Source organism: Drosophila nasuta, chromosome 2R, assembly GCF_023558535.2.
Source record: "Drosophila nasuta strain 15112-1781.00 chromosome 2R, ASM2355853v1, whole genome shotgun sequence".
Classification (NCBI taxonomy): domain Eukaryota; kingdom Metazoa; phylum Arthropoda; class Insecta; order Diptera; family Drosophilidae; genus Drosophila; species Drosophila nasuta.
This window is the reverse complement of record NC_083456.1, coordinates 21,212,493-21,492,459: the sequence shown is the minus strand read 5'-3', so window position 1 is coordinate 21,492,459 and position 279,967 is coordinate 21,212,493. Positions and strand designations below refer to the sequence as shown.

Below are 279,967 nucleotides of genomic sequence, written 5' to 3'. Positions count from 1 at the left end.
ACACACGCTTCTACCGAAAACATTTTAGTTTGGTGAGAAAATTAAACGCGAACTCGCACACACACACACACACACTCACACACAAGCTAGACAGTTATATTTTTCGGGTCGCGTTGACTGCAACTTTTTGGCACTTCACTGCCGACGGCAACAGCGACAGCGACGTCGTTGCCAGGCCTCTTCAAAGTTGTAAGCCGCAGCGTCAGAGGTAGGCAACAACTTTCTCCGGGTAGAGGCGTGGCCGGACTGCCTGTGGATGGGCGGCTTGGGTAACGCCCTCACATTACGCATAAATTTTGCACTTTACAAATTTGCCACGCACACGTTTGCGGCATTTTGTGTTACATTTACACAGCGTGTGTGTTTGTGTGTGTGTGTGTGTGTGTGTGTGTGAGTGGGGCCCACACATCAAGCAGAAGAGGCTGAGATGGCAGGTGTGTGGTTGGTGGGTGGAGGGGGAACTGCGGACAACTACTATACTATACTGTACATATGTAAAACGTGCGCCATTTGTCACAATACAATCGCACAGGGTGACAGCGAACAAAGTTTGCCATGTGTCTGTGTCTGTGTGTGAGTCTTACATGCCATTAAAATAAGGCAAATCGAAAGGAGAATGATATTTCTATCTAGCAGTTAGTTTTCCCTGTCTAAGTTGAGTTTGTTCCCAAATGCTTTAAGTTTGATTTAAGTCTAGTTTCACTCAGTACACTATTTACTTTATTAGATCAGGCAGCGCCTCTCATTAACCCCTTGAAGTCTTTAAACGTGGAAGTAAACTCATAGATATTAGCTTCTAAGTTATTGTATTACCCAAAAAAACATTCTTAGTTTTTGGCAGCGAAAATTACTTAAATATGCATAATAGTCAAGTAAGGCAAACAGCAAACATAATAAGACCCTAATAACGCAGCAAGTACTCGGGAAAAGTTTATAACAACTCTCTAGCACAGTTTTCTATCTATGTATACTACAACTTACTCCAACCCCAAGTGGAAGACAGACACACAGACAGACATATACACCTACATATAAACGTGTAGAGACGTCTCACCTCAGTTTTAGTGTTTTGGGGGCGCAGTTAAAATGTTGGCCTAATGCCCGTAAACAAATTAGAAACCAAGGCCCACTCTCCCCACCGCCGCCAATGCGGCGTATGCGTAATGTGAGAGCGTGTGTTGTTAGTGCTTGTAAACTTGCCGCGCTGTCAAAATGTCAAAATTCGCCTGGGTGGCCCGGAGCTGCTGCTTCTGACACCGACGCACAGAGCAGCAAACGCCGAGCAAGGAGCAGCGAGCACCGAACACTGAAACACGGCGCACGAGGAGCTAAAAAATTAAGCGAAAGTGTAATTGGGCGTCGCTGGGTTAATAGAGGTTGCAACGCGTTTTTCAACGCCCGCCACTTAGTTTTAATTAGTGGGTTACCTTTTTCCTCCCACCTCATCTCACACACACACACTCACACTCCATGGCGACCCATAACAAGATATAACGCAAAACGGTAACGCGGCTACCAGATTATAAAAGTTAAAGCAGTGCTGGCTGATTGGAATTGAGAGCGAGAGAGTGAGAGAGGGGAGAAGTCCTCCATTATCCATAAATAATAAGTGCAAGCCAGCAAAGCGGGGTCAAAAGTAATCAATTGCCCAATAACCCCGAAATGCAATTGCACAATTAATTTATTATTAGCTGCGCTTGTGTTAGATGCCATGCCAGCAGACTCGCCTCCTCCTCTCTCTTTCTCTCTCTTTATTCCCCACTCACACTTTTTGGTGCTGTGTTAAAGTGAATTATTGCCCTTTGTCGCCGGGTGCCCGATGCATTTTACTGGTGCGACCTAATTGGAAAAGTGTTGCGGCATTTGGCGGCTTAAAAATGTGCAGCTGACGCAGACGCTGAAATAATAAGCGGCACTTCATCAATTTATCGGGTGCAATGCGCTATTTATTGGCATTTGATGCAGAAATACTTAATATGATAAATATAAACAAGAAGCTGCATTGATTCAATTAATAGCTTAGAAAATTACTAAATTTCTCTTTCAACTATTTATGGAATATGGAGAAATAAAAGTTGTTTTATGTTTATGCTAATCGCATTTTTATAAGCTGCAGTAATTGGCATACATTTTACAACTGCTTTTTCCGCATATAATTTAAAATGCAATAAGATATTTTGTTAGCATATTATTTTTCAATTTGTTGCAACACTCTGACAAGCCAGAGCTTGGCATTGTTAGCAAGCATCAATCAATAAGCGCCCCATGTTGTGGCAACTGTGGCAAGCCGAGCTACACTTGTAATTACATGCGATTCATTCAAATTATAAATGCATATACATTTACTTACGCAATGTGTGCGGCAAAAGATTGTTTATTAAAAAAGGAGCGCAAAGAATGCTGAGAGAGCTGGAGGCAGCAACCACAGCCTGGCAGCAAATGGCAGCTATTACTTACCAGTGGCAGACAGACATGCCCACACCCTCGGCCAGCCGCAGCACAGACAACAAGGCATTTAAATTGTCATGGAAGGCAAGCGTGGTAGGCTGGCAGCGACAACAGCGACAGAGCAACAGGGGGACTACAAGGATATACCATAAGCACAAGGACACAACAGGCAAACAGCAAAGGCTTGTCGCTAGACAGCGCAGACACGGTGCAAAAGCAAAAAAAAAAGGACTCGCAAAGGAGCAGCTACAACTGCTGCGATTGCGACAGCATGAGCAACTATGGCTTGCTGTGCTTTTGCTTTTTTGTAAGCGTTTTGCTGGGCATAATACAACGCAACACAGAAGAAAAAAAAAACGAACCGAAACGAAACGAAAGAAAATATCACAACATGATGGCGGCAACCGTATTTACACCTTGTTGCTGCTGCGTCCTTGCCATATGCTTAATGAGTAGGCCGGATGAGGCATAGCCTGGGAACTGAGTTTGGGTTACGTTCAGCACCCGCAACAATTGTGTTCGCTTATTTTTTTCCCCCCATGTTTTCTTTATGTTGAATTAACACGTTGCCAACTGTTGCTAGTTGTCTGTTGGTTGTCGCAGGAAGTTGTCAACTTGGCGCCGTGGCATAAATTCAATTAGCAAAGTGTCCTCAAAGTTGCCGTACACGTCTAAAGCAACAGGAAAGGCAATCGGAGATGCCTCTGTTGACCCTCGGCAGTCGTCGAGAATCGTGAGATTGAGACTGCGACTGCGACTGCGAGTAAAGCAGTGTGTGTCCTTGGCCATTCCCATTATGTATACGAATATGGTCACATGGTATCGGTATTGGTATTTGTATTTTGTTAGCCTTTTCGACTCACAATCAGCGCACTGAAGCGCACATCCTGTCAGCCTGAATGATTGTCGAGTTCTCGCACTAGGCAGCACCCAACAATAACGAACTGACTTTATTGTGGAGAGCACGCAGACGGGCGGTGGTGATGCCGATGGAATGAATATATCCAGCTCTTGATTTAAACACAAACTGAAATGCACACAAATGGAATTCGAGTTTGAGCGAAGCTTCTGTGACCCCTCACTCTCTGCTGTTTTTGCTCGGTTTCTATTATTACGCCAGCTTATTTATATACGATATCTAACCAAGTTGCTTATATGTATACCCTGGCAAAAGGAAGGTATAATACCCTAATAAGTTGTTCTAAAGGTTCATTCTTTTGTTAGCTGTGAAACGAACTTATTTCGTATACAGGGTATTTCTTGGTCACCTCTGCAAGTTGTTTGATTTTTTCTCTCTCATTTTGTTCAAGTCAATTTCGGTTTGGTTTACTTTGAAATGATTATGATTTGATGCGTGGCATTGCAAGCTAATGGACTCGGATATAGCAAATTGTATTTCTCTTCTACTTTGTTGTTGTTGTTGTTGCTGCTGCTGAAGTTGTTGCTGTTGCTCTTAGTCCGACAACATCTTTCGATTAGCACCTGCACTTTGCTGCAGGCAAACCACTAAAATGTGTCACTAAATGCTCTTCGCATGCAAAACGCAATTCCAAGAATTTTACATAGTATCACCAATCAGGCAACTAAACATGAAACAACACTCTACAACTGGAAAAGTTCTCTTGGGAATATGAAATGCATTTAAAAGTATTGAGCAATATATCAAGGAGTTTAATGCTTTTGGGTTTTTCTTATTGTCTAAATTATGATTGATATTGATATATAATATCAACACTTAATATGTATTTATATTGCATTTATTTAATTTCTTTAGCATTTATTTAATTAGTTTTATTTTGTAGCTGAATAAAGTTACATATTGTATTCCATTTCTTTTATATGTTGAATTCAAAATTCAAGTTAAGCGTGCTTAGTATATTTAAAGCGTCTACTATGCCCCAATTGTTTATGCATTTGCTAAGCTAGTGGCTAAAGAAACTGCGACTTGCAACTCGAAACTCTCGCAATTCTCACAGTGTTCGCACAGTTGAGCTCTTGGTTGGCTGGTGGTAAAGGAGATGTTGGTGGTGTTGGGTTGCTGAGTTGCAACCTTGGTGTACAACTACTTCGCCATAATTGCCAACTTTGTGCTGTTGTTGTCCTCGTAGCAGTTGTTTTTCGCTATTGCTCTAGATGTCGTTCAGTTAACGCTGCTGCCCGCCCACTTACCCACTGATGTTGTTGTTGTTGCTGTTGCTGTTACTGCTGCTGCCACTAAAAACAACCACAACACAAAACTATTTTGTTCACGCAATGCGAAAATGTTTTGTTGTTGTTTTTCTTGCTGTTGCCGTTGTTGTCGCTCTTGGCGCTGGCATTTGGTGTTACGTATACGCAACGTATGCCGGGTCGCAATTTGCATTTGTATGCACATTGTTGTTACAATGCACGAAGCAGCCATCCTAGCTGGCCAGGTTGGTGGTTAGCGCAGGCGAAGGCGGCGGATTGTGCTGCAGTTTCGCTTGGTCTCTTGTAATTGCTTTAAACGTCATCATCACTCTGGCTCTGACTTGTGCTATTGTTGTTGCTTGTGTCGCAACGCTTGTGTGTGTTTGGTTTTGTTTTGTTGCGCAAGTTTATTAAATTTCGAATATCATCAAAAGCCTTTGGCACTGATTTTCCAATCAAAATTCAATTTCATTGCAAATGCTTACAAATTTTTAAGAAATGCTTGATCCATGGATCGAATTTCGAGGTGACGGATCCAAGAGTAGCAAACTGAAGGAATTCCAACAACTTCTAATAATGCAACAGAAACTGTTTGTGGAAAATCAAATAAAACTGCTGATGTTAAAATCGCGTATACAGGTTAAAAAAAGGATGATCAGAGAGCTGAAGAGGTCACTGAAAACCAAGAGAAAAAAAGCAAAGCGAAGAAGGAAATAGACGATCAGGCAACGTGCATAATCAACGCGCACTCATGGCATAATCATATACAGCAGCCAACAAGTATGGGATTACGCTATAAGTGCACTTGAATATGGGGAATTGAGGGAAAGTGAAACCACTTTAAGTAAATCTACAGTCGATAAAAATAATATGTAACTGCTATTATATGTAACACACTCACTCGCACACTCAAAATCTTCGCTGCTCTGCGCTTCCCCGTCGTTTTATTGATCTCTTTCACTCGCAATGCCATAAAAATCAGAGCTGCCCCCGGCAACAAATCGCATCTACTTAAACCCGAAAAACTTTCACGGCATTAATAAATATTTACAGGCACATCGCGTCCTCAATGCTGTCCGTTCACTGGCGAGAGGCGAAAGAATGGGGCGTGGTTGGCAATGAAATCAAATCAAATATGCACGCTGACGCATTATATATATACTTCGTATATGTATATCGCATCGCGTCCAAATTCGTCTGGCGTCTGTCCATTTCGACTTGGCGTGCTCACAAGAATTTAAATCATGCGCTCTCCGGGCCGACTTACATGCTACTTACAAGCCAAAGCGCCTATATATGTAAGCCCATAAAATGTGAGTAGAAATGCGTTGGCCGACCAAAAAAAGGAGTCGCAGCTGAAACTGAGGACCGAAAATGAAATGGAATGGTCTCTGGCGGGCAGTTTCGGACGCAGGCCAGCATAGAATAGATAGATAGCCCCTTGTCTGTTGCAGCGGCAAAGGCAACGGCAACGGCAACGGCAGCAACAACAAAGTTATTATTCAGACTGCTTTTGGCTGCTGGGTTTCTTGCGTTTATATGCACACGGAATTTTTATGAGTTAATTTAATTTATAGTTTTATTATTATGTTCAGCACATAATGCTAGGCACCCCATGGCCCCCATCATCGTGGCCCATGGCATGCCCCATATGAAAATTGAGTGTCCTGCAGCCACAGTCGATCCGACGGCTACGGCGGCGTCGGTTTAGCCATCCTTTTGACCTTAGCCATATTACTCAAGTGTGAATCTCTCTTTGAGTTTTTGGATGAGTCTCGAGTCTCTTTCTGGACGTTTCACGCCCCGCAGCAATTGCATTAAGTTGGCATGGCTACTGATTCAAGTGCTGGCAACTTGTAAACAACTCGAAATGATGCATAAATTTAATTTAAACAGTCTGCCCAAGAGAAAGAGCAAGAGACGGCGCTGCAAAGTGTGCTACGATTTTTGCACTGTTGATTTATACGCTAATAAAAGCAATTTTACTGAATGCCAAATGAAAGCAGTTTCCGACCTCTACGCTGACAAAGAAAGCAACATTAACTGAGGCGCTGGCAGTGGGACTGAGATGGAGAATTCGAGACTTTCAACTGGTGCCTGAGAGTCAAAAATTTTTGGTGGACGGGAGACTGTGGACTGCGACTGGGAACTGGCAACGTCTGCTTTTGACATTGTAGACAAGCGATTCGAGTGTTGTTTCTGTTGTTATTTTGGTTGTCAGTTGTGCGCAGATGAGCAGCGGACAGTTGAGTCATGGCAAAAGGCGGCCACTTGAACTTTTATTTACGCAGCAAATTTAATTATTTACTTTGGGTTTTGGCCCTCAGATTGGACTTGATCTCCGGATTGCTGTTTTTCGGCCATCTCTTTGCTTAACTTGACTTGCTGCCAGCTTTCGCTTAAATTGTTCTCTGCAAATTCTGCGAAAAGCGCTTAAATTTTAAACAATCAATTGATTAACATTCAAATAAATTTGAATACACCATTTTATTAGCGCCCAAGGTAATTATTACGTGCAGTATAGAAACATACAATATAGAAATATTTATTAGATTAAACTCGTTTTGGGGGCATAAATCATTTAAATATTCCCTCTACTGCATAATACAATTAGCTTTATAATAAAATTAACATTTTAAATGCACTTTGCATAATTCTATTGCGATTTTATTTAATGTATAGTGCTCGCAAATCATGAAAACTAACATGCACATTACAATTTGTAACAATAGAAAAGAACACACAGTAAAACATTCACACACATATTTTCACTTTTTATATTCACATTGACATTCGCATTGCATTTAGTATTCAGTGATAGAAATGTTTGGTTGTTTCAGCTAATTCAAAATGCGCTTTAAATGAATTGTTCAGGCGCTTAAAGCCGCATAAAATAACAGCCATACAAAAATGAAAGCAAACAACAGTAACAGCCAACAATGGAAATATGCGAGCGATGCTCGTTAATATTTCACCTGACAGACAGAGCAAGCGAGAGTGAGAGAGAGAGAGACAGAAACATCGAATCATACACACACATATGTACATATGCCTTTGGGTATTAAGCTTTAATGAAGCAATAAATTTAAAATACGCACTTTTTTATGTCCAAGTGTACAAGAAATAAATAAAAAGTAAGTTAAAGAGCAGTTTGCAAAATGGCAACTGACTAGTATATACTCTGTAAAATGGTTAATTGATTAAGTAAGTAAAATTAAAAATGAGACATGGATGAAATATGTTTTTATTGATTTAGATGTTCCTAATTTTTTTTGGTTGCCATTTGGTCAGTCTCTTATTTATAGGGTATGTAAGCATCGCACTCTGTTGGCTCCTTTTAACTGTGATCCGCATTCGTTCTCGCTCTAGACACACACATGTTTCGCTTGTTCGTTTGTATAAATACATAAACCTTTTTAAGCTGTCAAGTGATATGTCAAAATTGATATCCGAGTCATTTAAAATGCATGCAAATATGGCGCATCGACAACAACAACAAGAAAAAAAAACAGGAGGCGAGTCACTCAGCCAGTCAGTTAGTGGGCAACAAGCATAACAACAGCAAAAGCAACAACAACAATGGCAATAAGGGCTTTACAACAATAACTCGTGGGAAGCAAAGTTCACAGCACATTTGCATAAATACGTTTATGTAATGTAAAATGTCAGCGACAGCGTCAAGAACTCCACGTTGCTACAGACTGAACTCATACACATACATGTAGGAAATATCAAGTTGCTGCTGCCTTTGCAACTTTTCCACTCAACAAAAAACCAGCACAATGCATACAATTCTGCAGCGTCATCGCTGCTGCTGCTGTTGTGCATTGTTTTGCTTGCTTTCTGCAGATGAAATTGTATTGAAATTCATAACACATCTGATGCATAAAACGCCTGCAAGCAGCCAATGCAAATTTTACGCATTTTATTGATGCCCCCAGAAGCGGGTTGCAGTTACACTACAGAGTGTCGTAGCTGTGTGTGTGTGCCTGATGGATTTATTAATTATAATTTCACTTTCGAATTGCTTTTTTTGCCCATCTGTGAATTGCATTTTTGCACACGCTCTTAACTGACATGCCACCCAAAGATCATCAGCAGCCACTTGGTAGTTTATTTCTTGACTTCACTCCATCTGTGTCAGAATTTTTTTCGGAGGGCAACAAGCAACAGCTAACTGACAAAGCTCGAGGAATTGCATGTGGCTTGTTGCATGCTGCTTGATTTTGTTGTTCTTATTGTTATACCGGCTACGCTTTGGGTAGAAGTGTATTATAAGTTTGTTCCTACAGAAAATGTGTGAAGGTAAAATGGCAAGAAACGGTTACTGCTGTCGGGTCTAAATTGTTTTGGTTGACAATTAATATATTACAATATTTTTCGGTATATTAAAGTGGTATATTTTTTATAATAATACCGCGCTGTTTTGCATTTACTGAAAGTAGATAGCGGGTATCTCGCTGCCGAGAGCACTCGACTCTAGCTCTCTTACTTGTTGTTATTGTCTCTGCCGCTGGCTGGTTGCACAATTTTGATGCATTACTTTCGACTTAACGCGTTGATTGTGAAATATATAAAGCGCTCCAAACACACAACACAAACACACCCACTCACACATAGACAACATGATGCCATTGCAAAATGTTGCTTATGAATTATTATGAGGCATGCACGCATTTTGCAACATTAAATGGCACTAAATTTGTTGTTGTCTGTGCGTCTATTTGCAAATTGCCAGCGCAAAAGTTTTCCTCCCACTCTGCACTTTTGTGCCCCTCCCGGCCCCAAAAATATGTGATGGCCCATTTCAGCTACAGCCCCATTCTGCAATGGCTGCCATATGCTCCGTTGGCCATTTATGAGTGATTTGCTGGCTGGTTTCGGTTTATGGCCATGGTTTGAGCATCAGCGCAACCACGGCGTTCCAATTTCACATCGCCAAACTTATTTCCAAGTGCATAATTCATTGTTTCGCCCACATTATTTTGCCTGTCATAAGTTGAAAAGCTGCTTCCACTGCTGTTAGCTGCTTTTTGCCGTTTCTTCTTCTTTAGCATTGTTGCGATTGCGAATTGTGCAACTAAATTTGGCTACAAGGCATATGAAATTAGTTCTGTTTTCTGACTTTAGTCGCAAGTTTTGCGCTTTGTCGCTGCGCAACTTGTCAACAGAGGAAAGCAGTTGAAATGCAATTTTCCTGCATATTTAATTGAATTCATACCCCCAAACCATAAGCAAATGACAGGCTTCTTCGCAAACAGTTCTCTTCTCGCGTATCTGTGTTTGCCACATGAGGCACGTCGCGCATTTAAAACTTTCGCCCGCATCGGTGACATTCTTAGCATATAATAATAAGAAAACTTGAATTCATCTGATCATTTAGTTATATTATATGTATGTAGTAAGGTGCAGGCATTAAGCCAATTTCTATAGCTACACCTGAGACTCTGGAAAACCTTTAAGCAAATGCAACAACTCGATTTGCACTCTAAACTAAATGTGTTTATCTTGCACTCGCCAACAAAAACTATTGACAACACGACAGACAGACAGACTGACAGACAGTCAGACAGACAGGCGTCGCAACCAATCTTCTTGGCAGCCTGAGGCTTGCTTTTGTTATTTACATATTACAGATACCCGTACCCCATTTTAGAATGCTGCAATGGAAACCTGGGGCAACTATGCAATCCACTCAATTATCTACAATGTGCGCCATTTTGTGCACTTTTGAGCGCCGTGGGGCAATATCAGAATACTTGCCTTGCAATAACAGCACCAGCAGACGAAGCAGCTCCTCTCCGACATCAATCACACGCAGAGCTACAGAAATAGAAAAGACAGCTAGCTGATTGTTTCGAGCGCATCCTTTCTCAACCAACTCTTTCCCTTCATCTTTCTTTGCACATTTCAATAGTAAATAAAAGTAAAAAACAAGCAGCTCAGCTGTGCTGAAACTTTCACCCTATGCTCTGCTCCGTCTCCAATTAAATCGATTAATTTGAGAGCAACAAAAAGGTCTTATAAATGGCAGAAGCTTCGGTTTCTTGATTAGCTACGATGCAATCAAACAACTACAAAGCAATCTGGAATTTTTCGCTCAATCGTTGCACTAGACTGCACATTTAAAATGCAAAAGAAAAAGTTTCGGGGTATTTTGCTGCAAGTTTTGAATAGTAGCAATTTATATTTATTATTTATAAATATTTTTAATTATAATGAATAAGAAAATTAAATCTGTTTGAAGATTTTTCAGTAGTAAATATTTGTATTTATTAATTTAAAAATAACGTTTCCAAAAAACCATTTTCACATGAGTTATACTTCAAAGCCAAAGCACACTTTGATATTTTCTGCGCAGTTGTTTACGTTATACGCGAGCCGTAGTCGATAAATATTTTAGTGTATTGACAGTTTTTTGGGCAATAAGCCAAGAGCATCCATTAGCATCGTTATTATTATTGTTGTGACGCATATAAATTAAATGCAATTGACACAGTTGTTGAGCTTTGTTTCTGCTCTCGGTGCAAATGATGCTGCACAATGGCGTTCAATTGACTTTTTTTCGAGATGTGATTGCTACTTAAAACTTTTAACACTTTTAGCAAGATACATTTTTTAATAAGATATTTTAAAATTGAAGCAGTTAAATTTTCAAAATGCATATTAAAAATATTTCCGAAATTTTAAAGTTAATTTTTCAACTATTTTTAATAATTTGAGGAATTTCTCATAAAATCTTGAAACACATTTACCCCATTGTGAAAAGTTGAAATTTGTATAGGCTAATCACACTAGAGACAAAGCACGCACTCTCTCATTCTCGAACACACACATGCATATATTTAACGATAATTAAAGTCTTTCATGCGCATTACCAATACAATTAAGCGCATTAAATGCACACAAATGTGTATATAATAGATGCAGACTGTGCGCGTGTGTGTGTGTGTTGGTGTGAGGCATAGGGTATACTAGAGTTTTAAATGGTGCACGTTGATCGCATTTCGATTGGAGATAGTCATTGAAAGCGGTTCAAATGACCTACAAAGTGGCCGTCCGTAAATGCGCCTAATTTTCTATTCCATTCTGTGCCACAAAGTGTGACTGCAACGCAGCATTCGCTGATCATGATGTCCATGATGCCGATGATGATGATGGCATTGCACAAATTTGTGGCTATTTTCACTGTTAATCTGTTGGGGCACTTGCAAATTTATGGCAATCGCATCGCACATACACACACCCATAGTCATCTACTATGCCAATTGCCCAGAGTACCAACAAATTGGCCAACTGAAAATCTCAAATCGACTTAAAAGCACCACACAAATGATGCGAAAGCCTCACAAACTATATACAGACGTTCCTCAATCCAAACAAGGATATCTAAGCCTTATATTTATGTATATGTGTTGCATATGTATAGATGGTCCCTGATTTGATTTGAGTAACAATTTTAATTAAAACGAAGCCCTTTTAAAAGAGAGAGATGACGAAAAAAAGAAAGCTTTTAATCAAGCATCTAATTAAAATGCTTATGATAAAAAGAAAAGCAAAGCTGACCAAAATATACACATATTCTCACTCACACGCATACATTTCAATTTACTTAAATTGCAAAAACATTTGAACAACAAATGTGGCCCCAAGCAAAACACAACAAAAAAAATAAGGCACACACAAAAAAAAAAGAAGACGAAAATTTTGTAGAGCATGTGAAATGGTCGACAACAACAGCAACAAAATATCATGTAGCATGTAACCATAATTTCTGGCTTCAAGTTCAAGCTCATTGCTGCTGTTGTCGCTGCTGTTGCTGTTCGAGCCATGCGAACAAGTACTAATCTCATATTTAACTGAGAAATGAAAAAGGAATTGAGTTCTTGCTGTGCTTGCGGTTGCCGCGTCGAATTTGAAATGCGCTGCAAAGACTGATTGAAGAGCGACCAAGCAAAATGGTGGCAGCCACAAAATCCATAGCTTAAGCTTATGCTATCCGTAAGCAATGATAAGATCGAAGAGATCAGTCGCCAAGATGCGAGCGAAAACCAATAAGCTCAACAGTTGAAATAAGCATGTGAAGTTGGAGCCATTAAATCACCTCAGTCGAAATAACACGAGCTAACAAATATGGGAATCTAAGCATACTTACTTATGGGAGTACGATGCTGTTGTGTGCTGTGTGTGCTTGCTATAGCTATGGCAAACAACATCGCACGGCGAACGCAAAAAAGTATGCTACATAAAAGTCAACAAGAAGAAATCAGCAAAATATACATGAAAGTATATCCCCCCCACACATATAAAGAAAGAGGAAAACAAAATCACACATATACATACGCAAAGAAGAGCAGCTGCGGGGTTGGAAGTGGAAATAAAAGTAAAAACGAAAATCTTAGCTCACACACTACAAACTAACTTGACCCAAAACTACAAGAACAAATAGCAAGGCAAAGCCAAGCAACAACAGCTAGTATAGCGGTCAGCTTTTAGAAGCTGCCAGAAAGACTTTCTCAAAGCAACGGGGAGATGGAGAGGTGGATGAAAATGGCATGGACTTGGTAGGGAAAGCTGTTCATATTTTATGCGCATAGCGGCACATGTTTAAATTAACATAAAGCGAAATTGAGCCGCTGCCTGGGCGTGCCTTACGTTGACATTAGGCAGCATAAAATTCACACTCACACACACATACACAACTACACAGACATACACAAACACACACAGATACAGTCACACATAGAGAGGGAGATAGACTCAAAAATTCAGCACAAAAGTTGAATTTTATATGATGGCAAGGAAGGGGAAGGGAAGTGGGAGATGTCGACGTAGATTGCCCGATTTGCCAGGCCAAAAAGGATTTTTACGCGGCCTTTTTACATATTTTTGGGTCAGGCACATAACTGTGCATGGCATAATAATGATGCGAGCCCAGTTTAAGTGGGTGTGGCAAAAGACCAAAAAACCCCAGCCGGCGCAACAGACCACAGCACAGGCGGTCAAATAAAATACTACATATAAAAAAATTTTGAACCTCGCATCCCCTTCCCCAGGCTAACCAACAACAAAAAATCAAGTCGTAAGTTCAAATCAAAGCTGAGTAAAAGAGAAGTCAAAAGGAAATCCGATTGGAAATGCATATATAATAAATAAATACTAGCTAGCCAACGGATTAGAGCACAGAACCCATATAAAGAATAATCCTATACGCTGTTTATTACATAGAAGAACTTTAATTAAACTTGATATTAAATTAGAAAATCCAAAAATATCTCACATCGATTTAGCTATGCAACTTTAATAATACTGATTTTTTTTTTAAATAATATGGAAAAGCACTTCTCATATGTCCTTGGGAATTTATCTTTTGATTAGGCGTGCTTGAGCGACGACCAAATTGTGTGCCAGCCCGACAATTTCCGGGTCGGGGTAAAAAGGACAACACATCAAATTTATGTGCGTCGCCCGTTGGCCTCAATAATGAGCACAAATTTTTTCTTCTTTTTTTTGTCGATAATTCGGTTTTTCAGCATTTTCTGCTGAGACTTTCGTTTTGTGGCTGCGCTTCGCTGAACAGTCCCACTCATCTGTAATTCACTTTAACTGTCCTACTCTCTCACTATATACTAAATATATAAGTATATATACATCTACAATTTATTATGAAACGCAAGGAAAATGAAATGCCAGCTCATTGGATTACCGCTTCGACTTTGATTTGCTTTAAGCTCTGCTCGCAAGGATGAGTCGAGCAAAAAAAAAGGAGGGAAAAAAGAAAAAGGCCATAAATGTTAATTGCATGCCAAGCACCATACCAAAGTACGAACACACCACAGCTTAGCCTAACCGGCCTTGGGCCAACAGCTGTGCAGAATGAGTTTGACAATTATGTGATATACAAACATACACACATATACACAGAGAGACACACATGCACGCATATGACAATAACTGCCCCCGAAGCCAAGGCCAAAGAATTTTTTGGGGACATCAAATTCATTAGAGCCGCTTCAAAGTGCCAACGTGCAGAATATGTTCTCTGGCCCAACAGCTTCTTCTCGACAGCCTTCTCTACACTTGCTTGACCACTGTTGATGCCAATGCTGATGCTGATGCTGTTCCTGCATGCAAAACGATGTTTTAATATGAAATTAGTTGAGTCCTTTGGTTTTTGGCTTCGGTGCGTGCCCATTCTCGACTCTTGACTTTCTCTCTCTCTCCCTCTCCGTCTCTCTTTGCAACTCTGTTGGCTGTCGTTTCATTCGCTTCGCAAAAGTAAAACAAATACAAATTGCTTGCCATGTACTTATTTGGTCAACAAATGACAGGACATTTAAGCACACACACATACACATGTTGAAGCTATGGTGCAGACATAAACGCTGAGTTAGAGAGGAGAAAACAGGAACGGGAACGGGATCAAGGAATGGAGACTCTCTGAGGGACATAGAGAAAACGTATAGCCAACATTAACACAACATTGCGACTGTTGACTTACGCAACAAGAAACAGTTACTGCCACAGACTGCCAGCCAAATATCGTTACTCTAACCACTAACTCCTCCAGTCTGCAGCAAAGACAAAGCAGAGACGGAGAGACAGAGAAAGAAAGAGAGACACACTCTATATGGATATGGAATTCCTTTTCTGCTGTACGACGCACTTAAGACAAAGTGCAAATAATGCGTATTCCATTGACTTTTGAGCACAACTGAAGTTAACTGGTGAACACACACATTTCGAAAGCCATGAAACGGCAGCCTAACATAGTCGAGTGAAACATCAAAACCAATTACTGTGCTTTCAGCTGGAATTGGTTTTTGACAAAAGGATAATTATTCAATTAAAATTGAAACTGCTTTGTTAAGCGAAATCAAATCTATTGCATCAATTGACATTAAATAAATATTTGATTTAATCTGTTCAGTCCAACAATATTTCGAAGTAAATTATTGCTTTTTAAAGACTTTATGAATTTATAGTAATTTATCGAGAAAATGTTGAATATCAGTTACGAATTTTTCTCGTTTCCTTATAGCTGCTGCCGCTCATTTTCAATCGACATAAATGTAATGGAGTTGCTCACGTTTATTCATACACTCGATGCTCTCGCCCACACAAACACAAATACATACCACATGTCAAATGCCAGCCTGCTGAAGTTTTTCAACTGTCAATTAAAAGCGAAACTAATTAAACTTTCCAAAAGAGCCGAGACGTGTAATTAATCGACACAGAGCGAGAGCTAGCGAGTGAAATGAGAGAATCGTGCCAATGGAGAGGGAAAGAGGTGCAAAGAAAATGAAAGAGAGAGAGAGAGAGAAGAGCGCGAGAATGAAATGTAACAAACGCTTAAAGTTTAATTAAACTTTTGTATAAACAAAAAATATATATATACACACACATACAAAGTGTTGACGATGACGATGACAACGATTATTAATCAATTTGTGATTGAATTAAATAAAACTCGATAGAGTTTCGCGCAAAAGGATAAACGAATTTAACCATCGAACAGCAGTCGTATGTGCGTGTGTGTGTGAGTCTGTGTGCGCACAGCCAAATGATGTGCCATTTGTTAACTTATTTGTGGCATTTCACAGCACTGCTTAGCAGCTGAGCCAATCGCATTGTCATCGTCAGATCGGCTTGGGCCGCGACAGCCGGCTGCCGCTTCCTCAGTAAATGACAAAAGCACTAAAAACAATATGGCGTCACTTCCGGCACGCATTAACGGCATGGCGTACACCATTGTTTTGGTATCGTTCCCGTTGCAATCTCATGCTGTATACGGCAGCTTAACGTGTCATTGTCATTGTTCTCATTGTTGTTTATTGTTGCTGTTTGTGGTTGCTTGTTGTTGTTGCTGCTGTTGTTGTTGTTGTGTTTGGCAGTTAGGCATCATCATCATTAACAACAGCCGAACATCGGCGTTCGCGTTGGCGTTGGCTACAAAATGATTTGATCGATGTACTTACACCTTGCAGTCATATACACATCCATTTTAAATTCGATTGGGCCGCGTTTTTTGGCGTGGGCCACAAATTAGATTAATGACCTGGGCGTTGCTGGGCAGCGTTGCTCGGTTCAAGCCCCCTAGAAAAATGCCGAGCACTCATTATGCGGTGCACGAGTTCGATTTGATGCTCATTTAGTTGTTTGTCTGCCACTGATTCTTTTTTTGGTTTTCCCTTGGTCACTTTGGTTCGCTCGCTACCGTTTGCTCTCTTTCTCTGTTTCACTCACTCGGCGCACCGCAATAATTGGAAAAGTTTTCATTTGAGCGCCATCAACGACACCAACAAGAACAATGGGGCGTGTTACGGCAACAGCAACAACAACGAGAAGAGCATCAACAGAAATTGCGGTTTGCACCACCGACAACAGCCACAGCAGCAGCAGTAGCAGCAGCAGCAAGCACAAGAAAAAGAGCAATGCTATCGTCGTCGTCGTCGACGGCGAAAAGTCATCAAAAGGCTACTAAAGGTTGACGTTGCTCGTCCTGACCATTCCCTGTCCAGGACAACTTTTTGCGGCCATCGCACGCTCATGGATTTGGCACGCAACGGACCACGAAAATGAAACGAAACGAAAACACTTTACAGCTCTGAGCTGGGCTCCCAAAAGAGGCAAACAGTGAGAGAGAGAGGCAGAGGGAGAGGCGAAAGAGATCCAGCCAGTCAGCAGCTGCTCAGTTGCAACTCCATGCACTATCCACAAACAAGATTATATGCACTTGTCGACAGCATGTGCTACACATTTATAATGATAATAAAGTTTCATGAAAATGAATATTATATAAATCAAATACTACATAGATATATTGCTGACATAATTTAATATTTACCCACCCTAGTGAGGAAGTGTATTTCACAGTCTGTTTGCATTTGGTGCAGATTCATTTTGTTGGTGTTGCTGAGGCATGCAGTTTGCCTACAATGATTTAAGTTTTCATTATCGAGGCGAACTCCACACACCTCTTTCTCTCGTATCTCACGCAGCAATTGTCTGGCTTTCTTCTTGCCGTTGCATGTGTGCAGTTAAATGTGAAAAGTTCCATTTCAACTGGATTACATCGTTTATCCAAGCAAACAGGCACGCACACCGACAGATGCAGATGCAGATAGAGATAGTCGAGAGCACGAGGAGATGGAGATAATGAAACTGGCTAGCCGACTGGGCTGGGTTGCCTGGGAAACGCTTTCGATCGCTGACGTCACCATCAACCGCGCTGCAAATGCATTTTCGACGCGCTTCAAATGCGACGCCAGCTCAACCAAGAAAACCAATGAAAATGTTTGCCAAGCTACCCACGACTGTTGGCCAGGTTTGCACTTGCTACTTCCTTGCCAACACACTCTGTTCTATATATTCGGTATATCGAGAGTGTGTGTGGGTGCAACTGGTCGGCCATATATGGCTGACTTTCTGTGGTATTTGGCATAGCAAATGCTAATGAAAACTTGCCCCGTTGTGCGTTGCACGCTTGCCTGCTTGCCACTTTATCCAGTTGTCCAGTTGTCATGCTAACGTCCAAAAAACACAAAAAAAATTTAAGGAAAAACCAAAAAGTTTGTCATTTGAATTTGTGTCTCTGTTGGCACATTGCAACAGTGCAACATTTGTTGACCCGCACCATCGGTCCATAGCTAATTTGAGCAAAAGCGTTGCCCATACTGCTGATTAGGAACTTGAGCAACTTTTATTCTCTGGACGCCTCTAGCAACGAGATAATAACAACAGTCTAGTCAATTTATAAGGCATCATCATTCATGTGCAGATGTGCATAAACACCTAGTTGTCAGTTTATTGCAGCCCTTAAAAAAGAAAGCAAAACCAATATAAATTTATTTATAAGAAATAAATGCAGAAATAATTACTTCATCGATTCCAGTTTCAATTTCACTTGCACTGGATTATTTAGTTTAGATTGTATTCTTCAAACTAATGTTTTTTAAAGCTCTCTCTCTCTCTGTGACAGAGAAAAACTAAAAATATTATTGGAAATTAATTCTGTGGCAAAGAAATTTGTTTTCAGTTTGCATTGAGACGACAGCCGAGCAGGAGGTGGCCACAAGTTAACAAAACATGCTGTTCAGCACACCTTGTTGAAGGCGAACATTTTGTGTGGCAATAAAGCAGCTCAACTGCTGAACTCCAGGGAGTCGCTGCAGATTTGCTTATGCAACTTCAACTGCAACGGCAATGGGCAATGGGCAATGGCAAATGGCAACAGCAATGGCAGCAGCATGCAATTTAGTTGAATTACCAAGTGAAACAATGGCGACTGTTAATTGGTTTCCTTTGTCCTCAGAACCGGTGCCGGACCGGATGCCCGAGCTGGCGATGTTACAGTAACAGTAACAGTTACTGCAGCTGGCAATAGCTGGCCAGGGGCTTCGAGCTATAACTGTGTGGCAGTTGCAGTGGCAATCGTTGCTTCTGCTGCTGCTGCTGTTTGCCAATTGCTGGAAGAATTTGAAATTGTCTTTACCAAGGCAAATTTATTAAACAAACAAAGCCAACGCCAACGTCACAGCCACAGCCATAGCCAAGACTTAAACGCACCAAAAGATTGTGAGAACGAGACGAACTTTGAAGCCAGTGAAGAGCCAGAAGTAACATTACAACAATTTGCATACTGCACTAACTAAGCAGTGCTGTTAGCTAAAAGCTTGCCCAGTGCTAATGAATGAATATAGTATATATAGTATAGCAAAGCCAGTTCAGTTCAGTACAGACTTGTAGCAGAAACCATCTCTTATCTTTATGATGTCGCATAACTAAATGGCCAATCAGTGAATCTGCAGCTGACAAATGAATTGCTTGTCTTTGTGCCACCCAACCTTCAAGAAGGTTAACTCTATGCGAATTCCTTGTCTCAACTGACAATATCATTGCTCACATCAAAATAATCCAACATTCTACATCTAGGTAATGCCCCTAAGCGCTTTCAAAACATTTCATGCAGTTGACCTTATAAACTAATGTTAATGCTTACCTTGGCTTACGTACAATGAAATGAATTAATTCATTTGATGAAGACAATAGTTTGTTCTTGAGTTTAAAGACGTTGCTTGAGTTGTCAGTAATAATTTTAAATTTATTTAAAAGATTTTGCCAATACAACTTGTATTGCTTTCAATAGTAATAAGTAATTAATATTTATTAATTTATTTTAAAACATTTTCTAACTAACTCTAAGATTGTAAAGTCGAATGATTGTTTTTAAATTTAAAATATGTTTTAAATTTGCCGATTTTCATTCTAATATGACGTTCGATTATAATTTCAAATTTAGTCAAATATATTTTCAAACTAAATCTCTTTAAATAAATAACTAGTTTGATTGTTAATAATGATTTTGAATTAATTTATAAATATATTTTCTAACTATCTCTTCTAACAAGTATCCATTTTAATAAGAGATAAGCTATGTTTGGCCAGACAATACACTTTCCAAATTGCCAAAACTAGCTGTGAGTCCATCTAAGACATATCAATAATGCAATTGATTTTAAACTGTTGTTAAATGCAGAAGACGACAAGTGGCAACAGGCTCGAATAAGTTACAATTGTTAAAAGTTTTTGAGCTGTTGAAAATATTTGCATATTTTGGCATTATTCTCCTCGCTTCGCAAAAACTTTTTGGCTTTTGTGCGAGGGCCATTTGTTCTATGCTGACTGCCAGCCATGGCTATAAGTCAATAAGCGTCGAGTGCTGAGCTGCAAAACGCCCAAAAGTTTTTTTTGTTTTTCAGCTGAGAGAGAGAGAGACGGGGACGTAGTTTGAAAAATGAACTGTGCTGTCCAAGGCTGCGCGAAGGCATAATTTGTCTGAAGGAAGTTTATTGCAGCGCATAAATCGGCTGTGCGAGTTAACTGATGGATATTGTGATTGGAATTGGGGCTTTCGGCTGAATGGCATTGATGACAGACCCTGTGTGATGCAGTAGGAGGCATCGACATCGACATCGACATAGACATAGTAAATCAATTATGATTAAAGCTCATTACAACACAATGCACGCGCCCAATACTTAGTACTAAATACAAACTTATTGGCAAGCAGAAGCCACAAACTTGTGCGGAAATTGCTTTGCTCGCCCCCGTCCACTCGCCCACTCTCTCTTCAATCCTCATTCCTCTTCTTTCCACGTCTTCAATCTGTTACAATCTGTATGTATATATATATATGTGTGTGTGTGTGTGTATGGGGTGTGCGTGCGGTTACGCCCACGTAATGACAATGATTTGCTTTACCATCGATTGTAAACGCTTACAGTTCAGTTTGTAATGATGCTGCCTGCCTGCTGCTTGCTGCTAGCTGCCTGTTTGCAATTTCAATGCGTTGTAGCTACACACACACACGCACCCACACCAATACACACACATATACATACAGAGACCGGTCCAAAAACAACACTTGAAGCTCTGGGGCGTTTAGCCACAGAATGATGGATTGAGGGGGTAAAGGAGCGCAGTTACGAGGATTTATAATTGAGAGAATAATTAGATGAGTGTACTGAGAGTGTACGTGAGTATGTTTCTGTGTGTATGTACATATAAGTATATGTGTGTGTATGAGCGCTTAGTGTTATTTGTATGCGTTTGCAGAATGTAATTGGGTTGTACTAAATGAAGAACTAAAGTCTTCAGAGTGGCAAATAAATTGTCTCTATACTGTGTAACAACAACAGCTGCTAAAAGTTGCAAGTTTTCATTTTGATTACGAAACTTGAAACCATTAAATTTGTTTTAAATTCTGTCATTACATACCAAGAAATAATTATATGAATAAATATAAATTTAATTTAATTCATTGAGTATTATGCTCACAATTAGTTTTAGAATTTCAAAGGAGCAATAAATTAATAACCATTTCTGAATAAGAAAATGTGAAGTATTTATTTTAAAATATACCAAAAATATTCTGAAATATACCAAATAACAGCACTATATTCAAAATATACCATCCAAATTAACCCGATTGTCAGACAAAGCCCCCATTTCAACCCATAAGAGTTGTCTTCCTATTTGTTAGTCAGATCGGAGATCGAATCTCAACAATGAAAATGCTAATTATTTTTGCTTCGACAAAAATGATGAAAAAGATGCCTAAGAAACCCAATTAAAATAAATTTAAGTTGACAGCTTCTTAAGCATATTTGTGGTAAACCCAAATTGTAACAATATCTATGCGAACTTTGTTGAATGCGTGGCTAAAAAAAGGAATGACGTTGTGTGTGTGGGAAAGGTCCATTGAACATAATGACGGCGTCAGCTTTCTTTAGCATCAGCGTATATGTATATCTGTGCATGTCTGTATGCGTAGGTGTGAGCATGTGCATGTCAACTTGAACTTCTTTATTTCTGTTGTATTATTTAGCTTGCGTTTATTTCTTTTTCAATATTTGTTTTGTGTGCGGCAAAAGACAAACTCCAGCACAAACAAAACGCAACTGAGACTAAGGTTGAGTTGAATTCAGTTGAGGTTGAAGCCAAGGCGGAGACTGACTTGCTGACTGTCGACAGTCGACTGGGTAAATGAATATGTGGCACATACTCATAGCACACAACATGTATAGAATATGTGTGTGTGTGTGTGGAAGGGCACTGTCTTGCGTTGTATATAAATGCCTACTTATAACGACATTTAATTTCAAGGCACGCGCGCACAGGACGAAGTAAGGCCGAGTTGCTGTTGTGTCTGCAATATTCAATATTGTAGAACGCACATACACACATACACACACACACACACACATGAGCACACATTATTGTGTAGCGGGCCACATTTGCACCTACACAAGTCTGCTTATTTAGTGTCAGCTCCTACGCCGCATTGTTTGCTCATCGTTCGCCTCCACAGGCAGTCAATTTATTTGCAACACATGCAGCACACCACAGTCAACGGCAACGACAACGGCAACGGCAGAAGCAACAGCAATAGCTACGGCTGTAGAGATGGCAACGCCATCAACCGAAAATTCGTGTCCTGTCTTTTCACCTTAATCCAGGCCCAGTTCGACTAACACTGGTCGTAGCTCGCTGGCTGCGCATAAATCTCGCACGCACCACATAATTATCCAGTCAACAAACGCTAAATAGCCTCCGAATGAATGGAATTGGCTCCCCATAAAAGCCATGGACAGTGAGTGCTTAGTGGTCGAAACCTGTCAAGTGCGACCACGCCCACAAAACTTTCATAGCTCCGACGATTGCGACAAGCCAAAGCACTGTCGAGGCATTGAATAGCTAGCCACAACACAAATACATTTACTTACTGCCTTGTCTTTATCTTGCTATTAATATATAGAGAGAAAGAGAGTATAGTATAGTATAGTATTTTGTGTGAATATAAAAATGTATAAAAACAAATTCTATACCCTACGCCTTCGAGTGAAGAGCTTTTCAGTTCAAGTTACTAGAGCAGAAAATCACATAAACGCAAATGAAGTAAGTTTCATGCTTGCCAAATGCTTAAAAGCCTGCAAAAAGCAGCTAAACAACAACGAAACAACTAACAAAACTGTTAAAAACAAGTAAGAGGGTACTTGTTGAGAATGATAGACTAGTAAATACTACAAAGCAGCTTAATTGAATATTGTTAGTTAAAGCAATTTGTACTATGTTTTATTTATATTTACTTGTACTTTATTTATTATATGCTTCCAATACTTCCCCATATTCCCTTCAGCCATTTTTAATGAGAGCAGGGTATGAAATCTACAACAACATAATGAAACAATTCAACTAAGGACTGTGGAAAAAATACAACAAAACGTGCACAAAAACAAACTACAATAGCAATAAAAAAAATGCAAGCAACAAACACAAAACAAAAAATTGCAAATGCATTGCGCGCAAGGTGAAGGTGGCAGAGTTTTTGCCATTGCCAAAGCAAATATGCAAATTGTTGATTACAAACTTTAGTTTCAACTGTTTTTTGCTTTTGTTGCTGCAGTGGCTGTTTTTGTTGTTGCTGCTGTCGTTGTTGTTGATGGTGCTGCAGCTCTTTATATAAATATTTAAGTATCTTCGCATTTTAGCTGCGAGTTTTTCATACAAAATGGCAGTTGCCAGGCAAAGCCCTCAGCACAATGGGTAACTGTCTAAATTAGACTTTTGAGTATTTTGCATATTTAATTGAAATTGCATTTCTTAAATAACTCACTGTCATTTGCACAACTCTCTTTCGTTCTCCCCCTTTCTACAGAGCAGAAGAAGCTAGATAGATAGATAGATAGGCACGCCTGCTGTCAGCATTTGCTTTTTATTTGTGCATTTAACTACAGTTTGTCTTTGTGTGTACTTATTTAGTTTTATAAGAGTTTATTCAAGTGCATGTCTTACCCAAGGCTTTGTTTGTTTATTTTGGCCAACTCACATAATACAGAGCGACAACAACAAGAGCAACAACAAGAGCAACAACAACAACAACTACAAAAAAACAACCGAAACTCATTTGCAATTTGTTTAATCAACACTCAACGCACAAGCAGCTGCTACAAATACAGACAAACACATACACACGCATACGTAGAAATTACACATACGTCCCGTATTCAGTCTCCGAGCCAGTCCCAAAAACTTTGCGCTCACTCGTACAGGCAAAGTCAAATAAACATGCTAATTAAAAGGCAGGCAGCATGCAGAAGGCAGCAGGCAGTAAGGCCCCCAAAAAATCTCAGTCAAGCATTTGACCCAATTTATGGAAACGGGCACAATGAAAGCTCGTGTATAAAAGTAGGCTCGCTTTATTCTTGAACTATTGGTAACAGATTTTGGAATAGTCACTTTAAAGCATATTTCTGAACATCATCTAAGCCTAACAAAATTCCACCTTTTGTGGAAATTTTTTGGGAAAAGCTATTTAAGTTTTGCTGCCTTCCACTTCGGAATCACTGATGGCAATCTAAATGCAGCTAATGAATGTCATTAATTCGCTGGGAAATGCAATGCAGCACCTGGGACTTGCAAGTCGATTGAAATCGGATTAATAAATGAGCGAGGCGCTGAAAAATTCAATTAGACACTGCACTGGGATTCGGATTCGGATTGGGATTGGGACAATGTAGGGCAGTAAAGCACAGTTGGAAGAGGCAGCTTGCAACCGGCAACTGGCAACCGGCAACTGGCAACTGGCAGCTGGCAGCTGGCAGCTTAACTGCCAGCAATTTTTCTGGCTTTAATGCAATTACTTATTTTACCCCGGTGCGCCGGCGGATGCAGCCCGCTGACAAAACGGACACTTGGCTTAATGGGCAACGGAAGCAGCTGCAACGGCTCATTTTTAAGGCTGACATGTTGTGGTTATACACACACCAGTCCAGCGTGTGTTGCTGGCCATTTTGAGAGCTATTGATTTATGTCTGCTGCAGTTCAATTGACATCTGAAGGGTCATTGGCAACTGGCATTGGGCTACTGCACCAGCACTCATCCGCATTGGTCAAGTGCGGCTCTTGAAAGAAGCACATCGTTTGTAAGTTGCTCAAATTTACAGAAAATTGGTTACTCCAATGCTCAGCTACCCCAGCCATTCGGCTGTCGCAGAACTACTCGACGATGCGAAAGATACATTAAGTTTGAGTGCAAGTCTTCAGCACTTAACTGCAAGCAATTGAAGTGAAGTATCAAAGCGACAAAGCACTGCATTTATTTTCATAATAAAGCACTCTACTCTGACAATTGTCAACATAGTAGATATATATATGTGGATAAGAGTTGTTTAACAACTCTTTATGCTAATTGTGTGGGCTTAATCTTATTCTAATTAAGTGCGAATATTTTAAATGCGAAACTTTCCCAATCATATGCCCCGACTTATATCAGTTTTTGGCTATCCGCCTCCTGTGTTCGTCCTGTTCGCACAGAAGCCATTGCCTTCTGGCAGAACTGCAATCAAGTGGATTCAGTATTAAGAAATTATCAGGCCAAAAAGTTGGCCAGGCACGCCAGCCATTCAGCCAGCTCAGCTAGGCAGCCAAAAAGGTAATTAGAGGCCATGCAAAACTTGTTCAACTTTCCCGTTCAGGTCGTAGGTTTTTGGGGCAGGCAAAAATATGAAATACATTTTGTATGTTGTGATTGTATATACAAAATCGTATATAGTACTTGTAGGTAACCACGCCTGAAACAATTGTTTTTTTTTTAACTTGACTGGGGCGCTGTGCGTGCAACAATTGTGGCTGCAACTTGGCCATTCTGCCACAGCCACACGCAATGCAGCCAAAGCCACAGCCATCGCTTGTTGCTGTTGCTGTTGTTGCTCGAATGAGTTCAAGGCTTCTCTTCAGTCCTTTTTTTCAGACTTTAATTATAAAAAACACTCAGCCCCGTTCAAGTGGGGCAATTGCTGAAAATGTTGTTGCTCTTGTTGCCGCTAACCATCAAGTTCAAGCGGTTAAAAGTTTTGGCCCCGCAGCTACAAGACATTGCTTTATTGCCCAGCCATTTGAGTTAATGCGTCATGTGGCACGGTGGCACAGTGGCACGTTGGCAAAAGGTAAAAGAGGCAACGCCACAAAGCTGCACAAATCTATGCCAGACACAGAGCCATTATGCAGCAAATGCGTGTTAATGGCCAAGTTAAAACTTTTGCTGGCTAATTATCGACAGTTTGGCAGAAGCAGAGGCAGAGGCAGCTGAAGCTAAAGCTATTCCTCGTGATTTGGTTGTTTTGACTTAGTTTTCCTCATACATGGAGTACGTCTGCAGTGCTCCGATTACAATTTTCGTTGCTACTCCAAAAAGTTAAGCGTCGATTTTGCTTGGAGTTTAGCAAAATTAAAGGTTCACCTCACACACACTGCTAAGCAAATTTGTAAAGTTTAAGGTAATTAAGCCATACACCAGGCGGCATAACACTGATGCGCTAATGCGGATGAAAGTGGATTTTACTGAAGCTGGAGTGCAGCATGTGGCGTATGCTTCATATTATAACTGGTTTTGATAACTGTGTGCTGTTCAAGGTGTTATCTAATTAGAATAAAACTGGTCATAAGCAGTAATGAATTCGTAGAAATGCAGCTAGCAATAAAAACAAATTGCAGAATCAAAATTATTATACTAATTTCTTCATTGTATTAATATACAAGGTAGATGAAACCCTTAATTTACATTGAACTGAAGTTCAAAAGTTAATTATACACATCATTACATTTCTTCAATTTTAAATTTAAAAAAGGATAAAATATGAAAGAATTATTAATACATTAATTTTATGCAAGTGATTGTTACAAACTACCTTTCACAATTTTAGATAATTATGATTTTCTCATTAACTGCTGGATAGTTGATTAGCAAACCACATCTATAAAAGCTTTGCTTCCACTCCATTGTGTTTCTCATCTAGCGCACTTTCGTGATATTTTTTCTACTTCCAATTTTAATTAAATTCCTTAATACCTTGCGTTGATTAGCTTGATTACCTTTAGAAGAAATCACCAGCAATGTCTCTATAAATGCTCATCATGCAATTTCTTGAACGTGTTTCTTTCCTCATTTCCCTCGAAGTCAGTCAGCAACTATGAGACCACTAAATTTTTATGCAAGCCGACAAAGTGCTGAGCAAATAGCCGGGCAGCCATTTTAATTGAAAAATATTTACCCACACTAAAGTTCGGCGCGTGTTTGACAATTTGACGCGTCTCCTTCGTGACTCTGCGACTAGCGCTACACTGTGCAAAATATTTGGTGGACGATTGGTAAAAGCGAATTCTATTTAATTAGTGACCAGGCCGCCTATTTTTGTCGCTGTGTAAACTTCAATTAATATGCGAATGAAATCCGCTTAGACAAAAAGCAGCAGCAGCGGCAGCAACAGCAACGGCGACTGGAAACAACGGCAATCAGGGCAAGAGCAAAAGGGCCAAAACTGCCAATCAAGCGAGCGAGACCCAGCGAAGTAACCTCCTCGATTGCCATGAAACCTCCCTCAGAGCAGCGGCCCCTTAGTGATTTGCGACATTTTGTTATTTTCGCTGATGCTGATGCTTGTGACGCTCGCTGCTGCTGCTGCTGATGCAAAGCCGACACTCGATTGAATGAACGAGAACATTCAAGTACACTAATTAAGATCAAACGTTTCGCTGCGAAATGAGATTCTATCGGTTGGTGGCATTGTTGTATACATATATACGTATATAGTATATATACTCATATTAAAATCACATAATGAAGTGTCAGCGAAACAGGCGCCTCACACTCTCAGCGCAAGATTAACGTCAAAACTTAAGATGCGAGTGTTCAATCAAAAACCTCGACTCTCAAATCGAGTACATACTCGTATACCCAATTCATCCAATACACCCCCGCAGCTGCTACATTGTATTGCTGCTGCTGCTGCTGTTGTGTGCTTTGTAAATTACTTGACACCGGGGGCCATCAAAAGGTAAGAAGCATCTTAAAGTGGTCGCTGGTTGCCCTGACAGCTCGGTAATTAATGAAAAGTAGGCACGTTTTTCTTTTCTCTCCGTTTTGCACTCCGTGGGCAGTCGCTTTTTTGTATATAAACTAATTAAAGCCTCTTAATAAACTTAATGGAATTCCCCCCACTTTTGGTCTCGGGGTCTCACAAGTACTTAGGATGCCATGCCATTCCATTCCATTCGATGTCCGCGGTGTCCAATGAGCTGGAATGCAGCTCAAGATTATGCACCATAAATATCTTTTGACATTTCATTGTCTCATTATTTCAAACGCATTTCTCGGTGTGTGTGTATGTGTGTGCTCATTGGGTAATTAAATTAAGTGACGTTTGGCGATTGAAGTTTTCCTTTAATGGTAAGCAACGAATTTTCTGTAATTTAAAACTTTCCAATTAACGAAACGGGGCAAATTGAAAATTTTACTGTTACAAAATGCTAATTGGCTTCAGGTTTATTGTACATCTGCAAATACATTGGAAAATCACTTTGAAACTTTAATTCAAACAGAACTTGAACTAGTTTCATTCAATCAAAACAAAACGTTTTGTAATTCTATGAATGACTTTTGTTGCTCTCTGTCATCGTAAAAACATATCGTTTATTCTGGATTTTAATTAAAATTTTAAAAACCAATTAAGAGAAAGACAAGATTTAATAACCGCTACAAACTCCCGGGTGCGAAAAAATGGGTTAAAATTTCATAAATTTTGCAGAATATATGAACCAGCGTTGGACAAGCCAAAAACACAGAAAAAAAGCAGCAGCAGAAGCGAGTCAAAAATGGGAAACGAGGCGACATGGTTGCGTTTTGTGTGTGTATGTGGAGCAAAAGACAAGGCAGCGTTTTACACTGAAATGTATGAGGAATGAAATTGTTGCGGCGACGCTTCACACACACAAACACACACACGGATAGATAGATAGACACACACACGCACACACGTTTGCAGGAGGAGGACCATCAATGTCATGGCATACAAGAAGATGGACAGGAGATGCAAGGAGAAAGGAAGTGACTGAAGAGAGAAAGAGTGGAAACTGAAAACTGGGAATAGGGGTTGTCAGTAACGTCGCTGAGTTGGCACCAGTTTGAGCTTTTCGTTTCCTGCAGTCACTCGACTGATTTAAAATGTTACCGTTATTTATACACGTAGCCAGGCTATATAAACAGCAGGAGCTGTTCCCCTATGCGTTTCTCTCAGTGTGTGTGCGTGCGTCCTGTGTGTATCTCTGTGTATCGGTGTGTGTGTGTACAATTTTTGCACATTTTTCATCGTTTACTGTGGACGGCAACGATGTAGCTGCAGCTCGACAGCATCGTGCAAGTGACTGACTGCGACTTGGCAGCGCAGAAACAACAACAACAACAATAACATCAGCTGAAAAAACAACAACACAGCTGCGCCTTTTGGAAGAGTATCCCAGCACCGCTCCGCCCCGCTCCGAACACGCCCCCTCAGCATATAACAGCCTCCTGTGCTACAACGGCTCACCCGCCGTGCACTGTCAAAAGAGATTTTTTCAAATTAACTTTTCATATATTTATGTATGTTTAAATTTCAGCTCAACCTTTTTTGTCAGTTTACAGCAACACACGCCACATAAGCATACAGCTACATATGTATGCGTATATGTTTACATGTAGTATATATGTATATATATGAGAGATCCTACATACTTTACGTTCACCAATAGTGTTAGCTTCGCAGAGTGTTCTTCAATTTGTTATTTTCTCGGGTGAAACCTTCTGGCGCCCGAATGAATGTGTCATAAACGTTTGAGTTGCTAGCAAAAAGCATCAAGATAAATACGTGGAAAAGGTCCAAGTTGGTTTTACAACACTTTGTAATACTCTCTCATTACTTGAAGAAAATTCATAAGAGTTTCCAAAATTATATTCCGAATTAAAAAATGTAATCATTGAATTTTAATAAAAGTATATTGCTTGCTTTTAATACGTCTTCTCTTTCACCACTGTGAATGATGGTTTTTATAATATATGGTTTTTATAACACCTCGAAATATGAGCTGAAAGTTGTCAAGATTCTACGAGAATATAGAAAAATGTTTTTGTAATGTCGGTAGTGCCCGTTTGCAGCTGTAACACGCAATTTCTTCACATTTGTTTTGGCCCCCCATAGAGTAAATTGAGAAAAAAGAGCGTAACGAAAAAGGAACAAAAAACAAAAATATAAGAGAAAAAATATTTTTGCATATGATTTGGCATGCTCCGGCATTCAGTGGAAAAGATGTAGGGAAAAAACTAAACTAAAGCTGACATTTGTGCGTTGCGAAAAGTCAACATGGTGTTTGCTATTTTTGCTGCTGTTGTTGCTGTCCCTCATGCATTTTTGAAGCGCTTAACAAAATTTCTGGCATAAATATTTGATAATGCGCTTGGCATGCGGCAAAAGTTTGGACCTTAGATTGCTTGGATGTTGGCTGCCATGTTGGAAACTTATAGCAAATTATGAAAATTTATAAACTCAAAAATCTGCTCCAATTATCTAACTGTCTAACTGAATGGGCAGAATGTCAGCAATTTAATGGAAACTGAATCTCCAGATTTTGCAACGCTTTGCTATGCATTTCGTAACAAAGTGTATCAGAAATACTTACTTGATAATAATGTAGTTGAGAATAACTTTTTGACGTGTAACAATTGAAACTAGTTTGAAAATAAATATACAACAAAGTATCCATGAAGTTTATATTCAATTCTGATACATTTTTATAATATAAATTGTTTTGATGTTCAAGTAAATAATTTGTTTTTTATTATTATTATTAGAATGTATGCCATGTAAGTTACGCATTGCTATTAAACTATATATATACTAATATACTATACTAATATTAATTCACAACAGAACTCGATATCTTAAAAGTCCCTTGCAGCGAAGTACTCAATTAATTCTGCATGGGAATCAACGTGTTTTATGTAGACCAATGTTATTACAGAGGTCTGATTACTCCAAATTCGTAGATGGTGATGAAGACAGAAAATCCTCGAAAAAATCTCGCAGCTTTGACGATGAAGAAGAGGAAGACTATGATGACGATAGTAAACTAGATAGAAGGAAAGGCAAGAAAAATCGAAAAGCACCTACAGGACCGAAAATCGAATTGCGTATTATTCCTGCGCTTTATCCAAGACTGGGCTATGATGAGAAGAATATGAAACTGGGTCGACAGTTGTCACCCCATCTGCGCATCTATAGGAAACAGTTGACTTCGGTGATGTCAATATTTCTGCGAATAAGTGGATTCATATTAGCCTTAGGCATTTGGATAATTGGTTTGTCGGGACTGTGTTGCAATTTGAAAGTCGATGCGTTAGTCGAAAAGATTGAGAAGTGCGAAGTCAAGAGAGCAGTATTTAATGCTGTCAAATTCTGCATAGTACTTCCATTTGCCTATCATATGGTAGCTGGAACGCGACATTTGATCTGGTATTTAAATGTCTTTCTCAGCAAGCCGGCGATTTATGCCACCGGCTACGTGGCTATTGCTCTAACCTTACTGCTTGCCGGCGGTTTGACAATCGTAAAACCTGGTGAAAAAGATGATAATTCCCCGAAGAAAGTTTATTATCAAGGTCAAGTTGAGAGACAAATTAAAAATCTAATAAATGACAAGGGCGATCGATATGAATACATAGATCTATCTGAAGAAGATGAAGATGAACAAAAGAATTCCACTGAGTCATAGCTATTTTGTCAAAGTGACGTTTAAAATTCTAGTGTAGAAACGAAATTTGCAATTGAATGGAAGTTGTGCTTACCGTTTTTCGATTTTACTATGTCACAATATATGTTTGCTATAAGCTGCATTTCGATGTTATTAAAGAAACGTTAAAGTTTAAACTTGGAATGGGGTAAAAAAGTACATTCGAATTTAAAGCATCAGCAACTTCCAACTTCATTGGCTTAGCTTGTGCTGCAATGTGGAAAATTAGTTTCAGCTTTTTGCTTCATCCGACTGCTCCAACTGGACAGGTCTTTGCATATTCTGCACATAACAGAGCACGAATGTTGTTGTACCGATTGCCTCATAATGGAATTACCTGGCTGCGACAAGACAGGACTTCTCGAACCATAGTTGTCCTTTGCATATGTCATAAATTTATGCGACGATTGGCTGAGCTTATTTGATTAGATATCCTGCTGCTGTATGGATAGAGAGATACAAGCATTACTTGCCTCTTCATTATTAGATTTCCACTTATGATTTCTTTCGCCTCAAAGCGGATAATTTGAATAAGCAACGCTAAAAGCAATGCTACGATAAATGTTATATTCCCCGAACAGAAGAACCTAAATTTTCCATTTGGTTCTGTTTGCCCAAAATTTGATTTGTGGCTTTCTCTTTTTGCGTGCGCCCTACATTTGGCTAAATAAATACGCAGAATGCGACTAAAGCATTAAATAACACATACAGTAGAATTCGCTTGATATGCCACAAAGCATTACAATTTAATAAAATTCATTCAACTTGAGTGTTTCGAGATTAAAATAACGTCTAGCATATGTTTCGTATGTGCGAAACAAAAATTTCTGTGAGTTATCTAATTTTAAAAGTGTTTGTCAGAAAACTTCACGCCCAATTAAAAATGAAATCTGTGATTTCAACGAATGGCACATCAAAGACTTTTAATCATCAATTTAGCATAAATTGTATATTTACAAACATCTCGAAGTAACTTCCAGAAAAGAAAAAAGATTGGGCACAACTGAGTTTTATTTTTTAATTTTCCTAAATAACAATAGTTTCGTATCTTTCAATTATTTCCTTCGCTTAGAGGAAAACTTTTGTGTTTGGACAGAGGCAGAAATAATTATGATATCTGTAAAAGATTCATAGAGAGAAAAAATCTTGATTGCATCATATTTTAAGATAATAAATCTTTTTTTAAGATCGATAAGCTCTCCTAAGACAAGAATTTCAAATCTTGGAAGTACGAATACTGGAATTTCCCTACTTTCAACAGTTTATAACATTTAATCTTATTTTAAGAATTTGCCTTTTAGGTTTAATTTTAACAATTTTCAATCTCGTAACAAAACTATAATGTTAGATATATTTTTAAACCCGCTACCCATAGGGTAGAAGGGTATTATAACTTTGTGCCGACTGGAAATGTATGTAACAGGTAGAAGAAGGCATCTCCGACCCTATAAAGTGTATATATTCTTGATCAGCGTCAACAGCCGAGACGATATAGCCATGTCCGTCTGTCCGTCTGTCCGTCCGTCCGTCCGTCCGTCCGTCCGTATGAACACCTAGATCTCAGAGACTATAAGAGATAGAGCTATAATTTTTTTTTGACAGCATTTGTTATGTTTGCACGCAGATCAAGTTTGTTTCAAATTTTTGCCACTCCCACTTCCGCCCTCGCAAATCAAAAAAATCGAAAAACAATCGCAATTTTAAAGCTAGAGTTGCCCACAATAATTACTATACTAGTTATGTTTCCTTGAAATTTGGTTGCGATCAGATAAAAATTGTCGAAGTTATTAACATAGAAATACTTTGGATGGGCAAAAACGCCTATTTACTTGGGGTCTTAGTTGCTTTGGCTGACAATCTGGTATATTGTGCCGTCTATTGTATATTTTGAATGCGGTACTATATCGATATACTACATATACCATTTGGTATATTTTTTTGTATTCTTATAGTATATTCGGTATATTTTGAGAATAATACCGCAAAATATATTGCTTTTATTCAAAATGGGTAGCGGGTATCTCACAGTCGAGTACACTCGACTGTAGTTCTTTTACTTGTTTTCCTTGTCTTAGAGTAGATTTACCATCTAACATTTTAACTGCGCAACGAATTTTATATTCACATGAAAAGATTTAGTTGAATTATTAAGGATAGTTTGAAAAACAATGGCAAAGATGAGGATAGTGCATTGAGGCAAATAATTATAATATTATTATTATTTGGTAGACTTTTCTTAGCAACAATTTAAGTTGAGTACTTATGAAAACTGAGGTATTGAGATACAATTATCTAATTGATTGATATGTGATTGATGATTGGTTGATGTATTTTGATTTATTTGAAAAATGTTCAATATGATTTATATTTTTGTTTTTATACTTCGAAACTGTTCGTCAAGTGAGAGACTGTTTAAATAGACTTTTACGTTCCCTCTTTATAATATTATATAATAAAAATAAAAACAGACAAAAGAATTTTAAGAGCATAATTGAAAATAAGCAACTCTTCACTATAGTAAAGTTATAGAATGTTATGAGCAGAGTCCTTTTCTTTTGGCTTATGGATTTTATCCTCTGAATTAATTAATTACTAGAATTTAAATCAGAATAACAATCTTGATCCTCGCTTAGTAAAAATTTTCTCATAAGAAAGATCTACATAGGAGAATATATAAAAGTAAATGCATTTCTCTATCAGCTGAATTGTCAATCAAATCGCAAACTAGAAGAACAATGTAGTTAATTTACTTAAAGCGTTGTCAAGCTTTTATTAGATTATTTTCGACATTTAAAGATGAACGTGATATGAATCGATCTACCACAAAAATTGATTAATCGCAAATATAACAAAAAGAAATGAAATTATAATAAAAACCTGTTTCCTTAAATATGCATCATTTGAAATTCAATATCAAAACTGAGAAAATTTGATTATGGTAAGTAACCTTAGAAGTTCAAAGGTAATTATAAATTGATGGTTTTCTTGTTTGATGTTGTGAATTTTAGTTTTGAAATTCAAAAAAACTCAGCAATTACAATAATAACGCATGCTAAGTAATATTTCGAGTCACTAAAAGAATGAATATAATAAGTGCAATAGGTTTTGACAAAATAAAATACAAAATTAAATTAGAATTTCATTTAGGTTTCAAATTTTAAAATGCTGCTCGATTTTTGTATTTTATTTTATGTGTGCGTGCTATCTAATGCCCTCAGTTTTAATACTCTTTTACACTTTGAATATAGTGCATAAACATATAAATAAAAGAGTAGAGAGAGAGAGAGAGAGAGAGAGAGACAAAGACGGAGAGAGAGAGAGAGAGAAAGTGAGGGAATTGCAATAATAGAATATCTTTGTTTTGAGAGAAATGTTGCCTCTTCTGTAAAATATAAAATAAAAAGCAAATATTTTAAATTTATATAACAGAAGCTGTCATCTTAATGCTGATACATGGGGAATATATTGTTCTTGTATTGATAAGGTTCTTGTTTTTTATTTATTTAACATGGAAGTACACTGTATATATTGGGAGACTAATTAATGACAATATAAGAAATATATAGAGCACACTAAGTAGGATCTGCATTTTGAAGACTCCAAGCTTTGAATCTTTTCTTAACAACACGAAAATAAATCCAATCACTTCTATGTTGTGACTATCAAAAACTGATAGACCAAGCCAGACTGACCTTTTTAACCTCTTGTGTCGGCTGCTTATATACATAAATGCCTAGATTTGATTGGTGTAGTTTCAACACAATTTTGCAATTGGTAGAATAGTACAAAAACACACATACTCTTAAGACTTCTCTTATGTAGCATATAGATAATCATAAGCTTGAATTCGTCTAGTTTATATTTTAAGCTTCATAAACTTAGAGAGTTTTTGATACGTATTTAGTATAGCACTAAGCTTCAGAATGAGCAGAATTGCGATATATTCAGTCTTGATTCTGGTTGTTCAAGGAATATCCTTTGGAGGAGCAGCTATCAATCCAGAGGTGCGAATAAATATATTCGATAAAGATTATACAGTGTGTGTTAAAACTAAAATCATTTCCCATTCATCAGAAATGTCAACTTGCAGAACCAAATCAACATAATTATAACGTTGTGAAGTCCTTACTAAAATATGTGCGACAGATTAAAATTGAACTTGAAAAAAATGAATTGCAGAATAGAAATAACGAAAGTATTATTAAAGAATTGAGAGGCCAGATAGACGATCTTAAAAGACATATTGAATTTCAAAAAGAAACTATTCACAAACTAACTCAAAGTTCAAAAATAACAGACGATGTAATTTTGAAATTAAGTGACAGGGATGAAAGGCTATTAAAATGTGAAAATAATTTTAGCGAGCTTAATAGAACTAACGAAATATTAAAGATAAATGAGAAAAGGATTTCACATAGTTTCACTTCGAGTATTCGTTCAATATATGTACCTAACTATGGTTCATTTGATGTGCTCTTCGATAAGCATAAAACAGGTGAAAAGGACTGGATAGTAATCCAACAGAGAGTAGATGGAAAAGAAAATTTTTTTCGCGATTGGAATACTTACGTAGCAGGCTTTGGATCTTTTGAGGGAGATTTCTTTCTAGGCCTAGAGAAGATTCATCGACTAACGTACTCGACACGCTATCAACTCCTGATTCGCATGGAATACTTCAATGGGACAATACGATACGCTGACTACGATAATTTTAAAGTTGACGGAAATGAAGCGGACTACACATTGAGCAGTTTGGGTGAATTTTTTGGCGATGAAGATGGTGAACTCTGGCGCGGCGACAATTTGCGATGGCATGAAGGCTTGAAATTCTCAACGTTCGATAATGAGCATGATCTGTGGAATAAGGAGTGTGCACAGATTCATAAAGGAGGATGGTGGTACAATCATTGCACAGCTAGGTAAATCTTCATAATAGTTTTATTAATTGGCTGAACTTTAATATTTGTTTCCTGTACAGCAATTTAAATGGATTATACTCAATGCACGGCAGCAAATACACACAAATGTATTGGACACACTATGTGCCTCTCAAAAGTGTTCAAATGATGATACGAAAATATCAACCCAAATAATAAAATAATGCTGTTGATTATAATTGTATCAGCTGTCTAACGCACTTTCCGTTTGGATCACAAAAAAGGTCAGCATGTTGACACTGGGCATTCAACCGATGACGTTTGCCTGGCAGATTACTTCATTGTTTACACTACAATAAATCAAATTATAATCGCGAGTAAGAGTAAAAATACAAATCTTCTATGAGGTTTATCGACTAGCTAGTTAATAAACAATTTGAAAGCTTCCGCTCTGTTTTGCTTTTATTCAAAATATGTAGCGGGTATGCCATAGTCGAGTACACTCCACTGTAGCTTTCTTATTTGTTATATCGTATAATTATCAAAATTACGATAGCGATTTTGTTCATGATTTATCTGTTCACGAAATTAATTCTTATAAAAGTTATCAGTTGTACTGGGAGTGGTAGCACGCTCAATAATTTTGCTTATGCAAATCGTTCGTTTTTAAAAAGGAAGTTATTGTAAAAAAAATATTATTCTGAAAGAGAGAATTGTACGAACCTAAAATCACATACTCATGGCATTACAAGCTTTCCTTATATTCTCATTCAGGCATGTGCCCCGTTACTCGTTCCTCGTCGCATTTTCCACTTTCCACTTGGCAAAGTGAGTCAGAGTCAAACGAATGATTTTCCTTTCAAGGAACTCAATATGCGTGTCTGTGTTTAATTAAGATTGAGTTTATGTGTGCGAATGTGAATGGGATTGTGAATATGTGTACGAGAGTATATTCGTATTAAGCCGTGAGTGAGAGTGTGTGTGTATGTGTATGCGTGAGTGTATGAATAAATGTATGAGCGCATGCATTTAATTTAATTTTCATTTCAATTGATTCGATGACTTTACGTTTCATTTCACGTCTCGATGCGATTTCAATTACAATACTCACACACACACAAACACATGTGAGCTCGAGAAGCATTCGACTACAGAAGAGCCAAGGACAAATACGCACCTAGCTTCGTTTGAGGTTGTTTGTCAGTCAACCAAGCTGAATCTCAACTTCAACTTGATTCACGGATTTGCATATTTATTTACCCAATTCGCCAGACTTCGCAGCGATAATCGAAAAACCAGACGGAAAAGGCGACACTCGCCACGAGAGAAGAGAAATGACGAACGAGCTCATTAAGTGGCTGTCAATACAGCGGCAGCTGTCGATGATGGTCGATATGTGAAGGTGCACTTAAGTAACAAGATATATATACTATATATGTGGTATATATGGCCAACAACTCTACTCGACTTAACAACCATTTTTATGCACTGTATTCATTTAATTACGCTACAACATGAATGAAGTCTACTCAGTTTATTATAACTCTTTATGAGCAGAATTTTTTACAACATTGCTTCACTTTAATTATCATCTCCTTAAAGCTGAATCTTTAATCTCCCGCTACTGTAATTTATCCATCAGTTTTGGCTTTTTACTGACTAGAAACTTTCCACAGTTTTTTGCATGGCTTCTACTCAGGGCCAGGCTTAAAAGTTTATCCACAACTTTCAGTGCTAAGTCCGTACTCCGAACGTGGCATGCCACAAAAAAGCAGCCACACAAGCTAGACACCGCTAAAACCACCCACAACCCACATATTTGCCACACAGATTCAGTTATTCAGTTCACTGCCACTCCCACTCCCACTGACACTGACTGCACTGGGTGCATTTAGCATTGCATAGTTTTGGCTGACATTTAACTTTGTCGCTATTGTTACGCATTTTTTGCTGCTGCTGTCGCTGCTGCCTGCAAACGTGATTTGCCATCCTTCGCCATCTAGGCTTTCACTACAACAGTCCCAAATTTTTTTCTATGCGCTGCTTTTGGCAAGGACGTGCTCTGCCTAGCCCCCGAACTCTCTTTCGCTCTCTGTACTTTTTTGGGTAACAAATGCAACGGAAAACCTATTTCCTTTGTAGGATATGAGAAGGAAAATGCTTGTTAGCGCCATACGAGTCACTCACTCTCCCTCTCTCACTCTCTCTCTCTTTCGTGTGTGAGTTTTGCCAATGTCTGTTTGCGGAATGTCATTTGCCATTTGCGATTTGCATGGCACTATTTGCACAACCTTGAACTTGCTGCTACTTCTATACTATACTAGATTACAGGAGGTCGGTCGGTCAGCGGTGAATGGGCGGGGGCAGGTAATTTCAACTTGCAGTCACGTTAAGCTAACAGGGCTAATTTCGAAGCTGCAGCTGACACAAATGAGCACAGGGCCACACAATTTACAGTTAACAGTTGCTGTAGAAGATGACAATTAAAGTTGTCGTCCCGGCCACAGCGACGGCCAAGGGAGAGGAAGTAAAACTTTTAATTGCGCATACGACAGGTGGAACATCAGCAAACAACAAAAAAACAATTTGTGTGCGATGTTATCCATGTCAATTAGTGAAGTGAAATAAATTCACAAATTTCTAGCATTTGCGATTGACAAGTCTTAAAAAAAAAATATCGTTACTAATTAATACAACATTTATTTACGTAAGAGTCAGCCCAGGCTATGTCGAACCTGTGGCCAATGCCTTGTCTCAGTTGTCAGTTGTAAAATTGAATTCAAGTCCCCGTTTCGTTTGGCTTTTCAAAGATTTATAACATAGCTCCGCACGGACACTGGCCATGGCATGCCAATGGCCTCGTATTGATAAGCACAATGCCCGCTGGCCGATCGACTTCGTTCTGTGTATGTGTGTGTGTGTGTGTGTGTGTGTGTGTGTTTGTGTGTGTGCTATGCGCTGTGTGTCAGTGACAGTTACCGATACATATAACGACCCACACACATAGCATATAGAGTATACTCTACACTCGGCACACAACGCTGGCGACAAACTTTTTAATCAAATTTTTTTAACGCAATTTCTTTTCCATACTTTTTTGTTCGACTCGCATACTGAGACATGCCGCTGTTGCATATGCATGCTCAATTGTGTTTGTATTGGCAAAGGACATGCTTTGTGATTTATACACACATCACACTCACCCACACACGCATACACTCATACAGACACAAAGCACACCCAGACATAGAGTGGGTGCGCCTGTAAGCAAACAACAGCTTTTTTTGATTTATGAGCGCTTTGGGTGCCGCCGCCGACGACGACAACAACAATGAACAAGAGCGTTCGAAACAACAACAACAACAACAACAACGACAACAACAAATAGCAAAAGAATCGAACCAACAATAAAGCGACAGCAAAATATATTGAACTCAGAACTTTTAAGCAAGTTCAAACGTGCAAGTCAATAACAAAAAAACAAAAATCGGTAGAAAAAACGGGAGAAATAAATGCTAAATACGGATAAACCATAAGATAGAGCTAAAAACAATTCATTTCGTTAAGCTGTAAATAAGCATTATATGCTTTGAACAATGCACTTCAATATTGTGTGGAAAACTGTTTTTGTTTTTACTTACTTTTCAGAACATTGAAAATAAATAAAACATATTTGTAATATACTGTAATTTAACACACATTTAAACTGAAGTATGCTTCGATATAAATTAATCCTCTGAACAATTTTTTTAAGCTTGAAATTTTATTTATTGCAAAAAAGAACACTCTTCAGTTATTGGTAGTAAGGTAATGTCTATTTTCTTAACGGAATCATCAAATTGTCTATCGATCTTTATGACTCCCACTTGACAAAGACACAAAATGTTATTTATATATATGGTATAACGTAGCACATGAATTTTAATTAAGCATGCCCGCAATTGCTGGCCCAGCTTACCGATGGTCTGGACATGTTTGCTCTGGGTTTTGTGAATGTCAGTGGGAATGAGATTGGCGCAGGCATGCTATTGGACATATGAAATTTTGATTGATGGCTCCCAGAACAGCGAGTGCACTATGGCTTTATCTGACTATCGATTGTCGCTGTCATAAAAACGCTAAAAAACAGAATAAAGAAAGAGGAGAAAATCCAGAAGCGAGGCTTATGCAAATCAAGACATGCCGCACACATCACATTGTTTCCCCGACGCCTGTATCGGTGTTTGTGTGTGTGTGTGTTTGCCCTTCTCCACCCTTCTCCATCCCTGGTCGTATCCACACAACTTGTCAAAACTTGTTGTGCCTTTGATTTTCTTTTTTCTCTTTGGTGTTTTAAAGAAACTACTAGTGGAAAAAATATTGCCAGTGCATATTGCTTTCCGTTGTTTGGCAGCCGAGCACTTGCGGCACTTGCAACAGCCGAGTTGATTTTTGCATATTTTTTGATAGTGACGGCATTAGTCTCCAGTGGGTTGGCACATAAAAGCGCAGTTATAGACTGATTGTCGACACATACATCCAAACCACGTTTGCCATATAAACAGAAACAGATGGCTTCGCACTCTACTAAAATACTAACATACTCACAAATACTCACTATACTATATACTCGTATATATGTCTGGAGGAAAGGAGGAAAGATTTATGTGAGTGACAGTTTCGGGTATTCTAAATAACCTGCAATTGGTCTTTAATGTTTGAATTTTAAATATTATTGGTAAGTTACGAATGTTTATTGAATGGAATTTTCATAGAATTAAATGAACATTTATTTGATTCGCTATTTAATTTAAATCTATTGTTAATATTCATGTTTTAATTTAATATTCCAATTATATTATTATGTCTACAATATATATATTTACCATTAGTGACTTCTTACATTCGCCAAAGATTTTATTATACTACAATCTGAGTATTTCGCACAATCAACTTGGCATAAGTTCGCTGGAGAAAACAATACGAGACGAGGGAGGACTTTTGCCGCATTGGTGTTGCCTGCAATAGAAACCACTGAAGTGGCAACTTTGAGAGGCGAGAGTGAACTGCACATTGTACACCTTGTGCATAGTTTTAGGTATAGCTATAGGTATAGGTCTAAAATAATTGCCTGCACTTTAAGTGTGCCATTAGTACTAAATTACAGACAGCAACCAGCCCAGCCAGCAGCTACCAACAGCTGCAGCAAGCCAGCTAACGGCGCGGTCTAATTACGCGCCAAAACTGGAAAATGTGTAAAGCTGGTGGGAGAGAGAGCGAGAGAGAGAGAGAGAGAGAGAGAGAGAGACTGGGGCAGAGAAAGGCGTTTACCTGCCTAGCACCCATTCATGCATCCTCTCACTGCTGCAGCTCATCCCGCGTGGCATCAGCAGTAGCTGGAAAAGTAAAGTGCGCTAATGGCAATTAGAAGTTTACCGAGTGCAGTCAAAAATTGTAACGGCTGCCTCGCATAGCTGCATTATTGAACATTCTGCTAATTGCCGTATAATTATTGCAGTTAAAAAATTTAGCACGATTTCCAGCTGCCTCTTTGAGCTGGCAGAGACAGACAGTGCCCCAAAAAGACCCGAAATACTTGACCGTATAAGCACACATTGAGCACAATTTGCAGCACAAACTCGCACATATTCATATATGTAAATTACGTATACGCAATGTTTGAGCCAAGCCACAAACATTTGCATTGACCCCAGATCGGACAATCCTGCAAACAGACAGCATTGCGTCCGTGCAGTAGCTTCAGCTAATCTAAATATTTTGGCAAAATCTTATAATTAAGAAAAGCATTTTGGTTGAGTGGTTTTAATGAAAAACAAATACGGGAGTTTACACATACATACATATATCTAAGCAATTCAGTTCCCATGCCCTACAGACATTCAACTGAGGCTTATGACAATAACCACAACCTGTCTATTAATCTAATTTAATATTAAAATTCTTAAGGCTTTTTTAATTGCCGTATAAAGTATTCATTCAAAGTATTCGGTTGACAAAGTGCAAAGTTACTACAAAGTCAATAAAGATTATATTTAAATATTAAATGTTAATTCTTATATTAATTTGCAAAAATTGTTTGGCTTGCAATTGAGGTCGATTAAAAAAAATGCATTATGCGTAGCGATAATTGACTAAAGTTCACTGCAACATCAAATCCTTCAAGAAATGTGTCACGCCATAAAGTATGCAACGTTGTCGACTTTCGAGCTGCTTATAATTACGCCTTAATTGAACCATACCTTCGTCGTCGTCGCCGTCGTCGTCGTCGTCCACGTCTACGTCGTACTCTCCATCGTTTTCTTCGTTCCCTGCCACAACTCGCACGTGAGCAAGTTAATGATGCAATCGTTTACAAGCCTTTGACACGACATTCCCGGGTTACGCCCGATTGCACCCGGAACTTAATTTGCAATCTGTTAAAGTTTTGGACTCATTTTTCAGGCATTCAGCGAAGGGATTTCAGACTGAGACAGAGAGAGAGAGCGAGCGAGAGAGACAGAGCTATAGGTTATCTGCATGTGCATAATCTGGCACAAGTTTATTAAAACATTTGCATGGAACAGTTGCAGGTTTGAACCAAAGTCAGTAACTCCTAGCTTATAACTGGCAACTGGTAATTTAGAGCCATCTGTTTGGTCACGCCCACAAATTGTATTATATCAAATATTTTATTACAGTCAAAAAGTTGAATATATATGCAATTTTTTGGGTGGGCTGGGATGCACATTAACCCGTTTTGTTGGCCGGCTTCTAAAGTTACCTTTTTCAAACTATTTAGCATAACGATGGGGGCTCATTATGAGGCCATGGGTCCAACGGTCGGTCCTGACAGCCAGCCAACTTTATTTGCACCATGCATTTGGCTCAACCGATTCCAGGGCGTTCCTCCCAAAAACTGTTGGAGTTGGAGGTGAAAACTGAACGTTGGCGTCCTGGGCGCCAGGCACGTAAAATATGCGCAGTTGTACACGGGCAGTGTATGCCAGAGATCACTTGACTATAAACGAGATTAAAAATTCAATTACGTTGGAGTTGGAAGCTGAACCTGAAACTGCAGCGAGTGCACAGCGCAGCGAATGGGGAAAAAAAACGAAAAAATAAAAATAAAAATCTAACAAGCGAGCCAGAAGTTTTTCCCAACAAAAAAGACAAACGCTCTGGACCTGGCCAAGTGAGTTGCTTTCAAGTCAAAGCGTACGCCACACGGAGTATAGTATAGGAAGCTGGACGCAGGAGCACTAGAAGTGGTCAGTGCCGGCGACGTTGTCGCAGCCAACGGAAGTTGACAACAATTTATGTGCCTGAAACGGATACAATTTACAAGCCGGGCGCGGTGTGTAGTACGTGTAACTAGAAGGCAGCCACCAGGTAGAGGAAGCGATTCAAGAGGGAGAAAGAGCGTATGGTGATGGGGCACATTGGCTCTGCAGGTGTGGCCGGTGCAAACTTCAAACGGAATTTTGTGTGTGAGTACTTAGTGCAAAGTGGCCAGTGCGACTTTTTTGGCCACCCGGTTGTTAGTGGCAACTCCCACACCCACTAACAGAGTGAAAGAGAGAGCGAGACAACCTAAAAGCGGGAGAGAGCGATACAGAAAAAAGCGAATGTAGCATTTGAATTCAGTTTCAAAGTTAAAGTTGATAAAAAGCCAGTGATTTAGGGGCACATGTTCTGGCAACAACCGACACATGTAGCACTGTCAACCAAGCGTAAGGCAAAAAAACGAATGAAAAGAAAAATAAATTCGATACAAAAACCTGTCTGCAATTAAGATAAAGTTTTGACTTGTTAATTTCCATCAACTTTCCCAGCTCAAACGAACTGTGAATAAATTCAGCAACAAGAATATAAACAAACGAGTGAGTGCTGTGTATAAATTCATTGCATTCGTTTAATATATTTCAATGTCAATTCGATTAATGTTACGTATACGCACCAAACAAGCAACCGCTGTGGGCACTTTGCTTCAATTGCTGTTATTTTGTTTGTCGCAGAGCTATATTAAACATTTCCCACACATGCACAATCCAAATTAAGCGCGCTACTTCACAGTAATTCATAGAGTAGGTTGATTAGATTAAACAGGTTTTTAGCTTAAATATATATTTAGATTGAATAATGAGTTAATTTATGACGTGTTATGACATAAAACTTGTTGTTGTTTATTTAAATTTTTAGATTGATTATTTGTTTTTTCTGAAATAACTTAATTCATTGTGTTTCATTACTTTTTGATTACTTCTATTTATTAAATGTATTATGTTTATTCGTAGATAAGTAGTCGATAAGAACTATCTCATCTATTCTCGCAGCTTTGTACTACTCAGAGAAGGTCAATTACCTTTTATCTTGGCCTACAAAATTTCAGTATACAATCCGTTTTTCTATTCTGCTTATTTATAACCGTGCTTTTAAAGTTTTTATTGTGAAAACATCTTATCAGACTGTATGGCCCCAATAAGTGACAGATAATTTCACAATACAGCAATTCAATTTAATACGATTACTTAATTGGTAGCAACTATAAAATTGATAACAAATTGATAATTTTGTAAGTTTAAATGTCCCTAATGCTTCTTTTGCTTATCAGTTCGTTTTGGTTTAGTTGCAAAGACTTTGCTAAGCAGCCAACAGCTCAGCTTGACCAGCACAACAAGTGCTAGAAGCGGCAGTCCAACCAGCACCGCCGAGGTATCCCAGCCATGCAGTTGGAAGAAATTCAAATCTCGCGATGTCGCCCTCATATGTGGAGCTCCCTTGTGGCGGATCACGTATTCCGTCCACCAAACTGCACGTTCCAGCGATGATTCTGGCTGATCGCGATAGCGTTCTGAGATGAGGGCGGCAGAATTTCCATAGCTCGGCGTGGTCAGCAGAGTGTTGATGGTTTTCTCCAACTCGGCCTGCTTTAGGTTCTGCAGATCTAATCCCAGTCCAAAGCCCATGCGCTCAGCGCGTTTGACGTTCATGAACTGATCGTAGAAAACGGGCATACCCAAAATGGGTTTGCCAAAGTAAACACTTTCAATGGTACTCAGAAGTCCACCGTGACTGATGAAAAGCTTAACATTTTTGTGAGCCAGAATGTCCGGTTGCGGGAACCATTTGCTGAGGAACACATTGTCCGGCTTGTTGGGCATGTTGTCATCCTCAAATTTCCAAAGCACACGTTGCTTGAGACCTCCAAACACTTTCAATAAAGTATCACGCGTTTCCTGTGGCAAATCTTTGCTCTTCACATTCGATCCCAATGAGAAATAAATGACACCATCACGCGAACTCTCAATAAACTGTTTGATATCCTCCGGCAGTGGCTTCGGCTTGTGAGCAATGTGAATTCCGCCCACTTCAATCATGTTGGGCAAATAGGGTCGTGGATAACTCAGAGTAAAATGCTGGCCCAGTAACATGAAATCAAAACTATCCAAGACTTCATCGAGTGTCTTCTTCGCATTGGGGAAGTATTTGGCATACTGCTTTTGCATAGCTGGCGAGTGGATCCAGTAATGAGCTGCTCTTTCTACCCAAACTTCCCATTTGTTACTAAGACGTTCCAAAAATGTCATTGGATTCGAAAGAGGCAATGTGGGCAGTGGATTATAGGAAAACGGCGATATATTTCCCATATGAAGATCAATACGATAATCATTGCCATAGCTTGAGAAACCAATGAGCGATGCATTGAAATGTTGGGCCAGTCCAAATAAAGATTCTGTCTGCACCATCTCGGCCAAGACAACATCGAACTTTTCGCCGGAATGCATCAATTTCTGAACAGCTGGCTCAGAGAGAACACAATCACAGATATTTTCAATCATCTCTGAGAAGAATTTCTGTTGTGCCCAAACGCCAGAAATATTCATACCCGCAAGCATTTCTATAAATGAATAGAATATTAGTATTATTTTAAATCAAAATGTTTGTTTATTATTTACCATCGTAATGATCATTAATTTTGGGAGCAAGTATAAATCTAACATTGGGAACAGGTTTGTTCTCAAAGGGGCTGATGACGGTCACTTCATGTCCACGGGCTGCCAATGCTTTGAAGTACGACTCAACAAAAATATACTGGGAACGACCCGGAAAACCTAAAGTCAGCAATATTTTCGCCCCCTGCGTCTGCGGCGCAAGGTGGAAAAGACCTAGCAAGGTCAGTAACAATAGCGGCAATAGTTTCATGATGAGCTTTTGTTTGTGTAACTCGTTTGATCTCACAACATCAACATCACAACATCAACTGAGCTCTCATTCGCTACAAACGCAAGTTTTATAGCAAATAACTAGTTGTCTCTCTGGCTCGAGCTTTTCGCTGATAAGCAAGCTTTCGGTTTGACGAAAAAATATGTCTAATCACGCTTACGGAATCTACCCGCTAGCAAAGTTTGCTGATCAGCTTTTTACTTGCAATCATGATGTCAGCTATTTTTTCACGGCACGGGCTTTGGTTATTAAATAGGCAAGAGTATGAAAGAGAGCGATCTGTTTTTTTAAAGTGGGTGTTTCCCTTGCTCTTAAATACATTTTATTGGTAATTACATTGTGGGCTGAATAAAACAATTTGAAATTACATAAAATACTAAAAGTATTTTATTTAATATCCATTACAAAAGGAATTTCCTTCAATAAAAGAATTGTAGATAAGATAGACTTAAAAAATTGCAAGCTTATGGGCAAACATTTCATCATTCATGAAAAAACTTAATCGGATAGTAACCTATCAGGCGTTACTTTTCATCAGCTCTTATCACATCATTATTTACCTTATATTAGCAGTAGTAAAAACAGCACAAGTTCTCCAAGTGGAAACATGCAAAGAACACTTTAAATGTTTAATCAATCACTACGTGAACTAATATATAAATTTTGCCAAAAGTACATTTGAAATTAGCATCCAAGACGCTCACGAATTAGCCTTAAAGTTGATCATATTTTTAAAGAACTTCTGAAGACGAGGACAAAAGTGCTAGGTAAATTCCCCAAAGTGAGTGCGTGCGAAGTGCAGGCCAAACAAACGAAGGTAAAGCAGGCAACTAAAAACAAAACGCAAAAACAGGAAACAGGACGACACAAATACCACACCAGACCACACCATAGAGACCATCGGATGGTCCAATGCAGCAGTAGGCGGCCATCTGGAAGTGGGCTGTGGCCAATGCGCGTGAAACTGGCCAAGCAGAAGAGCTGTTGCTGTTGCTGGAGCTGTAGCATCCAACGATGCCTAAGAAAAGAAATTATTTGCTTAAGCGACGGTAAAGGACCTTGTCCGGGTTTCCTTTCGCCAGCAATGCTAACAGGAAAAACGGAGCAAAAAAAACAGAACACAAAGTAACGAAGAACAGAAAAAAACAAAATATTAAACTTTTATGCTCGCAAAAATGTTAAGTGTATGTCCGGCGGGAAAAATTGTTACTGTTAATTTATAAATAAGGTCGAGCTGTTGTGGGTTGCTGATGGAACACCCACACACACACACAGCTCTTCCACCCTCATGCTCGTTCTTGCTCTTGTTCTCATCTTCATCTCAACCCCTGGCAGCGAACGGAGTGGTCTATTTGTTTTCACTTAAATTTTATTTGCCTTCTTGCGCACATTTTCACTCCTTTTTCACGAATTTTGTGTTTGCGTCTTGTTCCTGTCGTTGTTGTTGTTGCTGTTGCTGTTGCTGTTACCGCTGTTGCTGTGCTTTCATCGGGTTTTTCCTTTTGTCGCCTATTATGCTTTGCCTTGCCTTGTTACTTAATTCAATTAAGTTGCCTGATTATTTTCACCAAAAAAATAAAAATAAATATGAATACAAAGCGTACCACAAATTTAAAAGGGAATGAGTTCACCTTCTTCTTATGTTTTGGTTTTTTTATTCTTCTTGTCCCAATTCGGTTTACAATTCTTTTTATTTTTTCCTTAAATGGAATCATTGTTGTAAACGAACGCTCTACAAGTGCTTAGGGATGAGTTTTTGGTCCATTGTCGACTCTAAGTCACTTATATAAATATCCACAGTTAAAAAAGGTGTCTTTAGCCGCATGTGGCCAACTTCCTAGCAACAAGTTTAATCAAAAGAATAACTCAAAACAACAGGATGCTTTGAGGAATATAGAATGGAGAAATAGAGACTGCAAGTGGTGAATTTTATGATCAAGTGTCTGGACTATTATTAGTCAGGCTTATGTTGCTAGGAGTCCAAGATAAAAGATATGGCTTCTACAGGTGCGCTGTTGACAAGGCTTTAAGCATTGTTTGGAAAAAGCATTTGGCGCACATGTCTGGCCAAACACAAATAGCAATAGCAACAGCAAATAGCAAAGACAGCAAAGTCGGCAACTACTGGCAAAAACAACAGAGGATTTTCAAGGAAAATACCCAAATGGCATTGGAACAATTTGTGAATCAACGAAAATCATTTTTCATTTGTTTTCATTTCCGTTGTATGATGCATAGTTTGTGAGCTCTACCAAGTGCGTGTGTCAGACTTGACAAAATGTTAAGTGACAGTTGCGTGTTGCATAGTCTGCAGTTTCAGGTGTAACTGAAGCTGCATTCTGGCAACTCGCTCAAGCAGATACAATTCTTGAAATTTCTGATAGGAACAGAAACTAAAGCAAAGAAGAAGACAGAGAACAAAAAAAAAAACTAGAAAACGAAATGCCAGACAACACTGACAATTGACTTTTATTGCTGTTGACAGGCGAACGGATTGCACTGGGCATTGCATTGGTAAGATGCAAGTTCAGATTCCCCAGTAGCGACTTTGTCAATTCCCAGCTATTACGTTTTACTTAACATTTCAGCAAATTACGCACCATTGTCTATGGCCTGAGAGTTGGGCTCGCAGCCATCCAGTTGCAATTTTTCGACATTTCCTTTTATTATTGCTCACTTTTTTTTGCTTTTTGTCTTTTCCAATGCGGACGCATTGACATTTTTGAAGGGGCGTTGCCTTTTTGGCCGGATATGGACAAGCACCCGTGCACTTACGCCAATGACAATTGCATAAGCACAATTTCCGGATTTCACAAAAATATCTAGACCAAGATGATGGCATTGGTGTTGCCAGCAAAAGCTTCCGAATAGCTCAAGCTAAAAGCAAAAATTAACTTCATCAAGTCGCGCAAAGAATACTCTAATTTCGTTGTAAAAATTATATTTTGATATTTTCCACAGTGAAATTAATTTTGTTATGTTATTTAAAATAAATACTCGTTGCTTTATAAAATAAGAGTTATTAATAATATTTAAAGAAGAGTATACTTTTAATATAATTTTCCTTTTCAGAGAAAGCAAACTTCAAGCAATATTAATATTAATCTAAATTATTTCTTTGCTTTGATATTCAGCACTATATTGATATTGTTTCTTAGTGTTTTCTTTCAAGTAAGTTGTAAAACAAAGTAAGGTTACTCTCAAAGTAATTGGAATCACTTTTCTCTATATTACATGCAACAGGAAATTAAAAAGCGCTCTCGCTGTGCAATGACTATGACTATGAACTTGTCTGTGTGTATGTGTATGTGTGTGTGTGTGTGTGTTTGTGTTTGTGTAAGACCTTCAGCCTGCAAGTATGCTACAAATTTATGCGTACGTCTTAATCAAGTGTGGATGGTACACACGGCGGCGGCCACAAGTATGCTGCAAATTTATGTGCATCGTGTTGAAGGTGAACTGAGAACAAGAAGTAAAAGATGCCGAACATGAGCCAAAGTAGCATACAACTATACTTGCTGCCTTTGGGGCGTGTAAGAGGCAGTTTGCTTGGCTTAAAGCAAGTATTTGCTAAAGCACAATTCGCCTCTCATTGTTTCTTATCCATTTTTGTTGCGCTCGACTGCGTCCGCACTTCAGAGACTGGTCTCCGTATCGGACCTCAAGCTCAGGGAGTTCAACGGCGTTCAGCTACAGTTCAAGAATTTTTTTACGCTCGTTCGTTTTGTGTTCACGTTATAATCCATCCGGGGAATAATTATTGTGTACATACTCGTATTATGATAGTGGCATAAAAACCAAGGGTTTATCGTTGACTTGATGGACATAGGGCGCCATTCAACGAATGAATCCGCCAGCCGCCGACGCCGCCGCCTTGAGTCGCAAGCCAGCGAAGATGGGCAATAAATTTGCGTATTTTTAAGTGCTGCTCACTGAAAGGTTATTTACGTTGGAAAGTAACTACTCAGAGCATGGAGCGCATTGGGTTTTTTTCGTTTTTTTTTCGGTGGATACTTCACTCAATAAACAAGCTTAAATCGCTAGCTAAAGGACGAGCGAATAACTGCGTTGAAAGAACTCTCAAGTATCTCTACTTAACAACTGTTTTGCTTTAATGCCCATAGATCATCATGAATTATATTTTTGCTACTCTTTAAGACTGACGCTCATAATTTTCTGGCCCACTAAATGGAGTCATTTACTTGCACGCAGAGGGGCCGCGGGCAATAGGCAGTAGGTAGGTATAGGAAACTGAAAAATTAAATCTAATTATGTGCGGCTAACAGCTTCAGCCACAACAGCAGCCAGCAGAGAATGGTGCAGTTTTCGCAGTTGGTCAACGTAGCCGACTTTGCTTTCTTTTTACTCAACTGACCCGCACAAATGCGGCTATTGACGGAAACAATGCGGATAAAAGCGACGCTGCATGCAATCAAACAGGCCAAACAGGGTCGGACCATTCCAAGTGCCAGATGCAAGGTGGTGGTAGGTGGCGGTTGCCAGGTGCCAGGTGCGCCAGTTGACTAACAGTTGGCTCTAATGCAACGTCATTGGAGCGCAGCGATGGCAGTAAGTGAGAAACAAAAGAGCTTAGTGGATGGAAGGAAAAACAAAACAGAATTAAAACAAGAAGATGTAGATGGGAGCTGAAACTGAAGCTGGAATTCTGTGGAAGGAGTCATGAGGCAGGAGCAAACTGTGGCCGAGTTATTGCCTGCAGTTAGACGCACTTGGTGGGGTGTGCAAAGCCGGTAGTAGGAAGAAAAAAAATCCATATTTATACACAAAAGGGGGCTCAGTTTCATTATGGTGATGCTGCTGAGCGTAGTGGGTGTGGCTCAGTTACTTACGGCTCAATGGCGCTGGAACTCGTGTGGCGCAATTGCGGTAAAATATGTTTGCACAAAAGGAAATCGCCAAAGCCACGTGTGCGGGAAATGCTGAATTTGTCTGCCGGGCACACTAAAACAAAGCTGCACTCGTGGGTGTCCTGGTCAATTGCATGGGCACCAACAATTGCCAAACGTTCAACACATTCCAGAAATCGTATTTGCTGTTAAAGATTAACATTTTTCATTTAAGGAGCATTAAAATAACTTCCACAAATATGAAATAATTTTTGTTGTACAAATATTTTGAAGTGTTATGAGCAGATTAGTTGGGCATTTAATAAAGTTATTATTAAACTTAGCATCATAATAAGATGACATTTATATAACATATTTCTTATAAAAATATTGTTAACAACAAATATTAATTCTTATATTAGCTTTAGATTAAAATTAATAAAACGCTTTTTGAGCGAGAGTTTGTCTATCGGAATTCATATAAATGTGCACTATTTCTTTTCAAGTATTATGGCAATATGGCTGCCGGAACGCCAGAAACTATGCTATGCTATATGTCCAACTATGGCGGCACTTCCGTTGCCGCTGCCGTTACTGCTGCTGCAGTTGTCTCTTCGCATCCTTTTCGTTGTCCACATCGTCATCGCTGTCGTCGTCGTCGTCGTCGTTGTCGGCATCGTCGTCGACGTCTGGACTGGACTGGACTTTTGGGAATATTATTGAAAAGTTTTACCGCAAGCTGTGCTGAGGCTGCAGCAGCAACGGCGCAATGGCAGCAAAAAACAAACGTATTGTTCGCTAGCTTCTGCAAAAACGAGGATTAACATTCTTTTTTCTTGTTTTTTTGTGTTGCGCAAAGTTTCAGTTTTGTTGCAACTTTGGCCACAGACACCACCGATACCACAGTGCCACAGACAGCAGCATGCTCGTTCAGTTCTGCCCACCACACTTAACGGGGCAGTACATAAATTTTCTCAGCAATTTTCAAGCATTTTCCCACTGCAGCTGCATTTACTTTGCGCCCCAATCAGACAACAAGTCGACAAAGTAAAAACTTAAAATGACAAGAGCCAAACGAAACTCCAATGCGCTTCGCAGCAAATGAAGAACTCCCAAAACAAAATCATATGGAACATATTTATTTTAATACAAAGTACCATAAAGCTAGCTTACTAATGTATAATATAATTATGTACTATAATAAAGTAAAAGATATAAGCTTGTGGTTTAAAGCGTAGCGTATATCTACGCATAGGTGTTTGTTTTAGGGCGAGCAGTTTTTTTTTTTTTTACTATTTTCAGCTAGCAAGTTCAATCGCAGGCAATAAGTTTTCGGAATTTATGGGAAAAGTTTTTGAAGGCAATAATTTCAAAGCATACGAGGCGAAGGACAGTCTGTATCATATGATCTACAAGCTTTTGATGAAATTAGAAGCAAATATATTTAAGCTAATTGGGATAGTTTTCATTTTGCGACTTGTGACCAATCAAATGAGTACACTAAATTGTCATTTTTGAAGTACAATATCCACAGCCTTGACATTTTATATCCCTCAATCAATGAAGGCTACAAATGGGTATGCCACTGGTAGTATAGCAGCAAAGGCAAATCTAGATTGATAAATATAGAAGAAATCATTTTGCTGGGTATCTCTATCAAGATTACAAAACGGCAAACCAGAATCGTGGCCAAATCCAATTGGTCGAGGGTCAACTATGCAATTTTGTGTGTTCCGTTTTTGGGGGCAAAATTGAATCCATCAATTATAGAAAATCATAGTCAACGTTGTGGCAAGTTCGATGCTTGGTTTGTCATATGAAATAAGTTTTCTGAGTTGAGCTAGTGTGTGTGTGTATAGTGTGCCAAGTAGTTGGCAATCAATTTTTGGCATTGTTACAGCCACTGCCTACTTACTAGTACAACAACCCTCTCCTGCCACCCCTTTTGGACAGGCGACCCTTGTCAACAGCATTGTGGCAAACAGGCACGTCAATTTCAATTGAATGTGGTGCAGCCAACTACCGGTCTGGCTGACCATTGTCCAACGTGTAGTGTGTCCAGCTCCATCCATTATGACACTCGGCACACTGTGGCAAACACAATCGCTGGCTGGCTGCAGAGCCACAGTTTCGTTGTGCATCTCTCACTTGCCGTTGACACTTTGTGCTCTCTCCATCTCCTGCCTTCACTGCACTGTTCTGCTCGTCGCCCATCATAAGTAAATGACGTGTGTTGTCCAGCTCTTTGCCACTTGTATTGTAGGTGAACGACAGTTGGCCTCTGGCACATATGAATCCCGTCAGATTGTAGCTACCTGTGCTGCATGGGGCATGGCATTCGAGTAGTTTCAGCAGAGTTGCTTGTTGCAACATCAATTCCCTTGACATGTATGCAACCCTCAGGTACTCACACAGAATACTGACTTTAACTTCGTGCAAGGATTGAATTTGGATTTCGCAGATGCTCATCATTACATTGTTCTTTCAAATAAGCTTAAACTGTCAAAATTTGACATTTTCTAACAGTTGCTAAACTCTATAGAACACAAACCCAACAAAATTAAAATAACAAATAAACCACATATAAAAAAGGTGTTTGACCATGTCCACGATGATCTTCGCTCAAGCCGCAAAAACAGTGCCAAAACTCTGCAGGAAAGCTGTTAGTCCATTAATGAGCCAGCAGTCGTACAAGAGTTCTAAATCCGACGCTGTTCCTATGGCAAACCTCGAACCAGATACTGTTTTACCTTACAAAAAACTCTATGAGAATCTGGAATGCATTAGGGACCGCTTAGATCATCCTTTGACTCTTTCCGAAAAGATCCTCTATTCTCATTTAGAAGATCCCTATGAACAAGAGATTGAACGAGGAAAATCATATTTATTGTTACGCCCAGATCGCGTGTCGATGCAAGACGCAACAGCTCAAATGGCGATGATGCAATTCATTTCATCTGGATTAAGTAAGGTGGCTGTGCCATCAACTATTCACTGTGATCACCTGATCGAAGCTCAAACATCTGGTGAGCTGGATTTACAACGCGCAATTGAAAATAACAAAGAAGTCTATGACTTTCTGCAAAGCTCAAGTGCCATGTATGGATTGGGCTTTTGGAAGCCAGGCAGTGGCATTATTCATCAAATTCTTCTTGAGAACTACGCTTTCCCAGGGCTATTGATGATAGGCACCGACTCTCACATTCCCAATGCGGGAGGCTTGGGTGGTGTCTGTGTGGGAGTAGGTGGAGCTGATGCTGTAGATGTCATGGCTGGAATGCCTTGGGAATTGAAGTGTCCAAATATAATTGGAGTTCATTTGACTGGCAAAATCAGTGGGTGGACTTCACCTAAAGATGTTATTTTAAAAGTAGCTGAGATACTTACAGTTAAGGGTGGAACGGGAGCAATAATTGAATATCATGGAGAGGGCTGTGAATCAATCTCTTGTACGGGCATGGCGACTATATGTAACATGGGTGCCGAGATAGGGGCGACAACGTCAGTGTTCCCTTTTAACGAGAGAATGGTGAAGTATCTATGCGCTACCGGAAGAGGAGCCATTGCTGAAGAAGCCAAAAAGTATGAGGAGATGCTAATACCAGATGAAGGGTGTAAATACGATAAAGTTATTAATATCGATCTGGATAAATTAGAGCCATTAGTAAATGGACCTTACACACCCGATTTGGCACATCCAATTAGTAAACTTGGGGAGAACTCTGAGAAGAACGGTTATCCGATGAATATAAAAGTCGCACTTATTGGCTCCTGCACCAATTCTTCATATGAGGATTTGGGACGTTGTGCCAGTATTGCTCAAGATGCAATTGATCATGGTCTGACAACTCAAATACCATTTAATGTAACTCCAGGCTCAGAACAAATTCGAGCAACGATTGAACGTGATGGAATTTTGGACGTACTCCAAAAATTTGGTGGAACCGTTTTGGCTAATGCATGTGGACCATGCATTGGTCAATGGGATCGCAAGGACGTGAAGAAGGGAGAAAAGAACACCATTGTCACATCGTATAATCGAAATTTTACTGGTCGGAACGATGCGAATCCGGCGACACATTGCTTTGTGACTAGTCCTGAGATGGTAACCGCCCTCGCTATTGTTGGATGTTTAAGTTTTAATCCATTGAAAGATGAATTGACTGACAGTAAAGGAAAAAAGTTTAAGCTTAAAGAGCCTAAGGCTGATGAGCTTCCTTCTAATGGATTTGATCCTGGGGAAGATACTTATACAGCTCCACCCAAAGGTAAAAGAAGCAAAGTTACAGTGAATCCTAAATCAAAACGTTTGCAGCTTTTGCAGCCTTTTGAAAAATGGGATGGCAAAGATTTCACCGATCTCACAGTTTTGATAAAGGTGAAAGGGAAATGTACTACTGATCACATCTCAGCCGCCGGGCCCTGGCTCAAATATCGTGGACATTTGGACAATATATCGAACAATATGTTTATAGGTGCTGTGAATGCTGAGAACAACGAGATGAATAAAGTGAAGAATCAGCGAAGTAATGATTGGGGAACAGTGCCCGACGTTGCTCGAGACTATAAAGCTAACAAAATTAAGTGGGTTGCAGTCGGAGAGGAGAACTACGGAGAGGGTTCTTCCCGAGAACATGCTGCACTAGAACCTCGACATCTTGGTGGAGTGGCAATCATAGTAAAGTCTTTTGCTCGAATTCACGAAACTAATCTAAAGAAACAAGGCTTACTTGCATTAACATTTTCCAATGCAAGTGACTATGACAAGATCCAACCAAACAGCAAATTATCCCTACTCAATCTTGCTAAGTTGACACCTGGAGAACCAGTCGAATGCGAGATTAAAACTGGTGGCAGTTCTGAGAAAATAAAACTAAATCATTCGTTTAATGCGGAACAGATTGAATGGTTTAAGGCTGGCAGCGCTCTTAATCGAATGAAGGAGACGCTAAGTAAATTAAAATAATAAGGAAAATTAAATGTAAATAAATTATATGTATGTAGTATTGTTTGAAAACATAAAATACACATTAAAAATTGTTTATTTTTAATATAGTCTCTTAGTTTAAATTAAGTAGAAATAAAACCTGAAGATAATAAAGAAATGTAATGTTAGAGTTCATTATCGCTTAGTGCTTTTATTAATATATATATTTTAGAATTTCAAGTATCCAGCATTTTTGGTCAATTGTATAAACATTTGAATGTGAGTATTTGTCAAATGTATTTGTAATATTCTAAAGCCCTTGTTCCCTACAGTTTCAACAGTTATTATATTGACGTAAACTGTTGACTTGTTTACTTTTTCTAAAAATAATAGACTTTTCAAATAACTTCAAATTCCCCTATTCTTTATAAAGAGTTTTAGTTTTCATCCAACATTGTGACAAAATTAATACAAGTTTTTGATATCTCACATTTTGTATTTTATTTAAACAATATTATTTCTACTTACCATGTCTAAAAAGATAATTTCACAGACCGCCGAAAGGGTGCGCAGACTATGCCGAAAGGCTGTTAAACCTTTGATGAGTCCATGGAATATGTCAATGAGCTCGAAGGCTTCTGGTGTTGAAATGTGCAGGCTCGAAAAAGGAAATCCCTTGCCATATAGACTGTTAAGCCAGAAATTGGAATGCATAAAGAAACGTTTAGATGGTCCACTTACTTTATCGGAGAAAGTTCTATACTCTCATATTGAAGATCCTAGCGGGCAGGAAATTGAGCGAGGAAAATCATATTTGTTGTTACGTCCCGATCGAGTAGCACTGCAAGACGCAACAGCTCAAATGGCGTTGATGCAGTTCATCTCATCTGGATTAAGTAAGGTGGCTGTGCCGTCAACGGTGCATTGTGACCATTTGATTGAAGCACAAAAATGCGGCGAGCTAGACTTAAAGCGAGCGATTGATTTAAATAAAGAAGTATACGATTTCCTAGCTAGTGCATGTGCCAAGTATGGATTAGGCTTCTGGAAACCTGGTAGTGGCATTATTCATCAGATTATATTGGAGAACTATGCTTTCCCCGGACTACTGATGATAGGAACAGACTCTCACACACCGAATGGGGGAGGTCTAGGTGGTCTCTGTGTTGGAGTAGGTGGAGCGGATGCTGTAGATGTGATGGCTGGAATGCCTTGGGAATTGAAGTGCCCAAAAGTGATTGGCGTTAATTTGACTGGCAAAATCAGTGGCTGGACTTCGCCTAAGGATGTTATTTTAAAAGTAGCCGAAATACTTACTGTTAAGGGAGGAACGGGAGCTATAATTGAGTACCATGGAAAGGGCTGTGAGTCCATCTCTTGCACGGGCATGGCAACAATTTGCAACATGGGCGCCGAGATAGGGGCAACAACATCAGTGTTCCCTTTCAACGAGAGAATGATAAGGTATCTATGTGCTACCGGAAGAGGAGCCATTGCTGAAGAAGCTCAAAAGTTTAAAAAGTTATTGGTACCAGATGAGGGGTGTAAATACGATCAAGTTATCGATATCGATTTGGATAAATTAGAGCCCTTAGTTAATGGACCTTACACACCGGATTTGGCTCATCCAATTAGTAAGCTTGGGGAGAACTCCGAGAAGAACGGTTATCCGATGAAAATTAAAGTCGGACTGATTGGATCATGCACAAATTCATCTTACGAGGATATGGGACGTTGTGCCAGCATTGCCCAGGATGCAATAGATCATGGACTTAAGACGAAAATACCATTCAATGTGACTCCAGGCTCAGAACAAGTTCGAGCAACGATTGAACGTGATGGAATTCTGGAAGTTTTTAATAAATTTGGTGGAACTGTTTTGGCTAATGCATGTGGACCATGCATTGGGCAGTGGGATCGCAAGGACGTGAAGATGGGAGAGAAGAACACCATTGTCACATCGTATAATCGAAACTTTACCGGACGAAACGATGCGAATCCGGCAACACATTGCTTTGTGACTAGTCCTGAGATGGTAACCGCCCTCTCTATTGTTGGATGTTTAAGTTTTAACCCATTGAAAGATGAATTGACTGACAGTAAGGGAAACAAGTTTAAGCTTAAGGAACCCAAAGGCGAGGAGCTCCCAGCAAAGGGATTCGATCCCGGTCAGAATACTTACAGTCCTCCACCAAAGGATACCAGAAGCAGCAAGGTTGTCGTTGATGCTAAATCGGATCGCTTGCAGCTTTTGCAGCCTTTTGAAAAATGGGATGGCAAAGATCTAACCGATCTCACAGTTTTGATAAAAGTGAAAGGAAAATGTACTACTGATCACATCTCAGCCGCCGGGCCCTGGCTCAAATATCGTGGACATTTGGACAATATATCGAACAATATGTTTATTGGTGCTGTGAATGCTGAGAACAACGAGATGAATAAAGTGAAGAATCAGCGAAGTAATGATTGGGGAACAGTGCCCGACGTTGCTCGAGACTATAAAGCTAACAAAATTAAGTGGGTTGCAGTCGGAGAGGAGAACTACGGAGAGGGTTCTTCCCGAGAACATGCTGCACTAGAACCTCGACATCTTGGTGGAGTGGCAATAATAGTAAAGTCTTTTGCTCGAATTCACGAAACTAATCTGAAGAAACAAGGTCTACTTGCTTTAACATTTTCCAATGCCAGTGACTATGACAAGATCCAACCAAACAGCAAATTATCCCTACTCAATCTTGCTAAGTTGACACCTGGAGAACCAGTCGAATGCGAGATTAAAACTGGTGGCAGTTCTGAGAAAATAAAACTAAATCATTCGTTTAATGCGGAACAGATTGAATGGTTTAAGGCTGGCAGCGCTCTAAATCGAATGAAGGAAATGTTGGCAAAATCTAAAAAGTAATTTGAAATTTACTTTTGTTCATGTGTTCCATGTAAATCGACTGTGTTTTCGTAATGCTGAAATATATTTGTTAATTTATTTTATTGCCAGTTTTGTTTAGTTTAATTTTTGTTTTTCACAATAATTGCTAAATGATTATTGAAAGCTAAAATAACACTTGCATTGGGTTTTTATGCGAACTGAAAAATTTGTGAGACCCAATTTGAAATTTAAAGAACTGTTTAAAGAATTATTAGCCTATAATAGTGGCAGGCGAAGAACATACAAGAAATATGTTTGCAGCCATGCCTGATATTCATATCATAGAGTAAACATTTTCTAAAATTGAATTTAGTTGAAAAGACACAAAAACCAAGCACACATTCATAAGAGTGTTAGATTTCTAAACAGCAAACGGCAAACAGACAAGCCATGCAATTTGACTTGAACATATTTACGAATATTTTCTAGCTTTAGCTTCTCGAACTAAGCCAGATAGTTGAAGCATCTCTATCGTTGTTCGCCAACAATGTGAGTCTCTGTCATTTGCATACTTTGCACTTATATGAATTTAATCCTTGCGTCATTCTATTCGAATTCCCTGTGTAAGTGTGTTTGTTGCTTATACAGAAAAAGTTTATTATCTTTCATTCGTATAGATTTTTAATATTGTCTGTTATTTGATAGTCTTTGAATATGGACAATGTTTTTTTTCCTTTCAACTTTTTGTGTTACAATTTTAATTGCTTTTGGAATATTGAATTTTTTCTTGTAATGTTTGTGCAAATATTTGAATTGTTATGTGAAATTGCAAAATTTTTAAGAGAACTGTACTCGTAATTAACATTTCAGTACATTTTTCTTTATTTTTGAACTTTTTGGCAAGAGCTGAAGGACAATATTATTAAGTATCATAAAGAATTTTGTTCAGCTGACAAGCATCGAGAATTACTCACTTGGTTGCTACGCTATAAGCGTAAATCACGCAAATGACAAGTGGCAATAACATTGGATGAGCGTAAAAGAAAACTAAAATTGAACCCAAGCAGAAGAAAAAAAAAACAAAAATCCAACGCACATAAATTGCATTTTAGCCGCTGGCGAGGTAAACAGCCGCAAATGCCACAGAATGAGAGAGGAAAAAAGCACAAGAAAGAAAATGGAAGGAGAAAAAAACCAAAACTCAACAATAATCGAAAAATTATATCCACACACTGCGCTAGAGAGATTGTGTATGTATGAGTGAGAGAGAGTTCGAGTCTGATTCTGAGGAGGGGTAAATCAAAGAAACAAATAAAATGGGCAAATACAAGCGAAAAATCCATAATACACACACACATACATGCACACGCTGCCACACATTCTGTGTGGGGGAAAAACGTTTTGAACAGCTCGAATTAAGTTAAGCACTTTTATTTATTATTAAAAAAGTTTCAAGCTGGCAGCGTGCAAAACAGAGCAAAAATCTGTGTGGGTAGAGAAATCAGCAAAATCTGCGCATAATGCAAAGAAAATCCCAAATTTATCGTATCACTTAGATGGAGTGTCATATGGGGAATGCCGGTGGCTCAACGTTGTTGGCCACAAACATTCTCTATCCTCCATCCCTCGACGAAAGGGGTTAAAATGCGCATTATGAGCACATCGCATATACTTTACTTTACTCTACTATACTATACTATGCATATGTATGTATGTACTTGTGTGTACTTGTCGATGTGTTTGTGCATTCATAATATAACTGTTGATTATTGCGCCAACACGCACTCAGTGTAAGTGAAGCAGCAGCAACAGCAGCCAAGGAAGTTTGGTGCCAGGCGCACAGCGCGTATGCGCAATATTATTAGATATTGAAAGCAGCCATCGATGGCAACGTTGATATCGTGCCAAAAGCAATTGAAAGCAGCAGAAATACCAACATATGAATTTTTTTTTTGCGTTTTCTCTGTCACAGCATAAACATCTATAAAAAGCATACATATATCCATACATATATATAGACACATAGTGCTTACTATGTGTTGGGTCGAGTAACGGTTTTAAGTGGGCGCATCTCTAGCCTTGATGCAGCAGAAGAAAACTCTGGTAACTCCTTCAATGAATGTATGCTATACATATATAAATGTGTGTGGCACAGTATTAAATCGATGGCAATGTGGCAAAAATTTGTGGCAGATTATTTATTAGCGTAATGGCTTTAAATTGCAATTGCTGGCAGATGGCCGAGTTGGGGTTATGTCAAATTATCCAATATGTCAACTTAAATGCTGGCAAATGTTAAACGAGAAATGCAACAATTTGTTGGCAAATTACAGCTTATGCATTTTTTTAATCAAATTTAATACTAACAAATCTTTAAGAATAAACATTGTACATATTTACCCGAGTTAATGTCTTTGCTTATCTAATACAGTGGATCTTTAGTAGGATCATTGCCTGAGCACACACTTACTCCACTACTATCTCAACATCTTGCTCCTTCATTCGTTATACGATTTGTTTTCTTTTCTGTTCCATTCGCTTTTCGTCTGGGCAATTTCAAAATCAAATCTCACAAATTCACAACTGGCAAAACTACCAACCAACTACGATGGACGACGGCACACGATGAAAAAATATAAAGCACAGAAAAAAAATAACGAAGAAAAAATGCAACGAAATTGCTAACGCCAAGCGAAAATCTAATAAAAGAATAGCTCAAAATCGGTGTGTAAAAATCAAATAAACGCTGCAACTGCAATGCCAAACCAAGCTAAGTTTTTCTTTTGGAGCAGCAAAAGTTTGTTTTTCGCCTTGTGCCCAAGTTTTGTGCGTTTTTAAATGGCAGAGCTGTTGGCGCAAAAACCATTGGAAACACATGTCCAGCAAACAGAGGACGACAAAAGGATGAGCAGCAAAAGCATCAGAAGGAGCTGTTAGGAAGGAGCATCACAAATGTTTGTGTTGGTTTGCTTTCTTGCTTCTTTTGGCCATTACATTAAGTTTGCTATCTCACAATGCGAATGTGTGTGCGAGGGGGAACTCCTCCCTTCTATTCCTTTTTTGCCTTTCGCTTGCCACATTCATACATATCAGCATTAAGTGGTTGCCTTAGTCGTCGTATCTGTATCTGTATCTGTAACTGCGACTCTGATTCTCTCTGTATCTGTGTCTGTTTGGCCAGCATCTGTGTAAAGATGTGTCTGTGGCTCTTCAACTGAAGAGCTCTGAGCAACGGCTGCCTTTAATGGCCAGCGATTCGTAATATTTTTAATATTTGCTCAATAAAATGTCTGACAATTTTTGTCGTTACCACTTAGACTCATTACATTTATTTGTTTTTTCGCCTGCTTGCCTTACTGCGATAATCCGATTTGGTCAGCACGAGAAACCAAACGAACCAAGTCATTTGCTTAATACTTTACCATGCTCAACTATAAAAATATCCTTTAAATAATACAAAGTAATTCAATTTAGTTTGTTAATAATAAAAATAGAAATATATATTTTAAAATTCTTAAACGCAATTCAATATTTTAATTCTAGTTTTTCTAAATATTTTATATTTAAAGTCTACTATACTCAGCTGCGAATTTTTGGGGGTATGCGACAAGCCGGGTTATAACAATAACGCGAGAATCCACGCATTATTCTTCATATGACATGTAATCCTTTTTGTAGTTCTCGCAAATCCTTTTGCTGCTGTTGTTTTGTGCTGTGTGGCAAGTCATAAAGTTTAATTTAGTTTTAAGCTTTTGAACTGGAAAATTGCATGACCAGCCAACGCTGAGATCTGCAACAAAAGTGGAGTGGTGTTCACTTACTTTTTAGCAGTGCACACACACAATGTCGACTTGAGGCAGAGCAGCAACAACTACAAAAAAAAAAAAAAAAAAAATAGAACAACAACGAGTGGCAGTACACTGACTACCACAAATGTCAGTCAGAATGACGTTTCATGCGCCATTTGAAGAGGACGCGTTGACCGTCCCGCAAGCCCGCCATCCACTGCAATGAAAATTGACAGCGCCTTTGTGGAAAACGCACAGCTTTAGCCGCAGAAGGATGGGTGCAACGGAGGCAGAAGCAAAAGTTGAAGCTTGAGCAGAGAGGGAGATGGCATCATGGCTGTTGGCTGCTCTAAAATTAACACACGTTTAATATGCAAGTCGTGCATAAATTTTCGTGCTGCCATTTTGCGATCTCACTCACTCCTTTTCTCGCGCTCTCTCTTTCTCTGTCTGCCTGATGGTAGTTTCGCTTGTCCGAGAGCTTTATGCTTTTTAATTTACCGTCAGACGTCAGGCCAACAAGGACGACAAGGACCACGACATTGCGGGCGACATGTCAGCGCCACTGGAACGCCCGCGTTCGCAGTCAACGCCAGAGTCAGAGGCAATCATGGGCAATGCTTTCTTTTTTCTCTGTCTCTCAATTTTGATGCGACTTTTCTCTCTCTTTCTCTCTCGCTCCCTCTTGCACATCTGTTTTTGGTCTCTTTCTATAACCGCCATTGTTGTTGTTGGCATACGTGCAATGGTCAACGGCAGCTCGTTATCATCATTATTATCATGGCCAGCATTAATGTTGATGCGCTTTAATTGGCAATTGAGTTGATGCAAGTCGCTGACCCAGACTCAGACCCAAAGTCAGGCCCAGGACCAGGCTCATGTCCAAGTAGAGCTCACAGTGACCTCTGCCAAATAGCCTGACAAGTGCCACCTAGCGTAAATTTTATAATTTCATTATAAATTGCCTTTACGACCAGCAAGCAATACCTGCATGCATCTATTAAAGCCACAAGCTGGCTACTTTCAAACTGTATTTAAGCCTTGCCATAACTCAACGAGTTGAATGCTTTTATTTATTTCTAATTTTGTTATTAGAAGAATTTAATTAAAAATAAAATTAATGAGCCAATCAAAAGGTATTTCAAACTGAATTTATTAAATTAGCTAGTTGGCATAGTAATAAATGGATAATTTTATTTCTATCCGGAATATTTTCTACATTTTATATTTGGAAAAATAGTGCTGTAAACAAGTGAATTTATGTGTTTTGCACAATTATGCATATAGGCAAAAACTATTAGGCAAGATTTGCATTTTGCTTAAGCCAATTTCGAGCAAAATCCAAAAACTGCTGCTGCAGCCCTCAGTCCGAAATTCATTGCTCTGGCCAAAGCCTTAGATGTTGCCTGCCAAATTCCCTTTTGGCAACCATAAACGACAACTGTTGCCAAGGAAAGTGGCATAAAGCAAATCGGTATCCAGCATTCAGCATCCGGCGTCATCATCATCGTCGTCGTCGTCGTCGTCCGTCTCTGTCGAGGCAGCAGCATCTAATTAGATTGTTCTTGGCAGTCGAACAATATTCTTGAATTTGGTTGGGTTGAATTTGAGCCAACACAGGCTGACTGGCAGTCTAAAATTGTTAAATAATTTAAAAACAAATTAGCGCCAATTTTTGCGTGTATGTGAATGTGCGGACAACGCTACATAAAAAAATGCCATAAAAATCGTTACCAATTTCAGACATAACAGTTAAATAAAATTTAATTTGGCAGAAAAATGAAATCATTGCGACTTAAAATGAGACCCGCAAATATGCAAACACAAAAAAAAAACTCAACTGGAAAAGTGACTAAACGAAATAAAAATCTCAACTATTTAGTAAAGGAAAAGGGAATGCGCGTGGTTTGAATGCATTAGAATTGGACTACAGAGAGTAAACATCACAAAATGCTTTGCTCATTATAAAGATTTCACTTTACTACATCAACAGCAGTAACAACGACAACAACAGTCAGCGGAAACACTAATACAAATGAAGGCCGTCAGCATTCATTATTAATTTTAATATTTCAAAGTGCGCAAGAGCCAAAAAAATAAAATAAAATAAAATAAAAACAATAAAAAACTGGCAAAAACACATAGGCAACTTGGCACGCGCTTCACTCTTGGCTTGGAGTGAGCATTCTCACATTTGTTGCCGTTGTTGACCATCGGCTGCTGTTGGCCATAGGCCCTGAGACAATTTCGAAACTTTGGCTATATGCCCGTAGGCTAATTTGATGGCTTCTGCTCCCTGGCGCAATGGGAGGTCGCTCTGGGGACTGGCTCTAAAATACTTAATATGTCTCTGGCATTTAACCCCAGTGGGTGCATCTTCTGAACCTTGACGTGGACCTCTTAAAGTTGTGGAAACTCATCCTACTTTAGAAGACGATGTTCGCAGAAATGGTTTATTGAAGAAATTAGTCAATCAATGGATTGATATACTAGCTAATAAAGCTTTTTATAAGGAGTTTATTTTAGTATTTCTTTCAAGAAACGTTGTTAAATAAAATACCATTTCATCATTGAGTAAAGTTCTATAAAAAATTTGTTATATAGCATTGTGTTACTTTCATTTATATTATTATAAAAAACTAATTCGATAAAATAGAAATTACTGATATCATTAATTTAAATAAAAAAAGTGGCAAATAAGAGTGTATTACAAGACCCATAACTATGCAGTATAAGAGTGTAATTTTAACAGTTGCGGAAATCTATCTGTCATCTTGTAAATTGCGCGTGTTAAATGCAGAACCAAAAAAAAAAAGAGAAAGGACTAAAAAGAACAATGTAAAAGATAAAACGAACTTAATTTAAACGGCTAACAAAAAATAAATGGTGACAAAATGTAAGAGCGGGGATGAGGAAATACACACAAAAAAAAAATAACAATGAAACCCACAAAGCGCTGTTTTTGTTTGCGAGTGTCGCATGCAGTCACTGTTCATATGTGCGCGTGTGTGTGTGTGAATATTTTGCCTGCCAATCAACTCAACAATCGCAATCAATTTGCTGCTGCTGGTGCTGGCGCTGCAGTCAATGGCCACCCCTTACGGGCTGGAGCGCCCTGTAGCAGAGCTCACAGCTCTAGGATATTGTCATTGTGCGACTGCAACTGTCATTCCAAGCGCAATCTGGTATGAGAGACAGTCAGTCTGTGTATGTGTGTGTGTCTGTCTCTGTGTAATATATCAGAAAAAAGAAATGAAAGTAAAAAGTGTTGTCGCCGCAATGCCTTTTTTAATTACGTTACTGCGCCATTAAGGACCGCAGTGTCTGGCCATGAATCACAATGAATAGGGAATGAGCTTAAGATTTGCGGCAAATGCTTCAAATGCGATGCCGAGACGCGACGTCCAAAGCAGATGCTCGCCACTGAAATCGTTGTTGTCAAATCAGCAAATGAATTTCATATTCAGAAATTACGAAAAAAATCGTATTGTGTGGGTGTGGGTATCTTTAAAGTTGTGCGAAAATGTATGGGCATTATATTTAAATCAAATACATAACACGCATACGCCGCGCATATGCGCGCGTATACAAATTGCAAAGTATTGTTATGCTAAATTTATTTGCACTCACATTGAAATGCTTAGGGCAAGCCACATGTGTTGTGAGGCATTTCAGTTGCTGCTGTTAGTCATAACTTCATCACACACGATTGAAACGCAACTTCCGCTTCCGCTCGCAAAATGTCTACCGAATGCGGATGGCGATGGAGTGTATGTGTGTGGCTATGTTTGTGGCTGCTCTGACTTTGCCTGCAAACAAATCAGCTTGAACTTCCGTTTCATTTCGCATTTTTGTCATTTCATATTCTTTTGCAAGTTTAGCTCAAACTCTCCACCCACTCACACACCGTTGGAAATATCTTCAAATTTTTGCGCTGTGCATTTCAGCGACTTATGCGTAAATTTACTTTTCACTTTCAGCGCACCATCAAAAGGTTTTTTGCATAGCTAACTTTCAGGTCACATAACATACATTTTCATATTTTTTTTCGACTGCTTTTCAATGTCATTGCACACACACACACACACACAGAGACAGAGAGAAGGACACAGTCAGATTGGTGCGGGCAACGGAAACTTTGTCTTTTTGGCATTTCATTTCCTTCAATTTCGAGCGTTTGCACCTCGAAGCGATGGCAGTCGATGAGCGTGTGTAAAGGTTTCAATGGAACTGTGATTCTGTTTAATTTAATGCTCTGTTGCTTATTTAAATTTTTTTCCATCTCCCTTGTCTGAATTTAAATATTGTTTATTTTCGTTGACATTCTATTTCGAAATCAATCAACGGGCACGTGTATTGTTTGCGGCTGATAGCTTTCAGCATCAACAACAATAACAACAATAAGCATTACAATGTATTTACCATATAGACATATTGAGTTTTCAACATAGGGCCCCATAATGGTAGCTGCCATATAAATTAGCATCTATTTTTGGGCCTGCCAAGCGATGCGTAACCGAAATTGGCTTTCTATATAACGTTCAACAGCCAACCCAAAATATTCGCACAAACTCGCATAAAATATTATATTTGAATTTAAGCGCGTAATGGCTTTTTATGCATGCACATCTATTTAATTTATTTCGGATTTGTTGATATTTTATAAATATTTTGATGGAGTTGAGTTTTCTCTTCACACTTTCTCTTAGTCAAAGAGTGACAATTAAAGAGTTGGTTTTTTTGATAGGGGAAATTTTACTCAATGTTGGGTTCTAATCTTTTTGGCAATTAAAAAATCCCCAAGTGTTGCTTCTTATCTCTTTAAAATCCCTCTTTACTTGAATATATAAAATCGCATAACCGGTTTGGTCGTCAGTTGTATGGTAGCTTTGTCACTGGAAATACTATCAAAATGCATCTGCTCTATTTGTGCACTTTATTGTTAGCCAGTCTTGGCCATGTGTTTGGCTACTCCTACTTGATGGTTATGCCAACAACAGCCAAGTCGCATTTCTATGTTGGACAAGCTCTGGCCAAGGGATTGGTGGCTGCAGGACACGAAGTGACGGTGGTTTCAGCATTTCCACAAAGGAAACCTATTAAAAACTTATTGGATGTGCCCTTACCGGGCATAATACCCGTTATGGATGGTAAGTAGCAAATGGATTTTACATTAAAGCCGGCACGTAGTTGTTATCACTGAAACGTCGACTGATATCGCAAGCACAATCAAATACGTGTGCTCAATTTGGAGTTTATTTATATTAAGAGTTAAATAAATATTATTAATATAATAAATTCTCTTTTGCAGCGCACAAGGCGCGAATACTCGAGAACGCAAGGAAGCCTCTTATAAAACGTCTGCCTACTTTCCATGGAATGGGTCTGGACATAACCAGAGCTTTGCTGGAGGAACCAGCTGTTCAAACACTGCTCAAAGAGAATCGCACCTATGATGCAGTTATATGCGAGGTCTTCATAAATGAGGCGCATTTTGGATTCGCAGAACATTTCAATGCCCCGCTCATTGGACTCAGCACATTTGGCGCCTCCTCTTGGACTACTGACATGGTTGGCACACCTTCGCCGCTCTCGTATGTGCCAAATGTTATGCTGCAGTTTAGTGATCGAATGAATTTCTGGGAACGCACTCACAATTTCCTGTACTCAGCCTTTGAGTTTGCCTATCAGCGATTGTTCTATCTGCCCAGGCAGGAGCAGCTCTATCGCAAATTCTTTCCGAACAACAAGCAAGACTTCTACAAGATGCGTGGAAATGCGTCACTTGTGCTGCTAAACAATCATGTGTCGCTCAGTTTTCCACGACCATATGCACCCAACATGATTGAAGTGGGCGGCATGCATGTGCAACGCCAACGCAAACCGTTGCCCCAAGACATCGAGGAGTTCATTAACGGTGCCAAAGACGGTGTCATCTACTTCTCCATGGGCTCCAATTTGAGGAGCGCCGACCTGCCAAAGCAAAAACGTGATGCGTTGATTGCCACATTCCGTGGACTAAAGCAGCGCGTGTTATGGAAATTTGAGGATAAAGATTTACCCAACAAACCAGAGAATGTCTTCATATCAACGTGGTTCCCCCAGGACGATGTATTGGCACATGAGAATGTCAAATTGTTCATCACTCATGGCGGTCTGCTAAGCACCACCGAATCGATTTATCATGGCACGCCTGTGTTGGGTATTCCCATGTTCGGTGATCAGTTCATGAATATGGCGCGTGCCGAACAGTCTGGCTACGGAGCTGCAGTCAGATTTGATCAACTAACAGCCGAAAAGCTACGCAGTGCAATAGATAAGATTATCGGAGATCCCAGCTATACGATTCAGGTGCGTGCCATGTCTGAGAGGTTCCGTGACCAGCACGAAACACCTTTGGAACGTGCTGTCTATTGGGTGGAACATGTGACTAGGCAAAAAGGGGCCAAGTACCTTCGTAGTGCCTCACAAAATTTATCGTTCATACAGTACAATAATCTGGATGTGTTAGCACTGATCTTTGGTGGGCTGATCCTATCTCTACTTACTATTATTGGCCTCTTAGTGTTCATAGTAAAATTCATTAGAAGCAAGCAAAGCCAGAAAAAGGAAAAAATAAATTAGAATAAATTATTTATTGATATTTTACATAATTAAATTAATAAATTTTTGTTTTTAAAATTTCATAAATAAAAAAGTATTTTAAAAAAGTTTTAAGAGCATTCAATGCTCCCACTTGTTTTCGTTTTCAAATAACATGTTTCTCTTTGAACACACAATATCTAAGAGAGAATGCCGCTCTTTAAGAGCTTGTGGAGTGCGAAGAGCGCATTTGAAAACAAAATGTGTTGTTTACTTGAAATATATAATGAATATAAAAAACTTTTAGAATACAAGAAATTAATCAAAGTACAATATGATCGTCTGGTTTGAGGCCGTCTGACTCTTTTTTATAGATTGTGTGAATTATTGCGTCAGAACCCAAACAAGCAATCTATTTAATTCGGTATAGAAAGCCGGCTGTGCACAGAAACACGAATGAGAACAAAACAAAATAAAGAAAGAAGAGAAACAAGATAAAGACGAAAAAAAGCGCTACATATGGTTCCGTCTAGCCTGCTGACAAAGGCACTTCTCATTCAAAATTCAAATAATTAAGTGTCCGACCCAAACGATAAGAATTAACCTAGTCATTGTGACTTTGTCGACATAACATAACAAAAAAAAAAACGAGTTTGTAGCGCAAACTAACATTCGGTATAGCCGAACAACCTCCACGAATAGCAGTTTCAATCCCTGGCATGTGTTTCACATACCGAATAAAATCACATATATATTTGCGTGACTTCTGTGAGAGTTTCGTCAGTTTACTGCGGAACAATCGTGCGTACAGATCGCCGCCTGCGAGAGCTTTTAAAAATACAAGTGTTCTGCGTTCCAAAATAGAATCGCAATAATTACACAAATTATTATTTTTATTGTTTATCGAAAAACAATAGTGAAATAGTGAAAAATGTCACGCAATAAAACCAGTTTGTATGCGCTCTTGCTGCTTGGCCTGCTGGGCTCCGTGACAGCTTACAACTATCTAATGGTGCTTCCAACTGGTGCTCGATCTCACTATAATGTCGGGTCAGCGTTGGCCAAAGGTTTGGCAGCCGCTGGTCATCAGGTGACCTTGATCTCGCCCTTCCCGCTCAAGAAACCGATTCAGAATATTAATGATGTGCCCGTTCCAAATATTTTGAAATCAATGGGAGGTAAATATTTTAATACAGGCTAAATTCTGTAATATTGATAAGAAAAATGCCGTGGGGCTTATCACATTTCTATATAATTTCTACTATGAACAAGTTTAAGTTTGTGTAGCAGAAAATGCATGACGATGTGACCACTACCTACTTGCGAAATTTAAAGCCTTCATATTTATTTATATAGTAGCTTACATTTGTATTTATTACATACTCGTAAAACTAAGAGTTGCAATAACCTTCACATGAGAAAATATCGAAGCTCAACTCTCAATTACCTTAATGAGATTTCGCTAACAGTTTGATACTTACGCGTTTATGTATGTTTATTTTACAAACATTCAAACAACAATATTTATTCTTTACATTCCAGGTGACATAGATAATTTACTGAAAAGATCGGAAAAGCCAATTATACAACAAATTATTGGATTCTATGACATGGGTAAGATTTCGCAAGAATTGTTAATCTTACCTAAGCTTTGCTGATTGTTATTCTCGGACTACATATTAGGTATACGTCTGACCAACACACTGCTGCAAGATCCAATTGTTAAGAAACTGAAAGATTCCAATCAGACTTTTGATGCAGTTATCAACGAAGTATTTCTGAACGAAGCGCATTTTGGATTTGCTGAGCATTTCAACGCACCACTTATTGGTCTCGGCACTTTTGGCGCCATCAGCTGGAACACTGATATGGTAATCATTAGAATTAAAATACTTTATTCAAATCGACTGACTTTATTTATTTTAGGTTGGCTCGCCATCGCCCGCCTCTTATGTGCCTCATGCACTGCTCAAATTCTCCGATCACATGTCGTTCGTCGAAAGAGTCATCAATTTGGCCTTCCTCAGCTACGAGTATTTGTTCATGAAGTTCTACTACTTGCCACAACAGGAACAGCTCTTCAACAAGCACTTTCCCAATAACAAGCAAGATTTCTATGAGACGCGCAGTAATGCTGCCTTGGTTCTGCTCAATCAGCATGTTTCACTGAGCTTCCCCCGGCCATATTCACCCAATATGATCGAAGTGGGTGGCATGCACATTCAACGTAATCGCAGTGCACTGCCCAAGGACATCGAAGAGTTCATCAAGGGTGCTAAACATGGTGTCATTTACTTCTCCATGGGTTCCAACCTAAAGAGCAAAAATCTACCACAAGAAAAGCGACAAGCTTTAATTGACACCTTCAGCCAGCTAAAACAACGCGTGCTATGGAAATTTGAAGAACCCAATTTGCCGGGTAAGCCAGAGAATGTCTTCATCTCGGACTGGTTCCCTCAGGATGACATATTGGCCCACGAGAATGTTAAATTATTCATCACACACGGCGGTCTCCTCAGCACCACAGAATCGATTTATCATGGCAAACCATTTGTGGGTATTCCCATTTTTGGTGATCAGTTCCTTAATATGGCACGTGCTGAGCAAAATGGCTATGGCAAGACAGTTAACTACGAAGAGCTAACAACGGAAAGATTACTGGCGGCGATCAACAAGCTGCTTCAAGAACCGCAGGCCATTAAACTGGTCAAAGACATGTCCGCTCGCTATAGAGATCAGCCACAATTGCCCCTGGAACGTGCTGTCTACTGGGTGGAACATGTGACCAGGCATAAGGGTGCCAAGTATTTGCGAAGTGCATCCCAGGATCTCGATTTTGTGCAATATCATAACCTGGATGCTATTCTAGTGCTATATGGCGGCATCTTATTTGTGCTCTATTGTATTCTATTGCTCATACGCCGGGCATGGGGAGGACTGCAGAATTTATTCTTGGGTCGCCAGACAGCAAAAGCAAAAGTGAAACGTAATTGAGATAAGGTTCAAGATTAAGTATTATAAGATAGTCGGCGTGTGTATATTGTCGATAAAATCCAGCCACACTTTAAGTGTTTGATTTTGCTAATAAAAATTGCAGCGAGAGGTCGGTTTGGGTTGCCGCCGGCATTGAGATTGTAAAATAAAATGGGAAATATTTTTGTATAGCTATCGTCGATTTTAACTGCACCCAAGCCCAGTGTTTCTCTTGAACTTTTTTGCATATTCTTTTTGGGCTTTTTCTTTTTCTTCTACTTTTTTTTTGTTTGCTAGTTTCGCATAGTTAACGCTTCAGTTGTAAAAATGCCCATCAGCGCGTTCAAATTTTCAGCAGCGAGCCCAGCAAAAGCAACGCTAGTGGCAGTGCCATGGTCACGCCCATGTCCATACGTCCGCCCAACACTCAACGCTTTTGTTTTCTTCGTCTCGTTTTATTTTTGTTTTGTTATTTTTGTTTTTGTGTTTTTTTTTCGACAATTGTTGTTGCTGGCAGCATAGTGAAAACTAGGCGGCGGGTGGTGGGTGGTAAAACGGTGGCCAAAGGGTCTCGTGCAAAAGGCGTATAAAAGTTTTTGCGCAACTTATTGCAACTGTTTTGGACCATGGCTGCAGTGGAAAATCAGCGTCCGCTCCGGAAATGTTGGCGGCTGTAATAGCGGCCATATTAAAAGTGAACACCAAGAAATGTATATACCTAAGCAAACACAACAAAAAAAAAGACAAGCAAGAAAAGCTATAGACGAATTTACTCGACTACTCGAATTCAATATTGAATGTTGCGATTTATTTTGTTCTACTAATCAGCTTTTTATTTTATATATTTAAAATTTCAATTTTTATGTAGAATATGCGTGCATAAAATTAACAAAGATGCTCAGACAGCGTTGCACATTTAATACCTCAGTTTCTTTATTAATTTTATCTCATTGCAAGATTTGAATATAAATTATTCGTGAATTCCCTGTTCAGGGGGCTTTTTCTTACAACCTGTATGTATAAAAATTAAATTAGAAAGATATTTTATTTTAAGGCCTATACTTAATGAAGTTAAGGCTTCAGAAATAAGAAGACATTATGCCTCAAATGAAAAATATTTTTCGAATCTTGAAAAAAACATGTATTTGTGATTTTCACATAATTAAAGTTAAAGAGAAAGTATTTAGAGCTAAACATGATTTCAAATTTTCAAGTAATATTTTAAGATACTTTCTTTGAGAGTGTTTAATCGCAGGAAATCTTGAATATTTACATAATAACAACAGCAGTTACAGCTTTTTATGCAAAATATCATCGCTAACAGTAACCAGCAGCCAGAAACCAGCAACCAACAACATCAACTTCAACAAATAGCATATTCAACTCATGAATTTTTGATTAAGCATTTGATGATGCGGCCAAATAAAACCGTTCGAATACAACGGAAATGGTACTGCAATTTAATATTATGCATACGAAACGTATGCAACTGATTGGACAGCGGTTAATGCATATTTTTCGTATATTCTTGTGTTATCCATACCATAATGAGCTGCATACAAATGAGTGATAAATATGTACAATCAATGCCAGACAGACAACCAACGATCAATACTTTCTACCATGTGTACAGGGATTATGTAATAATTGCGACTCGAATATAGTAAACGATTTATTACTGTAAGTCTTAATGATTTTATTGGAAACATAAATTCTTATAATAAATTTCAGCATTATTTACTTTTTAATTTTATTTTACTGTATACTTTTGGACTATTGCCAATGCCCAAAAACTTGCGTACAATCAGAACAAATGCGCAAACAATTATAATAAAAATACTGATGAACATTCCAATCACATCCAAATTATGATATTCCACAAAACTAAGATCTTGAGCCGCAACCCGCATGTGATGTGCTCCCTTGTGTCGCAGAACATATTCAGTCCACCAAATAGCTGTTTCTTGCGGACTCATTGGCTGATCTTTATAGCGACCAGATAATTGTTGAGCTGTCTTCGCAAAACTGGACTCAGTCAGTAGTCGACGAATCGCAATTTTCAGTTCCTCGGATGTCATCTCTTTGTGATCGAGACCGAGTCCAAAACCAGTTCGTTTAGCACGTTCCACGTTAAGAAACTGATCGTAATGAAATGGTAATCCGAGCACAGGCTTGCCGTGGTGAATACTCTCAATCGTACTCAGCAAGCCTCCATGCGTGATGAAAAGTTTAACATTAGGGTGCGCTAGAATGTCGGGCTGTGGAAACCACTTGCTAAGAAAAACATTAGATGGTTTTCCAGGCAACTGATCATTTTCAAATTTCCACAGAACACGCTGTGGAAGACTTGCAAAAGTTCTGAGTAGCATCTGAGTTCGCTCTTCAGGTAAATCGTTGCTATTGATATTTGAACCCAATGAGAAGTAGATGACACCAGCCGATCCAGCTCCTTCGATAAAGTCTTCAATATCTTTCGGCAATGGAGCAGGTTTGTGAGATATATGTAGTCCTCCCACCTCGATCATATTTGGCACATAAGGACGAGGGAAACTGAGCGAAAAGTGTTGATTGAGTAGAACTAATGAGAAGTTCTTGGATAGATCAACCAATGGAACTTTGTTGGCGACATGAGGAAAGAATTGCTCATACAGCTTGTTCTGAACTGGGTGATATTTTAGTTTCCAATTGAGCCAAGCTACAGTTGTCTCAACAAAATTATGAACTCTCTCCCAGTAGGTCATGTAATCACTTAGTGCAGTTGTAACCAATGGTATATAGGAGAGTGGAGCAGTATTGCCTACTAGCTCATCAATATTCCAGTCGGTACCAAATGTAGAAATTCCAATGATGGGCGCATTGAAATGTGCAGCAAATCCATAAAGTGCATCCTGGCGAAAAACTTCGACAATGATCAAATCATAGTGATCTTTACCGGGGGTTAGCAACTCGAGTTGAACGTCAGCATTGTGTAACACTGCCTCTGTAACACTGACAAAGAACTCGTTCCGTAAATCGTTTATTTTCCACAAATTTGTAGCTCCACCAATCTTACTATTTATTTCTGAAAAATGCACCATCATCTATAGAAGTTCGAATGTCTGTAAGTTTGATTGATTTATTAACCGTCGTATGACTTAAATACTTCCGGAACGGAAATATCACGAAAGTTGTTCAGAGGTTTCTTTTGAGGAAATGCACTCACTGAAGTAATTTCATGACCTCGCGAGGAAAGTGTTTTTAAATATGGTAGCACATTAATATACTGCGAAGGACCTGGAAAGGGAAATATTGCCAGTATGCGAGCTCCTTCTAATAGGCTTGGCAAAACTATAATTATGGGAAGAAGACTGCACAATCCGAACGCGAACATTTTTGTACGACCGCATTATAGACACTAATTTTAATTCACGACAGAATTAAATAACTGAGCGAATCTGGTGTCGCGTTTGTGATTAAGAGATAAGATAGCTTCCCCGACGCATGCAGGCAATAACAATTGCCTCTGTAACAGCGTGCCAGAACAGCTGCTCGCACTTTAATCTAAGAGCGTGCGCAACATATGTATGTTTGTTTGATAGCTACTTTAGCTACAATAATTTTTTCCACACATCCGCTGTAAAGAGTAAAAACTTTCAGATAAGAGTAAGCATTCGTCTTAGAAATTTTACAATGTTGTGTTTATTTATCAAATAAATTTTAAAAGGGTAAAAAAGAAATACAGTAAAAGATAAAAAAAAATTTTAACTGTTCTAGAATGTCGGGTTGAAAAAAACATTTCACATTTAATATATTGTATTTGAACTAGAGTTTTACTAATTACAGCACATTGTCGATAATATATTATTGATCCTTCAATTTTTTTCTATTGCACACTTTCTGACTTTTGCCAAAACCAAAGAGCTTACATACGATCAATGTAGCTGCAACAAGTACTATAACAATAATACCTACGAACGTTCCGAGCACATCTAGATTATGATATTCCACAAAACTAAGATCCTGTGCCGCAACCCGCATGTGATGTGCTCCATTGTGTCGGAGTACATACTCAGTCCACCAAACAGCAGTCTCCTGAGGACTCATCGGTTGATCTCGATACCGAGCTGACATCTGTTGAGCTGTTGTCGCAAAACTGGACTCTGTCAGTAATCGTTGAATCGTATTTTTTAGTTCCTCGGATGTCATCTCCTTGTGATCGAGACCGAGTCCGAAACCAGCTCGCTTAGCACGTTCCACGTTAAGAAACTGGTCGTAAAAGAATGGCAAACCGAGCACAGGTTTGCCGTGATGAATGCTCTCGATCGTACTCAGCAAGCCTCCATGAGTAATGAAAAGCTTCACATTAGGATGCGCTAGAATGTCGGGCTGTGGAAACCACTTGCTAAGAAACACATTAGACGGTTTTCCCGGCAACTGATCATTCTCAAATTTCCACAGAACACGTTGTGGAAGACTTGCAAAAGTTTTAAGAAGCATTTGTCTGCGCTCTTCAGGTAAATCCTTGCTTTTAATATTTGATCCAAGTGAGAAGTAGATAACACCAGCTGATCCAGCTCCCTCGATAAAGTCTTCCAAATCCTTCGGCAATGGGGCAGGTTTGTGGGATATATGTAGTCCTCCCACTTCAATCATATTTGGAACATAGGGACGAGGGAAACTGAGCGAAAAGTGCTGATTGAGTAGAACTAATGAAAAATTCTTGGATAGCTCAACCAATGGAACTTTTTTTGCGACATGAGGAAAGTATTGCTCATACAGCTTGACCTGAATTGGGTGATACTTCAGTTTCCAATTGACCCATGCTACGGATGTCTCAACAAAATTATGAACTCTCTCCCAGTAGGTCATTCGATCACTTAGACCAGCGGTGACCAGCGGTATGTAAGATAGTGGAGCAGTATTGCCTACCAACTCATCAATATTCCAGTCGGTGCCAAATGTAGAAATGCCAATAATGGGCGCATTGAAATGTGCAGCAAATCCATAAAGTGCATCGGTTCGTAAAGCCTCTACAATGATCAAATCGTACTGAGCTTTACCACGTGGAAGGAGCTCGCGTTGTACTTCAGCATTGTTCAGCACTGCCTTTGTTACACTGATAAAAAACTCGTTTATAAAATTGTTTTCATCCCACGAATTTTTGGCCTCACTCACTTCACTGATTATTTCTGAAAGGGGTGACAACGTGTTTTAATATTTTTGAAGTATGACAGCAGCTAAGATAAATCTATTCACCATCATAGGACTGAAATACTTCCGGAACAGCAATATCACGAAAGTTTTTTACAGGTTTCTTTTGCGGAAATGCATTCACTGAAGTAACTTCATGACCTCGCGAGGCAAGTGTCTTTAAATACGGAACCACATTGATGTACTGCGAAGGACCCGGAAAGGGAAATATTGCCAGTATGCGAGCTCCTTCTAAGAGACTTGGCAAAGCTACAATTATTGGAAGAAGGCTGCACAGTCGTAACGCGAGCATTTTATTAAAGCCGTGTAATCCGCACTGAGTCCAATTCTCGACTGAATTTTAAAAAATTGAGATAGTTTTGAGGAGAACTTTGTGAGACGGAGGCTAGACCGTTTTACAGACGTGCATGCGATAACAATAGCCTCCAGCGATTACAGTCATTTGTAGAATTTATAATAGTTTGCCAGTGTAGTCGGCCTCACCTCAGTCAAATAGTGTATATACTATATACATATAGTACGATTATATATACACCCACAAACACTCACACAGTTAATCTGTCACAGAAATAAAGCTAGTCATGCTCGACTAATGACTTTTTCATTAAAACATCTGATATTGAGAAATGGGTAGCATCTTATCTGTAATGAATGTAGAGCAATTACAATATTATGATTTTTCTAGAAGTTCGAATAAATAATCTATATATTGTATTATATATAATATAAAAACAATTATATTTATTAGTTATGATAAACACTCTGATTTTACAAAAATTAAATTAAAAGAAGACATTGATTAGTTCTTTTCAGAATAAGTGAGTATTAGACTTAAAGTGTCAACAATGTATTAATTGTTTTAAGTTATAGTTTCTCAAATATTTTCATTGTCGTTTTATGTTCTACTGCTTCTTTTGCTTAACTTCAGTTTTAGAAAATTTATGTAGAATGTATCGCAGTATTTGCAGAAGCAATGACAATGTAAACAGAATTATCAATCCGATCAGCGAGGCAACACCGCAAATCAGTCCCCAAGTATCTATTCCGTGCAATTGCACAAAGTTCAAGTCGCGCGAAGCTGATCTCAAATGCTTAGCACCATTGTGACGGATGACATACTCCGTCCACCAGACGGCCCTCTCAAGTGGTGTATCCTTTTGGTCCTTGTAGAGTTTCGACTTCAGTTGCACAGCCTGCGCATAGCTAGGATTGGTGACCAACTCCAGAATTTGATTCTCCAACTCGGTGCCATTCAAATTCGTCAGATCCAGTCCAAGCCCGTAGCCAGCTTGCTTGGCACGCTCGACATTTAAGTGTTGATCGTAGAACACAGGTAGACCCAGCACTGGTTTGCCAAAGTATATACTTTCTATGGTGCTCAAGAGACCGCCGTGAGTGATGAATAGCTTAACATTGGGATGGGCCAGAATATCGGGCTGAGGAAACCATTTGCTAATCAAAACATTCTCTGGCTGATCCTCGAGTTGCTCCAGCTCAAACTTCCATAACACGCGCTGCTTTAGATTTGCAAAAGTTTGCAGTAATATCTTTCGCGTAGCGACTGGCAAGTCGGAGCTTTTTATGTTCGATCCCATGGAAAAGTAGATGACACCATGCTTGGCGTTCTCTACAAACTTGGCAATCTCATCGGGCAACGGCTTTGCTTCTCGCTGCTGCTTCAAGTGCAATCCGCCAACATCAATCATGTTGGGTAAATAGGGACGTGGATAGCTGAGTGAAAAGTGCTGGCCGAGTAGCATCAGCGAAAAATTATCGAGCACCTGCTCCAGTGTTTGGCTAGCATCAGGAAAGTATTGCTTATAGAGCCTTTGCTGGCTGGGCAAGTGAATCAAACGTTTATGTATCCAGGCGACACCTGCTTCCCAAATATTCCACAAACGCTGCTCATAATTCATATGCTCGGTGCGACTAGATAACAGCATTGGATTGTACGACAATGGCGATATGTTGCCCATTAACTCATCGATATGCTGATCAGTGCCAAACGAAGAGATGCCAATTGTCAATGCCTTGAAGTGCTGAGCCAAGCCAAAGAGCGCTTCGGTTTGCACAGTTTCCAAGATAACCAAATCAAAAGTTTCCTCCGCCTCAAACAGCTGTTTTACTCCGACATCGTCAAGCACATTCGCTGTGAGCAAGTTGATAAATTCCGTCGTCATCGTCAGCATTGTCCACTGGCTGGCCGGTTGGAAAAAGTCCCCGCTGCCGAAAGCTATTTTATTGTAGTATGTACTCATATCTTATCATATGTATTAGCAACCACTTACAAGCCATTATCTCGTGAATTTTGGTAGCACCAATTACCCTAAAATTGGGTACAACTTCGTCGCTGCCAAAAGTATTTATTACTGTCACATTGTGATCTCTTCGTGCCAGTTCTTTCAGATATTGCTCCGCAAATATGTACTGCGATTTACCCGGGAATGGAAACAATGCCAAGATCTTTGCACTTTGCACCCTGACTCCAATGTCAGTTAATAGCTGACAATAGAGCAGTGCCCACAGTAGCCAACGACAACGACGTAGTAGCTCCATTTCGTAGCCAACCACCGAATTGCTTCGCGTTTCGACAACAACTAAAAACACATTATCGAATAAACAACAATTCACTCATGAAATTGCCTTAATTATTGCCAAAAAATACAAAACAAAACACTCTTGATTATCAAAATGTGGACGGTTGTGAGAGAAATTCACAATAAAACCATTGAAGCCTATCGCATTTTTCTTTATTCGATTTTATTTCTTTTATTTTTCTCTATTTGTTTTTGTTTTATTTATAAAACCGCTTAACTACGAGTATTTGTGCTCTGTCATTCCGGGCGCGTCTAACAAAACAATTTCATTTGTTTACTAATTCAACTAGTTGTTATGCAATTAAGAAGCTCGCGTTCTCATTTGTGTTCTCTTGGTTTTTATTCTCTCATTCTCTCTCTCTCTCTACTGAACAATCTATCTCATGTTCTCTTTATTTTACTATAACATGTCAAATTGAGCGTAAAAAGCGTAAGTTTGTAAACATAATACTCATACTCTTTGAAATTTAAGCTCTTTCAGATTGTACTACACTGTGTTACAAAATATTAGGTTAACAAAAATATATAAAAAAAATATATTTTTGTCTTTACTTAGAATAGAGCTTTATAGTTTATTTAATTTACTAATATTCATATATAATATAATATGTATTATTTTACCTTTTTTGTGTTGATATTTAAAAACAAAAAGTTATTTTCGAATATTAAAAACATTTCCTTGGATTATATTTTATGTTAATTCTATATAGTATCTCGCAGACAAAAACATTCGATAAGTATTTGTTTCGAATCTAAATTTAGTTGACTTCGAGAAAATAATTGAAAGCAAAGAGTGCGATAAGATAAGAACTATAGTACTGATTTTTAATAGGTAATACACATGTGTAGATTAGATAATAAAATTTTAGTATAGCTTAAACGGTTACTTCATTAGTTTTGTTTTTCTCTCTTTTTATTTTTTAGAGTTCAAATTAACCTAAGGAGACGAGAGAATTTTTCACGGTACTGCAGCAATTTGCGAACAATATAAATAACTATGCCAATACTGAAACTCAGACGTGCAATGATCATTAACAGTTTGTCCACGCAATAGTAATCTATGAACTTCATATTGGAGGGAGACACTCTCATATAAGGAGCACCTCTATGGCGTATGATATATTCAGTCCAAAATACTGCAGCGTCCAGTGGATGCATTGGCTGGTCACGAATCCTTTGAGATAATGTCTGAGCACTATGCCAATACTTAGGATGGTCAAGCAATTGCTTAATAGCTGATTCGAAATCATTCCTTGTCAACTTAAGAATGTCCACAATAATCGCTGCACCGGCTTCATTCATTCGTTCCATATTGCGGATCTGATCAAAAAATAGAGGCATGCCCAAGACTGGCTTGGCATAATAAGCTGCCTCGAGGGTACCCAGTATTCCACCGTGGCTGATGAACAATCGTACATTTGGATGCGCCAATAATGCTTGCACTGGAAGCCACTCGTTCATGTAAATATTACGACTAATATTTGGTCGTTTATTGCCCTCGAATTTCCAAATAATCCGTTGCGGCAATGACTCAAAAGTTTTCAATATTATAGACAAGGTTTCAGTTGATAAATCGCTGCTGCGTAATTCCGTGCCGAGGGTCATCAAGATAACACCATCCGGGGAGTCTTCAACAAACTTAGCGAGATCAGGAGGCAACTCAGGCCGTTTCTTGGGCACATGCATGCCACCAACCTCAATGAGGCTAGGCACATTTGGACGGGCATCGAATAAGCTGAAGTGTTGGTTCAACAATATCAGCGAAAAGTTCTGACGTATATCCTCAAAACTCTGTGTTAGATGACCAAAAAACTGATCATGTAGAGCTCGTAGACCTGGTAGAAAAAAGAGTTTGTGCATCATCCATTCCTCAGATATAAGCATCCAATTGTAGAAGCGATCAATCAAAGTTATGCTACGTTTGAAGCCTATAGGCATAATAGGTTCAAATGTCGATGCAGCCGAATGTCCCACCAAAGAATCCAAGTTCCAATCACCACCACATGTTGCAAGGCCCATCAAGGTGGCATTGAAATGTGCTGCCATGCCGAAGAGTGCGTCCGTGTGAGATGGTTCCATTACAATTAAATCGTAGCTAACATTGGAACGCATCAACATCTGAACTTCGGCATTGACTAACACATTCAGGTTGATTTTTACCATAAAGTTTCGTATAGACTGTAGTTCATTCCATTTGGAAAGGCTCCAAAAATCATCGTAATTTAATCCTGTTTATTGGGTAAAAATGCATTAGGCAAAAAAACAGACTATCATGAGAAAATAATCAATTCATTGTTTCTTATCTACAAGAAAAAATTTTAGCTCAATACACTAGTAACTATTATCAATGGAAGATTGCAACTTACCTGTTTGATACTCATCATTTACGAAAATAGAGTGTATTTCTCTTGCGATTGGACAATTTGCAAACGCGTGTATTAAAGTCAATTCATGACCACGATCCCTCAATGCTTGCAAAAATGGTGTCAAAAGACTGCACTGCGAATGCATATCGTAGGGAAATACAAGTAGTATTCTGGCAGCCCATGTTTGACCCACGGGTAACAAGAGCACCGCAAGGCCAATCACCTCAAGGGGCAGGCGTTGCAGGCGCATTCTAAACTTAAATCACTTTTAGCGAAGTAGTTCCAATGTGAAGCAAATGTGGAATTCAACTGACTATATCAAGTGTTGGTACTCAAATCGCTCACCAATTCGCATTGATATACAAAAATGATAAGATTAGCACACTACGCTCTTTAACATTGGCAACACCGAACTATCGGAGTAGTATCACAAATTTCAAAAATTAGTCTGTCCATTCTTTAGTGGGCGGTATGTGATAGAATTTTGCGTGATCTGTTTTGTAGATACTAAATAGGAAAATAATAAAATTTTGAATTCTCCGATTGTACGGTTATTTTAGTAACTAATGGAACATACTATCAGTAACCCAATCCATCATTTAGAACTGCAAATTGAGCCGATTTATAATGCGTATCAATCCTATAGCCCATAACCTTTACCAGGTAGTAATTCCTTACTTTAACTTTATTACCATCTCAAAAATACAAAACACTATTGACTATCAAACTACAAATGATCGTGAGAAATATTTTTATCAATTACTTTCATATTTGTTTTATTTTTTTGTTTTGATTTTATTTATAGAATTGTTATTATCACGGTCGCGTCTGACAACAATTTCAGGTGTTTACTAAATCTAGAATGTTCTGATGCAAGCAAAAAATTAACTCTCACTTAAGCTCTCTTGAATTCTTCCTCCCTCATTTTTACTCTCTCTCTCTCTCTCTCTCTGTTAAACACACCATTTCTTATTCTCTACACGCTTCACACAGCACTAACCTACTCAATGTATACTATAACTATATACCCACAGTGTTAGATTGAGCGTAAAAATAGCAATTTATGATAATAGAACTCACACTCTCTGAAACTTAAGCTCTCTCAGATTTCATTGCACTTTGATACAAACAATTGGATTAAGGATTGCTTTAAACTATATTTTCATTTGGAATATATGAATATTTTTTGAGAATTACTTGAGTATTAATTAATTTTCCCACTCTAACTCTGATCTAACATCTTACTGATCAAACACTAATATCTGAAGTTTTCATATGACTTATGACTTACGCATTTCACATTGCAGAAAGGTGGTTCGATTGCTGAAACATCCGGATATATCGGGAACAAATTATAAGTATGTAATGTAACATGAAATATTAAAAAAATTTAATTATAATATATGCAAAGATGTAAATTTGTTAACTTATAAAACTAAATACCAGATTTTATGTTATCATTTAATACGTTAAAAATAATATTTTATTAGGTAATGAAAATAATCTTTAGCAACTAATAGAGTAATTTATATATAAGAGAGTAGTAGACTGAAACATTCGATAACTTTTCATTTACAATCTCAATTAAGTCGGTTGCCAGAAAAGAATTGAAAACAAAGAGTCCGATAAGATTAGCAAATAAACCGAGTTGTAGTACTCATTTTGCGTATTTTTATGTACAATTATGGATATTCTACTAAAATTAATTGGTAATTATCATACACAAGATTAGATAAGAGAATTGAAGAGTAACTATAATGGTAAATTCATCAACTTCCTAATTATACGTTTCCAGTTAATAGTCTGCAAATTGAAATATAGAGAAGAACAAATTTTTCACGGCACTGCAACAATTTGAGAATCACATATATCATGATGCCAATAATGAAACTTAGACGTGCAAATATCAGAAACAAACTGTCTACGGAATAGTAATCCATAATCTTCATATTGGAAGGAGACACTCTCATATATGGAGCACCTCTATGGCGCACAATATATTCAGTCCAATACACAGCCGTGTCCAGTGGATGCATTGGCTGGTCCCGAAACCTTTGTGATAATGTCTGAGCATTATGCCAATACTTAGGATGATCAAGCAATTGTTTAATAGCTGATTCAAAATCATTCCTTGTCATTTCAAGAGTGTCCATCATTATGGCTACACCTGCTTCCTTCATTCGCTCCACATTACGGATCTGATCAAAAAATAATGGCATGCCCAAGACTGGTTTGCCATAATATGCTGCTTCTAAAGTTCCCAGCATTCCTCCATGACTGATAAATAGTCGTACATTTGGGTGTGCCAATAATGCTTGCAAAGGCAGCCACTCGTCCATGTAGATATTCGCACTTGTATTTGGTCGTTTGTCGCCTTCAAATTTCCAAATTATCCGTTGCGGCAATGTCTCAAAAGTATTCAATATTATGGACAAGGTTTCCATTGGTAAATCGCTGCTGCGTAATTCCGTGCCGAGGGACATCAAGATTACACCATGTGGGGAGTCTTCAACAAACTTAGCGAGATCAGGTGGCAACTCAGGCCGCTTCTTGGGCACATGCATTCCACCAACTTCAATGAGGCTAGGCACATTTGGACGGGAATCGAATAGGCTGAAGTGCTGGTTCAACAATATCAGCGAAAAGTTCTGACGTATATCCTCAAAACTCTGTGTTAGATGACCAAAGAAGTGATCATGCACTGCACGCAGTCCTGGAAGAAAAATGAGCTTGTGCAAAAGCCATTCCTCAGATATAAGCATCCAATTGTAAAAGCGGTCCAAAAGTGTAAGGCTACGTTTAAAACCAATTGGCATAATAGGTTCAAATGTCGATGCAGCCGAGTGTCCCACCAAAGAATCCAAGTTCCAATCACCACCCCACGTTGCAAGGCCCATCAAGGTGGCATTGAAATGTGCTGCCAAGCCGAAGAGTGCGTCTGTATTGGATGGCTCTATCACAAATAAATCATAGCTAATGTTGGCGCGCATTAGATTCTGAACCTCTGCATTGACTAGCACATTCAGACAGACTTTCACTAAAAAAGTTGCGTATAGAGTTCACTTCACTCCATTTGGTTATGGCCCAGTCGTCATCGTAATTCAGTTCTAATTATGGAATAAACAAAGCCAGAAAAAAAAATATTTTATTTTTTTTTACTCGTAAACACTGTAGCTTGATTATTTCTTATCATATTGTCGTCGTCTGAAGATTGGAACTTACCCTGCGCCGTTTCATATTGATCTTTTACGTGTATGGAGTGTAACTGTTTTGTGATTGGACAATTTGCAAACGCGTGTATTAAAGTCAATTCATGACCACGATCCCTCAGTGCCTGCAAAAATGGTGTCAAAAGACTGCACTGCGAATGCATATCGTAGGGATTTACAAGTAGTATTCTGGCAGCCCATGTTTGACCCACGGGTAACAAGAGCACCGCAAGGCCAATCACCTCGAGGGGAAGGCGTTGCATGCGCATTCTAAACTTAAATCACTTTTAGCGAAGTAGTTCCAATGCGAAGCAAATGTGGAATTCAACTGACTATATCAAGTGTTGGTACTTAAATCGCTCACCAATTCGCATTGATATACAAAATTGATAAGATTAGCACACTACGCTCTTTAACATTGGCAACCCCAAGCTATCGGAGTGGTATCACAAATTTCAAAAATTAGTCTGTCCATTCTTTAGTGGGCGGTATGTGATAGAATTATGTGTGATCTGTTTTATAGATACTTAATAAAAAAATAATAAAATTTTGAATTCTCCGATGGTACGGTTATTTCAGTTACTAACGGAACATACTATCAGTAACCCAATCCATCATATAGAACTGCAAATTGAGCCGATTTATAATGCGTATCAATCTTATAGCCCATAACCTTTACCAGGTGGTAATTCCTTACTTTAACTTTATTACCATCTCAAAAATACAAAATACTATTGACTATCACACTACAAATGATTGTGAGAAATATTTTTATTAATTACTTTCATATTTGTTTTATTTTTTTGTTTTGATTTTATTTATAGAATTGTTATTATCACGGTCGCGTCTGACAACAATTTCAGGTGTTTACTAAATTTAGTCTTTTCTGATGCAAGCAAAAAATTAACTCTCACTTAAGCTCTCTTGAATTCTTCCTCCCTCAATTTTACTCTCTCTCTCTCTCTCTCTCTCTCTGTTAAACAACACACCATTTCTTATTCTCTACACGCTTCACACAGCACTAACCTACTCAATGTATACTATAACTATATACCCACAGTGTTAGATTGAGCGTAAAAATAGCAATTTATGATAATAGAACTCACACTCTCTGAAACTTAAGCTCTCTCAGATTTTATTGCACTTTGATACAAACAATTGGATTAAGGATTGCTTTAAAAAAAATATTTTTTTGTTTGGAATATGTAAATATTTTTGGAGAATTACTTGATTATTAATTAATTTTCTTATTCTAACTCTGATCTAACATCTAACTGATCAAACACTAAGATCTGAAGTTTTCATATGACTTATGACTTACGCATTTCACATTGCAGAAAGGTGGTTCGATTACTGAAACATCCGGATATAACAAATTATAAGTATGTAATGTAACATGAAATATTAAAAAAATTTAATAATAATATATGCAAAGATGTAAATTTGTTAACTTATAAAACTAAATAACAGATTTTATGTTATCATTTAATACGTTAAAAATAATATTTTATTAGGTAATGAAAATAATCCTTAGCAACTAATAGAGTAATTTATATATAAGAGAGTAGTAGACTGAAACATTCGATAACTTTTCATTTACAATCTCAATTAAGTCGGTTGCCAGAAAAGAATTGAAAACAAAGAGTCCGATAAGATTAGCAAATAAAGCGAGTTGTAGTACTCGTTTTGCGTATTTGTATGTACAATTATGGATATTCTACTAAAATTAATTGGTAATTATCATACACAAGATTAGATAAGAGAATTGAAGAGTAACTAAAATGGTAAATTCATCAACTTCCTAATTATACGTTTCCAGTTAATAGTCTGCAAATTGAAATATAGAGAAGAACAAATTTTTCACGGCACTGCAACAATTTGAGAATCACATATATCATGATGCCAATAATGAAACTTAGACGTGCAAATATCAGGAACAAACTGTCTACGGAATAGTAATCCATAATCTTCATATTGGAAGGAGACACTCTCATATATGGAGCACCTCTATGGCGCACAATATATTCAGTCCAATACACAGCCGTGTCCAGTGGATGCATTGGCTGGTCCCGAAACCTTTGTGATAATGTCTGAGCATTATGCCAATACTTAGGATGATCAAGCAATTGTTTAATAGCTGATTCAAAATCATTCCTTGTCATTTCAAGAGTGTCCATCATTATGGCTACACCTGCTTCCTTCATTCGCTCCACATTACGGATCTGATCAAAAAATAATGGCATGCCCAAGACTGGTTTGCCATAGTATGCTGCTTCTAAAGTTCCCAGCATTCCTCCATGACTGATAAATAGTCGTACATTGGGATGTGCCAATAATGCTTGCTGAGGCAGCCACTCATCCATGTAGATATTCGCACTTGTATTTGGTCTTTTGTTGCCTTCGAATTTCCAAATTATCCGTTGCGGCAATGTCTCAAAAGTATTCAATATTATAGACAAGGTTTCCATTGATAAATCACAGCTGCGTAATTCCGTGCCAAGGGACATCAAGATAACGCCATGTGGGGAGTCTTCAACAAACTTAGCAAGATCAGGAGGCAACTCAGGCCGCTTCTTGGGCACATGCATGCCACCAACCTCAATGAGGCTAGGCACATTTGGACGGGCATCGAATAGGCTGAAGTGCTGGTTCAACAATATCAGCGAAAAGTTCTGACGTATATCCTCAAAACTCTCTGTTAGATGACCAAAGAAGTGATCATGCACTGCACGCAGTCCTGGAAGAAAAATGAGCTTGTGCATCAGCCATTCCTCAGATATAAGCATCCAATTGTAGAAGCGGTCCAAAAGAGTGAGGCTACGTTTAAAACCAATAGGTAACATGGGTTCAAATGTCGATGCAGCCGAATGTCCCACCAAAGAATCCAAGTTCCAGTCACCACCACACGTTGCAAGGCCCATCAAGGTGGCATTGAAATGTGCTGCCAAGCCGAAGAGTGCGTCTGTATTGGATGGTTCTATCACAAATAAATCATAGCTAATATTGGCGCGCATTAGATTCTGAACCTCTGCATTGACTAGCACATTCAGACACACTTTCACTAAAAAGTTGCGTATAGAGTTCACTTCACCCCATTTGGTTAAGGTCCAGTAGTCATCGTAATGCAATTCTAATTATGAAATAAACAAAGCCAGAAAAAAAAAATATTTTTTTTTACTCGTAAACACTGTAGCTTGATTATTTCTTATCGTATTGTCGTCGTCTGAAGATTGGAACTTACCCTGCGCCGTTTCATATTGATCTTTTACTCGTATGGAGTGTAACTGTTTTGTGATTGGACAATTTGCAAACGCGTGTATTAAAGTCAAGTCATGACCACGATCCAGCAATGCTTGCAAATATTGCGTCAAGAGATTACACTGTGACTGCATTTCGTAGGGAAATACAAGTAGTATTCTGGCAGCCCATATTTGACCCACGGGTAACAAGAGCGCTGCAAGGCCAACCACCTCAAGCGGCGGGCGTTGCAGGCGCATTCTAAACTTAAATCGCTCTTAGCGAAGCAGAACCAAAGCGAAGCACATGTGGAATCCAACTGACTATATCAAGTGTTGGCACTGAAATCGCTCACCAACTGGCAATGGCATTGCAGAATGATAAGATTAGCGAACTACGCTCTTCAACATTAGCAGTCAAGCTATGGGAGTGGTATCAAAAATTTCAATAATTAACCTCAGTACACGAATGAGCTGTGAAATGTACGGACGTTGTGCAACATGGTAGGGCACATAGCCAGTGCTTTGGCAGTCCTTGGACTGTGCTTGTCATTGACTCATGCCGCTCATATATTGGCAGTGTTCTCATATAGTTTCCCAGCACCTTTTCTGCTGGTGGCACCGTACATGAAGGCCCTTGTTCAGAATGGTCATCAGCTTACCATAGTCTCCTCATATAATCACTTGGAAGATATTGAGGGTGTGCGGCACATTCGAATTAAACTAATGGATCAGCTTTTAAATGGTAAGCAAATGGCTAATATATTTTTGTTGTAGATAACTCGAATTGAATATTTTATTTTAGATTTGCTTGACTTTGACTTTGAAGGGACTTATCCCTTATCGAAGTGGGGAAAGTCATCAATCATATCGACGTTTTTCCGTAATTCTTCGTATTATATTCTAAGCGATCCCAAAGTTCAGGGATTGCTACGTGATCCTAATGAACATTTTGATATGATCATTGTACAGGCCTCTCATACCGATGCTCTTTACGGTTTCGCGCAACATTTTAAAGCGCCTTTGGTGGGACTTTCGGCCTATGGCACAGCCTGGAACATCGACTATTTGGCCGGCAACAAAGCTCCCAGTGTGTACGAGCCAATGCAGCCCGAGGGATATTCAAATGGCATTAGCATGTTCGATAGATTCACAAATTGGGTATATATCACAGAGGAGTGGCTTATAGATAGCATGGTTTTTCTGCCCAAGCAAGTTCACCTGTACAAGCACTTCTTTAATCGACCTGCGGAGAGTCTCTATGAAATCCGGCACAATTTCTCACTGATGTTGATCAATCATCATTTTAGCTTAGGACGCGCAAGATCCAATGTACCCAATGTAATCGAAATTGCCGGTATGCATATGAACGGATTCATTGAAGATCTCGAGCCGGAGCTCCAACGTTTCATGGATGAGGCAGTCGATGGTGTCATTTACTTTTCCATGGGCCTGGAAATCGTTAACAAATGGCTTCCCCCGCACATGCTGAAAATATTAGAAGAAGCTTTCGAACAATTACCGTGGCACATCATTTGGAAATCAGAGCTAGAAAACCCTATCCATAAATCGGATAAAATTTATATGAAGCAGATGTTACCTCAGCGCAAGCTGCTTTCGCATCCGAATTTAAAGCTGTTCATTACACATGGAGGAATTCTAAGCATTATTGAGGCGGCGTTTAGTGGTGTACCAATGATCTGTGTGCCGATGTATTACGATCAATTTGGCAATGCCGAACGCATGAGACAAGCTGGCGTTGCCCAGGTTTTGGACATAGGCACAATGACTGTGGAGAGTACACTACAGGCAATCAAAGAGGTGATTGAGAATCCCACATATGCCCAGAAGGCCAAACAGATGGCCACGCGACTTCGAGATCAGCCGATGACTCCTCTGGAAACTGCAGTTTGGTGGACGGAGTATGTGATACGACATAAGGGAGCCCCACATATGCGTCTCTCCGATCAGGATATATCCTTTATGCAATACTACAGTTTGGATATTATTTCTATGCTTTTTGGTCGCATTGGATTGTCCATAATTTTACTTAGCTGCTTCAGTGTCAAATTATTTAAGCTATTGAAAAAGCCCTTTCAAATGCGACTGTATCACATTCCCTAACGCAACTGCAAGTTTGCTTATCAAGCATGTTGTAAAATGAATAAGTAAACCGAATCGAAAGAGCATGATTAAAAAGCCACGAAGAGACAAAGAGAAAAAATTAGAGAGTCAATATTTACTCTTTACTGATAAGGGTTCAATGAATTGATAGTTATCAAACAAAAAATAAAACATAGGTTTGTAGTGATTAAACAGTGAAGTCAAAAATTATTTTCTTTTTTAAAACAAAAAAAAACTAACAATGGAAAACATATTAAAATATTAATGATTTTATATTATAAATAATTTGAGAATGGTGTATGTAATTTTATCTATGTAAATTATGCTATTTAAATGCTGCTCGCTTAGTAATAAAATAATTATTAATGGATAAGTAAAGTTTATTTTACGTAATTTACATTAACTTATAAACCAATTTGTTAACCAGCTTGCGTTTCGAAAATAAATGTTAAATGGTATTATGTAAAAACCATTGAAAAGTATATTAAACTGCAGTTCAACTATAACCAAAGAGTTAAAACATGTGAAATGGATTAAAGCTCTACAAGTAGTATTTAAAGAAAACCCTTTTTAGTATTGTGGCCTTTTTATTGACATAAATAGAAATTCTATGATTGCTTCTAATTGGTCCATTGAAGCCATTGCTAAATTAAAAAAAAAAAGGTTGGACAACCTTCTAAGTACACTTGCAAACAGCCACGTATATTCTAATTAGGAAACTTTCCATCATCGGCCGGCCATTATCTGTCCATACCCAAAGCATAGCCCCTTCCCATAAGTATAACCGCAGTCATTACGTATTTTACATCAATCAGCACGTGCCCAGCATGCTTTGAACTCTTTGCTAACCATTTTTTTTCATTCCACGGATTTTGCCATAGCAAAATAAAAACAGGAAAGGAAAAATTAAAAAAAGGGGGGCCACATTAAAATGCGCAGCTCAAGTTGGCAACAAAAAGTGCGCACAATTGCTTTTACAAATGCTGGGTAAAATACCCAGCGTGAAACGTGTCCGCGAAGTACACAGACAATGACCTATTAAAGGTATAGAATTCCCGGACATTATGGCATTTTACAGCTTCTTCTCTATCCTCATTTCTATTATTGTTTCCGTTCATAGTCTTCTCCTTCAATCAAATACAATAATACCCATGCTCAATGATAAAAAAAATTACAAATAAAATAAGTAATGATATAAATTTATTATTGGCAAACAAAGTTATATTAAAATTCTTAAAGTTTCACATAATTTACAACCAAGACTGGCACAAAAAATCAAACAATGTTTAATTATTTGTTCACATAAATTCAAAACGATTGTATTCTTAGATCAACCGGACGCAGAGCCAGCAAATGGTCGCAACGTGTTGTCAATTTGATGTTTATTGCAGATTTTTATTTGATTTTATGATGCAACATTTGAATTTATGTGCTGGCCATAAACTGGCCGAGTGTCTAATCCAAAAATTCTTGTGAATTTACGAAGTCGCGCGTCCCTTTTGGATTGTGTTTCGAGCCGAGCCAGTTTTATTGGCCATTTGGCAGACCAACAAACTTTTTGGTCAATGCTCAAGTGGATGGCTTTCATTGGCGCTTAACTAACTGAAATTAAGTAAACTTTCTTTTGACTTTCATAAGCCTTTTAATAAGCCATAATCCCGCAGGCCTTCTCTGGATTGTGCGCACACACAAAGGAAACACATACTCACACACTGACATCATAAAAACTAATTAACATTCTAGCGGGCCATGAAAAACGCATGCAATAAATATCATCAATGGTAGCAAAAGAACTTTATTAAAAGTACTTTTAATCAAATTCCATCGGGGCGCCTCTGTTGCTCCAGCTTTGCACTGGGGATAACATTTGAGGCCTGATTAACTTTGTAACTCGCATGAAAAGCATGTTCACAACTGCGATGAAACTATTCTATGTTAGCTGATGATTCTTATACCTGATTTTACTAGGGGTCACTTTCTTATTAAAAGAGATATTTAGATATAGATATAGATATAGATATAGATATAGATATAGATATAGATATAGATATAGATATAGATATAGATATAGATATAGATATAGATATAGATATAGATATAGATATAGATATAGATATAGATATAGATATAGATATAGATATAGATATAGATATAGATATAGATATAGATATAGATATAGATATAGATATAGATATAGATATAGATATAGATATAGATATAGATATAGATATAGATATAGATATAGATATAGATATAGATATAGATATAGATATAGATATAGATATAGATATAGATATAGATATAGATATAGATATAGATATAGATATAGATATAGATATAGATATAGATATAGATATAGATATAGATATAGATATAGATATAGATATAGATATAGATATAGATATAGATATAGATATAGATATAGATATAGATATAGATATAGATATAGATATAGATATAGATATAGATATAGATATAGATATAGATATAGATATAGATATAGATATAGATATAGATATAGATATAGATATAGATATAGATATAGATATAGATATAGATATAGATATAGATATAGATATAGATATAGATATAGATATAGATATAGATATAGATATAGATATAGATATAGATATAGATATAGATATAGATATAGATATAGATATAGATATAGATATAGATATAGATATAGATATAGATATAGATATAGATATAGGTATAGATATAGATATAGATATAGATATAGATATAGATATAGATATAGATATAGATATAGATATAGATATAGATATAGATATAGATATATATAGTGTATGTTTACTTCGCCTTCTTCATCACCTATTTTCTGTGACTTGTTTGCTGGCAAACTTGTGCGGCAGGCTTTTAATTAGCGTCTACCGCCTAAGTCCCAGTGCGCATTACGCATACGACGCGTTGGCTGCTGCTGGTGCTTGCTGTTGCTTCTGACGTCGCCGGTGCCGTTGCCGTCGGCGCGTTTGTCGCGTTGTCAGTGCTGCTGAGCGGCTCGAGCACGATTTTAATTAATTAGACTTTTATGAGGCGTGCATGCAGCTAGGCGTCGGGTTAAAGCCCAGTTATTGTTTTTGGCTTAATAAGCGACTTTGTCGTGTCCGCGTTTTGAGCTTTTACACTAGCAATAGATGTAGTATTTACACACACACACACACACACACGACGCATGAACACACAAAAATTCACATATAAAAGTGTAGCCCCATTTTTTGGTGTTCTTGTTGGTTTTGGTAGACATGTCCAAAGGGCTGTGTTCGCTGTGTGGTAATGAAAATTGTGGTCGCATTATGCTCAGCATTCGGCATAATTGCAGTCAGGATATGCGTTTATGCTCAGAGATTACTTTTTGTGGCCGGCCGTTGACCAACCGGGAACAGCAACAGCAATAACAACAACAACATCACCGACAACGACAACAACATGGGGCACATAATATAATGCCACTGAGCTGAATGCCCATAATAAAAGCCAGACGATGTCGCATTTGTATAAAGAAATAAAAATAATACCCCCATTCTTTCTGTGTGTGTGGTCGTCGTTTGAGTTCTCTGATTCGCATTTCTGTCGCTGCCTTGCATGTAGCCAGGCAAATTAATTTCCACTTCTGTTGTCTTTTCTGATCTCGTTTTTTCCCTTGCTCCCTGACAAATTTGCAGATTTTTGTTTTTAAGGAAGTTAGGCGGTCGTTTGTTTGGCTTTGTTAGCCACACTAGCTGTGGTTGCGCTAGTGGTACATGAACCACTCTAAGAAAGGTCAAAATATTTGATGACAGTATAGCGTGAAGTATTAAAATTAAAATTAGTAAAAATTCATTTAAAATAGACACTACACATTAAAAGATATTTTCCAAACAATTCGTGATAAAAATCAATTTTTATTTATGGTTTATAAATTTTAACTACTCACATCGAATGAATTCGAATTCTAGAATGATGAAAAGATTTTTTTAAGCAAATCTATTGTACTTATTTTGTTGCAATATTCGTAAATGAATATAAAATAGAAAATTGTCTATCATATTCATAACAAACACATTTTTATTCTTATAATTCAGTATGCGATGGATCCCTAGCAATCATGATTTCTGGTAGGGCATTACCATCAAATAAGATATTACTAATTCGTCGACTTTTTTGCATTTGAATTTGAAATATTATTTAAAATACAAAACGAATTTAATTAGCAGTATATTTACAAATAATTTTGCAAAATTAAATTTGGATATCATTACAAAGTTGTGTAAATGTCTCATTCATTGAGGTGCAAGCAGTTTCTTAAATCGCTTTGTAGTTGAAAACGGAATAGTGTGGAGAATGAAATATGATAGTCATAACTTTTAAAAACCGAGAAAATAAATCAGACAATTTTAATTGCCAATTAAAACAAATAATTCATTTACGAACAACTGCAGTATGTACACTCTTAACTCAACTTGAACTTATCTTATGACAATCGTATTTTCCATTTGAAACTCATGCACAGCAGAATTTCATTTTAGACTTGATGGTTGGGGATGAAATTTAATTACGAGGAGTTTTCGTATTTTAAAGTCTGAAAAAAATACAAAACGCATAGAAAAAAATCAATGGAAACATTCTATTCAAATGCATAAAAATGCTTTTTAAATAATAATTAAAATGCACGCAAGAATTATGCGTTGAGAGCATAAAAAAACTTTCGCTCGACATAAAGAAAGGGGAATAAAAATAAAAGAAATTATTGTTATGATTATTATGCATTATGCTGGCAGCAACAAAAGAAATGAAAACGCGACCCAAGCACCGGCTCAAAGCTATTGCATAGAGACAGAGTTATAAAAAAAAAAATATTCAGTAACAACAACAGCAACAAGACCAACAACAACGTGGCAAAGAAGTAATCCGCTTGTTAAAAATAAACGAAAATAAAACGTAGCACAACGGAGGCAGAGACAGAACCGAGGGGGAGCTTAGGGGTTTGAGGCCTTAAGGGGCAAGTGGATGGGGATGGCGGTGTGGTGGCGCACAAAACATAATCATCATAAACCGGAAATATCCCGACGGCGAAACATCCGCACATAAATTTCTTAAATAGTCTACAATTTTTCGTTGCCGTTCGGCATTTGCCGTTTGCTGTTTGCTGTTTGCTGCTTGCCGTGTTTGTTGCTTATTGTTTGTTATTGTTGTTGACCTTATTGCTCTTGCTGTTGTTGTTGTTGTTGTTGCTGTATCGCGTGTAAATACATTTAAGTATCTGCTGGCCTCCCACGACGCGTCGTCCGAATACAAAACTCAAACGCAAAACTTGGCCAACTGCAATAAACACACAAATTAACCCCTAATACCAACAAACGGACCGAGAGTCTGACCGAGCAGCAGCAGTAGCACCCAAATGACAATGTGCCAGGACAAATGTCCTGCCTCAGCAGTTATTGTGGTTCTTGTTGCTGGAGTAACGACAACAACACCAACAACAACATTAACTAAGGCTACAACACAACTCACATAAATAAAATATTACAATTTTAATTTGTCTCTAATCCCAACGGAGCAGCAACCAAGTCGAGGGCGTGGCATTGGGCTCCTGGTTCATTGGGGCGCATTTTGTGGTTCGAGGTGTCCTTTCAGCCACCCTCCCCCACCCTTCCCCTATCATGCGCTCAAACCTCACACAGCCCCAATGGCTTTCATAAATTGCATGAATGCCCTTAGTAGCACATATACTTAGCTCTGTTTATTTGTAGAATACTCATATTATACCCAACAGCAACGCATAAATCAAACAAGAAATAAATAATTTCAGAGTCCGCTGACAGCGTTTACATGTTGTGGCCCCAGACAAAAGGTAAACTGAAGCCAGCTTCAGGTACTTGGATAATTTAGTCTGGGATATAAAGCCTGAGATGAATTTTAAAACAGAATCAGCGATACTTGTATCTATCAGATAAAAAGTGAGTGCAAGTTTATCATTATTGTGAAACTTCAAAGAAAAGTGTAAGTTGAACTCATTTTCGAGTACATTAGAATATATTTTTAAATATACAAAATGTATAAAATATAGTTAATTTCAGTTCATAATAAATTTTATTTAAGGAGCTTAAGTAATATAGTTTGCGCTCTACTCTTAAGTAATACAATTAATAGAATAAATCCCTTTGTACAAGTTTTACAGGCAAGTGGAAGTCACAAAACAAAACCTGCCTTTATTTGATTTCCTTCCGTTTTGTCTCGCACTTCACTGCGTATACGCAATATTCGCAGTCACTTACTGCTGCTGCTGCACACACTGCAAAGACATCAGGCACGCAAAAAGACGGAACTGAACTTAACTCAAGCTGACTCGACTGGGCCATGGCCTGCAGCATACCAAACAACTACAACGCGAACAACAGCAGCAGCAGCAACAACAATATCAACAACTACTGGGGCAATATCAGACAGCAAAACTCAACAGCCTTTGGGCTGTGTTGCCCATTGCCCATTGCCCATTGCTCGTTGCTCGTTGCCAGTTGCGATTGCGATTGCCTGGTCGCTATTGCTTTCACGTCGCTTTTATTATTTCACGCCATTTCAACAGCCGTGAGGCAACAAGATTATTTATGCGTTTCTCACAGTAGACGACGTCGACGAAGTCCCAGGCACGCTTTAAAATGCCCCGGACGTGGCTCCGGACACGAACACAGACATAGGACACAGCACTGAAATCCGTATCCGTATCCGGGTGGGAGGGAGGATGCGGCGTGTGCCATGAGTGTGGCCAAACGCATTTTGTAGACGCGCGTGTTTGGACACAAGTTAGCGTATTGCGAAGCCTGGCACAGCATACGCGAAATATTCGTTAAGCTGCGCAAAAGGGAAATTGGTACGCTGGCACTTTATGCTGCCTACTTCGCGGGCACTGTAACAATGAGCCAAGCATCGAATATCATCGCAAGGCAACGCACAGAGCAGAGCAGCGCAGCGCAGTTATTGTGATTTTTGGCAATGAATACGAAATACGAACTGTTGCCCCCTCTCCGCCTTATTCTGAGCATCTTTTTGGGGGAAGCTGCTGCTGCTGATGCTGTTGCTGCTTTTGACAAATGGCTTCGATGATGTTTTTTATTACACAGAGCTATCTGCTGAACTGTGTGTCTATAGCTTGTGACAGCCATATATATAGCTGACGACATATACACAAACGAACATAGAAGTCTATCACACACATATCTATCATATATATATAAGATATATGTATATATATGTATGTATATGTAGCACGCATTGCGCATACGTAAATTTCGACTGTTCATCATTTGCGTCTGGTCTGACCAAATATTTGGTTTTTGTTTTGTTTTGTCTATCTGTCTGTCTGTTGCTTCTTTCACTTTCTGTTTGTATTTGTTTTGTTTTTGGTATATTCTTTTTTTTATTGTTGTCATGTTGTTGCTTTGCCCGTAATGGCAGCTCGTAAAAATGTTTCATTTATGCTAAATTCATTTTTGTGCCTGCGAAATCTGTTGCCGCGCCAAAGTAATAAAAGGATTCCCTACATTTCTTGCCGTTTTCTTTTTTTTTTTTTGCTCATCTCGGATACTTGATTCTATTTTTGTCTCTTCCCCATACTTCCGCACTTCTTCTGTATGCTGTCTAGCTTGAATTTCTGCAGTATTTTTTGTGGCTTCCGCTTTCTTGGTCCCTGCTTATTTGCTAAGACCATGTTACAACAGCGGGCTATGGCTATGCGAGTAAATATAGCAAATTTATTGGGCTACAAATTATATTTGCTTTGTTCGCAGTTAATGAGTCTGTTAATGTTATGTGTTTGCATTTTGAGTGTTCATAAAACGAACAGAGAATGGGAAGAGAAAACTGCTCTCTTTCGAGCTGAGGTAACTAGACAACCGTAATAATAAGTTTGCATTGACTGACTTGATGTCTGATGGGTGGATGACTTACCTTCTGATGCCGCATAATTACTCAATAATGTGCTGAAAAATCGTAAAAGACTGAAAGTGTGAAGGTAAGAATAGCGACTGCGAAAACGAGTTGCACTCGGCTAGGCCGTTAAATTAAAATCAGGTGAGTTTAATGTGCCAACGGGTTAATGTGCCAAACACTAAAATCTGTCTCAGCTGCCAATCAGCTACGTGACAATACTTAAGATAAATCTAGCACCAGATATACTCTGTAATATAAATTTTTAGTAACTTTATTTGTAGAAATTTGTTATCAAATTATAGTTCATCTTTAAAATATGTTTGCGTTATTATTCATTTAAATATTATATTTATATATATTATTATATTACTTATTTAAATAAAGCTTCTAAACTTTTTCTACTCTATCTTTATATGCCACATTTTCGCAGCTCTTTGCTTTTTTTACAACATTTTTTACGTTAATCATTGAAATAGCTAAAAATCACAGCTGCATCAGTATTAGCTGAGTGCTATACCAACATTTTATAGCTTACTTTTATGCATAGATTTTCATATTTGACAATCTCAGTTTTGCGAAAGCCAGAGAGCTTCACAATGAGCTTATGGGGAAGTACACAAATCAGAAACCCAACAAGCTGTGCAGCAATTCACACCCTCTCGCCCTCTCTCTTCGGACGTGGACTACATAATCTTCAGCGAAGCGTTGACTTTGTGGGAGATGGAGAGAGTGAGGGCATTAAAACAGAGAAGCAAGAAGGACAATTGAGCTGAAGCTGTATGGCTCCTACAGAGAGTAGCTGAGGCTGTAGTGGTAGCTGGAAGGTGGAGCAGGCAGGAGGCAGCATGTCATTAAATGCGAGAATCCATTAAAAGCCGAAAATCAAACCAACTTTATTGAATATCAAATTAACATGTTCATAAAAATGCGCACATTAAATTAAAAGCCAGCAGCAAAAGCAGCAACAGCACCGAAGACGGCAAGAAGAGAGTGAAAAAGACTGGACAATGTCAATTTCATTGGCTGTAGCGCGCGAAGAGGAAATAATAAAAATTAACTATCGGCCCGTAGCTTTGGGTTGCTGCACACAAATACACTCATTTATACGCAAGGTTTATGCGCCAAGTTATATCGTGAAAAGTCAATTCACGTAAGTAGTCCGTCAAGTGTTAAAACAATAAAATATGCTCCTAATGAAATTTACCATTAATCAAGAAACTAGAATGAGAAATTGCTATGTTTTTTATTCCACAAAATGCAGTTAATGTTAATGAGTAGATAATGTTGTTATTTAACGTTAGCAACCAGATTGAAACAAGACACAACGCATAAACCAAGTCAGAATTCATGTCTCTGGGGCGATTACAAGTTGCTCGTTGGGCTTGACTTTAGTGGCGTTGACATTTTATTTATTTATTTCGCTTAGGTGACAAGGACGCTAAGGACATTGCTACTTTTTCACAGTTGTAAGGCGACAAATATCGACACTCCCAACTCGACGTGGATGTGTATGAGTGTGTGTGTGTGCGTGTAATTAAGTGAGGCATAAATAAAATGCCTTTTTAGTATTCATCACAATTTATGCTAAGCTCTCAAAGCGTCAAGTCATATAGTCCTGAGTCCCGAGTCCTGAGTTCTGAGTCCTCAGCGTTGCGGCTGTTTCTTGATACTATTGCATAACTAAGTGCGCCAGGCGACAACAACAACATAAGCAACAACGACAACAACAAGGAGGTTGGCAAAGGACCTCAGTGTTGCGCCTAGCCAGCCAGCCAGCCATCCATTTGGCCGCTGCCTCGCAGCTCATCAAATATGCAATTAAATCAGTTTCCGTTTAATTAAACCGGAAGTGCGTTGGTTTGAGCGCACACGCACACGCAAACGCATAGCCATATTGGCTATGGATTGGTGGCTCACCCATACACACACTAACTCCAATTCCAATAGACTTCAACTGCGGGAGATGGAGTGCGATGCGCATTGTGGTTTTGCCTGTTTAAGTGCTGCGTGGGGTGCAAAAATTTTTACATTTTTATGAGGTTCTTCAACAGCGTTTTCTTCATTTGCCATGCAATATTTTTGCATTTTATTGAATCGAAAATGGCGCGATTTGCTGCCATTGTCTTGCCCACTCTATCTACAGCTATGTGTGAATCCAATGAGTAGTAGAAGCTTTTGGGCTTGGTTAATGGAAACGCAAATGGTATTCGGTCTGTGAGCGAAGGAGACCGGCAATTAGCTGGCCATGGCCATTTCCATTAAGCTGCAAAAGTGCTTTGCTGCTACGGCTACATCTACAGCAACGGCTACGGCTTTAAGCTCAGGCAACAGCCAGCTGGCTAATTAAACCACGTGAATTGCCCGCCTAAAGTAATGCCACACTCTCAGCTGCAACAACGACAATGAGAACAACAACAATAACATTGTCGCCACTGCTGCCGGTTGTCATGCTTATTTCTTAATTAATAATTAAGAATGAAAACAAGCAAAAGTAAGTTGCAGGCGCGCACTTTCGCTGCACAAAAGTCTAGCGAAATTGCCACAATTTCCAGAGACGCCCGTAAGCATGCAACGAAAATTTTACCTACGTTATCAACTTTTCATGCGGGCATAGCAATTATAGCATTGAGTTTGTGTCAAATATGAATACGGTTAGGCTGAATATTCTATATTCTATACTACATTTTTATTATGATTTAAATTGACAGATCAATTTTAAATTGAATGAATAAATTTGAATAAAAATGAATTTATTATTACAGAAAGTATTATATTTAAGATTTCTGAGAATTCGATTGAGAAGTTATTTAAGAAACAGTTTTGAATAGCAAATTACGCCTAGTGCAATCGGGTCTTAGTTGCTAATATCTTAAGAAAAACTATTTATCAAATCTAGTTTATATTAGTAATTGTACTTTTAGATGCGCTTTTAATAGGGAAATGATTTATTGAATAAAAATATAAAACTATAGAGCTGAACCGAAAATTAAGAAATACGTATTTCATAAGTACTTTGCTATGTTTTGTGTTTTAAATTTCCGTCTTTAACAGAAAAATTATTTAATGATAATAAATAAAATTTGTACTGGTTTTATTAAGCTTCTTTGAATTGTTATTTTACTTTTTACCTTTTAATTGAAAAATAAAATATAAATACAAAAATTAAATTAAAACCTTCTCGTAATATTTTTGATTTAATTAAAAAAATTTATTTATAGAGCATTTGTCGTTTCGGTGATTCACGAATAGAATGTCTTGCTTATTGTTTGCTATTCAACTACTTGGCTGCATCGTCAAGGCATTTGTATAATAACTATGCCACTAGTATATATGTATGTATGTAGGTAGATGCATACATACCTAGCATACATTCATGGCGTATATAGCATACTGGCAGACTGGTATACCTAGCTATTATCCAGCATTCTCAACGACAGGCAACGACAACAATGAAGGCGACGACACCGAAGATGATGAAGACGATGCTGAAGATGCTAAACCTGATAATGATGTTGGCGATGCCGATGACGATGACGATGACGATGATGTGGGCGATGCCTGAGATGCGCATTGTTGCCATAAGTTAATTTGCATCTCAGATATGCATGTGTGTCAGTGCGAATGTGTATCTGTGTGAGTGTGGTTTTTGCATTAAAACTTGCAAAACTTAAATGCCCCAAGTGATACATGCATCTTCAACTGCCTAACAAGTAGCTCGTCTCTAGATGTAGTAATTAGCATGAGCATAACTTTAAACAATTGTTCTTCAACAATCACACATAGAGAGCGAGACAAGAGCAGACAAAAAGAGTGAGAGAGAAAGGAACTATGCTGTAGGTAATTGAAACAAATGCATATTTAATGGAATGCCATAACTGTTAATATGCCACATGTCAATAAAACAAACGCAGCATGGCCTAATAATTGATTTTGCGTATTTATCACTCAAATTACTGCTAATTGTCAACTAATATGCAATGGAATTTATCAATGCCCTCTGCAACTTATATACATATATGTACATATATGTTCAACATATGATTGATGGACGTACCAAATTTCCTTGGGTTTTACTCACAAGTTTTGATTCCATTATGTGTGCGAGTGTGTGTGTGTGTGTCTTGGAAAATTGGTCAGGCAATTATGCTTCGCCTTGATAACTCGGGCAATTACAAGTGGGTTGCCAAATAGGGGCTATCATCATTATGTCCGACATATGTTGTACAAACTATATAGTTAGTATTCTAGATATATGTATAAAGGGTGCTCCCAGTGTTTCCATTACTAAATGACGTTGAAAAGCTTCAATCATGCAGACAGAAAGAGAAAGAGAGAGAAAGAGAGACAGAGAGCAATTGGTCAGAGTTCCCGGAAATGATTTAGCCACAATTGCTCCAATAAGCAACTGAAATATTTGCCAGAAATGAAAAGTTTTTTGCCAACAAATTTGTTGAATTTCATTGCAAGAACATTTCACTGATTGTCTTCCACACACACACACATTCAAACACACACGAAGAGCGAGAAAACATTCTCCATTCCATTCGGGACGTATTTTTTGCTCTTGTTGCTGTATTTTCTTCAATTTTAATTATAAAACTTTTCATTTCGCCACGCTGCGCCTCGGTTTTTCGGGCAACGAATAAAGGAATGGGGTCTAGGCTTGATTACAGGGCGTGCTTATGCGCTGATTGCTTGGCTATGAGTTCCGCTTCTTCTCTCTTTCTCTCGCTCGCTTTTTGCTTTCTTTCATTGAGGAAGCACACACACACATATATGTACTATATATAGGACTCAGAGTAGCCTGACTTTGCCATCATTATTGAGCAATGGCTCTTTTACTTTTTGTTTGATTTCGCTTTTGTTTTGTATTGTGCTCGCATAGTTGTCCTTTTTGTTATTAATTTTCTTTTGGTCAAAGTTTAATTTTTTTTTCTCTTTTTTGACTTTGGTTTTGTGTTTGTGGTGGACCGTTTACAACCTTTATCATTGGAGCAGAAAGCATTTCGGCGATGTTTTTATTACTTTATAAATACTTGTTTGTTGGGCCACGATTATTTGCGCAATGCCACAAGAAAATACTTTTAACAATCATCATAATGGATTTCATGACTGATTGCGCCAAAAGGGTTTTTTCTCGGCTACCTTTTTTACCTTTTCACAGTCGCAACTTTATCGCTAGATCCTTGTTTCGGCTTCAGCTTCAGCTTTGGCATGACTGGCATTCCAGGCGGCTTATTGATGCTCTCTCAAGTTTAATTTGCCAAATTAATTTGACAAAAGTAATGGCTACCTTTAGCCTCCGTTTCTTCTTCCCCTCTCTCTCTCGCTTTCCCTCCGGTAGCTTTCTCTTTCTAGGTTGTGCTGGAAAATGAAAAGCATACATATATTTGTTCTGAATGAAATGTTTCAAAAATGAAGGCAGCCGAAGGAAAATTTGCATATGTTATGGCAGAATATGCTGAATTTTGTAGTGCGGTTGTTTTTTGTGCCCAAGCGAATGGTCAGAGGGTTGGGGGATTGACAAAGAGTTGACAGTGCCCGATACGAGTGAGACAGCTGCCACACACTCCACACACTCCAAGAGAGAGAGAGAGAGAAAACAGTAGCAACAACAGCAGCAGCAGACGACGAATTACAATTATGATGACACAAATTGGTTATGTTTTGCGTATGTGTTTTTGTTCCTGGGGTTCCTCATTTTTTGGGGACATTTTTCGTTTTCGTTCAGCATTTCTTTTTGCTGTTGCCGCTGCTGCTGCTGCTGTTGTTGTTGCTGTTGCTGTTGTACTGGTTACCAAGCAACAACCCACAATGTCAGGCTACCTAGAGAGAAACAGGAAGAGAGGACATTGGACACATGGCATGTCAGGTTTGTCGTCATTCTCTCCGTTGCCTTCCCATGTTATTTTATTTGTCTTGCTTCAAAAATTTTATGCAGCCCGAAACGAAGTTTGTGCTCTGTGTGTGTTTTGTATACCCTGCACGCATGCTGAAGTCCAAAAGAGTTTAATAGACAGAAAGGTGAAGAAAAGTAAATTTTATGATGCAATTTCTAGTAGAGCTCACCACATAAAGTATCTCACAGCATATCAACCTTAATTTCGAGTTATTTCTCTTTGTTTTTTGTCGGTCCGGCTAAAGTAAATAAAAACAAAATCGTAAAAAATCATAAAGTATAATGCTAAAATATTTATGCAAAAATTGCTAGCTAACCGTCTAGCTACAGTAAGGCAAAGGCTACAGTGTGCCTTCAAAATGTTGGCCCAAAAAGCATAAAACATCAAATTACATATCATAAAAAATCAAGTCATAAAGTTCTGTTGCCGTTACATTTGCGCAATGTATTTTCTGTCTGTCTCTCAATCTCTGAGCGCGTGTGTGTGTGTGTGTGTGTGTGTCAACAGGCCTTTCCTTTTAGGGTTATATGCCAAGTCTGGGTCATATGCCAGATTTAGGGAAAGTAACTAGAACAAATTTGATTGTGATTGGATCACGTTGAATGCGGAAAGAAGGATGGGGCAACGACCCCACCTGCAAGGCAACAGGATTTTACAATTCCACAGAAATTTTAATAAGCGACAGAAACATGTGGAATGCTTTTATATTTGCTCACAAATATAATGTTTATCAGTTACTTATCTGTTTCTCAGTTTGAAGCTAATAGCCAATGGCTATGGCTGCAAACCGGGAGCGTTTGCCTGCAATTTCCCGCTGGGGAAAACCATTTAAACGCCAGCGCAAAAAATGCCATGTAAACGGTTATTACAACCTGCCCCGCAAAGTTTGCACCTGCTGCTGCTGCTGCTGGCCGCAAAAATACCAGAAGCAACAGCAACAGCAACAGCAACAGTGAACACATAAATAATATTGTGCGAGAATTGTTGTTGTTTTGAACAGCAAATGAAAATTGTTTACGCTACCAACGCGCAATTTTTGCCTTTGGCAAAACTGAAAAGAAAAGCAGCACAAAGAAGATGCTATGGGAGCAAAGTAGAAGAAGACATTAACTTATTAAATTATTGTTTCGACCATAATTTCAACGACACTAAAATTAAAAAACCATTACCCAGCCAAGAGCATTATTATACGAGTATTTGCTAAAAGGACCAAATGGAGCGAGACACCAACAACAACAACGAGAACAAGAACAAGAACAACAAGAAGAAGCAACCTCCCGGCAATGGCTGGGAAAATATATTTCCGCTTAATTTATTAACGATTTTTGTTAGCTATAAACTTTGCATGTATCTCTGTGTATGTGTGTGTGTGTGTGTGTGTGTGGGCGCCAAGTACACTAAGTGATTTTTATCTAAGGCACAAGAAGGTGGCGTCTCTTTCTCTCTTTTGCTTCGTTTTTTTTTTACGATTTGCACATAATTATAATTGAAATTGCGACGCATTGAGGCAGCCGCATGCCTCTCTGCCGCTGCTTTCCGCCCTCTATTCGAGTGCCAATAAATAATAGAATCAAGTCATAAACTGATAAATGATGTTGCCAGGATGCGGCGCGTCCTTGTTGCGTCTGCAAGCCACCACACAGCCTCGCAGTGTAATAAACAAAGTTAATCATTTAGGATAATTGAAATTTTTACGAGACACTCAATGTTATAGTAGATGCGAGTGTGTGTGTGTGTGTGTGTAGGATTTTTCTTTATTGTTGGTGGCTTCATTCTTTTGGGGGATTTTTCGTCAGCAGGTAGCTTTTTGGACTCTCATTAGCGGGGTTGTTGGTCTCTTAATGTTATTTATTGATACAAACTGTTGATTGGAATTATGTAAAACATAAAAAATGCTAAACAATGCTCCTTGCTACAGACGGGGGCAATAAACAACTCGCACACACACACACACGCTCACAGGTGCCACATCAAAGAATGTGTGTCAGCGAAATTGGGGCAAGCGAATGGCCAACGTCTACACTGTGCAACATTAAATATGCAACAAAGGTGAGTTGCTTAAGAGTAGCAAAATGTAACAGACGATAAGCAGAGACTTTAAAATTTAAAAAATTATAATAATTGATGGATGCAACTGAAAAAGCGAATTGTTTTAAATCAAAATATAAAAATTACCACCAATTTTAGGGATGAAATCTTTGGTTGATATTGCTGGCCCGGAGTTAAATTCAACAAATAATAATAAATAAATAAACTACACGCCCTTAAAGCGCATACATCAAGTGTTTTAAAATGTAATAACCAATTGGCAAGACAATCAAACTTGTAAAATTGAGACTAAGAGTAAGTTTACTTTCATAAATGAATTCAAAATTAACAAAAAAGAACAGTTTGAAGGCTGAACTTTGTACCACAGAATTATCTTCTTCAAATAATTATAGATAATTCAAAATCACATGTTTTTTCAGCTTAGCAGTGTATCGGAATATTCGCCTATGATTGCTTTATTTACCAACTTGACTTTTGTTTTATGCCATGGACATGTGGATACATTCTTTTTGCTACTGCATTTGCCGTTGGCCAAAATACATTAAAATTAAATATTAAATTTAAGTGCATCATAAACAGCAGACAATGAACCCAGACAAACGTTGGATCTAAGCCATTATTACAGTGGAGGCCAAAAGTAACCTTCACTACCAAATACAGTACCTGCTAAAGTGTTGACGCTCCAATTTTCCATATGCAGTGAAAATGATAAAAGCAGTGCTAAAGTCAACTGACAATATGTTAAACAAAATGGCGTCAGCAGCGGCAGCAGGAAAACGGAAGAAGCTAAAAAAAAAATTGCAACGCGACACAAAAAAGAAGGAGCAAAGGGAGAGAAAGGGGCAGGGCAGGGGGCTGAGACTGAGGCTGTCACAGCTGCACTGGCGACGACATCTCGTAATGCCGCACTCGCACTTGTCAGCCTAAAAGATGACAGTGATGGGGCAATGTTTTACTCTCTCTCTCTCTCCGTCTCTCTCCATCTCTGTCTCTTTGGCCTTGTGTGTGTGGCGGGGTGTGAATTGGGTGGGGAAGGGGTTGGGAAAGTTAACACACATATTACCACCCTTAGGTATTGGTGTCGATCAAACCAATTTGCATGTGTGTGCGAGTGTGTGTGTGTGTGTGTGTGTGCCCAATGCAATTGAGGTCATGTCCATGCGGCATTCATTGTCGTTGGTATTGGTGATGTCGCTGGCGACGTCAGGCAAAGCATTAACTCGGCATTTGTTCCAAGCTGCTGTGGCACAAGAGGTGGGCAAAGGGAAACCCAGTAAGAGAAGGAATGGGAAGAGAAGAGGAGAGGAAGGGGTGTGTTTTGGAAGATAACCCTGCTCGACAGATAGCGCAAAGTTGGGCCGAGAGTTGCGACATATTGAAAATCATTGGCAGCGCACTTGCACACAAACATGTTGAAAGCAAATGCCAAAAAGGGACACACAGATAAAGACAGAGAGAGAGAGACAAAGAGAGAAAGACAGACAGACAAAGAGAGTGCGAGAGGGAGACAGGCAAAGAGAGAAAGGGAAAGACAATAGCGAGCGGGGCAAAGTGAAATGTATTGAAAGACAAACGGCATTGGCATCAATTTTTATTCGCCTCTCTGCTCGCATATGTGTGTGTGTAAGTGTGTTTGTATGTGTGTGAACATGAAGAAATTTTTATTACATTGAAAATTTGCATAAAATATTTAAGTCAAATGGTCGATGGGTTTGGCGACTTGGCGGCTTGATGGGTTTGCCTTGGCTTTTCCACTGCTCGGCTGTTGCTTTTGCGGTGGCTGCAAAAGAAGGAAAAAAATATGAGAAAAAGAGATGGAAAAACGCTTGAATGGCTTTCTTAGAGTTCTCTGCTTAGGCTCTGATGTGATCGACTTGGCAGCCCTGACAGCCTAAGGCAACGGACGACCGACAGTTTGTGCTTAGCAAGCGACGTTCCACTGACATATTCTGAATGGATTTGTTGTTAAACCAAATATGCAAGAGGTAAGCATCTTTTCCAGCATCTGAGTATGCATATGAATGTGAGTGTGTGTGTGTGTGTGTGTATGTCTGTAGTGTGTATATATTATGAAATAGACAGATGAGTGCGATTATATCCACATTTATGCAAAAATCCTCACGTTATGTGAGTAGTAGAGGGGAAATGGAATTAAATGGATTGATATTGTCAGTTCTTGATTAGGAAATGTTCTATATTGGAAATGAGATGATTGCAAGTTTTGGCTATCAATACAAAAATTTAACAGAAATACATTTTACTCATTATAGCTTAGGTAAGAGTTGAAAGACCCAAATGAAATGTTAATAACTATTAATGAAATATATTTGGTATTTAAAGAGCACGCCTCAAATCGTAATCAACTCCTGTGCTTGATTAAGCAAAAGAGAAAGAGGAATAAAGTGTGACCAGATCACAGAGAGAGAAATAGATAAACAGAAAATAATAAAGTATCATTTCATCTTTTTAAAAAGTGTGACCAGACTTCAAATCTTATAACATAATGTACTTTATCTATGAAAATATTCAAAAATAAGTTATCTATTTGAATATATAATGTTTTTGGTTTTTCGAATGGAGATATTCATTAGTGATAATCATAAAGAGATACAATAAGTCAGTTGCGCCATATTTACTAAAGAGAGAGAAGATTAATGTAACCCAATCAAAGAGAGATGTAGAGATAGAAATAAGAAAGATCCGATTTCCTGTCTTTAAAAGATGCGACCAAACATCGAATCTTTAAAAATACTTAATCTATGAAAATATATAATGTTGTTTGTTTATTGAATGAGAATATTTTACTAGTTACTACTAATGCATTACAAATACCTGCAATTAAATTATCAACAAAATTCCGCTTTAACATAATTCCTGCAAATTTAAAATGACCATTTTGCCAGCCAACTAAACTGAAACTTGCAGCAGAAAGCAGAAAGTTACTTCAGCATGTTTTTTAGCCTCCACTCCATATATACATAGTATACACTTTTTTGGGGGGATCTGCTTGCCGCATTAAGCAACAACTGGCGGCCTACTTTTGCGACCGCTGCCGAGACACAGTGAGCGAGATAAATGTATGCCCAATGCTGATGTGCATGCAAATCTACAATTTTGGGGCGATTTTCAAGTGGAATGGTTAGACAGATGTCAAGACAGCAGACGGCATCTTGTGTACTCGTTTATGCATGTATATGAGTGTGAGTTTCTCTCACTCTCTCTCACTATGTGTATGTGTATGTGTGTGTAGTTGTGGCTATGGCATATGTGACTCGCCATTACAATGCCAGCAAACATGAGCGCATTACAGGCACTACACAACGGCAAAGATGTGGCAAAAGACGAGCGAAAATAAATGAAAGTTTATGTTATAAAATGCCAAAGTGTGGCATACAATCTATTGGCAACGACGAAAAAAGGCAACAGCAGCAGCAGCAGCAACAACAGCAAAACTGTTAAAAAGAGACAGAGAGAGAGAGAGAAAGAAAAAAAGGGGAGTGCGAGTGTAGTTGTTGTTGCCAGCAGGCATAAAATAGCGCGTATAAGATAAAGGATATACATATGTGAGTATGCATGTGTGTGTTTGTGTGTGCGAGTGTATGTGTGTGTGTGCTTACAGCACGAAAATGTAGCAAAAGTCAACATATGGCGTTAAAGATGCGAACGTGCAACGAATCCTTGAAGTCTCAAACATTTTCTTTATTTTTTTCACGCCCTCTCTTAGCACTTGGTCTAATTTAGCAGCTGGTCCTGCCTTTAAGCGCTGCATATTGACATTAGTTTTTGCAACAGGCTGCTACACATATAATTTTGCTACCAACTGTTACCTTATTTCAGCCTCCTTAACTCTCCCTCCCACCCTCGCTTCCTCACTCTTCTTCTCCTGCAACGTCATCAAACGACACACAGAGTGAAGAACTTGAAATGAAATTGCCACAAATATTTGCATGGCATTGCAAATAGAATTGGAGTTCAGATTACAAACGAGCTGAGGTCGACTAATAAAAAATTGATTGATATGTGCAATGGGCGATATATAAAGCATTTTACAACATTTTATTGCACTACGGTAAATAGTAATATTCTATTTGCAAACGTGCTGGAATCTGACCAACAAAAAAAATATCTATTCAAGGGTAAGGGGCAATAAATATTGTATATAAGATGTAGCCAGATTTGTTAACTTTTTATTGCTGTGGCAATAATACACCCACTTGCTGACGCTTTCGATATTTTAACTTATTTATTTTGAATGCCAACTTGAAGTGGTCGATAAAAGTGTAGTAATAATAATAAAAGTGTATATTAAATTAAATTATACTAACTTAAATTTTAAATTTACAAATATTCATAAAAAGCGCTGATAATAATTCAGAATAAAAGAAACGTACAGCGTTTTATTTAAACTGTGATTTTATCATATACGTATACTTAATATATATTAACGAACTCGTATGAATGAGATCAAAGTTGTAAATTATCAAAAATAATTTATAAAATTTGAATTGAAGATTATTAAAAATATATTAAAGCTTCATAAGATAAATTTAAAACACTTCCTTGTAATATTCACAGTCTAAATAACTCAAATGAACATTTTAAAATAAATAGTCCAGATCAAAGCTAATAAATTGCTAAACCAAATTTATAAGAATTATAATTGAAGATTAGTAACAATATTAAACCTACATACGTTAATTTTCCAGCACTTCTACGTATACTTAATATATATTTGCAGTTTAAAGCATCTGAGTCAATATATGTTATACATATAACATATAATGCAACTCTTAGTGTAGAGCATAAATAGTCGAGTTCAAAGTTCACTCGCTCTGCCGTTCAAACAAATCCAATCTCCAAATGTCAAACTTTTGCATATTATTGCAAATTTAATAAATCTGCAATAAATGTGAGGAAAATGTTAAAATAGTCTGTAGTTTAATTTACTATCAAAGCAACAGCCAATGGACATTATTGAGGTCAATATACATACATACATATATGCTTCCCTTTTAATAAAACCCAAAAAAAAAATGAAAGGGAAAAATAAAATTTGCGAGAACGTTATTGCTATTTTGGTATTTAAATGGAATTTTAAATGCATTTCTCTGCACCCAATGATAAACTCAACACATGTTTGAATCTCTCTCTCTCTCTCTCTCTCTCTCTTTTCTGAATCTTTGCGTGTATGCGAAGCCTTGTTTGGTCAAATTCTGAGGTAAGCTGTCACCTCTGGCCCAGTTCCCTGTCTGCGTGCGTTGCCAGCTTGTCATCTGCAATTTTATCAATAAACGTTGCTGGAAGCCAACGAACTTCAACAGGCAGGCAGGCAAAGACAATCAATTGTCCCGACTGTAGATACGACGACCAGCTGTACTTCTCGGTCAAACAGGTGAGTCTAATCAATTTGCCATTTCTAGTGTTTCACACATTCAAAAGCAAGAATGCTCAGCACTCTACCCAAATTATCGAGTATACGTCTCGAATACGTAATACCCTATAGTTGGTAGATCTCTGATACCGATATCTGTAAGCACTTTAAAATCGTAGTGTGTAGTATATATTTTTCGAATAGGAAATACGTAGTATGCTTTGTTCTACTTTTCCACAATCGAAATAAAATATTTAGGCTTGATAAAGATTGTGATTAAAAGTATTTATAGCACTTGCGATATCTTCATAATTATTGCTTGTAATATGATTTTAAGATAAACTTTACCATCAGTTGATTCGAATGGTTGCCAAGCAAAAAGTTCAATTCAGATTTTAATTGTGCCACAGAGAATACACCTCAGCAATTGCAATTTTCAAATTGAATTCAAATGATCTTAACTTTTACCAAAAATTCTTAAAATACTCGCACTCGAAGTTGTGTCGAGTATTTCTCCTATGTAGGCAAAAGCAGAGACAAATTAGAATTACATGACAACAATACGGCAATAAACGAATTTTCGTTATAACAATACGAGTTGGCCGAAAAAGCCCCAATCATACACACGCACACACACATACATCGAGTCGAGTGTGTCCAAAATGGGAGGCAAACTGCGTGGAACCGCATGCAATTTTGTTTTTCAGTCTGGGATGGGAGTAAGCTACCCGAGTTGCCGTTGGCAATGTTGGAACTGTGGAACAGTGTGTGTGTGGCATCAAGCTGGGCCAGGTCCAAGCGGGCCAAGAGGTGTTGGCCACATGGGACCCAGAGAGCTGGCGTTGGCTATTTGTATTTTGTTACAGGACATGTTGTCATTGGGCATATCCTCAAAGCATAGACAGTGTGCGACACATTTGTGGGGATTGGGTAGGGGAAGGGGAAGAGAACGGGGTTGGGAGGTAGGAAATTCAGCTGTCTGCAGGCTGAAAATATTATTGAAAATTGTCTATGCTAAAAATTCATAACTGCAGCGTGCATTTGCACATTTAGGTTTCGGTTTTTTGGTCAGGGCCAGGACATTCACTGTCATTGCCTGAGGCCTCCACACACACACACACACACACACACACACACACACTCACGTGCTCACTGCAATATCAAATTATTGAATTTCTATGCTAACAACTGGGACTTGTCCGAAATTATTCAAATTTCGACTCAATTGCAATGAACATTGCCTAGTTAATTAGCCCATTTGATTTTTGTCAAATGGTCGACTCATTGTTGCGCACACTTTTCAACATTTAAAGTATTGACTATCATTTTTCAATTGCCTCAGCTTAGCCAATCTTATCAGCCAGAAAACAAGTGGCCAGCTTTCTGCCTCGTCTTGCCAATCACTTATTTCAGTCTTTGTCTGCCAACGGTCAACACAACATCAACATCAACATCGACATCATGTCGTCGTGGGCCGTTTCCACCATTGAGCTATGCGAAGGCGCGGCTAATGCCAAGAATGGAGCTGAGGCATCAAGTCATCGTGGATTGCTGCGTCTGGCCTGGCAAACGTTCTCCTCGAGGATCCAGCAGTTGGGCGGTTTTCTGCGAAGGGAAACGAATAAACCGCTTCCCAAGGAATTGCGTCGATCGTTGCGGCTGAATAAATCGGCAAAGCGGAAGGGCTATCAGTATTATGAGAGTGCTGCAGATAAAAAGTAAGCATTGAATTTGTTAGATAAGCCAGCTGCTATTGTTTACCTACTCCAAGGTGTATAAATAATTGATTATTATTTACTTCCAGACGGAAAGAAGAATATTTGAATCAACCCATCAATATAAACATACGCGTGGGACCAGCCTATGAGTATAGGCCATCGAATTGCTAGGGGAATATAAATAATGTACTAAAAATAATTATCGAATAAGATAGCTTAATAATTATAATGATTATAAAATTAGTTAATTAATTGCGAAATTGACATTCAAGTTTACTTTGTTAGTTTAAGAATGTCTCTGCTAAAAGCTCAACAAGTTACAAAAGCTTTTGCATTGCTTTCGATTTAGTACATCTATAAACTTTGCTATGATCTAAAGTTTTGTAAAGCTTGCGTACTTAATAGTTCGACTCTTCGCTTACGCAAACGTAGCTTTCATCGTGTGTGCTCTTAAGTTTACAACAGCTTCACTCTCTTTAATTCGCCCACACAAGAGTTTATTGCCCCGCTCCCAACAAGTGGAGACGTGACTGCATGCGCTACTTTGTCAGGTATATTTGTTAATGATAAACAAATTAAATAAACAAATTCCAAATTCCAAAACTTTACTAAATGCTCTGAACATAACTTTGACCTTTGGACTAGACCGGTTTTAAGAAATATATTTACTAACTCATATGCTATATAGGGTATTTAATATTGTGCAATGCTACTCGAAACTTGTTAGCCGAATCATCGTCTGTCAGCTTTTCCTTTCAGCGGCTCTCGCTCTCTCACAGAGTACATGGCTCTCTCTTTCAACTTGTCTCTTTGCTTGCTTCCATGGCGCCACATACACATACAGCCAGAGTAAAGCGTAGTCCCTCATTTTTATGCCAGCTTAGTGTGAAAAACGTGTTCGACGCGGAAATGACATTGATAGTGAAAATTCAGTGGAGTGCATAAACTTTTCGGCAAATGAAAAAAAGAAAACTAAAAAAAAAAAACATTAGTACAAAAATAAATTACAAAATTTAAAGTTTTTTCATTTTTGTAATTTATGCAACAGTAAGAAATTACAGTTTACCTTTGATATTGATATATTTAAATAGAACCTAATTAAAAGCAACGAAACAAACAAAAAGTAAAACTATTTAATTAGCTGCAGCATGAAGATAATCTCAACGATAATCTTCTTTGTGGTGGCATTTTATAAATTCTGCCGCAAATTCTTGTAAGTGGATTACCTAATACCCTGTTACTATTACGACTGCGAGTGTTTAGGGCGCGTCGCTCGTTAACCTGTGCCCGGCTTTGCAAAATTTATTGATAAAACAAAAAAAGCACAATATGCGCTACAAACAAGAGCAAACAACAAAAAGAACAACAAAAACAATTTGCATGCTATTCGGTTTTTCCGCTTTTATGGTATCCCCCTTTCCCCCTTTTGCCTTGACCCAGCCCTTTTCCAATTATCCAATGTGTTGTGTCTTCTCTTTGTGCATCTATTAAGTCGTTTTAAATGGTCGCCTTCTTTGATTTGATTTTGTTTACTTTCTTTGTGTGTATGTATACACTGTGAGTGTGTGTGTGCGTGTGTAGTTTTTAATTTATTACAACAAATATTTTTGACTTTCAATGCGACCGCAAAGAGCCGCTGAGCCAATGTTGAAGAGTGAGTGAGCGAGAGAGCACATGCACAATGTGTGTAATACACTGCTTATGTGAGAAGAGCGCGCGCTCACTCTCTTGCAATCTCACTGTCACTGTCACTCTCCCTCTCACTCGCTCTCACTCTCTGTGCAAAGTCATCAAACTGTTTGTTTGGGTTTGAGGCAGCTAGCAAATTGGCTGCTGTCCACCCTTGTCTCTCTCTTCGCCTCCTCCCGCTGTTCGTAGTGATGGCAGCTCTGATTCGAACCCCCCTTCAAGTACTTTAGTAAATGGAATTTGCTCGAGTGATGACAACAGAAATGGCCTTTTAATTGCTATAACGGCGCTTTGTGTATCGGTTCGCCAGTGTGTCCACAAGAGGCCTTGTGTGTGTGTGTATACTTATGTAGTGGCATTGTTGAAGGCGTTGTCGGAATAATTTAATACATATATCAAACACAAAAGATCTGATTATTGTTAAGCATGTTCATATGGGTCCTTTTGTTATGGGGTCTGCAGTTGACTGAACTCTTGTCTGCAACTGAGATATTCCTAAGATTATTTCACAAATATGTAGTGTATGCTAAAGCATAGTAGTTCTGGTTATAAACGGATAATTATTTTTCTATATTCAATTATGTTTAAGGAAACAATATTAATGTACATTTAATTGTAGTCAAGGAGATTCTAAGTATATTGATAATAAAATTGAATACATATATGAAACACAAAAGATCTGGTTATTGTTAAGTATGGTCATATGTAAATGGATCAACTCTCTTGACTAGAGATATTCCTTAGATTATTTCTCCAAAACATTTACTAATAACGAATTACTCTATTTAATATTCATAATGTGAAAATAATACCATGATCGTAGATTATGATGAATGACAAAATAATAATGTACATTTATCGAAGTAATTCCTATTCCATTATTATTCGACTGTAATGTGATTCATATCTTCAATTAATCACAATGTGTTTACATTACCTTCCGCAAGACTCTCTGATCGACTTTATGCCTTCCTTACCTACCACAATCACATATAAAATGTTTGATTAAAATGCTTCCGGAAGAAATACCCCTTAAAACCCGTGTGAGCCGGTCGAACAAAGTTGTAATTTCTGATACCAAGTTGAGTGTGCTTAGTATAAAAAGTACGAGTACCCGAAGCTGTCGGTTGCTACTAGAAAATGCTTTCAGTGATAAGTGCCGCACAGCTCAAATTCCACATTAGACAGTAAACATATATACATACATTCCCATATGTATATATTTTGTATAGTGAGCTAATGGCACGCTTACGTTGCCCAAATTGATAAGGCAGCCAGCGGGTCGTCAACGTAAACAAAAACCAAAAAAATCGAAATCGAAATCACAGCAGCTCATGCACATAGAGATATAGTAATCGATTGTAGGCATTACAGGCCATTAGAGATAGATTTGGTAATGTGCATAATGCCACGTACGATAAATAGAAATTTATTTGGACGCACTTTAACCACAGCACTTGAACAAGGCCGTCGTCAGTAAAGCGACGTATCTAATCTCAATTGCCAGACCACTGGCTGTGAGCACTACAATAATCGTAAAACCATTGCAAGCACCTCTAATCAGCGCCCCCAGACCCAATACCCTTGATAGATTCGCATTTGTAGTTGGTTAGTCAAACATTCAGACAGACGGTCAGACAGTCAGACAGCCAGCCGGGTACTAAATACTATATATACATATATAGTTTATGGATTCATAATTTACGGCGCATTAGCAACTGCTCCAAACTAATTGAAACCAATTTGATCCTGATTTCAACGTCACTTATTGCATGTGCCAAAAGGCAAAGGCTTATCGCAACTATGGATCATCTCCCGGTCTCATATATATTGCAAGGCCACTTTATGGCGATTTGTATATAATGCCGATGACAAATTCCATACGCACAACTTTTTGGTGGCTCGTGCGCCGCTGATAAGATACCACACCAGACATTTTTAGCGCTAGACCTGTCCAAACAAAAACAGGAACAACAATAAAGACGGGGAAAAAAAACACCTCCCAAGAATTGATATCAAGTGCGACCTACTGCGACAGACTTCTGTTTTGTAATACTCTGTAAAAGAATGACTCAGATGTTGGTCATCAAGACAAGTTGGAAAATAATTTGAAATGGAAGCTTGAATAATTAGAAGTACCTCTAAATGGATGACTTTTCAGCAGCTGCCTCTTACAGCATCTGTGTTTACCTAATGCTCTTACAGGTTGCTAAAGATCAAGCTGTAGACCTCAAATCGAATTTTTCAATTAGTTAGTTACACTAAAAGAGAGTCGAGAGCGTAAATAGAAAAGGGAGAGCAGCGAGAGAGAATTGTAAACACAAAATTGATTGTGCAATAATAATACTAAATTGCTCTCGTTCTCTCGCACATCGTATCAAGTCTTTTGGGGTTCCCGGGTGAGCTGAGAGCACAGCTGCTGCTGCTCTGACAGCATAACTGTATCCTTATCAGCCAGCAAAGCGAAAAGAGAACTCACTTCACTTCACTCACTTGTCCAATGTCGTGCTATAAATGGCGCAAAGCACCAATTGTCGCCTTTAGTTCTTTGCGGTTTGACGGCGCGTTTGAATCGCTGCCATTTCGCTACAATTTCTAGTTTCTACTTAAGGCCACGACAGAGCCTTAGAGTCCCTTAAACGCGTTAGTCAATTGTGAAGTTCGCGGAGCACTTGACTCCTTTAGCCTTGATTAAGCAATAAAAAGCAAAAATCTTTGGATAATGTGTTGTGGCGTGGTGCAGGCATAAAAATGGTGAGTTGAAGATCACACAAAAAACTGTGGAAAACTAAACCAGCTGCCGAAACCAGAACCACTTGCAATGCCCCTTTGAACAAATGCAAATAGTTGAATAAAAAATCACACATAGAGTCACACATCTCCAGGCGGACAATTTCAGTCCACGCCGGTATAGAACCAGTTATTTCCAAATGAAGCGATATGTGCGCCGGACCCGACCATGTGTCCCAATGCTGTTGTTGTATAACGAAATCTCCCCTGGTAATCGCAAAACAAAGCGTACTTATATTCACATATATAGTAAAGATGTTGAAACTGTAAAAAAAAATACAGTCGTATCACTTTTGAAAAAGGGCATTCGAGTATATGTATTGTAGTAACATAATTCTAGTAATTTGGGTTTTTTATGGTATATAACATTTTGATAATAGAAAGAGATGAGTTGAGATGCAAATAAAAGAAAACATTCTTAATAAATTTTTAAAGTATCAAGTTCTTAACTAAAAAGTATCTATTAAATATTTAATTTTACTGACCTTCAAAACTAAAAGTTAAAAACTAATCTTATCTAGAATTGATATACAAATTTAACGCATTGTCTGTGCTTAACCTTTAGTGATATGAATGAGTCTCGTGATGTCTTCACATTTAAAAGTTAGCAACAGTCTTTGTTCCCATAAAGTGAAACAGTGTTTCTTTCACCATTTTATTGAATTTCCCATCCGATTACTGCTTAATCTGCAGAGTGTTCCCACAAAATCGATTTGCTGATAAGCTGTTATCACAATGTCTGTGATGAAATTTTTATAGTACACACAAACAGTTCGATAGAGTGTGAAGGACGAGCGATCACCTCTGCTTTGACAGGCGCCTCACAGGTGTCCAGTTAATGCTCCCACCCAATGATTTTTTATTGAGGTTGATTACGCTCACTGCCAAGTTCATGAAACATACATACATATGTGTTTGCAACGTGCTATAGACGAGACGAGAGTACTCGTCTCTAGGCATAAATACGTATACACAATGTGAGACATATAAATAAACCTCAATGACGGACGCTGATCTTGTTCATTCTGTTACGCTTTCCGTGCCAGTTTGCCAAAAAAACAAAACAAGAAAAATAAGTAAAGCAAAATTTTCTATTAACACCTGCATCTGAATAGATTCAGAGCTGAGTAATACAGCAGCTCTACAGAAGGAAGTAAACTGCTTGACAATAATTAAAACTGTTAAAAGATAATACTGCCTTGAGGTATGTATTGCTCAAGAAAAACCGTTGCTTTTGATTATCAGTCTGCCGCTTATCAACAGAGCAAACAATTAATTAATTTGCATTCGAATTTCGAAAGCAGCCGAAAAGTATGCAATGCTTTTTTCAACTTTATTCAATCAACTTTCAATATGCAGTTTCTACTGTACGATTTGTTTAGTTTTGTTTTCTTCTATTTGCATATTACGGAAATAAATGTTTGTCAGTTGTTGTGTTAGATAATAGAAATGGAATAATAGAAATTAAATGAAATGCAATTAATTTGTACTTGAACAGATGCTAATTTTGTGAGTCGAATGTGAAATGTATATAAAATTTATTAGCTTAAATTTAGTTTGGAGGTGAAAAGCATAAGACAGAAAGTGGGAAATTAGCTTGATACTGATTAATAGTATATCTATAATTTATATGAAGCTACTTAGTTGCTGCACTTGTGCAGTTTACAAAGTGGCAATTAATGAAATATTAATCATTCGCCCGGTACAACAAAGTTTTAACAGCTGTCAATCAGTTGTGATGCCAGCAAGAGATAACTTAACAAATGCGATTGAGGCATGTACTAGAATTAATTGTAGCTACTAGTAGCATTCATTGAGCATTCATGTTGTGTGCGTGTTGTCAACTGAACTTAGGGCTTAATGTCACCGAGGTGTCAAAGTCAATGGATGCCAGAGATTATCGCCCACTTTTCAAACAGATATTGTTGCTGATGGTTGTTAAAGAAAGTCGACGATTTAATAACGAAATATCAAAGCATAAATCATTCAGCAATTTACAATTTTTATTTTAAATCTTGCTTTATTTGATTCGATTTGATTTTGTTTGCTAATTGTGTGTGTGTGTGTTTTGACATTTTGGAAAGTGTGCACGCAAAATCTCGTTTGCCTTAACTAGAGGAGCGCACAGAGCAGAGCAACAAAATCATTTACTTATGACTGTACAGCAACAATAATAACAAGCAAAAGCAACAGCAACAGTAACAACAACGGTGCTCAATTAATGAGCGGAGAGTGAAGGAACAGCAACGAGGCAACAGCATCGAGACGACGAAGCGACGCGACAGCAGCGAGTCAGCGTCCACTTGATTGCCTCGATCTCGGCTAGAGCGGCCAAAGATATATAAATAAGGAAAAGCAACGCACGCGCGTATTAATACGTTGGATGTTCGTTCTAAACGCGCAACGGTTAAAATATATAAAAATATTGCGCATACGCCGCGTGGCCAATGAAAATAAAAGTGCTTAAAGTGCAACCATGGATAATCAAAGTGAGAAACAAGAGCAACATAAGAGTCTTGGCCATCGACGACAGCCAGCTCTGGGCAAAGCAATGCCAGTGACAGCGTTGCTCTTGAATCTGCATCCAACTCCGCAAAATAAAGCGAGTCACGCACGTGGCGCTGCTGTCGAGGATGAGGATGAGCCGCCGCCACGTTACTTCAGTGTGGCCGATGAGATGCAACAGCCGCCATCGCCAAATGGCAACGAATCAACTGATGCACAATGCCAGCTCTTGGGCAACTCTAAAGGCTACACGCCTTGTCTCAACTGCAGCCAAACAGCTCCTCAGTTTATGAGTGGCCCGAATGTGATCATCAATGAGATGTGTCGCCGTTTGTGCGGCGAAGAGTGTCGTCGTGGCTTGAGTTTGACTGGCCAGCTGGCCACAGAGGATGCGCAGCGGCAGCAGCTGCGTCAGGATTTCCTTAGGCAGTATGAGATTGCGGAAGCGTTGGCCAAGACCTCGGCAATGACCTCGACAACACAAATGAAACAGCGTCTCGCGGCGCGTAAACTGGAAATGGAAATCGAGACGAAGGGGGCGATGGCGGGTGGCAGAATGACCACACCCAATGACAAGGTTGATGCTGTCGATGTTGTTGCCACAGCTGCTGCTGCGGCTGGAGACATGTTGCCGCCAATCGTTGATTATGAGACGCCGCCACCGCCGCGTGATCTGTTGTTGTATCTGGTGAGGTGAGATATAAATTCGAGCAAGGCATTGAATGCCAAAAAAAACATGTTGCTGTTGTTGTTGTTGCTTGCCAGCGGCAAATTGCGTTTATAAATCAAGTTCATGGACAACACGGACAGAGTGTCAAGTGTTCTTAAGCGCTGTCAGGCCTCAGGCTTCAATCAAAAAACATAACTAACCTTGCGCAATTTTTAGCTCAATTCATTCACACAAGGGCTCTTGTTCTTATCGATAATAGGCAGAGTAGAATACGAGTACCAAAAAAAAGCTACTGTATTTTGTAGTTGCTTTTAGGCCAATTGCTTAACTGTCACCTTTGATAAATGACCGAATCAATAGCTTACAAAATATTTATAGATTTCATATTCTCTTCAGCTTATTTCGGAGTAATTTCGTGAAATATTTAAGAGTATTTTCGAGTTGAATAAATTATGAAATTCAAAATGACTTGCGCAAATAAAGTGCGAAATGAATGGGAAACATTTTCATGCTACTTTTGAATTTTTAATTTAATTCAATCAATTTACTAATTATCATATGCTATTAGCATTTTCAAAGTGTTGCAGTTTTTTTTCCCACTAGTCAACTTCATTTTAAATGCTCGAAACGCTTCTCAGTAAATAGTTGACTAGTTTGGATGAATGAAAAATGTGTCTTAATATTTTGTGTTGATTTTGTTGATTATAAAAATCATTGAATGAGAAAATCCTCTACCCAACCCTAGCTTTAAGATAGTAAAAGTTGACTTTAAAAATATTATATTTAAATTAAGATATCATTTCTTAATGTGCAGCTGCGTGTCGTGTAACCTAAACTATTTGCAAATGATTTGAATTTTAGTGCCTAAGCACGTGGCTAAATAATGATGATTGTGATGACAACTGTTTTGTAATCATACTTCTCGGTGCATTGCAAGTGGTTCAATTGGTAGTGAAACCCGCCAAAAACTTAATCCCAACTAATGCTTAACCTTTTGCAACTCTCCCATTCTAGGAAATACAGCTTGAACCGCGTCTCTTTGACATTGCGATACTGACACTTAATATAGAATATTTCAAATTAACCAGTTAAGTGGAAAGAAGCTAAAAGTTAATCCGCACACAAATCAATCAAATATCAATTTCGCATAAGTAGTGACGAAAGTAAAAGTGAGAAAAAGTTGTACGATTACGAGTAAAACTTACTTGCGAAAGAGTTTTAATTAAGTAAAGTACTTGAACAATTCGGAGCAAAATGGAGTTTCTAATGAAAACATCGCGTTTGATTGTCACATCGAAGACGTTTGCGAGGCGTGTGGCGGTGCCGATACCCAGGTAACACACACACCCATCAAAAAGATACAATATCTTTAGGTTGCAGATCGAGGCGACGGCGAGTGGACAGCTGTCTGAGTCTGTGTCTCATTACGCATGGAATTGCGTTGTTGTATAAATTGTACTCGCAGAATAGCTAAATACAAATTCGTATCTCAATCTCAGAATCGATATCTTCAGCGAGCATATGGGCGCAGATATGCTAAATATGCGCATTTTGGACCGACAGAAACTGTCTACGCAATTTGCATTTGGCAAAGTAACGAATAACTTTTGCTTAAGCATAAATCAATTGTCTGGGCGTTAGAGTCGCAATCTCACAGTCGTTGTGCCAAAAGATACTTTTGTTTTCATTACAATAAACGAAACGAAACGAAACGAAAGCGAGACAATGAAGCGTGCAGCTCCATGTGAATGTATCTACATACAGAATGCTACGCATAAATATTTAGTAAGCTGTCAGTTTCGATGTATCTCATTTTGTGGCTGTTATTGTTTTGGTTTTTTTTTTTTGTCGCTCAGCCAGTGAGCAACGCACGTGAGTAGAACGTATTGATCTCGTTCTGTATCTTGCAGATACATCTCACCATGTGTGTGTGCGTTCGCTTTGTTGGTGTGTGAGTGCTGTTAAGCTGAAATACTCGTTTATGCGTAAGTCTGTGTGCTTGCTCTCTTTCTCTCTCTCTCTCTCTCTCTCTCTGTCTCTGACCGCCTCTGGCTGATCTCTAATAAAACGCCGCATTTCAGTTGCCATTCAGTTTCGCAAATGTCGCTTACAAGCGCACTTCGCACAATTTTCGGCAAACAAAACCCCCAAAAACCAAAAACAAACAACCAAATCAAATCCCCCAAAACCGAAAGTGAATCCTAATCCTTGCCAAGCGTCAGAATGGAGCAAGCACTGCAATTGAAACGCGCCAATAAAGCGCCCTGCAAGAACGATCGCAAGGCTTACTTGCAAAGGGTGATGCTGACCAGGTGAGCGACTTCGCGTCATCTCTATTGATTGATTGCATTGACGATCTCTCAGAACTGGTTTCAATCGCACTCCTGAGAAATCGAACCGAAAAAAATCAACAACAAAACCAAAAACCAGCCAAACAGCTGTGAAGCTATTGACCGAGCGACATTTTTAATGCCGCGTGCGACATCTGACAATATCCGATATATAACATACGGTTCGTGTGGGTGGGCAGCAGCAGCAGCAGCACAGCATTAAGTGCTATAAATCGAGTTCCCTAACCGATTGTGAAAGCCAACACACATTTTGAGAGTTTCAAGATTTATGCATAGTCTCGTTATTTATTGTTCAACTGAGCTGTGATAATTATCAATCTTAATTTATATTGCTCAAAGTAATAGAAACAGGAAAAATACGACATCATTCATATTCAATTTTCATAAATCATTTTGGCTAAAGGATTGTTGCAAGTGTTGCACATTATCTTTAATCATTTAACATCTTCTCTTTCACTTCATTATTTTAAATAAGTTTACTTCTATTCACTTTCTTCTACTCTCATCCAAACCCAAACGTTAGCTTTACCTTATTTAGAACAAAAAATTGCAAAACTCTTCAACAAAATTTCAAATTTCATCATTCAAACTTTCAAAATTCAAAATTACAACTCAAATATTATTTTCAGCAGAGTTCAAATGACAATGTTCTATGCCAGTCGAAGATATAGTCATAGTTTGTTCATTTTCTCTATAATTCTACGAAAGATTCTTTATAAAAAACCGAATGCTTTGTGAGTATTTACAAAATTGTTGCACTCATTTTTTTTTTGCTATTGACTTTGCCGATGCTGTTAACTTTGCTGTTGTTCTTGTTGTATTATTGTTATTGTTGCTGAATGGTGTTTTTTTGTTAGGCTTATAAAAAATTGTTCCCACCGTGATTCACCGCTTAAGATTCGATTACAATGCATGCCAATAAATCAAAACAAATTAAAAATTCCTCCAAAATACACATTGATTACGCAATTCCGGAAATTTTTTTAATTTGTTTTAAATAATGGCAGCAAATAGAATCGAATAAAGATATGTTGAGCACGTTTTGCAATTAATCTCTCATCGATTTGCAAAGTGAATAAATTAAATGATTCGATGCGACATCTTTTAGAATGGGTTCGTTCAACTCGGCGCCCAAGATCAACAATATGGACTCACAGGACGATGGCTTGGAGCTGCCCAAAGGTCTGACCACGAATGCCTTGTTGGATCATGTGCATCAGTTGCGTGGCAATGGCATCGATCGACCCTCGTTGCTCACCAGATCCTTCCTCAAGCCAGCACTCATCAGCGAGGATGTGACTGATGGATTGCGATGTCTCAAGTTGAATGCGGTTTCGCGTGGTGAGTGCTAGAACTACAATTGTATCTGACAGATACATTAATGCATTTCTATGCAGTTTGCAGTCCGCCGCTTGATAACGAGGGCACGCAAAATATACGATTGCTGCAGTGGAATATTTTGTCGCAAAGTAAGTAAAGTTAAAGTTTTAAACCACTCAAATAGAACAATAAAACGATTAATAGCCATTCGAATTAAATTATAATTTTTAAATAGAATGTTCAATTCATTTTCTCAATTTATATTTTTTTTCGATTTCAATGTAAAATTAGTCACATTTTTCAACATTTTTTTGAATTTACCTTTATTGAAATACTATTTTATTGGATTTAAAAATGCAGATATATTTTATTTAATCAAAATGGTATTTTTTTTGGCTTTTCAAAACGCAAATATATTTTATTTATTTATTCTACATTTTAATATTTTTAATATGTATATTAAATATACATTTTTGTAAATAAATTCACTTGGTTTTCCAGCTCTGGGACAGCACAACGATGGCTTTGTGCGTTGCCCTGAAGAGGCTTTGACCTGGCAGCATCGCAAGTATCTCATAGTCCAGGAGATACTTCAGAACCAGCCCGATGTTGTTTGTCTGCAAGTATTTATTTAACCCCCTCCCAAGTATAAAGCCAAACAGTCGCGCTTTAACATCGTCTTCTCACTTTTTGCAGGAGGTGGATCACTTCAAATTCCTGGAAACTGTCCTCGGCAGTCAAAACTATGCTGGCATCTTCTTCCCCAAGCCAGACTCTCCGTGTCTGTATATAGAGCAGAACAATGGACCCGATGGCTGTGCCATATTCTACAAACGGGATAAACTGCAGCTGTTGTGCTACGACACACGCATACTTGAGGTGTGGCGTGTCCAGAGCAATCAGGTGGCCATTGCAGCTCGTCTGCAATTAAAGGCGACGGGCAAGGAGTTTTGTGTCTGCACCACACATTTGAAGGCTCGACATGGAGCGCTCTTGGCCAAATTGCGCAATGAGCAAGGACGCGATCTCATTCGGTTTGTGAAGCAATTTGCTGGCGAGAGTCCTTTGCTGATGTGTGGTGACTTTAATGCGGAGCCCATCGAGCCCATCTATGCCACAATTCTCAGTTGCGACATCTTGAAACTGGGCAGCGCCTATGCGGACATGAAACTCGAGAGGGAAAGGGAAAAGGAGCGCTGCGAGGATGTCAATGAGTTGGTCTCAGAGTCCATTAAAAGGGAACCGCCCTACACCACATGGAAGATTCGCGAGGATGGCGAAGAGTGTCACACCATTGACTATGTTTTCTATACGCCGCAGCAACTAAAGGTAAGTTAAGATTGCGCTATATCCTATTCAAGAATGATATCTAATTTGTTTTGCATTGCAGATCAAAAACTGCTTAGAGTTTCCGGCTGGTGACCAAATTGGTAAAAATCGCACGCCTTGTTTTCAATATCCATCGGATCATTTCTCACTGGTCTGTGACTTTGAGTTGCTGGATGAACCCAAATCGGAAGCAACCATTCAGTAGAGGATCAGTAAAGAGCACATACAAACAACAGCACTACATCACGCACACAGATACACATACACACACCAACACAAAGAAAAACACACATACTGCAATTACATAATAAATTGTGATATTAGTTATTAGATACATTTTAGCCTCATAAATGTTGCACAGCGTTTCACTGGCTTCACGAAACTCTCCAGAGATTTCACAATAAAAGAGTGTAACTTTTTAGCAACTGTTTTGTTTGATTTGGGTGGAAGCGTACGTTTTGATTTGGAATATATTATATTATAAATATTAAATGACTATGATGGAGGGCGAGGTTATCATCTAGGCCAGACTATTTATGATAAGAGAATTTAATAAGGATTAATTTGATAAGGGAAGATTTCATATCGATTAACTTCATCAGTTTAGTTAACTAAATTTTGCCTCTGAAAAAAACCCTACTATTGAAAATAAGATTATTAAATTAATTTTGAAATTCCCCTATATATAATAATATAAATAAGAATATATCCTAAAATACAATTTGGGGAAAAAAGATTAAGAGGAATGGATGTTTATAACAAAGTTTATCGTCTGTCTATTTGAAGCTACTGTTTCAAATTTTTAACTAATGCAGAATATAGAGCCTCTAGATTATAGAATTGCAAGCCTATCAAATATATTCTTATCAGTAGACGGAAAAGTGGGAGGTGGCTCTTTTCACAAATTATGGTTATGGGAAATGTTAAAACTGCCAAGGAAGCAAGCATGTGGAAATTTTAGTAATTATCTATAAATTCTTATCGAAATTGTATATTAACAATTGGAGTCACAGAAGTATTTAACTCTTTCTAGAAATGACAATAAAGTTCACATCAAATGTTGCTACATACATTTGATTTAACAGAATTATGTTAATATCGTATGTATGCTAACAGTTGCTTAACAGAATTGCCTGCAAGGGGGAGGTGGGTGGTTGACAAATTAAGTCTCCTATTAACATTATCTGGAGAATGCACAAAGTCACGATATAAAAAAAAACACGAAAATTAAACACGAATAGCAACAATTGGACAGTTTGTTGTTACATAACAGAGAGCGAAATAAACGCATTTGTCGAGTATAAATAAACTGTACATGTATTCTGCATTTTAACAAATTGTCAACATGTTCGCACTAGAATTTAATTTATAAGTTTACCATCATCATCCGTAGTATCATCCCGGGATTGTGGATTAGTTATTTAGATCAGTGCCAAGATGGCTGTGATGACAACGGAGGCGGCGACCATTGCATAACCGGTAGAGTAGACCTCTTTGATTTTGAGGAAACGACCGGTGTCCCATAGCAGATGGCGAATACCGTTAGCGGAGTGATAACCCACAGGATAGGCTATGATGAACTTAATGGCGGTCAAGGCGCCGCCACTTAGCTGCAGACCCTCCACCATGGTCACATAGTGGCTGATGTCGTGCGACGAGATGAGGGCACCCAATCCCAGACCCCAGACGCCAACGCCGAGAGCGAGGCCGGTGCCGCGATGCATGATCGACAGCATGGAGGTCAGCTGTGGCTTGTAGATGGTCAGATGGGGCGACATCTGGCGGCCCAGGCGTTCGTTCTTCTCGAAGAAACTCTCATCCTTCAGCGTGGAGCCAACGGAGACGACTTTCACGGAGACCTGGCGGTTAGCGGCGGCCACTTGGAGGCCCTGACGCAGCGCTGGAGAGCGCACAAGTGAACTGGTTAGTGCAAACCTAGTGGATGACAGTTAATTATCCATCGCAGTGGTGACAAAATCGTTAAATTACGTACATTCTCAACTTTTTTCGCGCAAGACTTGTATGCAATGTGGTAGCAACTGACAAACAACGAAATGCCAAACACGATATATATCGATAATTATTGCTATCGTTACGTAACTGATTGGCTCTTTTTTGCGCTGCGTGTTAAGCAAGCGAGCGCACGCTGTTAACTGGAGGAGCACACAGCGTTAACATTGCGTGCTACTCATTTTTGCGTCAAACGTGCGTTGCGCAATTGTGCGGTAAATTCAAAAGCAATTTAAAATTGTTTAAAATCAATGCGACATTTTATTTGCCTCTGGGAGATTAAACGCTAACGGCAGCAATCAATGCTGCACCACGACCCGAACCATCTTCAGAAACAATCAATTCAAACTTCGCGGAGCCTTTAAGCAACTTGTTCATGTTTTCCACCAGCAAGTTGTGATAGTGCGGATGGTAGCGATAGACTCCGCCATCGATACCCACCGAGCAATCCTTTGTATTCATCTTTTGTATAAGACAGGCAAGTACACACGATGTCAACTTAGCAGATCGCGTGGACACCGTTTGACAAATGTATCGCAAACACGCCAAATCTTTCTCCACATGAGTCCGTATGCCCATCTGATCCATAATCATGGCAGCTTGCCGATAGCTGCCCTCCGGATCGGACTCAATGTCCGAGATATAGCTGGTCTGGAAACGCCATTTCTCGTGAATGGCCTGCGAATCGAGGCCCTTGAACAACAGTCCCTTGCCCATCAGCTCGACGACCACATGACGAACCAATTCACCCAGATACATGCCAGAGATGCACTTCTCAAGGGTTTGTCGCTTCGGATTTATCGATTGCTTATCGACCGCATTATCGTAGGGTGTTCGAATGAAATCCAAGACTCCATTATCACCAAATGCGCCCAACTCGCAGTTGACAATCATGTTGGGCTTATTGCTGGTCTGATATCCTTCGAGCATTTCGGTGTTGCTCGTCTTCTCCACATAGCAGGCATTGCTGCCGGTGCCGACGATCAGACCAATCCGACAATTGCGATTGCCAAAGGCGCAGGACATGAGGGTGCCCGTAGTGTCGTTGAGTATGGCCACAATGCGTACCTTGAGATCGCCACGTCGATTGATGGCATCCTGAAGAAGTTCGACGACATTTTTGCCAATGACACCATCGCATTTGAAGCCCTTGGTCCAGGTGATCATGATGCCCTTGTTGATGCCGACCTGTTTCAGGGGAAACGAGAATGTGAAGCCCAGCGGCAGGTTTTCCTTCTCGATGTGATAGTCCTTGCAAAAGCTGGACAAACACTCGGCGATAAAATCAAACAGATCCTTGCCGGGACCCTCCATTAGTGTCTTGCTAATCACATAACTCTTGGACTCAATATCGATCTCGGTTTCACTTCGCAGCGTCACCAGCAACACACGGAAATTGGTGCCGCCCAAATCGAGAGCCAGATACTTGCCACGCTCCTTGCCCGTGGGCAGATCCTGCACATAAGTGATAAAGCATTTGACCACAGCTCGCGGATGCGTATCCTTGGCCAGACCCATTTTGATCTCCTTGGTCAAGCGTTGCACGATCTCCTCCATGTTTGCATCGCTTATGTCAAACTTCTTGCAGAGCTCGTATGCCTCTGGAAAATCTCGTTGTGGATTTGCCGCCATCATGTGCACCGCTAAATCTTCCAGAGACTTGGTCGCGAATTAAAAAATTGAAAATTTTGATATTCTCGATTTATGATCGAGTCGTCAGATAAATTTGAAACTAAATCCGAAACATTTTACATTTTTATGGCTTTAGGGTTTTGACAATTGCTTCCAAAATGACTAGGATTCAATTTAATTTAAATATGATTAGTATAGGATATATATATTTTTTTTAATATTATGTCCACACAAACCCCATGTTTAATCTTTCTGCTTTACCATAAATATGTTGAAGCAACATGAGCTAATTCCTCATTACAAAACAAATGGCTTAAAATCAATTATGTTTTTAAATTTTCGTTCACATTACTATATATTAAAATTCTTTTGATAAAAGTCATCACTTATTCTGCGCTAAAGAAACAGCCAAGCCTGCCATGATGGCAGCTCCAACGCCTGGACTATCCTCGGCGACAACGATTTCAAATTTATTGTGAGGATTGGTCAACTGCTGCGTGTGACGATTGAGCACCTCCTGGTAACGGGGAAACAAGCGATAAATGCCACCATCGACCGAAATGGAAATCTGGCTGTAGTTCATGCGATTGATCAAAGCCGCGAGACCAGCAGCCACAAGTTTGGCTGAACGATCGCAGACAACTTGGCAGATGTACTTCAACATGGCCAGATCTCGTTCCTGACAATTGCGCATCTTGAATTTGTCCATCACCTCTTGGCCATGGACATAGACGCCCGGTGGATCAGAGACGATGCCAATCAGTGATTTCATTTCCATCTTCCAATGGATGCCAATGTAGTCCTGATTAAAATCGGTAAACATGACGCCCATGTCCATGAGACGGACCACAATCAGACGCACCAACTCGCCCAAATAAAGTGTACTAATGCATTTCTCGTAATATTTTTGACCCGGATGAGTGGAGTCCTCATCGACTAGCTTATCGAATTCGTTGCGCATAAAATCCAAATGACCATTCGCACCAAATTGCGCCCACTCCGTGTTAATGATCATCAGTGGCAACTCAGGAGAGCCGTCGTAGCGTTCACACTGTGAACTCAGCTCCACATAAGCAGCATTGGTGACAGTGCCAATGATGAGACCAATTTTCGTGTTGACATGTGACCAGCAAAGTGCCATTAAGGAGCCCGCCGAGATGTTAATGATGCCCGCCAAATTCACCGAGATGTCCTTGTGCTTGGCCAGCGAATTGCGCAGCAACTGCACCACATCCTTGCCCACAACCCCCTGGGCGCCATAGCCCTTGGTCCAGGCCACCAACATGCCGACATCCAAGGCTAATTTATTGAGAGCAAAGGCAAAGGCAATTCCCATTGGCAGATTCTCTTTTTCCACCTTTTTCTCCTTCACAAAGATCGCAATGTTATCGGCAAGGAAATCAAACAACTGCGTGCCACGTGCACCGGCAACTGTGTGTGGCACAATCACACACTTGGAGCTCATATAGATATCCTTCTCGCTGCTGAACTTGACCAACATAATCCGGCCATTGGTAGGCCACATTTCCAAGGCCAAAAAGCGACCACGTTCCTGTCCAGTGGGCAAATTCTGCACATAGCTGAGGAAGCAGCGAATCGAGGAGCGTGCATGTGATTCTCTGCCCAGACCATTAATAATTTCTTTAGTCATGCCATTGCGGACGGTAAGCAGATTTTCCTGCGTGAGATTGAAGAGTTTGCATAGCTTGAAGGCTTCGGGAAAATCTGTTTCGGGATGCTCATACTTGGCCATCTTTTGTGTTGCAAAAACGTTAAATTTATATAGTTTAATCCTTTTCAGAGAATATACATATGTTATGTGTATAAACAACAATTCGATTTGAACAACATTTTTTGTGATTTATTTACATTTGGAAGAAAAAAAAAGATGAAATGATTGAGAAATGCTTAGTTGACTAATTTGGTTATTGGTCAAATTAAGAAACACATGGACATGGGCTGTCTGCTATGAACTGCATGCTGCGTGTGTGTGTGCTGCATGCTGATTGCTATGACACGATGAATTCCGATGTACGCTTTGTTTTGCTTTGTAATAAACTAATGTGAGGTTAGGTCTTGCAGCAATGGCGGCGCACTATCAAACTAGGTTAAACTTAAACGAACAAATGTAACAAATGTAAATGTAAATGTAAATGTAGATGTACTCGTAATTTGTAATAATATCAATTTATCAATTAAATAATAACTAAACGCTCAGTCACGCCAGAAATATGTCCGGAAACTCGCCATGCAACAAATCGGCAAACGGATGAAAACTATCCAATGTGGCCAGAGGACTGATGCACGTCGATGGCTGCTGATCGCTGCCAAAGTCAAAGGAATCCCTCGAATGATCCAGCAGACGCAAACTCAACTCCACATCAGGTTTGTCCAGCGACGAATGCATCGAAATGGGCAAATCACCACGAGCAGGCAACAAGGATTCGGCCGTGGCCAACAGACTCTGATAGCTGGGATCGAGGCAGTGTAGCGAATCGCTGTCGGATTCAAGCAGCAACGTATTCAGCTCACTCAGCGCTTGTTCATGCCGCATGCCCAGCAGACTGTCCGCATCCATGTTGCCAACATTGCTGCGGCTGCTGTTGCTGCTCGTGGAGGCGGCGGAGGAGAGCGAGGCATAAGCTGAGCTTGGTGAGCAGGCGGCGGCACAGAATGCTGGCGAACCCAACGAGGAGGAGGCATAACACGACTCTGGAGAACTGCTTGCCGTTGTTGTTATTGTTGTGGTTGCTGCTGCTGGTGCTGGTGATGTTGTGGTTGCTGCTGCCGCTGCTGCTGCTGCCTTTGCCTGTTTGCTCTGTCGCTTCGTTGGCGTCTTTTTGTTGCTGGCCTTCGTTGGCTTCTTGGCCTTAACTGGAGGCAGTGGCTCCAACTCCATTTCGTACACTGGCTCAGCATCGCCTTCACCATCAACATCGCTATCGAGACTGACATGCGCCTCACGATTGGCGCTCTCACGCAAACACTCGACAAGGAACTCACTCTCGTAGCTGGGATCCTGCAACGATTCGCTGAGCATGCCAATGTACTTCATGGCCAGCCGCAGGGTGGTGATCTTGGTCAGCTTCTCATTGGTATTGGCCGCATCCTCGCCGGTTATTGACTGCGGCACACAATGACGCAGCTGCTCAAAGGCCATGTTGATCTCACGCATGCGTGTGCGCTCTCTGGCATTTGCCGTCTTTCGGCGATACTTGCTCAATGGCGGCGCTTTCGTTTTGGCCGCGTTCTTGGCCTTGGCAGCGGCTTTGACTGGCGTCGCCGTCACCATTGTCGCCTCCAACTCCGTGGCCAGTTGTGTGGCAGGCAGCTCAGTTGGCAACGTTGTTGTTGAGGCCAACTCACCAGGAATGCGTTTCTGTCGCTTCTGACGCAACGAATACTTCTCGCCACGTCGACAACCAGTTGCATTGTTGGCTTTGCGTTTGCGCGTCTCCTTGACTCCCGTTGGCATCGATTGATCGGAGCTGTCCGGTTCCATGTCGAGTTCGGCGTAGTTGTGCAGCTCGTAAGTGTTCGATTTCATCTGCAACAGAAGAAGAAGTGAAAGTTTCGAGTTTAGACGTTGGTCTTCGTAATGGTTTCTTGAATGGCGTGGGCTGTGCCGCCCCAGCAATCAAAAGCAATTAACAATTTGTTTTCGAATTGCCCAAAAATGCCTCAGCTTCGGGTGTTCTATCAAAATCGACAAGCATTGAAGCGTATCTTTGGGTCTAACCCATCCGACAAACTTCCGTAAACGGTTCTAATTGGTTATACGTTATGTTATATGTGAACTGAAGTCGCTGCGGATGAAGTGCTGTCTGTGGTGTGGTGTGGTGTGGTGTGGGTGGTTCCTTCATGACGCTTTGCTTCCGTCATAAAACCCAGTGAAGCCGAAAAACGCATCAACCAAAAAGTCATAAACAAAATTCATTCTTACGAGCCAGAGGGTTGAGCAATCGAATTGGGACTTTATTAAACCAAAAAAAATCCAAAAAAAGTTGACTGATCATACGACTGTTTGCACAATCCCCAGAAAATGCCAAGCACATTCAGACGAGTAGCAAATGTAGTTTTCGACTGACTCATGCTGATCAAACTGATTGTTTTTCCAAACTAATCCTTAAATGGATAACTCAAGGTGCCACTTGCAACTCTTTAGTTTTTCTTAGCAAGCATCTAACACAAATCCACCTCAAAGATGTTAATCGATCTTCAACTTTAAGGCTACTGCGCAATTCTTGAATGCCTATCAAATTTATGCATTCAACTATCATCAATCTTCTCGGCAAATAAATAAATAAATACATTCGACTAAAGGCGTGGCCAAAAGCGGCGCAATTGAGAATGCTTGAGTTGCGTTTGAAATTGGAGTTTGAAAATGTGTTTAATATCGATTATAAATATGCATTATTTTGAGACTATCTTTCATACATAGATTAATTTAATAGTAGTATGAATAATAATTATATTTTATTTTAAATATGAAAAAGCAAAAGATTGCAATCAATTGTCATATTTTAAATTGTGCTTTAAACGAAGTTTATACAATTTTTTTCTAAATAAATATTTACTCAATTCATTGCTTTAAAATGGGCTGCGAAAATGTAATATAAATACTTTATTGGTTATATTTTATCTCTTATTATTTGATCATTAACATATTTACCGGCATTTTAATAGCGCATATTTAAATTTAGCTTCCTATGACGTTTGTTGCTGTCGTAGTGATGATTAAATTGGCAAATTAAATTCCAATTAGAAAATTTGTTGGTTGCGTGAAGCCAAACAACAAAATGTTTGAATATTTTTCGAAAAGTTATCTTTTTTGTTGTCTCAGTTTGTAACAATTGTTGATGTACATTTGTGGAATGAAAGTTTTGCTTTTTTGTTGTATTTGTTTTGTTTTTCTTTTTTTTTGTGGTAGGTCAACTGTACTAAATAGTTGGCATTACTTTTTCCACAAGTTGCAGTTGATTTTTTTGCTGTTTGTATTTATTTTTTTGCGGTTGCGGTTGAGTCTAACTAAGTAAAAATAACAACATGCACAAACGGGCAACAGAGTAACGGCAAAAGCGAATAGAAATTGTTAATGAATGCATTTTAATGCAAGAATTAAGTTACATGAAATGTAACTTGAAGCCGACACAACGTCATCAGCAGCAACAGCAGCAGCCAACAACAAGTCGCAGTCCGCCTAAGCAGAATGTCGAATGTTTTCTGCATCGATGCTAACGCCCTTGCCGTTGGTTGCATGGTTTGTGCCTTGGCCTCATAAACACAACAGCCAACAGCTAAGAGCTCTCTGTGTGTGTGTGTGCAGAGGTGTAAATATGAGGAGATTGATTGCAATCATTGTCGCGAGGAGAGAAGAGAGAAGCGTGTGGTGTCCATGTCAGGTTCACTTAAATGGACAATTTAGTGCAGATTGCCAAAATTGGCATCAGATTCTTGATGTTGCTGTTGCTGTTGCCCCACCTCATTGCTAGCCACTTGTTGCATAGCTTTGACCATTCCAAGACTTGAAACAAGTTGCTCTTGTTGTTGTCTGCACTTTTCATCGACAAACAGTTAATCGGGCTATAAGACACGTCCATAGAGTGAAAGACTGCCTTGTTGTTGCTTTCTTAAACTGCATTTAGCACAAACTTAAACTCAATTGATTGTCTGCTATATAATCTTAATGTTCAGCTTGCAACAAATGCAACTCAAAGCTGCCACTTTCAACACGTTCCACTGCAAAGAGGAACAGCAAAAAATCACTTTGTTCTGCATTCGTGACTGCTTTTCCTTCCTTGCTTCTCCTGATTTGCATTGCAATTAATTTTTGGCCACGCGACTTTAGTTGAATTGAATCATGAAATCTAAAAGGCCCCGAAAAACGAATTCAACGACTGTTGGTTGATCTTTTTTAAGGTTTGAAAGCAAGAAATGACTAAATATAATTTAAGCGAAGCCAACAAAATATATCTTTGTTGATCTTGGGAGTTATTAAAGTTGAACATAATCTTTTTCACTTTACATTTTTTACAATTATTGACTGCTTAACTTACAAAATTAATATAAAAGGCATCATTTCAATTAAATAAGAAATTAATAAATATAAGTTCCTTTGTATACAAATTTCTTGCATTTTTGGTTTAGAAAATATTTCTTGTTTTTCACGTGATGTTGTATTTTTATAAAACTTAAGTAAAATTAAAATATAAATAAATATAATTTATTCATATAATCCTAATTTAATTTACTTGTTATTCAATGATAAACTTGCTAAAAGGTTTTTATATTATATTAAAATATTGAGTTTACTTTTTAAAATGAATTTAATTCAACTTTTTCAAATGAAATATGTTTGTTTTGTGATCATTAACTTAATGAAGTATTTATATAAAATTAATTTGAACTGCATATCAAATTTGCTAGCTAATATGCCCTTTTGAGAACCCCATTTGAAGTGTATTGAGGTGCACAAAAAGTTTACGCGACATGCAAGAAACAAGGTGCAATTAAGAGCACTGAAATTTCACAGTTGCCCCTGCGGCACGAGACGCCTTCCTCGTCGCCTGCTCTTCCGCTACCCGATGAGGTTCGTCTTGGGTTGCGGTTTGGTTTTGCTTGTGGCGCCAAAACGACGTGAAAATTAGCAAGTTCCGTGTGCTGGGTCTACAAATTGTATGCGATTAAAGGTATTCGCGGCTAATAAATGTTGTTGAACAAACAGGCCGTCGGTATCAGAAGTGGGGCAAAGTGGCCAGCGTGGAGGGCGTGACTGGAGTCGTGGCCACAGGATGTGCAGGATGTGCAGGTAGCGCCACAGGATGCGGCGCAGGCTTTTTGCACTTTCTCGCCTTTTGCTGATTGGAAAATTTTGAAGCGGCGCTTCTGTTTTGGCTGGCTGCTTAAGTTTTCAATTACTCGACGGCACAATACGAAACCAATTGAAATGTGTAGACAACAAATGCACTCTTCCCCTTCCCTTTCCCTTTCCCCTTATCAACTTCTGTTACCCGCTCACCCGTTTAGCATTCTCATGCAACAACAACAACAACAATAAGAGCAGAGTAGACAAAAGGCGCGTCGTGCGTGCGACGAGGCGTGAAGAGGGGCAGCAACAAGCTGCAAGAGGCAGACGCAGGGAGAGGTTCATTTTCAAATTTTTGTGTTTTGTTTTTGTTTTTGTGGATGTTCATTTTTTTGTGTTTTTTTTTAGGTACTGCAGGGAGTAGCTAGCTGTCTATCCAAAGTGCACTTGAAACTGCCGACGAGCAACATTTCCTCTCCTTCCCCTCTGCCTCAACCCGGTTGCAGTCGCTGCATTTTTAGGTGTAGCCATTAAATTTAGAACTTTTTCTGCACGCTTGTCTGCACGCCACAAAGTGAGTTCTACGTATATGTGTAAGTTAGAGTGTGTGTGTGCCAGAGTGGGGGTGTGCCTGAAGGGGGGCGGCAGGCGAATAGTCGGGTGCGGTTAAATGGAAAATGAAGCGTCTGCTGGAAAAAGTGTATGAAAAATGCGAGAAAAGCTGTGCAGAAACTAAGGAGGGAATAAGAGATGAGTGCTTCATACAAAGTCTGCTTGGCAACTGAATATTTTAGATCATAAGAAGCCAAAAATACGAATAATATTCAAAATGCGATCTATTCTTTTGCTTTACTAAGAGAAGAATACAGTTCCTGTTTTACTAAAACATAGTTAACAATACTTCTTCTGTGCTGGCAAAAATTACAAATATTTACTTTATAATAGTTAAGAATAATATTTCAAATAATAATAAAGCTGAGCTTATTTTATAAATAAAAACTGCTTTCCAAAAATATCTAGTATAAAAATATAATTTTTATCCTAAAGTTTTTAATTGAAATTGAAAGGCTACTAAATATTTTAGATCATGAGAAATAAGTGAAAGAAGATGCTGAATATTTGAATTACCATATTTTATATTTTGTACAATAAAAAACTAATGATTTTTTTCACAAATATTTTCAATATTATTCTCTACAAAATGTTCAATTTTTTTCCTCGTAAATTTCCATTAAAATATAAATATTCTCATTGAGTTTCTATAAATATTTTGTTAAATTATAAAAAATTTAGATTGCTTTACAAATGTATTAAGAAATTTACTTAAAAAATATATATTTTTGATTCAGAAACATCTTTCATTTCTAGTTTGGGAACTGCCCTCGCGTTGTGTGCATATCTCTATAGAGTCTGACTGACTCAGATTTTCTGTTTTTGCCACAGCTCTAAAATTAGTTTTTATTGTATGCAGGTTTTTCGTTCTTTCTCTCTTTTCGATTTGTGATTCTTAATTTTGCTTTTTGTGGAAAGCATCAAATTCAGCTTCTTCTTCCTGTGCTTCTTGATGCATCTTTTGTTGCTGCATTTGCCATTGTTGTTGTTGTTTTATCTTGTCTCGTGCTGTTGCCAGTTGCATGCTGCTGCTGCTGCTGTTGTTATTGTTGTTTTTGACTACATCTGCGTCTCGTGTTGTTGCCGTTGGGCGGCTGCGCTTTTTTTTATTTTTAGGCAGCCAGCGGCAAAGTTCTGATTTTAATTCCTTCTCTTGCTTTTATTGTGTTTGATTCGTTTCTTTTTTTTTTGTCTTTTGTCTTTTGCTTTTGCATCTTTCAATTTTGATGTTGTTGCTGTATGCCTTTTGCTTTGTTTGCGCCTTTGTTGACTTGCTCCGCATGAGTTTGTTTGATTTTCCATTTAAGTTGAGTTTGTATATTAAAATTGGCACACGTTGCGTATGTGTGATATGTTTGTGTTTACATTCGACATGGCAATCTTCCACTCTCTATCGCTCTGTCTCTCTCTCTCTCTATTTTGGTAGCATCGTGCGGTTTTGTATTACCCATTAGCTTGTTGTTTTTGTCTCTGATTTTGATTTGCGTGATTTTTGACAGGTTTCCACCGTTTGCTTTTTGGCTAATTCCCTTTGTTTTTTTCCTATTCAACATTATGGGGATGTGTGACGTGACAACAGCTGTTCCCACATTAAAGCAGCATTTGGGTCAACGGGCCATGGACCAACTTTGGCAGCAAAAGCGAATAATTTCACAGGCAACACATATTTTAATTTTTAAATAGCTTCACAAATGTTTAGTTGATCTGATAAATGGTGAAAGGTTTGTTTACAAACGTAACAAAAAATCTAATAAAACTGTGCACCAAATCAAGCATAATAAATAAATAAATAGCGAAGCAAAAACAAATAAATTGTCTGTACAAGACAAAGATGAAGTAGAAGAGATATATTTAATTGTATTTATACAGAGATCTGGAATTCCGGTTTAAATAAAATGCCAAATATTTGTGCAGATCTTGAAACACTGTCTGACTCAGATTAATGCATTTGAACGCTTCTCCAGCCAAAAAATGTCTCTAGACAAATTCATCGCCACTTCATGTAGGGACAAACAAAGAGACTGAGACTGAGACAGAGACAGAGGCCTGTCTGGAAACCCAACCCCCAGAGGCATGGCGTGAAAACTGTTGACAAGTTGGATGTGCCTATGTGAGGGGAAGAAGCGAACCAAAAGTTTTCAACACCTTGGGCAAATAAATGCTTCGCTTTCCACTGTGTTGCGTCTCCCCATTTGCTGCTGCTGTTGCTGCTGCTACTTCTTATACTTATAATATACGCTCGATGCTTGTCTATTTTTATTGATACAACAACAGCAATAACAAGAGATCATAGCATATGAAATATGTAGATTTTGTATTTACCTTTTCGATTTCATAAATCCAAAAATGTGCTAGGTGCCAGGCTGATTGTAGTTTTTTGTTGTTTTATTTTTAATTTATAATTTCATTTATAGCAGTTATCACTTATAATTTTTGAATTTTCAAGTTATTTTAAATATTCACAGAGCACTTTAAATTGAAATTGTGTTTGCCTTCTTTTTTTTTTAAATTTATTTGATTTTTATTTATTTGTTGTGAATTAAAAACGAATCTGAATTCGATTTCGAATGTGAGTTTCAATTAAAATTCCACAGCATCAGCTAATTAGTCATAGAATTTGTTGTTTTGTGTGACTCTATTTTAAATTAACGCTTGCCTCATGCATAAACTTGGCAGATTAACACAACCAAAATACATTTTTTGTTTTGATTTTGGATTTTATTATTATTTTTATTTCCTCGAACTTCCACAGCAAACTAGTTTTTTTTTCTTTTAGTTTGTCTTTCATTTGATTTATTTTTATTTTTTTGTTGTCATTTTTGCTGATTAGTTGATTGGGTTTTTAGTTGCCGCAAAAAAAAGGAATTCGATTAGCATCCGTTGGATACGCACTGCAACTGAATGCGAGGGAAAGCCTCAAAGAACAGTATTTGTTTTCCAAAACGTGCGAGCCGCGTGTGTCAGCAATGCGCCTGCGATATGTATCTGTGTGTGTGTGTGTGTGTCAGTGTGTGAGGCCGGCTGCTAAAAATATCCGTGAGTACGCGCGCTGCGGATGCCGCTGTAGCTGTTGCTGCTGCTGTTGTTGCTGCTGCTGTGTATCTATGTATCTGTATCCAATAACCCGAGTTGGCGCACAAAAATACACGGCCCGCCGCTAAGTTAGTTTGCTTCTAGATTGTTGGAGAAAGGTGCGCGTTCTGCGTTCTGTGACTGCTTCTGCGTTTGCGTCTTTTCAATCTGTGCGACCGTTTGCTGCGCCTGTCCGCTATGCACTGAGCAGCGTTTTGTCAACGTCGCTGTCTCGTTGTTGCCCGTTTTTGTGCCCGTCTCCCGTCAATGTCGTCCACTCAGCTGAAGTGTGTCTATGTTGGGGCAGCACCAGCAGCCAACAAGCGCTTGCTTGGCTTTGACTCCGTTACCGATCGAGTCGAGTAGGCTTATTGCTTTTGGGCCAGTTTTGTTGCCCACACAGCGAAACAATTGAGAACTGAGAACTGATCACAGAACTGCGACCCGGCACTTGTCTGTGTTGTGTTGTGTTGTGTTGTGCGCTAAGCGTGCGGTGCGCTATTGAAACGATCAATGAATGAAATGCGGCATTAAAAACGCAGCACTTTACGTTTGTATCTTACAGATACGACTGCGATTGCGATTGCGACGACTGGAAGCGAGCCTCGACAGCCGACCAATAAACCGCTAAACCCACTGCCACCGCTGTTTGGTTTGTTTTCTGTGACGAGATCGCAGCTCACACCGCCAACACACTCGCACACATACACAGAGATCGTCATTGAAGGCAGAGCCGTAGACCCAAATCCCCGCTGAGCAAGAAAACCAGTTCTTATAGTGCTTAACGCTTATTGTTGCTCTCCATGCCATGCCATGCCACTTCACTCACTCACTCACCCACTCACCCACTCAATTCACTTGCCTTGTGTGGGTGTCTCTGCGTTGGCAGGCCGGTCGAACCGATCCGATCCGATGCGATGTGATGCGATCCGAAGTGAGGCGATCGCATCGTTTGCTCGTTTCGCTCTTGAGTGACTTTTTTTTTTGGATACACATTGGAAATTGTGTTAAGTTTTCGTTTTCATTTCGAGTTGAGCACATTTCACACATAGTTCTCTTTGACTCACTCGCTCTCTCGCTGTCTCTCTCTCGGTATGATCTAATATTGCCAGGCAGTTATTTATTTAAATTTATTAGTAATTTTTTATTTATGTTGCTGCGCCGTTTGACATTCATTTATATCAGTCAAACATTGTTATGGCTTACAGTATGTTAATTTGTGACTACCTTCAAGATTTCTCAGCCAGATTTTTGAACTTCATTTGAACAGTGGCCCAACGGATTCTAATCACAACTAATAGTTGAAGCTCTATTCAGAATGATGATCGCATAGCTATAAGTATGTTTGTTCATCTCTAGTATGTTAATGAAATAACTTAATTGTGCTGAGCATTCTCGACTGCACAATGCCACACACTCGACTAAGACTTGAGTGACATAATAGAGAAGCAGCGGCTTAGAGTTGAAAATAACTAAGAATCTATTCAAAATGAAATTCAATAGCACTCGAACATTTGTAAATTCAATCTGCCTTCTTTTTGTAAACAAAAGGTTTTGAAATTTTCGAGTAGAAGGTTAATTTTAATTCTAAAGTGTTTCAGCTTCTTTAGTACTTTGCGAAACTTGCGTAAATTGTGCTACTTTGATTTTAATGAAATAACTACTATCAAAACTCACGGAACAAGTCACACAGCACGTGTTCGGGTAACTTAAGTTGACAACGCGAGATTGTTATTGTTATAAATTTTGCTTTGAAATCTCGTGTTTGTCAGCTTTACTTCCCTGACAGTAATTACTTTTTTGTGTGACGTGGGCATATTATTTATATGGGTTGTTAAATTGTTTTGGAACTCGGAGACATTGAAGTGAATTCTAAAAATATACAAACACTTCACACAATTTATTTTGCAATTGTTTAGATAAGATTTGAAGTTCACTGCAACTGAATTAGTATTCTTTTCAAAGTGATCTATTTAACGTGACACACCTGTTATAAAAGTTCACACCAGAGTTGCATTCTGATCTTATTTAAGGCTTGAAGGCGGAATTATAATACAAAGTGAAAATTGTTGCCAATTATCTGATAAAAATCTTACACAAATCTATATGAATATTATCGAAATAAATCAAATTTATAACATACAAATCGAACATTTTATTGTTGTGGTTTTTGCATTGTTTTGATATCAACTTGACATTCAAATTAGTTAAGCCGCTTTGCCGTTTCATTTTGTTATGGAACAATTGTGTTACGGTCATTTATTATTTATTTGGAAAATAATAATTATAATTAACTGGCAAGAGGCAAATAGTTAATTGCAAAATGAATTTACTCCTGCAGGCAAAACAACAAGTTGTATGACGACATTCGTGATACAGATATATGTACACTATATATAAACAATATTCATACTCATGTATGAATATTTAGACAAATTGCTGGCTGACAGAGTCACTGACTGACTGAATGACAAAGCGACTGATCTAGCGATCGACAAGAGCAGCAGCTCTCCGACTGACTGACTGACTGATCATTTGTCTGTCGATCAGCCTGTGATTGTTGTAGTTGTTTTGGTGCTTTTGTTGTTCTGGCATAAAGAAATAAATCATGATGACAACAGTTAAATTTGATTATAATTTATCAACAGCATCGTCAGCTGGTCAGCTGGTCAGCTCTGTCTCGCTGTAGAAGTACGCTTAAGTAGCATAAATTTGTTCATGTCGCAAGGTCATCGAGTGAAAAATTAAGGCATGCAACATTAATTTGATTTGCGTGCGAATCAAAATGCTTTTTTTTTGGGGAGTGTCTCGAAAAACACTATCATCATGCAGCAAGAGAGACACAAGCATATAAATACAAATTGGCCAATATTGTTGGCCATAATATGCTGACAACTTAATCTATTGCCAAGTCCAACGACAGGAACATGACCAAACGAGCCATAATTAAAAAACACAAACGTCACATGTATTTTTTATGCTTTTGTTTTATGCTCAAGATACGAGAACCCAGGGCCATTGCTAGAGGGGGCTATTCAGATCTTAAAGTTGTTTAGATAATTCAATTCCTCTACTCGAATGCTGTGAATTAACATAATGAAGTGATGTCTTTTTTTTGTGGTTGTAGATTCTCACTGATTGATCCCCCTTGGTAGGCGACGACTCTGATGTTTGTGAATTGTTTATGTAAATATTCTGAGCCGGCTCTATACGCATTTGAATATTTCTACTTTGGCTTTTAATTACCAGCCTGCAAATCGCATTTGCCTTAATATGGTCACAAAACGCGAGTCCAAGTCTATGACTCGATGGGGGTATTCGAATCGCGCTCTCCGTTGGCCCGAGCCCGCTTAGGAAGTTGGATTCGACTCGCCCGGCCTTTTTATGGCTAGCTTTGGGAAAGCGGTGAGAAAGCAAAACTCTCAATCTCAATCTCAGTCTCAGTCACGGTCTTGGTCTCAGTCTCAGTATCTTTCTCTGGCTCAGTCTCAAGCTTAGCTTGGCTAATTGTGAGCATCGCTTTGGGCCAGCTTCATGACAAGTTGTTGGCGTCGCTGTTAACGGCGATCGCGTTGGCGTTGAGGGGGGCGACGACGACGCTGATTTTATTTATATTTTTACGTAAATTTATTATTACAAATATTGTTATTGCCGCTTTCAAGCGGAAATACACTCAAAATGCCAGCCAGCCAGCCAGCGAGCCACCCACGCATTAAGCCCAACTCAAAGCCATAACAACAACCACCTGCACTTTGTTGCGCCAACTCATTCGCTCGTTCATTCATTCATTCATGGGGAAGTGGAAGCTGGCAAAACGATCTTTGGCTAAGGCCAAGATAGCCACTTCAGTGGAATCGACCAGCGAATTGTCGAGCGGAAATGCCGAGCGATTAAGTTGTTGTTTTTAATTAATTTTATACGCATTTTCATTCAGTTTTTTTTGTTTTTTGTTTTTTTCTTTTCAACATATAAGCGTAATTTGCATAGTTGACGGCCGCCTAGAAAGTGTCTGAAGTTTTTGGGAAGTGTGGGCGCTGGATAATATGAATAAATTGAATTTTTCATTTATGAATGGCATAGTAAAAATTGTTGTTAACCAAGGGGATTTTTAATGATTCACCTACGTACATATGATTATAATCTGAGTTGAATAGAATGAAATACTCTTTAAGAAATAATTAACTACATTTTATATAAGCTGAAGGCCGTGTTGATTTTAAATATATCTAACTATAATAAATAAATAATAATAATGCATTTTATATCTTCTTGTATAACTTGTTTTTAATTTTAGATTTTTAAATTTATTTGCGAAATAATATTTTTGTTATTTGCATAATTTTATTTGAATGTATAAATTTTTTCTCAAGACCGACTTTTGATAGATCAATTTAAATTAGTTCTATTTAATATAGTTTTCTCACAAAAAAGTAACTTATACGTATGCATAAATATAATATTACTCATACGAATTGCTTAATATGTATCTCATGAGTCAGATTAGTGGGTTATAAAAGTTTGCTGACAGAAAATTGACTGACAACTTTAGAATTAATCCCTGTCTGATATTTCCATGTCGACCCACAAAAAATAGAGATATATGCATTATAATCGAAAACTAATCGTGTGCTAAAATTAATACGCATTCACCGGCTGGCTATCGCAGTGTCTGACAAAGCATAACAAATCATGGCGAGGCAGGCTGGGAGAGGTGAAACTGTAAAAGTCAAAGCGCCAGCTGAGGCAGATCTTGGCCAAGTTAATCGTGAGCGATGGCTGTGGCGTCTGTTTGCGGTGTTTTGTCTGCTGTTCATTGAAACGTGATTTTGACTTGTGATTGCCCATTTTTTGTTGGCTTTTATTCTTGTTGTTGTTGTTGCTGCTGTTGATGCTGTTGTTGTTGTTGTTGGCAATGTTGTTTTATTGGTTGGCCGTCAACATTTAAGTCATTTAACATTATGTATCAGTTGCGCTGCCAGTTGTAATCCCCCAGCAGGCGCTGTCGTCATCAGTTTGCCAGTCTTGCTTGCCTGTTTGTTTGTGTATTGTATGTTGTGTTGTGCTGCGTTGTGTTGTGTTGTGTGTTTATGCTGTTGCTTTTATTAATTTGGCTTCAATTAATTACGCTACAAATTGTCAACAAAACGCAACCGCAGACGCGTACCTCATTCCCCAATTGCCACCAGTTAATAACCCATGCAAATCTTGATGGGGGCCGCAATAGCAACATGTGCCACATGCTGCATGAGGTTCACACAAATGGACAGCGAACATGACATTGGGTTATTGTGGGGATATACTGGATGCTGTGCTCTATGCTATGCTGTGCTGAGCTGTGTTGTGCTGTGTGTGAGAGCTCATTGGCCCGGCTAATATCTGCTGGCGGCATTAACTCATCAACAGGAACACTGTGCAACACACACTTCGCCATACAACAAAATTCATGAACCTCGTTGGTAAATAAAATCAAAAAGTTGTTGTAATTAAAGCAAATAAGAAAGTAACAGTCGAGTGTGCTTTAGTTAGAGATACCCGCTATCCATTTTCAATAAATAGAAAACATTTCTTTTTTATTCTAAAAAATATGTGGTATATTAATATACTAAAAAGTAATAAATTGGTAAATCGGTATACTATTACTTTACAAATATGCTAAAATGTGTTTTTTTTTTTTGCTTTACTTCTTGAATAACTTTAATATCTATATATTTCTATACTTCTACATATCATATACCTCCTTCTGACTCTTACATACATCTCCTGCAGCCACAAAGTTATATTACCTTTCTACCGTATGGGCAACGGGTATCAAAAGTTGCATACTATGTATATTTACTCCAATTTAAAATAGTGTCTATTTGCTGTGCTTTAGTTGGCTGTTGACTAGTGTAATCAAAATCAGCCCAAAACGAGGCCCAAACACACATTGGATAAATATTGATTTTGAGCGATTGGAGCAGCAAGGCTCTACAGCTCTAGCTTCATTTGCCCAGCTGGCAGTTGGCTGCTGCCAATTATAATTGGAAATCAGTTTAAGAGAATGAGCTTTGGCTGACCCAATGAGGAGTGAATAAATGCGTATGCAAACTGACAGGCGACAATAATTTCAACAATATGTCAATGTTGATGCTCATCAAAGTGATTTTTATCGTTTTTCTCTGCTCTGTTTGGATTCTCTGTCAGCGTTCAGCCCAAAAAGTTGACAAAACGCCAACGTTAACGCCAACGCCAACGCCGGCGACAGAGACAGCGGCCAGCCTCATTGTTGGCCAACATTTTATTATAGTATATAGTATATATAGTGTATACCACTTGTGTGTGCTTTAGGTGCGTGTCTGCTTTATAAATAAAGTGACTCAAATAAAGAGGTAAGTGCTGCTATCTGGCAGGGCAGGTGAGCTGGCCAACATGGGGGAGCTGTCGCCGACTGGGCGAAGGCGTTGCGAATTGGGTTAGCTTTGGGCATTGGGCTATAAATTCAACGATTTAATGCTTGGTACATATATTTGGTGGTCAAACTTTGAGCACCTATGTCATCAGGCAGACAAAAAAGCACTGATACCATGATCTTTTAAATAGTTCAGAAAAGTTCTAAGGGAAATTTTATGGCTGGTTTGATAAGATGAGATAGACATATATCTTACTATATTTATCATTAGTTACACAAAGTTTCTTCAAATAAAATAAGTTGAATATGCGGCTTTTGTTTAATACTTTAAAATTTAAACTTCAGAGAATTCAAAAAAGTTCAAAAAGTTCCGAAGACTTCTCAGAGCAATGTTGTGGATAATTTGATAAGTTGAGATAAGCATATATTTTCAAATAATTTTAGAATATTATTATGCAAAGAAAAGAGCACTTATAACAAGTTGGAAGAGAAATGTTGTAGCTAGCCTGATATTCAAAAAGAAACACGATCGAAAAGCAACTTTATCTCTTCAATCATACTTTTTGTATTTTTCCTTTTTCAATGTCTTTTCCAAGCATTGAATACATGCATAAATTATGTACAACATGCATTTCCAAAAAAAAATATTGAAAAGCTATAATTTTATGTACATGCGACACGCTTTAAGGGGGTCAACATAGTGAAAAAGTAGCGTCGTCTTTGATGTTTCCATGCATTTTGCATTTACACACATTAAAATTCAATCAAATGTGAAAAAAACATATTAAAGGAGAGAAAAAACATTTTTTTTGTCGAGTGTTAAGAGGGCTATTAGATTATGACAGCAGCTATTTTTATACCCAACTGGAGTCGGGTATTTATAGCAAAAAGATCGTTGAGTGTGGCATGTTGAGTCGGTGCTCAGGCGATGGATGTCACATCACGAATGTCGCCTTGGGTTTCGGCCACAGTTCCACAGTAATTGCGAATAATCAGCGTCAATTGGCGTGGCCAAAATGCCGCTCGAGGTTCACAGACGAGTGCCAGAGTTGTGGAGCCAGAGACAGACCGAAGTGGAGTGCGGACAAGAGATGAAAAGCAAAAGGAAAGACGCCAAATAATGTGGCCTACGCACGGTATACACAATTTATAAACAGTATTATTATGAATCGGAGAGAGAGAGGGAGACACCTACCTCTACCCCGGCGCAATAAAAACGCGTTTCAATTTCAAATTGATTGCCAGTCGCTTATTATTATTATTTGCTTTTTATTGTTATTTCGCTTTTTAATGATTGTCACTGTAGCTGTTGTTGTTGTTGTTCATGTTGTGGATGTTGTTGTTGTTACAATCACTTGCTGGGTGTTAAATACTCGTGCGAATTTTTTCGTTACTGGAGGCCACCAACGTCCAAACATTTTAGGCGCCACCCCCACAACAAAATAAATAACTAACAAAAAACAACGGTACACAGAAGTAAGCATTTTTTTGCTGTCTCGTTTCTTTATTTGTTTTTCTTGCTTTTCCCGCCCAATTGCCTACGGCTATCGCTGAAACGAAGGCGTAGCCCCATGGCAAAATAAAGTATAATATATACAAATATAAAATTAGTAAATAAACAAAGAATTCGTGATCTCAGGTCAGCGTTAAGAGTTGACCAAATCAATTATAGTTGCATGACCAAAATAAATATCTACTTAAATACAAACATATCTATGATGATTATAATAATTAAGTAGCTTGGTTAACATCTTTGGAATTTTTATAACGTCATAAACACAAATCACACCTTTACGAAGGAAATTATTATTTTTTATTTTATAATCCACGATTTAAGTGTACAGATCACGCTTCCTGACTTTGGAATTGCCAGCTCATCATTTTTTGTTGCTTTTGGGTTTTAGCACTTGGTGCGATTTCTTTGAAATTTGTGTGGTATTTATTTATAAGTGTTTATTGAGATTTGTGTAAGTAAAACAATTTAATTAATAGTAGTTTTCTTGGGGAATTCGTTCAAAAAAGTTTGCTTTGTTTCTTTCAGTTCTTTTGCGCATATTTTCCTTGTTCTTTTCGACCAGCAATATCCTGAGCTGCTGCCAATATTCCTTAGTCTTTGGCTTTGTCTTTGACTGACTTGATTTTTTTGTGTGTTGTGTGCCGCGTGGCCAATTGGCTACCTTGGGTTTGGAGTTTGAGTGCTTTCCCACAAGTCAAACACACACTTGAAATGAATCAATGCGGCGGCCGGTGCATTGCCCAGTTCTTATATTGCCTTGTAGTTACATATATGCGTTCGTGTAGTAGTACCTCGTAGTCGATGTTTGTTTTGAGTTGTTATACCCTTTCCTAATATGGGCACAGTCGCCATCACACACTTGTGTGTTTGTGAAGTGAGTAAGCGAGATTGTGAGATTGTGTGTGTGTGTGTGTGTGTGTTGTGCTTGTGCAACATACATCCAATTGGAAATGAAAAACTCTGACCTACTAATCACCGAGCCAAAAAGCCAATAAGAGTCAACAACAGCAACAGCAAATGCAACAACAGCAGCAGCAAGTGCCACAAAGCAGACAACGACAGACATCGACAGCCCAAGAAATCAAAAGATGGACAATAACTTTAAACCAGTTTTGTGATGTCGAGCCTTGTTGCACGTTGCAAAGTTTTACAAACGCTTTTCGCTTGTACTGAGAGAGAACTGTTTGGCGCACAAATTTGTTTTGAATTTGATTATATGAACTATTTGGGCGCACAGGTTGTCCCACAGCAACAGAGAGTTGGAGTTAGAGTTGGAGTTGGAGACGGAGACGGAGACGGCGGCAGCCCAATTGACATTTTATGCTGTATTAAACGACAACTCGAACATGGGAGACAGACAGACAGACAGATAGACAGCGAGGCTGCCAGACAGCGACTGCAAATTGCGGCGTTTCACAAAAATTATTATGTTAAATTTAACTGGAAATAGCACACAAGGACATTGGCGCATGCGCCCCCAGACGGCGCCAACTGGTCGACGATGGCGTCGCCGATTGTTGGCTAAATTGATGATGACGATGTTTTTGTGGAGTGCGCGTGCTAGAGCGAGAGTGAAAGCGAGCGAGAGTTGAAGTGGGAGGGCCACAGAGAGATGTCGTAGTCACAGATTATCGCAGTGTTTTGTTTTGCTTTTGGCATAAATTTCAATTGCTCGCATTTAACAACAATTTAAAGCAAATTAAATTTTGTTGCAACCGTCTCTTGCGTTGTGTCGCGTCGTCGATTATTGGTTGCTGATAGGCGTGTGCATGTAGAAATGTTTGTACAGCGCCATCTATTGCTGGTTAGCGGCAGTTCCTGCCATGTGCATATAAAGCAATTTTCTGCTACATTAGGTTTTTGCGTTTTGCGCTCATTGCCTGTAAGAGCCACAAGATTGGCAATCCAAGCAACTACTATTTAATTGTCAAAGCTACGACTTTCGAATACACTGTCAAAGTTCATTATTTGTTTATGTGAAGCTATAATATATGAGGTACTTATGTGATGCTTTGATCGATTTTGGGGTAAAGAACTAATAAACCATTTTTTTTAGAAGTTTTTATGGGTTATAATCGTAAAAGACAAATATGAATATTTTTGTGGTTTTGACCAAAACTGTCAAAGTTTATGTCTATTTCTCGTCAAGTTCTTAAATTCATACATCAATGATTCATATGTGTATAAAATAGTGATTTATCTAATCGACTAACATCAAAGCTTGACTCACAAACAAGTTGCTCAATCCGTTAGACACTGCTTTGTGTAGTGCATCAATTAAAAGAAATTATTATAGATTTGTTTGGAGCACTAGTAGCTGCTACTGCTTCTTGTGTTCATTGGCTTCTTGGCTGCGTTCCATCGCCCACCAGACTGGCAACAGTTACGATGGCATCTCGGGCAATGGCATCGAGTAGCGAACAACATTGCGGGCAACCCACATCAAATGCTCCACTTAGACGCGCTCCATTGTTTCCGCATTCGATTAAAAATGATAAATGCCTCACTGCGCTCAAGTGAAAACAAAAACCGCAGACGGTTGATGGCAGAGCCATCGACTGGGCCCAGTTTGCCGAGTTAACTGCGTTGGCTTCGACTTCTTCTTGCGGCAATTGCCTCATTTTCTTGACCATTTTTAATGTCTCGTTTATGGATGCTGATAACTAAAGAGCATTATTTTTATCCATTGCCTTCTCTCCATCCACTGCACACTTCGATCTCTGGCTGCTTGGCTTAATTATTTGATTAATTTTATTGCCTGCTCAGTTGAATCTGTATGTTTGCGTGTCTGTGTGTGTGTATGTGTTTGTTGTGTCTGTGCTTTGACTTTTGGGGGAGGCGTTTGGAGTTGTCGATTAAATAAATCGTTTATGCTTTTGTTAAATTGCACGCATTAATTAACTGCGCACATTTTAGGCCCATGGGCGAAACCAAAGTCAAAGACATGCCCAAAACAGATGCCAACTCCCACTCCCTCAAGTTTTTGTGCTCTACTGCCTTTCTTTTCATGTATTTCTTTCAATTATTTCTATGCTGTGAAAATTAATCATTGTGCATAATTATTTTAATTATTGATTATGCGAAGTCATTGCCATAAATCTCGGTTAAAAGATACTTAATATTAAGCATCAAGCCCAATTAATTCTAATACAATTAGCGAATGTTGATTGGGACTGGCAGCTACAGATTCCAATTTCAATTCCAATGAGCAGCAGTTGCAATTTGATCAAATGTTTGGCGTAGTTCACGGGCTGAAATTCAACAGACTGGCTGCAAATAGGCCAAATAGCCAAAATGCTGCCACTTCGATGCTGCTTTGCCAGCAGCTTCGAATATATGCGTTGAAGTTGATTAAATGCTTGCGAAGAGAAGCTAGAGTAGAGAAGTTAGAGTAATTAAGGTTTTGATTAAAGCAAAATTACTTTTATTTTACAATGTATTCTAAGTATGAATAGAATCAAGTGAACGTAAATTGGCATTGTTATAAGAAAATGTATTACATAATATCAGAAATTTATTTCTGTTTATTAATAAATCTTGTTAAAAAAAAGCAAGCAAATGAATAAATTCATAATATATTCATTTAGATCTTCAAAGTAAACAGTTAGGATTGTTTTTAAGAAATAAATTTGATATTAACCAAAAATAATAACAATAAAATAATGAAATGAAGTGTTTCATCTGTTGGTCTATAAATTTACAGCAAATAAGTGAGTTAAGCTCTTTTTCTTAACTCGATTCGTCAAGTTAAATCATTCACTTGAAGCATTTTTGAATACACTTTAAAAGCGACTTAAGCATTTTTTTTTAGCTTTAAATGTGGAATTGAACTGTAGCCTCAAAACATTAAATTCATTCTGTCAAGAAGTTCGCAAATCTTTTAAAGTGCTTATCATCTGCAGCAAAAACAAAATAAATAAAATAAAAGTTGGCAGTTGATTTTACTGGTCATGACTTGGCAATTTTTCCTCATTGCAACTAATTTGCCACACTTACCGCATTTAAGGAGACAAAAACCAAAAAAAAATGACTTCATTTCGCTTGCAAGCTGCACTCGATTATTGTTGTTGTTCCTGTTGCCGTTGTTATCGTTGTTGTTGTTGTTGTTGCTGGCGTTGGCGGCTTTTGGTCATTTGGCCAGTGGGCGCTGGCACAGTGCACTAATAAACATAAAGAGTAAACAAGTCCATATTGGGTTATATCGGTCAGCAGTATTATATCTGCTCTGGCACTTTTTTTCACTTTACCATCATTGTTTCGACTTGATTTTCTTTATTTATTTCATATGCATTATTTTTTTTTCATTTTCTGCTTGCATCACATGCATTTTTCATGGGACGAGACCATCCTTGGCTTTTGCTTTCTGTCGTTGCGATTGGATGGATGGTCGTCGCCTTGTTCGTTTGCTCGATTGGAGACGCTGGGTTTGGGGGCATTGCAAATTGTCAAACCGCTATGTATGGGAGTATAGGTTATTTGGCATGGCATCGCAGCATCGCAGCGAGTGAGTGCAGTGAAAGTCCAAGCTGCCCTGAGGGCTTTGGCTGAACTTCAGCATTGAAATTGCGTTGGCGTTGACGTTGAGGTTCGTTCGTGTGGTTATTGTGAAATATTAAAATTATACAAGCATTTCCTTAACAAGACGGCGCGAGAAAATGAGCAATGCGATGAGATGTATCTGCATTTTATGCAGAAAAACTGCATTTCAAATCCCAACAGCAACCGAAGTCCCATTCCTCAATCCCAACTGCAAAGTCCCAGTGCGGTTATCGCCATGACAGCTGTCAATCACTTGCTCTTGGCATATATAGTATACACCAAAAAAAAAAGAGGCAACAAAAAATTAAAGAAAAAAAAGGATGACTGATGCATCTGTGTTACGAGTTGAGTTTGCGACGAGAAAGTTGAAAACTTTAATTGTACCGTCGGTTCAATTAGCGGTACAAGTGATTTTATAGCGCCCGCATCCAATTCATTAAGTATCTTCTTAATAAATGGACTCAAGCTCCAGTTCCACGTAAAAACCCCAGTTGAATTGCTCCCCAAAAACCTGTCGCTGTCGTTGTCGCAGGGTGTTGGCCCAGAAATTAACAACCATAAAAGGAGCGCTCCAAGTGACGTCGCTGTATAAATATGAGGTACATTTGGACAATTACTTTATTTACGCACTGTTCCTTTCGGTCTTTGATTTATGCAGTCAACAGTCTGCAGTCTGCAGTCTGCAGTCCGCAGTCGTCCATCGCATTGTTAATTGCACCAAAATGCAGATTTTTACTCTCCTTTACTTTTCTTTCGTGCAATTCCTGTTTCAGTTTTTGGTCTGGCCAAAAACAAAGATAAACAGCGACAGTTTTTACACAGCCATCGATAAAGTGGGCGACTTTTTTTATTTTATACTTATTTGTGGCGCGTCGTTGGGAAAGGTTGCAACGTTGCTTGCTGCCTTGTCCTGCCAAACTCATTAAAACGAATCCTTTTAATGGCCAAAAGTTTGCCTCTGCTGCTGCTTGTTCCTCTGTTGCTGCTGTTGCTGCCGTTGCTGATTCTGCCATAATCAGTAAAATTAAGGCCGTGGCAGTTGAAGGCTGAAAGCTGCTCGTTGCCAATGTCGTTAGCATTTTGGGGCCAGAACATTACAGTAAAAAAACGACCATAAACAGTAGTTGGCTAGTTTTATTATTTGTTCTATTTTTTTTTGTGCAAAGCTTTTCTACGACCTTCAAACTATTTTTTTACAATCGACATTTTTTTAATGTTAAAAGAACTAATTAGCATAGATAAGGTTATCTTAACTGACTTTGATTTATTGTGTATTATGCATTAAATGACAAATGCTTCAATATTAATATTTAATGTTGTTTTGTTATTGAATGAAAATAATTACTAAATTATTAAATAATAATCGTATTTCATAATTACAAATGCTAACAAATAAATCAAGCATTTTAGGAAAAACCAGTCTTTAAAATTTAAATTAATTTTGAATAGGTTCTCTACACTTCTGCCTTTTACTCTCAAATTGTGTGTTGCGAGTTAAGCATGGATATCTGCAAGAGCTTAGTTAACTTTTCATAAGAAGTTGCCATACTCATACATGCACACTTGCCCACACACAAAAGCATAAAGGCGCATGCATGTAATGCGCTTGGATTTAATATTGGCAGCAAGTACTCAAAGGAGCAGCTTAGAGGCGACAACTTGTGTGTCATACACGACGCAACTAACAACTTACTTAAACCAACAAATGCGCTCTACAAAAGACACACAAAGCCAAGCATAGACATACATACAAATACTCACACGGACACACACTCACATGGACACTGTCACATATGACACTCAAAAGGCCCAAGGCAGCAGCTAAGCGCGACATAGACGTGCAGTTTTCATCCATGGGGTGAACGGAGGGGGTGGTAGAGAGGGGGAAGGGGAACTGTGTTGAGATGGTTCCATTTCTGTCTGCTTCTTCTTCTTCGGCAAAGTGTCCCATGCCTCCGATTCGCCTCATCTCCACGGTACGTGGCCATGCTGCAGTACGGCGCACTAATTACGAAAACTCAGCACGTTTCGCCATGCTGTGTGACTGCCTGGCTGCCCCACTGTGGGGGCACACACACACACACATACACACACAAGCAAAGGCGGCCTGAGAGTGGTTAAATGCTGCAGTAATAGCGGCAACATGCAACGCGACAGTTTGGGTGGCAACGGCGACAGCGGTGGAGGCGCAACAAAAGTTAAAACATTGCGGCAGCAATAAAAACAACATTTCGCTTTAGCATCGGCTACGACTTTGGCTCTGACCCGCCACCCAGCTGGGGGTGGCATCTGGCCATGGCTTTGTAACTGTATTACTGATGAATCCTCCCCCCCGTCCCCGAAGTACCGCACAATTTCGCCAAAGTCAATGTCTGAGGTTGTCGCTAACCGCGTCCAGTGGTTGTGGCAAACATAAGCAACGTAATGAGAAATGCATCAATTGCACAAAATTGTTTTGGGTCTGCGGCAGCAACTTTGCTGCAGCAGTGGAGCAATGCAGCAGGACCTCAACTTGCCCTAAATAATATGCACTTAATTACAAAATGGGAAAGTTAACTAAAAGCTCATTTACGACTTTATAATTTAAAAAATTGTTTAAAAGCAGAGGGTGCGTTTTATGAGGAGATAAAAAGCGAAGTAACTAAGATTGAAGTAAACTAATGTAAAAAGAGACGCAAAGATCTTGATCAAAGTAGTTTAATTAGTGTGAAAAACTAATTAATACTGCAATTACTATAATAAATACGGAAAATATAGATTTTATGGAAAACTATGAAAGAATATGAAGACAAAATCTAAGCTAAAAATTCTAAGGGAAAAGTTAATCGCCGAGTTTTGGATTTTGAAAAGAACTCTTAAAGATTCACTAATGTTATTAAGAAAATAAAAAGAAATAATTATCAAATTTTACTTGCATTATGTATTGCTTTACATATTTTCACTACAAACTTTGCACTACAAAAGCTAATAGATATTTCTTAAATTCTTGGTTAGCTTCGATAGCCACAGGGAAATAGTTGCTCAGTTCGCGAAATGTCCTTCACAGCGGCATTAAGACAAATCCACTGCTGGCAGACATGCAATTCTTTTTACACACACATACACACATACACGCATATGTATCGAATATCCTGCACATCAACAAGCAAATAGGGTAGCTAACAAAGGGCAACAAGGCACTCACACTGGACGATGCCCGATTCCGGATGCCCCCGCTGCCCCATGTGCCGCATGACAAGCATTTGATTTGCAACTAACGACACCAGGTTTTTATACGGCAAACGCCAACTACATATTTGCAATCTTTACGTCGACTACATGGCTATAAAAATAAATTACACAAAGCTTAAAACTTATGTGCATCAGGAAGAAAAATGGCTTATGGACGCGCAACGGAACAAACGAATAAACGAATGGAGCAAGCACCAAGCTCTTGGCGGTTGGTTCGAGGACGTGGGTGAAACGACAAAATGACCAATCGACCTGACCCTCAAATGGCAACGTTGATGAACGTGTATTGCTCCTTATACAACGTTCAATTGGAGCGATCGAATAGGAGAGTGAGAGATAGAGGTAGAAAGGAAGAAGAGTGAGGTGGCTGAGGTGGCTAGGAGCTAACGGCCAACGGGCAACGGCAAAAGGTAAAGCTTTAAGCCGACAATGAAGACATTAACATGAGCAACGGCGACGACAAAACTCTATGCCATGGCTCATCACATTAATCTTCTTAATACGCCCATCAATAATTCAAAGCCAAGGCAAGGCATGACCATGCCAGACCATGTCAGAGCAATAGCCAAGTGTTGCCCAAAAGTTGAGCGGACACGCAACGCAACCATATTGGAGTACACAAGCATTGAAGTATTGTTTGGCCAAGTGTTGAGTGAATTATGAGGCACTGTTTAGCTACGGTTTGGTTTCGGTTTCGTTTCGAGTGGTGGCCACCTTCAAGAGGCAACTGTTTGTCGTACATCAAAATCAAACTATCCAACACACACAAACTCTTACAAATATATTGAACTCTATGGCAATCGACAATGAAGCTTTATGGCTCGTTACCATTTGATTTATGCGCAGCTGCCAAAAAAGCAGAAAAAAAAAACGACAAGAAAAAAAGAAGGTAGTGAAAATGATTTCATATCTCGCCCAAAGAGTCGGACAGTGAATGCCTCTGAATGTAATTGTATTTGAATGACATATGCATGGCCAGCAGAGTCCAGAGACCAGAGACACTGGGCCAGGCCAACAGTGGCATGTGTCCATTGTCAATGTGACAGCGTCCGCTTCAATGGCACTCTGCCAGTGACAATCGGGCTCCAAAGGCGCCCCCAGCCTGTCCATTGTTTTTTCGGGCCATCCACAATGTCCCATGTCCTTTACCTGATTCATCCGCAGCAACAGTAACAGCAGCAGCAGCGCTTACCCCTGACAATTTCGTACCGCTCATTGGAATTTTCGTATGCTGTCGCCGATTTTTACGCCTACTTCGACTCTCAAGTGAGAGTCCTCTCCGCTCATCGCCCACCCACCGATCAACATGCAGACGAAGCGCCTTTTGTTCAGGTTCGTGAATTGCTGGCTCGATTGTCAACACAGCATTGTTGCAACATTTCAGCAAATGTGCCAAGCCTTCGAAACAGTTTTAGCTCTTTCTCTTTGGACAGATGCCTTCCTTATCAATGCGAGCTTAAATGCCACTGATTGTGTCAAAGGTTCGAAACACGTGATAAGATTAATACGCTTCACTGCCTATAAAAGAAGCCAACAGCTGGCGCAAGACATATTTTAGTTTCAACAATTGTCAAGCGACGTCGAAAAGTAAGTGAAAAGTGTCCAGTGTCCAGTGTCCAAGTACTTCGATTTTTGTGTAAAGAAATTCATATTGACGAAAAGTGTCCTTGAATTGAAAAAATTAGCTCTGAAGTGCAAGGAAAGCCAACAAATTTATTTAAAATATACATTATTAGCAATAGGAAGTGCACTTGAGGCAAGGCCTTCGTCAAAAACAAAAACAAAATCAAAAACATCTATCAATGACTTGTTTGCATATTTCAGTTTTTATTTTAGAGTAATTAATCAAAATTAATATAGCACGGAAATAATCAAATGTGCGAACTTATATTTTAAATAATTTATTTAATTTACATTTTAAATAATTATATTCTGTAGTTTCCTGTGTTTTATATTAATTGAGAATTATTTTTTTTTAATACTTTCAGCTAATCAACAAACAAAATGAACTTCTCCTGGTTGGGTCTGCTCATCTTTGCCATGATTGCTGTCGTTGTCTCCGCTGGCGGATGCCCCGCACCATTCAAGCATGAGAAGAATCATTGTGTGACTGACCGTACCATTAGGGGAGAGTGTCCTCATGGATCTACCTATAAGATCAACGTCAACAAGTGTGTCTATGGAGCCTAAATAACCTACGCAAATAAATTTGTTTAAAATTAAATTGTGTGTACTTTTTATTTTCATTCTTCATTATCAATTCAAACGTCATTCAAACAATACTCAGTTGACCTAAATAAGACAAGATGCGACCTTCTCTTAGTCAGAATTGAGAACAGCTGGCTGCTGTTGATAAGCAGCTCTCATGTGACTTCTCTATACAAACTTCCGTTCGAGGAACCTGCAAACCTGGATCTTCATATCAATAAATGTACGCTGGACTGAGACAACAAACATAATCAAGTATTTCCCAGAAATCGTCAATGTATTTAATATGAAAGTTCACATGAGAGAAATGAGCTGAAATAATTTAATGGCGTATATCTAAAATAATTTTATTAAAATTGGTTGCATGTTGAAATACTTTTTTAAATTTTGTTTAATTCGAATAATATATATTTTAATGTATTTGAATGACACTAAGTGGCATAAACTTTTGAAAATTTTGAATGGCTTTTTGGAATTTCTGGGACTATCACAAATTTTTCCTTTTACTGAAATTTCTGAAATAAAAACTTGAATACTAACTTACTTAGCAATAGTTAATTTATATATTCCTTCTTCTATCCGCTTTCACGTCTGTACCAACCTATCAATTCTTATTATATTTGCCTGTTTTTTTGGTTTTGTCCGAATCTTTGTATTTCAATATCAACAAATGCATCATCAAACACTATTAATTTGCGCAATTAAACTAAATTCAGACTTTTCTTATTTGATGAACGGCACATTTTCTATTATGTACTTTGTAATCAATTCGAGCGGCCTTCACTCAATACTCAACTAACCTAAACAAAAGTATATATGATATTTAGTCAGAATTGAGCACAGCTGACTATTGCTGATAAGTAGCGCTTCAAAGCTCATCTGTCTTCTCTATATAAACTTGCAACCGAATGCAATGCAGTAAATAGTTTCAATTTATACTCAATTAAGGTGAGTTCGTGAAAGAAAGGATTAATCGACCGAAGACAATTGCAATTTCTCAAACATTCGACAGTGAAAATCTTAAACAATGCACTGCAATTGGGCCTGGTTAATGGTGCTGCTGCTGTCAGTGATCAGTGGTGCTTTGGGTCTCAGCTGTCCCACCGGTTTCAATGCCGAGCAAAACAAGTGCGTGAGCGACCGCCCGATTCGTGGATCCTGCAAACCTGGATCGACATATCAGTTGAGCGTCAATAAGTGTGTGCTGGATTAAATAAACATATATAATCAAGTATTTCCCAGAAAAGTTTGTTTACTAAACTTGACCCAATCAGTGAACATATACAGAATCTTATCAATGTATTCAAAATTAAAGTCGGCTGAGTTCAGCTGAGAATTAACCAAAAATAAGCTATACTATTCGAAAAAGTGTGTTTAAAATAAAACGAAATGTTGACTTGATTAAGGAAATGCGTTGTTTATTTAAATGCATATTTTACTTTTGTTTTGTTCAAGCCAGCTCAAAGTTGTTATTCTTAGCTATTGGTGATTCTCTAGAAAAATATCGAATTATATTACCTACTTTTATCTTATATCAAATATAAATGTGATTAATCTGAAATATAGATTTGCTTTAACTTGTAATTTTTTTTTAAATCAAAAGAAATTTCATTATGGGCTTGTAATTTTCTAATTTTTATTTAATTAGTCTCGCTTTGTGCCAGAGCTATATTTATATATTCTTCTGTATATAAAGTTCAGCGACATGAACGTTCACAATTTATAACAAAAGTCATGTCGCTCGAGCCAATTATTATTTGAGCCAAAAGAGCTGGTGGGCGCATGTTTTTGGCCAAAAGTTCAACAAGTGCTGCAAATTAACGAACATGTCACGCGGCTGCTGCTGCTGCTTTGTTGCTGCTTTTGATGCTGTTGATGGCCAGACAGACACAGATGCAGAGAGAGAAAGAGAGACGAAGAGTCGCTTTTGCCATTAGTTTATTACCATGTAATTGACTCAACGCTTGTCAGGCAACATTGACGTCGACGTCGACGTCGCTGTCGTTGTTGACGGCAGCTCCTGCGGCTTTAATGTGCTGCATTTAATGACCAGAGTGAAACCAACACCAACATAAACATCAACATCAACACCAACACTAACACCAATCAACACCAGCACAGCACCAACAACATCAACAGCAGCGTTGACAGCGCATCAAAGTCAAAGCGGTTTGTGTCTGCCGTCTCGCCATCTGTCTGTTCGTCAGTCAGTCAGTCTGGCGTGATTAGCTTGATTGGCTGCCTGCACTCTGGCCCCCTTATCAAACGGCATAGCCAAAACAATAACAACAACAACTACAGCAATAGCGACAACGGCAAACGCTTGGGCTTTGACTTACGTAATCGAACGCTTCACACAGCTTCATCTCGGAGTTGAGCTAAGTTTAGCTGTGATTGGTTCAGTGGTTCAGCGGCTGCTATAAAATTCATTAAAAACTTTGTCCCACTGCGAAAATGCCTACGAAAAAAAAAAAAAAAAAAGAATTGAAAGAAAAACGCCTGCAACATTTAACAGCAATAGCTGAGGGAAAAACTTTACCAAGTCCAAGCTGTCGACAGGATGTGCAGCAAACCCAATTGCATATGCCAATGTTACAAAACTTTTCCCAAGCAAAATGCCCTTGCTCATCCACAACTCCCCATCGTTTTGCTCACTGCCGCAGTGCTGACAACAAACTCAATTGCTTTGCAAAACATCAAAATCCTCAAGAGTTCAAGCTAAAATTTTGCACTTCTAGCGTTTTTTCGCTTTTTTGTCAAGAAATAAATTGTGATATTTTACTGTTCTTACAATTCAAAAATTATAAAATGTTTCAGAATATAAAAATATATCATTTTTGAATTTAGCTTGAAACTGGCTATAAATGCAACCCAAAATATAGGCCAATTGCAGCTAAGACGACATAACTAACGCCATAAACTAACATTCTTGTCACTGGGGCTTGTAAATTTCTATGACTTGCATAAAAATGGCCCCCGAATGCTTCCGCCGCTCGGGGGTTTCCTTTTGGCCTAAAAGTTTTCCGTGCCACGTTGGCAGGATGGCAGGAAATAAGGAAATGTTTTCAGCAGTATTTGCTGCCTGGGCAGCGACATTTATCAGTCAGTTGTTGCGGTGGTGTCCATGGTGGCTTGTTGGACAATTTTAAAACTGTCACAAGTGGCCGTTGCTGCCACCTTCTGATGCCACTACAATTGCCTTGCCATCGCATGACACAGGCACCAGGCAGCAGGCAACTGTCAGTCGCTGCAGTTGCCTCAATAGCCGCATGTTTTCATGTACCCCGACTGAGATAGGAGCAGCAGCAGTTCCCTGCTGGGCGGCAGTGTAACTCACGCGTAAATATGACAAACGTAAGCAGTAAAGTTCTGGCCAACTGATAGTCGACGCCAACACCAACAGCAGCAGCAGAAATGCACCCACTGTTGGCCAAAACTTTTCGCCAAGACGTTGTCGCAAGTTTATGGGCCACATTGCACTCGTTCCTTTCTCTCTCTCTCTCTCTCTCTCTCTTTTTCTCCGTCTCTTATGCCTGTCGTCATCCCACTTTCTTAGCTGTTGTTGGCTGCATTTCAAGAATGTTGCAATGCCGCGCTCTTATCGCGCTCGGCATTGTCCTGCGGCCGACTGCAAAAAAAAACGAAAGTGTGGCCATAATTTCTGTCTGTTCAGCTGTGTTGTTCTTGTTGCTGCTGTGGCTCTTGTTGTCGTTGCCATTATTTTTGTTGTAGTTTGGTTGCTTTTGTTGGGTTTGTACTTAAACTTTTCGTGTGCCCGTCAAAGTTTATTGATGCCGACGTTGCAAACCTCTTTGAAATTATTTAAATACGCCCTTAAAGCATTCTCGAATGCGAGTCTAATTATGCTTAGCATTATCGTTAATGGGTTTCCCCTGACAACTTTCAAGTTTCGTTGCTTAATTACACTACGCAACAAGTTGCAAAAACAAAACAAAAAAAAAAAACGCATTTAAATAAGTAAACTCTTATTACAAATTATGCAAAATTCACACAATTTGCTAAACAATTTTTGGCTGTATGCGATATGTTTGTTTGAATAGTTTATTTCTATATTTAAATATTTGCTTTCGATTTGCTGTTCCAAATAGTTTGCTTTATTGTGTGCTGCCGAATAGCTCTGTGCGCTTGGTATTGCGAGAAAGACATGTTTTCTAGCTTGTTTTGTGTGAACATTCAACTTTTGCAAAAACTAAAAACAAGATGGCGGTTTCCGCTCTCTCTCTCGGCATATGTATGTATGTGTGGTATATGCGCTTGTGTGCGAGGAGAGTGGCCCACAGGCACAAAAACTTTAATTTGAGTTATTTGCACGAGTAGTAGTTGAAATTATATTATAATTTTACCGCTAGAGTAAAAAACAAAAACTTCAACTGTGATAAGATGAGACAGACCACCGGAATATAGTGTGTGTCTCTCTCTCTCACTCTCTCAGTCTCTATCTCCGTCTCTGCCTGGCCTTAAATCCATCTAGCTGCACTGCTCACTCGTGTATCTATTGTGAATGCTTTTAATGTGACGTTCACTGGGCGAAGCTGTGGCAAAACTTCGCTCAAAAACGACAACTAAATCGGAAGCGAACATATGTTCCATGAATGCAAAAACGATGTATCTCAATCTGCAGTGTGTGTGGCCTGTGTGTGCATGTGTGTGTAAACTTGCTTGAACGCTTTTCACGTGTATTTGGTTTTTTGTGTGCTCTGAACTTTTGATTGCCAGCATTTTCCAGCGATGTGACAATATGAATGCGAATGCTTTGCACATCTTTAGGTCAAATTATTAAATATTTTAAATATGGAATATATATAAAATTTGATATATGAATATTATAATTACTGAGCTTTGTTACACATTTTGCTGCAAATAATATTTGTTATTGCATTTTCTTTATTTTTCAGAAGTTCTCTTCAAATTGTAATGGCCCTCGAAGAGTCCTTCAGCGAATTGTGCACTGGCTAAGCAATTACGTAACTCTTTAAGTGGTTGACGTTAACGTTAATGCAATTTGGCAACCTTGTTTTATAGTCCTTAGCCACTTGAAGTTTTAGCGCATTTGTTCGTCCTCTCCTCCAGCTCCTCGATGCTGCCACCATTCAAGGTTATCGCGACACTATGCTCGACAATCCAGCATCAGCTCTGCTATCGTATAGTGTACTATATATTTTTGGGGTGCTGTGTGTATGTCCTTAATCCAGCAAATCAGCAGCAGGTGCCTTTTAATTGCATTGCTGTTATTTCATTATTACTGCACTTTTGCTGCACTTGTTGTGCTCGTTGTCGACGTCGTCGTCGCTGTTGTTGCTGCTGCTACTTCGCCCTTCACTGTGCTCTGTCGTGCACTTTTATGGAAACTTATTTCGGCTTAAGTTTTATCTTTATTTCTTGCTCTGCGGATTAAAAAACAAATGGTGAAAAGAAACAACGATGGAAGAGCAGCAGCACTGCACCAAGGCGAAGTGAAAAAGCAAAACTTTTTATTTGCTGTGACAAATTTTGAGCAGATAAAACTCAAAAACTTCTGCACGGGGTTGTGGCCAAAATAAATTCGGCATGCAGACCCCAGAACCCATTCTCCACCCCATTTCCCCTGCGTTCTCAACCATCCTCCATTCCACACAGAGCAAATGTCTTGTCGGTTGCGGCAGGAACGTGCAACGTTAGAGCAAATGGCAACGGTAAAGCTAAATTAAGAAATTTTTGGCAGAACTAATGCGGCGCATTAGTCAAATGTCAAAATTATTTGGGGTAGAAAACAATTTCGACGCAAGTCAAACTTAAGAAATTACACTGGTCAGCAGGCATTTCGTTTTTTGTCTCAAGTCGAAAATGATATTTTAAAGCAAGCAAATTTAAACTGAATGAATTTCTTTAACATGGACGACGCTTCAGTTTATCAGATAATTTGAATAAATCTTGTCTGCTTATCGCTGTAAAGAAGAATGTGAATTATATTCATGCTTGGCTTGAGAATTTCGTCTTGGTCTCAGTGCTGCACAGTGTTATCGATAAACTTTAAATTGGATTAGTAGCCAAAGTTGGTTGGGTATTCGCCTCTGGTATTTTGCCTTTGACTTTGCGTGCGTTTTGGCTCATTTGCTCGCATTTTGCATACGCCCCGTTGCACTCGCTGCTGCTGCCATGCAAATGCCGGAAGTTGCTAAGGAAGCGTTGAATTTATGGCCAATGGATCAAAAATGAACATTGCTACTGCCTCAACTGTTGCCTCTGCTGCTGTCAGTGAACAACGGCAAAGCACAGTGAGTGCAGGCTTTGACAAAACATGGCATGGGATTTGGGGGGGTTTTTTGAGCATGAGTTATGGGTCTTTTGGGTCGTGTTGGTTTTGTCATTTGGCTAATTGTGCCCGTAGGCCACTTTTTTGACAGGCCAACATAAATTTGTTGCAATTAATTAAAGCCGCAGAAGTCACCAAATTTGAAAATGAAATATAAATATCACAAATTTTCCGTGGCCCTCTGCTCGCAAGCAGAGGCTTTATTTTTTTTTTGTGTGTGTGATTTATATTACACTAATTGATTTATTGACAGATTCTTATGGCCAATTGCGTTGACAACGTCTGAGCGTCTGCAGTTTGTCGCTTCGTTGCGGCCATTTATGGCGCCATGGACATGAACATGGCGATTCTTCTTTTTTCTTTTTATTTTGGTTTTTTATTTCCCTCGCACCTTATTTGATTAACGTTCGATTTTCACAATTTATGAAACTTCATTAAAAAGCGCGAAATACGCGGCCCACGTTGTCAATACGCACGTGCAGCATGCGAAAAATGTTAATAAAGTTTTTCCACCGGCACCTGTCCCTTTTACGCTTGAGTTTGGTGGCTTTGCCGGCATCGGCGTCGGCGTCGGCGTCGCCATCTTCATCATCAGATGCCATTTTTCATTGTAAATTGAATTTATTTGCTGTACATATAGCAATATCTATATAGCAGCGACTGCGTCTGCGACAGCCGCAACGAGTGCGTGTGATTGTGTATTTGTGCGTGCTCCTTTTGCTGACTTGGAAGTCAGCCTCGATCTCCGCCCCTCACACCTCACCCGGTCGGTGTTTCATTCTGCGTACGTGCGGGCTTGTTTTTTTAATTTATGAATATTTTTTTAACTTTTCACTGCATACCCTGTGCCACTGAAATAGCCAACAGGGGTATCATAATTCTCTTAATTATTTAAACTTTCTGAAGCATTAAAATGTTAAAAAGAGTTCCATGCCTTGCTATTTAAAATATTTAAAAAGCTTTTCTGGTCGGCATTAAGTATACGTCACATGGGCTGGCTAATTATGCAGCCCCTCTTCTTATGGGGGGTGGGCAAAGTGATGCAACACCAGCAGCAGCTGTCCAAGATGCTTGGAAAATGTCAGTTAACATTATTTAAATTGCAGATTTCTCATTGAATTTGTCGTCGCGCTGTGCGACTATAATTTATTTTATTTTTTTCATTCCAAAGTTTATGCGGTTTGTTTTTTATTTTGGTAATCACACACACAATGCTGCTGAAAAATTGCATAAAATTGCAACATGTCGGCGTGGTTTCTTGGCCTGTCAACATGCACCTTTGCCTAGTCACTGACTTAGACAGTCTAAGAGCCTTGTCAGCAAATGCAAAACCCGCAAAAAAAGCGGGGGAAAAAATGAAGTTTTGTTTTGTTTGTCAGCAGCATTTGTCAGAAATGTCGTGCGATTGTCAGGCAAACGCATCTCGAGGCAAATGCATCGAGTGAGGTCTTCCTACTCAATCATCGCTTGTCAGCTTAAACGCAGCTCAATCGATACGGCATCTACAACATTAGAGAGATCAGAGATTTTCTTGCAAATTATTGATGCAATCGAACCGCGCCCCACTCTCAGCGTATTGCACAACCTATTGGAAGTGAAATAGACGTTGTACATGGACATTTGCATAAAGGAAAAGTAAGCAAATGTAATATGCGACAGACAAACGAGCCTACACCTGACCAAACAAACAAACCCGGGACCATATCCATGGTGACGTTGTGTCCCAATTGAGTGACTGACTGAAACACGCCTCACGGTCTGACTGACTGACTGTTTGTCTACTGGCTACTCGCAGTTACAGTCAATAGCCATAGTCATTTGTTTTTTAATTTTTCTTTTTTTTCCTACTACTTTTATATTTTATTTTATCTGGTGAATAACAAACATTTGGGCGGGCGAGCTACTGGCAAACTGACGGACATAAAGGCAAAGTCAAATGATTTCTCCTAAACGTTTTCGAATTGACATTTTGACATTTTTGCAGTTGTGGCACTGCATGGGTCCAGGCGGGAGCCACCAAAAGCGCGAGTTGATGGAATGGCAACAGATGGCAGATGGCCAAATTATTATTTACATACTTTGTCGTCTGGTTCGCATATTAAAAATGTTTTAAATGTGCGCCACGTTCTAGGATGTCGTTTAATGTACGTTAAAGAAACTTGGTCTAGCGCAAAGAGAAGTAAAATATGAACAAAATAAATAATATTTTTGTAAATTTAAAGTTTGCTGCATATGAAATTATGTTAATTTCAATAGTTTTAAATTCTTGCTTTTTATATCTTTTTCTCACATACAAAAACTTTATTAAATACACATTTTATAAGTGTAATAGCTTAAGCACATTGTGATTGATAACATTGACTTTAACTTGCTTTTAACATTCCATTTACACTAGCTGCTTTTCAGATCAAAGTTAAAGTGAAAAGCTTCAAGTTGAGCTGTGACACTTTATTATGTCATGCAAAAAAAAGGGAAAAAGAAAAACAAAACAACACAGAATAAGTTGGCTCCTTCGCTTTTTTTTTTTTTTTTTGTTGGTGTCGGCGACAGCTGAACTGAGTTCAGTTGGTGGCCTGCCATTTGCTATTGTCCAAATTAGCATTTTAAACACCTCTTACTTTGGGCAAATGATATGGCAGATGGAAAGCGAATACTGCTTTGCCAGTTGCTAGTTGCCAGTTGGCTTTTGTTGTTGTTCGTTTTCTGCTCGCTTGGCTCCATTCCATGCCATTCTGAAGAGACGAGTCTCTCTGACTCTCGGAACTGTTTGAATCTTTTGGCAGTTTCCCAGGCAGGTAACTTGGCGACGCGTGTGTGGCCTTTTATGGTTTGTTGGCAGCAAAAGTTTTTGGCTATCAGCAGACAACCAAATCGAACTCATATACGATGTGGCGGGAGTCAGTTTTTGGCTTTCCCACTTATATGGTCACTCAAAACTTTCAATTAACACACGGCGCATCCTCAGCTGTGGCGGCAAAACGTTTTCACGCTCCATGACCAAGTTTGGGTCAACTGTTGGCCAATGCAACAACTGAACATTAATTGGCGGACGTGGATTGGGACTGCCGAATGAACTGCAACTGTGCAATTGCGATTGAACTGGACGGGAGACTGGGGCAGGATTTTTGCCGCCAAGCGTTATTAACACCAAATTAATCAACAAGCGTTTGACAGTTGAGTGATTTGTGCCAACCAGTTGTCGTCCTCCCCTAACCTATGAGCACAGCTGTGGCGCCACAGTTCGATCGGCACAAAATGTTTCTAATTATGTCGTCGTTTTTGCCTTGCCGTCAGAGTGCAGAGAGGGGCATGGCTCCACGCCCACTTGTCGCTGCGACTGCGATTTGTTTGCATTTTAAAACATGACCAAACGCCAAGCGTAAGTCCGAGCTCGTTAGCCGTGTCTTAGTTCCAAGTTCCAAGTTGTCGGCGTTTCGGTCTTTGATGTATTCGCAAAACAGTTTTCGGTCTTTAAACGCGTGCCGACGGCAAAAGCTGTGGGCTTGATCATTGCATTTGAGTTCGAAATGAGGCGATTGCTACAGCTTCAGCTACAACTACAGCTATTGGTATTGGGCTTTGTCTTGCCACATTAGCAGCCAGCACGCCCATAAATCTTCAGTGCCAAATTGAATTCGCTGACGAAGTAACCAGGAGTGGGGACTAGCGGAAATGGGGCGTGTGATGGAGAGCTGAGAACAACGTCGAACGACGCTGCATGTCATTAAAAAGCGCTGCTATAATTTGGCTTTAATTGGCTTGACGCGTTGCGTGCTGTTGAGCTGAGAGAGCTCAGTGGGCTGTGTGCCACATATTAAGCAAACATGAGCATAATAGCAATTTACACTCTCTCACACAAACACACACTCAGACGCATACAGACAGAGTTACACATGTGCTCACACAATCGCACAACGACGCAATTAACATGACATGCTGCTCACGTTGGCCTGATTGGGCTACGGCGATTGGATTAACCACAAAACTCAGTTGTCGCACAGGCAAGCGTCAGGTGAAAACATGCAAGAAAGCATAAACACAGGGACGACTAGAAGGTATCCTGTAATGAGTAAACCAAAAATAAATAAAAGTCATGTTCATTTGCATTTGTTTTTCCATTAATTTTCCCAAAAACCGTTTACTGAAGTACATATTTCTTTCCGAGTTAACATCAAGTCAATTATAACCTCCAGCTTACACTGTGGGCAAATCAGACTGTGCGTGTCTGTTATGTTACGTTGCTAGCGATGAGATTGTCCATAACTTAGTCAGTGCTTTAATTTTAATTATTACTAGCCCCTCTCTTCTCTGTTTCTTAGTCACGTCTCTTGGTCCACAATGGGCAATGCGGGTCTGACTAATTTGCCAGCAACATGACACTGCGACGCCAGTGTTGGAGTGGAGTCGAGGCGAATCGAGTCGAAGCTACCTGAGCTGAAGCATCGCCTGATTAAGTCGAACACTTGGCCACATGCTTAACATGCTCCATAGCCATTGGCTTGGCTTTTGGCATGCGCTCGCATTAATTAAGCTGCACTGTAGTGCTTGATGTAGAGTTGCCGTTGCCGTTGCTGTTGCTGTAGCTGCTACTGGAACGTTGACCATGTGGCCGTCTGGTAATCTCCGTGGATTAATGCGACACTTGGCAGTTAACAGAAGTCGTGTTGGGCTGTTTGCTACTGTTGCTGCCACAGCACTTTGCTCTTTTGCACGCTTGTTAACAATATTGCCAGTTGTTGCATCGAACATCGAACATGCGGCCTGCGGCCAAGTGTCAGCTACATACGTATCTGAAGCCACAGTGGAGCAATTGACCAAATGAACTCACTGATACGAAGTTCCGTTTTTCTGATGCTATAATTGTATTCTTTCGCACTTCCCAAGCTGTTGAATTTTTATAACTATTTGCTTCTTGTGACACATTTTAGAGTTCATTGCTATCGATTACTAATTTTTCACTGCCATACAAACTCTCAATGGAGCCTGGCACATATTTGCCAATGCTTGCCAAACTGTGTGCCTACGAATAAAGTATTTTATATTTATTATAAAATACAGACTGTATTTTTAAAGCTTACCCTGGCGCGTTTTATAAGCTCCGCTTGAGCGTTCGACACATTATCCTTTTTACCGCCCCAAGAGCGCAATGCCGAGACTTGCATCGCACGTCCAAAAGCGAAGGTGAGTGCCCAAGGCTTGCACAATGGCACATTGTTGGTGGCATTCAAGTTAACCGAGGCTTCCTCTTCTGCCTGTCCACCAGATAAGAACAAAATGCCTGCCAATAAATTAAAATATATTGAAGCAATAAATTAACTTATCGATGTAATACTACAATACTTTATAGTGGTAAATCTAAAACATTTTTGCCTCAACAAGCATCCAAAAAATGAAATCTAAGAGCAAAAATGTAAGGGCAGAAAATGTGCGGCAGAGAAAATTAATATTACGTAATTGAGTGCGACCGTGAAGTCAAAATAATAATCAAGAAATTTATATAATATTCTACGAACTTTTTAATTGAGATAACTTTTGACGTTATTCTATTTTCTTAATTGAAATTTTATCTCATAATTTTAAATAACTTTATTAGCAAGTGTGACTCTAATATTTAATTTGACAACTTTTCTCTTTAATATTTAATTCTTGCTTTTAATCACTTTAATTTAGAAATTCTCATTATTATGTCACTCGATTGAATGCTTATTTCTTTAAAAATACTTTTCTGCCAAGTTGTTCGTAGTTAATTTATAATATTATTAAGTTAATTAGAACTTACCCGGGACAGCAGGCGGCACAGTGCGACGTAGAGCCAAGATAGTGCTGAGGCCAATATCAGCAGGCGTGTTATTCTTATGGCTGCTCTGTCCAGGAGTCACCATATTGGGTCGCAGCAAAACGCCTTCGAGGTAGACATGATGATCGCTCAACGCCTTAAAAATAGCAGCCAATACGGTTTCAGTGACCTTCTGACAACGGTCCAAGTCATGATCGCCAATCATCAGCACTTCGCTCTCAATTACAGGAACCAGATGCTGTGACTGACAAATGGCTGCATAGCGGGCCAACACATTGGCATTTTCCATGATGGCGTGATACGAGGGCGTTGTTTTGTCGATTTTCATGACCACACGCCATTTGGCAAAATCACAGCCGTCCTTTTTGTACTGCGCACAACGTAGATGCAGATCATCCAAACCCTGTGAGGTAAACTCATCCATCGAGCAGAAAAGTGGCACGGAATTCTTGTCTACTTTAATGCCTGGAATAATGCCTTTTTTGCGCAGAACTTCTGCGAATGGAACGCCAGCATCGGTTTTCTGATAAAGCGTCTCGTGGAACATAATGAATCCAGAGATATTCTCAGATATTTTGGGATCAGTAGTAATTAACAATTGTCGATAGAGACGACGATTCTCCTCTGTATTTTCCAGTCCAATCATTTGAAAGCGTTTTCCCATTGTCGTATTCGATTCATCTGCGGCAATTATGCCTTTTCCAGGAGCCACAAGAGCCTTGGCAATGCAGGATAATTCCTCCTGCAGCTCCTTGTTGGGATAGTAGAAGAACGTTGTCATATTGTAAACCACAAATTTTGATAGAAATCTAAATAGAAATTTTGAGTAATGAATTATCTGACAACAAAGTGAATGGTAGGTCTAATGTCAAGGCTATTCTATAAGTCAAATTTAAGAATATTTATTTATGATTATATACGATTAGATCGAACTATAAATTATTTAGCACATGCTCTTTAAAATTTACGAGTTCATTATTAAGACATTGCAAATCTTATTAATCTTTTTCAAATTTGTCTTAATTTATGCCTTTTATATTTACCTGGACCTTTGGCGTTTATCACTTCTTAATTGTTGACCGCGCTTTAATGACATTCTAATTGGACTTTTAATTGCTTTCTTTGTTGTGGCTTTTTGTGAGGAGGAGGTTGAGGCTGTCTAGATTTCCATTTAAAATTTATACGTATTTGGATAGCGCCAGATTAGGGGGCACACGCTCTTTGGTGGACAGGCGGTCAAGAGATGGAGAACCAGGATAAACTTGCTTCACATTAATTATATTTTAGCCGCAATGAGAGTTTCGAAATGGCGTTAGCTGCTGCTGCCACAGCAGCTCCCATTTTATGGATTTCACATACATTTTATGGGTAAAGTTTTGTTAGCACAAATTATACGCCGAAGCGTTGCCAATCTATGGGAACAAGCTGCTGCTGTTTCGCGTTTCAACTTTGTTATGAAAATTATAAGCGAGTCTCGTCGAGCAATTTACGCTGCATAAATTGAATTAAAAATTAAAAAAAAATCGAAACACAACTGTATAACAGATAGTATTTAAACTGTTTTTGAAATTTCGTTTCAGTCCAATTATTTTGCCATCGCAAAAGAAAATATCACTCATACGACTATAATTCTAATTGGCGTGGGAATCGCAGCAAGTGCTCAGCTTACAATACTCTAACAACGAGCATGTTGCTTTTCGTGTCAAAGATGAATACAAAATGATACTTGATAACATAAATCTTGATTATAGTGTTCGAGAGTTGTTCAATATTGCTTTAGCGTGTCTGCAAGTGTATCATGTTGTCGACATACAAAAGATAAGACAAATAATTCTTGTTTTTTGTTGTTTGCTGAACTGGATTTGTTGATCTGCTAGTAGCTTTAAAAGGATAGCTGGCGAGACACTTGCCTAATTTTGTGTAAATTATCGCACGAATTATGAGTCTCGAATTTGAAATATTTTCCAAAAATAGTCAGCGTCTGCGTTGTCAGTAAACTGGCAACAGCAAAAATTAAACTCGATAAATATCAGACAACAACAATGCCAGCAATGATTGCATCGCATTGAATGAAGTCTATGGCATGAGATGATTATTGTGGGTACATGCGAGTGTGTGTGTGTGTGTGTGTGTGTGTGTTGTGCGAGTTGCTTGTCATAGATTGCTGCAGTATCAATATTCAAGCTGGGAGCAAGAGTTTGCCAGCTGAGTCGCCAATTAGGCCAGACACGCAGCGCAGAGCAGCACATGGAGTGCCATTGGCAGTGCTAACTACTCTCTGGCAGTGGCCAAATCGCCAATAGCCAATAAATCTACTGCAAATCTTCGTAACAACTCGATGGCGACTCGAAATGTCTTTGCACCTAATTGAGCGTAGCGCTGAGTCAGCCAACGGACAACGGCCAACGGCCAACGGCAGTGGCAACGCTGTCAAAGTAGCTTAAAAAATTATTAATTGATTATCTTTAAACGTTTTAATTGAAAAAGCGCTGCAGCTAATATTTGCAGCTGGTGAAAACGACTAAGCAATGCTCTTTTGTCTTCGAATTGATTTGTTTTTAAGAAATACAAACTTTCACTTGTGATTTTCTCAATGAATGTACTAAAATATTAAAAAGTATTTTTTAACAAAAATATAGTTTTCTTATATAATATTTTTTTATCTAAACTAATTTAATTTTTGTTGTTGTTGCCTACCTAATATGATGATGACTTTTCCATAATTGAAACTGTCTATTTTTTTATCACAGCTTTAGCTTTTTTCATGTCACCATATACGCCTCGCTACTTAGGGCATTCAATGGACCGTCAATTGGCTTACTCTTAACTGCAATATCAAATTGGCGGTTTATTTTTTGTGTTGCCACCGAAGCTGGTTGTTCGGCCAATGATGCCGCTGGTCAACGTTTAGTCAGTCAGGCGTAATTATTGTTATTACCAAATTAAGTAGCCAATTTTTTTCTTGTGCGACGACTCTTTATCAGGCTGTCCGTCTGCCTGTCTGTCTGTCCATCCGCAATTCGCCAACTACTTGCAGCCGCCTGAAGTGCGAGTATCATAAAAGTGGGTGTCCGTCTGACTTACTCACGCTGTGACTCTGGCTGCGTGGCATTATTTTTTTTTACGATTTTGGTTTCCAATTTTGAGCTCAAAGTTGTTTTGACCAAATATAATGTATACACACACACTCAGACACACACACATAGCATAATTTTCAAGGAAAATCTCTTCATTTTTAATGTGCATGGCAGCAGCAGCAGTAGCAGCCACAAGCAAACTGGTCACATATGTTGCCTGACTATTGCGTTGTCGTTTGTTAAAATCAATACACAAGACATAAAAAAGGAAAATGGAAAAAACAAATAGGAAAATGATTAAAAAAAAAAGAATACAAAGAAGTCCGTCGATGCCTGGAGACGCGTGGCCTGCGGGTGGGATTGGATGAAAGGAGGATGGAGGTGCTTATAAATCGACTGAGATTAAATCGAGCGCACATAATCATATTTAGCTTTTGGCGAGAGTTCAGTTAGTGGTTGTCAATCGCAGACAGGGGGCCAGCTCGACGTGGCCCCTCGAGGTGAGTTTGGCCCCTCGTCGTGGATCGTGCAATGCCTGACAAACATGGCCAAAAACAATGGCTAAGCGCCACCATCTATGAATTAATCACGTTCATAATTTTGCGTCGTGTTGTGCTGCATTGCACTATGCGCTGTGCGCTATGCCCTGTTGTGTTGTGTTGTGTTTTGTTGTTCATAATTTTTGTTGCTTTTTGCGCTTAATTTGACTAAAAAAGGATATGAGCCAATCGCAGCCAAATCAGACGATAAATCGCCAAGAGATTGGCTGGCACAATCTACGGGATGACAGTCTAGCGGTGAGAGAGGAGGAGAGAGGGAACTCATAACCATATTGCATAATTATGCAATATTGTTGTTTGTCTCTTTGCCTCATGTTTGCTTTGTTTTGTTGTTTTGTGCAGTGTCCGTTGGTGTTTTGGGTGTTTTTCTGGCATGTCTTGGCGCGAAAAGGCTTGTGTGTGGCCGTGTTGTAACAATGCATTGTTCATTGTGATGCTGTGGACATGTAGATGAGGTGTTTAATGTAACTAACATGCATTAACATTAGCAAGATTACGATTTATAAAACTTTAATTAATCTAGGTAAATTTACAGACGACGTATGATAGTTTATAGATGATAGAGATGATAATTCTGGAAACTCTTCTAAATTTGTAGAGAAAACTAACAGCGCCTTATATTCTAATCATAATAAAGCAGGCTGAATTTTAAACTATAAGCCACTTGTGTTCATTACCTTGTTGAAGATGAACATAATTTATCAGCTTTAAGTTCTGCACTTGTGTGAATTGTTTTGAGTCGTAGAATCGCTGAAAGCGTTTGGCAAGTAAGACGGTTGAACTTGGTGTAAGGATGCTTCTATTGAGTGGATCAAAGGAGCGAGATCCTTGCACATGAATTGCCGCAGAGCGGATGAGGTCAACCTCCAGATGGAGCCATAACGCAGAGCATTGCAAATTAGCTGCTGGCATTTATTTTGGCACTATCGACTTGACAGCTCCCGGTATTGACTTGAACTATCTGCTCGTAAAGCCGACCCAGTCTCTACAGCACCTCAATTATGCAAAGCAATCGCCAAAAGCGACACAAATTCATTGAACTTGGATTTGCCAGCGGGAGTTGTTTGGGGCTTTAAATTGAACTTCCGACCTCTAAAGTTTATTGGAAGTTCGTAATAATTTGCATAGCATATTCGAAGATCTACAGGTTTACATCTCGAAAGAAATCCTCTTGTCGGTCTTGTCTCTGATATGGCGCATAATTTCCTAAGCTTTCCTTTTTTGGCCTTAGTCAGATACAAGCACTTAATTACGTGTGTGGCAGGAGGCATCGAGATGACTAGACAGCTCCGCACGTGCACACCACATAAATTCGCAGATTGCCACATGTCAGGCCACTGACACTGACGACATAACAGCGACAACAACAACAACAACAAAAACAACGCCATTTTGTGAAATCTTCATTAAATCAACTTTCACGCGATTGCACAGAGTACGCACTCAGAGAATGTTCCATACTTTACGACAAGCCGCAAGAGCAAATGTTTTTCCATCTTTCCTTTTTCCGTCTTTCCTTTTTGCCAGATTTGTTGTTGTTGTTGTTGTCGCTGTTCTTGTTTATTTTTTTTCTGTGTTTTTCATTAAAATTTACGCATTATCGCATAAATACTTATGTATATTCCGGAGCTGAGTTGCTCGGCCGTCGACCCAGATGCTTCCCATGCTTCCTCCCATGCTCTATTGTGGAGTTTGGCCAATTTTTGCCAATTAACAGAGTCGCAATCTCACGTACATCGGCCATGCGTTGTCGCATTCGCTTTTGCTTTTGGCTCTCGGTTGTTGGCTGTGGTGTTGCCTGGGTTTCAATTTCGCGTCGCTTTTTATGGGTTTACGGCCAGCCAGCGTTACCATATCGCATCGCAGAGCTCAACGCTCTCAGCTCCCAGCTCTCAGCTTCGTGCTAAGGGATCGGAGGACTCGCATATCAGTAGCAGTCGTTAAAATGCTTGTCATAATTCCGCTTATATGCCTGTGACATTTAGCTGGCGATGGCAATGGCGATGGCGATGGTGATGGCCATTCAAGATTCGCATCGAGGGCGCACTGGAGCACACACAACGTTTATGGGGTGATACGGTGTGGCATGCTTGACTGTGTGTGTGGCATGCCCACCCAGTGGCAATTATTTTAAACTGTGTGGTGTCTGTAAACAAAATGGTATCGCCACTTATGCACAGTGCTTGCAAAACACCATTTTCATTTTTGATGGTCTTGTATGTCACATTTTTGTGGCATGTCTTTCCATTAAAATATTTGCTTTTTTTCGAAAACTGAAAATGATGAATTCTTTTTAATCAAAACTGCATTAATTCTGCACAAGGTTTATTGAATATTTATTAACAATGTGTGCTCGTCACAAGTAAGTCGCTTGGTTTTTTGCGCATTTCAATTTATTTTTCACACTCGGTAATTTCCTTTGTTTGAATTTTTGCCTGGGCGTAACAGTGCGTATGCGTAATGCAATGGTATTTCTTTTTGTTGTTTTTGTGCTGCTGCGGCATGCCAAATATTTGTGCGCGGCTCTGAGCCATAACCTTGTCAGCCAAGTCAAGCAGCCAGGCGGCCAGGCAGCCAGCAGCTGGCGATTGTCAATGGCGTTGGCGGTGGCGTCGCAGTCGACGTCGCCGTCGCCGTTGGCGTTGGCGTAGTTGGCGCACGTTTCGATTTGCAGTCAATGAATGTGCTCGTAAGTTGTGTAACACTTTTTTGCACTTGCATTTGGCTTTGACTTTTTTAATTTGCATTTCGTGTTGGCGACCACCCACGCGACTTCCATTGCCTCCTGCTGTTGACTCAACTCAGTTCAGTTCAGTTTAGTTCAGTTCAGTTTCCCATTCATAAAGTGAGAACAGGCAGCGCAAAAGTTGTTCAGGTGTAGAGCTGCCACATTTGGCTAACAAAGTGCAAAGCCAATCGAAGTTATTTTTGGCAAAAGTTCAAGCGAAAGACGTGCTGTTTCCGCCCACTAACGATCTCCTACATAGCCCCACTTTATCGATGTGGTGCTCAAGAGACTAGGAGAGAGATAGAGAGGAAGAGTTCAACTGTTAGGTAAATTCAATTGGGCGTTTGCAAAATCTTATTTTGTTAATTACATACCGGCCACTTTTGTTAAGCGACAAAACATTTATCAAACGCTGCCTTGTGCTTGCTTTTATTGCTTGTTAATTGCCCAGGTGAAACACAAACAGTGTTGCCGCCCCCAGACACGCCCATCCCATGCACCTGCAAGACCAAGGACTGTGTCTGTGTCTGTCTCTGGCCCGAGACACTGTTGGCATTACGGCAAATGTAATCAGAGTGGAAGCACTTGGTGGTCAGCCCAACATTGCTCCGGACATTACAGCCTCCTGCACCAGCGCCTCCCATTGCAGGTGCTAGCTGCAGTTTTGTGTAAACTTGAGATGCGCAAAGAGATGTTCAAATTACTATCGCAAGCGAAATGAATTTGCTTCAATGGGGCACGAGCTGATCACGCACACATCGCTAATGCAAATATTTGCAGCTCAACGCTGTTATTACCTGACTGAAGGAAACTGCTCGGCTATAAGCTGTGGGCGTGGCAAATTTCGTTGTAAGCACAACACATTGCACATTTGCTTGTCCTGCATGCGAACCAAATGGTGACAAATAACTTCAATGCCTCTCTCGGGCGGGACTCGGTGTGTGTGTGGTGTGGTGTGTGCGTGTGTGTGTGGTGGAGTGTGTGTGTCCTTGTCTGGATGCGTAACTGTATCTACAGCAATAACGAGTAGCGGCGCACTCGTGTTCGTGTGACTGCATTTTGTACGTTATGAGATTTATGCGCTATGACAGGAAGCTCTTGATTAATTGAACTTTAATGAAAAGATTTATGTGGCTGGCAATATTAAAACGCTTCATTGTTGCGGGCTCGGCTTTGGTTTTCGGGTTTTGGAACTAATTGCTTTAATTACTTTTTGCCTGCAAATTACTGTGGCAAACGCATTCGTACACTTGGGACTACATTGATTTTATAATTATGTTAATTAACACTGATTTCACATTGAAATTAGTGCTTAAATTCATTGAAAAATACTGAAACTGAAACAACTATAAGAAATATTTTATTATTAAAATTTTGTTGAAAAGAATTTGGGATGTATTCGTTTTTAATCTAGTTTCACATTAACTCAGTGCTTATATTCATTAATACATTTAAAAATACTAAACTATTAAATTGTGAAATAAATTGTCATATTAAAATTTGAAATTTGTTTGGACATCTTCAGCTTCATTATCCAAAATGTCACTTGAACAATCTATCATAAATTTGAATGTATTCGTTTACTCTGAATTTGCATTAAAATTTATGCTTAAGCTATCTGACAAATATTTAAATTTTGAGCAATGTAAGATAAATTTATATATTTTAAATTGATTTAAAATATATGGTGTGATATATTCGTTTCATTTGCTTGGACAATATATCAAATATCAGTGAAGTATCGAATGTGCTTAGACTCATTTACTATTCAAAACGCAAGTTAGAAATGCATCGTTAGCTTTTGCTCATAATTCATTCAATATAATCGCATGTGAATGACAATTCTATAACTCATTACTCGAGCTTGTGCTCCACATTAAACAATGACTTGGACAAACCATAGAAATGCTCAGACTTGCACTCACATTCACACTGACAATCAGTACGCGCATCTAATTGATATTCTTCAGCGATAATCATGGAAATTTATGCGACAATATGTAAAATATTTCTTTGGACGACTGCGACGATGGCGACAACGTCATCGTCATTGTTTCTTTAAGCGCTAACAACAAATTGCAATTGCAGCAGTTTCTGCATATTAATTTCCACAGTGTTGCTGACGTCGACAACATTGTTGTTGCTCTGGCACGAGCTGCAATTGCCGTCGTCGTCGTCGCCGTTGTAGTAGCTTCGTGCTATGTAGTTGCCGCTGCTTGTGGCTGTGGCAGCCACTTGAGTGCCGCAACTGACAACTGTAACAATGCACTTTCAAATGATAATTGTTACAACTTTTATCGCTGATATTGCCAGCAACTGTTGCCGCTGTTGCAGCAGCAACATTGTGGCCTGCCTGCCCGCGTGCCTGCCTGCCTTTGGTTTGCAGTTGTTATTGTTATGATTATTGCATTGTTATTGGCCTTTTATTGCATCTGTTTGTTTGCCAGTTTTCTTGTCTTCTTCGACCACCACCGGCAATCGCTTCAGATCGCTTTAATGCTTTAAGCCAGCCTCCGGTTGCTGCTGCCAGTTGCTGCCCCAATGCAAAATAGCATCCCAGCATTAGTGGCGCCCATTTGGTTTGGCAATTGTTTACGTGCTGTGTTGTTGACAACAGGCCCTACAAATGCTCATCATAGATTTTGTTTGCCTTTTGGTTTTGCTGTTTTTTTGTTTTCTATTTCATTTTTTCTGTTTCACTTTTGTTTGTTGTTCGTCGAAGTTCGAGCGACATTGTTGCAATATTGTCAGCGCATGCTAAAACACAAGCAACAACAATTTTGTTTGCACAAGCCTGGCGCGCAGCCTACCAACCAAGTTGGGGGCGTGACGCTGCATGTGGCAAGGGGCATGGCCCTAACAACAAGTAACAGCAGCCGCTGTTGCTGTTGCTGCCACCGCTGCTGTTGTCACAGTCACCTCCGCCCCGTCGTTTAGACGACGCCGAAACGTGGCACTCGAACACGACTTTTTTTGTAGATATTTTATTTGGCTTTTGTTTTGTGGTTGTCAGTTTTTGTTGGCCACGTTTGTTGTTTGTGGCTTCATATTATATATATTTGGGCATTTATGTTTTTTTTTTTTACCTATATCATTTTGATTTTATTGATTTTCGATTTCATTTATTGCAATTGCCCTTTTTTGGTTAGTTCTGGCTGGCCGAAAATGAATTTCGTTTATTGCTCTACATATCATATGTTTGCAAATTATGTGAGTTCAACTCGGGGGCACGCACACAACAAACATTTGCTTTAATGGTTATGAGTTGAAGGATTTTCCCTTTTTATTTTGTTTTCCAAAGTTTGTTTTTTATTTTAATAACTTTGTGGTATGCTGGTATTTATGTGTTTCAACTTTTACCATTATCTTGCACAAGATAACTTTTAATATTTAGAATTTATGTCCTTCATTTTAGGCACCGCTAAAGAATTCTTGTTAGTAAAATGTTATGCGAAATTGTAAATAATATTAATACTATTCAGCTGGTTAATTTCGTATGCATGGCGCTTGCTTGATGCCAACTAATTGACACTTAACATGGCTTGGAGTATTTTCAAGTTAATTGTGTGTCGACGTCAACAGCCATTGCATGGCCCAAAAGTTTCCCCTTGACAGATCCCCCTCCTCAGCTCCTCAGCTATTCCTATTTGCCTGAAAGCACTTGCTACCTCTATTCATTCATACACATGTTAGTATTTAAATTGCCATGTCGTTTGTTTTTCTCTGACTGTTTTTGCTACTACTGCTGCTGTTGTTGCTGTTGTTGTTGTTTTGGTTGTTGTCTGTATTGACAATGTTGCTATTGCAGCTATTGCGTTTGACATTTTATCGATACACCTGCAACATTTTGTGGAATGCTACACTACGCACTGCACTGCACTGAGTGAGATTCATGCGATATGCAAATAAACAAAAAAATAAAAACACCAAACACAAAGAGACACAAATTTTTTGGTACCAATCTCTCTCTATCTCTCTTAGACAGGAAAGCATGTAGTGAAATTTTCGACACAACTCCGACAGTGTTGCTGACCACAAGAACGCAAAACAATAGGAAATAAAAATAAACTAGAATTCGTTTCAAGTGGCAAATATTTCACAATATTTTGCATAGAATACATAACATATTCTGGTTTCTGAAATCAAGTCTAAATCCACAGCTAAGGTTCACTTTACTATAGTGCATTTTTTATGGCAAATTGTGCGTTTAAGTTTGAGAAAAGATAGTTTACAGTTTACAGTTTTAAATTGAAGGCAAAGTGTATTTATTTCATAGCTGATGTTGTTTAGTTTAATATTTTGTTGACAACAATAATTATTTTGATTATCAATGACGCTTTATGATTTTTATACAATTATAAAATTACTTTTTAGTGTTATGTGAACTCAATAGATTGACATAAATTAAAGTGTTTTGTTAACTTTGGAATCTGCGCAAGAATGATGTTTAATTTTTGGGTCATACCAGATGTGCTCTTAGTTCGTTTTGGGGCGTATAAGCATCTTCGTTTCGTTAAGTATCATGTCTATGTTCCAATTCAGATCTACTCCAATTGAATTTAAATTACTACGTAAGATTGATATATTGATATATTTATAGATTTGAAGTTTTACAAATAACATTTGCAATACTTACGAATCAAAACAATTCCTATACCACCAACCACCAACGAAAACTTCCGCACAATTATGGGTAGCTGCATCATTGTCGCGATCGAATGTTGAGAATGGCATTCCTTCAGAATATTCCTGTGAAATTACCTAAACTCTTCAATATAAAATTATTGTTGTTATCTAATATTTGAAAGTTGTCATATTGAGCATATTTGATTTCTCCATCTATAACAACTAAGTGTACGTAAAGTTCTACGGGCTCAGATTGTGTTAGGCTATATATCTTATCCAATCCTAAGAAAAAATCTCCATCTCAAGAGCCAAATCCTTGACGATAAGACACCCAATCCCTATTAAAATTCGTCTCATTTTCACCTATCCGCTGTTGTATAACTATCCATCCCTTTCCTGCTGTTTTACTATCGCAAAGAACATTGAACGGATCAGCGTTAAGAACTGTTATTTGATGAATACCCGGATAATTTTCAAAGGGAATACAGCCAGAGATAGGATCTTCTTGCGATGACCCAATCAAATTATCAATAGCAGTTTGATATTATTTTTGGGCTGTCTCTTAATTTACTAACTTTCTCTGAGTGTCCTCTAATTGTAACTGAATTACTTTCTGGGTTTCTTTCTGCTCGTTAAGTTGAACATTTAATTTTTCAATTTCACTATCTTTTTCTTTAATATTAGAACTAAGTACTTTTAGTTGACATTCACACTCTCCCCACTTTTTAGCAGGTTCTACTGATTCATTTGATTTTGTATTGTTGATTAGCTTACTAATAATTTCCTTTTGGAAACTGATCTGAGAAAGATATTCATTAATGAGAACTTCGTTGGTCCCTTTTTGAGAATCACTCACTAATCGTAATTCATTAACTAGAGACCTAATAATTTCTTGATGAAATAACGTTTTGTTGAACACCTTTAGCTCGCTATCACTTAAATCACTTCTTTCTGACTCTTTGTTGGTAAGTTGGTAATATTCAAGCAGTGGTTTGACGATTTTGATAGCAACAGAGCCGGGCTGCTCTTCCGTTTGTTGTTTAAATGGGAGACTCTGAAATATGAATTAATTATTTTTAGCAGTCACAGTACGAAGTTTTCAAGTATGTAGATTCTTACCTCATCTTCAGTTGTCGTGGATGCCAAAGAAATTTCAAACACCGTGCAAATCAGGGCAACAAGGATTATAAATTTGCCCATATTAAATTTTGTGTCTGCTTTCGATCTATCAAAACTTAACACTAAATGTGTGGTAAAAATTATTGCGAATCTGAGCTCAAAATATAGTTGATAAGGTCTCAAAGTTAATAAGAATTAGAGGTCTAAAGTTCATTTGGTTGATTAAGTTCATAAAACTTAATCTCTATGAACAGTGAACAGTTCGCCGATTCTAAAAATTCTAATATTGTTTTTATTTATTTATTTTATTTTTGAACAGTTAAGTACACAAACATATGTACATTTATATCGCGACATTGTGAGCTCCATCATTGTTAGACTGTGATTACGTAAACAATTATTTTGCTGCATGTCTGGACGCATAAATAATTAAAATACTGGCATTAGTTTTGCATGAAGCTCGCATGTTGTCAGCCAAACGGGCGGCGCTTGAAATTTCAATAAGCACTCTAATTGTTTTTAAGTGTTTTCCACATCGCAAATGAGTCGTAATTGCATAATTCTAATTTGGCGTCAAGTTCTGAGCACCAATAACATGTTCGGGTTCGTTTTACGATGCACGTTGCAACGCGTTGTGGCACGTTCAGAGTGGGTGCAATTTCAGAGGCTTTTCAACACGTTTCGCTTATTTTGCTCAACCCATAACTGAGTTTCCAGCCAGCCTGCCAGCAGTCTAACGAGCTTAATTGAGCAGGAGCTTACATATAAACTTTACGAAATGTGTTCCTGAAACTTAACACAGGTGGCAAAAAGCACAGGTTAGTTTTGAGCTTCAAGGCTTATTTCAATTTGAATGTGTTTGCAAACTATGTTATTTCTAACAGGCTATAACGTAAATCTCAGTTCAATTCTTATGTTACTCCGGTTGCTGAAGTTCGATTATATTGAATTTTGACAAATTTGTCGCCTGCTCAAGCAATAATAACACGCAACAAAGTCAGCACGCGGTGGCCATTTGTTCATTGTCCGAACTCGAGTGCATTTTAATTTATAAACCCGGCACAATGGAGTTGATCCAGTCAGTATGGACTTGACGTTGAATAGAGAAATCTAAAGCCGGAAAAAATGGCACATCCTCTTGGAGATTCAAATCCTAAGCTCTCATGGCGTGAGAGGTTCAGAGCATTTTTTGAATACTTAAAAGAATATTGCGGAAATTGTAGCTTAGTTGGATTCTCATATATTGCTAATCACAAGTAAGTACAAGATGGGATTTAAAATTTTGTTACTTTCGTTGAATATTTCTCTTTATTAGCTTGCATTGGTCAGAGCGCATATTCTGGCTATTGTGTGTGCTTCTCTCGATTGGTGGCGTTTCCTATCTGATTGTTGAGTATCAACAAGACTTTTCTAAGCATGCCGTGAGTGTTATCTACGAGAGTATTTCATCTTTTGCCCCCATCCGATTTCCCTCAATCAGCGTCTGTCAACTTCCTCCGAAGTACGATTTTGGCGGTGGATTTGAGGAATACATTCAGAGGTTTGTCCATGAATGCAAAACTGATAATATAGAATAAATACTTAATAGATTTATTTCCACAGTTTGGGTGTTGGCATAGGTGAGACTTACAACTTTGATGTGCACTCACAGATGGTCTTCATACTCTTTCCTGATCGATATTCCCCGAATACAATAACGAAGCGTTGTAAACCCTACGAAGATTGTGAAGAATGCGCAAAATGTCCAAAGAAAGATTTCCGGGAGTTGGCTGAAAGAGTAAGAGACATTTTCAGAAACTTAAATTGATATTAACAGTTTTCTCTTATGTACAGTTAGGACTGAATTGCAGTGGTATATTCAATTCATGCAGTCTCTCAGGCAAATCTTTTGATTGCTGTCAGTACTTTCTGCCTATGGTGACGCCTTCAGGCACCTGTTTCTTGCTCAACTCACTGCAAAATAATTATAAAGGCTCCGAGCACTGGTTTCCCGCGACTCTGGATCGTAATAATCCCCCTGAATTTCACATGTATCTGAAAAGAGCCGCGGTGCTCAGTTTGTTCAATGAGGAGGATCTACCAACTCTATCATTGCCAGCTGTCACTACCACCGCCTTGTTGGGCATTCACAAGATTTTCAAGTTCTATACAGAAGCCTTGGTAAACGATCCCGAAATTGTGGACATTGCACCGGAAGCTCGAGACTGTTATTTTCCCTTTGAAGTACCGCCGTGGAGTGTGCACAAAGCGTACAGTTTTAGTGCCTGCATCAGCGATTGCACCAGATTGGCTCAAATGGACAAATGCAACTGCACGCTTTACATCTTCAATCCGTTTAACGATACACGATTTCCCGACTGTGACTTTGAGGGCTTGTTGTGCCTGGAGCGAAATGGAGTGGTCAAACCGAATATTGCTTGGATGATGAATTATCGACATCCAGTCGCAAATTGTGATTGTTTGCCAGCCTGCACAGAGTCCAATATTCAAGCCATCTATTCGCAAGAGCAAGTCGAGTAAGTTAATGACGAGTATTTCTACCTGACATTATTATTTGACAGATTTTCAACTATTTAATAGATATCCCGGTGCTAAGGATGCCAATATTACCGTTTCGATGACAATGTGGCCCACTTATCAGTTTCATCGCATAGCACTTCGCACTAAACTCGATATTGTGGTTACACTTGGAGGCATTATGGGACTGTTTCTCGGAGCCAGCATTCTCAGCGTTATCGAGATTATTTACTACTTTACAATTCGAGCTGCAAATACATATCGTTTGGCACACAGATCAAATTAAAAGACATTTGAATTATTACATATTTACCTTTTGGATATTAATAAAGTACACATTAACTAGTTAAAGTCTTAAACTCCGTAAAGTTGTTTTGCAAAATTAACTAATTCTGGTAATGTAGAGCGCTCAGGTCAATCGTGATTCGGCCAACATGTGGCCAAGTGACTGCAGTGCGCATTAAAAATGCAGGCCAAGGATGTGGATAAGCACACTGCCCAAGAGGAAAATCAATGAAAATCACAAACTGTGGAGTCAGCAAAAGACTTTATTTCTCTCTCTCTTTTTTTTCAGTCCCCACTTGCTTTGCAGGCATAATAGAAATTTCATTTGCTGTGAACAATGGCGTGAATTTCCCTTTTTTTTAAATTTAGATATTTTTCATATTATATTATATTATAATATTTACTGCAAGTGTTAAGCAAAATTCTAAGAATAGACTTAACAAATATATTTAAAAAGAAATAATTTTAGAGCACAGCAAATGAGGATTACACAATATTGTAGTGGATTTACCCCATTGTGTGTTGATTTCATTTAGATTGCTTAAATATTAAAATGTATCTACAATAAAAGTACCTAGTTTTAGCAAAATTTCTTAATTTAATGTTATTTACTTTAAAAAATCATGATATGGTTTCTTGCTTTTAGCTGAAGGAATTACAATTACAGCAATGCAATTCAAAAATGTATTTTAACATACGTTATATTGAACTTAAATTTGGAAAACTTCATTACCGTGGATAGAGAGAACAAAATTTGTCTGCATTGTGAAAATATAATTTTAAATTAAGAGATTGACAACTTAACACATTTGTGTTGTGTGTTTTAGCTCTTAAGTACATTAATAAATAATACTAAAAGTTTGACATGTTTACACAGATAAACACGAGTGTCGTTTATTGCTGAACAAAAAGGCAATTAACAAAAGTTTTCATTAAGCGACTGCTGCTAATAAATTCTCGCTTTGAGATTATCAGGATTCAGTTGCACTTCAAATAAGTTATAAAAGCAACGCTATCCTCGAATTATAGTTAGTTTATATTAAACATCGATCAACGTTTGGCACAACTTGACAAAGATGACATTAGAAAATAATAATTCATCATGGAAAGAAAAGTTAGAAAGATTTATAGACTACATCAAGGAATATTGTTCATCTTGTAGTTTGGTTGGTTTTTCCTATATGGCCAATCATAAGTGAGTATTCTTAAAATTCAAAATTGTGTTTTAATAATTGAAAGAAACAGATTGCATTTTTCTGAGCGCATATTTTGGCTCATTTGCATTATTGTGTCCGTCTTTGGGGTCACGTATTTGATCAACCAGTACAGTCAGGACTTTGCCAATCGGTCAGTTAATGTCGTCTATGAGAGCATATCACCATTTGAGCCCATAACATATCCAAGCATTAGTGTTTGTCAGCTGCCTTCGGACGTAGGAAATAAACTTTTGAATTATGTACAGAGGTGGGTTAAATATTTCAGAGAAAGTATATTTTGTAACCATTTATGGCACTTACTTTAAGTTTGGGACGAGATTCAAGTGACCTTAATGTGCGTGATCATTTGGCATTCATCGTGTTCCCGGAACGATATTCAGTTCATAAACTCACATCAAACTGTCAAAGTGAAAACAAATGTGACGACTGTGTAAAATGTCCAACTGATGGTTATCGTCAACTGGCCTCATGGGTGAACATAGAACTTGTCTTACTCAATCTATATCACTTTAAAATTATCTTTCGTCTCTCAGTTCAGCTTAAATTGCTCTGACATCTTTGATGAGTGCAGTTTCAAGGGTGAAAAATTCAATTGCTGCGATTATTTCCTTTCCTTGTGGACACCTTATGGACGCTGTTTCCTTCTCAACTCGCTGCAGAACAACAATCACAGTTCCCCACATTGGCTGCCAGCATCTTATATTCGCAGTGAAAAGCAAGAGTTAAAGCTCGAAGTTCATCACGATGTACGAGTGGAAATACTGAATGAGGAAGATCTACCAAATCAATCGTTATCTTCTGTTAATTTTGTCACCGTGTTGGGTATGAAGAAAACTATTAAGTTCTACAAAGAAGCCCTTGTGAATGACCCCGAGGTTCGCGACATGCCGCCAGAGTCCAGAGATTGCTTATTTGCTGATGAGGTGCCATCAAGGAGTATCTTCAAGGCTTACAGCTATAGTGCATGTATTAGCGACTGCACGAGAATCATTCAAATGGAGTATTGCAATTGTTCCCTTTACAATTTTAATCCATTCGACAATAAACAGTTTCCCGATTGTGACTATAAAGGTTATCTATGTGTGGAACAAATTGGACTTATAAGTTCCGATTTCCAAGAGCTGATGAAGTACAAAGGTAAATGCGATTGTTTGCCCTCGTGCACGGAATCCGATTTGATGGACATTTATTCATCTGAGGAACGCAAGTAAGATGTTTGCAAATTATGTTTTAAAAAATTCTAAAATGTCTGATTTTTTAGTACTCCAGGAAAGCTTACTATAAGCATCTCGATGTCGATTGCGCCAGAATATCAATTTAGGCGACAAGTGCTACGCACAAAATTGGATGTTATTGTATCCTTGGGCGGCATACTGGGGCTTTTCCTTGGTGCCAGCATCCTCAGCATTATCGAGTTTATCTACTATTTTACAATTCGTGCAGTTAATAATTTCAGAAATTAATTTAGATGTTAAAATATTTAAAAAGTCAAAAAAACTCATATTTACTCACGCTTACATATTTTGTAGTGCACCAATTTCTTGAATCAATATTAAATCAATTTATTGCTTAATTTAAAATGAACTTAACATGAGATTTGAGCCTCAGAGAGATAAGATCTGCATATCTGAATAATTGTAAGTACGCCGTGTGGGGAGATGTATTTTAACGAAATGTATTAACCCGGAATTGATATTCTTATTTGTTTGACTGACTGCAGTGCACATTAAATATGTATGTAGTTGTGGCATTCTGGAGCCAACGAAGGATGCGGCATGTTGATATGCATGGCAGCTCTCCAAAGTGTGAGATGAAATCAATGAAACAACCAGCTTTGCCGGGCGATCCTTTATCTGTCAGCTTGTATATTCATTTTCCTTGTTACTGCCTCTCCTTTTGGGTCGTTGCAGCCTTAATACGAATTTCATTTGCTGTGTTTTCAGTATTTAAGATGCAGAAATAATGAAAATGGTCCCAAAAGCAGACACAGAAAAAGTGAAAACATTAATTCTTGTTGTTTCGACCCTTTTCTTTGTGGGTCACTAAAAAACAATGGTTAATTAGTAATGCCACAAAATGGTCAACTGAATGTTGTAGGAATTTTAAAGTGCTGCAGGGTATACTTCTATATATACGGATTTGAATTGCACCTCAATTTGTATAAATTTGGGCATTATTATTATTATCAAATAATCTATTTAACATTCATGTATCCAAGATTATTGAAAGTTGATTTGCTTATATTGCAGTGTATGCGAATGTTAGCAGAGAAAATTGTAAATTCTTTAAATTCACACCAAAGCCACAAAGTCATAAATAATAATCTCGCCATTTCATTTTTTATATACTGTGTTTTGCATTGTTTTCTTTTTTATTTGCTTTATTCTTTGCCATTTGGCTGGGGATTCCATTTCATTTCATTTTCCTTTTCGTTTGGCCCTTTGCTTGGCGCGCATTCAGAGTCTTATTCATATTCATTGTGCATTTGTTCTCGCATTTGGAGGTGTTGGCGTATTTATGCCGGAAATCCCTCTTATTCACTCAAAAACGTTTGTCTACAAAAGAAGGAAAGTAAAAAATGAAAACGTCGTCGCAGAGAAAGTGTAACTCGGCAAAGGCAGCGAAAAAAAAACTATAGAGGGCAACAAAGTGAGGTCCAGCTCAACTTTTTAGGGATGTGCTGTCAACTTTGTAAAGTTGTTGCTCCTGTTGTACTTGTCTGCCGTATCATTTATCAAGCTCAGCGCACAAAAAAAAAAACGAAGAACGAAAAAGAACATTTTTGTCATGTTAAACTGTCAGAGTGCGCATTTAGTCATTACTTACATTTTGCTAGCTTTGTAGTCCACGCTCACTCCCTCTCGCTCTTCCTATCTCTGTCTCGCTCTGTCCTTCGTTGTGTGTCAGTCACTTGGCTTGTCATACACACACATGCAAATGCAGTTGACGCACACTGACACACCTACGCATGTCACACGCTTGCAAAATGTAATTAAAAGTTACCATGCAAGTCTGCGGTCGAGTTTCGCTTTCATTATCATGTTCGTTTCCGTTTCCTTTTCCGTTTCTGCTTCTACTTCTGCTTCTGCTCTGCTTCTTTGCCTCGCTTAGCATAACGCTTAAAAGTATGCAACACATTAATTAATCGCCCCAATGCCATTTATCAAACTCGGACAGGCGTCGCCAATGTTAATTATTTTGTTTTATTACTCTACGAACCATTCCATTTTGTGAATTTCACTATGATTTGCTCGAAACAGAAATATGAGCACGGCATGTGGCTTCAACTGAAAAGTTCATAAATTGTGGTCAAGCGACATATCAAAAGCAAATATGTAATTACATTGCAAATGTGGTTGGAAAATAAGTGATTCATTGCTTATGTTAAACTTCGACCCCTTAAAGCGTAACAATAGTTAGTGTTGCAAGATGGAAATAGAGAGTAAGCAAATTCAAACGCAATTGCCAATTGCCAAAGAAACACTCGAACTGGGGAAATGTAAATGGCAATAGGAAACGGAAACTATTTTTCAATTACCTTTTTCGCACGCACGTTTGCTTAGCATTTTACCTTTGTGAAAGACTTTGCCTTAGCAGTTTGCCTGCATCGCAATGAGCGTCCTTCTACGTTCGACGTTTTGGTCGCAAATTGGCATTTGAGTTCTATAAGAAACGTGAATTAGCAATTCATTAAATGATAATTTGCACCCAATTAAATGTGCATAAAAAGTATAACAAATATTATGAATTTCATACTCCATTGTTATATAGACAATTACTTAACTAAGCTAATCTTTTCGATTAAAGTGTAATGTTCTATTCATGCTTTCATAACTTTAGCCTAGATAAGTTTGAAAGGGAATCTAGATTTCGTTTTAATTCAAGTGCCTTAAGACATGCCGTTTTCCTTTTCCGTTTTCCTCTCATTTCAATGCATGACTGTTGCAATACCTTTCTCATACTCGTGTGCGTTATTCGTATACTAAGTGTATGTAGTTAGCAGTTTTTCAATCAACTTGGCGCATACATTTGCACACATACACTCACTCCATGCGAAGAAGAGAGAGAGATGGAATACAGATACAACAGCAGCCCAGTTTGCGTTAACAATTGCCTTTTACTGCACTTTTTTAAATTTCCTCTAAGCGGAAATCTATTTAAATTGAATTCTATTCTTCGGCTGGCAATTCATGCTCGAGGGGTTGGGGGAGAGAGATGCATTTTCGTCTCTGTTTGAGTTTGAGGATACAGCTGCCTTCACAACTTCTGCTTCTTCTTCTTCTTCTTCTTAGCTTTTTCTAGTTGGTCGTCTCCTTATGCAACTGCAGTGAGAAAAGTTTTCACAGCGCACTTCACGCATTGGGAATTATATTAAATCCTTGGCTGGCATTTCCATTTCAATGGATAATCATTATGAGTGTAGCTACAGACGGCACTAGCTCATGTCCTTGTTGTTGCTATTTGCTATAGTTGTTGCTATGACAGCAGCCATTTTGTTGCAAACACACACATGCACATACGCAAATACATGTGCACACAGAAGGAGAGAGATTCATAAAGATATTTATGCATATTATGCATTTTTCACACATTTGTGTTGCATTTGATTGTGTTTGCCATCTGCATTGTAGGTGTAAATACTTGCCTCTGGCATCTCGCATTGTTGCACAACAGCTCGTATGAGTAATATTTATTCACGCTCAGCTTTTGTCTGCCTTGTTACACACACACGCACACCAAGGCAAAGGCAAGTGCAACCAAGTTGAGTGAAGCATTCAACATATGCCAGGCATAAACATAAGCAGGAAATTCATTTTTCATTTGTTTGTTCAAAGTTCTGAGTTCTGAGTTCTGAGCTGTGCCATAAAGATGCTGTTGGATCGTGGCTGGCGGCGGCTGCTGCTGCTGGTGCTGTTGCTGTGGCGTTTGTAATATGAATATTCATCATACGCCAGCGTGACCGAGCAGAGCACTTATTATGCTCAAATTAAGGCACCGTTTTCGGGGCATACATGAATACGAATATGTTCATGAAGGTCTCTAACCCTGGCCCAGCACAGCCTAGCCGAAAAAAAACGCCACACACACACACAAAAAATTTTTGCCCAAGCAAGTGCCAAAGGAAAATTTGAAATTCCAACTAGGAAAAGTTGAGTGAGAAGAAAAAAAGCCAAGAATGCAATGCAATTTACTCGCTGCCAGACAGTTCGACGGCCTTTCCCAAGCGTCCAGCGCACCATAAAACATCAGCTGCTTAACGCACGGCATTTTGCAGATTTATGCCTTGAAAATTGTTGCACACACATAGTACCTAAGACGACCAAGCAATTTTAAGTCATATCTGAAGTGAGGCTAAAGTTGTTTTGGCAACTATTTTGTGGGCTCGTCCTTGTTGTTGTACACAGAACAGTTGCATACTTGGCCCTACTTGGGGTCACAGAATTTAATGGATATGGGGTGAAATAAAATGTATGACTTGGCAGCATTTAGTTTCTTCCAGCAGATCGATGCCAAACATTTTTCAGCATGAAAGATTCAATAAACGGCCCAGAAGATATGATATATAAGGATCTTAAATGTGAATCAATTTAAATATAGTATCAATACACATAAACTTAAGGAAGTTTAGTAAATACCATTCTCTATTACTACATTAAGTTGTTCGCCTCAGAGAAAATATCGAAGAGATAAGCAAGACAAAAAACGAGCTGTAAGTCGGTGTAAAGTCAAGTCTTATCGGCCGACTATTAACGCAACAATCCAAAAAAAGCCAAGTTAAGGCCAAGTGAGCGAACACGTGGCCAATGCTGGTGACTGTCGGCATTATCAGTGAGAGTCCTGGCCCATCATCAGCAGCAGCAGCAGGTTGTAAACTACAAGACAGAGCGATTCAAATCCAAACGAAATAACCACGACAAATGTTTGCACGTGCTTACCTTGTGCCATAAACCAGAGCAGAGCAGCAAAAAAACAGGAGACAGGAGAGAACCACACAAATCCCTAGCAGGCGACAGACTAAAGTTGACTGTCGTCTGTCGAGCCATCTACGAGCAACATTGGCCAATGTCATCCTGGCATTTAAGTTGCGCAAAAAGTTGAGCGCATGAATATAAACGCAAAAGTGGTTTTTAGGCCTTAAATTGGTTGTCCAATTTATCCGTTCCCAAGGGTAAAAGGCCAGACAAGACGAGACGAGAGCAGAGACCAGAATCTGAGACATGAGAACTGAGAACTGAGACAAGCACAAGTATAGTATCCAATGAAAGAGTAGTGGCTGCAAAATGTTGCGACTGATATTGGTGATATTATGCCCATCCCCTTTTATGCTGCTTTTGCCGACCTCTTGAAGTGGTAACAAGTAAGCAACATTTCTCATGGCCAGCCTGCTGATAGCTGCCATGGTCGACGATGTCTGTTGCGATGCGCTTACAAAACTTTTGGGATTAGAAATGATTTCTTATGGTTTCTTTTTACTCCACAACCGGGCAGAGCAGAGCAGACCAGTTTCTGCCTGCCATTGCCGTTTGATTTATGCTGACATCCTGTGGTTGCTCTCTATGTTGTTGTAGCTGTAACTGTAGCCGTAGCTGCTGCTTTCGCGTCGACAACGTTCGATTGCCGTGCCCAAGTGCACGCCTCAATGGTCAGGTGGTTGGCCGGCAAAAACCTAACCAAACATTTCTTGGCAAACACTTGGCCATTTTTCATGGGGTTCATTTCATTTGAGTTGTTTTTTATTGCCAAGCAGCAGGTCACAGTGGTCGCAGTTACCTCAAAACTGTTGTAAATTCGAATCAAAAGCGATCTTGAAAGATCTTACAATAAATAAATATGCTATTGAGCTGATCAACATTTGAAATAAAATAATTATTTAATAGCTTTGTCATTTGTCTTAATTACTATTTTGTTTATGTATTACTTATTATCTTTTTGGAAAAAGGCGTTTCTTTGCGCACTGTGCACTGAACTTCCAGTTAAGTTTTACGGGGCGTTTGCTGGCACTGCGAGTGCCTCGGAATTTGTCACACAACAACGCCGGCAGTTGCACAAGGACAAGTCAAAATGGCGACCGGATGTGGGCAACATTGTTGCCAGTCACAAGTTGAAGCCATGCTTCTTATGGCTGTTGTTGCGCTTGTGGTTGTTGTTGTCAATCGTAACCGCATTACATGTCAATTACCGAATACTAAACTGTAAGTGTGCTTACGCCAAGTGCGTCCTGTATATATGGCGCCTGCCCTTTTCGCTTCCATATATAATAGTCTCTTTTCACTTTGAAGTTTTCGACAAACACTCTCACACACACACACCGGCATACAGGCGGTCTGAAATAAATTTGTGGCACATGAGTTTAATTTATGGCGCTCGCAGCTATTTTGGCTGCCAAAGCGGAAGTGCTGCTGTCAATAAGGATTGGCAGCCAGCATGCGGACACACGGCGCGGCGTTCTCGGCTCAGTTTTTGGGGTTTTGCTCCTGAAATTCTTCGTGTTATTTTTTCTGCATTTTTCTCCTTTTTTCGTATTCTTTTTTTTTTTTTGGTGGGTAGCTTTGCTTGATTCCTTTGGCAATCCCCTTTTTCATAGAGATTGACAAATGCGTGAGTGTTGGTGACTTTTAAAAAATGTTTAAGCTTCAACAAAAAGTGAAATGAAACTTTGAGGGGGCATGAATAAATGCTTGACTCCCAAAATTGGTTGGTTAGGATGTGTGTGTGCTTGGGTTGTTTGGCGTGCGTGTGGTTGGCCGGCAGAGAAGGCAAAAAAACCCGTAAATAATGCGCAAAATTTGTTAAAAGGACAAGCGTAATAAATCCTTTCAATGGCACACAATTTCTTGATAACTTTTTAGTGTCTAATATTTTGTAGTTGGACGCTCGAGGAGCTTGAAGCTTGGCTGGCTGCGTGCTGGGTTCAGGATAAATTAAAATTTATATCTGTTGTTATTTGCTGATGCCTTCCTTAACAAATTCATACCGGTTATGATACGTGATTTGAGTGATGGCTGCTAACAGTGCAATTTCCCCTTTTTGCCAACGCAAACGCAATCGCACAACTGTCATAAAAACGAGTTAAGAGCCATAAAATATTTTATGAGCTCTTCGCCAGCTCTTCCAACATTTTTATTTTATTTCGACAAGTTTTCATTTTTATTTGCCCATCAACGAAGCATCGCAAATATGCTTCGAAGTAGTTATTATTTCCCTTGTTTTATGTGTGTGAACTACAGTTTTAAATAGCTATATTTATGTATTTACTGACTGAATGCATTTACAACACTGTAATGAAGTGTTTAAAGTTTTCAATTTACCAACTTGATTATTTAATTCAAATATTTGCTTATATATTGTACTTGGTTTAAGCAGCTTTAACTCCTTAACTTTGGCTGTAATCGAATTTGTCTTATAATGCCGTGGCGCACATGTTTTCACAAATTTACTGCACCAATATTTACACAACTTTAGAAGTTGGTCTGCCTCGCATGCAGCATGCAGGACATTTTCCAGGTTGTCAGTCAGGCAGTCAGTCAGTTAGTCTGTTAGTCAGTTAGCAAATAATGCAACTATCGGGAAGCTGCCAATTTCACTCAACGTTCGACACTGTTCATCAACGTCATGGCTCCGTTCAGTGCTCATTTCACAGCCAGGGCACATCGCATCATCGAACGAAGGCGGAGACGGTGGAGGAGGGTCACACAGATGGGTCACAGGTGGGGGACGGCAGGTGAGAGGTTAACGCTGGATTGGCACATGCAATTTGCGTACTTGGCCAAAAATATGAGGTTTTTATGTCAGGAGCCACAAAATTTGAGGGCGAACTTGGTCAACTAACTAACTGACTGACTGTCTAATGCATAATTTGTCTGAACTTTTATGTGGACTAAGGCGGGGACTATGACAGCTTAACACACCAAGAGATATACACACACACACATACATACATACACTCGTAGATGCTATAGTTACTATATTGCTACAGCTTTTGTCCAGGTGCGGTAAGCCAAACGAAACTTTTGCATTGAATTCATTGCACTCTGTGGCTTGGGCTTGAGTCCTGGATGTGTTCATTTGATTTGAATGGTAAAACCGAAAGCAAAGGCAATGCCAATGCGACTGAGTCTACGTCTGAGATAGACACGACCAAAGCCAGGAAAATGGCATAAAAGTTTCCACATGAACTTTGAGGGGCGAAGGGTATTAAAAACTGCTAACCGTAAATCCAGCTTGGAGCAGAAAGAGAGCGGTGTGTGTGCCGTCAGATTGAAGCCACAACGTGCCTTAATTTATGCGTATTTAATAGAGTTTTTATTGTTGTTTGCAGTTTGCAGGAACAACGGCAATCAAAACCAAGTTTTGTGTCTTTAGTTTGAGATTTGATTGAATATTTATACGATGTCCTCTTATATTTCTGCAGCAGTCCCCAGATATACGGATCGGATTGTAGAAGACTTTCAGTGCTTGGGGTTGCAAAAGTTTCTGATAAGTCTTTTGATATGTATGCAGTGATAAATGTAAAATATTCCACAACTTCATAAACTAAATGAAAGAATTCTGAATCCTAAAAATTATTGCTTTTAAAAACACTCCATAGATTGTCAGTTGATTTAATTAGCTTTGACACTCAAAACTTTTCACATTTGTATGCCAACTCTATAAGGTCACAATATTTAATTGAAAATTCCACAATGTAAAGTAAATATACCCTGACACAATGATGTTCTCATTATCTTTGGTGGGGAGGAAATTGCGAAAATGCGTTGGAAAAATTAAATTTGCTTCAGCGCAAATATTTGAAACTAATTATGCCCAATAGAGCGAGTGTGGAACACTTTTGGCTCGCATTTTGGGCTGGCACGTAGCACATCCGTTCGTGATTTACGCGCCAGGCGTTCTTTTGGATGCGACTAGGCCACACGTCTGCCACTGGGGGATGGCGACGGTGGTGGCAAAGGTGATGATGTTTTACCAGCTACATCTACTTCTACTTCTTCCACAGATTTTGCTTCAACAACAAGAACAACAACAATATAGCAATGCTAAGGGCATTAAGTTTAAACATTAGACGTAGTTGGAAATGGGAGCCAGGACTCAGGTTATAAACAAAATACGCGTGACTTCCTTTTGGAGCCATTAAAGCGGCATATCCGGTTGCGCAAAGAGTCCACATGAGCGTGCTCTCGCGCGTCCGTGTGTGTGTGTGTGTGTGTGTGTGTGTGTGTGTGTGTGTGTCGCAGCTTTGAATGATGAGCAGTCGAGCAAATTACCAGCGCCGACAACATCAGGCTACCGACAAAACAGGCTGGCAGGGAGCTCCGGAAAATGGATTTAAATTGTTGATTAGTGCCGTCAACGATGAAGACAACAACGGCAACGGCAACTTGAGCTCAAAATGGCGCCACCTGTATACGATCCTGTGTATGTATGTATGTGTGTGAGTCGTGTCGCGTGTGTATATGTGATTTTGAAAAATAATCATAATAATGACAGCCATTGTTATGAAAATTGTAATGCAGCAAAGCAAACGGCACTGAAACTACAACAACAGAGCACACAACAAACACAAAAGTAATTTGTAACAGTGTCTGCAGATGCCTGGCTCGCTCACTCATCTTCTCTCTTTCACGCACTTTGCCTCACTTTCACTCACTCGCTGTCTCACTCCTACTCGTGACCCTGACAGCAGCACTTATGCCACGCATTATGCTTAAGCTTTATGTTACTTACGCACTTAAAAACTCACGCGCATTGTTTTGTTTTGAATCTCTACCCAGCAAAGAATGTTCCAAAAAAGTTTGTTCTCGCTATTTAGTGGCTTTCATTCAGATGATGTTATAACTCACTTGCATAACAACAATTCCAGGGCATTTCTACGTCTGGCAGGCAAAAGCGCGGAGAAGTCACAATTGTTTGCTGCTGTTTTGTTTTACGTTTTAAAATTTTCATGAACTCTGAACTGAGTTCAGCGGAATTGTGAAAATGTGTGAAAAGGTAGCAATCGTCATTTGCTTGTAAGGTAATCCTGTTTTTCGGGGTCGAGTCAAAGGCGGCACAAAGATCAAAAGAATGACAGAGAGAGAGAGCGAGATACAGACCGAGAGGGAATGAAAGGCAGAGTACTAAGCAAATTGTGCTAAAAATGAATTATTAGCGCTCAAAAGTACGAAATGAAAAATGTTGGCAGACGGCCGTTTGCCTAAATTGCACCAACAAAAACCAAGTAACCAACCTACCAACCTACCAAACCAACCAAGCAACCAATCTTTTTTGCGCTTTGTTAAGAATTATGGCTTTGAGAAATGAAAATTTACCAGTAATGGCTGCGTTACCAAATGCCCTAAGAAGAGACCATATTGCATTATTGTTTCTGAAGAAAAAGTTCTAGCAAAGTAATTGATATATGCATATGAAAACACAAAATTAACTAATGCGAAAGAAAAAGTTTAAGTAGGTTTGCAAAAATTTGATGAGAAAGTGAAACAACACACATGAAATTTGTAGTGTATAATAAGAAAAGTTTCGTTTCTCTCTTCGCGCCTCATATTAGGGGTAATATTGTACGAATTTTTGACAGAAACAAATGGAAATACTGATGATGTCATTTACTAAATTGAATTTTAACAAAATGTGCGCTCACACTTTCACATCCAAGCCCACATATTCACATACATATACATCTACTTAAGCAATTGCCACACGCACACACACACGTCGAGGTGCAGAATCTTTCTCTTGGTCTTGACATAATTTCCAATTTGAAAGCAAATTGAATGCATTTTAAATTTTTTGCACAAAATATGCAGTAAAGCTGGAGCTGGAAGACATGGAAAAATGCTGCGCTGCAAAGTATGTAATATGAAAATGTCAAAAAAATGATATACAATATTTTCATTGCATACTTTTAGGTGACCAAAGAATATTAACGACAAAAGACCGCCTCAATTGCATTATCTGCTGATGAAGTTGCAAACGCTTCCTCCCTCTCTTTCTCTGTTAATAAATTTCTCCCCACTTGGCTGCCTCAGTCTCTTTCTAATTGTGTGGAGAACACTCAAGGAATGAAGCGGCAAAATCGAGTGAGAAAATACTGGGAAATTTTGCAAAGAGAGATGGAGAGAGCAATACAATGTATATATATATATATAGAGAGAGAGAGAGCGTTTGACACAATTCGCTCATTTCGCCGCAATTTCCTGATTCGATACTGTGGCGTCTACTCCTGTTCCTGTTTCTGGTTTCTGTGTCAGTCGGTTAGCAGTCAATGTGCGCGGCTGTCGTCTGTTGGCCGTCGCGTTGCTGCCGACGACGCCTTCTTGCCTGCAAATTAAAATGATACACGCCGCACACTTTGCTGCTGCTGCTGCTCCGTGTTGTAGTCGATGCTCTTCATGTTGTTGTTGTTGGGCTGAAACTGTCGCATATTAATGACACGCTAGGCAAATGTGTCATTTTGACAGTCTGTCATGCAGTCACCAAAACCACACACCATTTATATACAAATGTGTATATAAATATATATTGTTTATGTGTATCTTTCTCTCTCTCTCTCTCTGCATGGGATGCTGCAGCTGTATCATTGCCACATATGGAGGGTACAACAAAAAGAAAAAAAAAAATGAAAAGAAAGAAACACAAACAAAAAAATGGCGAAATGGCTCCGGCAACTTAAATTTGTGCCATTTGCTTATCACACCCTCAACGCACAAACATACACATGCAAACACGCATACATATAGAGGCATAAATACATACGTACATTTGTATTCACATGCCGGCTGACAGTTTTGTGGCGCACAGATTTGTCATGCATGGATTTATGTTTATGTTTGTGCATAGTTTTGGCTGACATTTTGCTATTTTTTCTGTTCATTTCCTACACAGCTGACAGCAACATGTAATTGTTGGCAAAATGGATTAAAAAGGCATTTGTCAAGTGGTTGGGCAAGACACATCAACCTTACACCACATGGCATTTAATTAAACCACCATTTAAACAAATGAAGCCAAGCATTGCAATTGACACATTGCCCAAACTACACTTAAATAAAAACACTGTAGCATATGCAAAGAAGATACAATAATATGGAAAACAAAATTTATAAGCGCAAACTATTTTATTTACAACTTGGAGAACAGTACTTGACTTTAATTAAAAAATTTGAATTCATAAAATTTTATTTCTTTTATGATTTATCGTCTTAGGAATTAAATATTTAAATTCCATAATTTATGATAACATTCCTCTATACCTTAGCACATCTGTTTTACTATAACAAACGTCCCGACCAAGTCAAGACGCTCTTTGTCAGACCCAACAACACAGGCTTTACCGAAAACCCAACACGCGTTGGAAATGACATCCATGGCCGAAAAATTTGAGCAGCTGTTTCCTTTTAGGATCCGAAGGGCCGAAGACCGCAAGTGTAGCCTATTTTTTGGGGTCATGGCTTATCGCTAATTGTGGGGCACGAAGGGTGCACGGAGGTCTAAGGACCTTTCATGTTAATTGCTCTCCTTGCGCAAGCTACTTGCGGTCCACGAAAAATTATGCACTCGGCAGCGTTTCAGACGGAGGCGGCTTCCAGGCATCAGGTTTCGCTTTCGGTTTTGGTTTCGGTTTTACAGTATTCGGTTGTCGGTTTTTGGCGCCTGCCTAATTCGAAATTAATTTCAGCCTTTATCTGACAGTGGTTTGAGTTTTCTTTATCTGGCTAATTAATTTATGCAGACAAAATTTCGGGCATGGGCACGCTAATGCGTATTAGTTATAAATTCATAACTTTTGCATTAGTCTCTGTATACTTGGGACCCCGGTTTACCTTTGACAAATTTCACAAAAATTATTTAACTTGAGTGTCGCCGTGTTGCTCTTCTTGTTGTTCCTCATTTAGATGGGTGTTGCTGTTGGTGTTGGTGTTGTTGTTGGCATTGTTGTTTGCTGGCAAAGTGCAACAAAATAATAAGGGCGCCAAAAGGCAAATAAAAACAAAAGGCAAAACGCAAAACGAGAAACGAAAAACGAAAAATGAAAAAACCAACCAAGTACAAAATGTACAGCACAAAGCAAACAGCGAAAAGCACAAAAACAAAACAAAACAAAAAGTACAGCAAAAAAAAGACAAACTGAAGGACACAAAACTAACTAACTGAACAGACGCCAGGACGATAACTCAGCGCCCAGCCGAGCCCGGCAGCATAAACTGCCACCTGGTTGGGTCAGCGGGTGGTTGAGTGGCATCCTTAAAGCTTAGGCTGGGGTCGAGGCAGAGACGAGAGGCAGAGGCAGACCGCCGCTTTGTTTGCGGAAAGTGCCAAAACACTAATTTACTTTTTTCTCACACTGATCTCTCTCACTCTCACGCTCACTTTTTTCGGTGTATCTCTTTCTATCTATATATAGGTATGTATGTATATGCGAGTGGCAATAGGCAGACTAGTTTTTAGCGGTGCTCTCCAAGGTCCACCTTTGTCTTCATAGATGCCTTTTACAGGGTTCAGTGTTGCTTCGTTTTTGTTGGTTTTCGGCTCGATTATAAAACGCAGATGTGCCCTAGCACATTGCAAATTTACTTGGGTCGCAATACCCGTACTCATCGCCATCGCCATCCAGTCGACACTCACAAAGAGGTGCCCCACGGCGGGGCAGAGCGGAATGGAATGGGACGCAAAAGAGGCCATCGAAAATGGCTCAGAGAACGCAAAGGGCGTTGAGCTGTGAGTGGAGACCTCAACTGCGTCTTTATGCGTATGTTGCCGCCGCCATTGACAAAGGACCATTTTTTTTTTCTTTTGGGTGTTTTTGTTTTGTTTATTTCCTCTTTACCTAGAAAGTGCGCGACTTCCGAGTGGGGTATATTAGTTGAATACTAATGAAAGGAATTACTCTATCTGTCTAGGATATCTCTTAGTTTATATTCCAGCATGTCTTGTATCTTATTTTTTCTTATTGCTTTGTACTCTTCGCCGGAATGTGTTTACAAGCATAAACAAAAATGGGCGTCGCGTCGCAGGCAACTACTTGAAATTGTTGAGATGCCATAAATGGTCGTCGCTACGCTGTTAAGGGGGTGGGCAATGTGAGGGGCTATTGCGGTGTGGTGGTGATGCGGTCTGTGGCTTCAACAGAGGCTGTTAACACTTCCACTTTCAATAGTAGGGGGTAACAATTAAGTGCATCAATTATTTAATTGTGCGCATTGAGTTGGAAGTGCATGTAGTTGATGTAATTGGATTTGGATTATAATTTACATACGAGAGTGGATTAATGGAGTTGTGCAACACAAAAAGAATTTCGTAGTAATCTTCATTTGCCACATTTGCAAATGCGTATGAATAACATTCTAAAAATATGCTTATTCCTTTCAATGCCAATTATAGAATTGTAAAATGGTCTTTCTTTGAAAACGTCAAAGGTTTACAGCCCTTTTTAAATTTGTTGTTTTTTGTATATAATTCTTTTTGTTTTTTTTGTTGGTAGAATATCCTTAGAAATCAGCACGCGCCTGTCTGACAAGCATTAAATTCATTAAAATTTCATTCACATTTTCAACGAAAAGCATATTTAAAATTCTAATAAAAGGCAAAGCAAATGTTTTCGTTGCACGCAGAAAACTTCCATTGCTAGAGCTACAAAAGATGGAAGCCGACGCTCAGCATAGATAACAATTAGGACTAGGGCACGAAAACAAAAAACGTGCAAAAAACAAATGAGAATTTCCGTAGATTGGTCTAGCTGATACCCTGTACTTATGTTATGATTTTATTACTTTCATGGCAGCGCAAAGGTTCTCAATTATCTTTTGAATAGGACAGTAATATTACTAGTTAACTACAGAAGCTTAAAGACTGGTTACGATTGTCTTCTTCAAAATAAACAAATTCCAAGAATCTTATCTTAAATACGGCCGTGACATCCCCGTGAACGCTTCGGAAAATAACAGCAGGAAAATGAAAATGCTACGCAATGTTCCAAAGGGAACAACTGGCATTCTGAGCTTAAATTGGCATAAATTCTTGTTCTCGGTAAATTTAAATATTCGTTGTGTCTTTTTGGCCTCGCGAGCTGCCAAAATTTATGCAGCGAAAGTGAAAATATTTTAGAAAATTATAAACCAATTTTTAGTAAATTACAAAGAGGCAGACAGATGCCGATTTTAGACGCTTGCTCTCTCTGTGGGCGCTGGGTTTAATTAGGTTAAAGAGGCTGGCGTGGAATGGGCTACAACGGATGTCAATGGCCCTGGCTTTAATTGCCAATCGCAGGCGCAGTTTGTTTAACACACGCACATACACAAGCAAATAGTATGCACAGACGTTTATGGTGGCAGACAGATACGCGTTGCGAGAGCAAGTACAAAGCCACAAAGGGGAAATGCCACTGTGGGCAAACAAATTACGCGGCTTTAAAGCTGAACGTGCTTTGTCCTTGTCGTCCTGCCGGGCCAACAAACTGCCACCAGAGACCATTCGTAAATGGTGCTAGTTGTGGGCCGCCCCTCTCGCAATGGCATATTTATTTTTGACTCAAACAGAAGCAAACGTAAATACAGTCAAAGCGATAATGTGCGACAGTTGCTTATCCCTTATCCCTTTTATCCTGGCGGCTGCCTGGTGCCGGCTCCTTAAACCCTTACCGCATACAAATCACACGAAATTCGAGTGTTTACCCATGCTCAAGATTGCATCTCTGTTTTGTGGCCTCCTTTACCAGACATTTTTCAATTGCGGTCCAATGCTAAAGCAGCCTCAGTCTAGCTGTGGTTTTGCCGAAGACAAAGTGCTAAGAGTTGTGGTTATGGGTTAAACTGATAAGGGACTGCAAATGATCCATCAAATAAGACATGAAAGTAATACGCAATTTTGTATGGTGAAAATAATAATCATTCTACAAAAATAGAAAGTAATAGATATTTTTCGTTATCGATTTACGTTGCTATTGGGCTAATGGCTTTTACCTACTTATGGTCCTGGTCAACTATGTAAGTGGCTGGTTAGAACGAAAGAACAGCAATTTCTTATGCTGCAACCCCCATATTAGCCGGGGTATGAAGCATAACGTTGGGGTGGCAATGTGGGGCACAGTCAATGGCCGTGCGAGGCAAGTGGACATACGACAAACAAGTCAAGTGGCGCAAGGAGTGTCGCTTGGCCAAGCGTAGAATTGCCATTAAGCTGCAAATTTAAAGCAACTAAAATGGCAGCAAATAAACAGTCAAGCAACTAGGATGACAGCAGCTGCAGCAGCTATTGGAGCATTTCCCGTGTTCGTGTGCTCAGGCGACGAGCGTTTGCTGGTATTACACATACGCCACGTAAGCCGGACAAGAGAGTTGAGCTGTCGATGGCGACGCCTGCTGCTGGTGCTGCTGCTATTGCTGCTAGTTGTGCCAGAAGGCAGGCAGCATGCTGCCATTATTTGTCCATGTGTGCAGGGAACGTTTGAACGTGTGTTTGCCGGAGTCATAAGCAAATGTGTGTGCAGGGATGTGTTCGGATTATGCTTGTTCCATGTGCTGGCTTATGTGCGCTGCCAAGTTTACAACGAAACGTGTCAATAGTAGTAGCCAAGTCCAAGCGCAAGCCCAAGCACTGAAATTTAAGCTACTCCGCCACGCCAATACTCTACGTATATATGAAAGAGTGTGTGTGTGTATGTGTGTGTCCTGACCGAATATCACAAGCACGTACAACGGCGCGTCGACATGCTTGTTACCTGGTCAAGGGGTGACTCATATTAATGCCCGGCAACCGAAGAAGGATGACCAACGATGCCTGGCGACAGAGAACACATTAAACTGATGAGCTTAATTGGAGGTTACCTGCACAGTGAACCCAGCGAACTCCGGCGACACCTCGTCATTAAAGCACGTGCCCAGCAGCATTCCGAGTTCACAAATATGGGCGCAATCATTGAACCGATGCCTAGATGCTCAGGCTTTTGTTTGCACTTCACTACTGATCTGCTTTCATTAGATCGCCCTTTCGTACTTGCCAGTTAATCAGAAATCAGTGCACTGCAGTCCTAACCAAGTTCTCTCGAAAAAAAAACAAACAAAACTCAAATAATGTTGCCTACTTTCGTGCTGCACAACTTGAGCACTGAAATTAGAGCAACTAACACTCTCCAGTTTTTATTTCCGTTTCATGAGGCTTTCTGCTGGCCTGTGCTTGTCATGCGTTTGCGTTTGCGTACCTTCACGTGCGTTGGATTTTCCCCTTTTGTGCCCATCTGCGCTCCGGTTTCCTAGAGTTGTTTGAGTGTTGTCACAAACGAAATTGCTGAGGGGACGCTTAGGGCGCTTAGCTCGACGTCGGCTTCCGTGTTGTTTGTGTAACGCTCACGAAACACAGTCACTTAATTAAGAACATAATTTATAACAAATATTTAGTTGCCGGGCAAATAACTGGGACACAATTGCAAGCGGATAGCGGACAGCGGACAGCGGGTCACTGGGCTCGACGCTGGGCTTAAACATTTCCGTTGCGACAATTTCTCTTTTATACTTATATATAAATGTGCTAGCATATACATGCTATATACAGTTTTTTTCTACTTTTAGCTTTGTGCCGACTTCATTAAGCGTACCAAATAAAAACGAAATGAAGCAGAGGACTACGGGAAAAAAAATATGCAAATTTGTTGGGACTATGAAAAACTAGTGTCGAATATGTAAATATAAAATATTTACTTCCGCTCTCGTGTGATATTCACATTTTTAATGACACACACACACACACACACACACACAAGCGCACACTAACAAAGTTCACAGCAGGTGTTCCAGTTTTGAGTGCAATTATAAAGCTGCCAAAAACCAAAAGGCCAAAGGCTCCAGGCAAACATGTAAAAATGTCAACGAAACACTAGCAAACAAAATGTTGGCTAATTCCTGCTGCTTTGTAGGCCAACTTCATTAAGTATCGCTGTTGTACTCAATGCCGTTTGTATACACAACACACACACACACATATGTTTCACTCTCGTATATTTTAGTTTTGAGGTTGTTGTTGTGCATTCGTGTATGCCGCCTGCAAAAAGGTGTGTGGCTTAATGAATTATAGCATTTAACAGCTCTCGCTTGAAGTGCCAAAGCATTTGTTCAAATTAAAAGCACAATTTGGATTCACCTTGGATCAACGAGTGTTTAAGTGTTTGCTGGGTTAAGTGAAAAGCAATTATTGACTAGCCTCAATGTGTGTGTGGTCAGATAAGAAATTGTTGAATGAATAATGCATACAAATTTCTATTCGTTGGTTTTATATATTTATTGAAATTTATGTGACATTTCACGGAAAAAACTATCAAAAGCCTCATAAATTCAGCAATAGCATTTAATAAATCTCGGAAATAAAAACTAAATCAAAATATTTCTGTATTTTGTATTTTACTATAAATTTATTGAGCAATTTATTTGAAATTAAAGTAAGAAACAGATTCTTAGAATTTGAAGGTCAATTTAAATCTTTTCTTATAAATAAAACAAAGTGAATTAAATGTATTAATAATTTATTTTAAATTAGAATCTGCAATAAATTCTAAGAGTTTGCAGTTGATACTAATTTAAGCTATTAATTCAACAGCATTGCTCAGTCACATCCATTTGATAGCATCTAAATTTGCCTATTAAATCATTGTTCTGTCGCCATGTCAACGCATGTTGGGCATTTTAAATGCGCGCCTAATTGCACACATAAATAAATTGTTACTAATTTGTGCCACATCATTGCTGCGGCACCATCAGTGACAACGACGGCAGGAAAACTTTTGCACACAACAAGCTTTAAAAAGAGAGAACGGGGGACAAAAAGAGCTAGGAGAACGAGAGAGAAGGAGAATCTGTTGGGAAAATGAAAATGGGTTGCGGCTTAGCATGACATTAATGGCTACAGCTGCCATATGTTGGTATACAGAATGAATGAATTGATATGTTAAGGGGATTGCGAGACAAAGCCCGGTAACGTTTCATAAAAGGTGTTAAAAATACCATGACAATTTTCACAAATTAATGTCTTTTATTCGATTGTATGTTTATTCAAAAGCAAAGACTGAGTTAAATCTTCTATCGAACAAGCAAATTAATTTACTGCGGCATATATTACTCCTGTCACATTACGTATACGCATCAGTCGCCAGTCAACTTTCTTGTCACACATGATTGGCTGGCAGCTCGCTAGTCGCCAGTCAGCCGATGCTTTTTAGTTGAAAGCTTTTCATAATGCATTTGTTGTCGTTTCATTGTGTGGAAGTAACGAATAATTAAAAATGCAGTTAGTTTTTACTGGCACGCGCTCACAATGTTCAGTGGCATTGTTTATTGTTTGGCTGCCAGCTTATGGCAAACTTTTCAGAAACTGATGAAAACATTTTGCTGTTGCTGCTGCTGCTGCTGCAAAAAAAGTATCGTGCAGCCATAACGACAACATGTCTAACAAAGGAATACCAACTGAATTCACTGACTAACTGAGCAACTGACTGACTGAATGATGTTGAAAGTCATTCATTTCCTCGCTTAGGTGCTTAAAAGTTTAGCGACTTTTCATATTTTTTTGTTTTGGCCTTTGCAAACTGATTCGCAATCATGTTCATGGTATGTATATATTGGTAAGCCATAAGCAACTTTTAAAGCATCTTACTTTTCAATTTTCAGCTTTTAAATATTTCTAGCAATTTTCGATAATATCATTAAAATAAAACCAATTATATATTTTTAATTGTTTTTGTTTTTAAATTACTATGAAAGTTTTTGTCAATTACTTTTTAACTATTCAATATATCTAATTATTGGAATAAGTTTTTAATTATTTAGAAAGTCTTTGTAAATTAGTTTTCACATAGCACATATTTGTAGTAATTATTGTTAATAACATTTACATCATACACTCTTTTATTAAATTATTCTTTTTCTTATTACAGCACAAAAAAAGCTTTTGTGAATTCAAATTACAGCATTATGTCTTGGGATAAAATAATTTCCGAGAATTTTTCTTCATAAATATGATCAAAAGAAAGCGATGATGTAAGCCGATTATTATTGTTTGTTATTCAAACGCGCTTTTAATTAATTTTTTTGACTTATGTCGACCCTGTTTTGAGTAATCGCAAGTGAAGGGTATTTCATCTTCATGCAGACTCACGTTGCACCCGCACTTCACGGTACTCTCTTTTTTCCTTCTCTTGCGTTTCCTAAGGTCTTTTTGTGGATGTAAGTCAACGCGATATGCGCGCTAATCTTGCCAACTTCAAAGCTACTTAACTTTTATCCATTTAAGCCATCAACGCAGGCAGAGGCAGCTGAAAACAAATGGCAAAGTAAAAGAAAAAGGCTGTCAGTGCATAGACTGAGACAAAGACTTGAGAAGAAGGCATCAGAGAAAAAGGGAACTGAGAGTAAGGGCAAAAGATTGAACGAGTGGGAGCAGCGCTGCGTTTTTGTATTGTCTGTGTGTGGCCTGGCGACATTTTCGCTTGACTGCACAAGGCTTAAAATGTCTCGGTCGGTTTTGGTTTCGGACTGCTGCTGTGATTCTGATTGCGGCAGCTGTTTATGACATTACTCATACGCCTCGTTGACCTTCGCCCGAGGACAGGGCGCGCCGCCTCTCTCTCTCTCTCTCGCTCTCTAACAGTTCAGTGTGGCTATTGTCTGGGGCCAGTTCTTGGAAGTGCAAGCAGTGCATGCTACAAACATATGCAGGCTTACTCGACTGATGAACAAGTTGCTGTTGCTGCACATGTTAATGTTGTTGGTAGTTTGTTGTTGTTGTTGGAGCTGTACGGCACTTCCGTTTCCGTTGCGTCGCAAAACAACAGCAACTGCAATGCCCTTTTTGCTCATCTCTCTCTCGCATTCGCATCCCTTACACATTTGCCACAACGTCAACAATGTTGTGCACACTGCCTGACTGCCTCACTGCCTGCCAGCCTGATTCCTTGCCTCTTTTCTTTTGCCTGACTCCCTGCTGCTTAGAAATGCAAAGCAGTGCACGAAGCAGCAGCGCGCCAAACACAACACACAAAGTGATTTTTATATTAAGACCACAAGTGCCTCATCCCCCATGCCTCACGCCTCGTGCCTCATGCCTGCTGCTGCCTTGCAACCACCATAACCATACCCAATGATGTTCTGGCCGACGCTTTGTTGCCATTATGATGACTACCCAGGCACGTTGATTGCTGCAGCGCCTCTGAGAGCTGCAGCACAATCTGCTTCTTTTTGTGGGTGTATGAATATATATGAATGTGTGTGTGTGTGTGTGTGTGTGAGCTTATGTGTGCGCGTGTGTTTGGAATGCGCGTAGCATGAGATAATCTCTTGCAATGTGCGTGCTGCACGCCAGACAACCATCGTCCTGGTTGTGGCCGGAACTTAACTACTACTGCTACTTGGTTCATCTGGGCTGACGCCAGCATAGAAAGCGAGCGAGAAAGAGTGTTAGAGAAAGAACGAGCACGCGGATTTTTGATGGTTAATAAAAATTCCAACATTGTCTTGTGCAGTTCATCATAGTCACATATGAGCAACGGGAGGCTGCCGCGAGGCTCCAACAAATGCTGACAACATTACAACACTTGGAAAAAAACTTTCTGACAGTTATATTGTGTTTATATTGCGCAGCCGAAATAAATGCCTTGACATGACCTTAAGGGTAAATTCTTGATTGCACATTTGCTTGGTAGTTTGGGCTGGTCATAAAACCTTGACAGGTACTTCATTAAATTACATTAGCTGTCATATAGAAAGAAATAATGCACTTACTTTAATTTCTTATTTATAACAATACTTAAATTATTATCTAACTTTTTGGGTGCAGTGTAAATGACACGGTCGTAATCTTATTGGCTTGGGTGTGTATAAATGTAGCAATGCAACAACTTCAGCACTTTACAACTCGTCTTAGGCGCCGAGAAGCTGAACGCTTCACGTTGAATGTTGAACGTATAACGTAGAACGTTGAACCGTTGTTCGTTGAATGCTCAAAGCTCACGCTCGTTGGCTGCCTCATAAATGACACGAATTTCAAATTATGTGCCAGAGCTCAAGTTTTATTCACGCGTCGCGTTGAATGAAATAATAACAAAGCTTTATAGCCTTCGTCGCGAGTGTTGACGGGTTGACTTTCAAGAATGGAATCTTATCAGCATTTCACACTGCACTGTGACAGATAGACATAGACTAAGAGAAGCAAAAAGCCTGAGAGAATCAAGAACTATATGATTTTCAGTTCAGTCTTGCTGGCAACGTTTAATTAAAATGCCATGATGTTTTGTGTGAGTTTGTGCTATTTGCTCATTGGAAGCGATTGCAATTGATGGCAATACGTAAACATGGTTCATAAATGAAAAAAAAAGCCAAGTAATCACCTACAGGCATTTTCCAATCAAGCGACAGCGTTGACTTCACCAAACAAAATCCTTCGCCATTGAGCTGAGCTTACCTTTATGACCAAAAAAAAAAAAAAAAAAAGAGAACAATCGACTAGCATCGAGTTTAACCTGCTGCCACCAGCTGCATTCGCATCCACACCATCGTCATAATCATAATCATCTTCAGGTAGGGGAGCAGCAGCCATCAGAATTTAGATTTTCAATAATCAGCCATCATTGAAAAACAAATACGCGCTGGATTTTCAACTTGAATTGAATTGCTGTCGCTACTGCAGAGGTCGACAGAGAGCGAAAAACCAGACGATGGAGCAGTGTATATATGTTATGTTTAGTCGGGGATTTGGAGCAGAGGACGTGATTGGCTTCACTGAATGCGTAAAATGCGCAGGTGAGTAACCGAATATATGAGAGAACCTTGCATCCGCATCACTGAAATGTGCGTGTAATGCAGCGTAGCAGCTTAAGGATTTGAAACTTGATGCGAAGCCAAGTTTGTCAACAATCGTGAATTTGGCATCGGGATAAACAACTTCTGTTTGCTAGCATATTAGTTAAGGAATTGAATCATACTTTATCGCCAACAAAGCAAACTCAACTCAATTGTCAATAAAAATAAAACAGCACATCATCATCATCATCAGCATTGCCGTTGCTGTTGTCGTCGTCATTGAGGACATTCTTAAATGATGGCCACAAATCCATGTTTGACAAGTGAAATCCCAATAAAATGCTTGCCCAATGACAGTTCATAGTTAAATGTGTTGACTAATCGGCTTTAGATGATAAAAGGACACGCCTCACAAAGCCAAGCAAAACTAAAACATGCTGAATACAAGAAAATCGATTGACTTTCACTCTGCATCATTTTCCTTTGGTGGGGCAAAATAATATTTGTGAGTCGCTTTATGCAGGACACATCTGCATTGACAATTTGCACAGCATTTGCATAATTCAATGGGCACAGTCTCTCTCTCTCTCTCTATCTCTTTCGCTCGAAGAAATCAATTGCTGTCACACAAAATTATTAGCTCGCGTTTGCCACAAGGAGTTGAAATTCTGGTCATTGAATTTGCGAGGCTAGAGGATTCCATTCAAGCAATTTGGTGCGATTAACTGCTCAATTATTTAGGCATCCCGTGGCGCAGTACAACAACAGCAGAACAGAACATAGCGCAGAAAAAAAAGAAGAAAACACAAGGAGAAATAGTGGAAAAAAATACAGAAAATCAGCGGCAGCGTGCCACACGCTCGACTTGCTTTCAAATGAAATGGGAGCAACAGCGACTCTCCTGGTCAACACACAAAACACTTAGCCGAGTCTGGCACTCAAACTGTGTTCAGCAGCAACAGCAACAACAGCAGCAACAACAGCACTCGTTGACTCGTTGCGGCATAGTGTCGAGGCTGAAAGGGTTGCAATCAATTGACATTGATGTGTGCCAGACCAAAAACTATTTCAATGCCCAGCTGGGGAGCTCACTCACTGACTGACTGACTGACAGTCGAACGGACGGTGTTAGATGGGGAGCAACGGACAAGGTTCTGCGCAACTTAGCTATCTGTGCATCTCCTGCCGCTGGGTCGCTGGGTCATAAAAACTAACATTTATTGGTGCGGCCGATGTTGACTTTGGTTGCCTTCAGCCTTCAGCCTGCAGCTTCAGCTCTGCAGCCTTCAGTTCTGCCTACTTCACGGCTAGTTTGGCTTACTTTTAACGGCCTGCCAGTGTCTATGGCTGTTGCCACCCATCTAACTCACTGTCTGTCTGTTTGTCCGACGCGTGTGTGTCTGTGTGTGTGCGCGTCATTATAATCCGTGCCCATTTAGTGGCGCTATTTGTCCTAGAGATGACTCCCTTTATAGGTTGCCATCTTTGGGGGCCGTGCTGCATGCAAAGTGCGCGCTCCACACGAATGCTAGGATCATAAAAATACGTTTTATTGCTCGAGAGGATGTGCCTCAAGACATGTCCTCACAGTCGTCGCTTTAATATCATTCATGTGGGTGGGTGTGACTCTGACTGTGACTGTGACTGTGTGAGTGTGTGTGTGTGTATGGGTGCCTTTGGGGTGTGCGAATGGCAACTAATTTATATTGAGCGCATGGGCGTGGGCGTGGCAACCTGCTCGTTAATTCGCAGCATGAAAACTAAAGTGCAAATACAACCAACAACAAGAGCAGAGAGAGAACTCACGCAGATGGCCATCAAATTTAATGTTTATGTCAACACTTACAAATACACACGGCCAGGTCGTTTTACAACACTGCCTGTGACCCTTTAAAGTTGTTACCAACTCAACTCGTTGTCGATGTCGTTGTCGTTCACTCTGTCGTTGTCGTTCTCACTGCTTCATTGATTTTTATATCAATTTTCACACTAATATCTTGTAATATGTAATTTTTATGCATGAGACGAACACTCACAGATAACATACACGCGCACACCATCACACACACACAAACACACACTCTTGTATTGGCCTTGATTGTCATGTATGTTTCGCATACATTGCGTATACGTTATATTTGATTTTTATTACTATTTGTCTTCTCGTTGTGTTGTTTTCTCTCCTTTTTGTGGTTGTTTTTGTTGTTTTGTCGGCAAACAAATTTCAATAAAATGTTCAACGCCATTTTTGTGTCGTTAATTAAGTTAATTTTTGATTACATTTTAATAATCAAAGTTTTTTAAGTGGTTGGCTCGTTGGCACGTCCTTCAGCGTACACGTTGAGTGAGCCTGATTGAAAGTATCTATGTGTTCGGAAGTGTTGTGTGTGTGTACACGTGTTGCCTTTATATTAATTCCTGATGATAATTTAAAAGTGCTTTGCATGCGCATCATGTGCATCGATAATCGCCATCATTTCACCGGTTTGCATGCTTTCTGCGTCTGCCTCCCCTCTCGTTTTTGTAGCTCTTTCCCCGTACTCTCACCTCTTTTAACTGTTGAGAGGTGGCAATTAAATCGCATTTATAAATGGCATAAAAAATTAAAATGCATGTCGGTCGAGGCAGCAGTTTGGAGGCTCAACAATGGAGTAGCGCATAGCCGGGCCATATATCCATTCATTTCACGCTTAAATGTTAAATATTTATTTCATTCATTTATACCCAGAGCACCGAAAGGGATTTGCGTTGCATTCGCATTCGCATTCTGGAATCTGCCGATTCCAAAGCTCTTCCAGATATTAAACTCGTACGCATACGTAAATATTTGCTTCTACTCTCGTCAGCGTTTGCTATCCATTATTTTTATTGAAGCCCAAATTCAGACCTTAAATTATTAAATGAAATTTAAAGTTATGTAGGGTATCTGATTGCCCTATATTCCTTAACATATTTACAATCGTAATACTTCAAAGTAATTTATTTTTTTTATTCAGCTCTCAAAATGACAGCCAACAAACTGGCCATCCTTGGCGGCACTTTGCTTGTATGGTATTATAATTAATTATTTTATTTCAACGCCGTTCGATGTACAATTGATTAAAAAATATGTTTATAAAAATACGCTCAAATAAATTCGATAAGATTTCTCATTTGCCTTGGCTAATAAAGCATATTGCTGTATATTTTCTTTGTGCCTCCAAATGATTGCGTAATGGCATTAAGACACTTGACATTTATGGATCTGAAAGCATATTCAAGGCATAAAAATTGCTATATGTGTGGCTTAAGAATTTATTTTGAATAATGCTTATTAATGGGAATATTTTTGGACAACAAACATCTTCAGACGCCTCAAGTATGAACAGGAAGAACATTACTCGAAAACAAATAAAAAAATTTCAATTACAACGAATACGAAATACACTATATAAACATTGATTGAGTTTTTTAATACAATTTAATAAAAATATAAATTTTATTCGAAGACATTTTTATTCTATAGGCAATTATTTTCGAACATAGTAACAACAAGTTAATGTTAAAGCTGTTTCACATTTTATGCTCGTCCTTATGCTCTACCAGTGCTATAAAAATGCGGAGTTCCAAGTGTACTTTGGCATTTCAAAAATCATAAATATTAGAAAGAAATTACTTAAAAGGAGCGACTAGTCGACTGTCGGTCTCTTTTACTGTCAATATGTCGGCCAGCGAAGTGGGAATGAGAATGGGATCCGATGGGATGGATGCCACTCTGGTATTGGTATTTTACTGAGCTAACGGCAATTGTGGGAGTGCACACAAAAGAACCATTAGCAGGGAATTACGAGATAAAGGGACACAAGTCCTGAAGCCTACTTCGTCGGCTGCTCCTTCTTGTGAACTGTGCCAGATACTCGACATTTTTCAATGGCCCAGCAACCATACATAAGTATGTAAGTGAGCAACAGCCTGCGGCCTTTATTAGTATGGGGCGTGGCATACCAAACAACACAAGAAGAAGAGAAAAAAAACGACCAAAACGAAAGCGAAAAAATAAAATATAAGAGTAAACTCGCACATATTTATATGTATTTATGAGAATGCTGGCAAGTTCTCTTGGCTGACTTTTGGCGCATTTTATGCTCGTGTTTTGTGTCATTTGCTTTTGAGCCATTAGCACGTACTTCCTGCCAACCAAAGAATAAAGAATTGTATATGTATAAGTATAAATGTATGTGTGTGTCCATGTGGGCTGTCGGAATTGGCTTCATTGTTGTAATGTTTGCCTCCAGCTGCTGCTGCTGATGCACAAGAAAAAGGCGAAAAGAGAAAAAAGAATGAGGAATAAAAAAAACAACTAAGTAGTTCATTTTGAGATGCCTGCTTTTGTTGTAAATTTTAAGTATGGCTAAGTAAAAAAGCAAGCTGCAAATTGTCGCAAAACAAAAGACTACAACGAGCTGCCAAAGGAAAATGCCCAAAATGAAAAGCGCCCAACAAAAACATAGTTGATGTTGAAAAGCAAAAAAATAAGAAAAAAAAAAGGGAAAGCAGTGCTCGCTGCGTCTTGACACAAATAGGTTTCCGCCCCAAATCCCAAATATCCCCGGAAGCCGATTAAGTGTTGCCCGTAAGCGCGCGCAACAGCGTGAAAGGCGACGACGCTGCGAGCAGCAGCGACTGTGACTGCGACAGCGACTGTGACTGTGACTGCAGGAGAAGACGGCGGAGGCGGGAGTGACTGCAAATTGAGCCCCATGCATTGAGCAGCAGCGACAGGCTGAAGCAGCTTTGGCAGCATCCGCAGGACCCTCGGAATATAATGGCAATACATGCTGTTTAAGCAGTTATAAAAGCAACGAGGGCTGTCGCTAAAATTTATAATTTACGCCGCTTTAGAAAAGATCTAGAACGAGGAACGTTCTAACACTGCAAGCTTCCCTCGCATGTGGCGTATATGCGGCAGCCATGTAAACATTGCAAAACACATTACAATAAAATATTTATCGTTATTATGCCTTTGAAATTGCTTTTCAATTGAGGTATGGACTCAGGGCCCAAGGACGCCGCTGACACACGTCCATTGCGACAGACATTTTGGCAGCCTTTTGCCCGCTTTTTGGCTTCTTGACGCGGCCACATGGATGCACGGATGGATGGCAAGGCGTGGAAGGAATGCGTGGGGTAGGACAGCTCGATGATTGATGAAGGCTCGTGGCATGCCGCTTGGAGCGTGTGCGACGCTGACAGCGTTATTGTTCTCTGAAACAACTTTATCGAATCCGCGAAATTTCGCAATATATTAATATCATGCCTTGACGTATGCGTAATATTATATGTAAACGAAGAGACTGCCACGCCCGCAGAGCAATGTTCAGCGTTGATTTGCCTGATCATATTTATTTCGTTTTCGTCAGCTATTTGCATTTGATTGTGTGTCTCTAAGTGCGTTCCCGACTCCCAGCTCCACTGGCTGACACCTATGCCAAGGCTTAATCTGAGCCTCGGGCGACAACTTCATTTATATTATTTCGTTTCCCCTTTGGAAATTAATATGTCATTTGAGCCAGCACCCGCACACATCCACGTGCAGAGTGAGCTCCACATAATACATAGAAGGCGAGTGAAAGACACGTCAAGCGCAGGCTGCGAGGCAAAGTTGGCAAAGGAGATGAAGATATAAAAGCAAAAACATGGTAAGCAAGTGCTTAGGAGTTGGGGGCCTTGGCAATGGCAGCAAAGATGAAGCGGTATAAAAATTGAAAAAAAAGGAAGGAGAAAAATGGTCTAGCCGTGGGACTTTTGCTTCTGGTAGGAAAGAGTGGAGTGGTGGGGAGAGTAGAGTATACCATAAGCAAAGAGTGAAATAAAAATGCAAATAAAATAAAATAAAAATGTGTCTGTCATGTCAATATTTGCCGCCAGCAGATGAACTCAATTTGCAATTGGCATTGAGTGTGACAGGCATCTGTGTGCAAATGTGTGTATCTATACACACATACACATACTTATTTACGTGTACGTGTGTGAGTGTTCGGGGCTGCTGGGCTGCCGTACACTTTGGTGGCAAATCGTGGGAAAATTGATTGACATTTTCATTATACAATTTGCCAGGCAAAGGCAAAACAAGCAAACGAAAGTCAGGAAACAGAAAATGCCGATCTGTGTACATAATATTCCGATTGGTGTCGCTCTGGATGTTGTTGTTGTGTTTGTTGTTGCTCGCGGTGGCGGCAAATTAAACAAATTGCTCATAATGTACCGCAAATAATTAATGCCAGTCATTAAAATAATAAAGTGCTCGCATATGGGCAACGACTTTTTGGTGCTTGCACCAAATTTCACGTAATTGCTTAAATAATTAAAGCTTCCTTCGATTTTGGCACTCACTCGTCAGAGCGAAACTCGCAAATTGATGATGGCAAATAAACAACAACAACAAGGTCGTCGGGATCAAAACTGAAAAAGGAAAACCGAACAACAACAAATACAAAAATACCGATATTGGCTATAGAGAGAAATGCAGATACACAAACTGCTTTCGGCTGATTAAGTGGCAATTAATGCACATAAATAATGCAATAACAAGCACAATGAAATTACAGACGAGCCAATTGCAAATTGATTGCCCAGTCAACACGCTGCCAAGAGTACACAGCTGACACTCACAATCTGGCCAAGTGGAAACAATTAAGGCTGCTGCAACGCGTTGCAATAACTACAATATAAATTATGATTACCACCACACAAAAATACAATAAATGATTGACACACTTAAAAGCAGCGAAAATCGATTATATAAAAATACAAAACTTGGGTTTAAGATAACAGGATAACAGGAATTAAAAGTTCCATTCGATATAATATTGCTTTATATTTATAGAAAATTCATGAATAAAAATGCCTGTCATACTAAGAAGTACTTTAAGTCAATGAAAATGTGGATACACTTTTGGTTCCTTCCCAAATGTCTTTTTAATTAATGTATTGATTTTCTTGCAAATTTGTGTCTTTCCTTCAAGGCGCTTCGAGTTCAGTTACCTTTCATTTCGGTTAACTTACACTTCTACCTGAAATTGTCGAAATTGCCAAGGGGACATTTAAACTTGATTTTATTTAAATGCCACCACAAAGATGGCAAATGGCAAGCTATTTATTTGCAAGCGTTGACCTGAGCGTAATTGAAGAAAAGGATATGCTGCGTAGCACGGACCGATTTAGCTTTAGTAAGCACAAAACATTTGCGCGTTGACATTTGTAAAACTGAAGCCCATTGAAAATAAACAGACAATTGACATTTTGAGCAGCCAAGCGATGACTGAACTCGTGTTCCCATCGCTCTTCGAGCGAAGTAGAAGAAGGGTAGGCGGTTGCTGAACATTAAATTAATTGAGCAATTAATTAAGACGCCATCGAGCTGGCGGAGCAGCAACACTTGACGCGAAGCAGCAACGTAGATGGTGAGAAACACAGAGCGAGCAAAAGGGCGAAGTGGAACAGCAAACGTGATTGTGATTGCTGTAAAAGGAGCAATGGGAAACAAAGAACAATTGACAGTCCGACTGCCTGACTGAAGGACTGAATGTCTGAGAAGCTGCGACGGAGTGAGTGTCTGGATGGATGTTATTAAGGCTTCACAGAACACGTGAAATTATGAAGTTGAGAAATTAATTCAGCGGCAAGTCGAAAAGTTTGAACTTTCAATTATGTGGAAAGTGAGCAGCGAGCTGGCAACATGAAAATGAAAACTTCGATGCGAATGCGAATCCAAGTGAAAATGAAAATTGGGAATGGGATGCAAGATGCTACAGCGATGCTCAACTTTCCAATTTATATGCTCGAGTGGTTGCCGTCAGCTACACTCGAGTAATCAATGATGGCATCCAACTTGAATGCCATTTCAAAACGAAATGTGAAAAATAATAGCAAATGATCCCAGGCATCAAGCACTCAGTTGCCAGTTGCCAGTTGCCAGTTGCTCTTGGTTATCGATTGATGACGGATATCTAATTGTAAATACACACGTCTCGAGAGCGCCAAGGGCCGGGCAAAAGGATTCGCCAGCGCCTGGCCTGACTGATTTGCGACAGCAGCTCATTCAGCTGATGGAACGGCTGCCGAAGCTGGCGACGGAGATGGAGTCGAGGGCGGATGTGGAGGCGGTGGCGGTGGCGGAACATGAACATCACATTCAAGTGCAGTGACCATCGTTTCTGTCTCGCTCTGGTCACGGAAACGGACGACATGTGGAGCCAGTTACAAGCAGTGCCTCGCCACACATTGGATTTGACCTACATATGCATACTATATAACACCCAGTTGTTTATGTATGTGTGTGTGACGTTGCCCATTGCTTTTCTAATGGCTGCAACACTCGATCACCGCAGGGCAGCAACATCAGCATCGATGGAAGGCGTCTATGGAGATTGAGAAGGAACAAAAGCTGGCACTTCCCCCTTATCCTTTGCTGGCTTGGCACTTTGTCCGCTTGTTAAGTTGATTTCTTGTGCTAAGCGGATGCTGCACGTGTGGCACGGGCCACGTTACTCACTCAGGCACTTGCTACATGCATTTCCGGTTTAATTGATTTTGCCGCAAAATGTGAAATGTGTCGAAAACGAGCTGCATGACAAGCTCGAATTGAGTTCCCTCTGCTTAGAGCAGAGCAAAGTTGCCCCAATGGTGGTGCCACAAATAATGTACAAGCTGCAAGTGATTCAAGGGGATGGCAAAATTCCACTGATAGAGCAACCTTTGATTGCAGCTACTTCGTAAATAAATATTGGCCAAATCAAACACTGATTGAAAGGAGCAAAAGTGCCTTCATTTGCCACATAATGAAATGAATTGACTGCTGCAATTGCAGTTAACTTTAAGGGTTTGCCAATTCACAAAATGTCAATTCAAAGCTGAATGTAAATGAAAACGAATTTTCATTGGCAGGAAATTAAATTTCTTAAACGATTTTAAAGTTTGTTGAAATTTGTAGATTTATTCATTACATAGTTATACTTATTGTTGCGTTTTATTTGTATTATTCACAAAATACTTGTACATGCGTGTATGTGTATAATTATGTGGACCAGTGTTTATAATGTGTATGATATGAAAACTTAAGCATAAAAAGGCACAACATTTCCATGGAATGAATGTGGCATCCGGAACCTTAAGATAATATTTTATGCATTGCATGGACTAACACACAATCTACAGAGACATACACTCGCTAGCTAGACTTAAGCAAGGACCTAAGGACTACCCTTAAAACCTAGTAAAATCATAGGTACTCATATTAACAGTATAGAGTTAAACATAGTCTAGCCCTTCTTGAATTTCAGCAGCAGAATGGTGAGTACCAGAAAGACAAGCACCCACGATGATATCGATATGAATCCATTGTACACTGTGGGATTGTCCATGCCCCAGCCGCGTTGCAGTATGGAACGCATCGATTCCGTTGGCTTGGTCAATGGCAGGAAGGCGGTGACAAACTGCAGCAGCGGATACATGCCCTCGATGGGCCAAATGATGCCGCACAGCATCACAATGGGCAGGAACGAGCCCATGGCCACATAAGTTGCCGTTCGCTCTGTATCCACGGCACATGAGATGACAAAGCCGAAGCTCATGCCGCACAGACCATTGAGTATGCACAGTGCAACGACTAGCCAAATGTCACCCACCAACGTTAGCTCAAAGAAATAGAAGCTAACAATCAGCACAAACACCGTTTGGCTCAGCATCACCGTGAACTGTGTGACCACCTGTGAGAGCAGTATCTCTGGTCCCGTGATGCCAGCAACCAGACAACGCTCCAACATGCCCTCGTTCCTTTCAATCAACATGGCACCCGAAGTAATGGCCACCGAAAGGAAGAAAATGATTGTGAGAATGACGCCGGGTGCTGCGAAGTCAGTAAAGTTGGGATTGCGATAGCCATAGATGGGTTGCTCTTGCTCAACGGGAATGCGGCCAAGTCGCGGATTCACATCGCATTCCGAAAGCATATTCTCCACAAAAGTTAAGAACGTGTACTGCAGATCACGATAGAGTAGCGTTGATATTTGTTGATCTGTAAAGTTAATAAATTATGAAAGTTAACTATTTACTTTTAAGAAAGTTATTCACTACTTACTGGACCAGTCCATGCGCACATCCAAGTCTGATGCTTCGACAGTAGCATCATCCGCATAGCGACCATCCTCAACACGTTGGACCAGCGAGTCTGTATAATTTGACTGGATGACAAGAGCAGCCCAAGCACGGCCACGACGCACCTCCTCATAGGCTTCTTCATCATCATTAACATAGTTCTGTAGATAAAAGAAAGTAAAATTAATTAAACTAAATGTAAGAAAAAAGAAATGCGTGTTTGAATTAGCTTTAAAAAGTCATTGCAGCTGGTCTATGAAACGATCACGCTTTACTAAGTAAATGTACTCTATTATAATCTGGTTTGTAGAGGGGCGTTGGATGACTTGGCGCCTTTTGTTGTTGCGCAATTAAAAGCGTTGAATTATTGAGCAACGCATGTCCTTTGGGCGCTTCCTTTTCGGGTCTATGCGAGTCTCTTTGTTACAGTCAACTGCTAGTGCTTTTGCTACTGCTGCTGTTGGTACAGTTACAGTAACAGCCGTTGGTAACTGTTACAGCGTCTCGCTTCATTTCCTGTCGCATTGTTTGTTGCATGTTGTGCCTTGTCGAGCGGCACAATAAAAGTAACTCCGCGTAATTAATGTGCGTTCCTTGCGTCAAGCGATAAATTCCGCAAACAACAAACAGAGAAGGCAAACAGCAGCAGCAGCAGCATCAGCATGAGCAAATCCTTAAGGAAGCGCCTCAACACAATATGCATTGCCTACTTTTGTGCGTTGCGCCTTTTGCTGTGCCATTGTTTGCTGTTGTTGTTGTTGCTGTTGTTGTCAACAATATGTTTGTGTTATCTTTTACAATTTCATTGCGTTGATTTTTTCGTTGTTGTTGTTTTTTTTTTCATTTTTGTTTTCGTCGAGCCTCAGTACGTAATACGCAAAAATAAATAATGAAGTGTAAGCTGAAGTGACCAGCCCGCATATCCTTGGGCCTAAGCTAGTCGTAGTAAGTGTTCATACATTGATTAAGTTCGCCAAGCCACAACTTTGGCCCTACAACTTTGGCCCAAAGTTTTCCCAGCCACTTATGTACATACAATAACACACATACGATGGCACAACAACTGCTCGTACATGTATTGGCATTTGTATTTGGGCTAAGCTATAGCAATTTTGTGGCTAACAAGCTTGCGTATAAGCGTGTGCTGTGCGTGTGGAGATATTTAAACCGAAAGGGGATCTGAAACAACAGGCGTGAAATTTACGCAATTGCCGCATTAATGTTTAGACAAATGAAGTCATACACACTTCTGCCTTTGCGGCTACACACACAACACACACTATCGCACACACATGTGAGTGTGGTTAAATGGTTCGACACGTCGATAAGCTCCATTAGATTTAATGGTTAATCGAATTTGTTAGCTGAAAACTTTGCTTACATAATTTCCACAAAATTTAAGCACCAAACCGAAAATCTAACCAAAAACTTGCAAGCTCATTTGTCTTGATAGAAACTTGTCGAAGTTAAACAGAAAACATATATATTTGCATAAATGCGAGATTAGAGAAAATATGTATCAAAGATATTGGTATTATCATGCCATTGACTGCAGAGCATAACATTGATAGACTTCAATGTAGCATACTCATAATCCCCTTCGTAATAATAATAATAATAATTCAATCACATGGCCCATCCTTTGCCACACACATAGTATAGTATAGTAGTATATAACTGAAGCAACAAGAGGCAATCAATTTAGCAGTTCTGACAACTTTTATGCTTTAGTTTAACCTTAAGTTCAACATTGTTTATGACAAACTTGAGCTACAAACTATGCGCAAATGAAGTCAACTTGGACTTGGTAAAGCAGGATAAGAATGGGATGAGATATAAAGGATAGGAACTGAGTCTGGGTTTGTAGCAAGTTGGAAGCTCTACGCAAATGAAGTGGAGACCAACATGGGGCAAAACTTTTCGCTACCTTGGTAATTTCCATTCTCTTTCTCTCTCACTCTCTCTCCTTTATTTGTTTTTTTTTTTTCAGCTCTTCTTTCTAACCACAAGTTTGGCTCATAAAGAAAACCACAACAACTGTGAAAAAACAAGCAAAAAAATGAGGCATTTACTTAAAAGTTAAAGCTTCTCGCTAATCAAGTGCAACAATAAACGCACTGCACTTAGCAGCAGTTCAAAGAAGTTTCCCTCGCTACCCCTTTCCAGCCCCTTCCTGTGGACATTCCCTAGAGCAACGGTGAGCAGTCAAAGCTGCCTAATGAGCAGTGTTGTCACGCCTAATGAACTTTTAATTAAAAGTAAAAAACAACAACAACACTCACAGAGTGGTGGTAAGTCTGCCCGCAATATGTTTTCAATTTTGGGCATAAATTAAAAGCCAACAGTGCCAGGGGAAGCAGAAGATTTCTATTCCCATCCCCATGGCCATCTCAACGGTTATATTCGTAAAAAGGGTCGCCAAACAAAGACCAATTTTTTGTGTATTCTTTTTTTACACTTAGATAAGGGGCCGATAGCAGAATGCCTTTGATCTAGACAAAACCACAAAGCAAAGAGCCTTTAAGTAAAAAAAAAATATATATATATGTATATCTAAAATGTATATACATAAATAGGAATATAATTTGTTGTGCATTTTGCAGCTTTTCTTTTTATGTATTTTTTTCGCTTCTGTTGCCTGCGGTGCGAGAGAACAGTGAACATGCAGGAGCTGTTCTTGTTGCTTTAGTTGCTTTTGGCAGCTATTGAAATGCTGTCAATACACGAAGCGGTTGAAGCGGCCACAAAACAACAACAACAACAACAACAAAACAACCAAAATAACAGCAGCAGCAGCAACAGAAATTCAAATTTCAGCAACTGCCAACATCGCCGCTAGCTGATGGCGCAGTTCCTGCAGAGTAACAGAGGAGGAGGAGGTGGGCAAAGATTCGGGGGCGTGTGTTGGTTTTGTGGTGAAGGTGCAGAGCAGGACATGGGGTTTGTTAGGGCTGCTGGCCACGTGCTGATGGCTCCTTGATATGCTGTTCATTGAGCAAAATTAACTTTTGCCCCACCCCCGCAATTGCAAGGTTGAGGCTACACAATGAAAAGGCCCCACAACCAAAAATAAAAAAAGGAGCAGCAAATTTTTAAGGACTAAAATCAGATGCGTTGCAAAGATACGCGAACTGCGTGTTTAGCACTCTCTTAAAAGGTATCTACACTATATCATTTACCATATAACAGTAAAGTATATATGTTTAATGATATTTTGTGAAATTTCGTGATGAACTTCATTCAAATTATTTATGAATTTTATATTTACTTAAGAGTATTAAGTATTCGCCTCATTGTCAAGGTTCACTTCTTGTTTATATAATGCCTGGTTGTTGGTATTATTCTTTTTTGTTATCTTAGTTAGAATTTACACAAATTAAGAGTGATAAGGAGGTCTTGGTGGGTGACCGAGGCGCTTTTCAATTTTTGAAGCCAAACTTTTTCCTCGGGCTGTCCTTCGCAAATTGCCAGTTGAGGCGTGTGGATTGTTGCTGGCAGCTTTATTGCTACTGTTACTGTTATTGTATTGTTTTAACAGCAACAACAAAAAACTTTATAAAAATAATAATAAAATAAATGAGCGACCAAATTTGTAGAAGCTACCCAAAAAGGTCATGCGCTAAGACTTATTCAAGGGAATTTGCTTAATTTTTATGTCGTAAGGCAGCCTAATTTGAACTTGATTGATTTGCTTCGCCAATAGGTATTTAACTTTTAGTTGGATTCATTCAAGGAAGCACATTCGATTGAAGTAGTCAAAAAGAATCAAGTTGTAATTGATTCTATTTCTCTTTATGAATGAGATGAGAAAATATTAATAAACGAACTGACTCAAAACACTATCATAATAAACTATTTATCAATTATTTGTGGAAAACAAATTGGATTGTTGCTCAGACAGTTTTTACTGTTATTAGAATGCCTAATGCAATATGAATGAAATTTTTGGCCGGAAGCTAAACAGAAACTTGAATGAGAGTGCAAGAGAATGGAGATGGAGCACTTGTGCTCAAATTAGGCAACAAGAGGCTTTGTTTTTGAAGCGTAATTTGCAATAAATTGCCACAAGGGGGCTGTGCTCTTGGTATTGGGCGGCTTTCAACTACTATTTTTGCCCCACAGGCAAGTAAATTTATTGATGATCTCGACCGGGCCGAACTGCCCAGCTGCCATACACGCTGTTGTTGCTGTTGCTGTTGCCAAAGATAAGCAGATGTAATTTGTGTGCGCCAACACCAATGGCAACAGCAACAGCAACAGCAACAGCAATAAGAACAATAACAGCAGCAGCAGCAGCAGCAAAAGACGTTGCCAACTTCGAAGAGAGTGAAGAAGGAACTGGTCTGTTGATTTAGGAGTGCAAAGGAGCTGGTTCAAGGCGAGGGAAATGCCAGGCATTGTGTGCAGTAGATTGAAGAGCATGCACACGTTGGGTGACCAGCTTTACTGTCCACACAAATTGAAATAAATTACACGAATAGCCAGCAGGGTCGAAACATCGTCTCTGTGTTCTTCAATAAGCAACAGCAACAGCAGCAGCAACATGAGGCAAAATCACCATGAGTGGTTATTGTAGTTCTGTCTCTCTCTCTCTCTCTCGCTCAGTACATTTTAAGCAAAAGCCAAATGATACAGTGATGCTGCTTCTATACTTGTATCCCTTGCAGCAACTCCCTCTCGTCTCTTTAGCAAGGTAATTTGCATTGCATACTCACCACAACCATGCTCTTGTTCTTGACCAGCATATCGAGATAACGGCAGCTGAGCATGGTCTGATTGCATCCGGCGTTCACTGGACAGAATTGTTGCATAATCATTTCCTCGGACATCTCGTGATTCGCCACGGCCAATTTGAGGCCAGTCGGATCATGTCCAATCGCATAACAGAACAGTAATATTTGCACCACGGGCAGACCCACAATGAACAGCATTACACTAGAGGGCGAGAGCGAAAAGTAGTCGGGTTAGTTGGCTGATTCGAAGAGTCAGTTAGTTAGTTGTCTCTTCTTTACTCACCCCACATTTCGCATCATCCAGAGAAAGTTTTTCCAGATGAGCGCATGCAAATGATGCGACTGCATCACATGCAGATTATACCAAAAGGATGTGGGTATCTCCTGTATCGGTGGCAACGGTGGTGCCGCTGGTGCTGTCGTGGTTATCGGATCCCGGGCTGCCGATGACATCGATATATTATCACCGAACTCGCCGGAGATTTCGGCCGCATGCTGCTCGTCAGACATGTCCAGGGCCGGATTCGAAATGGCCGGAACTGTGACCTGTTCGACAATCTCCTGGGCAATCGATGAGCGTCGACGTTTGCCCATATTCTGCATGACTGAGAGCTTCAAGAACACATCCTCCAGCGAATCGGCGTTGTACTGTTGTCGCAGATACTCGGGTGACTCCTCGGCAAGCATTTTGCCGCCACGCAGCAATCCAATCTGCAAGGACAATGCATTGAATTCAATTGAATTTGAAGGGAAAAGTGTCGTCAAGTCATTTCAACTTTTGACTTTGTCTAGTTGTTGTCCCTCTTCGACTATTCATGCATTTGCTTTTGGGTGCAAACTTTGTTTTTTATACACTTCCTGTTGTTGTCGTTGAAAAGTTTTATTGACTGTCCACTGGTCACTTGACCACGCCCACCCGTCCAAAGCGTACGCCCCCGGCCCACGGCTCACGCTGCAGCCCAGCTAATCCCCTTGGCCGTTTGTCGAAACGTGCGGAAATTAACTTAATTGATTTCTGTGCCGCACATGACCAGGCATACTGAACAACGCATTAGGCAAGTTCAGGACATTGAATACGGCTGCCTTCACGCTGCCCTGCAAAACTTTACCGCCTTCACCAAAAACTTGACTGACTGGGATGTCTTCACAGTCAAAGCAAACTCTGCTTGTTCATCAATTCCAACACCCTCGATGGCTTCATTAGGCATGCACATGAGTGCCTTCACCTATTGCTCCCTCTTTGCCGCAGCCTTACGACTGCATGTGGCAGCTCTATGCTAACTATGCCTCACACAAAGCACACTCACACACACACACATACAAACTTGTTAGTTACAAAAGTTTTGCTGCTTGATTTGATTTTGTCTTCAGTCTTCAGTTTGGCCCGGAAATCGGTTGTTTCCTCGGGCTTGTCTATTGGCCTTGCCTTTTGTATTTCGTAATTCGTCTATGGAGCAGCCAATTAGCCACCTAATTGAATGCTCAAGTTAGACTAAGCTACTAACTACCCCAGCCACTCATCATTTTTGTCCACTCAATTGCAGTTTTATAGTCCACTTTTGCAAATTGCACATGCCTTAAATAAATTGCTACACCCTGCAGTAGGCTTCAATAAAATTTTGTTATTCTAGTGACAAGTAAAATAAATAGATTTGACAATAAATTTAAAAGCAAAAAAAAGCTGTAAATGTTATCTCATATCTAAGATTTTTCTACTTTCAATTTACAGAAACTGCAGGATGAAAACCATTCAAGAATTGCAGTGCACGCAATAGGAAATTGAAAAATGATATATGAAGGGTGAATGCAACGCCCATATAATACTTTTTTCGTCTTTACAAAGGTTCTGCTCTTGCCTACTTTATTTCATGCAAATAACAAGCATTAAACTCTGAACATACATGATAAATATTTGTAATGGAATATTTTAAGGCGAGTGCAGTTAAAGTGAGCTTAAGCTAAGATTTTTTATTGCATGTTGTTAAAATTTTTAGTAGTTAAAGTCTGATTAGTTTTTTTGTTTTCTTTATTAATAATAAATTAACTGAAGACTCAGTTCGTTGAAGCTCTTATATCAATTTAATCATTTGTTGTGTTTGCTGTGCTCAAGTATCTTTGTGTGTATCTTTAATACCCATTAGTTTGTTTCAATTTAAGCACTTCCTTGCTGTCTAATAGAAACATGTTCACACCCAGATAAAGATACAGTCAGAGCACCCACATCAAAGGTTGACTAGACATTATGACACAACATCAACGCCTGCAATTGCGTCATTATTAGCCTGGTAGTCGACTCCTCTTACAGCTTACCCCGCTCTCTCCCTTCTTCTCTCACTCAATTGCCTGCGTGCAACTGAAACACTAAAACGGTAAACTGGGGGTCAGGCAACCCAAATGGCAACAGAGCCATTTACTTTGCTCTTTGTCCCCGCTGTGTCGCACTCTCGCAGTGTTGTGTTTCAGCTTTTTTTTTTTTTTTTTTTTTTTGCTCTGTGCTTTGTTTTTTTGACAGACATTGCTCCCCAAATTTAATGTCAGCTCTGCATGGCTCATGGGAAATTGTTGGCGGGCACAAAAACGAGGGTATAGCACACGCTGAAATCGCGAATACGCCGTGTAGCCACACTCTGTTGGGAACTTGGAAGTCGCTTTTGGTTTTACCCAGTTGGATGTGCAGCACTTTCTGCTCTAATAAATGAAATCAGGGAGCGTAACATTATTTGATGGATATATTGTTACGACTACTTTTCGCCCACTTTCCCTCTCTCTATATCCCGTCCCGTCTCTAACCATCAGCCCCTCCAGCGACAGCGACACTCTGTGCTGATTTTGGTGCGGCTTCTGTTTCTGTTTCGACTTTTTTCTCTGTCTTGTGTCCTTAATAGTTTATGCTGTCTTTTCTTTGCTGCATTTCCTTTTCGCCGCGTAATTTTCCGCATGTTGCTTTTTAATAGGAAAAAAACCAAAAAAGAATTCTGACGAGTGCTACGTGCAAGAGTAGATAGGAAGGCAAGGCCAAAAATGCTAACGGACAGTTGAATAATTGCTGATGCTGAGAAATTATAAATAAAGTGAAACCTGTCCACTACTTCCAGCAATTCGCTTGCCTCTTAAATTCAACAATAAGCAGAAACATAAAGCCAAAGTCAAGTTGCGACTTACAAAAGTCAAGGTTTAAAATATTGCGTAAATTCAATATTAACATTTGAAATTATCTTTTAAATTATGCGTTGAATTTTAATTTAAATGTATTTGGTCTGGTAATAGCACTTTTCAAATTCCCGTATAAAATTATTGAAGAGATTAAAGCAATGCTTAAAAGAATATTTAAAACGTGAATGATGATTCAAATGATGCTGCAAAAAACCCTCAAAAGCAAATTGATTTATTCTTAATAATAATTATAAGCATTATACACAAAATATTAAAATCAAAGCAGTGTTTAACTTATCAAAATTATAAAATTGATGTGCACGAATTAAATTTATCAGCCATAAATTTTACAAGCAGTCATTAATAAGTTATTTATTATATCGCATAATATCGGCAAGTGCCAGCAGCAATATTTCGTATTTTGTTTAAATCGCTGGCAGTTTTCGAATTTTGTTTACATTAGAAATTATTGCACAAATGCGATTGCGATTGAGAGTAGAGTCCGATGCAATTTGTGATGGTTAAATAAATTCTTAAAATTGTGTCCAACAATAGCTTGGAGCGTTAAAGATGGGCGACAACGAGCCAAATTGAATTGCTCGAGAAGCGTGGAACAAGTGCCAGTTAGGTGTCAATCGAAATATCGCACTCAATCAACACGAACTTCAGCTCGGACTAGTTAAATATACATATGTATGTGTCTGTGTGTTTGTATGTAGCTGTTGTGCTGCCGGCACGCAATTCTGTTGAGTCAACAGAATAAAAAGACACAAAAACAAAAAAGAAAACAAGAAAGCAAAGGAAAAACAGCTAAAACGAAAAAACAAAAAAGTGAGCAATGTCCACTAGGCTGTTGTTGGCCAAGTAGCAAAACGTACGAAAACTGAAGTCCGAGTGACGTGCAGAATTGGCGAAAAATATATCTGTCTGGACTAGGCAACTGGACTAAGCAGAGAACTCAACTCCTGTGAGTATTAGAGAACCTGCGGCAAAACAAAAACGTGGCACGAAAAAGTGACAAAGCTGAAAAAGCAATTTGCTGCCGGTCATAATACAAGTAGTCAACTCAACCGGAGTTTGTTCAACTGTTTGTTGCTCTCCTTGTGTGTGTGTGTCTGTGGGGGAGAAGACAACACAACACGTGTTCAATATGAGCAATTAAACACTGTCACCAAAGTTGCCAAGCAGACAAAAGTCAGTTTGTGTAACCGCTCGTTGTCCTTTTCTCTGTCTTTTTTGAGACCATAAATTTAGTATAACAATTGGCATTAAATTCACATTTCAATGGCTGCCGCGTCGCTGTTAGATTAACTGAACCTTAAAGCCATAGCCCATTGTTTTATAGACTGGGGATCGTTCAGGTTACCAGCACGTTTCGCGTTTCGCAACTCACACTCACACTCTCACAGTCGGAGTCTCCCTTTCTATTGCCGGCAGTGATTTTGTTTATTGGCCATAACTCTTTACCGCAATGACACTGTGAGGGTGTCGTTGTCCTGACAGCCGTTGGCAGGAGCATCATGTAAGACTCTCACCCTTAGGCAGCCTCTTTGTCATCCCCCTCGGAATAAGTCAAACGAACTCAGCAAGCACACTTTGCTGTAAGAGCTAAAGTAAGCTGCTTTACGAAAATTCAATAATATTTTTTTGGAATGCAATTTCCCAAAAAGAAATCCATATCTTAAAGCATAAATAATTCGCAATAAAAAAAAGTTGTATTTTAAGCCATTTATGGGGACAAAAAATCATCTCAACAGTCAGCAGAGTGGATAAGCTAATGCAAAGATTGTCCAACAGCCCCGCTGGACACATTTAAGTTTTGATAAGGACCTAAGCAAATCCCGGATTCGCAATGTTATAAATCGTTTGCCTATCAATCATTTTGATTTGATAGTAGGGTATTCGGTGGTCGTTTTGTTTGCCTACTCGAGGAGAACTCCTGCTACCTCTTTAATGCTTTCTTTTCTGCATCAATCTTTTTATCTTTCATTGTTGTTGCTGCCACCGACTCGTTTTCTCCCAACTTCCGTTTCGAACCTGACCAGCATAAGTGCGTGTCGGTGTGTAGGGATTTGTTTGTTTTACGTGTGCGTGTGAGTGCGAAAGTGTTTATGTATATGTACGTGCAAGTGTATTCGTGTATTCGTGTATGTGTGTGTGCATATCCTGTGCGTGTCGCATGGGTATCTGTCGGTCTATCTATCTATATATCTGTCTATCTAAGTGTCCATTGTGACGGGCATTTGCTTTGTGCGCTTTGTCACGCTTTATTTCTGTATTTTTCATGTTTTTTTTTTCCTTTTTCTTTTTGTTTTTGTTGTGTTTTTGTGTTTTTCATATTTCTGCTGCTCTCACAGTTCATTGTCTGACCCACACATTTGGGGCAGGGGCCGCAAATGACCAAACCCCCAACTCCTCTTGCGCATACAGTTGTTCGCTCTCTTTCGCTCTTGTGCTGATTATTACGCCTCGCATTGCCAACATAAATAAATCTGGAGTAAATTTTGCAATGTGTCTCGCTCGGAAATGCCTCGTAAATCGTGCCATGGCCATGGGTCAACAGAGACAGACAGATGAACAGATGAACAAGCAGAGTCAGTAATATTATAGTTTTTTTTTTCCAAGGAAGAGAGAGAGGACACAGATTTGTTGCAGCTCGCGCAGGATACAAATTTGCCATGCCATCTCCCCCTTCCCATCAGAAGGAAGCACTTAGCGCCGCGTGTTGACAGCGTACACTTGAGCTTGAGCTGATAAGCGCCGTTGCGCCGCAGAGACTTATGGTCGACTCCCTCGACAGCTGAGCTTTCACCTTTCACCGTTTACGAAGGAGAAGCGCATAATATTGTTCATACGCCGCATATTACAAATAGACGTGCAAGCCGTGACTATAAATCAAGCGGGCAAACAATGCGTGGGCGCCAAAAAGCCATTGACACTTGTGTTCCCTGCCGCACACAATTCCCCCCCTCCATTCGTTTCACAAGCAAATTATGTGAGAACTTACCATATGCGCCTGGGCACATTCATCGATGTAATGCGTTGTGATTATCACAGTTGTGTGACCATTTTTCGTGATTTCCACCAGATGATCCCAAATGCTGCAAAAGGCATAAAGAGTTAATCAGCGCGCATTAATTTCGTAATGCTCATGAACTGCAAAAGAGCTTCAGCTTCAGTTTCAGCTTTAAGTTGAAAGCTTTAACTAATGCTCTTTGTTCGTTTTTGGAATTCTATACGCACCTCTGTCGCAGCACCGGATCCACGCCCACCGTCGGCTCATCCAATATGAGAAGCTCGGGCTCGTGTAGCAGTGCCACGGCCAGGCTCATTCTGCGCTGTTGGCCGCCGCTCAAATTCTTGACGAACTTCGAGCCATTTGGCAAATTGAGCAATTTGAGCAGGAATTCGGTGCGATCCTCGATGTCGCCGCGTGACATTGCAGCAATCAGGCCAAAGTAGATTAAAGTTTCGCGCATTGTGAACTCGCCATAAAGTGCTATCTCCTGCAAATAGAATTATGTTAGAGAACTGGGAATGCAAATTGAAATTTCAACTGAGAGCATATTATTTCGCTTTGCTCGAAATTAAAACTTTTATTTAAAACTTTATGTTTTTCTCATGTTTTCTTCCTTTTTTGTTCTTTATTTCAGTTTTTTTTCGGCCTGCATTTATTTAATTTAGTTACGAACAGCAATGCCAACTGTGGCAGAACAATAAAAACCACATGAAAAATTCAACCAGCTGCCGTTGAGCCTTTGAGAGAGAAGAGACGACAACTCACCTGTGGCATGTAGCCAATTCGCGGACCTGGCACACCGGAACCACGTGACCCCGGCCGTCCGCCAAGCACCCAAATTTCGCCCGAATTGAGACGCCGTCGTCCAACGATGCAGCTGAGCAGCGTTGTCTTGCCACAGCCCGAGGCACCAAGGAGACCGTAACTGCAGCACAGAGAAAGAGAGGAAAAGAGAGCGGTGAGTTGGTTGAACTTAAGACCAAGGCTTATATAATAAAATGCATATAGATAAGGCCACATATACACAGACAGACAGTCATGTGAGTACTCCACAGGAGCGGTTCAGACCAAGAATTGGGCCCAACATATTCATATTTTACTTTATTCATTTCTAAAGTTGTATGGATAATTAAAGTTTGTTTAGTGTTGTGAGTTCACTGCCGAATTTATTTTAAAATTCCCATTGAGCATGCACTTGCTTTCACTTTAAGTGCGCCAGTAGCTTATGTAAATAATTAAGCATGGCAATGAAATTGTGTGTGAGATATATTCGCAGTAATTACTTATGAATGTTCTTGCTATGTGCAAGTCCTTAGGCAAAAGGCATCTCATTGAGATGCTCTTAAAGCGCATTTGGTAATTGCCAGATTGCCAGGCAGTGTCCAGTGGATGCACTTGATGCCACAGCCGGCCAAAGCTGCGGCACTGCAACTGTGCAACTTGAGTCGCATATAAAGCGAAGCGTTCTGTGGCAAGCCAGACATTCGGACAGGCTGCCAGGGCATGCCACAGCATCGCAGGTAGTCAGGCAGCCAGGCAGACAAATATTTTAAGCACTTGCATGCAAGACACACACACACATACATAGGCACATGGGTTATATAGGGAAGCTCTATGAAAAGCATCAGGTGAAAAATCAACTGTGAATAGTTTCGGAAAAATATTCAGGTGCAAAAAGTTTCATTGCAGCGAAGCGGTGCACACTTCTCGCATCGCATCGCAGCATGTCCTTGCCGTTGTCCTGCCAGCTATGTGCGCCGCTTATCTCGCGTGTATGTGTGAGTGAGTGGAGGAGCTGTTGCAAAATATATTTAGGGAATGTTTAGCACAGCTTAGCGCGCTGCAATCCACAAGCCCCTCACTTACAGCCAAGCCCCACTTCAACTATCTAACCCAGCGCGCATCTCCTCCCACTTGGATCCTCTCGAACAGTCCAACGCCTTCATTTCACTATATGCGCAGCGCGCAAGTTTAGAAAATTGTTTGCTCTGCAGTTGGGATTGGGTACACGATGGTATGTGTGTGTGCTAGGGATGTGCATGTGTGTGCTTAGCCATGAATAACATGCAGGTCAAAGTGACTCCGCAGTGTGCACATGAAAAAGCCACACTTGAATAAGCCAAACTGAGCGCCAAAGGGATAAATAAGAGCGCAACTCTTTCGCTGGCCAGCTTCAGGCTAAAAACCGAAAACAACAACAACAGTAGCAACAGTAAGAGCAGCAGCAACGTTAACACGAACAACAGCATCAGGTAAAACAATAAGCACAGATATGATTAAAGTGTGAAAATTTAAGAGCTAAGAGAAGTGCGTAAATAAAGTTGGAAAACACTTTTTGCTGCCATAAAGCGTTTTCCAACTCTCAAGCAAATGGCTGGAAATTTGAGTAGGGATGAAAATCTAGCAGTTTCTTTGAGCTAACTAGTAGCGAGTAGATAGTTGGAGCTATAGAAATAGAAGGGAATATTATAGCGAGAGCTAAATTAATAAAATGCAGTGCTACGAAATGAATGTAATGGGAGAAGCCATTAATAGAAAGTTATAAAAACAAAAATGTTTTCAGAGTCTCAAATTAACATTTAAAAAAGTTCAATGCTCTACAATTTGTCAATATTTTGTTTCCAATTAAATTAATATAATTGTTGTGATTGATAATCGAGATAAGAGTGTAAAGATTAGAAGATACGAAGAGTTTTTTACAGATAAGTTTGCGTAATTCAAATGCAGTGCTTTGTTATAAAAGTAATAATCTCTATTTTATCTTAATATATTTCCTTTTCAATATTTCATATTTCTATTTTTCTCTTCATTAGATTTACATAGTAGTTGAGATTTCTATTTAAGATAAGAGTGTAGATATTGGGAAATGGATAGAGCTAATCACAAAAAATTGTATGCAAAGACAATGCTTTGATATTAAAATAAGAAAAATATGGAGTAATCTAAATTTAATAGTTACAACTTTTCAATATTTCATAATTTTTCAATTACATTTGCACTCTTATTAAATTTCCATAATTGTTCGCATTGAAAAACTTATCTTTATTTCCGTGTTCCTGTGCTAAATTGTGTTACCTGCTGGCTTACAACATTAGACATGCAACCGCATATTGCCACACACAGCTTTTGTATAAATTTACTTTGTGAAAAGAAAAACAAATGCATGAATGGCACTGCAGCAAAAAACACATTGTGAAGTCACAAATTACCCACAATTTAGTTCGGGGCCTGTGCATAATTTAGCCCAAACGTTGTCGCCCTTTTGCCGCTAACGAACGGTAAATAACAAACAATGCAACATCAAATGGCGAACGAGCGACCAAGTTGATTTTTTCATCCATTAACCTTTTTTGTGCTAAGCTTGATGCATTCTTTGAGCACTTGGCCAACTTATTTTTGCCGCAGTGATTGATGATGTTGTACAGCTGAATTAGTTTGTGGCATGCCACCATCCGTTGCCTCAATGTTGCAGCTGCAGTCAAAGTTGCAACTGAAATGTCCACTAATTAAATGTGATTTACTGTGCGACATTTGTCATTAAGTGTGCATCCATCGGATTTTCAATTATTCTTTTCTTCAGCTTATCTCTTTCGTGGTTTGCTTCGTTCTCTGTCAGTCTGTTAGTCAGAGGTCAAAAGTGTCAGAGAATAATTAAATTTAATTTTTGCTTATTTTTCTGCCATTTTTCATCGACTGCAACATGCGCCCAGGAAAAAGAAAATACAACAACTTTGCAAGTGAATTCAACAAATTGATGTTGTTGTTGCTTCTCGCTGTGTTTTGCTGCCTGTTGTTGATGTTGTTTGTTATTGCTAAGCAGCAGCACATCGCAGGCAATTACAGGCGCGGTAATGCGTATTTAATTAACAAGCTTACTTTGTAGTTTTCCATGGAAAATTAAGAGCATTCCTGGCAATAACGACCAGCTCGAAGTCTGAATGACTTACTGACTCCCCAAGTAGTTAGCTGTCTAATTAAACGATAAACTTTTGTTATAGACAAGAGCTCGAGTCCCGACAGTGCCGTCAGACGCTCAGGCTCACACAACTCACACAGCTAGCAACTCATTGCTCACTCAGCATCCATTACGAGTCGCCGAGTGTTCCAGAGAAGTGACTCAAGAATGCAAAAGTCAAAGTGCTGAGGATTAAAGTTTAGCATACTGAATGCTTGAGGCTAGGCTGAGTTCTGCACATTGTTGCATAAGTCAATAAGTAAATGACAGAAGTATTGCATGATTTATGATACAAATGTGCATTCAATATTTTTGCAGTCAGGCAGCAGATGTTGTTTTATACGACCTCATGACTTGTCCGTCAAAACAATTGCTCCACATGGCGTAGTCTTCATATTTTTTCAATTAGACACAGAACAACGCACGCATTACGCATACGCAATGTGAGCACAGAGGACAATGAAACACATAAAACTCAGCTGGCGACGTTACTCCCACTACGTATGCTAATAATTAAATTCTGACCCACACAAAAGCAAAACAAAGCATAATAGAGACAGAGAGAAGAGAGCGAGAGAAAAGTTATGAAGTATGACTGGCAGTGCAGTTATAGTTAAAGTTCTACTTACAGTTGTAGTACGTGCCGGACCATATAATATACACACAACACTTTTGACCCAACTTGAGCCATAACAATGACTAGGATTTTGGTTTTTCACACAGCAGAGCAGACGAAGCAGGCTGGCCAAACAGTTGCCATAGCATCAGCAAGCAGCATCTGTCTGATTTCATTTTGCAGCTTTTACTTATAAATTATTTAAACAATTTCATCTGAGGCAAAAAAATGCTCACTTATCATTTGTAAGTTTTGCTGTATTGTTGTTGGCCTGCAGTCAGCGTATTTCACTTGCGGTCAGTTAAACTGCAAAACGAAGCGTTATCTCTGTAGTGTTGAATACTGAATGCTCTATATTAATCGTCTTTATATAATCAAGCTTACACAAAAATCCTTTAAATGATAAAGAGCCAAACTATATCTAGCCAAAAGCAGACTCTATCCGTTTATTATAAAGTTCTAATCTATGGCAGAGAGTATAACCAGTCATATACTCATACATAACATACATAACAAATATGTTCATTTCACTGACAGTTTGTATATTTGTTCGTGCATCTGTCCAACTCTCATTCTGTCTGTTTGTTTTTCTAACTGTCGTTCTGTCGTTCCGGAGGATATCAGTATCAGTGGCATGCAAAGTGCATGTGTATCGTTATTTGCCATAATTTAAACAATTTTGTTGGCACACACACGTTCAGTGCAGTTCGGTTCAGTTCAGTTCAGTTCAGGCTGCTTTTGTTTCACTCAAGAGTTCAGTTGTGCATTGTTTTGACAGTGCACTGAAATATTTAAATGCTTGTCTTGCTTTTGTGTCAGACTGTATGGCCTTTAATTAAGTTTGCGTAATGCCACTTTCCCCCAATGTTTTTGCCAGCTAAAAAATTCACAAACACAACCAACAAAAAAATTGAGAATTGAGTTTGGGCGAAAATTTTTAAAAGCACCGGCCTTCTGTCTGTCTAGCGCGTCGACTGCAATTACTACGTTTATTAAACTTTTGGGTCAATATTTGAGTTCAGTTGCGGGATGTGAATAAAAATCAAGCAAAAGAAAAAAAAAGCAAATGCAATTTTCAATGGTGAATTTTTCTATTTGCTTCGTTAACCGCACATACAAAAATCTATTCTGCGACTGAATGTTTGGAAAACTTTGTTTGCTTCGACTCCCTGTGTATTATGCTAAACTTTCGACTAGAGTATACTGTTCGTTTTTATTTTTGTCAAATGCAGTGTGCAAAAGCCAAAACCAATTACAAAATCTACAGCCGCAGCAAGGGAACAAACGAAACGAAACGAAACTCGGTTAAATTGGGGGCGTGGGTGCAAAGTTAGCTGGCAAACAATTGCAATTTATTAAGCTAAGGACCCTGGCCGAAGCTACTGAGGCAACGCAAGCCAAGCGCAAACAATGTCCATGTCCAATGCACCCCTACGTCTGTCTGATGTCTTCTGGCATAATTAAAACTAGGTTCAATGCTCCAATGCAGACAGCGGGCGAAAATACTCGAGAAGACAAATATCGTCACTGCGCTTAGAGACGAGCACGTCGCAGATATCGACAAAGTGCGTAAATGTTTCGGTATCCAATTATAACAAGTATCTCTAAGGCTCTTTAACGAACGAGGGTAGAAAAGCTAAACTTTTGAAGTGAAGATAAGTATTTTTAGTTTTCTAATATATTTATATAATATATTTTTTGTATTTACTAAATTCGAATCATGTTCAATGCTTGATTGAACCGTGCTCATCTCTAACAAGCACATTGCTCATACGCCCCGATGTCCAAATTTATTATGCACTGCAACGTTCGCAACGTGTAATTATGTTGCAATAAGTTGGCCATGGTCAATATGCTGGCCGGACACGGAACACGTTAATGCGCGTGTTACAAATATGTGAGTTGGCACTTTAAAAGAGTGTGCATAGAATGGAAGTTCGACTGATTCGGAAAGGGGGAAGGGATCAGTGATGGCGCTAGACAATGGAGGCACTGATTAGTTCAGAATTTACTGCTGATTAAGATGCTTTTTAAAAGAAGTTGCCAAGCTCAGCTGGCCAAATGAACTTTAGTTCAACTTTGTGTTCGGCGTCTGTTTGTTTGTGTTTGTTTCTGTTTCCGCCAGTCTTCTTGTTGTTGTTGTCGTTGTCACAAACTTTTCGTTGAATTGGCAGTTTATGAGAAATTCAAGGACAGCATTAATTTCAAGTATACCAAAGCAAACATACACACTCATACTCACACTCACACTATTGCATGCGCATTCACTTGAAAGTTTGGACACGCGAATTGTAAATAAATACATAGCCAGTTAGTGTATGTATTATTGTAGCCGTAGTCGAAGCATGTACACGATGAAAAGTCAGCAGTTAAAATGTGCAAACAAATCAAAAATTGTTGAAATGGCGAGTTTTTCCACGCTTAGCGCAGCTTAACCCACCGCAGAGTGACGATGGCTTTTAACCCCCCGCCTCGTCGTCTATTTGTTTATTGATGCCGCAGTCTTTAAAGTCAAACACAAATGCAATGAGTAATTTATAAATTTAAAAATGTTGCACAGTTTGAATATTTAATAACCAAAAGAAATACAAGCGTTAAAAAAAGCGTTTGTTTTTTTATGTACTTTGTGACATATAAAGCGATACACACGATTAAATTGAACTATTATAAAAAAACGGTTTGTATAATTTGTGCATATGTTAAATTCAATAAATTTCCATCTGATGACTGCAATATACCCTGTAGATAATTGCAAACTAATTTAACCTTAGATTGTTGCCTGATTATCGTTATTCTACCCTTCGAGCACTGGGATATTTATAATGGATAATAATAACTGCTGTGTGCAATATTTTCAAGCTTATTAGCATTCTGGCAGTTCATGGACGTATTAAAATACATATTTGTAAATGCTTATTCATAGGCACAACCCACTTAATTACAAGTTTTTGATACGGTTTCATGCGAATCGCGATTGAATCTCTCTCTGCTGTGTGTTTGGCCGTGGCCGATGCCGAGTCAATGTAAATATTTTGTCATTGAATGTAAATATAATGCAAAATGTTATTTAAACAATACAAAAAAGTAAAATCACAGTGTATGTTGCCATTGTTTTGACTTGTTTACAGGCCAAATGAAATCACGACAATCAGCTGAGATGCAATTTGCATTGCACTCGCACAGCTACAGATATCGAGAATGTACATAAGTAGATATAGAATCTACTATGCCATATGTCAATTACAGTATTTTGATGTCTAAATTGTTGTTGTTGCTGATGCTGTTGCTAAACTATTGGCCATTGCACGCAAGCTCGTTGCCTGATTGCAAATCCAAAAACACATTGCCCGTTGCCGTTTTACAAATTTGTTCAAATTTATCGCATCGCATTAGATCACATCGCATGTGAACGTGTGTGTGTGTGTGTGCGTGTTTCTGGTGGATCTGGGACCAAACTTGCAAATGCGCATTTTCAATGCAATTAACAATTTAGCGCAATGGCTGACATTTTGTTTTTTGGCCAAATAAAAGAGCAAAAGTTGAAGAGCCTGGAATGAGAAGTTTTTGTGTGCTCGCAAAAATGCAGCTAAATAAATACGAATTTAATTTAAATTTATTTAATGCGCATTATCTAATTTTAATTAGAATTTCTACAAAGTGAAAGCAAACCCTAATGGGTTGGCTAACGCCAAGGCCAAATTGCCTTTGGCAATGCGGCAATAAATAAATATGCTACCAACTATATTTTAATAGCTAATTTAATTCCCTTTTAGAGACCTCTTTTCACATTTTCACCTGATTCATGTGGGGGAAAATCGGTTTTCTTTTTTCTAGCGGATGTTGCGCATACGCCGCATACAACAAAGGTCAACCAAAATGCCGCCAGGCACTTGATGTTTGTAGTCAGATGGGGGTAACTGCACAGTAGTCACGGCTGCCATTCCATATGAGTGTGGAAGCGTGGTGTGTGCTTATTGTGGCCACATTATGCTGTGCACAAATAAACGAGCCAATTGGCTGCATTGTGCACCTTGTGGGTTTGGCAGGCATTTCTGCATTAAAAATGCCACAGTACACGATGCAAGATACATAAAAAGCGCTAATTAATTAAGAAATATTCCAAAATGCAAAAGCTAATTTTGGCTAACTTTTAAACTAACAAATGAATGTAGTGTTGAAACAATAAATTTTGAAATTTATGTAAATTTCAGAAGAAATTATATTATAATTCTCATTAAACATGTTTTAAATAAACACAACGATATTAAATATTCATTTAAACTTTTTTTTTTCTTAAAAATAAAGTCAATTTGCTTAAGGCTTGAATTCAAGTTGTAGAGTATTAAATATTGCATAGTAGAACGAATGAATAATAAAAGTTAGGGCAGGAAAATCAGTAAAAACAATGTCGCAGCAGGAGCGGAAACTCAGCAGCTGCCTTGCGACTTGCATCTGTATGTGTGTGTGTGATGAGGGTTCGCATATATGAGTGTTATGTGTGTGTGTGTTTGAGTGCTGCAGCGCTTAACTTATTAAACGCGCATACTCCATTTTAATTACTCACACAGCTGTAGGAATATGCTTACACACACGCGCACACAGGCTCACACATATGCGCTGCTAATTGCGGACACACTTACCAGCACATGCACACCTTACAAACACACGCACACCAGCACCGGTGGCATTGGCTGACATGCAAGCATGCAGAGTTAATGTGCACTTCCGTTTCCGCTGTAATACCCTGCGCCATAGTTATTTTTATAAGCCCAATCCATCCGCCCCGTTGGCCCGTTGGCTGCAAGGTGCAAAAACCCTTCCGACCGCCGACCTCTCACACTGCACATTGCGGTGTGTAATTGTTAATTTCAGCAGTGCCTCTGCCGCACTTTGAATGATGAACGTACACACACACACAGACAGACAGACTGCCCGCGTTTAATGCAGAGAACAGTAGAAAAGCAGAGAACAGAAGCAGAAACAGTGCAGAGCAGAGCAACATGCCACATTGACATATGCCATGCTATCAGTTTGATGTGCTGCGTTGCAAATTAACAAGATTTTAAGTGCGCGACCGCAAAGGGAAAAACTGCCAGCATGGATAAACATTGACAGATGCGCGAGCCAGCGCAATGTGGGCGGACATGTCTGCGGCTTGGCTAAAAATGAAGTGCAGCTTAAGCAAATTAAGCGCAAAATCAGAGCAATGACAGCAGCAGCAGCATCAACAGCAAGCTGAGCTAAGGAACTACCAGCATACTATTATGCAATCATTTAAAAATTAAAATAGCTCAACAAAGGCGTAGACAAATAGAAGCGTTGACTTGACATCTCTTGGACGATGATTGACTATAAAATAAATTGAATTCCTAGACGCCTAATTGCGGCCAACACTCAAAAGCCGCCTGTCAACGTCCCTGGCACGTAATGTCCTTGGCCAGGACAGTTGAGTTTGTTCAACCCCTTTACCTCCCATTTTGTTGCTCACATTTCGATCTAGGTAATTGCTGCTTGAATTTCAATTCACATTCCGCTTTTGTAATTGCCAAGTTGCGACGACGACGACGGCGACGACTTCACTCCGTCCAGGAGTTAAATTTCTCAACAATATTCTCAAAGTGTCGCACAGTCAATGGAAATCAAATTAAAGTAAAATCTCTTCGCGTCGAGTCGAGTCGAGTCAAGCGTGCGCTTTACAAACAGATCGACTTTCTGTTGGCGACCCACAGTAATTACTTTAAATCTTTCTCATGATTTTGTTTCAAATTGAATCTCAGATCTTATTTAATAATATAATAAATAAAGTCCACCAATACTTTGATAACAAATAAACTTCGACTACGTTGTTACAATTAGTAAATACTTCTATATATTTTATCAAAGCATCAAAGTGTGTTTACTTTTTGAATATACGGGCTGCAATTGATATTGAAAATCATCATACCCTCTGGGTAAGGGCAAAACGATTGCGATAGAAAATTCATTTCTTAGGCAAACTAATTTTCTATGCCACTTGGCCAAGGGGTGTGTGGTTGCTGGTTGCGTTGCGCTGCGTTGGGTATGATTTGGTTGCTGGTCGTTGGTCGTTTGGTTGCTGGTGCTTTTGGCTTCCGGCGTTGGCCATTTCCAACTACATTCAATCAATTAATTATTGTTTTATGCTGCCTTCAATCCTTCAAATGGAGCACAAGTGCAGCCCAAACCAAACCAAACCGAAACCCAAACAGACCGCTGCGAAGGCAACAAGGAAAGCAAAATGGCCGCACACTTTACAATTAATTTGCCATTATGTGCGAGGGGAAGTGTCGGATGGTTGTTGTTGCTATTGCTGATGGTGTCGGAGCCAGAGTCGGAGTCGACGTCGGCGTCGGAGGGTGTTCTATGCCATTTTTAATCGATTTTCATTAGAGACTCGTTGCGGCCCAGTACCGTTCGTCACTCACTCACTTGACGCTTCAATTGGCCTCGTCGAAATGGGCAAACAAACTCTTAACGCCGCGTCGCTGTCGATGCCAACGCCAACGCCAACGCGAGGCAGCCTAATTTGGCTAATAAGCTGCCCATTGCAACGGCTGTTAAACTTCCGGTTCCCAACTGCCGACTCCTGTCTACCGACTACCGACTGCCAACTGCCAATTGCCAACTGTCGGCATGGCTAAGCCAAGGGCCACTTTGGTAATTATATGCCACAACAGTTGGCCGCTGATGCGTCTTCCTGCCCCAGGCCCTAAAGTACTTACTTTACCCTCTTCTTTTCCTCGTCCCATTTCCCTTTTCAACTCGTAACTTTGTTCCTTTGCCTACGTCTAAGACTTTCACGCCATTTGGGCTCGTCGTCTGTGTGAGTTCCGTTCGTCTTATTGGTTAATCATTTGCCATAAAGATTTTAATTTCCGCTTTTTAAAAGGATAGAACGCTCATTCGGGTCTCTCAACGTTTCTGTTTGCCTTTTGAATATTAACCCAAAATTAGGCCCGACTCCAGCTCTAATTGGTTTGACGTCAGTGGAGTAAACAAAAAATTACACAATTTAAGGATTTAAATGGTCTGCGTACCGTGACAAATATCAATGCCAGCTGCTGATAGATCGATTCATTGACAGACCATAGAGTTATGAGTGCCAACAGCTCACACAAATCGACCGCAATCATTTGAGCCTCAAGCATTCGAGTAAACAATAGTTTTCGCCTTTGTCAGTTAAAGTGTTTGTCTGTCAGTCAGTTTCTCTGTTTCTCTGTCAGGTTGGGGATTGTATAAATCGCAGTTACACACGCATTGTGTATGTAGAAAAGCCAACCATGCGTATAAGGCACATGGCATATGGGCAGGGCTAATCATTCAGTCAGTCATTCAGTCAGTCAGTCAGTGAGGCAGTCGAGCATCGATTGATAAGCCAACAGGGCGACGTATGAGCTGCCATTAAAAATCACTCAATAATTTAGTGGTAAACAAGATAGAAAGAGAGAGATACAAGCGAGAAAGAGAAGGAGAATGAGAAACAGAAACAGATAGAGTGAGTCGAGTAATCACAACAAATTGCTGAGCCATGTCAACACTAAAATGCTTTATAATTTCAGCGGCATACAGATACAGATATCCATATGCAGATATACCATAGCTATAGATACATTCGCAGCTGTAAGTGTTATTATTGCTATAGGCCACCCGAAGCCAAGTTTACTTACGCAAATGAGACTAATTCGAAGGTGTTCCAATACCAACCAACCTGACAACAACAATCGACATTATTGATTTACTTGAAACTAAAGTTATTGCTAGCAAATGTTGACACCCCCCGCGGAGAGTATTTTGATTTGGCGCAGGCATAACCTCAACAACAAATCGTATGACATATTTTAGTACTATATAGAATACAGTATGCTATTGTAGCTGTGTAATTAGTGGCAAATGCTTTTGATGTTGACCTCAAATAAATACACTCACTCACACATACAAGCTACGAGCATGCCTTGCGGTTAAGTGCAATTGTACAATGAATTACGGAGTGCTCGTGCCAGATATTTGTACATACATATATGTACATACATATATCGAACCATTGAATCGCATTAACATAGCTCTGTTCTTCTCTCTCTCTCTCACTCTCTCTCGCTTTCATTTCAATCAGTAGATACAAATGTACGCATATCTAATTGCTGATACTACAGACTCAAGTGACTGCAACTAATAAGCATACTAACAAACACTCCTCACATACACACGCACACACACACTAGTGCGTAATGAGCACCAGGCAATTGGAATAGTGCGAACGTAACAGATCTTTGTACTCATATGCTTGGATAGACTCAACTGCTTACAATGGGTTGAATGCTCAATACACAAATTGATATAAGATATAATATTGATTTTGTTTATATAATACATTCCAGCGACCTATGAATAGTATCATTCAATTATATTTAACTGTCTTAATGATAGCAAATTCATAATGAAAGTAGCAATTCCTCTGGAATAGTACGTCATATCAGTTTGCACCACTGTAAAGTCTCTTATTAATGGCCGGCAATCAAGTGATTGTTGCTGTAACCCATTGCTCTGGCATGTGTGTAGTTAATAACCCATAATTTGTTTTGCTAAAGTTCTCAGTATCGTGCCCTTTTTGTCGGCGACTGTAAAGCATACAGATCTCTAATAGCTGCACTTTATAACACACAAAGTGACTGTTGTTATTCATAGAAATAGATGTGTCTGTTATTAATATGCATAAAAAAAAAAATGAAAGGAAAATAATACCTAAATGTCAGAAATGTTACAATTAACGTCAGAGCTGCAAAATATCTGATTGCTCGACTTAAGCCAATAATTACGGCAGCATTAGTCGACCACAGTATTTGTTATAGCTTTAATCATTTAATAACCATTTCCATGTCCATTAAAAGGCAAACTCTATCAACGAGTACGAGGCGAGTGTGTGTGTGTTGAAAATCTCAGGTCAGCAGGAGGTAAATTGTTGCTCCGTCTCCAACTTTCAGCGCGAACACTCTATAATCTCTTGTATGGCCTGTTTATTGTGTGCACGTGAATGTGTTTGAGTGTGTATGTGTGTGTGTGTGTCTGCGCTCAATTTACCCTGACTCATGCACCATTAATTGGCCATTTTCATGGTTGCTGCAATATATAAGGACCAAAGCCGACGAAAAAGGGTCACTGCCATTTGGCCGAAAACCCACTCGAAACCCTTGGCCAAAGCCAGCTGGATGGCAAAGCAAGGCAAGGACGCCCCCCTCTTGTGACCCCTCTCAACGACCAATTACACCTAAACAGCTTTAATTTAATTTAGCCACCCTGTGTTGCGTCTGCCATCGCCACAACACCCGACCACTACTCCACTTCACTCTACCCCATTGTGTCAGCACAAGAGCAAAGGAGGGGAGAAGGGCGAAGGAGGCCAAGAACAATGGCGCGGATGTAATGTTCGCATTATGCTCGTTCACAAATTGTAAGCAGCCATTATGTTTCTTCATGTTGCTGCCCATGTTGCCCTCACGCACTCTCTCTCTCGCTCTCATTCATTCGCTATCATTGTGTGTATGTAATGCCTTGGACCTGGACCTATGGAACCGCCCTGAACATTGCCAAGCTGGCAAACTGGGCCCCCAGACGGGGCTCGTCCTTTTCAAACTGCGTGTAAAATGGTTCAGCACGCGGTGTTTTTCTTTGTTCCGGTCGCCTCTCAGCGCTCTCGTATGTCAAAATAATGGCAGCAACGGGCGGTCATTGTTATTGTTGTTGTCGTTGTTCTTGTTGGCCATGGCCATGGTATTACATTACCTGACGGACGCAATTTGAGAGTCAACAACATTTTGAGACTAAGTGCAGTACGCATAATAACACAGTTGAAGCATTCTTCGTTTACTGCTGCACTCTCACTGCAATTAATAATCTAAACTGATTTCATTGACTCTGCAATTGGACAGTTTGTCATATTCTGAGTTTAATCTGCTGTTTCTTCGAAAAGGACTTCAATTTCAATTTAAAATGGTAGTTCGTCTGTGTGTGTAAATCATGTCGAAAAGGTCATTACCACAGTAAATTGCTGGACAATCAATGTGGGGCCAGCCTACAATTTGTGGTCAACTGTCATTTCAAGGCAGACCAACCAGCAGCAGCAACAGCAGCAAGCAACAAGTAAAAAGAGCACAGCAATTGAAACTGCCAACGAACGAGGAGCAACAGCTGAAAGTCCGAAGATTAAATGCTCTTACTTAAATTAATGTAAATAAATTAATATGAATAAACGATATAAATCTTGTTCTCAACTGCCAGCCAGACACTTCAACTTTAAGTTTCAACATAAATTCGTTTGACTAAATTGAGGGCAGAGACAGAGTATTTATTCTATGGCATTTAGCTCGCTGAGCTGACTAGATGAATTGCTAGTCCATGAAGTACTTATGTGGTCATATACTTTGTGGTCCATTTTATTTGAATGGCTCAACGAAATGTTTGATGTTGTGGCCACTGCAGTCCGGAAACCAAGAGTTAAATATTAAATATGAAATATGAAATTTAGACAGGAAACAAATACACACACACACACACACACACACACACACACAGCATATAAATGCTATATGTATTAGTCTTCAATTTTGACAAGTGCATTTTGAAATTGGTATTTTATGTGCTGTATGTATGTCATTAAGGATAGTTGATGCGAATCCTTGAATTAATTACTAAACGGCAATCAAGCTTGAGTTTTGTGCCCTACATCTTTAAGGACTAAGTAATTGCTTTTGCTTCGCGTCATCATAATCAAATTACACAGTCGAGTGATAAACTTGACATCGACATCCGAATTTAACTCCCAAACGGAAAGCCACAATGATTTTTGGCCAACATTTTCAATGGGATTGTGTTCACTCAAGCTATTTACTATTTATTTTTGAGGTAATTAAAATAGGACAACAAGTGCAGTAAAGCGAAAGAAATTAGCTGGACTCAGTAGACAAAAAAAAACTAAATACCCAATTTATTTATTGCCGTAAATACTATTTTCCTTTACCACATTGAATATTTGCTTGTCAAGGGCCCTCCACTCAAACATTCATATTTTCGAGTGCATTTGACGCCTGCCACTTATTCGCGTTAGCCGCAATTTGTTCCTTTTTGCGGAAAACACTTCTGATATTTTTATTTGCATTCGGTAGCTGCACTAACCGATTGTCGTTATTCAATTAAACCGCTGCCCGACTGACTTTTCAATCGAACAAATCAAATGCAGTGAATGGGGTGGAGATTGGACCATAAATTTCACCACTTTTCATGGTTTGTGCTGACAAAAAACCGCGTAATTTTCTGCATACTTTATTTATGCGTGGCAGGCGTGATTTATTTGCGAGTTTGTTGGTCGACAACAGAACAACACTTCTGTTCTACTAAGTGCTCATTGTCTATGCTCTTGTTCTTCAGCCGCTCGATATTCATATGTATATATATATCACATAAATGTGTCTGTGGCACAATGAAAAAAATATAATTCAACACACACACAATTATTTATCACTGTGGCGGCCATCAAACGACAATGACAGCAGTCAGAGTTGGTGCTGTGTTGATGTTGCTCCCTCGCGGCTGTGGCTAGTGGAGCCTACCAGCAATGATGAAAACAAATACAGCACAAGAAACGTCAGTCAACGGAGACTCAGACACAGACATTGCGAAGCGAGACGCGCCTACAAAACGGCTCAAACATTTTGGCGCATACCCTAAAGTCATTGTCAGAAGGGTATAACAAATTTGTGGATTACAAAATTCTCAATCATTGTGTTTTATGAAATAGCATAGAAAATCGGAATTAAATTAGATCATTCTCTCTATTATAAAATACTTTAGCTCCCGATTATAGTTCTAATATTTGCAATCGATCTCTTACTTTGTTAATAGGCAATTTCCCACAAAATACATAATTTCTTACCCTACGCCATATATTTTATTCGAGCACACTTTCCTCACTTTTCATGTTTATATTCTGTTTACAACAACAATCGCAAATCTTCGCTTAGGGGGACGTCTGTCAGCCTCGGGGCGAACTCCAGCTGGGAGCCGCAATGAGGACGGCAGAGACGGGCGGGTTCCAACATATTTTGTGCTAAATCTTCTTGTTCACACTAACGCGTTGCTGACAGTTTTTCGTTTTCATTTTGTATTTTCATTTTCATTTTCTTTCTTTCATTCATTTTTTGTTGCGCTGCTGCTCATTCGCCTACTTCTCCCTTTTTAGCGGTCTTTGTTTGTCTGCCTGTTAGGAGGCCTGAAGTTTTTTTCGGTTTACTCTCTCCAAGTGTCCGCGACGAATGTCTTTTGTTATTGTTGTTGTACACTTTTGTATTTATTTTTTTTTTCACAGATTTTCAAGTGTCAGTCAGTTCGTGAGTCTCTCGCTATGTCTGGCTGTCTGTCTGTCTGTCAGTCTATCTGTCAGCCAGCCAGTCAGCTTGTAAGTTGTGTGAAATATCTCACTAAATGGCCAAAACAAACACCCGCTTCAAGGCAGCCGCTTCGACGATTTCATGGTCAAAAGTTTGGTAAGTTTATTATCTGAATGTATGTAAGTGTGTAAATATGTTTGTGCATGCTGTTGTGTTTATTGTTGGGCTCAATTCATTCATGCTTTTCTGTTTAAGATCTGGCAACGCCAATGCCCGTATCAAGCTAAGTTTGTGGTTTGTGTCTTGTCTACAAAACTGGTTTTGGCTTTGGGATGCTGTCTCTGGTTAAGTCACACACTAACACAGATACTCACACACGCTGCATGTGTGTGTGTGTGTAAGTGTATGTTAATTTGGCAGTTTTTCAAGTGCTGACATTGACCCACTTATCGTTTGTCGACGTTGCTTCGTCGGCTTCATCTTCGCCTCATTTGCCTCGCTTGGCAACAACAATTCGACTGTTAAATGCGGTCAATAACATTTTACAGCCAACACACACACACACTCGCACGCACACACGCACGCATACACGCACAAGTAGTCAGCCACCCACAAACCACAAACTGCATTTGCATTTAGTTTTAGTTTATGGTGCAAGCTGTTGCCCATTTTGTTACCCATTTTCGTTTCAGCTTTCTGCCCCCCACACAAATTACCACCAAATCTAAATCCCCATCCATTTACATAAGCGAGTTTCGGTGAGTGCCTTTGATTTTGCTGTGATAAAACCGAGTTTTCATTATTTATCGAAATCATCTCATTGTTAGGAAACTGCAGACATCGAGATGTGATACAACATTTCGAATGCCAAAACTGTATTTGCTTATGTTTATGGAGATGTGAGAAACAAATAAAACGAATGATATTTCCGTTCCCAAAAACTGCAAAAAGATTAGACAACTAGCACGTTGTCTTTCATCTCCATAACTAGTTTTAAAAAAATAACACTTTGATATTTTATACAAATTAAAAACTAAAATCAAAAATTTATTTTCTCATCTCGTTAACTATTTGAATTATGGTTCCCACCTTAAACATAACTTATTAATTAATTTTGATTTATTATATCGTGAAATTGAAATAATAAATTTGAAGAAACTTTTTTTAAGTAAATATATTTTAGTGCTTTGTACTTACATGGAACCCTTGGGCACTGTCATATTGAGGCCATCGAGCACGATATTTGGATTCTTGCCGCCGCCGTACATCTTATGGGCGCGCCGCACACAGACCGCCTGTTGGCGACGCGATGCCAGCGTCGATGGCTGTGAGATGAAGAGTCGTCGACGAGCGGCCAAGTCTAGATCGCTGTTGGCTGTTGTTGCAGCTGCAGCTGGCGCCGCTGGTGGCACTCCATCGGCTTCAACGTCCATGTTATTTGGCTGTAAATGGTAGCGATACAAATACGTGTCTTTGAAAATTGAAAAAAAAAAAAAACTAAGAAAATAAAAGTAAAATTGGCAAACATTTCGGTGTCGTTGTCGTTGTCGCTGTCGCGGCTGCTGCTGTTGTGCATTGACAAGGAAAGTGAATCGATATATGTATGTATATATATATAGCTTATATACACACATAACTTTAGCCTGACGTGACCCACGCAGCAGTTGGCTTAAATGGAGACCCCGAGCTAAACCAATCCTCCCAGTCAGTACCCATAGCTGTCAATATGCGTCTAGTGCCGGGCAAAGTTCTAACGATTGCCGCGTTCTCTTGTCACTCTTGTTGTTCGATTGATGTTGTTCTTGTTGTTCTTTTTATAGTGGCTATTTTTGCCAGTGATGGTGTAAGTGTTAGTGTTAGTGTTAGTGGAACTACTGCTAGTGCAGTTGTTTCACAGTTGATTAAACCAATTTTTGTATACACGAGTCGAGCCAAGCCATGGCCAGTGCACTGAGCTCGTGATGGATATTGCTGTCATGTAGTGGCAGCTCAAAGTTGTTTTGGCTATTGCCAATTTTCTACTGTAGTAGCGAACTGAAATGAATGAAATTTCAAAATGGCCATCTACCCGCATCCGCATCCGCTGCTACTACAAACTGGACAAGCAAATTCTCTTCCGCCGAGAGTGTTTTTAGTTCAGGGGGAGCGGGGTTAATAGCGATTACGGCAAATGCTCAACTGATTTTTCCTTTTATTTTCATTTTCAAGTTGACATTTTGCTAATCGAAAATGCAGCAAACAATTTGCCAATTGCCGCCAAAAAGTTTTGCAATTATTTTTGCCCAAAACCTCAAAAAACAAGAGGAAAAAACCCAAAACACTAAAAGTAGCAAACACAAAAAAGCAAAAAAGTGGCCTAAGCTGCGATTCATTTATTGATTTACTTCTCACTAACAATGGGCTGGCCAAATAAATAAAAATAAGCATAACAACGGGCAAATAACTAACCCAAAGTAAACAACAACTGACATCTTGTGGTTCGAGGTTTGCTTCTGTTATGCTTTTGGTTTGCTTGCGTCTCCTTATTTTTCGGGCATGGAGGTGGTTGAAGAGAGATGGGAGAAGGTGGAGCTGGGCCAGCAAGAAATAAACTTTCTTGATAAATGACTTCAATGTAATTAATTTCTGCTCAGCTCGCTTGCAGCGCTGGCAAAATTGTAAGCACAAGAGGTGGAACGGTGAAGTGCTTCACAGTCCTCTCTCACTCTCTCTGTCTCTCTCTCTCTCTCTCTCTCTCTCTCTCTCTCTCTCTCTCTCTCTCTCTCTCTCTCTCTCACTCTGTGGAGCACAGAGTGGCTTGGTACGAGGCCAGGGTTAGAGGGCCAGGGCCAGGGCTATTGTGGTGTTTGCGGGAGCTAGGGCAAGCTCATGAGCAATGGCCTGGCCAAATGCTGTCATTGCAAATGTTGAGCTGGTTACTAGCATTCTCTACAACTTCCCCTCATTTATCCATCCCACTCACTCGCACTCAATCCGTCCTTCTCTTTGTCTGTGTCTGGTTACACAAGTCAAGAGTTGCCCCGCAGCATTTCAATTAAGAAATATTGTTTAAACATGTAAGTAGCTGCCAGGGCAAACTATTGTTGTCCACATAGAGCTTGGATAACAACAAGATTCTATAACATTCTTGCTCGTTTTGCAATAATTGAACTATCAGCGAGATAAGAGTTCATATGATTAAATTGGAAATCTCATTAGTTTTCCGTCTCTTTACTGTGCTTGCTATAAATATTGCGTATACGTCATGTGACTTATTGAATTGGCTACATCCCACATCCAAATGTAATGAATAATTTCTCTTAATTTGAAAATGTTGAGCTCTTTTATTAGCCTAATTTCCGCAATAAACCATTTTCTTTGTAGTAATTGGCTAAGAAATATTACGTCATTTTGTTACTGAATACACTCGTAAAAGATGATCAACATCCGTTTCCGTTGGCGGGCGAAATTATAGTTAATAACAGATATTAATCAGATCTGTTGTATAAATTAACTTATTTTGAAGACAGTCGGTGGTAAACCGCACTCTACATTGTAACAGCTTCAACAAATGTTTAATTGAATTTACATGCAACTCACACAATAACCACTGAGTTCTCCTCCTTCTTTCCCCTCCCTACGCTGTGCTAACCCCTGTGGTGTTGTCCACTTGCAAATGCCTCTAATTAAAACTTTATTTATCTTTTGCCGGCAAGACCTTAGAACTAGCCTGATTGCCTTGAGTGAGGGCTGAGTGAGATGGGGGCACAAGAGATGGGGGGCAACACCATGCCAACACAGGAACCACAAATTTAATCAAATAACTACAAAACTAATTCCATACATTGGCTTGGAGAGATAACTACCTTGGCCAAAGCAAAGCAAACAAACCGAAACACGTACGTAGAAATCTTTTCGAGTGCCTGCAAATTGCAAAAGCAACAAAAAAACTTGTGTGCAATAATTTTTCAAACGGCAAAAGGTGTTAGCCAACTGGGGAGTGTATCTAAACAGACAAAAGTATCTTTTATTGTAATAAAGCAGCAAACAACACGTGAACAATCTGTATGTAGGCTGTATTTATATTGTTGCTGTTTTGTATTGTTTTGAGCAAATCTTTTAAAGTTTTACGTTCCACCACGTATCTATTGCCTTTAGTCGCAGTTGTATCTGTATCTGTATCTGTGTATCGGCTACACAGATTTGTATCCGTTTGCTGCGTTTGAGGATAGAATGTCGTACTTCGTGTTGCCGGAACATGGAACAGGTGCCAACTTGGCAGTTTGGCAGGCAGGCAGGCAGGTAAAAGTGTAGGCAGGCAGAACGGAAATAAATAAAATCACACAAGCAAATGCTAAGGAGATTGGGAGGCGTGGCAACGGAGCGGCGCACATGCATGAAAAGTAAAATATGTTTATAAATAAAATACAAAACACACACAAACACTGATATCAACACACGCACACACACAGTCACACACTCATGGAAAGTTTGAAGTTCAGCAACATAAAGAAGTGCAAATTGTTGCGTGCTGCGATTGTATCTATCGAATGTGAGCACACAAAGGTATTTCCTGCCAACAAATATAAACGCCGCAATAAAACGAACACACAACAACTGTAACAACAACAACAAGGCTGCGCTGAAGCGAAAGAAAGAGCGAGAAGGAGCACTCACTTTTCTTTCTATCTTTCTTTTCGTGGGCGGAAAATAAAAAAAAAAGTTATAAAATGAAATGATTATCTGGTGCCTGGCGTTTGTCTAGCCATTGAGATACATGACTAAATGTGCCCACACTCTCGCAGATACGGATACAGATAGCTCAGGCCTCAGTATTTTTCCTTTGTATCAACGATATCTCAAGGATGTCTATGGACAAAAGTTGAGTTCTTGTCGCGGCGACAGGTAAATAAGACTATAAAGAGTGTATGAATCTGGAACTGCGTCTGTGGCATTGTTTACGAGTATTGCAATGCGAGTCACATATTTGTACAGCTTTTACTTTACTGCATTTATATGATGTGCCACACACACACTCACACACATAAACACATAATATATATATTTATAGCAAAAATATTATATGTAAGAATATGATCTTTCGCCTGTTTATGGTGTCAACAGTAAATGTTTATCGTTCACATCAAAGTTTAGTGCACATAGCGATGTTAATCATGACCTAATCGCAGCGAGCAGATCAAAAACTGTCATTAAATATACGAATCAAGTTGTAAAAGTTTAATGCAAACTCTTCGCAACGACACGGCCATAAATATTGCTCAAATAAAGATTTATGAATTATTAATTTAAAATAAATTCACTCCAGCAGCAATCGAAAGCTGTTAAAATCGTTTTTCTATCGTTCCCAGTTTGGGGATCTACAATTACCTGCTCAGTGGTCTGCAATGCAATTTTCTTTGCAATCTATGCGCCATTAGCTGCTTGAATGCATCATTTGATTACTATAGTAACTTGGCTTGAGACGGGCCAGTGTTTAGGGCACTTTTGAAATGGGTCAATGGCTTTTCTACACACACATACACATACACACACTATTTGATTCAGTTGCTTCATTTACATATAAAAAGCATTTGATGTGCCGAGAACTAAAACCAGAGCCATCTCTAAGTTCGGACTTCTAAAAGTCACTTTTCGCCAAAGTAATAAATATTTATATTTATTTTAGCACAAAACGCGTCTCTCTTTCTCTTTTGCCCTGCATTTGGGCAGTTGTCGTTAGCCAAAAAAGCAAAAAAAAAAAGACGAGAAGAAATTTGCACAAAATTTTACGCTCAATAAATTTAACAACAAAAATGTTGCCGGTCAACGCCAAAAAATGCGCTCATGTGTTAGTAATGGGCAAGTTACAAAAAATTCGCATACAAATACTCACACACACACACGCACACATTCATTTACATACATACTATAAGATTTGCCATAATAGTTAGCAAAAATAAAAAAATACAAATAATTTGCCGCAACTCTCACCAAACACTTTTTAAAGGCACTTTTGTTGCAAATTATGTTGCGCATAACAAAAGCTTTGCAAGTTCCCAATTATTGTGTTTAACATACACAATTTTTTGGATAATCGAAATAACGCAATAACAAATTGTTAGAGTTTTCAATTACAAATGTTGTGCTCATAAACTGAACTAAATAAACTCTTAAAAGAGCCCTCTGGATATGTGCTCACAATTTTTGGAAAATATAAATCGAAAATTCGGCAAACAATATCCCAAGCAGCAGCGGCAGCAGCAGCCACAACATTTTGGGAGCAAACACATTCGGCTTACAACACACAGACGGACAAATGAACATACATAGATCATTTGTTGTTGCCATTTTTGGGGTTTTGGGCTTTGGGTTTTGGCTGCTTCCGCTTACTGTTGTTTCTCTGTGGGCTGCTCGTTTGCCAAAGCACATTTGTATTTAATGAAGCCTATTTTTTGCCTTTGTTCACATGAGTGTGAGTATCTCTGTTCCCAACAACGAGTAAGTACCGCAATTATTACAAGCCATTTGTTACTAATAATCATCGAAGCAGCTCGGACAAGCAGCCTATTTCTCTCGACTGCGGAGTAAATCATTAAAAGTGTTGGACATGGGAAGTAACTAGTTGATTGATCCAATTACTATAATACGATACGAATTTCTACATCTTGAAGTCTACTTACCTTAAACGCATTTCAAGACTTCTTTTCTTTTATAGCATTCGAAATAATCGTTAATGCTTTGTGCGAGTGATAAAGCACTTGGGTAAGCGTTTGTGGAATAAATTTCGCATCGTTTTTGCAACATAAACGTGGCATAAAAGGATTATTCACATTGCAAGCTTTTAAGTAAGGAGAGGGATTTTAAGCGTTGCACTATTTTGCCCACATTTTGCGCAGCAATATTGATTAAGCCATTTCAATGTAGCCAGCGCACTTGGTTGACCCCAGTCACACACACACACACACTCGTGCACACACCCATATCGTTTTCATTACACGTAGCATACTTTTATGCGTTTTGAGCTTTAGCGCAACATTGTTAACTCTCCGTGTTATTTTCTGATTGCGAATGCTGGCACTGAAAACTGAAAATACAGAATTGCTACTGACCAGTCTACACTTGGCGAAAAAACGTAGTCTCAAGTATATATTGATTAACATTAATGATTGGCCGTGTAATTTGCATAGTTTTCGCATTTATACAAATATTTAAATGCTAATTGAATTGTCACAACACACACAATTAATCAATGGTGTGTCTGGATATTTTTAACCATGTACAATTTGCGATTCGTTGCACTATTCTGACGTCAATTTCCTGACCCGTCGCCCCTCTTTGGAACTGACTCAGCGTATTTGTTGCCTGGTGCCTGTTAATTGAAAATTGTGCACTCAAATTTCTTGTTTGCAGCTGCATAAGCAATCGTCATTACAATTTCAATTGGTCAACTGCAAAATGGCATCGCTGCTATCGATTTGACAAATAATCACAATTGGTCATTCGTGCAAAACGCTTTTAGCCAACATATGTTGATCGCATAGAGAGTCTGATAATTATCAATTGAACCTATCATTGTTTTAATAAATTTACGGAAAAGATTCAATGAATTTCAAAGTCATGCTCTAATGCCCCCCACATGAACTTTGTCAAGTACGAGCATATTACAGATTATTTTCCGGAAAGTTCTCCTTGTTGTAGTTGATTTGCTTTTGAGGTGTTCTCTAGACTTTGTAATTTACTGTAGGCGATCAACAACTCAGACGCGTTCAATGTCTTGACAAATCAGTAATTATAGTCTGTAAAGATTTAATTACTTGAGTAACTCAGTGGCCTACACATATGTACGTCTGAACTTTCATACATATGTTAAAACTTTGATCAGTTTGTTATTTTTGACTGATTGGGGTTGCACTTTGAGCTGATGAAATTAGCAACTGCATGATAATTAACACATCTTGTATATCAGATGATTATGCAGCTTATGCAACATTGTTGGTTGACTTTGAACGTGGCCCTTGAGAACTTGAGAAGTGACAGAAACAGAGATTGAGCAAGGAATGTGCATCCTCAAGAGTGAGTGTGCGTCTAAGCAAATAGTTAATACTAAGGTTATACGGGGGAAAAACACACTGACAATTCTATTGCACTTAGTCACTGAGATAACCGGTTACTGAAATCGAGCTGCTAATCAAGCTGCCTATATTCGAACTGTCATAAATCGAGAGCCCACAGAGGTCGAGTGTTTTGTGTTTATCGCAGCATTTTAAAATCACTATTTGCTACTTCAACTTGACAGTGAATATAGATAGTTTTATCATGTGTGTGTGTGCACTCTGTATGCAAATCTCTGAAAACAATTGCAACGATGTCAGCAATCATTGCAATTGTGATTGCAGCTTATCTATTACAAAATGACATGTAATTTAAATGTGTATTGAAATGCAATATAATACTATATTCTTTAACTCTATCCCAATAATAATTTGCATTGTATATACATATGTATTGTGTTTGCTTTTAGCTATCTAAGGAACTATATAACCAGTTTGCGTGCACATTGCATGGCAAATTGTCTAAGGTTAGTTTTGGACAATGGAAAATGTAACTTTAACCTATAAGTTTAACATTGCCACACCCAAAAACACAGATCTAATAAACAACCAACGCCCAAAGAAAATCTGACGCCAATAGTGCAACAGAAATGCGCAGTGATATCATTTTCAGAAATCACTGTAAATAAAAATCCACAGCTCAACAAGCTTTCATTTCTTATAATAATAGTCAATTAGTGGTACAGTTCAAGGCATAAAGATCGAGAACCAGTTCAATTAACAGTCCATTTTCAATAGCATTTACAACCATAACTTAATTGAACTGCAATTTGATATTAATTAATGGTTGCCATTTGGACTTTAGTCATTTATATATAGATTATCGTAAAACAAACAATTATTGAAAATAAAATCACTGTCTAATGTCTAAACTATAAAATAAACAAGCGCAAAGACTCGAAAGTAAATTGTGTTGACATTTTCCATTAACCTGCAAATTAACCGTTTTTTCCCGGAAGCTTCGACTTTGTTCAACCGCAGTGTAAAGTGAATCACTTCATTCTGTGATTTCTGAGCATCTCCGATGGCCAACAGTTGCTGTAGTTTTTCTCACACCCAGACGAAGCCCATTGAAATATTTATGTCTTTGCATATTTTACAGAGACATTTGCACTTGACAATAACAACAACACAAGAACAAGAGTCACTGCAGCATAGCAACCGAGCAGTCGAGCAGTCGAGTCGAGGACCGTGACAGGGATTAGCGCCAGCAGAGGCAGACGTTGATGATGATGACGTTGACAATCACTGCAACGACGCGTCGTTGCGTTGTGTGAGCTTCTGAAAGAAGCAACAGCCCCGAGACGCCAGCACCGCCATCAGCAGGCAGCAGAGGAGAGAACATAAAGTGCATTGTGTCTGGTTGGGTGGAACATGTTTCAGGTTACCCTTCGGGATTGGATTTGGAACTGGGATTGAGCTGGGCGGCGAGACAATGCCTGACATGCACAAGGACAGGCAGAGAATGAGAGAGAGAGGCAGATCGCAGTGAAAGTGTTGCTGTTATTTGTGTGACAAACGCACGAAACACCGGCAGCTGTTACTAAGCGGGCAGATAGTGAAGAAGAAGGTGAGAAGTCGTCTGTGTATAGGCCTGGGAATAGTAATGTCGACAAAGCACTCTGACACCGACAGTCACTTAGAGAAGCCCAACAATGTGCACACAATACAGCGCACAAAACAAACAAAGCCAAAACGAAATGCATACATTGAACTTTTGGTCGTCGTCTGAAATCTATCAAGTATACGCCGTGTATGTGGCATGTGAGTGTGTGCAAAACGTCTTCCCATTCTTCGCAACAAAAAATCAAGTCTAACGAAAGCCTTCAAGTAAAAGTCGAGACAGAAAAGCGTCTTCGCTCCACTTTTGTTATCCTCTAACACCCTGTTTTGTGCCCCAAACTCAAGAGTGTTTAGCATTTATTTGCATAAGAGCATGAAGGATGCGTCTCGAAGTGTGTGTGTGTGTGTATGTCATGTCAGGGGTGAAAGGAAGTGCGGGTATTTGTTTGTTTGCGCTTTTGTGTGGGTGTGCAAATATTTAAAGGCTTTTATTGCTTTTTTAGCAAAGCTCTGCGCGTGGCATTGTTGTTGAAAGGAAACGAGACATAAAACAAATTATACACAAGCGTTATGGGAATATGAAAGAAAAATCTTATGAAATGGCTAAAATTATAAAAGAAAATTGGATTGCGCATGCAGAATTGTGCAGTTTAAGTGTCAAGTTTTTATTATAGCTATTTTAAACATTTCATAATATTATGCAATTGTATTAAATTCCATACACAAAGAAAAAAATATATATTATATATGGTTTTTCATTTTAGCATCTTGCAGCTGGAAAGATGAAAAGGAGACGAACTTTTCAATCAAATGAAATGCAAATGATTGAAAATGCAGTTGAATGCCAATTTAAAAGTCAAAAGCCATATTTGTTGACCAATAAAATAGAATAAAACATAAATTTATTTGCCATTCTTCATTCAAATATATAAGTATTTTATGGCAACGATTCGAATCGAAATGAATCGCTGTGACTGTGACTCTGACTTCTGCAGCTGGGCATAACAAACGATTTTTGTGCGAAGAACAAAAATATTTGTTTGTCGATTGTCTGCTGCAATTGACTGTCCTCTGCACACTGGCAAACACTGTGATTTAACATTCACACACACATGTTACACTCACATGTGGCACACATGCAGATGCAGTTACAGATACTGTTATGAGCATCCAACCAGAAAAAAAACATACTCATATATAAGCATAATACATACATACATATATATTGTGTGTCTCTGTATGTGTACTTTATGCATTGCCATAATTCATTTTTCATGTGGCAAGCAGCCGTTCTACATGCGTTTAATTTATTTACCATTTTATTTCTTTATTTGTTTATAAACAATAAAATGTTGTAATTAACACTGTACATCGTGACAAACAATACAATGATTTCCAGTTGTCGTTTAATTACCCGTACGCATTCGCATATGAGCATTCAAGGTTTTCCATGTGCTTTCCAAAAAATAAAAACCAAATAAAATTCCCACTAAAATGGGAGCAACAAAAAAAAAAAATTAAAAATTCGCTAACATTGCATTTTCAACAGTTTCACAGTTGAGCTGCTTGCAATGAGACACAGGGTGGCGGGGAAGGGGGAAGGGGGCAGGGTGGCAGACGGCCACAAGAAGTACTTCGGTTACGCTTGGCCGTCTCAGATTACGGCTTTCAGCTTTTCAGCTCGTTTTGACCAAGTTTTGTGTCTAGCTCTCTAGTCACGATGGCTCAGCGCTTAGTCAAGTTTTGTTTGTACTCTGACTCTGACTCTGAGTCTGAGTCTCTGGGTGAGTAATCGTTGACTGATTTGTCTGGGCAAAACCCTCAAAACTGAACTGCAAATGGGTCCGACCATAAGCCGATTTCAACTGCTTGACTGATTCGGCTTCAAGTATGCACTTGAGTCTATAGTCGGCAATTTAATGAAGCCTTCTCTCTGTGTTGCGGATTTCGTTTCAATTTCAATAATTTCCTTCTGTTTCACATTGAAATCAGAGCTCAGAATTTGGTTATATCCCGCCCCCAAGGTGCCCATAAAAATTATTAATAATTCTGGCAACCTTTAAAGGCGATATGCAAATAAGAACGGCCAACAGAAATGAATGAAAAAAGAAAAGAAAAGTTGCAACATCAAATGAAAATCGGCTACATATGCCTGTTTATATGCAAATATTACCTTCCCATACATATGTATCCAAACATTTGGCAATTACTCGACAATGTTGTTGTGCTCCTCGTTGTTGCTCGGGGCGAGCTGCGTCAGTTGTTTGTCTATTTGTAGATACAAAAATACGGCGCCCAAAAAAAATTGGAGGAAAAAAATGTAAAAAGCCGCTGCCATCAGAGTTCACCGGTTTTCTTTTTTTTTTGCTCTATTGGAAATTTTCAATTTAAATTGTGATTAAATTTTGCACGCACCAATGCAAAAGTCGCGTCTGTATAAATTCTCTGCATATATTTATTGATATCGAGCATCAAGTGCAGATTTCGGTATTTCCGCTGAGTGTCTGTGTGAGTGTGTGTGCTTGTCTATGAGTGTATGTGTGTATGCGTGTGTGTGGGACAGATCCTGCCTAGGAACTGCCTTGGCCGCTATTTGTTATGCAAATTTATTTTCGATTACTTGTTACCAAAGATTTGCTTCAGATTATGCAAATGTGTCAAACCTAAGACGTACATAAGACACACTCCACGATGACAAGCGCTGCAGGTGGGGCAACCAGAGGGGCGGGGTATGGCGACGTCTTATCTCTCTGCCTTACAAGTGGCTTATTACTGTTAGTGGTTGTTGTCATCGTCGCCGTCGTCGAATAAATGCAAAAACTTTGCATATTTTCATGAAGTTGTTGCCAAAAACGCTTTCCTATTTTTAGGCATAAAAAAATATGACTCGGAAAATCTATTTTCACATTCGCTGATTGTTTATCGCTCAGGCTATTGATTCCGTCTTTTATTTTCACATTTTTCCCCAAACATATCCACACATTCATTTGCATAATTTGTGGCATGAAATCATCATTGAAAGTTATTTAAATTGATTTTTATTAACATTTATTATGATCCACATGAGACGTTCCGACCACAATCATAGGAAATTATAATCTTAAGAGATTTAAACACAACGCTGCCAAATTAAATACTCTCTATGGAGTTGGATATTTATTTAAAGAAGTTTCGCAAAAAAAGTTGACACAATAATTTAATACTTTATTACTGGCACATTTACGCAATTTCGTTGAAAGAGAATTTAAGCTGTATAAGAAGATTAACTGGCCGCTGATTATAGTTTCAATTCTTTTTACATAATCCTATTTCTATGGCATATATCAGATATCATAAAATCCCTTCAATAAACTCATTCCCAACTCTGAACACATTCGAAGCCCCGCTCATTATGACATTACAGCCATTTTAAAATGAAATCAAATAAATAAATTCAATTTATCATTAAATTATTTCATAAAGTGCAATTTGGCATCGCCCTTTCGGATGCAATCTTTTTTTTTCGTTTAATTTTTGTGCATTTTGTATACGGTTGACTATTTTTATTGGCGGTTACGTTTGCGCGCTGTCAGTTTGATAAATATATATAAATGTGCGGTATTTTTAATTGAATAATTACATATAAAGGCATGCATATAGATTCATTTAATTTGCCATGCGTTTTTTTTGTAACTTGACACGAATAGCTTGTAAATCAATTGCCATTACGGCGGTATCCGTTTGACTGCAAATACTAGTACAACAAATGGTCGAAATGTTAAATCGCCTTCACAAAATTCAATAAAAATCGTTTACCGGCAGATGTGTTGACAGCCCGTGCAAATTGTTGTCAAAATAAAAAGCATTTTATATACACACTAAAAAGTGCTGAACTAAAAAAGGAGAACACTAACAGGTTTCCAACAAAAATTAATTCTCTACAATTGGATACATTTAATTTACGTTTTTGCCGATTTTTATATTTGGAGAACTGATCATGAACATTTTCAAGTAAACACACATTTATTTTCTAGCTTTTTTTCCACTTTTTTGTAATATATTGTTATTCATAACAATAGAGTGCTAGTAGTTATGGAATTAATTTACCAGGATTTTGTACGCCTTTAATTCCACTTCAAAACCGTAACAAGTGCCCAAAATGTTAAATGTATTTCATTGCTATTGGCAATTTGAAATAACAAGTTTATTCAAACATGAAATAAAACTCGCATTAAATTTCACTCGGACTAATTAGAATTTTTGTTTCTATATTTGTTAGCAGACAATTTGCAAAACTTCATTTTATTTTATTTTATGTTAGACTATCGAAATTATTCAGATAAAAGTTTGGCTATTGTATTTTACTTTTTTGGCTTTGAAATTGTCAAAGCTTTTAAACTAATATTTTACATATGATTTGGGATTTTTGGAATTTAGAATAGCTAGGGATAAAAGGTTGAAACCGAATGAAACTGATATTATTATTTAATGTACAATAACCCAAATGCATCACGAATTGTTCTTTGAGACCATTCACATAATTCCATTATATGTTATTATTCTATTTTAAGTCCACAAATGAATATGTAAATAAGGGTATTACGAGGCAGCGATACAATCAACATAATTGCATATCAGAATGACTTGTAAAATGCTAAGTGTTATTCACAAGCAGCCGATAATGGTAGCTTCAATTCGATATAAGACCGTCAATGACAAAGATTCATTTGTTGTGGCGAAAAAAAACGAAAAAAAAGAACGAAAATAAACTTAAAATCGAAATTCATAGGCAGCAATAAGGGAATGTTTTTGCTTATTTTATTCGTTTTTATCGGGCAATATAATGGTTAATGTTTTATTAAGTGACTCGACTCGCTGAAAGTTATAAACACATTTTGTGCAATTCATGTGAAATAATTAAATGATGCGAACCAAGACGCCAACCAAGTCTTGACCAAGTCCAATGCCAAAAAGGACCAGTATTTCGAACCTGTATAAACCAATTTGGTCAGAGCTGGAATACACTTAGCACTTAAACATACGCACATAAATGCTGCATAATCATTGCGTAATTTATTAATTCAATTAGTCAGAAGTAATGCGACTTTAACCATACTTAAATATGCGTCCCTTTAAAAATTTGACCCTTTTTCTTCAGTTTTTATGAATTCAATGTGCACACAACATACTATAAACAAAGGGGCAACCGACGCTTTATAGGTGGTATGGGCCAGGTTGAGCTTTGCGGTTTTAATTGCGCCAAGTAATGCGGTTGCCGCAATTGTTTTAGTTATTGTTGTTGTTGTTTGTGTAGTTGCTATGGCAGTAGATGCTCGCATTGTTGCGGTTTTGTTGTGTGTAAACCGAAAGGTTAAGTGCCGTTTTTTAAAGCAGCAAATTAAATCATCATAAACTACTAGTCGGGGACAAACGAAGACCCCGATGCGATACGGGAGCATGACCAGACCAACATCGAGTTGAAGGTCTCACAACGACCTTACACACACACTTGAGACAACAATCATCAGCAAACAGCAGCTTAAATACCCTTTTCCTGAAACTGAATCGACTTGAAGTTCAAGTTTATTTCTGCGAAGACACTTTTTGAACTTTACTCAATTAGTTGTAGAAATCTTATTACAACTTATCTTGATACCCTTCGCTGCGATACAATCGAGATGCTCACATAAAACGTGGCCTATAACACGTATACATGATATTAAAACCAGATTCCAACAAGCAAAGCTCAAAGCATTGATTGCAAATGGAATGTGTGCAAGCAACTAATTTGATTTAATTGAACTGTAACCCCGATAAAAAAAACACTTAAATATTATTCTCGTAGGCTTATTTAAAATGAAGGAAATAAGACAAATTTGAGATTTTTAAGTGGGAGTAATGCTCTCATCAGTTGCTTTGGAGTCTGATCTCATTAAAACACTTATTGCTTAGTCCAATGAAAATTAAAAAGCATATTCTGTTTTAATATGAAATGACGTGCGACATTTCGACATCAAATTTAATGCAGGGTATAAATATAAGGCAACAATCGAGCGACTCAAGAAGCAACACTATTGGTTGTATTCCACTTTCAGCATCAGCGTCAGTTTCAGCGTCAGCTTCAGCTGCGGATTCAGCGTTGAACGTTGGCGGCAGCTTCAGCTGAGTTTGCATTTTAAAGTCGTTACTGCTGTTGTTGACCTTGAGCTGCATAAATTGAATTGGAGCAGGTCGTTGACGACGCTGCTCTTGTTGATATTGTTGTTACAACCGGTGTGTTGTTGCTTTGCGGGAATGTTGTGTTATTGTTGTTGTAATGCTGTGCTTTTGCATTATCATTTTTGCGACTGATATCATCCTTGAGATTGAGCTGCTATTTCGTCAGGCTTGGGCCCTTTTACAATTTTAATGAGGTTTGCGGTTTCTTACCTGAGTTTGCAGTTCTTTAAGTTGCAGCTGCTAAGTTTGCTATTCTCGCTGTTGCTGTTGCCGTTGCTGTTGCGGTTAAAGTTTTGCACACTTCCACATACAAAATGTAAACAAAATATATATGTATTTTTTGTTGTTGTTGCTGCTGCTGCTGCTGAGTAACTTTGGCGTGTTTTTGCGTTTGCAAAGTCAACAAACGTAAAGAACACGTTTGCTTTTAGTTAACCTGTTTTGGCAGTGCCCAAAGATTGCGATTGAGCAAAGATTGAGACACTCACACACACACACTTAGCGAGATACACTTATACACATACAAAAACTAGACAAACTTTGCGCATGCGAAATGTGAACGCTGCTTTGATGTTGTTGTTGTAGCTGCTGCTGTTGCTGGGGCTGGAGCTGGAGCTGTTGCTTTTTGGTTTGGTTTTGTATCTTTTACTCGCGCAATTAGCCAACAACTAAGGCAAAGATGTGGCACAACAGCAATTATCCACAGATTTATATATATATGTGCATATACACCTAGATGTATATTAACCACAATTACTTAACCGAAACTCATTCACCAGTCATCGCATAAACGCGTTCTAATTTTATACATTCAATTCAGTGGAATTCACACACCTGTCTTAAAACGTTGCCGATCATTGACTTAATTCGATTGCAAATGATTTCAAATTATTTCAGCCGCTTGGTTCTCTATCTTTCTTCTGTATTCAACCCGTTTCTCGAATTATTTCCGCGTGTTGTGGCCAGAGCTAGCGACGAATAAAGACTGAAACTAAATGCTGACGGCGCTGACAGATCGCCAGTTTGGCTAGAGCAGCAGCGCAGTCGCAGCCGCTGTCGCTGTCGCTGCCACAGTTGACGTCAACGTTCGTCTTAAAGTTGCCTGAGCGGCCCCCGTCCAAAAGATCACATTCAGTCAGTGGGTTGCCTTCTGTTGTGGTGGCTAAGCAGCTAAGCTGCTTAGCAGGTGTGACGCTGTTGGGAGAGTTGAATTCTCATGGTTCGTAGATCCGCTAACCAACTGAACACGTTAAACGGCGGAGCATTCAGCTTTTACGCAGATCAGTTTTGTAGCAGCGAGCCTTTGAATTAGCTTACTGGTTGCAGACTTTGCTAAATTGTGGTTAACTAGACTTTGAATTAATTGCAATGCTTAAGCATTACCTCTGAATAATTTAAGAAAACTCTTGTTTGTACTTTAAGGAAAAACATTGCATAACCAAAATATATATAGAATATCTCTAGTTGGCTATTGTGTTAAGAAGGAACGACGACTAGAGTAAGCACTACTGACAACACAGTTTGCCATTTATATTGCAGCTTTTGGTCAGCTTTGTTTGGGCTCTCTAGAACGAGCGTTGCCATTTCTATTGCCGGCTTCCCAAACTGCATCCCACTGAATGTCTCTTTGTCATTGTCAGAGAGTTGGCAGTCCTTTCAGGTATGCCGTAATGGCAAGCTGCGCTATCTTGGCACCTACTTGGTCCATGCCAGAATGGTAGCAGCAGCTACAGAATTTCTACCTGCTGCCTGCTGGTCACATTGCCTGGAAATGGTAATGGCAATGTCGTCGTCGTCGACGCCGTTGTTGTCGTTGTCGAGTCACAATCATCTGACATGTGCACGTCTCTCGGATTCGAGAAATGCTAAAATGAATTGCCGCTTTTGTAAAGATTTCTTTGCAGACGCTTTTTTCTTTTGCTCTGCCTGCTACTTGCCACTTGCTGCTTTCAACCTTGCTGCATGCACCTTGAAGTCGCTTGTGTAACAAGTTTCAACGTGCATGTTTTCAACAATGTCGCCATTCCAGTATCCGTTTCCGCTCCCGTTCCCGTTGCCGCTTGGACGCGCTGAATTGTCCCCTCTCTGCAGTAAGATGTCATGCAAAAGCATTAAGCCTGTGACAACCAATCTCTCTTTGTTGCTGTCTTCCTGGCAATGGCAATGTTGTAGATAAATTTCAACACACACACACACCCGCACACACACTCAGAAGCGCATGCACTTTACAATTTGAGCTGCTTAAGTGTCTACAAAATATTTGTGCATCGTTTTAACCCAGATAAGTGCAACGAGGCAGCAACATGCCGCATGTCTTTGCCCCCTCTTGCCAACGAATAGCACATGCCATACATTGCTGCCATTTTTGTGCCCCCAACAAGAACTGAGATGTCGCTAATGAAGTGCAGAGCATGCAGGCCGAGTGCCTTTGAGTAAATGATATGACAACAGACGTCGAGGCTTATGCTATCCATGACAATTGCTGGCATTCGATTTTGTTGTAGTAAGCTTTAAGACGACGAAGACATTTGAGACTAGCATTTCTCTTCTTGTGCTCATTTTATTTTTTCTTTGCGGTTCGCTTTTGAGTGCAATTTTGCGAAATAAATTTTACCCAACGGTGCAATTTTCGTACTAACAAATTTATGTGCTCAACAATTGATTTTCCAGTTCAATTTCGGTTGCTTGCAGCAAGCACTACGTGTCGGCCAGGCCAGGCTCGATGCAATGCAACCAAACCAAACCAAACCCATAACCACAAGGTGAAAAACGTAAAAAATAATGCCCTCAAAAATGAAGAGACTTTCAATCGCTGGCAACGACAACGACCAAGGTGGAAGGCAAGGTATCGCGGTCCGCCACTTCATAAAATATGAAATTAGATTTGCAAGTGCAGCAGCAGCAACAACCAAGACAGCTAGCAGACAGGACGGACAACCGTAGCTATAATGGATGAGCATTGGGGATGAGGATGTGCATACATATAGCGGAGCCTGTTGCGGATGAATGAAAAAAAGTAAAGAAAAAGAAAACCCGCCAACATCGCTTAACGTGCAAGTGCTGAGGCGAAAGGGTCGTACTCTCTAAGTGGAGCTGGGAAATGGAATCAAATGGTCAACCAAGCGACCATGCGACCAAGCGACCGACGTTGACTCAAATGGCTTGACATTCGATCAAAAGTTGGACGGAAACAGCGCGAAAAGCAACAGCTAAAAGCAGGTTTAACTCAAGTAAGTTGGCCAGTGAGATAATTCGATTCTCTGCAGTTAATCGAATAGTACATGTACATACTTATATTTTCTTCAGTATAAAATTAATTTTTAAATTTCAAAGCAAATAACTTTTAAATTTATACTCTGGTGCCTCATTTTAATGGTGTAAATAGTTTATAATTTTTGTAATTACTAAATTTGCGTCAAAGATTCATCTTTATTCATATGTCTAATAAAAAAAAAAAAAGCGTAAAACCCCCTTTTTTATGAGTAAGATCAAAGTAGTTGTCGCTGTCGTTAATGCCCTGCTTGCCAATGATTTGTAGGGGACGACGAGCTAAAGCTAAAGCTAAAACAGGATGAGGAATTGGGGACGGCAGCAGGACCACGACACACAAATACAAAGCGCAATGCGCGGCTAATGCCGCTTAATAGTTTTTACATTTTTTTGCTTCGGTCTTTGGTCTTTGTCACTCGTCAGAGCCAGAGCCAGAGTCAGAGTCAGGAGTCCGACGGAGACCCAGACCTAGAGCCAGAGACATGCTGACTTAACTGATTCGATGCTCGTTCCGTTTCTCGCTTTAAAACCGAGCGCAATGTTCAATAGCTGGAAAATGTAAATCCTATTGAGTTGGTCGTTATTTTTTTCTCTCTTTTTTTATTTTTTTTTGCTAGTTTTTTGTTGCCATTTTTTCGCTTTAGCTTTTTGTCGATTTGGAGTGCTGCTAATGCAACAAAGGGCGTGGTCGTGGCTATTGCTGCGGCTATAGTTGGGTTCACCGCAGTTCGCTCGCTTTGGCTTCAATTGCGGCCAAATGTCTTCATTGGGTTTGATTTTCAATTTGATTGCATTTAATGTCCCTGGCATAAGCTGCGTGTGCCAGCCAGCAGCAGCCGATTGTCGATAAAGAATTTATTGTTGCTTGTCGCCATCTATATTTAGACGCTCTGCGTAGACTTATATTGACAATTTATGACATGATTTATGATTGCATCTCTCCCCCTTATGTGGGCAACATCAAGTGTCTCGCAAACGCAATTTACACGCTTATCACTATATATGAATAATAACTAGGGGAAGCGAGCAAAACAGCTTGCTTCCGACACGATAATTTCACAGAGTACCATCGCTTTGCTAATCAGTTTGCTGTAACATAATAATTATTAAATTTTCGTAGCTGTAAATAATTAAATTAATTTTTGACAGTAAACTCGTACTCATCATAAATATCTTATCAGTTGTGCTTAACTGTGCAGAGCATCTGCGTTTCGTTTTGGGATTGTTAAGCATTGTTATTGGTTGGGCAGCAGCCACAAAGCTGACACCTCAGACACCTCAGCTACCTGCCCTGGCCCAACAGCAAAGAACACAACAACAAGGACAGCGACAACTTTGTCTGACAACAATCAATCAATATTTATGTCCTCAAGCGTTTAGCAGCTAGCTGTCACACTCTCTCCGATGTCCTCTATCACCACCTCACAGTCTCTCGGTGTGAATGTGAGTGTGTGGGTGTGAATGTATCTATAGATACAAGTCTAGTTGTATCTTGTTCTTACACAAGGCACAGCTGCGATTGTTCTGGTGTGAGCTGTGACAGCACTCTAATGATAATGACAAGCGCAATAATACTCACAGCAACCTTTTGCGAAAGCAACCCCTCAACACCTCCTAAACTCTTACTCCTACTTTTTGCTTGGAGACAGAAGCAGGGAAGCAGGAGCATGAGCAGGGATGAGGAACGGGAATCAGGAGGTACAATCCCGTGGCAGCAAGAACTTTAGCCATTTACACTACACAGATTTATGTTTATCCGCTCAAGTGCTCACGCTTTAGCTTCGCTGTTGATTGATGTCCTGGCCAAGTTAATTACGTGACTCGAAAAGTGGCCAACTATAAGAAGGACTCAAAAACTTTGCAGCTCGCTTCTATGTTAAGAGCCACAATTAATTGATTATTTTTTTTTTTTATTATTTTGTTTTCTTTTTTTGGGTCGCTGTTGAAGAATGCCAAACAAAGCACTTGACAGACAGTGAAATAATAATAATGCGAGGTGCTGCCAACATAATGATTATTATAATGTTATTATTTCTGTTGTGCTTCTTGTTGTTGTTTGTTGTGATTGTTGTTGTTGGTGTTGGCGATGGCAATGGTGTTGTCAGGGCAGGCGTTGGCAGAGATTACGCATTAAATAAATCATCAGAGCCGCTTTGCGAGATGTGCTCGGCAAACACTTCACTTTACTTGAAGTCCTCAGTTGAGATTTATTGTAAATAAGCATGATTATCATAGCATCACGTATACGACATGCTCAACTTGGCAGCCTCAGAAGACGAGCAGGCCAGTCGTAGGCCTAACAATAGGCAGCAGCCTAATCAGCCTAAGGAAATAAGTTTCGTCTGCGGCTGGGCTGGGCCAATAAGCAGCACTTCTATATGCGGAACACGCGACGTATACGCGATATGAGTCTCTCTGCCACTTTTGCGGTCGTTTGCCGACAGTCTTTGCTCCATTCACTGAGCAGAGCATCAATTCAACTGCCAGCCAATTAGACTGCAAGACGCTTTCAATTCAGATTTTAAATGTATGTATTTTCGCAGTAAAGTAATTTGATTTTGAGAAGCGACATTTTGACTGGCTGTCAAAAGCTGCCGCAATCATATAAATTGCTTTACTTTCTAATTTTTTCATTTTTTCTTCAATCTTTAATTAAACAAACTGGCTCAATTAAAACACGCAACCACAAACATACGCAGTAACTACAACAAAAGCGACAAATAAAAGAAAATAACATGGAATTACTTAATTTGGAAAAGTCGCTTTCATTAGACGATTTGCTGGGCGACGCTTGCCATGGCGTCTCTCAAAGTTAAAACGTTTTAACCTTTTAAGCGCAACTGTAATGCGACTAAAGCTGCTGACTCGATGTGTGCTACAGATGAATTAAGGGTGGGAGAGAGAGTCTGAAGTCTGAGCTGGGGCCAGCAGCTGGCAGCCAAGCGTCCCTTTCCCACAGGGCATTCATATGGAGCGTGCGGTGCCAAGGACACCCAATTGCTGCCCCTGCTTCTTTCTCCGGCTTGTCGCTTCTATTCCTGCTCTGTTGCTGAGTCCTGAATCTGATGCTGATGTGTTTGCAACACATTGAGGTTACGCGAAGCGAAAGCAGCTGTACAGACAGCCAAGTAGACAGACAGATGGACAGACACAGATAGACAGACAGACCGTAAGATGGACAGACAGATAGACAATTGAAAATGTACACGCCAAGATATAAGCTCTTATATGTATGTATGTATGTGAGTGCGTCTCATGAAAGTTTCTGGTTACTGCGGTCCCTCTCAGCAGACATACAAAGATATGTCTCAGATATATCGTATATGGCATGGTTATGCGACGCAGATAGATACGCCAGATTCCATTTCTCAGTTACGCGGGTCACTCAACAGATGTGGCAGGCGGCGTTGCGGCAGAATGTGGTGTGCCACAGCCATTCATTGCAATACTTGAGGCAACATGGAATTGAATGGGTGAGAAAACCGCAGACAAAACGATGCAAGTTCCACCACACCACACACACACACACACACAATGCGAATGGGTAACAAGAGTTGAAAGAGATTCTTCGAACAAATGGAATGTGATTAAACTTTCAACTTAGAAGTACTTATCGGACTTTCAACTTAGTTGAAAATAATAATATTGCGATTAAATATTATATTTAGTATCACGTTAGAGTCGAAAGTGTTTTCAAAACTTTTTCATTCAAACGTAAATTTTGGTAATAGTAATTGAAGCAATTAATATAAAGAACAAATTTAAACAGCGAACGAACTTCTGGTATTTTTAGTTTTAAGTCTCAACTTAAAGTACTTTAATAAACCGAAACTTTAAATTCCATTTCGAGTTGAGTGCTCTCCAAAAATACTCGTCACGTTGTGTCAGGTATTTATGGAGGACATTTTAATGATGGACACAAAAATATGAAAGTTAATTAAGTTGAAGTGCACAGAAATGTAGACGCTATCAATTTTTGGGCTGTAAAGTTGGGTGATTCCTTTTTATTAGCATTTTTCAAGGGACTCATCACAGTTAATAAGGCGGCGAAGAGCAGCAGCAAATGTGCTATTAAAGTTGTGTTTACAGTAGATGTGAGACTTAGCCGCATTGCTGTCAAATTACGCACATTATAAGCCTCATTTTCGTGGCATCAGCCAGGCAAATGGCCTAGCCACGCCCCAAACTGCTCGTTAGCCAAGTCCACAACGTCGAGCAGGAAGAGCAGGAAGCGAAACGTACTCTTGACCCACTGACTGACCTCAATGAACTTTGCAGTGCCAAGCACAGCATCAGAGCCGAGCCGAGCATCATATAAAAATTGTGGCACTCATTGCGACCCGCAAAACTCCACTCAAACTTGACCCACTGTTGATGCTGCTGTTGCAATGGGTTTACTTAGGGTCTAGGTTTTACCTGTTGCAAATACCTAACTACATTCTCTATGCTCGCCCTTAAGGCAGTGTGTGTGTGTGCTTTGCTGTGCAAATGTTTTGCTTTGGCTCGAAATGACATTCATAATTTTTATTTACTTTCCTTTCGCGTACATTTCTCGGCTCTTTAATATTTGTCACCGCTTTGCCACATTTCGTATACTTAATGAGATTTGTCTCTGACATATTTGCAATTTGGTGGCAGTCGGCGTGAAAAAGTTGAAACCACAAAATATTTTGTATTACGCGGATAGGCTGCAGGGTTTGGGGTGGTGTAGGGAAGTGCGCGTTTCGGTTGGAGGGGCCAGTTCAATTTGAAAGTTTTCCTTTGCCCGCGCTGCAGTTAAACCCGGCAGCAACAAAAACTAATTACAATCTCAAGTTGTTTTTTCAACACTCAAAGCTGGCTGGCAGACAGTACGGCCACCCACCAAAGCCAAGCCAAACTAACCGAGCCACTGAACCACCTTGAACTTAACGCAACAAAACACCCTTCCACCGCGAGTGGGCGTGGCTGCAACTAGCAACAAAAAAAAAAAAACGAAGAAAATTATATTAAAAAAAGAAGAAATAGGGAAGCGGGGAAAAATGTGCAGCAACGCAGTCTCGGAGCAAGTTTAATTTTAGTTTTTCCAACTATTTTCGCTGCCGCTTCGCATTGTTGTTTTTGTCTTCATTTTGCACTTGGCACTTTGTGCGAAAATTTATTATTGTTGATGGCATTGCACAGTTGCTCAAGAGCTCAGCATCTCAGTTTCCTTGGCTCTGGCTCCAAAGACGTACTCCATCCGTAATGTTACTCCCCGTTTTATCTTGTGCATTTTCGAGTGATCTGTTAGCTGGTAAGTGTTGTGCTCTTTTGTCCAAATTGCACCTCTGTGATTATGGCCACTTGGCATTGTTGTCGTCTATTTAGCCATTTAATGTGCAGCTCCTTTCTCCTAGCCCCTTCTGTCGTCTGGTTTTTGCATTTGCTACTAATGATGTTACAACGAAATGCACTTGACAACACCTTGACATTATTCATTAGCGTTTGAATTGGTGCCAAGCGACTCCTCGACGTTGTTGCCTTGTTGTGCACGCACTTGGCTTCAACCAAATTGCTGCTGGTCTTTTGGGGTCACAGTTCCATTCAAAAGCTGCTTGCCTAATCTCTGTCATCGGGCTTGATAAGCATTTCGAGTTTAACTGTCCTCCGCCTTCGGCCTCGCAGTGGGGCCTCCTGATAGTCCTGATATAGCTGAAAGTTTTGTTAGTGCTTCAGCTGCTGTTGCTGCGTCATTATTCAAAATGTCAATGTCATTTCATTCGGTTTTTTTGTTTTTGTTCCCGGTTCTGGTTTTAGTCTCGTTTTTGGTGCTGAAGTCTCAACTCACTGCTATGACAGTTGCTGATTGTTTTCACCGTGCTGCGCCTAGTTTTGCACACTCTTCTCACACTTTTCAGTCTCTAGGCATTTGATGACAGGTCTTCAGACCAGGGATTCGCATTGATAAACTGTCAAGGAAATTTGACTCGATTGTCTACCTTAAAAAAGTGTATCTTTAAGTCTGTCTCATTTGCTCTCTCGGTTTTTAGAGAATTTGCACTGATAAACTGTCAACAAAATGAAATTTGACTAGATTGTCTGCTAAACAGAGTATCTTTAAGTCTGTCTCAGTTGCTCTCTCGGTTTTTAGAGAATTTGCATTGATAAACTGTCAACGAAATTTGACTAGATTGTCTGCTGTACAGAGTATCTTTAAGTCTGTCTCATTTGCTCTCTCTTTTTTTTTTTAGAAAATTCCTTTCAGACCATTTGGAATGATAATTTTGAACCAGCTTATTTGCCAATAACCGCAATGGCCATCAATTTATTTAACAAATGGCAAACACTTTACAAATCAAACAACAATAACTAATAGACCTTTTGTTTGTTTTATTTTGTGGCGCACTTATTGTGCTGCTGCTGTTGTCGTTCATTCTTGTTGTAGTTGTTATTTCTGTTGCTGTTTCTGTTACTGTTGTTACTGCCATGTTATTTAGTACAAATGGTTTTTTGGCCCTTATCTGTAGCACAGCCAGCACAGACAGCAGTGACTGTGGTCCCAAAGCGGCTTTATCTGTGGCCCAAAACACAAACACAGAGCAAACACTGTGTAAGGCTAACTAATGCACTCTTTACAATGCACGATTTATATAGTATGCATTATAATAACCGATTTGCGTGCTTAACGCATATAAGTCGAGCCACCAGCAATCTATTGTACTTTGTTGTTGTCGTTGTTGTTGCTACTGTTATTGTTCATATAATGAAAAATATTATTATCATTTATTAAGTCGTTAGCTTGGCTGCCTTTCTAAGGTTATTGCAGTTGTTCCTTTTCTTGTTGTTGTTGTTGTTGCTAGCCATTGTTAGATTTTATGCGCTTCAAACGACTGAAATAAAAATCAACAAAGAAAATTAGTTAAATTACATGGAAAATAAACAGCATATTTCTGGTTGCCAGGCAAGTGAAATTTTCGAGGGAAAAGCGCGAACAAATAATGTTTATTATCTGGATGGACACTAATGAATTCGTTGGAAAAAGAAATATGAAAATTAGCTTAAATCAAATGATAATATTGACTAGATGTATGGCCTTGAAGTTGGGCAACATTGTTTCGACATTGCCACTGAAATATTCAAGCTATATGAATGAGGTGGGATATCTGCAACTTAAAGGCACAGCAATCATTTTAATTGAAGTTGCAGTGCTTCAAGTCTACTCTCGATTGCAAATCAAATTGAAAACAAGTATGCCAAATTCATAGCAAATGTTTTGACCGAATCGCAATTGCTGTTGCCATCGAAAAGGGTCCCTTCAAAATGGTGGCATGCCAAATGCATGTTGCAGTGCCAGTTGCAGTTGCAGTTGCAGTTGAAATTGCGATTGCAATTGGCATGGCCGCCATGCTATTAACCGCTCAAATGTCCGACTGTCAATTGCGCAATGATATCAAACGACACGCGCCATGCTGCGACCAATACACACACACACACACACACACTCTCTCTCACACACACGCATACACAGAGATAAGCAAACAGTTAGACAGACATCAGACCGCATGCAATGGGTTGGAATTACATGCAATGAGCGCGTTAAACGGTCCGTGATTTGGCCTCCTTTCATGGTCAAAACAGTCTGCTTATGCTCGACAAAATCCCAATGCAGATTCGTCCTTTTGTCACCGAACTTTGTTGGCGCTACAACAGCTCAACGATTTGACAGCCACACGGCGATAGTAAAATTGCAAAAGAAATGTCATACTCTTGAATGTAATTCATCTGTAATCGTTGATATCTTAGCATTTTAAGTGTAGCAAATCGACGAACTTAAAGCAAGGAAATTAAGTGTAGCAAATCGATGAACTTAAAGCAGTGAAATTACATTAATGTGTCTAACTAATAAATATTCAATTGCAACAGAAATGACTTATTCTCGAATGTTATTCATCTGTTGATATCTTTGCACCCTAAGTGTAGTAAACTTAAACAAAATTACATTAATGTGTCTAACTAATAAATATTCAGTTCAATTCAATATTTAATTGCAACAGAAATGGCTTATTCTCAAATGTAATTCATCTGTAAACGTTAAACTTAAAGCAGCAAAATTACACTAATGTGTCTCATTAATAAACATTCAATTCATGCTCATTACCAGTCTGCCTACAATACTTTCTAACTTGCATTCAAATGTCTCGACTCTGCATACAAAATAGAAACTGCAACAAAAGTTCTTTAGCATTGCAGTGAACTTCCTCTTCATTTTGTTTTTTGTTTGCTTTCTTTTTTTGTTGCTGCATTACTCGTTTGTTTTTATGGTGTGCTAGGCCTCGATGACGTCAGCTGCATACCATTTAGGAAATGAGCCATAAAGTGGAGCTGAGCCCGTTAGCTGTCTCTCGGTTGCTGCTGCTGCTGCTGCTTTGGAAATTGGCTCAGTCAACTGCACTTTAACCCAAGTATGCACTCAATTTCTGCAAGTGTCTGGGTGTGTGTGTTTGTGTGTGCGAATGTGTGTTGTCTTTGCATGCATAAGCAGCCATTTAGTGTTGTTATGCTTATTATATGTGCATGCATACATACCGAGTATAACTACAGGAGACTACAGGACTAGTCCCATAGTAGTTGTCCCATACACAACGGCAGACGGCGACTGTCAACTGCCGCTGTCGTCGTTAGGCTCATTTTGAGCAGTCTGCCTAAGTGCCAAGTTGTCTGTACCCACACACACACATTCGAAGAGCACACCTACACATTCAAAGAGCAGTCAACAAAACAACGTACAAGCTTACAGCAACAACAACAGCAGCTGGGACAATTTCCATTTTTGTGTGCAGCTCATAAACCTTCAACTTAACTACAGCATGGCAAGGACATGTACAGGTGTTTCTAGGTCTACGACTGCGACTACAACAACAACAACGACACCTACATACATACGCTGATGTCGACATCATCGTCGCCAGGATATTTTTATGTGAATTTATGTTTTTGATTAGTGCAGCCTCTGACTTATGTATGCATTTTAGCTTTGACTTTCATTCGCACTGACTTTAATAAATTTAACGCAAATGCAGCAAGCAACGACAAACTGGAGTCTGAAGTTGTTCCGAAAAAGATTCAGATAAGAGTTTTAAAGACAACAAAATAATGAAATAAAATGAAAAAAAAACATATTTCATTTCACGTTTATTATTCACAAAAGTATTTACATTCGGGAAATTGGATAGAATTTAAATTCTATATTTAAACACAAAGAAAACAAAACAAATTTTATTTTTCCACTTAAAGAACCAATATTTCTTTAATTGAATAAATAATATTTAATAAATTGAACATAATGACTAAAAAAAATGACAAAGTGTGGTCTGAAGATATTCAAATAACTCCAACAACTTTTTGTTTAGTAAAATATCTTTAATTTGTAGAAATTTCAAAGAATTGGCAACCCAAAACTTAAATGAATTTACCTCAATTACTAAATACTCTATCAAAACAATATATGAATCATATTCAATATCAATAAATTTATGTAAGCAATTTTTACATTTAAGACAAAACTAAAATTTCTTCTTGAATATATATAAATTTAAAGGCGATTTGAAGGCGATATCACAATGTAAAGTGTCTCAGAATTGTATTGCTTTCCATGTGGCAAGTTCTAGTCCCGGTTCCACTTTATTTATGTGCTCGTAAAATACCGCGCCTATTCTGGGTCGATCCCAATCCAACGTTTGCCTCCCTGTAGAACACGCACTGATATCACACACTCACACAGTGCGAAACACTCATACACTCGAACACACACACACATACAAATTTACACCATGTTTAGCTTGCATGCGGGCTGTCACATTTACATATGCCGGGGACTTATGTTGTGTTTAGTTTTATTTTTGTTTTATTTTGTATTTTGTGTTTTCCTCGAGTGCTGCAAAGAATGCAATGGAAAATTAAATTTATGCATTTTCACCTAATAGGAAGTGTGCAAATGTAGCACATAAACCATTTAAACTGCTTTCCCAGTGCACACAAACGAGTGAATGTATATGCTAAAAATGCACAGATGCACGCATAATTTGTAAAATATTTATTATCCTGCACAAAATATACTATTTAATAATTTAAATGTCAATGCTACGTGCGAAATTCAAAATCAAATACTAAATTCAATTGGCTTGTCTCTAAGTCGAAGCACGAAAAATCATAATTAAATAAAATCAAATTTTGATATCGTAATGGACTGTCCATTACAAAAGTTTTATAACAAAATGCGCACTTTGTGTATAATCCGTTTGATTGTGGCTTAAATATATATTTAAGCTTTGCATTGCAATTCCCACAACGCACACTTAACATTTATTTATACGCTTCACACAACTTTAATAGCATTGAGTTTTCATTTTCGTTTTCGTTTTCATTCTCGTTTCGCTTCCTCTCTATTTTCTTATACGTTTTCTGCTTCTTCTTTTTTTCGGAGAACAATAAATAGTTTATTTAAGGATTGTTCGTTGGTGACGAATGACTGCGCCAACGTTCGCTGACGCAGAAGGAAAAGCAGCTGAAGCAGGAGGAAGAACAGGAACAGCATCAGCATCAACAGTCAGGAGTAGAATCGTCAGGGACATCAGCGAAGAGCGAAGCAATCCAACAGACACACACAGACACACAGAGCAACATGCGTCGAAATGGAGAAATGAAAATTTCATTGTTTTTGTGCCCCAAGTGTTTGAAAAAGTGTCGCATTTTGATTACGTTTTTCCTTACATTAAACAGTGCCTTGGCTTTTGGTCACGCTTGGGTAGCTAGGTAGCTAACCACGCCTCTATTTTTTTGTACTCCCTCTTATCTTTTCACTTGACTCTGCTGGCTTTGATGTAACTCCTGCCATTGGAGGGAAGCTTTGCACTTACACCTCGCATTGTAGTTCCCATTGCTACGCGCGGCATCATCTTTAATTCATGATGGAAAATTTGAAGCCCACATTCTGTCGGAATTTCGGATTCAACTGAACGAAGCTCGCAAGATTTTAAAGCTCAACGCAGCCACAAGGAAGTGGAAAAACCATTTTCATTGTGGTCTAGTTGTGGTTTCTAGACTGATATTAGATTAATAGAGAAAGCTGTTTGCCTTGTGCTGTGCTAACAGAGCTTCTTAATGTACCACTAAATTGAACGAATTATTTGAATTAGTTGCCATGAAAGTTGAAAGTGTTTGGAAAGTAGAACTTGCACTTTCAAATGCTATTCAATTGTACTTTCTGCATACGTTTTAATAAAAAGAAAACTATATTACGAAATCTGATAATCCTTTCTTCATTAAAAGCCACCGTCTATAATAAAAGTTTATGCAATTTGCTTTAAAGAGCTACACGAAATCTGGCTTATAGTTTGCTTATGCAATTTTCTTAATTCCCTTTTATAAACCACTCCCCCAAACATAATCAGCAAGCCAATTTTTTCTTGGAAATTAAGTACGTAAGTTGCACCTTGAGCTCACCCCAAACCTTGAAGCGTCGTTTTCATTTAACACTTTGTCCAATGCGAAGCGTTAGCTCAATACCCTTCCATCCACCTGCAAAACCTGCCATTCAAGTCATCAACATCATAACAGACCCTCGAAAAACTGACAATGAGTTTGCATTGTTAACGTGGCCACCGCGCAAGGTGTTC

The 279,967-nt window shown here is 39.1% G+C and overlaps 26 protein-coding genes and 1 long non-coding RNA gene across 34 annotated transcripts; 13 read left to right on the top strand and 14 right to left on the bottom strand.

Moving 5' to 3' along the window:
- Positions 1-30,733: 30,733 nt before the first annotated feature.
- On the top strand, positions 30,734-31,919 carry LOC132787069 (uncharacterized). Its single transcript, XM_060793952.1, has 2 exons — positions 30,734-30,856; positions 30,924-31,919. Exons 1-2 carry the CDS (start codon positions 30,846-30,848, stop codon positions 31,762-31,764), a joined length of 852 nt encoding a protein of 283 aa, XP_060649935.1. The 5' UTR covers positions 30,734-30,845; the 3' UTR covers positions 31,765-31,919.
- Positions 31,920-36,425: 4,506 nt separating this feature from the next.
- On the top strand, positions 36,426-36,875 carry LOC132785148 (angiopoietin-related protein 2-like). Its single transcript, XM_060791141.1, has 2 exons — positions 36,426-36,701; positions 36,761-36,875. Exons 1-2 carry the CDS (start codon positions 36,448-36,450, stop codon positions 36,873-36,875), a joined length of 369 nt encoding a protein of 122 aa, XP_060647124.1. The 5' UTR covers positions 36,426-36,447.
- Positions 36,876-44,530: 7,655 nt separating this feature from the next.
- On the bottom strand, positions 44,531-46,885 carry LOC132786697 (UDP-glucosyltransferase 2). The gene is made up of 2 exons (XM_060793304.1): positions 46,595-46,885; positions 44,531-46,536 (listed from the first exon to the last, which is right to left on the bottom strand). Exons 1-2 carry the CDS (start codon positions 46,839-46,841, stop codon positions 45,227-45,229), a joined length of 1,557 nt encoding a protein of 518 aa, XP_060649287.1. The 5' UTR covers positions 46,842-46,885; the 3' UTR covers positions 44,531-45,226.
- Positions 46,886-54,221: 7,336 nt separating this feature from the next.
- Positions 54,222-56,829, top strand: LOC132786445 (probable aconitate hydratase, mitochondrial). Its single transcript, XM_060792978.1, has one exon. It carries the CDS (start codon positions 54,312-54,314, stop codon positions 56,673-56,675), a length of 2,364 nt encoding a protein of 787 aa, XP_060648961.1. The 5' UTR covers positions 54,222-54,311; the 3' UTR covers positions 56,676-56,829.
- A 172-nt stretch (positions 56,830-57,001) lies between these two features.
- LOC132786157 (probable aconitate hydratase, mitochondrial) lies at positions 57,002-59,607 on the top strand. The gene has a single exon (XM_060792600.1). The coding sequence runs from the start codon at positions 57,166-57,168 to the stop codon at positions 59,536-59,538; it is 2,373 nt and encodes a 790-aa protein (XP_060648583.1). The 5' UTR covers positions 57,002-57,165; the 3' UTR covers positions 59,539-59,607.
- An 8,568-nt stretch (positions 59,608-68,175) lies between these two features.
- Positions 68,176-69,947, top strand: LOC132784804 (UDP-glycosyltransferase UGT5-like). Its single transcript, XM_060790663.1, has 2 exons — positions 68,176-68,437; positions 68,599-69,947. The coding sequence occupies exons 1-2, from the start codon at positions 68,200-68,202 to the stop codon at positions 69,909-69,911; spliced, it is 1,551 nt and encodes a 516-aa protein (XP_060646646.1). The 5' UTR covers positions 68,176-68,199; the 3' UTR covers positions 69,912-69,947.
- Positions 69,948-70,654: 707 nt separating this feature from the next.
- Positions 70,655-74,572, top strand: LOC132785791 (UDP-glycosyltransferase UGT5-like). Its single transcript, XM_060792067.1, has 4 exons — positions 70,655-71,047; positions 71,412-71,483; positions 71,553-71,740; positions 71,796-74,572. The coding sequence occupies exons 1-4, from the start codon at positions 70,801-70,803 to the stop codon at positions 72,861-72,863; spliced, it is 1,575 nt and encodes a 524-aa protein (XP_060648050.1). The 5' UTR covers positions 70,655-70,800; the 3' UTR covers positions 72,864-74,572.
- Positions 74,543-75,939, bottom strand: LOC132785792 (UDP-glycosyltransferase UGT5-like). The gene has a single exon (XM_060792068.1). The coding sequence runs from the start codon at positions 75,920-75,922 to the stop codon at positions 74,576-74,578; it is 1,347 nt and encodes a 448-aa protein (XP_060648051.1). The 5' UTR covers positions 75,923-75,939; the 3' UTR covers positions 74,543-74,575.
- Positions 75,940-76,541: 602 nt separating this feature from the next.
- On the bottom strand, positions 76,542-78,376 carry LOC132786582 (UDP-glycosyltransferase UGT5-like). Its single transcript, XM_060793144.1, has 2 exons — positions 78,078-78,376; positions 76,542-78,010 (listed from the first exon to the last, which is right to left on the bottom strand). Exons 1-2 carry the CDS (start codon positions 78,322-78,324, stop codon positions 76,683-76,685), a joined length of 1,575 nt encoding a protein of 524 aa, XP_060649127.1. The 5' UTR covers positions 78,325-78,376; the 3' UTR covers positions 76,542-76,682.
- Positions 78,377-78,813: 437 nt separating this feature from the next.
- LOC132786493 (UDP-glucosyltransferase 2) lies at positions 78,814-80,912 on the bottom strand. The gene is made up of 2 exons (XM_060793032.1): positions 80,321-80,912; positions 78,814-80,265 (listed from the first exon to the last, which is right to left on the bottom strand). Exons 1-2 carry the CDS (start codon positions 80,586-80,588, stop codon positions 78,935-78,937), a joined length of 1,599 nt encoding a protein of 532 aa, XP_060649015.1. The 5' UTR covers positions 80,589-80,912; the 3' UTR covers positions 78,814-78,934.
- Positions 80,913-81,303: 391 nt separating this feature from the next.
- Positions 81,304-83,305, bottom strand: LOC132785245 (UDP-glycosyltransferase UGT5). The gene is made up of 2 exons (XM_060791238.1): positions 82,996-83,305; positions 81,304-82,857 (listed from the first exon to the last, which is right to left on the bottom strand). Exons 1-2 carry the CDS (start codon positions 83,243-83,245, stop codon positions 81,557-81,559), a joined length of 1,551 nt encoding a protein of 516 aa, XP_060647221.1. The 5' UTR covers positions 83,246-83,305; the 3' UTR covers positions 81,304-81,556.
- A 1,260-nt stretch (positions 83,306-84,565) lies between these two features.
- LOC132785298 (UDP-glycosyltransferase UGT5-like) lies at positions 84,566-86,518 on the bottom strand. Of its 2 annotated transcripts, XM_060791327.1 has the most exons (3): positions 86,384-86,518; positions 86,218-86,329; positions 84,566-86,102 (listed from the first exon to the last, which is right to left on the bottom strand). In XM_060791327.1, the coding sequence occupies exon 3, from the start codon at positions 85,983-85,985 to the stop codon at positions 84,777-84,779; it is 1,209 nt and encodes a 402-aa protein (XP_060647310.1). In that variant the 5' UTR covers positions 85,986-86,102; positions 86,218-86,329; positions 86,384-86,518; the 3' UTR covers positions 84,566-84,776. The 2 variants fall into 2 exon arrangements, with proteins under 2 accessions (XP_060647310.1, XP_060647309.1); XM_060791326.1 differs by having other exon boundaries at positions 86,218-86,518.
- A 1,261-nt stretch (positions 86,519-87,779) lies between these two features.
- Positions 87,780-89,705, bottom strand: LOC132786465 (UDP-glycosyltransferase UGT5-like). The gene is made up of 2 exons (XM_060793004.1): positions 89,446-89,705; positions 87,780-89,334 (listed from the first exon to the last, which is right to left on the bottom strand). The coding sequence occupies exons 1-2, from the start codon at positions 89,699-89,701 to the stop codon at positions 88,010-88,012; spliced, it is 1,581 nt and encodes a 526-aa protein (XP_060648987.1). The 5' UTR covers positions 89,702-89,705; the 3' UTR covers positions 87,780-88,009.
- A 195-nt stretch (positions 89,706-89,900) lies between these two features.
- LOC132786466 (UDP-glucosyltransferase 2) lies at positions 89,901-91,924 on the top strand. Its single transcript, XM_060793005.1, has 2 exons — positions 89,901-90,185; positions 90,246-91,924. The coding sequence occupies exons 1-2, from the start codon at positions 89,942-89,944 to the stop codon at positions 91,562-91,564; spliced, it is 1,563 nt and encodes a 520-aa protein (XP_060648988.1). The 5' UTR covers positions 89,901-89,941; the 3' UTR covers positions 91,565-91,924.
- A 22,295-nt stretch (positions 91,925-114,219) lies between these two features.
- Positions 114,220-114,789, top strand: LOC132785265 (uncharacterized). Its single transcript, XM_060791273.1, has 2 exons — positions 114,220-114,531; positions 114,618-114,789. Exons 1-2 carry the CDS (start codon positions 114,275-114,277, stop codon positions 114,700-114,702), a joined length of 342 nt encoding a protein of 113 aa, XP_060647256.1. The 5' UTR covers positions 114,220-114,274; the 3' UTR covers positions 114,703-114,789.
- A 648-nt stretch (positions 114,790-115,437) lies between these two features.
- LOC132785263 (nocturnin) lies at positions 115,438-127,610 on the top strand. Of its 6 annotated transcripts, none has more exons than XM_060791268.1 (8): positions 118,775-118,974; positions 123,200-123,519; positions 125,169-125,270; positions 125,645-125,877; positions 125,934-126,005; positions 126,358-126,479; positions 126,553-127,185; positions 127,247-127,610. In XM_060791268.1, exons 2-8 carry the CDS (start codon positions 123,440-123,442, stop codon positions 127,388-127,390), a joined length of 1,386 nt encoding a protein of 461 aa, XP_060647251.1. In that variant the 5' UTR covers positions 118,775-118,974; positions 123,200-123,439; the 3' UTR covers positions 127,391-127,610. The 6 variants fall into 6 exon arrangements, with proteins under 6 accessions (XP_060647254.1, XP_060647251.1, XP_060647250.1 ...); XM_060791267.1 differs by having other exon boundaries at positions 125,166-125,270; XM_060791270.1 differs by lacking the exon at positions 125,169-125,270 and having other exon boundaries at positions 118,777-118,974.
- An 874-nt stretch (positions 127,611-128,484) lies between these two features.
- Positions 128,485-129,310, bottom strand: LOC132784858 (succinate dehydrogenase cytochrome b560 subunit, mitochondrial). Its single transcript, XM_060790735.1, has 2 exons — positions 129,179-129,310; positions 128,485-129,120 (listed from the first exon to the last, which is right to left on the bottom strand). Coding segments are annotated over exons 1-2 (516 nt in total). The 5' UTR covers positions 129,181-129,310; the 3' UTR covers positions 128,485-128,606.
- A 123-nt stretch (positions 129,311-129,433) lies between these two features.
- Positions 129,434-130,959, bottom strand: LOC132784856 (hexokinase type 2). Its single transcript, XM_060790733.1, has one exon. It carries the CDS (start codon positions 130,828-130,830, stop codon positions 129,475-129,477), a length of 1,356 nt encoding a protein of 451 aa, XP_060646716.1. The 5' UTR covers positions 130,831-130,959; the 3' UTR covers positions 129,434-129,474.
- A 99-nt stretch (positions 130,960-131,058) lies between these two features.
- Positions 131,059-132,676, bottom strand: LOC132784855 (hexokinase type 1). Its single transcript, XM_060790732.1, has one exon. The coding sequence runs from the start codon at positions 132,578-132,580 to the stop codon at positions 131,210-131,212; it is 1,371 nt and encodes a 456-aa protein (XP_060646715.1). The 5' UTR covers positions 132,581-132,676; the 3' UTR covers positions 131,059-131,209.
- Positions 132,677-132,819: 143 nt separating this feature from the next.
- LOC132784857 (helix-loop-helix protein delilah) lies at positions 132,820-142,053 on the bottom strand. The gene is made up of 2 exons (XM_060790734.1): positions 140,567-142,053; positions 132,820-134,374 (listed from the first exon to the last, which is right to left on the bottom strand). Exon 2 carries the CDS (start codon positions 134,372-134,374, stop codon positions 133,046-133,048), a length of 1,329 nt encoding a protein of 442 aa, XP_060646717.1. The 5' UTR covers positions 140,567-142,053; the 3' UTR covers positions 132,820-133,045.
- A 16,478-nt stretch (positions 142,054-158,531) lies between these two features.
- Positions 158,532-159,214, top strand: LOC132785793 (uncharacterized). The gene is made up of 2 exons (XM_060792070.1): positions 158,532-158,577; positions 158,979-159,214. Exon 2 carries the CDS (start codon positions 158,995-158,997, stop codon positions 159,178-159,180), a length of 186 nt encoding a protein of 61 aa, XP_060648053.1. The 5' UTR covers positions 158,532-158,577; positions 158,979-158,994; the 3' UTR covers positions 159,181-159,214.
- An 832-nt stretch (positions 159,215-160,046) lies between these two features.
- On the top strand, positions 160,047-160,608 carry LOC132785035 (uncharacterized). The gene is made up of 2 exons (XM_060790994.1): positions 160,047-160,146; positions 160,211-160,608. The coding sequence occupies exon 2, from the start codon at positions 160,226-160,228 to the stop codon at positions 160,409-160,411; it is 186 nt and encodes a 61-aa protein (XP_060646977.1). The 5' UTR covers positions 160,047-160,146; positions 160,211-160,225; the 3' UTR covers positions 160,412-160,608.
- A 9,000-nt stretch (positions 160,609-169,608) lies between these two features.
- Positions 169,609-172,166, bottom strand: LOC132786076 (fructose-bisphosphate aldolase). Its single transcript, XM_060792465.1, has 3 exons — positions 171,291-172,166; positions 170,590-170,789; positions 169,609-170,531 (listed from the first exon to the last, which is right to left on the bottom strand). The coding sequence occupies exons 1-3, from the start codon at positions 172,087-172,089 to the stop codon at positions 170,436-170,438; spliced, it is 1,095 nt and encodes a 364-aa protein (XP_060648448.1). The 5' UTR covers positions 172,090-172,166; the 3' UTR covers positions 169,609-170,435.
- A 5,815-nt stretch (positions 172,167-177,981) lies between these two features.
- On the top strand, positions 177,982-186,280 carry LOC132785520 (sodium channel protein Nach). Its single transcript, XM_060791656.1, has 7 exons — positions 177,982-177,999; positions 183,738-184,236; positions 184,303-184,674; positions 184,734-184,958; positions 185,021-185,195; positions 185,252-185,934; positions 185,999-186,280. Exons 3-7 carry the CDS (start codon positions 184,544-184,546, stop codon positions 186,219-186,221), a joined length of 1,437 nt encoding a protein of 478 aa, XP_060647639.1. The 5' UTR covers positions 177,982-177,999; positions 183,738-184,236; positions 184,303-184,543; the 3' UTR covers positions 186,222-186,280.
- LOC132785841 (uncharacterized) lies at positions 181,910-183,527 on the bottom strand. Its single transcript, XR_009632356.1, has 3 exons — positions 183,419-183,527; positions 182,310-183,353; positions 181,910-182,240 (listed from the first exon to the last, which is right to left on the bottom strand). It is a non-coding gene; the product is annotated as an uncharacterized LOC132785841 (long non-coding RNA).
- Positions 186,281-187,883: 1,603 nt separating the features above from the next.
- LOC132785147 (sodium channel protein Nach-like) lies at positions 187,884-188,900 on the top strand. The gene is made up of 3 exons (XM_060791140.1): positions 187,884-187,909; positions 187,976-188,644; positions 188,699-188,900. The coding sequence occupies exons 1-3, from the start codon at positions 187,884-187,886 to the stop codon at positions 188,898-188,900; spliced, it is 897 nt and encodes a 298-aa protein (XP_060647123.1).
- Positions 188,901-220,153: 31,253 nt separating this feature from the next.
- On the bottom strand, positions 220,154-266,044 carry LOC132785301 (ABC transporter G family member 20). 2 transcript variants are annotated; one of them, XM_060791339.1, is made up of 10 exons: positions 265,896-266,044; positions 265,272-265,361; positions 250,408-250,652; positions 233,010-233,169; positions 232,469-232,731; positions 232,233-232,326; positions 226,356-226,783; positions 226,055-226,274; positions 221,323-221,500; positions 220,154-221,259 (listed from the first exon to the last, which is right to left on the bottom strand). In XM_060791339.1, the coding sequence occupies exons 3-10, from the start codon at positions 250,641-250,643 to the stop codon at positions 220,505-220,507; spliced, it is 2,334 nt and encodes a 777-aa protein (XP_060647322.1). In that variant the 5' UTR covers positions 250,644-250,652; positions 265,272-265,361; positions 265,896-266,044; the 3' UTR covers positions 220,154-220,504. The 2 variants fall into 2 exon arrangements, with proteins under 2 accessions (XP_060647322.1, XP_060647321.1); XM_060791338.1 differs by having other exon boundaries at positions 265,272-266,044.
- Between the last annotated feature and the right edge of the window lie 13,923 nt (positions 266,045-279,967).

Bases quoted from the DNA above. Each gene is read 5' to 3' on its own strand.
- LOC132785148 (XM_060791141.1), top strand. From the start codon at position 36,448: ATGGAATACTTCAATGGGACAATACGATACGCTGACTACGATAATTTT. The intron at 36,702-36,760 runs GTAAATCTTCAT...TTTCCTGTACAG, and splicing joins TACAATCATTGCACAGCTAG to CAATTTAAATGGATTATACT.
- LOC132786697 (XM_060793304.1), bottom strand. From the start codon at position 46,841: ATGAAACTATTGCCGCTATTGTTACTGACCTTGCTAGGTCTTTTCCAC. The intron at 46,537-46,594 runs GTAAATAATAAA...ATTCATTTATAG, and splicing joins AATTAATGATCATTACGATG to AAATGCTTGCGGGTATGAAT.
- LOC132786445 (XM_060792978.1), top strand. From the start codon at position 54,312: ATGTCCACGATGATCTTCGCTCAAGCCGCAAAAACAGTGCCAAAACTC.
- LOC132786157 (XM_060792600.1), top strand. From the start codon at position 57,166: ATGTCTAAAAAGATAATTTCACAGACCGCCGAAAGGGTGCGCAGACTA.
- LOC132784804 (XM_060790663.1), top strand. From the start codon at position 68,200: ATGCATCTGCTCTATTTGTGCACTTTATTGTTAGCCAGTCTTGGCCAT. The intron at 68,438-68,598 runs GTAAGTAGCAAA...TCTCTTTTGCAG, and splicing joins CATAATACCCGTTATGGATG to CGCACAAGGCGCGAATACTC.
- LOC132785791 (XM_060792067.1), top strand. From the start codon at position 70,801: ATGTCACGCAATAAAACCAGTTTGTATGCGCTCTTGCTGCTTGGCCTG. The intron at 71,048-71,411 runs GTAAATATTTTA...TTTACATTCCAG, and splicing joins TATTTTGAAATCAATGGGAG to GTGACATAGATAATTTACTG. The intron at 71,484-71,552 runs GTAAGATTTCGC...ACTACATATTAG, and splicing joins TATTGGATTCTATGACATGG to GTATACGTCTGACCAACACA.
- LOC132785792 (XM_060792068.1), bottom strand. From the start codon at position 75,922: ATGATGGTGCATTTTTCAGAAATAAATAGTAAGATTGGTGGAGCTACA.
- LOC132786582 (XM_060793144.1), bottom strand. From the start codon at position 78,324: ATGCTCGCGTTACGACTGTGCAGCCTTCTTCCAATAATTGTAGCTTTG. The intron at 78,011-78,077 runs GTGAATAGATTT...CACCCCTTTCAG, and splicing joins AGTATTTCAGTCCTATGATG to AAATAATCAGTGAAGTGAGT.
- LOC132786493 (XM_060793032.1), bottom strand. From the start codon at position 80,588: ATGGAGCTACTACGTCGTTGTCGTTGGCTACTGTGGGCACTGCTCTAT. The intron at 80,266-80,320 runs GTAAGTGGTTGC...ACAATAAAATAG, and splicing joins AATTCACGAGATAATGGCTT to CTTTCGGCAGCGGGGACTTT.
- LOC132785245 (XM_060791238.1), bottom strand. From the start codon at position 83,245: ATGCGCCTGCAACGCCTGCCCCTTGAGGTGATTGGCCTTGCGGTGCTC. The intron at 82,858-82,995 runs GTAAGTTGCAAT...CCCAATAAACAG, and splicing joins AAATGATGAGTATCAAACAG to GATTAAATTACGATGATTTT.
- LOC132785298 (XM_060791326.1), bottom strand. From the start codon at position 85,985: ATGCGCGCCAACATTAGCTATGATTTATTTGTGATAGAGCCATCCAAT.
- LOC132786465 (XM_060793004.1), bottom strand. From the start codon at position 89,701: ATGCGCCTGCAACGCCCGCCGCTTGAGGTGGTTGGCCTTGCAGCGCTC. The intron at 89,335-89,445 runs GTAAGTTCCAAT...TTTCATAATTAG, and splicing joins TCAATATGAAACGGCGCAGG to AATTGCATTACGATGACTAC.
- LOC132786466 (XM_060793005.1), top strand. From the start codon at position 89,942: ATGGTAGGGCACATAGCCAGTGCTTTGGCAGTCCTTGGACTGTGCTTG. The intron at 90,186-90,245 runs GTAAGCAAATGG...ATTTTATTTTAG, and splicing joins AATGGATCAGCTTTTAAATG to ATTTGCTTGACTTTGACTTT.
- LOC132785265 (XM_060791273.1), top strand. From the start codon at position 114,275: ATGTCGTCGTGGGCCGTTTCCACCATTGAGCTATGCGAAGGCGCGGCT. The intron at 114,532-114,617 runs GTAAGCATTGAA...ATTTACTTCCAG, and splicing joins GAGAGTGCTGCAGATAAAAA to ACGGAAAGAAGAATATTTGA.
- LOC132785263 (XM_060791266.1), top strand. From the start codon at position 121,487: ATGGATAATCAAAGTGAGAAACAAGAGCAACATAAGAGTCTTGGCCAT. The intron at 122,209-125,644 runs GTGAGATATAAA...GACATCTTTTAG, and splicing joins CTGTTGTTGTATCTGGTGAG to AATGGGTTCGTTCAACTCGG. The intron at 127,186-127,246 runs GTAAGTTAAGAT...TTTGCATTGCAG, and splicing joins ATACGCCGCAGCAACTAAAG to ATCAAAAACTGCTTAGAGTT.
- LOC132784856 (XM_060790733.1), bottom strand. From the start codon at position 130,830: ATGATGGCGGCAAATCCACAACGAGATTTTCCAGAGGCATACGAGCTC.
- LOC132784855 (XM_060790732.1), bottom strand. From the start codon at position 132,580: ATGGCCAAGTATGAGCATCCCGAAACAGATTTTCCCGAAGCCTTCAAG.
- LOC132784857 (XM_060790734.1), bottom strand. From the start codon at position 134,374: ATGAAATCGAACACTTACGAGCTGCACAACTACGCCGAACTCGACATG.
- LOC132785793 (XM_060792070.1), top strand. From the start codon at position 158,995: ATGAACTTCTCCTGGTTGGGTCTGCTCATCTTTGCCATGATTGCTGTC.
- LOC132785035 (XM_060790994.1), top strand. From the start codon at position 160,226: ATGCACTGCAATTGGGCCTGGTTAATGGTGCTGCTGCTGTCAGTGATC.
- LOC132786076 (XM_060792465.1), bottom strand. From the start codon at position 172,089: ATGACAACGTTCTTCTACTATCCCAACAAGGAGCTGCAGGAGGAATTA. The intron at 170,790-171,290 runs GTAAGTTCTAAT...ATTTATTGGCAG, and splicing joins TGTGCCGCCTGCTGTCCCGG to GCATTTTGTTCTTATCTGGT. The intron at 170,532-170,589 runs GTAAGCTTTAAA...CTTTATTCGTAG, and splicing joins AGCTTATAAAACGCGCCAGG to GCACACAGTTTGGCAAGCAT.
- LOC132785520 (XM_060791656.1), top strand. From the start codon at position 184,544: ATGGCACATCCTCTTGGAGATTCAAATCCTAAGCTCTCATGGCGTGAG. The intron at 185,196-185,251 runs GTAAGAGACATT...TCTTATGTACAG, and splicing joins TCCGGGAGTTGGCTGAAAGA to TTAGGACTGAATTGCAGTGG. The intron at 185,935-185,998 runs GTAAGTTAATGA...ACTATTTAATAG, and splicing joins TATTCGCAAGAGCAAGTCGA to ATATCCCGGTGCTAAGGATG.
- LOC132785147 (XM_060791140.1), top strand. From the start codon at position 187,884: ATGGTTATCGTCAACTGGCCTCATGG. The intron at 187,910-187,975 runs GTGAACATAGAA...CTCTCAGTTCAG, and splicing joins ATCGTCAACTGGCCTCATGG to CTTAAATTGCTCTGACATCT. The intron at 188,645-188,698 runs GTAAGATGTTTG...CTGATTTTTTAG, and splicing joins TATTCATCTGAGGAACGCAA to TACTCCAGGAAAGCTTACTA.
- LOC132785301 (XM_060791338.1), bottom strand. From the start codon at position 250,643: ATGGACGTTGAAGCCGATGGAGTGCCACCAGCGGCGCCAGCTGCAGCT. The intron at 226,275-226,355 runs GTGAGTAAAGAA...CTCGCCCTCTAG, and splicing joins TGGATGATGCGAAATGTGGG to TGTAATGCTGTTCATTGTGG. The intron at 221,501-226,054 runs GTGAGTATGCAA...TTTTATCTACAG, and splicing joins AGAACAAGAGCATGGTTGTG to AACTATGTTAATGATGATGA.